The following is a 262,304-nucleotide window of genomic DNA, read 5'->3' on the forward strand; positions in this document are numbered from 1 at the left end:
ACCTCACTGGGGGCCAGTCGGCCCACTCCACCCTGGGGTCTCCCCTTCCTGCGGGTCTCCCCTCGCCGCATCCGCTATCCCTCCCCTGGAAAACCTCTCCCCTGCTCCTTTCTGCCTTTCCCTACTTGCCCATGGCCACTAAGGCAACTGAAGCATGTAGTTTCCCCTCCTTCAAAGTCTTATTGAAGGCGCATCTCCTCCAAGATGCCTTCCCTGACTAAGCCCTCATTTCTTCTTCTCCCATGTCCTTCTGCTTCACTCTTGCATTTGGATTTGGTCCCTTTATTCACCTCACAGGACTTAATAATAATGATGGTATTTGTTAGGCGCTTACTATGTGCCAAGCACTATTCTAAGTACTTAGATAGACACAAGGTTATCAAGTTGTCCCACTTGGGGCTCACAGTCTTGACCCCCATTTTACAGATGAGGTAACTGAGGCCCAGAGAATTGAAGTGACTTGCCCAAAGTCACACACCTGACAAGTGGCGGCGGCGGGATTGGAACCCACACCCTCTGACTCCTAAGCCCAGGCTCTTTCCACTAAGCCACGTGGCTTCTCTAATTTATGACTTATGTTCGTAGCTGCAATTTATTATTTATTTCTATTAATGTCTGACACCCCCCTCTAGACTGTAAAGTCTTTGCGGGCAGGGAAAGTGTCTACCAACTCCGTTATATTGTTATATCGTACTCTCCCAAGCGCTTAGCACAATACTATGATTGATTGATTATTTGCCTGTGAGAGGGAAGGTATGAGGGTGATTGAGTGGCCTTGGATGTCCAGGAGGCCTGGGGGTCCAGAGGGCCCTGGGGATGGTTTATGTGAGGATATCTGGTGATTTGTGTGCTTGTGTGCCTGTGCATGTTTGTGTGTGTGTGTGTGTGTGTGTCTGACAGGGTGTGAATATTTCTGGGACTACGTGTGTGGCTGCGGCTCTGTATGTGTGTGGTTCGAGGGTCCACGGAACCCATTTCGTCATCCCTGCCGTTGGCCACTTCTATCGGGGTTTGTTGCATTAGGATTTGCATCCTTCATCCACCCCTCTCTCAGCCCCACAGCCCTTATGTACCCATCAGTAATTTAACTTATTTATATTAATGTCCGGCTCCTCCTCTTTGACTGTAAGCTCACTGTGGGCAAGGACGTGCCCACCAACTCTGTTATGCTGTACTCTCCCAAACGCTCAGTACAGTGCTCTGCATAAAGTAAGCGCTGAATAAAAATGATTGATCGATTGGTAAAATGTGGGGGTGGCGGGGGAAAGGGCAGGCCCCCTCCCCCTCCAGGAAGCCTCGAGCAAAAAGCCCATTCTCTCCTGGGGCGGAAGTGGTGGCCACTACCAGCCTTCTCCATTGTTCCTCTTACCCTGCGCCCCCCCTTTCCTGCCACTTCCCTCCCACCTCCCCACCAGAGCCCTGACTTCACATCCGCAGGCTGTTCCCACGCACCCAGCCCTCTCCCTGGGGCCCCCCAGGCTCTGGTCCCTGCTCCCCACAACCCCCACTCTCCGGAGAAACGGAGACCGACCCGCACTGGGAAGGCAGGGGGAGAGAGCCCGGCCCCTCTCCAAGTGAGATCACTCCCACATACTTTCCACCCTGGCCTGGGGCCGCCTCTCTCCTCCTCTCCCGCCAGGCTGGGCTTGCCCTAGCCAGAGCCCGGCCCTCTCCCCAACCCCCTCTGGCCTCCACTCCCTCCAATTTTACTTCTCTTTGCCTCCGGAGGACCTAGGCCTGGGCAGCCCGGAGCCAATTCTCTTTCTGGGGCAATCCGTAGGACCCTCCCCTCCTTGTGGCTAAGGGTCTATAGGCCCCCAGGCCCCACAGCAGAAGAGCGGATGGGCTTCATGGGAGAGTCAGAGGCCACAATGTGACTCACAGAATGGGGCAGGATGGCAGGGAAGGCCCAGTCACCCTCTCGCTGTCCGTCATATCCTGAGCATTCACCCCACTTCGCTCTCAGCACTTCGGACTCAGAAAGAAGGTCCCACCGGACGGGGGAATGGCCAGAGGTGGAGGCGTCAGGGACAGAAAGTGACCTCAGCACATTCCCTATTACTTCAGGGCTCACTCATATACATATCCTTTCCTTCCTCCTTTTTGGAAATCAGTTTTCAATTACCCAGTAGATCGTCAGCTCCTCGAGAGCACGGAATCAGGTCCACTTGTTCTACTGTACTTTCCCAAGTGTTTCGTACGGTGCTCGGCGCGGAACAGATGCTTAACAAAGCCTATCGACTGATTGGTAGTTACTCAAAATCAATCAATCGTATTTATTGAGCGCTTACTCTGTGCAGAGCCCCATACTAAGCTCGTGGGAGAGTACGATATAACAGAGTTGGTAAATATTTTCCTTGCCCACAGTGATCTTAGAGTCTAGAGGGCTGTCAATTTTCTGGGACTGGAAATCCATTCACTGAAAACATTCTCAACCAGGTAGCTGGGCAACAAGGCTGGCGACTGGCCACCTAGCCCCTCCGGGCATCTCTTGTGCCAACGTGGTGAGCTGGACTGGATGGATGATACTTAATCGAGTCTCCTCCCCAACCCCCAATCAGCTCTCTTTTTACAGTTCAGGCGCTCTCTTCTCCCACACCACCCCAGCTTGCCACTCCTCTTCTCTAGAGCCAATCCTCATCCCTCCGGTTGCTCACACCCTCCCTCCCTCCCTCCTGCTTTGCATCCAGCACAGCACAGCTCTCCCCATTTTTTTCCCCCCTGTGGTATTTGTAAAGTTCTTACTTCGTGCCAGACACTGAACTAACCTCTGGGCTAGAAACAAGCTAATTCAGTTCCACACAATCCAGGTCCCACGTGGAACTCAAAGTCTTTATCTCCCTTTTACAGATGGGGTCATTAAGGCATGGAGAAGTTAAGTAATTTGCCCAAGGTCACATAGCAGATGAGAGGAGGAACCAGGATTAGAACCCAGGTCCTTCTGACTCCCCAGGCCCATACTCTAGCCATTAGGCCACGTTGCTCCCCAGAAGGGCAATGCTTACTGCCCCCCAGATGAACTGCCATCCTCCTACAACCAGGCCCTACCGAGGGAATCAATCAGTTAATAGCCTCAGTCCCCTCATCTGTAAAATGGAGCCTCACATGGGACAACCTGATTACCCTGTATCTACCCCAGTGCTCAGAACAGTGCTCGGCACATAGTAAGCGCTTAACAAATACCAACATTATTATTAATAGCACTGATTAACCACTCGCTCATTGCTGTGCACTGTACTGAGAAAAATTCATCGGGGAAAGCCTCCTAGAGGAGGTGGGCTTTCAAAAGAGTTTTGGAGGGTGGGGAGAAACGTGAAATAGTTGGTTTTAAGGGTTTGCGGCAGAAGTGGCGTAGTCTAGTGGTGAGAATCTGGGCCTGGGAGTCGGGTGACTTGGGTTTTAATCCTGGCTCTGTCAACTGCTTGCTCCGTGACCTTGAGCAAACCACTTGACTTCCCTGGGCCTCCACTTCCTCCACTGCAAATTGGGGATTAAACCCTACTCCCTCCTAGTAAGCGCTCAATAATTACTATGGAACAAATGTATGAATACATAAACTCTAAACCCCATGTGGGACAAGGGACGGCTCCGTGGAAAGAGCCCGGCCTTAGGTGTCCGGGGTCCTGGGTTCTAATCCCAGACACCACCACCCGTCAGCTTTCGGCGAGTCACCTGACTTCTCGGGGCCTCGGTTCCCTCATCTGAAAGATGGGGATGAAGACCAGGAGCCTCTTGTGGGACCACCTCATTACCCTGTAGCTACCCAGACAATTAGAACAGTGCTTGGCACCAAGTAAGGACTTAAAAGATACCAACATTATCACGTGGCTCAGTGAAAAGAACCCGGGCTTGGGAGTCAGAGGTCATGGGTTCTAATTCTGGCTCCACCGCTTGCCAGCTGTGTGACTTTGGGCAAGTCACTTCACTTCTCAGTGCCTCAGTGACCTCATCTGGAAAATGGGGAGGCAAACTGAGCCCCACGTGGGACAACCTGATCACCTTGTATCCCTCCAGCGCTTAGAACAGTGCTTTGCACATAGTAAGCGCTTAACAAATACCATTATTCAGGGAAGCAGCGTGGCTCGGTGGAAAGAGCCCGGGCTTGGGAGCCAGAGGCCATGGGTTCGAATCCCGGCTCTGCCGCTGGGCAGCTGTGTGACTGTGGGCAAGTCACTTCACTGGGCCTCAGTGACCTGATCTGTCAAATGGGGATGGAGACTGGGCGCCTCCCGTGGGCCCCCCCGATGACCCTGTATCCATCCCAGCGCTTAGAACAGTGCTCTGCACATAATAAGCGCTTCACAAATACCAGCATTATTATCGACGGGTACCTAGAGTGGCGCTCAGAACAGTGCTCGACCCATAGTAAGCGCCTAAAGGAGACCATTAGGCCGCCCCGAGCGGCCGCTTCTGCGCCCCGCCCCTGAGCGCATGCGCAGTGTGAGCGCCCCCCCCCGCTCGGGTCTGTAGGGCAACAGCGCCCCCTGGTGTTGGGCATTTTAGGTGACCGCCAGGGGGCGGCAGAGAGGCAGGCGGAGGGGAGGGGACAGGAGGGGAGGGGGCTGATGCTGCTGCTGCTTCCAGACACCTGTATTTAAGGGGGCGGAGGGGGAATAGGCAGGAAAACCAGGAAGGAGGAGGAGGAAGGTCGAGTTTCCTGCGTCGTTGGATGGGGTGGGCGGGAAGGCCAGGAATCCCGCCCTTCCCGAAAGCCGCGGAGAGACGCATGGGGGTGAGAGGAGAGAAGGAAAGGGGGCCTTCCGGGTCTTACTCTTCCTTTTCCCACGCCTTCTTTCCCAACTCCATTCTTTCACTCAAACGGATTGATTGAGCGCTTACTACGTGCAGAGCACTGGCCGGAGCGCTTGGAATGGGCAATTCATTCAATAGTATTTGTGGAGCGCTTGCTATGTGCAGAGCACTGGACGGAGCGCTTGGAATGGGCAGTTCATTCAATAGTATTTGTTGAGCGCTTACTATGTGCAGAGCACCGGACGGAGCGCTTGGAATGGGCAAATCATTCATTCAATAGTATTTACTGAGCACTTACTGTGTGCAGAGCACTGGACGAAGCGCTTGGAATGGGCAATTCGGCAACAGAGAGAGACCATCCCTGCCCAGTGACGGGCTCACGGGCTAATCGGGCCTCTCCAACTCCAGGAGGCCCTCCCGGCCTCGTTTCTCTTTTAGTCATGGTGGTATCTATTAAGCGCTTACTGTGGGCCGAACACCGCTCTAAGCGCTGGGGCAGGTAGGGGGTCATCGCGTTGTCCCACGTGGGGCTCACGGGCTTCATCCCCATTTTACAGACGAGGGAACTGAGGCACCGGGAAGTGAAGTGGCTTGCCCAAAGTCACCCAGCCGAGAGGTGGCGGGGTGGGGATTAGAACCCATGACCCCTGACTCCGAAGGCCGGGCGCTTTCCACTGAGCCACGCTCTTCTCCCTAAATGATCTCGCCCCCCCCAAATTACCATCTTCAACGCCAACTACGCACTTAGACCTCCACCTCCCCTCCAAAGCTTCTGTACACGTCGGTTTTCATACCCTGTTATTTAAGCCCGTACTCTTCCAAACATCCATTTTTTTCTCTTTCCTCTACTACCTGAACCTATTTTCGTCTCTTTTCACCCCCGCTAGGCCGCACCCTCCTTGAGGACCAGGGATCACGTTTTTTAACTCTTTTGAACTCGCCCGAGTGTTTAGTACAGTGCTGTGCATAGGAAGTGCTCCATAAATGCTATCTACCCAAACGTTTATTACAGTGCTTCCCCTTGTTGATATAAATACCACTATTATTATTATCAGAAGGTTGTTGGTTCTAATCATGTCTGCCGTGTGACCTTGGGCAATTCACTTCACTGAGCCTTAGTTTCCTCCTCTGTAAAATGGGAATCGAGACTATGAGCGCCACTTGGGACGGGGGCTGTGTCCAACCCGATTTGCTTGTATCCACCCCCAGCGCCCAGTAATAATAATAATGTTGGTATTTGTTAAGCGCTTACTATGTGCAGAGCACTGTTCTAAGTCCTGGGGTAGACACAGGGGAATCAAGTTGTCCCACGTGGGGCTCACAGTCTTAATCCCCATTTTACAGATGAGGTAACCGAGGCACAGAGAAGTTAAGTGACTTGTCCACAGTCACACAGCTGACAAGGGGCAGAGCTGGGATTTGAACTCATGAGCCCTGACTCCAAAGCCCGAGCTCTTTCCACTGAGCCATGCTGCTTACAGTGCCTGACACTCTCCCTTCCCCTCCCCTCAGCACTGTGTTCATTTGTGTATATTTTTATTACCCTATTTATTTTGTTAATGAGGTGTCCATCCCCTTGATTCTATTTATCCTGATTGTTATCTTGTTTTTGGCCCTCTGTCTCCCCCAATTAGACTGTAAGCCGTCACTGGGCAGGGATTGTCTCTATCTGTTGCCGAATTGTATAGTCCAAGCACTAAGTACAGTGCTCTGCACATAGTAAGCGCTCAATAAATACTATTGAATGAATGATTGAACAAAGTAAGCGCTTAACAAATACAGCAGTTATTATTAGTTGCTCTAATAATAGAGCCCAAGTCACGTGAGGGCCAGAGTTGGTTGACTCCAGAAGGAAAGGGGCTGGCAGACCGCGTCCCCCACCCCCTCCTGTCGTCGTCCATGGAGCCTTGGGATAATTCATGGGGTGCCTTGCCCTATCGCCTGGCCTCTTTGAGATCCTGTAACTCTGTGGGACATAAGGCGTTAAACACCTGCCCCCTTTTTCTCCCCCCTTCCACCCTGCACCTCCGGGCAGTTTTGCCCCACACCGTCCCCTGGGATGGCCCATTTCTCAGAAGGTGAAACTGAGACTTCCTGCCAGACAGGGAAACAGCTGGGAGGGGGTCGGAGAGGGTATCTGTAACAATCCGGAAGTCAGGGAGAGGGTTTAGTTTATTTAAAAAAAAAAAACCCACAGGGTGCTTATGGGCATTTCCTGAAGGCTGCCCTCTTCCCGGCCTCTTTCCCCAGGGACCTAAACGGGCCTGGGAGGTGGCCTAGTCTGGAAGGACTGACTAGCTGAGGTGATGGCACTGAAGAGGTTAAATCAGGCAGGGCATTTAAAGGGGCAGGCGCCACCCCGGCCCTCCCCTCTGCTCTCTGAGTAGCCCTGGTGGAACAGGGAAAGGGTTAATGAGGGCAGGGGGGTGGAGCCCTGGGGAGATGATTAAAAGGGGGGGTGGGGCCAGGGCCGTCGTCACTGCCCCCCTCCACCCCCTCTCCCCCAATCACCCGCCTGTCCCAACCCGCCCCCCCCCCCCCCGGACGGCCTGGGCTTGGAAAGTTGGGGGTCGAGCCTCGGCCCGTGTCCCCGCCAGCCTCCTGACAGGAAGGGGGTCTGGGTCCACAGAGCTCAGGGGATCCCACAACTTCCCCCTAGGAAGTCGGACAGGGGAGGAAGTGGCCTTCGGGCCCCGGGAGGGGACTGTCCGGGCCCGGCAAGGGGCACCGGCCGGGCCCCTTCATCCCCCTGGCACAGGGGCACCCACCGTCTGTCACCCCCAGCCTCAGCCCCGGAGTCGCCACCTCTGTGGGCCACCGCCTCCGGCCCGGGACCCCGGCTTCCGGAACGAGCCCCAGAAGGAAGTGCGGCGGGGAAAACAACTCTGAAGTTGGCGAGAGGCACCGCCCCAACAACAAGACCGCGGGCACCACCCGTCCACCCATCTGCGTCGCCCTCCTCGAGGTCCCGGGCGCCGGGCGGCTCGGGGGGACGGGGATGGGGTCCGAGCCAGGAGGCCGCCGGGACCCCCGGGCGCACTCTGCGGGCCCGGGCCCGCGCTGACCACCCGGGCGCCTCGGTGAGCGGGCGGCAGCCGCCGGCAAAGATGGCTCCCCCCGGATGCCCCAGGATGCTCCCTGCCCTCCTTCTCTTCCTTCTCGGTGGTAAGACTCTAACTTGGCCCTGTGACGTTAAACACCTGACCCCCTTTTCCCCCACTTCCACCCTGCACTTCCGGGCAGCTTTGCCCCACACCGTCCCCTGGGATGGCCCATTTCTCAGAAGGTGAAACTGAGACTTCCTGCCAGATGAGGGAAACAGCTGGGAGGGAGGCGGAGACCCGCCACAGATCCGCCTGGGACCCCGGCCCCTTTTCGGCACCCATCCCCTTGTGACCCTCTGCCAAACCCTCTTGTCTGTGGTCATGGGTCATCCCGGCCCTCCCTCTCCTCACAGCCTTCCAGATCTCTCCCTCTCAACTCAGCCACTGTCCCTCCTTACTCTACAGGCCCCCCGGCCCCCCGGCCGCCCCCATCCCATTCCTCCTCCTCCGTCCCTCACTCCTCTCCCAGGCTCCTCCCCTCCCCTCCCCGCTGCCCCTCATTCCTTTCTGGCCTGACCCCTCTCAAGTCTCTCCTCCCACCTCCCCCAGACTCCTGCCAAGAGGTCAGCCCCTCTCCCCCTCCTGGCCTGGTGCCCCTGACCAACCCAAACTCCCAACTCACTCTCCCCAAACTTCTCCCTGCTCCAACAGGAGGTGCTGCCATCCACCTGGACAGGCCACCCTTCCCCAGCCCAGGTGAGTCTGGGGGGCAGGGGTCCAGGACTCACGGGTTGGGGGTGGACTCAGTCCTGGGGAAAGGAGCGCCGCGGGAGGGGTGAAAGGAGGTGATTCCCACACTTTGGGGAGTCCCTGGACTCATGGCAACTCTGAGATGGGATACTCGTGCCCCGCCCCTCACCTCTCACCCCACCAGGAGCCCAGGGCGGAAGGTCTCTGGGAGGTGAGAGGAGCTGAAATCACACACACACACCCCCAACCCAGCCCTGTACCCCTTCCCTGCAGCCTGCGAAAGGGCGCCTGTCGCCTTGCCCGGGAACCCGGGCACTCTGCAGCGTCCCCCGGGCCGGGAGAGCCGCCTGCACCCCGTCAACTGCAGCTGGGTCATCGTGGGCGGCGAGGAGCAGATGGTGACCATCAGGTGAGTCTAGGAATGGGGAGGGCACAGCCCCCGGTTTTGGGTCAGAGTCCTGGGAGGAGACACGCTCGCTTCTGCTCGAAGCTCGTCGTGGGTAGGGAATGTGTACCGACCGCTTAGTAGAGTGCTCTGCACGCAGTAAGCGCTCAATAAATATGATCGACTGACATACCCCAGCTCCGCCTGGGCCTGCACCGGCCCAGGTCCTCATACCTGCCCCGTCTGGGCTCTGACAGGGGAATTGGGGTGCCTTTCGCCTCCGGGTGGTAACTAGGCCTCAGTGGCTTGAGGTGTTAGCTGGAACCCTTTCAGAGCAGATGGGTATTAGGGGTGGGGGTGTGGAAGTCAAGGGTTGCTTGACTGATTTATATTAATGCCTGTCTCCCCCTCTAGACTGTAAACTTGTCATGGGCAGGGGCTGTCTACCAACTCTTGTCCTCTCCCTAGAACTTAGTACAGTGCTCTGCACACAGTTAAGTGCTCGGTAAATCCGATCGATTGAGTGATAGGGGACCTGGGGCAGCTACATCCAAAGCAGGGAGAGTCGGGGAGCAGAAGATTCTGGGACAGAGGGGCTGAGCACTCTCTGGGTGCGATCAGCTGAATTAAGTGCGCGGAAGATACGAAACGTAGAAATGACACGTCCCCGCCTGCAGGGAGCTTCCACTCCGAGGAGGAAGATGGGCTTATTGTTATTATTAATAATACTGACTGGGGTATCTGTTAAGCGCTTCCAATGTGCCAAGCGCTGTAGTAAGTGCCCGGGTAGATAACGAGAGAATCAGGTCCCACCCGAGACTCCCAGTCTAACTAGGAGGGAGCCCGGGTATCAAATCCCCATTTTACAGATGAGGAGACCGAGGCTCCGAGAAGTGACTTACCTAAGGTCACGCAGCAGGCAAGGGGTGGAGAATCAAGGTCCTCCGCCTCCCAGGCCCGGTCTCCTCCCGCCAGGCCCCGGCGCTCTGACGGCGAGTGCGGTTCTCGGTCCCGACAGGTTCCAGAAGCTGCACCTGTCGTGCCCGTCGGAGCGTCTGGTGCTGCAGTCGGCGCTGCATCCGCCCGTCTCCCTGTGCGAGCTGCCCGCGGGGCCGCTGCAGCTGCCAGGAGGAAACGCCACCATCACCTACAGCTACAGCGGGGGCGGCCGGCAGCCGGGCCCCGGCTTCCTGCTCTCCTACACCAGAGGTGCGGCCCCCCGGGTGCGGGCACGGGCGGGCGCCCGGGGAGCGGGAGGGGTGGAGCCCGGGCCCCCAGCTCAAGTCGAGAGAAGCAGCGTGGCCCAGTGGCTCGGCCCCGGGAGCCGGGAGGTCACGGGTTCTAATCCCGGCTCTGCCACTTGCCTGCTGTGTGACTGTGGCCGAGTCACCTGACTTCTCTGGGCCTCAGTGCCCCGATCTGTAAAACGGGGAGCGAGAGCGTGAGCCCCACTTGGGGCGGGGACCGCGTCCAACTCGATTGGCTTGTATCCGCCCCAACGCCGAGTAGGGGGCCGGGCACGTGGTAAGCGCTTGACAAATGCCAGCGTCGTCATTATCGCGTCTCTTCCCACCCCTCCGGCAGAGGGCCCCGAGTGTTCGCGCCGGGAGTTCCGGTGCCCAAACGGGCGTTGCGTGCCTCGGGCCCGGCGCTGCGACGGCGTGGACTCCTGCGGCGACGGCTCCGACGAGGCCGGCTGCGGCCCCGGCCGCCCCTGCAACCACACCCTGGAGGGCTTCTACGGGGTCTTCTCCTCGGCCGGCCCCGCCCGGGCCTGCGTGTGGCGGCTGGACCCCCACGATGGCCGCCGGCTGGCCGTGCGCTTCACGGCCCTGGACCTGGGCTACGGCGACGCGGTGCGCGTCTACGACGGCCTGGGCCCCGCCGACGCCGCCCATCTCCTGCGCAGCCTCGATTACCTCAGCAACGGCCAGGCCGTGGCCGTGGAGACGCTGTCGGGCCGGGCCACCGTGGCCTACGAGGCGGGCCCCTGGAGCTCCGGCCGTGGCTTCAACGCCACCTACCACGTGCGGGGCTACTGCCTGCCCTGGGAGCGGCCGTGCGGGCCGGAGGGCGAGGGCCCGGGCGGCGAGCGCTGCTTCGGCGAGGCCCAGCGCTGCGACGGCACCTGGGACTGCGCCGACGGCACGGACGAGGAGGGGTGCCCGGGCTGCCCCGAGGGCCGCTACCCCTGCGGGGGCGCGGGCGGGGCTGCGGGGGCCTGCTACCCGCCCGCCGACCGCTGCAACTACCAGACGTTCTGCGTGGACGGGGCGGACGAGCGGCGGTGCCGCCACTGCCAGCCGGGCAACTTCCGGTGCCGGGACGAGCGGTGCGTCTACGAGACGTGGGTGTGCGACGGGCAGCCCGACTGCAGCGACGGCAGCGACGAGTGGGACTGCGCCTACGCCCTCCCGCGCAAAGTGGTCACCGCCGCCGTCATCGGCAGCCTGATCTGCGGCCTGCTGCTCGTCATCGCCCTGGGCTGCACCTGCAAGCTCTACGCCATCCGCTCTCACGAGTACAGGTCCGGGGGCCGGGCCCCGGGGCAACGGAGGCTGGGGGTGAGCGGTAGCCGGGGGGGTCGCGGGGGAGGCCGGGGTGGGGTCACCCCCATCACCATCGTTCTCGCCCTACATCCCCTGGGGGGGTTAGGCGCCGGGGGGCCTAGAGACCACCGGGCTGGGCTCCTAAAGGGCAGCTGGGGGCAGGGGATTCTGGGCGGGGGCGCCCTCCGAGCCGGGACCGTGACGACTCCTCTCCCCCTCAGCATCTTCGCCCCGCTGTCGCGGATGGAGGCTGAGATGGTGCAGCAGCAGGCCCCCCCGTCCTACGGGCAGCTTATCGCACAGGGCGCCATCCCGGCCGTGGAGGACTTCCCCACCGAAAACCCCAATGACGTAAGTGACCCATCCCCTCCGTCGTCCCCCCCCCCGTCCCCTCGTGCGCCGGAACAAACCCCTGCCCATACCTCCCCATCCCTCACCACGCTGAGCAGCAGCGTGGTTCAGGGGATAGAGCAGGGGCCTGGGAGGGCGGAAGGACCTGGGTTCTAATCCCAGATCCACCTCGTGTCAGCCTTGTGACCTCGGCCAAGTAATAAGCGCGGGGGAAGATTCGAGATAATTGCATGTGGACACTCCCTGTCCCATATTGGGCTCACAGTCTTAGTCCCCATTTTACAGATGACGTAACTGAGGCCCAGAAAATAATAATAATAATTATGGTATTTGTTAAGCACTTACTCTATGCCCAGCACTCTTCTAAACGCTGGGGTAGATACAAGGCAGTCAGGTTGGACACAGTCCCTGGCCCCCGTGGGGCTCCCGGTCTTAATCCCCATTTTACAGGTGAGGTAACTGAGGCCCAGAGAAGTGAAGGGCCTCACCCGAGGTCACACGGCAGACATGGGGCAGAACTGGGATTAGAACTCAGGTCCTTCTGACGCCCAGGCCCGGGCTCTATCCACTAGGGGATAGAGCCACTTGCCGTATCCACCCGGCCATCCTGTCACTTCATCTCACTGGGCCTCAGTTCCCTCGTCTGTAAAATGGGGATTATGACTGGGAGCCCCCCCGTGGAACAGGGGACTTTGTCCAACCTGATTAACTTGTATCCACCCCAGTGTTCATAACAGTGCTTGGCACATGGTGTGCACTTAACAAGTACCAAGGTTAATAGTTATTATTACTCCGCCTCTCCCACCCTGCCACGGCCGCAGAACTCGGTGCTGGGGAACCTGCGCTCCCTGCTGCAGATCCTCCGCCACGACGGGGCCGTGGGGGCCCGGGCCGGGGGCTCCCGCCGCCGTCAGCGCAGTCGCACCGTCCGCCGCCTCGTCCGCCGCCTCCGCCGCTGGGGCCTGCTGCCCCATTCCGCACCCCCGGCCAGGACCCCGGAGCCCGGCCCCCCGGGACCCACCGCCCCCTCTGCCTCTCCGAGCCCGGAGGGCGCTGCCGCCGAGGGGGGCGCCGCGGGAGGACGGGACCCCGAGGAGGCCCCCGCGCTGCCCGTCAAGGTGCCGCCGCCGCCCACGACCCCGCCCCGCGGCCCCCCCGAGCCCCCTGCCGTCCCGCCCCCATCCCTGCTGTCCGGGGTGGTGCAGGCCCTGCGCGGGCGCTTCCTGACCGGCCCGCGACCCCCTGACCCCGCCGCCGCGGCCACTCCCGACCCCCGCGGGGGGCTCCCTGTCCTCGAGGACGAGGACGACGTTCTGCTCCTGCCCCTGGCCGAGCCAGGCCCCTGGGAGGCAGAGGACGAGCTGCTGCTGCCCTGAGGCGGGCCTCCCCCGGGCAGGGCCTTGTCCTCACGGCTCCGCGCCACTCAGGGAACAGTAGGCCCTGCCGCCGCTACCCACTCCTTGGCTTTGGAACAAGTCTTCCCACACTCTTTCTGTCCCAGCGACTCAGCCCCGTGGTGGGGGTGGGAGGGTCCCACAGCGGGAGAGGATGCCTGGGGCCCCGCTTCCACCTTCCCACCATGGCCCCGAGCAGAACCATTCCCCTCCCACGGTCCTTGAAGCCAAAGAGCCCGGCGGCCGTGGCTGACTCCCGGTGGGATGGGGGAGCGGAGAATATGGATTTGGCGGGAGAGGGCGAGGACGGGGTGACTGGTCCTCTCTGTCCAGCCAGACAGGGAGGAAACAGATTCAACGAATAAAGTGGTTTGTTTTGGGGGTTTAAAAAAAAAATCAAGGGACTCTTTCTTTTGAGTGGGGCAAGAGACCAGCTGGGTCTCTTAGGTCCTGCCACGACTCCTGGCACGGGGACACTGTGCCACACCCTCCCTCCCCCCTTCCTGCTCTCCTCTGGGCCAGTGCCAGGGGTCGGTCCACGCCGCTCACCCCTGCGAGTCCCGCCTGGCCCTGTTGGGCAGCCTGGTCTAGGAGGTCCGGGGTGGGAGGGAGGGGAGAATAGGACTTTGGGGAGGTGGTAGGTTTGTACTCCCAGCCAAGAGTGCCATACCATGAGAGGTGGAGCAGATTGTTGGGAGCCCAGAGCAGCTAAAATTTGTCTCTTCCCACCCACCTCAGACCTTCCCGCCCCCTGACTCCCCCTAGCATCTACCTGCAGGTGAGAGTTTTGGAGGCCAGGTAGTGGGTGGTAGCCATTTTGGCCTTCTGTGGAATCAGGGACAACCATCAGATCCGCCTCTCCCCTGGATTTGGAATAGAGGGAACCAGAATTCAAGACCCTGAATGGGAAATGGGAGAGGAGGTAGAGGTGGTCAGAAGTGAGGGTAGGTCTGACCGGTGTCTCTGTCCCTTTTTTTTGTTATTTACAGTATTAAGTGTTCACTATGTGTCAGGCACTGTACTAAGTGCTGGGGTCGATACAAGCTAGTCAGGTTTGACACAGTCCATGTCCCACATGGGATTTATGGTCTTAATCCCCATTTTACAGATGAAATAACTAAAGCACAGAGAAGCGAAGCGACTTGCCCAGGGTCACACAGTGGACAAGTGTTGGGAACAGGGGTTAGAACCACTTATCTGCTGTGTGAACTTGGGCAAGTCACCTCACTTCTCTGGGACTCAGTTCCCGCATCTGTAGAATGGGGTGTGGTACTGAAAGCCCCATATGGGGCAGGAATGTGTCCAACCTGATTTGCCCGTATCCACCCCAGGGCTTAGTTCAGTGCCTGGCAATAGTAAGCGCCTAATAAATACCATTATTACTAGAGAAGCAGCATGGCCTAGTGCCAAGAGCCCGGGCTTGGAGTCAGAAGATGTGGGTTTGAATGCCAGTCTGCTGTGTTGCCTCAGGCGAGTCGCTTAACTTCTCTGTGCCTCAGTTACTTCATCTGTAGAATGGGGGATCAAGACCGAGAGCCCTCCTGTGGGACCCCCCGATGACCTCGTATCTACCCCAGCGCTCAGAATGGTGCCCGGCAGAGTAAGCGCTTACCAAACACCATCATTAGGTCTCTAATAATGTCTATCCACTGGGCCACGTCCCTTAGTTCTCTCTAAACCACCGAGTCGCCACTGGCTCCGCTTCCCTCGCATCGGGTCTCTTGGGGAATTCGGCACGATGTGCACAGCCTGTGATTGTGTGTACCCATGTACGTGTGCATGGGTGGATGGGTGTGTGTGGAGAGGAGGGAGAGGGGGATGCCAGCTGGGGACTCCCAGGAGGGAAGAAGGACAAAGAGAAGGGGTGGGGGGTGGGATGAGGGGAGGAGAGGGAATCCCGATGACATCAGCGCTTATTAGCATGTGTGACCTCACGGGGGGGGGGGCGGAGTCTACCCCCAGGTGCCCGGGGGGGCGGGGGGGAGGGGAGGGGGTATTTAAAGGGAAAAGCTGACAGCGCGGCTGAGGGAGAGCTGCACACGGAGGAGCCCTGGAGACACACAGAGACCCCGGCATGGACGCGGACACGGACACGGCCGCTCTGTGCCCCTCGGATGGCCGGGCTCCTTCCCCACAGATGCAGAAGCCAGGTGAGGGAGAGCACAAGTCTGGGGTCTTGGGAGGGGGGTTTTTTTCAGGGGGGGTAGCCCCCCCCCCCTTAAAGCCCCCATGTTTTGCTTTCGGAAAGGGGCTCGGGGCATCCTACCCACCCGAGGGGATGGGGGCGAGGAGAGGGTGGGGGGAGACCAGTCGAGGTTGCGGCCGGGGACCGTCTGGGATCCTTTGTCCCGGCTGCTTCCCCCGGCTGCCAGCCGGCCGGCCACCCTGGGCCACCGCCAGCTCCCTTCCTTTGGCAAATCCGATCTTCCGAGTCCAGCGACCCCGGCCCTCACCCTCCTCGGGCCCCCCAGAGCGACACAGACTGGGACTGGCACCGTGCAACAACTGAACACCGGAGAACGGGCCCTCAGACACATCTTCAACGGCAGGCAGGGGCGACAAGGACCGAGAGCCCTCACGCTGACACGCACCCGACGATGGCCCGCGCCGGCCACACACCGATACCCACCACAGCGACCTGGGCCCACACCCTCCTCGGCCCCCCTAGAGCGAAGCACGCGGCGCGGAGCGACACCTGAACACAGAACATACCCTCACGCAGATCCTCGACAGGATTTGCCCTCCCGCTGACACACACCAACCACAGCGTGGACCGGCGACGCTGATACGCACAACGGACTCCGTCTCACCAACGTACACTCATCCGCTCACCTATATCGCTCGTGCTCCCTCAACACAGACACACACAAACCACCTCCACGCCCAGACAACACTCTCTCCCACACACAGGGACAACCAGGGACACGGGCAGGTTCTCACACTCGTTCCCTCCCCCGACTCACACTGGGGAAACTCGAAGAAACGGCGAGGTCCACCTCTCGGCACTTTCCGCCCCGCATTACGTGGCCTCTCCTGAACACCCCGGCCTCCCCATCCCCGACCCCACAGTCGACCCCGGAACTCGAGAGGCCCGGTCTGCCCTCTGGGGAGGGGCTGGTGGGTCGAGCGCGGGGAGCGAGGGGGCTTCGGGGGCGGTTCCTCGGCAGAGTCGCCCTCTGGTCGTGGGGGCTGGGGTTGGGAGAGGCCTCGTCGCCGCCGAGACCCTAAGAAGGGGAGGTGGGTGACATGAGCACGTGTGTGACCGCGGGTTCTGTGTGGGGATGGCTTTGTGTGTGTGTGTGGTGGCGAGGAGCTGCATGTGTGCCAGTGTGTGCCAGGTTTGAGCGGGGGCGGGCTGGGGACGTGGGAGTGATGAGGGGTTCTGTCTCTGCTGCCTGTCGAGCGTGTGATGCCTGTCCCGGTGCGGGCGAGGGGCTGGGTGCGAGCGGGCGCAGGAGGGGGTGGGGGTGCTGGAAGGCGAGAGCTCCGGGGGCGGGTGGCAAAGGGGTCTCCTTGAGGAAACAGAGGCTGGGCGGCTCACACCAGCCGGTGGACCCAGATTAAGCTCCTTCAAGTCCCTGCAGGCCTCCCCCGGGCACAAGCTGGGCTGCTGATCTCAGCTCCTTCAGGGCCTTAGGGACTTAGGGACCCTCCTCACAGCGGCCTCTCTGCCCCCCTCCCCCAGCAGCAGATGCCAGCGCGCCGATCGAGCGGGAGAAGCTGCTGGCGGGGCTGGAGCGGGGGCAGGGCGGGCTGCCCCCGGCCCCTGGGGGGACACGCCGGCGGGGGAGCATGCCCGTGCCCTACAAGCACCAGCTGCGGAGGGCCCAGGCCGTGGACGAACTGGACTGGCCCCCTCAGGCCTCGCCCTGCGGCTCCTCGGACTCCCTGGGCTCGGCGGAGGGCACCTCGGCCCCGGGGAGCAATGTCTTCAAGGTGATGTTGCTGGGCGAGAGCGGCGTGGGCAAGAGCACCCTGGCGGGCACCTTTGGGGGAATCCAGGGGGACCATGCGCACGACCCTGAGAACCCAGGTACCGAGCCCAGGCTGGGTGCGTTGGCCCTGTCGGGGTGGGGAGGGAGGAGGGAGGTCCAACTCCCCTGGATGGGGGGGGGGGATAGAGGGGAGAGGGCTACCAGGGACCCCTTTGACACTCTGCTCCTGGAGCTGGAGACAACGGGTACCAGTCCCCCTCCCTTTCTGACCCCCACCCCCCGCTAGAGGATACCTACGAGCGACGAGTCGTGGTGGATATGGAGGAGGTGACGCTGATGGTCTACGACATCTGGGAGCAGGTGGGCACAGTGGTGGGGCCTGGCAGGGCAGGGTAAGGGGAGGTAGGTTGGGGCGGGGGCTAGAGGATGTGGACTGTTCCTTCCCACCCTTCCCCAGGAGCTTGCCTGACCTGGAACGTCATCATAATGGTGCTAAGCACTGGGGTTGATACAAGATAATGAGGTGGGACCCAGTGCCTTCTCCCCCATGGGGCTCACAGTCTTAAGTGAGAACAGGTAGCGGATGCCCATTTTGCGGATAAGGAAACGGAGGCCCGGAGAAGTGAAGTGACTTGCCCAAGGTCACCCAGCAGGCAAGTGGCAGAGCCGGGATCAGAACCCAGGTCTTAACTATGAAGCGTGAGCTCTTTCCCCTAGGCCACGTTGCTCCTCCTGGAGAGCCCAAACTGCAGCCCAAGGGGCCTGGCACTCAGGGAGGGGCAAAGTGAGAGGACTCGTAGGCCAGAAGGGGTACGAAGACCTGGACCCAGAGTTTTCTTTGAATTTTGACTTTAAGTTGCTTGAGGGTCATTTGCTTTCACACTGCGATGCGCTGGCAGGGAATTGCAGAGGAGCAGAACGGGAGAGCAGACAGAGCACCGACCTGGGAGTCAGATGGTCGTCGGTTCTCATTTCGGCTCCCCCACTTGCCTGCTGTGAGAACTTGGGCAAGTCGTCGTTTCACTTTTCTGTGCCTCAAGTTACCTCATCTGTAAAATGGAGATTGAGACAGTGAGCCTGTGGAACAGGGACTGTGTCCCACCTGATGAGCTTGTACCTCCCGCAGCGCTTACTACAGTGCCTGGCACATAATAAGCGCTTCACAAGCACCACGATTATCTTGTCGTTCAGCCTCAGAACTCAGCCAGCGGTGCTGAGTTAGGGCTCCGTCCCTCCCTGCCCCAGTCCCTCCTGCATCCAGTCCCTCCTGCATCCCCCCCAGCCATCCCCCGCTGCCAGCCGCCGAGGCCCGTTCGGGTGACGGCCCGTGTGCCCTGTGCAGGGGGAGTCGGGGGGCTGGCTGCGGGAGCAGTGCGTGCAGGAGGGAGACGCCTTTCTCATCGTCTTCTCCGTCACCGACCGGCGCAGCTTCTCCAAGGTGCCCGAGATGCTGCTGCGGCTGCGTGCTGGGCGGCCTCACCACGACCTGCCCGTCATCCTCGTGGGCAACAAGAGCGACCTGGCCCGCTCGCGCGAGGTCTCCCTCGAAGGTAGGGCCCGCGGGCCGGTCTCCCCACATCGGGTTTCCCGCTCCCCCTCGGGGCACCCAAGACACGTGCAGGCTGGCGGGGTGGTTAGAGCTCGGGCCTGGGAGTCAGAAGGTCACGGGTTCTAACCCCCGCTCCGCCACTTGGCTGCTCTGTGACCTTGGGCGAGTCGCTTCGCTGGGCCTCGGTTCCGTCATCTGTAACATGGCCCACGTGGGACAGCCCGATTAGCTCGCGTCTACCCCAGCTCTCAGAACAGCGCTTGGCACCTAGTGAGCGCCTAACAAGTACCGTAATTATTCCATGGCCGAGCCCCTGTGGCTGAACGCGCAGGCCCCGTGTCTCCCCAGAGGGCCGCAGCCTGGCGGGCACGCTGAGCTGCAAGCACATCGAGACGTCGGCCGCACTCCACCACAACACGTGGGAGCTCTTCGAGGGCGCCGTGCGTCAGATCCGGCTGCGGCGGGGCCGGGCGGAGAGGCCGGCCGCCACGGGCAGCCCCGAGGGACCCAGCCTGCTGCCCCGCCGCGAGAGCCTCACCAAGAAGGCCAAGCGCTTCCTGGCCAGCCTGGTGCCCCGCAACGCCAAGATCTTCAAGCAGCGGTCCAAGTCCTGCCACGACCTCTCCGTGCTCTGAGCGCCCCCGGACCGCCGGCGCCACGCCGCTCCCCTTCTCCCTCCCTCCCCAGCCTGGGCGCCCCCGACTCCCAGGGTTTCCTGGGTCGACCGACGGGGACGAGACCCCCCCCGGCCTGGGCGACCGCCACGGGAAGCATCGCCGGACCCCGGCCTGGAGACCGAAGGGCCGGAGCGCCCGCCCGGTCTCGTGGGGCAGGAGAGCGCCTGCCAGGTCGTTAACTGTGCTCGGCCAGCTCTCCGTGAGGACGTGCCCCTAAAACCACGGACCCCGGAGGCCCTCCTGGTGGACGCCTTTGCAGGATTTACCTTCTTTGTCCTCAACACGTGTTTTGCCTCCCCTTTAAGAGATTCTTCAAGGGAAGGACCTGGAAACCCTCTTTGCTGAGACTTGACGGGCTGCCTTCTGGACCCCTCTGCTGCACTCCCCGCCTCCCCTTTAAGAAGTTCTTAAAGGCCGAGATCTGGAACCCTTTCTCCAGGGACTTGGAATTCCCGATCTGTCCCGGCACCTGTCCGCCTCCCCTTTAAGGCTTTTAAAGGTCAAGGCTGGAAATAGCCCCTGCCCACAGACAGCCTGGTGGCCCCCAGCCTTAGCCCCTCCGAGGGAAATGCCCAGTTTGGGATCCAGCCCTTTTCAATAAAGGAATGTTTTTCTACAGCCACAAAAGGCCCCGTCCCTCTCTGCACCTGGTGCCGTCCTCGGCGGAGGGGCCGATCCCCGGAGAAGCATCGTGGCCTAGGGGAGAGAGCCTGGGGCCTGGGAGTCGGAGTGGCGGCCTTGGGCAAGTCACTTGACTTCTCTGGGCCTGTTTCCTCCACTGCAAAATGGGGGTTAAATAGCTTTGGTCCCTCCTACTCAGGCTGAGCGGCCCGGGTGGGACCGGGGACTGTGTCCGACCTATTAACTTGCACCTACTGCGGCGCTTAGTACATGATGCGTAGGAAGCGCTTAACAAATAGCGTTAAAAAAATGGGTGGGGGGCGGCGCGAAGCCTAACAGGCCGGGGGAGACCAGGACCCGGCCAGCAAGGCAGAGGCAGAAGTCTGCGTCATACTGTGGTCTGTCACGAAGGTGCCATCTTACCTCTTCAAGGTCAAGGTGCACAGAGATCATCTCCCCCTCCACCCACCCAATTGATCATGTGACTCCAGTTCAGCCTGAGAAAAGTCCTGGGCAGCCAGGAAAGGCAGTCTTTTCCCCTTTCTCCCTTCGGTCCAGCCAGATTCCTGAAGTCTAGAGCCCTCCCACCACGGAAAAGGGAAGGCCCCCAGCAGAAGGGGGAGCAGTATGGAGGTCCTGAGGCAGCTACTGGCCGCCCGAGGTTTCCCATCAAAGAGAACGAGGCTCGGCAGGGGGAAGCGGTCCCCCCTCCCAGGTCTGCAGGGTCACCCTGGTGCAGCTCAGGACCTTCCCCAGGCCCAGGGCAGAAAAAAGCATCGTGTCACATTATGCCCACAGCTGCAGGTCCTCGCGAAGGAAATGAAACACCCCCAAAGCTGCCCTCCCCCTTCAACCGAACCGGCCCGGCCCATCTGTGTGTTCTCTCCAGACGCCCACGGGAAGCAGCTCCGAGCGGCAGAGCTGAAGCGGCCCCCCTCCCCCCTCCGAGTAGTGGGTCGGAACCCCTTTGGGGTCAGACCCACCCGCGGCATGGTCTCCCCAAATGGCTGAGCCCCGGGCCTGGGGGGAGGCTCTGCGGCCTACCTCCTCCCCACAGCCGCTTCACACGGCGCTCGGCGCTCCCTGTTCCCCCTGCCCGTCCCCACTCGCCCCCGCCCTCTCGATCTCTAAGCCACCCAGGCCATCCTGTCCCTTCCTCAGTCTCCCAGCCAGATTGCTCTTCCCTCCATTCTCAGTCGAAGTTAGGTCACATTTAGGCTCAAAGTCCTCGGGGCGTCCTGAACGACCCGGAAGTCACGAAGGTACAAGAGCAGACAAGTATACAAAGGTCTCGGCTGTGGGGGCCGTCTCCCCTTCCTGCCCCCCCCGGGGCCCAAGGGGGAGAAGGAGAAGGGCAAGGGCAGAGCTGCCCAGCTGAACCAAGTGGGGATGGGATGACCGGGGCCCTACCAGGATGGGCCTCCCCCTTCCCGGCAGTGGCCGGTTGATCGAAGTCTTTAGCTTTTCCAGCTATTGACCACAGTGGGTTCGAGTTGCCCAGATCATCTTTCCCCCTAGGGATATGGCACATCCCCACACCTGCTAATGGCTCTTCAGAGGCCTCATCCAAATCCTACTACTCAAGGGGCACAGGCCAACTCTGGCCCTGGGCCCAATTCCCTCCTTTGCTACCAGCACCTGACCCAGGGACCCTCGCCCCACCCCGATCCTGTCAGAAAAGCAGTTTCCTGGGCCCGGGGCGATCGAGTCCTCCAGATCGGAGGGAGCGGCAGCCCCCACCAGCTCCTCTGCCCCGACTCCCTCTTCTTGCTCCAACCCAGCGAGTTGACTTCACCTGGTTGCTATGGTTTCTCTGGAAGAGCGAGCTGTGCTTTCAACAGAGGGGCATTGTGAGTAACCATGGGAACGTCCAAAGAGCAGTGCCTCCTCGTCTCCCGTGGAGGGGTGAGGGAGGTGCCTTTGGGGTTCAAGGGGAGCAGGGTGGGGGTGGCCGGAGGCCCTTAGGTCGGTGCCCATTTTCAAAGGGAAAGGTGAGGGAAACGGGTCGGGGATACAGGCCCTGCCCTCCCAAACTTCTCTTTCCCTTCACTTTCTCCCAGACAGCCCCGGCTTGTATTTCTGCCCCCCCCCATGCAAGCTCACTCTTCCTCACTGCTCCTTTCAGGCCGCCTGGGCACCTGTCCCATTAGTTGTCCACCCCTCGAGGGGACCTGGGCCTGGTCAGCACTGAGGCCACAGAGTAGGAAACAGGCCAGGAACCCATCCAACGGCTCCACGTCTGAGGGGGTGAGGACGACCTAGGCCGCGGCTGGCACCATCGGAGAAGCTATTGAGGCAGGAGACCCACCGCCACAACCCCCCTCGGCTCCCTCGCTCTCCCCCCGGCTCCCCGGGGCCCGCGGAGGGATGAGTAACGAGGCACCGCGGAGGCGCTGAGTCACTAGGCGACGCCGGCTGTCGTACACCAGACGCCGTCACCTTCCACGGGGAAGGAGGGCGGGGGACATCGCACCCGTGACTCCGGACTCTCCGGGCAAAGGGCACGGCCGAGGGTGGAGGGCACCGGTAGGTGGGTAGGGCCCGAGGCGGAGCCGGTGGTAGACCCGAGGTGCAGATGAAGGGTCCAGAAGGCAATCCCACAGGGAGGGCAGCCCCGCAGCCCGACCCCACTTTAGAAAAGCGCCGGCTCCCAACACGGCTCCCGGCGACGCATTAGCGGCCGGATCGATGGGGACGTTGGGGATGGGGAGACAGCGAGGCCGGGACCGGCACACTCAACTAAAAATAGAGCGGGCCCCTCCCTCTGGGCCCCGGGCAGCCATCCGAGAGCAGGAACCATCGGGCCCGAGGAGGTTCGCGGTCCCCAGGACCCCGCCCCTTCTCTTGCAGCCAGAAACCCTGTGGGGGGGGGAGTGGGGAGATGGGGGGAGACGGGGAGGAGGCAAGTCGTGCTGGAGACTCAAACCCCGAGCCCCAGAGCCCAAGTCCTGACAAAGGAATTAAAACACGATGGCAATTATTCATATTTTTAGACTGACACGGGGGACTGTTTAACATTTGGTTGCCATAGCGATGAGCCAAGAAAGAACAGAGGTGCCCCTCCCAGCTTCGGCTCGGCCCCTGCCCAACCCCGCGGACCGGGCTGGGCCTGCCGCACCCCGTGGGACCCCGCACGCCGGGCCAGCCCCCACTGCCTGGTTTGAGGGACGGAGAGGGAGCCTCTATTCATAGGTTCCTCTGACACGGGGGTTGTGGATCCAGGCTCCGGGGGCTTCTCAAAGCCCTCGAGGAGAGACGAAGCGGCAGCAGGAGCACCAGTGGCCGGCCCCGAGGCTGCGGGGCTCCCCCGGAGGACCCCGTGACCTCTTCAGCCGAGACGCAAGAGAGCTCAGGTCTGGACGTTGGAAGGTGGAGGAGGAATCGGAGGCACCCTGGGGTCCCGCTGCCGGGAGGAAAACCAACAGGCCCCGCCTGAACCTACCTGGCAGCCTCTGCCCAGGGTGGTGGCACCGGTGGTCCTAACACAGGAGCCTGTGGCTGAAACTGCTCCCTGCCGGAGAGAGAGGAGAGGCGGGCGACTGTCAGCAAGGGGCCCCCGCCCGAGTGGGGGTTGGGAGTGGGGGGAGAGGGGTGTGGACCACCAGGGCGTGACGCCCAATCCAGGAACTGCGACGTGGGTACAGAAGGGGAGTCCAGCCCAGCGAAGAACCTTTTGTCCATTTTATTTCTTTAGAGAAAGCCAAAAAAAAAAAAAAAAAAAAAAACCCCAAAAAACAAACCCCCCCAAACAAAAAAACCAACCCTCCCGCCCCTCCCTCCTCGCAAAAACCAAAAAAAAACCAAAAACCCCAAAAAACCCCAAAGGAGGAAAGAAAGAAACGACTGCGGTACAAACGTTTTATCCCTGGAACTGTCCGTGGTTTTCCTTGTGAGAAGTTAAAATTGAGAGACAGACAGACGGACCGACAGGGAGAGATAGCAGACGCTTGGGCAGCGGTGGCCGCCCCGAGGCTGCCCTTTGTACAAAGTTTATATATATTTATATACACAGACACAGGGGTAGAAAATCCAGTGAACCGCGGGGGGTTGGGTGGGAACGGGGGCGGCGGCGGCCTCCAGGGGGGCCAAGATGGTTTGGGCTCCCCGCCCCCGGCCCGGAGGGACGAACGGGGCCCGGGGAGAAACGGCAGGGGCTCGAGTCCCACACCCAGGGGGCCTGGGCAGAGGGGGTCTGGGGCCCCCCGCCGCCACCGTCCACTCCACTCCTGGGACCCCAAAGCATCAAGACTGGCTCAGTGGACAGATGGCGTACGGCCGCCTGCCCCTTCCGGTCCCGTGCCGAGGTTTCACACGTCCTGGCCCGGATCCGGCTTCGCCCTCCGGCGGCCTCCCTCCCCACCCGCATCCCGGGCGCCCCTAGGTTTCCCCCCCGGCAGGATGGGGGGAGGAGAGATCGGGGAGGGGGGGGAGGGCGGGCCTCGGACCGCCCCGATGGTCAGACGGAAGTGGGGGGAGCGGGCAGTGAAGGGCACCCAGGGAGACGTTACACAGAGACACTTGTATTCAACGTATGTACAAACTCTGCTTCCCCGCCCGAGACTGGGGGCTTGGCTCGGCACAGAGTCCGTCCCCCGGATCGCGGGGTGGCTGTTCTTCAAAGTGTCCAGCGCAGGCCCCGCTCCCCCCGCCCCCCGGAGGCAATGTCCGTGCCCGTGGGCTGGCGTGGTCCGCAACGGTGGGGAGGGAGGGGGGAGGGGGAGGGGGCGGGGGGCGGGCACGGAGAGAAGGGGGGCGGGGCGGGCAGGGCCTAGAGGCACCGGGGAGGCAGCGCTGAGCCATCGTGTTACCTGTGCGGAGAAGAGACACAGACGGGTCAGAGAGGGCCCGGTGGGGGCCGGGGACAGCGGGGAAATGGCGACAAGCGCTCAGCACAGTGCTCTGCATACAGCGAGCGCTCGACCGACACGGTCGAACCAACACCGGGCGGGCGGGTCCGCCGGGGACCTGGGACTCACATGGTCTGGGGGGTGAAGAGGCTGGAGAGCTGGAAGCACTGCGAGGCGATGGCCTGGGACGCCAGGTTCAGAGCCGGACTGAGCGCTGGGGAAACGGGGGGGTCCGGGAGGGTCAGCCCCACCGACGGGGCGTCTCTCCCACTTCCTCCCTCCTCCCGTCGGCCCGCCGAACCCTCACACCCCGCCCCGGGCAGGCACTGACCGGTCAGGGCGGCAGGGTTCAGGGCCCCCAGGGGCACGGCTCCATTCAGCTGCAGGGCGGCGGCCTGGGCCGCAGCGGAGGTGGGGAGCTGGATGCCGGAACCTGCGGGGGGAGAGCGGAGCGCTCGGTGCCGGGGTCCCCCCGCCGCCCCGTCCCCCGGGGACCGGCCGCCGGACTCACCCTCGGCCAGCTTGGCCATGAGCTGCAGGCGGCCGCCGGCCGTCCCCAGGTCCAGCTCCTCGCCCCCGTCGGGGAAGGTGATGTCGGTGCCGCCGTCCAGCCGCTCGGTCACGTGACCCACCCGCATGGGCCGCCCGGCCAGCTCGAAGCCGTTCAGCTGCTCCAGGGCCCGTCGGGCACACTCCGAGTCGGAGAACTGTCGGGAGCACGGACCGCCGTCAACGCCTCTGGCCCGCGACCGGTCCGCCCGGCCCCTCGGCCCTGACCCCCGACCTCGGGGGCAGGTGTCTACTGAAGGCACGCTTCCTCCCCCGCGCCTCCACCCCCGGTCTGGCGTATCGGGGAACGGGATGCCCTCCGTTTCCCAGCTCCCCGACCGTTCCGGGCAAAGGCAGGCTGGGCTCCCCGCTTGGCCAGGAGGACCGGCGGATGGAAGAGCCCCACGGGAAGAGCTGTGGCCCCTGAGTCACCGCCCTCGGTCAGGTTTGATTCCCGGGGCGGGGCCCAGCCCCGTGGGAGAACCGGTTTCACAGTCCCTTCCAGCCGATTCCACCGAGGTGAGCCATAGCTGAGGGGGGCAGGGGCTCGGATACCCCTCGCTCCAGGATGAGGCGGAGGAAGGAGGTAGGGTAGGGGGTGTGGAAGGGCCCGAGATGAATTACTACCAGGGCTCCCACCTTTCCAAGCCAACCCAGTTCTGATGGAGTGTTGGGGGGGGGGGCGGCTACAGTGGGCAACTCACCGTCAGGAAGCCAAAGCCTTTAGAGCGGCCGGTGTCCGGATCCTTCATGAGGACAATATTATCGATCTGGGGAAAGACACGGGATGAGAAAGACCAGAGTTTCCCCGCTGCACCCTCCCCTAAGGTGACCAATGACCATCTCCCCATTTTGACCACCTCATCCCCGAAGCTGCCCCCACTGCCACTGCTGAAATCCCCCCGCTCTCCAGCCCGGCCCCACACCCCCCGGCCTCCGCTCGGGATTCGCTGGCACCAATCTGACGGCCGGCCCCCGGGGACCCGCGGGCGGTGCAGGCCCGAGGCCGTCCGCCCTCCGAGAGCCGCTCGGCGCTGACCTTGCCGAACGGCTCGAAGATGCCCCGCAGCATGTCCTCCGTGATGTTGAAGTGCAGGGAGCCCACGTAGAGACGCATGGGGCCGCCGCTACCCTTCTGCAGGTTGTTTGCCATGGCCGCCAGGCGGTTCTTCTCAGCCTGAGGGTGGGAGAGCGGCAGCGGGCATGAAGGAGGGCTGGTCCCCTCCACCCCATCACCACCCCACACCCGCTCACTCTCTCCCGCGGCCCACCTGGGAAGCCTGGACGATGATGGGAACGCCCAGCAGGCGCTGTCCCGTCAGCCCGATGGCCAGGGGCACGGACTGGATCTCGCAGAACTCCACGTAGGCGATGCCCTTGGAGCGGCGGGAGTTCCGGTCCGAGATGATCCGCACGTCACGCACCTGCGAGGGTCACGCGGGGATGAGCCGCGGCCAGCTGGGGACGCGCCCGTGGCCCCGGCCCCCCCTCTCCTCCCCCACCACCCAGGGTTTCCGGGGGCCGGGGCGGGGGCGTACCTTCCCGACGGCAGAGAAGAAGTCCTCCAGGTCTCGGGGCCGGATGCGGGCGGCCAGCTGCATGCAGAAGACGGTGCGAGCGTCGCGCTCCTCGGGGCTCAGGTTATCGATGGGCTCCCTGTTGAGGGGACAGGCCGGCCGTGAGGCTGAGACCGCGTGGGATGGATGGACGGACGGGGGGACGGACGGAGGGGTGGGGCTTCACCAACTCCTGGAAGCACTCACCTGACCGGGCTCTTCTCTCGGTAGTGGGGGCTCTTGCTGTGTCCGTACCGGCGCCTGGAGGGGAAGCAACGGAGGTGAGGAGGGGCCCAAGACGAGTTATGATGGAGGCTCACCCCCACCCCCCAGGCTGGCAACATCACATCAGCCCCCTCCTCACGACTACCGAGCCGCACACTCCCCGCTCAAACTCCAGCAGCTTCCAGACGTTCGGCGGCTACTCCGAGCCCCCGGCCGACTCCCAGGATGCTCTACGGACCGTGAGCCCCGAGGGACGAGGTCCGTGGCTAACCCCCACCCGTCTACTCTTCCTCCGTGCCTTGCACACAGTTAACGCCTAACATCATTACTGCTACTCTTTCCCGAGCAGAGAAGCAGCGAGGCTCAGTGAAAAGAGCCGGGGCTTGTGAGTCAGAGGACATGTGTTCTAATCCCGCCTCCGCCACTTGCCAGCTGTATGATTCTGGGCAAGTCACTTCTCTGTGCCTCAGTTACCTCGTCTGTAAAATGGCGATTAAGACCGTGAACCCCATGTGGGACAACAGGATGACCCTGAATCGCTCGCAAATGCTTAGAACAGTGCTTGGCACATAAGTGCTTAACAAATGCCACATTATTATCAGTTCAATTGTGCCACATCCAGAGGGCCTTTCTCCCTCCCTCTCCCGCTGCCCGGACAGGTCCCAGGATGCCCAGCAGACCGGGGGGCCCCGGCCCGTACCCGGTGGCGGGAGGGGGGCTTCTGTAGCGCACACGCTCCTCGCGCCGGCGGTCCCGGCTGCGCGACTTGCTGCTGCACCGGCGGTCCCGGCTGCGGCTGCGGTGGCGCCGCTGGCGGTCCCGGCTGCGGCTGCGGCTGCTCCTCCGCCGGTGTCGGTCCCGGTCCCGGCTGCGGCTGCAGGTGCGAGAAGGCCAGGGGTCGGGGCTCGCCTCCCCAACCCGCCCTCCCCCGGCCCGGCCCGCCCGCCCCGCGAGGCGCCCCCGCTCACCTGCGCTTCCGGTCCTTGCTTCTGCTGTGGCTGCGGCTCCTCTTCTTCCTGCAGGAAGACCGGAGGTGAACCTCCCGCCCGCCCCGGGCCCCGGCTTCGAACCCTGCCCTCCGAGGGCTCGGCCGCGTCCTCCCGCCCTCCGGCCGGGTCGCTCACTTGCTCGTCTCCCCGCTGGTGTTGCTGCCACTGCTCCCGCTGGCGCCGCCCCCGCTGGTGCTGGTGCTGGTAGTGGTGCTGGGGCTGTCCTTCTTCACCTCCTTCCTCTGCTGCTGGGCGGGGTGGCCCGCGGGGAGAGGCCGTGAGGCAAAAAAAACCTCCCACCCTGCCCTCCGCCCCCCCACAACGGGAGACCCCGCCCACCCTCCGTGGCCCCGTGGCCCTGCCCGGGAGCATAAAGAATTGGCCCGCTGGCCCCCCTCCCGGAAGCGGAACCAGCCGTGCGTCCCCGGGGACCGCCCCTCTCCCCAGTCACGGGCGCCGAACCCCGGGCCGAGGAAGGGCCTTCCTTCACCTCCTCTTTCTTGTACGGGGCCTCCAGCATGGCCTCGATCACGATGTCGAAGTCGTCGGACGCCATCGCGTCGCCGTCTGCGGAGAGGCGGAGGGGCGGTGAGGGGCCGACCGGCAGCGGCGGGTCGCCACACGCCGAAACCCACCCGGAGACGGACCTCGGGAGCCGCCGCTCTCCGGACCCCGAGTCGGACCGCCGGGCGCCGAAGCCAACCCGGGGCCGTCGTCCGCTCCTCCCCGCAGGCGGGACTCGGGGGCGCCGAGAGGCCGGGACCCCCACGGACGGTTCGGCTCCTTCCCCGAAGCCACCGCACCCAGCACCCACCCCGGGGGCCCGGCCGGAGCCGGAATACGGGGCAGCCCCAACCGACGGGATCTTTCCCGGGAAAAGTTTCGGATCCCCAACTGGAATCTTAGACTGGGAAACGGTGCGGATACGTCCCAAACTCCTCCCTCCGGCCTGAACCTTACCAGTTAGCAGGCCTTTAGCACCGGGGTTTTGGAGCCATTATCGACTCAACAGAGACAATAAGGTAATGAAAAGAAAACACTGTGTGAACACAACAGGCCCAACGCCCTTTTACAAGCTCCTGCCGGGAAGCCTTTCCAGACTTGGTGAGCAAGAGTGAGGCCCCAGGCCTCCCCCACGGACTCCATGTCTAGCACTCGTCTTCCCCCTAGAAGTCCACACCAAGTCTGCCAAATAAGAAAAACGGAAGAGAAAAACTGAGTATGAAAAGCACATATCCCTCACAGGTAGCGTCTGGATCAGCAAAGCACGGAGCCCCGGGGGATGCGTGACTTCTGCCCGTGGCCAGAGCCCCTTAAGGGCGGGGCGCGGGTCTACCCCATCGTTCTCCGGTCCGCCGCTCCCCCAAACGCTCCGCACAGCGCTCCGCACCCCATCGACGGGGAGGGACCCGGGGCCGTCGAGTGGAAAAACCCAGGAAGCGGCGGGCCCCTGACGAAACCCGCTGTTTTTTTCCGCCTTCCCCTTTGGAGTTGGCAAATCCGGTTACCGAGTTTTCCCAAGTTTGGGGAATAAGACCTCCTTTCTTTAGTGGCAAGAGGTATGACTCTCTGTGTCCAAAAGCTCCTCCTTGTCTAGGGACGGCGCGGGGGGGGGGGGAGGGGGTTGGGAAGCAGCACACCAATTCGTCTGAAAAACAACCTCCCCCTTAACGGGACTGGGTCACTGGCCGCAACCCCATCCGTGCCACACAAAATTTTCCTTTTTTTGTGTGTGCGACGCGGGTGAATGCCCCTGTCGTGCCCAAGCTGGGTGGGGACAGCCCCCTCCAAAATGCCCCTCCCCCCTTTCGTCCACCCCCTGGAAGGGGGGTAGTTGGTGCCTTTCCTCCACCCCTGGGGGCAGGATGGAGGGGGCGATCTGGTGCCGACCGTGCCCCGCCCGCTGGGAGAGTGCCCACAAGGCCGGTCGAAGCCCCGGGCGGCCATCGAGGGGGCAGAGGCCGAGGGGGGGGGGGGACGGTGGCGCCACACGTCGCGGGTCCGGTCACCGTCCCGGGCACCTCCGCACTGAAGAGCAGCGCCACTGAGCGACACGAGGAGGACGGGGCCTAAGGGGGGGCGGCGGGCGGGAGTGTTTAGTGCGTGCACGTGTCTGCGGCGAGGGCATCGGAGGTGGCCATCGTCTGCTTCCCCCGCTCGGCCGGGGGGGCGGCGGCGGGTCGGGCTGGTCCTTGACCGAAGCGGCGTCCTCCCAGAGGCCTCCGCGGCGGGGGGGAGGGGGCACCGCACCTGGAGCGGGCCGCCTCGGGCCGCCTGTGACGTCAGGGGGAGGCGCCGCGCGCCGACGTCACCAGCCGGTGACGTGGTGGCGGACGGTGGGGGGAGGGGGGAGGGGCGAGGCCAAGACTCGCCGATTTTTCGGGCCGTCTTACCGGCTCCGGGTCCCCGCGCGGGGGTCCCGGGTCTCTCCGTTCCGGGGGGTGGAGGGAGGGCGCGGAGCCCCGCGCTCTCTCGGGGTCTCGGCGGAGGAAACGGCGCCGCGGCCGGAGCAGCTCCTCTTCCCGCAAGATGGCGGCAGCTCCGCTGTCTTCCAGAACCTTCCCCTCTTCTGCGCCTGCGCCGGACGGCGGCGGGGGCGGGGCCGAGCCCGGGCGTCTCGCGGCAACTGCCGCCGCTCTCGCCTCTCATTGGCCGGCGCCGGGGGCCGGGGGCGGGGCCCGGCTCCGCCGTCGCCTAGCAACGGGGAAGGGCCCTCGCGGTTGGCCGCGGCCCTCGCGAATGGGGGGGGAGGGCGGCGCCTCGCCGCGAGCCTTTGTGGCCTCCCCTCGCCCTCCCATTGGCCGGAGGCCCACGTGAGCGAGGCCTCGGAGGCGCGAGGACGCGGCCGGAGCCGGGCGTCCACGTGACCCGATCCTGGCTCCCCGATTGGTCGATCGGGGGGCCGGGGGGTGGGGCCGATGGGAGGCTCTTTTCTGATTGGCCGAGAAGAGGGTCACCCTGCTCTCTGACCAGCCTGCCCTGTAACAACCTTCATGGAGGGGAGACCGGACCCTCTCCCTGCTAGTTAATAATTATTAATAATAATAATGATAATAATAGGAAGGATGGTGTCTGTTCAGCGCTGCCTACGGGCCAAACACTGTTCTAAGCGCTGGGGGAGGTACAGAGTAGCCGGATAGGCCCACCTGGGGCTCACAGTCTTCATCCCCATTTTGATCATAGCAATAGTATTTGTTAAGCGCTTACTACGTGCCAAGCACTGTTCTAAGCGCTGGGGGAGATGCAGAATAATCAGGTTGTCCCACCTGGGACCCACAGTCTTCATCCCCATTTTGATAATAATAGCATTTGTTAAGTGCTTACTATGTGCCAAGCACTGTCCTAAACGCTGGGGGAGATACAGAGTAAGTAGCCAGATTGTCCCACCTGGGGCTCACAGTCTTCATCCCTATGTTGATAATAATAATGGTGTTTGTTAAGCATTTACTACGTGCCAAGCCCTGTTCCAAGCGCTGGGGGAGATGCAGAGTAATCAGGTTGTCCCACCTGGGGCCCACAGTCTTCATCCCCATTTTGATAATAATAGCATTTGTTAAGCGCTTACTATGTGCCAAGCACTGTTCTAAACGCTGGAGTAGATCCAGAGAACCAGATTGTCCCACCTGGGGCTCACAGTCTTCATCCCCATTTTGATAATAAAAATGGTGTTTGCTAAGCGGTTACTGCGTGCCAAGCACTGTTCTAAACACTGGGGTAGCTACACAGTAATCAGGTTGTCCCACTTGGAGCTCACAGTCTTCATCCCCATTTTGATAATAATAGTAATGATATTTGTTAAACGCTAACTATGCACCAAGCACTGTTCTAAACACTGGGGTAGGTACAGTAATAATAATGTTGGTATTTGTTAAGCACTTACTATGTGCTAAGCACTGTTCTAAGCGCTGGAAGGTAATCAGGTTGTCCCATGTGGAGTTCACAGTCTTAATCCCCATTTTAATAATAATAATTGTTATTATTCTGTTCTAAGCTCTGGGGTAAATACAAGGTGATCAGGTTGTCCCACGTGGGGTTCACAGTCTTCACCCCCATTTTACAGATGAGGGAACTGAGGCACAGAGAGTTAAGGGACTTGCCCAAAGTCACAACTGACAAGTGGCAGAGGCGGGATTAGAACCCACCACCTCTGACTCCCAAGCCCAGGCTCTTTCCGCTAAACCACGCTGGTTCCCTTGTATCCGTTAAGCTCTTACTATGTGCCCGGCTCTGCGTTAGGCACCAGGGTAGATAGAACATAAGCAAGTTGGACAGGGTCACTGTTCATTCATTCAATAGTATTTATTGGGCGCTTACTATGTGCAGAGCACTGTAGTAAGCGCTTCTACGTGGGGCTTACTATCTTAATCCCCACTTCACAGATGAGGTAAATGAGGCACAGAGAAGTGACTTTCATTCAATCGTATGGAGCGCTTACTGTGTGCAGAACACTGTACTAAGTGCTTGGAATATACAATTGCCCGAGGTCACACAATTGCCCGAGGTCCCGGGGCCCTGGAAACGCCAGGGCACAGCTTGACCTCAAGAGGCACAGGGAACCTGTGGCAGAACCACTTCCCGGCCTCCAGTTTCAGCGTTCGGACCTTCGGAGAGGAAAGACTTAGCGCAATGCCTGGCACAGAATAAGTGCTTAATAAATAGCATCATTAGTATCATGGAAGACCCCCCCCCCAGTCGGAGTGGAGCAGATGTTTGGGCTACAGAAGGGAGGCTGAAGTCAGGGGGTCCTCACCCCCTTAGGTTAGAGGTGGTTTGGGAAATTCACCCCACCCTCAACCCCACATTGCCTTCCCCTTTCGACTGTAAGCTCATTAGGAACGCATTTGCTAATTCTGCTGTATTTTACTCTCCCAAGTGCTTAGTACAGGGCTCAATAAATATCACTGACTGATTAGTTGATGTGCCACAGCCCCCGCCGAGATTGACACTTGCCCTGAAATGCAGGGGAGAAAGGACGCCTGGGGACTCACCCCCCCGCCTCCCAGTTGCATTTAAGAGAAACCGATGGAAAGAGCGCCGGCCGGGGAGTCGGAGGACCTGGCTTCTAATCCGGGCTCCGCCTGACCTTGGGCGAGTCATTTCTACGTGCCTCGCTTTCCTCATCCGTAAAATGGGGTTTAAATGTGGGCCGCGGACTGTGCCCGACGCCTTGATCTTATATCTCGTACCCCAGCATTTAGCACAGCGCCTGGCACCTAATGAACCCTTAAACGCCACAATTATTATTTACAAACCTATCTTTATTTTCCCCTGCCTATAATTTATTCTGAGTCCGTCCTGTCCTGGCGAACAGGGGTCCTATCTACTAATCAATCAACCGATGGTATCGACCGAGCGCTTAGAGTGCAGGGCCCGCACCGAGCGCCAGGGAGAGTAAAATGCCACAAAATTTGCAGGCACATGCCGCGCTCGGTGCGATCTGACTGTTCAGTACAGTGCTCCTCTGCCTGGAGTCAGTGCTCAGTCCTTACTCTCCAAGGGCCACAGAACCCGGTGGCTTCTGAGGCTGCGAGGACCCGTGACATCCCAAAGCGAAATCCACACTCGCTTTATTGCGACCCCCGAAGGGGGACGCAACTCAGAGGCGGACCCCGAGGGCAGGGGAGAAGGTGAGGTTCAGCACGGCTCTCCTGGGATCTCGTCCTTGGCCAGCGGTGCCCGAGGCCTGTGCCGATCGGAGGTGGGAATCAGACAAGGACAAGACGGGGGTGGAAGGGAGCTTCGCTTTATTGGTCTTTCCCGGGGCCCGGAGCGGTACCACGAGAGGAAGGCCGGAGCGGGGCGAGCTGAGTTCGCTCAGTCCAGGTTGGCTCGGCTCCGGGCCCCGGCTCCCCCTGCCCCGGGGCCGGGCCCAGCGGGGAGCAGTCTTGGCCGCGGAAGGAAAGTTGGCCCGTACGGTCCGCTCGGGGCGGCCTGGACTCTCCCCATCTCTCATCCCTAAGCGAGGGGCCGTGGGGAAAGGCGAGGTCCCAGTCTCCGGGTCGGGCTAGAGGCCGATGGTGTAGGAACGCCCCGTGGGGTTGTGGATGGCGGAGCAGATGGGCGCGGTCACGGCCCACTCGTACCACACCTTCTTGGCGTTGCTGCATCGCCAGAAGCGCACGCAGATGGTCTGGCCCTCTTGCACCGTGATGGGTTGCTGCCGGGACAGAAGCCGGCTGGGGTCGGTGGGAGGGAGGGGTAGCCACCCGCTTGAGAGAAGGCGCGGGGGCGGGGGGCAGCGCCCAGGTGGCACCCAGCTCAGGACCGGGAAGGGGAAGGGGTCGGTCTCCCGGTGGAGGAAGGAGTTTGGCTCACCACCCCCGGGTCTGCAGACCCCCGCCGGGGACTCACCTTGATGGGGAAGAGGATGGGAAACCAGGAGAACATGCCTGGTGAGTGTGTCTCGGGGCGGATGCCTGAGGAAAGAGGAAATTGAGGCTCCCGGACCCACCCCGGGACCGAGGCTCCCCCCGGATGCCCAGCCCTCGGAGCCCCAGCCGGCCCCGGGCCACCCCGCAACCTCTCTCTCTCCCCCGGCCCCGGGCGCTCACTCAGGGTGATGTCCCGGTACAGCACGGTCTCGAAGTAGCCGGCGAAGCCGTGCAGGACCGTGTTCACCTCCACGGGATACTCCAGGGTCTGGTAGCGGTTGTTGTCGATCACGGGGTCTGTCGGGCAGAGGGGCAGGGGATTCAGGACGCTCGGCCGGGGGCTCCGGCGGGCGGATAGGACACGGCGAGCCGGGAGAGGAAGCCCCCCCCCGGAGACCCACCTCGGTTCGGGTGACTGAACGTGAAGCAGGGCTTCGGCTCGGCCAGCTGGTGGAAGTTGTGGAGCCGGACCACGTAGGGCATCTCAAACTGGGCCTGGGGGCGGCGGGAGAGCCGGGGCTGGAGAGCGGGGAGGGGGCCCGCTTCCCCAGGGTGGAGGGGGAGGGATGCTGTCCCCAGACCGCTGTCCCCGTCACCCCCTCAGCCCCCTCCCCGTGGGAAGACAAGGAGCTGCCCGGTCCCTGAAGCGGGGAGCACAGGGGGGCGGGGGAACGGAGGGGCGCGCTCCTCACCTCGGGGTCTCGGTCCTTCTCCCGACAGGCCCGGACCTCGTTGTAAAGCTTGGAGGAAGAGATGGGAGCCAAGAAGGAGGTGTACTCCCCGGGGATGCTCACCCCATCATCTGCGGCAAGAAGGGCCACTGAGTCCGGGGGGAGGGGGCTGAGGGGACGGGGGAGTGCTGAGGGCCCCAGGTCCTCCAGGCCCTCAACGGCGGGGACGGCGGCACCCGCCCCTGGGTTGGTTCCCTCCCTCTGTCCCTTGGCGGGCACCTTTCAGGAAGTGCTGGGCCCCATCCAGGCACTCAGGAGACAGCTCGTTGTCGGCGAAGGAGCCCAGGAGCTCGCTGACGATGATGTCCGCCTTCTCGGGGGCCGCCCACTCCCTCATGTCGGACGACACCACCGTCACCTGGCTGCCCCACTCCTCGAACTGCCAGTTCTCCAGCCTGCACGGGGCACAGGGGGCGGTGGAGGGGGCGGGCGGGTGGGCGGGGCGTTCCCGGCCGGGGAAGGGCGGGCGGGGGCACTCACGTCACCACGGCGTTGGGGTTCTTCTCCACGGCGTACAGCTTGACCCGCCGGTCGGCCTGCTTGGCGGCTCGGAGGGAGGCGTTTACCAGGGGGCCCCGGCCGGCGCCCAGCACCATCAACACCCTACGGCGAGCAGGTGGGGAGAAGGGGGAGGGGGTCAGCGGCGGCGGCGGGCTGGCCGGAGGCGAAGGAGACCGGGAGGGGCGGGGGACGGCGGCACTCACTGCACGTTGGTGTCCTTCTCCTCCTCGGGCACCCGGTCCAGCAGGCACTTGTAGATAGCCTGTGGCGGGCGAGAGCGGGCCCGTTCAGAGGGGACCCCGGCCCCACTCCCTCCCCGGCCTCCCCGGCCCCCTTGCCCACCTGCTGGTACTGGGAATACTTGATGGGGTCTTTCTCGAACACCTCGTACGTCTGAGACTCTAGGTTGTCCATCAGCGGCTACGGGAGCGAGGGGCGGACGGGAAGCCGAATCAGAACATTTCCCGGGAAGCGGGTGTCCTGGGCTTCCCCCGAGCCCCCAGGCCAGGCTACGGTCCCCTGCCGCCGGGCTCCTCACCTGCAGCGGGGACTGCAGATAGTCCTCGTAGCCCTTGGCGAACAGCTCGTAGGCATTGGGGGGCGGGCGGTTCTGGCTCAGGTACTCCAGGTACTGCAGGTAGGAGCAGAACTCCTTCTCGGAATGGTGGTTAGCGCCCGTGATGATGAACTGCACCTCCAGCTGCCGGGGAATGGAGGAGTCAGGCCACACTGGCCCCCCGCCTTCAGAGCCCTCCCGTCTCCCACGCCGGACCTTTGGGCTCGTCTCGGTACATCCACATCTGTAATTTATTTACATTAACGTTCGTCTCTCCCTCTAGGCGGTAAGCTCACTGTGAGTCTCCCCGTCTAGGCAGTAAGCTCACTGTGGGCACGCACCGTGACTTGTTATATCGGGCTCTCTCAAGCGCTCTGCACACAGTTAGCGCTCAATAAACACGACCGACATCGCAGACGGCCTCGGGGCCCCACCCGGGTCTGGCGAACCCCGCTCTACCGCTTCAGGCACGGAGGGCGTCTCGGGGACGGACCCAAAGTCGGCAGACCCCCTCTCCCCGCCCCCCCCCAGCTCCTCTGCCCTCGCTTCCGGGGGAAGAACGTCACGAGATCAGGGAAAGGGGAAGACAATCCCCCAACTCTCCCCGTCCCTCCACCCACCTTGAGGAGACGGAAGATGAGCTTCTGGTGCATCTTGGAGAGGACCGGGAATCCCTTCTTGTTGGTCAGGAAGATGCTGGTGGGCAGAATGGCCGCTTTGATAGGCTCCCCGAGCCAGCGGTCGATGACGTGACTGGACGGAAGGTCAGGGCCGACCTCAATAGCTACGGCCGAGGAGAGGAAGGCCCCCGTTAACCCTAAGACCGGTCCGTCGGGACGGCGGGGGGAAGGGCTCAGGGGCTCCCCTGCGGGAATTCTGCTGCTCCCCGAAGCCGAGCCCGGGGCGGGGCCGGATCCCGGAGCCGACGCTTTCTCGGTTCAATCTGGGGAGGGGTTGGTTCGAGGAAAAGCCGGAAAGCTCTGCTTTTGGGGTCCCCCACCTCCATCCTGTCCCCACCCCGAGTCACCCCAAGGATTGCCAGAATGCCAACACCAGCTCCTGGAGAGGGGAAAGCAGGGAAGGTGGCAGGAGGGGAGCTTGTTGTGGACAGGAATGTGTCTGTTGTTATACTGTACTCTCCCAAGCGCTCGGTATGGTGCTTTGCCCACAGGAAGCGCTCAATAAATACTACTGAATGAATGAACGAGAGAAGCGGCAGCGTGGCCTAGAGGAAAGAGCACGAGCCTGGGGGTCAGAGGACCTGGGTTCTAATCCCGGGCCTGCCACTCGTCTGCAAGTCACTTCCCGTCTCTCTATCTCAGTTTCCTCATCTGTAGAATGGGGATTAACCCTGGGAGCCCCACGTGGGACGTGGACCGTGTCCGACCTGATTATCGTGCATCAACCCCGGTATTTAGTACACTGCCTGGTACACAGTAAGCGCTTAACAAATACCATTTAAAAAACTCAAAAACCCACACCGAGAGGAGACAGAGAGGGAGAGGTTAGAGACCCCCTCCATGGGGACCCCACGCTCACCCACTGCAATCCGCTTGCTGTAGTCACACAGGGTCCGGAAACTGTGCCACCTGTCCGGAGCCAAGCACAGGGCGCGGCCGTCAATCCCGCCGGTGCCCGTCCCCCGCCGCGGGCCCGCCCCCGCTTCCTGCCCCTCTGCAGCCCGGCCGCCGTACCACATCCAGGTCTTCTCTTCCCCGGCGCACTCGTCCGTCCGCGTCGCCGGCTCGTTCTCGATGATGTCGTCCCGCAGGTCTTCGGCCGCCATCAGGGGCACCCGCATCCAGAACTGCAGGGGGAAGGTCCCAGGATCCCGCCTAAACCCCCTCCCTCCCGCCCGCCCCCCGGCTGGTCGGAACCGGACCCCCGGGGCAGGGCCGGCTGCCCCTTTCACGACCGACGCTCCCTCCGAGGTCGGTGGCCCACGCGTAGGGGTCAGAGGGCACACAAACACGTCTCTCCTACTGTCGGTCAGGCCGCTCTGCCTCCGATTACGGGCAAGGGGTCGGGGCTGCCCCAGAGGGGATGTAACATGTCATTTCCTTCTTCGTTATCCCCCAGACCTTTAGTATAGCACACCACACCAAGGAGGTGCTCAATAAATGCAGCCGGGATACCATTTACGGGCAGGGACTGCATCTTGGGCTTCTGCTACGCTTTCCCAAGTGCTTGGCACAGAATGGTGGAGCCACGGGTGCTCAATAAATACGGGCAAGGAACGCGTCTACCGCCTCTGCTGGATTGTATTGTCCCAAGCTCTTATTACAGCAGACGCTCAGTAAATACCATCGATGATGACAATAATGACGAAAATACCCCTACTGCCAATAATGCCATTACTTGTTTTTATCACAGCCAAGTAGAGTCCCAAGGCCACAGAAGGAGCTTACTGAACGTACTCGGTGATGCGGCCCACGGGTTCCGCTCCAAAGAGAACTAAGGCAGCGGCTCAGCTCCACGCGCCTCGGCAGCCGCGAGAGGCTGGGGCAGCCTCGGGTTCGGGACCACCCGGCCGGCCCGGGGGTGATGCCCCCTGGGCCCGGGAGAAAGAGGAGAGTCCCAGTGGCCTACCATGGAAGAGTGGTGGCCAGTGTGGATGTGATTGGTCAGGACCCTGGCCAGGTTAGTGTTGTCCTCCTGGTTGAGAGGTAGCAGGATAGCGGGGAGCCCCAGATACGCCCCGAAATTCAGCTCCTGGAGCATGGCCTGGAACAGAGACCCAGAAGAACGGGTGAGCAGCCATTTGGGAGATCTGAGCTTCCCCACCCCCAGCGGCCCCCAGCCCTCTCCCCAACCCGGGGGGGGGGGGGGGGGGGGCCGAAGGGAAGGCGGGACGCGGGGCGGAGAAGCAAGCCCCCTTACCGCCTCCGAGTTCCTGCGGATCTTCTCCACCTTGGAGTCGGGGCGGATCCAGGGCGAGAGCTTCCCCACGATCAACGTGTTCCAATCTGCGATTCCCCATCCCAGAGGAGACACAGGCCGGACAAGCCCCCTGAGACTCGTTCCTCCCGCGGCTCAGATTCCCCGGGGTTGGTGGGGAGCGGCAGGCGGAGCGGGAGGGCCGAGGAGGCCCTCTCCCGGCATTGCCCCGGACACGGGTGGGATTAACCGAGAAGCCCAGCCTGAAGGTACCACGGGACCGGGGGCTTGGACGTTGAGGGAGCCAGGGCCACCGGAAGGTGTACATGCCGCTATGTGTAGTGGATAGAGCACGGGCCCCGGAGTCGGAAGGTCATGGGTTCGAATCCCGGCCCCGCCACATATCTCCTGTGTGACCTTGGGCAACTCACTTCACTTCTCTGGGCCTCAGTTTCCTCATCTGTAAAATGGGGATTGAGACTATGAGCCCCATGTGGGACAGGGACTGTGTCCAACCCGATCTGCTCGGATCCGCCCCAACGCTTAGTACAGTGCCTGGCACATAATACGCGCTTAAGACCCTTATTGTTATGGTATTAAGCAGAGGAGAGAAGGGAAGAATCTGGGGCTGGAGGAGGGCTGGCGGGAAGGGGCAAAGAATTCTCCCAGACGCCCGAGAGCCCGGCGAGATGATTCCTACCCCGTCCGGAGAGCAGCAGATCGGATCGGGTCTGGGGTCCGCAGCGGATCTTGGCGGGCTCCTGGGTGAACTCCCTCTTGAAGCGAGGGTGGAAGACAGGCATACAGAGGAAGTCGAAGCTGAGACACGGATAAAGCTGGGTTACGGGGAGCAGAGACCCCAGGTTCGGGCCATCCAACTCGGACCCATCCTGCCCCCTACTAGACATGGTTCTCTTCGGGTGTCACCGTCCATCACCTCCCCTGGTTGGGGTAGGAAGCGCTGCCCCCTCCCCCCTTCCACTTCCCCATGGCCCCCCCAAGCTGGGGAGAACGAGGACGGGGGAGAATGGAAAGGGAGGAATATCTTGGAAAGGAGAAGCAGCATGGTCTAGTGGCAAGAGCTCGGGTTTGGGAGTCAGAGGATGTGGGTTCTAATCCCAGCTCCTCCACTTGTTTGACCTTGGCCGAGTCACTTCTCTGAGCCTCGGTTGCCTCATCTGGAAAATGGGGACTAAGACTGTGAGCCCCGTGTTGGACCACCTGATTACCCCCTATCTACCACAATGCTTGATACATAGTAAGTGCTTAACAGACTATAATTATGAAATACAATCAGATTTTTTGGGGGAGGGGGGTTCCCTCTGCTGGGTACCCCCCTCCCCCCGGCCCTAGGACATTTTTCTCCAGGCCAAGCCTGCAATTTGGCAACAGAAGTGTCCATTCCAAGCGCTTAGTACAGCGCTCTGCACATAGTACGCGCTCAATAAATTGAGAAGCAGCGTGGCTCGGTGGAAAGAGCCCGGGCTGGGGAGTCAGAGGTCACGGGTTCGAATTCCGGCTCTGCCACTTGTCAGCTGGGTGACTGTGGGCAAGTCACGTCACTTCTCGGTGCCTCAGTGACCTCATCTGTCAAATGGGGATGGAGACTTGTGAGCCTCACGTGGGACCATCTGATGACCCTGTATCTCCCCCAGCGCTTAGAACAGTGCTCGGCCCATAGTAAGCGCTTAACAAATACCAACATTATTATTATTATTATTAATAAACACGATTGAATGAAGCCCCACCCCTTGCCGCACAATGGTCTCCCCCAGACTTTGGCTCACTTCCCATCCCCCTTTGCGCGGGGCGGGAAGTGGGCCCTTCTCGGCCTAGAGTTTATTCTTCTTCAGTATGAGCCGCATTGATCGAGGGCTTCCGGTGGGCAGAGCACTGTGCTAAGCGCTGTACCACCTGCTCTGCACTGAGCTTGTCCAACTCAGCCGTAAAGCGGGGCTGAAGACTGGGCGCCTCACGGGGGATCACCTGATGACCCTGTACCTCCCCCAGCGCTTAGCACAGTGCTCTGCACCAAGTAAGCGCTTAACAAATACCAACATTATTATTATTATCGTCCACGCCCCCCCCCCCCGCGCCTTAATGGTCTCTCCCCCCGCCTCAGGAGCCTCGTTTTCGGCCCCCCCCCGGGGAGGAATGGTCTCTCCCACTCCGTCCCTCAGGAGCCTCGTTTTCGCCCCCCCCCCGGGGAGGAATGGTCTCTCCCACCCCGTCCCTCAGGAGCCTCGTTTTCGGCGCCCCCCCCCCTCTGGGGAGGAATGGTCTCTCCCGCTCCCCCCCCCCCCCCCCCCCCCCGCGGGAGTTTCGGAGCCGTTTCCCCCCCGCCCCCTCGGAAGGGGGTCTCCGGGCTCCTCACCCCTGCTTGGCCACCGCCCCCAAGGTATCGGCCACTTCGGGGACGCAGTTGAGGTCCCGCCCGCTGGACACGCGGCTCCCGCCGGCTCCCCCGACCGCCACCGCCGCCATCTTTCCCCTCACGCCGGCCACGCCGGGACCCCCTCGACCCGAAGCAGCCAATCACAGCCGGGGACGGAGCCGGGTTTCCCTCGGGGCGGGGGAGGGGGGAGTTGCCTTAGCAACCGAGCCAGGGGGCGGGCTCGGGACAAAGCCTCTCCTCCAATCGTGTTGGGGCGAGTCGAGGGATTAGCCAATCCGAGGGCTTCTTGGATGAGGGGCCTAGTGACGTAGTGGGCGAGGAACGGCTAAACTACACATCCCAGAAGGCAGTGGGGCCCAGACATAAGAGTTTCTTCCGAGGATGCTTGGGCATCCCCGGGCCAGTGGCGCAATGGATAACGCGTCTGACTACGGATCAGAAGATTCCAGGTTCGACTCCTGGCTGGCTCGGCGTGGGGAAATTTAATTTTTTATTAAAAATATGGAGTCTCTCCCGACCCCCCCCCCCTTTATCACCTCTCCATCACGCCTCTCACGTTTGTGCTCGACACAAGCAGTGGTTCCTACCTACAACTCATAAAATATAAACCGAAAACCTCAGCAACTGATTTTGACCCCAGAGATCTTGGGACTCACAGGATGTGGGTCAGAGGGATCTGGGTTCTAATCCCGACTCTGCCACTTGTCTGCTGTGTGATCCGGGGCAAGTCACTTCACTTCTCTGGGCCTCAGTGACCTCATCTGTAAAATGAGGATTAAGCCTGTGAGCCCCACGTGGGACAACCTGATTACCTTGTACCTACCCCTTCCCCTCAGCACCTTTGCTCATTTGTATATATTATTTATTTGCCCTATTTATCTTGTTAATGAGGTGTCCATCCCCTTGATTCTGTTTATCCTGATGATGTTGTCTTGTTTTTGTCCATCTGTCTCCCCCGTTTAGACTGTGAGCCCGTCATTAGGCAGGGCTGGCCTCTATCTGTTGCCGAATTGTCCATTCCAAGCGCCTAGTACAGTGCTCTGCACATAGTAAGCGCTCAATAAAGACTATTGAATGAATGAATGAATGAATACCCCAGCACTTGGAACAGTGCTTGGCCCATAGTAAGTGCTTAACAATTACCATCATGGTCAACATCACTTTGGAGGCCAGAATGGCATAAAAAGACCATTTGGATCCATCTCGATGCATTGAGTTGCTGAATTTGAGGCCGTTGTTAAGGGTGGCTCTGGGCCTGCCAAGAATCCATCCATCTGCCTATTGAATTTTCCCCTATTTGGAGTTGGAAATGGAGGACTAGAATTCTAGAATCTTATGGTTTGGCAACATCTGTCCCCTCCCTGCCCCACTCCCACACACACACACACTCTGTCACTCACTTTCCTGCTGGCATTTAACCTTCCTGAATGTTGTCTTCATTTCATCTCTCTCCTCCACCTCCCCCCAAATCCAGACTTCACCCTCACCCACTTAGAGCAACCCTGTTGGCCAAATTTGCTGTGCGACCTTAACTTCTGGGCCTCAGTTACCTCATCTGTAAAATGGGGATTAAAACTGTGAGCCCCTTGAGATAGAGTTCAATCTGATTATCCTGCACCTATTCCAGTGTTTAGTACAGTGCCTTATACATAGTAAGGACTTATCAAATATCATTAAAAAAAAATCTGCTAAAGTCACCAGCCCCCAGATCTCCTCTCTTTGCTGGGCTCCTCCCTGGAAACTCTTCTTCTTCTTCCTTAGACAGTGAGCGCAAAATGGCATAGAGACTGTGCCTGACCTCCTTATTTTCTATCAACCCCAAGGCTTATTCAGTGGTCGGCACATATAAGTGCTTAACAAATACAGAACTATTATTTTGGCATAGTGGCTAGAGCATGGAGCTGTGAGGTAGGTCATGGGTTCTAATTCCAGCTCTACTTGTCCCCTACTCATCTTTTTGTCCTGATGTTGTCATACTTTGTTTCATCTCTCCTTGACTCTGTCATCAATCCACTCTCCCTCAAATATTTAAGGGCAGGGACCACGTCTAATTCCCACTTGTATTATTTCCCAGAGCCTACCAGTGCTGTGCTCACGGTAAATGCTAAATACTGTTCATTTCTGTACCTATCTGTAATTTATCGATTTATATAAGTGCCCATCTCTCCCTCTTGACTGGAGGCTTGCTGTGGGCCGGGAATGTGTCTGTTATATTGCACTCTCCCAAACACTTAGTACAGTACTCTGAACACAGTAAGTGCTCAATAAATACGATTGTCTGCCTGAGCCCTTCCAGCTCCCCATAGCTCTCTGACTCACCGCCTTAATCCCCATTTTACAGATGAAGTAACTGAGGCCCAGAGAAGTGAAGTGACTTGCCCAAGGTGACACAGCAGACAAGTGGCTCCCATTACCACAAGGAGCATGGCCTAATGGATAGATCCTGGGCCTGGGAGTGAGAAGGACTTGGGCTCTAAACCCAGCTTCGCCACTTGCCTGCTGGGGGACCCTGGGCAAGTCACTTCCCTTCTCTGGGCCTCAGTTCCTTCATCTGTAAAATGGAGATGGAAGCTGACGGAAACTGAGTCCAGCCTGATTAGCTTCTATCTTCCCCAGTTTTTAGTAAAGCGCCCAGCCCACAGCGAGGGCTTAATCTGTAATTTATATTAATATCTGTCTCCACCTCAAAATGGAAAGTTTGCTGTGGGCGGGGAATGTGTCTGTTATAGTGTACTCTCTCACCTGCTTAGTATAGTGCTCTGCACACAGTAAACGCTCAGTATATATGATTGACTGATGGAGACTGGTTCTGTTGGCCAAAAAAGAGTCTGCTCCCCACTGCTGAAGGTCACCCCCACTTTATTTGAGACAAAGTCTGGCAGCAGGGAGGGGCAGGGATGAGAGGGACAGGGAGGAGAGAGGCACCGGCCTCCAACTCCCCCGGGGAAGTGAGGGGAGCAAAATCCGCGTGGGTCCTGCTCTTTGCCGCCTCCCGGGCGGGGGGCCCTCAGAGAAGCCCCCCTCCCGGGGCCGCCGGCTCAGTGGCAGGACTTGTCGAACTCGCGGATGGCCCAGCGCTTGTTGTCGATCTCCTGCCTCAGCTGGGCGTACTCCTGCACCAGCCCGTCGAACTCAGCGCCCAGCACCTCGTAGGCGCCCAGCAGCCGCCGCGAGTTCTCCAGGTCCTGCTCCTGCGTGCGCGTCGCCTCCTCCAGGCTGTCCCTGCCGGCCGGAGAGGGGAGAAGACATTCACTCATTCATTCATTCGTATTTACTGAGCGCTTACTGTGTGCAGGGCACTGTACTAAGTGCTTGGGAGAGTATAATACAACAATAAACAGATACATTCCCTGCCCACAAGGAGCTTACAGTCTGGGGGGGGGGGGAGACAGACATTAATATAAAAAAATAAATGACAGAGACATAAGTGCTGTGGGGCTGGGGGGGGGGGATGAATAAAGGGAGCAAGTCAGGGTGATGCAGAAGGGAGTGAGAGAAGAGAAAAGGAGAGCTTAGTCAGGGAAGGCCTCTTGGAGGAGATGGGCCTTCAATAAGGCTTGAAGGCGGGGACAGTGATTGTCGGTCAGATATTTGGGAGGGCGTTCCAGGTTGGAAGCGAGACACGAGTGAAAGGTCAGAGGAGAAAACTCAGCGGGGTGGGGAGGGAAGTGGCGGGAGCCTCTCCCTCCGTCCATCGGGCTAGGCAGAGCCCAGGCTCCCGGGTCTCCCGGCCTCCACAGCCATGGCGGCCCTCACCTGATGATGCGGTGAACCTCCACCTTCTCGGCCGGGTAAGTGTCCGAAAGGACCTGGAGCTCCTCCATCCTGAGGGGGAGAAGCAAGGAGCGGCATGGGCCGGGAGTAATCGGGTCGGGGCCGAGGCAGGAACCCGGGGCTGGGCCTCAGGGGACCCGGGTTCTAATCGCAGCTCAGCCACTGGTTTGCTGGGGGACCTCGAGCCAGTCACCTTACCTCTCTGAGCCCCCATTTCCTCATCTGTAACGTGAGGATGGATTACCTGTTTCTCCCTCCCCCTTACACTGGGAGTCCCTTGAAGGACAAGGACTCTATCCGATGTTATTATCCCGATTAGACCGTAAGCCTGTCAAACGGCAGGGACTGTCTCTATCTGTTGCCGGCTTGTTCATCCCAAGCGCTTAGTACAGTGCTCTGCACATAGTAAGCGCTCAATAAATACTATTGAATGAATGAATGAATGAATCTTGTATCTATTCCTGTGCTTAGCTCATAACCGAGTGGATAGAGCCCGGGCCTGGGAGTCAGAGGGACCTGGGTTCTAATCCTGGGTCCATCACTCGTCCACTGTGTGACTTTGGATCGGTCACTTAACTTCTCTGTACCACTGTGACCTCATCTGCAGAATGGGGATTAAGACTGTCAGCCCCATGTGGGACGTGGTATACGTCCAACCTGACTAGCTTGTATCTATCCCAGCACTTAGTACAGTGCCTGGCCTGTAGTAAGCGCTTAATACCATTAAAAAAAAATCTCATCTACCCTCACCTTCTCAATCAGTGGTATTTATCGAGCACTTACTACATATAGACCACTGTTCTAAGCGCTGGAGAGGGCAATACAGTTGGTAGACACAATCTTCACCCTCAAGGATCTAAGTCTAGTGGGAGAGTGGGAAATCAGGGCTGAAGGAATGGGGATTGGTTGCTGGGGGGTGTGGCGGGCAACCTGACCGTCATATGCCTGCTGTGTAACCTTGGGCATGTCATTTCACTCCTCTGTGCCTCGGTTACCTCATCTGGAAAATGGGGATTAAGACTGCGAGCCTCATGTGGGCTGGGGACTGCGTCCAGCATGACTACCTTGTAACTACCTCAGAGTTTAGAACAGTGCTTGGCCCACAGTAAGCGTTTAGCACATACCACAGTTATTCTATTATTATTCATAATACTGGGGGGCGGGGGACGGACAAAGACCTCCACCCAGAAAGTCCCACCAATTTACCACCCATAAAAATTTCCCAAAAGGAGTTGGCCGCAGCCTGGTTATCCAGGTGGGTGGGCGCTGGCTAACCCAGTCCCCGTGGCCCCAGCCTCACCGCAGCTTCAGGATCATGGCTTTACACTTGACCTCCAAGTACTGCGTGTGCTTCCGATCCAGCTCGGCCTGCGTCTCCAGCCGGTGCTCCTGCAAGAGCTTCTGGAGCAGGGCCAGGCAGCGGAGTAGAGCCTGCAGGGATGGGGAGAAGAGGACAGAGGCCGATGGCGGCGGAGTGGGGGAGCCGGGTTGTCCCCCCACTTCCCCCTCACCTCTTGGGGCAGGTGTGAGAAAAGAGAAAGGATCGGAGGTTCCCGGGATGCGCCGCTCCCGCGCCGCTCTCCGGGCAACACACTCAAAAGCAGCGAGGCCTAGTGGCTGGAGCACGGGCCTGGGAGTCAGAAGAACCTGGGTTCTAGTCCCAGCTCCACCAATTGTCTGTGCGGTGACCTTGGGCAAGTCACTTCACTTCTCTGTACTTCAATTACCGTATCTCTAAAATGGGGATTAAGTCTGTGAGGCCCATGTGGGACAAGGACTGGGTCCAACCTGACTAAAAGCACATCTCCAAAAGGCTTTCCCCAACTAAGCCCTCATTTCCAATTCTTCCACACACTCATCTTGCCCTTGTACGTGGATTTCCACCTTTTATTTATTCACCCCTCCCTCAGTCCTACAGCACTTACGTACAAATCTGCATTTATTAATATTAATACCTGTCTACCACTCTAGCTGGGAGCTCATTTTTTTAATGCCATTTGTTAGGCACGTACTATGTGCCAGATACTGGACTAAGTGCTGGTGCAGATGCCAGCTAATCAGGTTGGACACAGTCCCTATCCCATCTAGGGCTCGCAATCTTAACCCTATTTTACAGATGAGGTAAGTGGGGCACAGAAAAATTAAGTGACTTGACCAAGGTCATGCAGCAGACAAGTGGCAGAGCCGGGATTAGAGCCCAGGATCTTCTGACTCTATTCACTAGGCCGTGCTGCTTCTCCATCAAGCTTCCTGTGGGCAGGGAACATATCTACCAACTCTTTTATATTCTACTCTTCCCAACTATTTAGCACAGTGCTCTGCGACAAAGTATGCGCTCAATAAATACAATTGATTAGCTTGTATAATAATAGTAACTGTTATTCGTTAAGCGCTTACTATGTGCCAGGAACTATATTAAGTGCTGGGGTGGATACCAGCAGATGGTGTTAGATGCAGTCCCTGTCCCACATGAGGCTCACAGTCTCAAACCCCATTTTACAGATGAGGCCACTGAGGCACAGAGAAGTGAAGCAACTTGCCCTAAGTCACACAGCAGATGGTAGAGCCAGGACTGAGAACCTTCTGACTCCCAGACCCATGCTCTATCCACAGCACCAGCATTTAATACAATATCTGGAACATAGTAAGCCCTTAACAAATACCGTTAAGAAAAAAAAAGATTCCAGTTCCCCCTGCCCCATTTCCCTGAAAGAGCCCGGGCTTGGGAGTCAGAGATCATGGGTTCTAATCCCGGCTCCGCCACTTATCAGCTTGTGTGACTTTGGGCAAGTCACTTCACTTCTCTGTGCCTCGGTGACCTCATCTGGAAAATGGGGATGAAGACTGTGAGCCCCACGTGGAACAACCTGATTACCATGCATCTACCCCAGCGCTTAGAACAGTGCTTGGCACATAGTAAGCACTTAACAAATACCATAATCATCACCTAACACCCACCTGGGAATAAGTGGCCCTCTGCTTCTCTAGTAGAACTATCTGCTCCTTCTGCTGGCTTCTGGCATCCTGCCTCTGTTGCTTCTCCCCGGTGAGGGTCTCCGCCAGCTTCCAGACCTTTGCTGCCTTCAGGGTGTCCGTGTCGGAGTCTGCAGTGGGGAGGGAGAACCCAGAAATCTCACGAAAAGCCCCAACCCCATCCCCAGAGGTTAGTCAAGGCCTCGGTCAATTCCAGGTTTTGATGAAGGTGTTTATCAAGTGTTGACTACAGGCCAACCCCTGTGCTTGATAATCAGACCCTGTCCCCGTTAGTTTAACTGTTGTTCATTCATTCGATCGTATTTATTGAGCGCTTCCAGTGTGCAGAGCAATGTACTGTAAAATGAGCATTCAAAATCTCTTCTCCCTCCTAGATTGTGAGCCCAGTGTGGGGCAGGGACTGTATCTGACCTGATTATCACGTATCTTCTCCAGCGCATAGAACGGCGATTTTCTTTTCTAATGGTATTTGCTAAACACTTACTATGTGCCAGGCATTCCATTAAGGGCTGGGGCAGATCAATCAGTCGTATTTATTTAGTGCTTACTCTGAGCAGAGCATCATACTAAGCGCTTGGGAGAGTACAATATGACAGAGTTGGTAGACGTGTTCCCTGCCCACGAGTTACAAGTTAATCAGTTTGGACGCAGTCCATTGTCTCCCATCGGGCTCACAGTTTTAATCCTCATTTTACAGATGAGATAACTGAGGCACCTAGAAATAAAGTGACTTGTCCAAGGCCACCCAGCAGACAAGTGGTGGAGCCGGGATTAAGATCCAGGTCCTTCTGACCTCCGTGCTCTAAGCATCGGTAAGCGCTTAACAAATAGCACGATGATGATAATTTTCTCGGGGGTGGGGGGAGACGACCTGAGTTGGGGTCATGGTAGCAGAGCAGAGAGAAGCACTTCTTCTTGAGCCCCTCTTCAACCGCCGGCAGGAGCCGCTCCTGCAGCAAACGAGAGTCCTGCCCGTGCGGAGAAAGAGAAGAGAAAATAGCCAGCGTTAGGACAAGCCTGACCCCCAAACCCGGAGGTGGGGAAGGGGCAGACGCCGGGAGCCGGAAGCAGCACGACTCAGTGGATGGAGCACGGGCCTGGGAGTTAGAAGGACCTGGGTTCTATTCCCGGCTCCACCATCTGTCAGCCGGGTGACCCTGGGCAAGTCGCTTCACTTCTCTGGGCCTCAGTGACCTCATCTGTAAAATGGGGGTTAATGCTGTCAGTGGGACACGGACCATCTCCAACCTGATTTGCTTGTATCTCCCCCAGCGCTTAGAACAGTGCTTGACACATAGTAAGCACTGAATAAAAACCATCATCATCATTTTATTCCCTTTCCTGGGACTTAATCAATCAGGGGTATTTACTGAGTACTTACTCTGTGCAGAGCACTGTACTATACGCTTTTTTATTACATGGTAAATCTGTTAAGCGCTTACTAGGTGTCAGACACCACACTAAGTGCTTGGGGTAGATCTGAGTTGATCGGTCTGGACACGGTCCATGTCCCACATGACACTCACAGTCTAAGTAGAAAGGAGAACAGCTATTGAGCCCCCATTTTACAGATGAGGGAACTGAGATACAGAGAAGGTCAGTGACTTGCCCATGGTCACACAGCTGACAAGTGACTCCCCCTCCAGCCTGTACGCTCACAGGAGGCAGGGAAGGTGTCCACCAATTCTGTTACTCTCTCAAGTAACTCTCCCAAGTAATACTCTCCCAAGCGCTTAGTGCAGTGCTCTGCACACAGTAAGTGCTCAGTAAATACGATTGAGCGACTCATGGGGATAGGCGGCGATGGGGAAGACCGCCGGCCTGCTCTGCTTCCCCTCCTCCCGGCCTACCTCTGCAGGGGGCATCAGGTCCAGCAGATCGGCCTTCTCCAGTCCCAGCGGCGGCGGGGTCTCCTTCTCCGGGCAGAGCGGGGGGTCCAGCAGGTGGGTCAGTTCAGTCACGAGGAGGCGTTGTTCCAGAGTCTCGTGGAACTAGAAAGAGGAAAACCGGGAGGAGCCCGCCATCCCTCCGTCACCGCCATCCGTCCGTCACTCACCACTACTCACGGAGCGCTGGCTGAGCGCAGAGATCGAACCTTTCATTTATTCAGTCGTATTTATGAGCGCTTCCTGTGTATTTTTTGAGCCCTTAGTGCTTGGGAGAGTACAATACGAAAACAGACACGTTCCCTGTCCACCTGGGCCCAGAGGCTCCATCGGCCGTACCTCAGCTCCCTCAAGACCCCCGCCTCGCCCCCTCCTATGATTTTTATCACGGTGGCACTGACCGAGGCTTCCTGAGTGCTGAGGGCTGGAGCAGGCACAAGTTTATGACATTGGACACAATCCTTGTCCCACGTGGGGCCCACAATTCACCTCTCCCCATTTCACAGATGAAGAAGATGAGGTTAAGTGATTTATCCACAGTCACAGCTGAGCAGAGACTCAAACCAGGGTCACCCCACGCTCAGACTCCCGCCCTTTCCACTAGGCCGCACTGAGAAGCAGCACGGCGTAGTGGACAGACCACGGACCTGGGACTCAGAAGGTTAATCTCAGCTCTGCTGCTTATCTGCCATGTGAACTTGGGCAAGGCCCTTCACTTCTCTGGGCCTCAATTTCCTCATCTGTAAAATGGGGACTGAGACTGGGAGCCCCTGGGAGCCCCACGTGGGACAGGGACTGTGTCCAACCTGATTTGCTCGTATCCACCCCAGAGGTTAGTTGAGTGCCTGGCACATCCCCCCGCCTCTAGACTGTGAGCTCGTTGTGGGCAGGGAATGTCACTGTTTATTGTTGTATTGTACTTTCCCAAGCGCTTAGTACAGTGCTCTGCACACAGTAAGCGCTTAATACGATTGAACAAAGAGTGATTAACAAATACCATGATTTTTATTATTCTCCTCACCCTTTCCCCTCAAGTTCTTGGCAACTGGCCTGGCTGACCCTCTTTTCATCCAAAGAATGTCCCCACCATATTCATCCCCTCCCGGCCCCCTCCTCCTCCTCCTCCTCCGGTCCTTCCTCCCCCATCCCGCCCCGGTCCCCCGAGGTTCTCCGGTCAGCACCTTCCTGTCTTCCGGCGTCAGATTGGCGTCCCTCGCTCTGACATAATAATCCACCAGCATCTCCTGAATGACTCTATGCAGGACCTCCGACCTCAGCCACATGGTCTTCTGGAGCCGGACATCCTTCCAGGCCTGGAAGACAGAGCGGGGCCGGGGGAGGTGGAGGGCGGCCGTGAGGGGCCCCCTGCCCCTCGTGGCCCACCCGGACCCCTCCCTTGCCCCCGGCCCCGCCCCCGACCTGGGCTTGCTCCTCAGCCAGGGCGTTGCTCAGGCCGGTCCCGTCCAGGCGCTGCGCGAGGCTCAGCAGCAGCTTGGCGAAGTGAGGGTTGTGCAGGAGGTCCTCCTCTCCAATCTGGCAGGGCGGCAGCTGGTGCCCGCATACTGGCCCCGGACGCCCCAAGAGAGACAGGGGGAGCAGCTGCTACCGTGGGAGTCCTCGGGTGCCCGAGGGGAGAGGGGGGAGCAGCTACCTCCACGGGGGCTCATGAGGGGAAAGAGGGGAAGCAGCCAGCCCCACAGGGGTTCTTTGGGGGGATGGGGGGCACAGACTCCAGAGGTCTCTCCAGTGCCCAAGGGGAAGCGGGGAGAGCAACCGCTTCCATAGGGGCTCACTGGGTGGGAGGGGGAGGTGGGTAGTCCCAGGGACCCAGGTCTGGTGACCCCCCAATATTCCCCAGCGTCCCCGCTCCCCCCGCTGCGACCTGCTGATCCTCACCCTTCTGGAGCAGCTCCAGCCCCTCAACAGGGGAGCAGAAATCTCCGGATGCCATCGCCGCCCGTCCCCTGGCTGCCCGCTGCGGAGAACCAGCCCATCGAGACAGCCGTTGAAGGGACGGAAGCAAGAAGGGCCAACCCTCACCCCTCACCCCTCCTTGGCTACGGTGGGGGGACGGGACGAGGCTCTCTGGAGAAGCCGATTAGACTCCCCAGGCCCGTGCTCTTCCTACTAGGCCACCACGCTACTTCTCGCTCCTTACCCCCCCGTCTCAATTTACCATCTGAGAAAGAGAACCACGGATTTTGTCCCCAGACACACCTGGACCGCTTTCTGGCTCTCCCATACAGCTCTCTATGGGTGGAGCACCTTGGATGCCAGCTACTTGATAAAATACAAATTGGAACAACACCTCTTCAGCTAAAAGTTTGACTTTTAACAACGTAAAGATTAGCAGACGTTTATCGAGCACTTGCAGAGACGGCAAGAGCACTGAGGTTGAGGATTAGATCAAAATCCCCATCCTCAAAATGTCATCTCTTCTCTCCTTCTCAGAGAGGAACCACAGTTAATAATAATAACAATAATAGTAACAACGGTGTTCGTTACGACGTGCCAGGCATTGTTCTAAGCGCTGGGGCAGATAGAAGATAATTGGGTTGGGTACAGCCCACGTCCCACATAGGGCTCACAGTCTTAATCCTCATTTGTCAGATGAGGGAACCGAGACACAGAGAAGTTAAGTGACTTGTCCAAGGTCACACAGCAGACAAGTGGCAGAGCCCAGGGACCCGCCCTCCGTCCCTCGAGTGCAGACAGGGGGCTGGACCGGATGGCTTGTTTCCCCCCTGCTCTCCATCCCTAGAGTGGAGGCAGGGGGCTGGACCGGATGGCTTCTCTCCCCCTGCCCTCCAACCTAGAGTGGAGGCAGGGGGCTGGCCCGGATGGCTTGTTTCCCCCGCCCTCCGGGCCTAGAGTGGAGGCAGGGGACTGGCCCGGATGGCTTGCTTCCCCTTGCTGGAGGGCAGGGGACTGGCCCGGGTGGCTTGCTTCCCCCTGCCCTCCAACCTCAAGTGGAGGCAGGGGACTGGCCCTGACGGCTTGGTTTCCCCCTGCCCTCCGGGCCTAGAGTGGAGGCAGGGGACTGGCCCGGATGGCTCGCTTCCCCCACCCCGGGCCCGGGGGCCCTCCCTCCGGGGCCGGCAGCAAACCTGGGGCCGGCGTGGAGGCGGCGATCGGTGCGGGACGTTGAGGCTGGAGCGGGGGCCGGCGGCCCGTTGTTTTGGCCGCCCAGGAAGGCGCTCCGGCCGAGCCGGCCCCGCCCCCCCACCCGGGGCTCACGTGGGCTCCCGCTCGGGCCCCGCCCCCCACCCGGGCTCACGTGGCCGCCCGGCAGGGCCCCGCCCCCCATCATCATCATCATCATCATCATCCTCATCATCATCCTCATCATCATCGATTGATTGATCTGATACAACAGAGGTGAATGGCTGGAGTGGTTTGGAGGGAGTTACTGGCCCAGGAGGGACATAGTTATTAGCCCAGGATGGAGACAGTTCCTGGTCAGGTTTACTGGCCCGGGATGGACAGGGTTACTGGCCCGGGATGGACAGGGTTACTGGCCCGGGATGGACAAGGTTACTGGCCCGGGATGGACAGGGTTACTAGTCCAGGAGGGACATGGTTACCGGCCCAGGATGGACATAGTTATTAGCCCAGGATGGAGCCAGTTCCTGGTCCCAGAATGGTCAGGTTTACCGGCCCAGGATGAACAAGTTTACTGGCCCGGGGTAGACAGGGTTACTAGCCCAGGATGGACATAGTTATTAATCCAGGATGGAACCAGTTCCTGGTCCCAGAATGATCAGGTTTACTGGCCCAGGATGAACAAGTTTACTGGCCCGGGATAAACAGGGTTACTAGCCCAGGAGGGACATGGTTACTGGCCCAGGATGGACATAATTATTAGCCCAGGATGGAGCCAGTTCCTGGTCCCAGAATGGTCAGGTTTACTGGCCCGGGATGAACAGAGTTACAGGCCCAGGGTGGACAGGATCACCAGCCTACTGTAGAAAGACTTGCTGCTCCAGGGTGGGGAGTTATTGACTCAGGGAACCGAAAGGATGATCGGTGACTTCTCTGATTAACGACAAGATAAATCCGCCATAAATAAAGCTTTCCATTAGAATGCAAAACTTGCAGGACAGGAGATAAGTGTCTTGTCCCGAATGCTTCGTGTTGGGTTTAACACTCAGTGGATGTGTATTACTGGACATATGTATATATCTGTGATATATGAGAGAAGCAGCGTGGCTCAGTGGAAAGAGCACGGGCTTTGGAGTCAGAGGTCATGAGTTCGAATCCCGGCTCGGCCACTTGTCAGCTGTGTGACTGTGGGCAAGTCACTTAACTTCTCTGGGCCTCAGTTACCTCATCTGTAAAATGGGGATTAAGACTGTGAGCCCCATGTGGGACAACCTGATTCCCCTATGTCTACCCCAGCGCTTAGAACAGTGCTCGGCACATAGTAAGCGCTTAACAAATACCAACATTATTGTTATTATTATATCTGTTATTCGTTTATATTGGTGTCTGATTCCCCCTCTAGACTGTGAGCTCACTGGGGGCAGGAATGTGTCTGATGCTATATTGTACTCTCCCAGGCGCTTAGTACAGCGCTTTGCACATAGTAAGTGCTCAATAAGTACGATTGAATGCCCAATAAATATAACTGATTGATCCTTAATAGTAGGTCCCTAAGAACTCTTTTGCACTGAAACTGTTCAGACTGATTCCCTGTCCGAGGCTGCCACCACCTGTAATCATCATTCGGATTTACTAAGCACTTGCTGGGTGCAGAACACTGTACTAAGCCCTTGGAAGAGCACGATGACGTCCTTACGTGTCTCTTGCCTGCCCCACATCCTCTGCCTTATTCTCTGACTGTGAGCCCTCACGTTTAGTTCTTTCCTCTGTATTTTCCCGCATGGCCTAGTAGAAAGAGCATGGACCGTGGAGTCCGAGGACACGGGTTCTAATCCTGGCTCCACCACTTGTCTGTTGTGTGACCCTGGGCAAGTCACTTAACTTTCCTGCGCCTCAGTTACCTCATCTCTAAAATGGGGATGAAGACTGTGAGCCCTATAAGGGACAGGGACTATATCTGTCTCCATTATCTTGTATCTCTCCCAGCGCTTAGTACAGTGCCTGTTACTTTATAAATGCTTAACAAATACCAATCATTCAACAGTGCTCTGCACCCAGCAGCCTCAAAGAGGAAAAGAGCTGGGGGTTCTTGTCCAGAAATGCAGAGTGTGAGGAGACAGTGTCCACCGAGGCTTCAGGAGGGAGCCTGGTGAGGGCATAACCAAAGGGCAAACCGGTCAGGAGAACAAAATGGGAGCCAGAGGGGCAGGGGGGTTGCAGGGTGGGTAACCACAAGGTAAAGAGTGGATCGAGGAGAGCGGGCAAGAGCTGCAGAGGGCTGGACCCCTGCTTGCTGTGCCTCGAGCTGCGGGGGCCACGTCAGAGGCTTTCTTGGATGCCAGACTTTTTCAATTTTTATTTTTTTTTCTCATTCACCTGTGAAACAAATTTTTACCAAAAAAAAGTGCATTTTCCTTCTCGGTCCTTCCTGCGGTCTCTGGGTGAGAGGAAGGCAGGGCGAGGGCGAGAAGGGGAGAAAAACGAAATGAAAATTTTCCAAACCGGATCCAGACCCTGGGCCTGCTCGTGACGGGGACGTGGGGAGGTGGCTGGTGGGGGCGGCCCGGCCCCTGGCAGGGGTCGAGAAGGGCTCCCGATCCACGTGCAGAGAAGCGGGACTCCAAGCCCGGGGCCCCCCTGGCAGGCAGCCCAGGGACCCACCCTGCTCTCCCCCAGGGGTGTGCTCCGGCACCGATCGGAGGCCGGGGAACCCTTCCAAGTATGGGATTTCTACCCGCCAGTCACCCACACCTGAGAGCAGAGGTGTGGCCCCAAAGTGCCTCCTGTCTGGCTTTGGGGGCCCCGGGGCCGGGAGATGGGAGGAACCAGTGTAAGCTCGAGTCATAAATTAGAGAAGACGTGATGGAAGGAGGGGAGGGGAGCGGGGGCCGGCTGCTGCTGGGGCAGGCAGGGTCCCATCCCGGAGGGGCCCGTGTGGGGAGGGGCAGGCCCGAGGCAGGTACCGAAGTGGGTCCGAGCTTGGGGCAGGGGTCCGGCCAGGCCGGGGTCGGGGGGCTCCACGGAGCTCAGTCAGCTGGGGGCGGCCGCTCTGAGGCGCGGAGCCGCTCGCCAGCTCGGGTCACGGGATGGAGGTGGGGCGAGGGTGAGCGCCCACCGGGTGGGTCGTCCCCGACCTGCCACAGCCGGTGCCTTGGAGTCCCTGAGAAATGGGCAGCAGGGCAGGAAGTCGACAAACACGAAGGGAGAGACCCACGCCCTCTCTGTCCCTCCACCAGAATACTGATCCCTGTCAGGGGCTGGGAGGCAGGGAAACCCAAGGTGGACTGGGGAGAGGGTTTTCTCCGGAGGGGCCCAAGGGCTCTCTTCGCCCTGGACTTCAGGAGGTAGTACCCCCTCCCGTCCAGGGCAAGGCAGCTCTGGGATGAGTGCGGGCAGAGTGATGCCCAAGCAAAGGCACTGGAGACTGGCAGAGTCCGCCAGGTCAGGGCCGAGGGGCCTCCACTTCCTAAGGTGTTAAGAGGCCAAATGTGGCTTCCATTTTGTAAACCTCATCCGCAAGCCTCCCTCACCCCAGTGTGGCTCTGTATATGTGTGTGTATGTGTGCGTCCCTCCCACTGCTGCTGTCCACCCGGAAGGAGGGCTGGCTCTTGGGTCCGAAATCCTCAGCCGTCGTGGTCAACGCAAACCATCCCTCCGGGGCCAGAAAAGGTCCGTTCGTCCTCCGACCGGAGCGGGCCGTCGCCGGACGGCCGGCTGCCGGCCACCCCCCCGACCCCTCCAGCGCCCGGGGGAAGGGTCCAGCGGGGACGGCGGCTCAGACGTAGTTGGCGGGAGGCTGGTGGGAGCTGACCCGCTGCACGTGGCAGGAGTGGCAGAGCAGGTGCCCGTCCAGAGGGAAGCAGCAACAGCCCTCCTCGTCGCTCAGCTGCATCCGACAGTCCTGCAGGGGAGGAGCCCCGTCAGGGCCGCCCACGACCCCCTCCTGCAGGGGACCCTCCCGCCCCGGGCCCCACTGACTTGCCCCCTTCATTCATCTCCCCTCCCGGCCCCACAGCACTTCTGCCCCTATCTGTCGTTTATAAATGGTGGTATTCGTTAAGCGCTTACCATGTGCAGAGCACTGTTCTAAGGGCCGGGGGATACAAGGTGATCAGGTTGTCCCACGTGGGGCTCACGGTTTTCATCCCCATTTTCCAGATGAGGTAACTGAGGCCCAGAGAAGTGAAGTGACTTGCCCAAAGTCACACAGCCGATAAGTGGCAGAGTACCCACGACCTCTGACTCCCAAGCCCCGGCTCTTTCCACTGAGTCGCGCTGCTTCTCAGTTTATGGATTTCTACTCCGGTCCATCTCCCCCGCTAGACTCTAATCTCGTTGTGGGCAGGGAATCGGTCTGTTACATTGCTATACCCAGCTCCGCCGCTTGCCAGCTGTGTGACTTTGGGCAAGTCACTTAACTTCTCTGTGCCTCAGTGACCTCATCTGTAAAATGGGGATGAAAACTGGGACGTTTTCACGTGGGACAACCTGATCACCTTGTATCCCCCCAGCGCTTAGAACAGTGCTTTGCACAGAGTAAGCGCTTAACAAATACCACCATTATTATTATTATTACTCTCCCAAGCACTTAGCACAGTGCTCTGCACACAGTCGGCGCTCAATAAATGCAATTGACTAAGGAGTCCATTTCCTGCCCTCCCACCGATGGACGTAAGGGGTCGCTAGAAGGATGGACCCCCGTGTAATCCCCCTAGAGTCCGCCAGGTGGCGGTGCTGTAACAGAAATGTCATCATATAATAATAACGGTGGAATTCCTTAAGGGCTTATTATGTGCCAAGCACTGTTCTAAGCCCTGGGCACTGTTCTAAGCGCTGGGCACTGTTCTAAGCGCTAGTAATAAGAATAATGTTGGTATTTGTTAAGCGCTCACTATGTGTCGAGCACTGTTCTAAGCGCTGGGGGAGATACAGAGTCATCAGGTCGTCCCACCTGAGGTTCACAGTCTTCATCCCCATTTGACAGATGCGGTATCTAAGTCACCGAGAAGTTAAGTGATTTGCCCAAAGTCACATAGCTGACAGGGAGAGGGTAACCCCACGGCTCCCAAAAGCTGGGGCCCTGAACCTCACTAAAAGGCTCCAAAAGGAGGTCTTTGGAGAAGGGCGGAAGGAGAGGGGGGTGAATCCTGAAGCAGCGTGGCCTAACACGTGGTCTTGCCTGCTGTGCGGCCTTGGCCAAGTCACTTCACTTCTCTGTGCTTCAGATCCCTCATCTATAAAATGGGGATTAAGACTGTGAGCCCCACGTGGGACAGGGACTGTGGCCAACCTGATTACCTTGTATCTACCTCAGGGCTCAGAATAGTGCCCGGCCCTTAGTAAGCACTTAAATACCATTTTAAAAAAAGTGGAAGGAGCACAGGCTTGGGAGTCAGAGGACTGGGGTTCTAATTCCAGATGTGCCATGCGCCTGCTGGGTGACCTTGGGCAAGTCACTTAACTTCTCTGTGCCTCAGTCACCTCATCTATAAAATGGGGATTAAATCCTACTCCCTCCTACTTAGACTGTGAGCCCCATATGGGACAGGGACCGTGTCCACACCAATTAACCTGTATCTTCCCCAGCTCTCAGAACAGTGCTTGGCACATAGTAAGCGCTACACGAATACCATCACAAGGCCTTCCTACTCCTGGCCAGGATCTGGGGTTGAAGCCGGGTCCTCTGCCCTGCTCTGTGACACCCCGCTCCCTCCACCCCTCATCCCTGCACACTCACCTCACAGTGGTAACACTCGAAGTGATAATCCCGGTCCATGGATATCACCCTCACGATCTCCTCACAGCCCTGAAACACGGGGGGTTCCCGGGAAAGGGCTCTGTCAACACAGTACTCTCCCCGCCCCCACCGGGAGACCCCCCCCCCCAACTCTGACAGCCTCGGGGAGGTTTCAGCTGCCACTTGGAATACTTCTCCCGGCGGTTTTGGGAGGGCAACGGCAGCCTCCTCCTCCAGGGCAGGAGGGGCAAACCTGAGGCTGGCACTTGGGCAGGAGGTGGGAGAACAGAGATATCCACCCTGAGCCTCGTGTTTCATAAGCTCTCCGGTCTCTGGTTGCCCCTCCTGCCCCTCAGTTTTGACTAAATGATCAGGCCCTGGGGCCTTTAGCTGGGGAACAAGTGGGGAAGGAGGAGGCCCGGCTGGGTGGCTGGGTGTCGTCCCCCCCACAGCTCCACCCCTGGTACGAGGCAGCCCGAAGTGGAGAAAAGGAGGGGTTGACGAGGGGACGGGCGGAGACCGGCACAACCTAAAGAGTCACTCCGGGCACCGGGGCCTGGCCCCAGGTGGGAATGAGAGCCTGCCGCTCCTCGGCAGGCATGGAGAGACCGGGCCCACCCCCGCCCCACGCCCGACGAGAGTCCAGTCCCACTGACCTCTGAGGGGAGGATGGGCTGGCCGCAAGCAGCACATTTCGGGGCGTAATTTCTGGAAGGGAGAGGGCAAGGAGTGAGGGGGGCAGGGGAAGGGGACAGGGCTTCCCCTTCACCTGTGCAGGCCGGCCCCCTCCCTTCTCGTCCCCTCTCCACTCGGCCCTTCAATCATTCATTCATTCAATCAGTCGTTACGGAGCAGGTATCGTGTGCCTCCCCGCCTGGCCACCCCACCGGGTTCCTTCCCCTCACCCCTCCACGCCCGGCCCCGGCCTCCCCTTCCCCCTCAGTTCTCACTTGTGGTAGTCGGTGACACAGTACACCTGGTTGGAGAAGTCCACGGTGAAGGGGATGCCGTCCAGGCACTTGTTGCAGACGATGCAGCGGAAGCAGCCGGGGTGATAGGACTTCCCCATGGCCTGCAGGATCTACCCCAGCCGGCAGTGAGACCCCACCACACACGCACAAAAAAAAACAGCGTCAGTGCCGGGCACAGACCGCCCTCCCCCAGGCCCAGCAGCCCCAGACCCTACACCCCCTCGCTGTCTCGGCGGTGGGAGTTGAGAGATGGGGCGGGAGGCAGAAGAGGGGACCGCTCACCTTTTCCAGGATCAGGTGACCACAGACGCAGCATTTCTCGGCCGCTTCCTGAAACCCTGAAAACTGGAGGGAAGAGGAGAGGAAGTCGAGGAGGGCACTGAGCCGGGGTGGCCGGGACTCCGGGATGGGGGGGCTCTCCGGTCCGGGGGAGGTGGAACTGGGCTAGGGCTGACTCACCAGGTAATCTTCCTCACAGTAGACAGAGCCATTGACACTGTAGAAGGCTTTGCAGCGCAGGGTCCGTCCTAGAGGCCACAGAGAGCAGAGAGGAGGGGCTGGGTGGGGGGGACGACCTGGAGGGGGCTCGTTTGGGTCCCTCCCCACTGCTCCGTGGTCACCTCCTAACCCTCCCTTCTCCGGACCCGCAGACCAATTCCTGGTCCAACCCCAGCACGCCATCCCCCAGCTGCCCTCTCCCTTGCAGCTTTTAGTAACAATTATGGTATTTGTTAAGCGCTTATTATGTGTGAAGCACTGTTCTAAGCAGTGGGGTAGGAACAAGGTAATCAGATTGGACACAGTCCCTGACCCACTTTTAGCCCCCCATAGTGTCTCCTCCGGCCATTTCCCCACCTCCCCCAGCCTCCACCCCCAATCCACACGCTCTAGAGCCTCCTCCTGCTCTGGTCTAGCCCACATTCGCTCGCGGCATCCCTGCCCATCCCGGAACAGGGCACTATGGGACGGTTCTGGAGCCAGGTAATACCAATAATAGTAATGATGAGGATGGTATATGTTAAGGGCTTACTATGCATCAAGCACTGTTCTAAGCGCTGGGGTAGATACAGGCTAATCGGGTCAGACACAGTCCCTGTCCCACGTAAGGCTCTCAGTCTTAATCCCCATTTTCCAGATGAGGTAACTGCGGCCCAGAGAAGTGAAGCGACTTGCCCAAGGTCACACAGCAGACAAGTGGTGGAGCTGGAATTAGAACCCAGGTCCCTCTGACTTCCAGGCCCGGGCTCTATCCACAGGGTCATGCTGCACCCCAGGTCTTCGTCGACTGCCTGGGGCGCAGCTCCGACAGCTCCAAGAGCTCAGAGCCGGGGTGGGGGAAGGGAGGGGAGCACAGCGACCCCCACCCTCACCCCCCCAACCAGCTACTGGAGCTTCCAGGAGCTGTAATGGGGAAGCTGCAAGGGTCGGGGGAGGGTCGGGAACCCTGGAGCTTAAAGGCGCTCAGCTGCTGAACAGTCAGTGGTGGGGCTGGGTCGTCCCCTCGCCCAGGAAGCTTCTCTCCAGCTGCACCCCCACTTCTCCAGTGGGAGGTGGGGCGATTGAAACACTAGAGAGGGGGATGGATGGATGGATGGATGGATGGATGGATGGATGGATGGATGGATGGATGGATGGATGGATGGATGGATGGATGGCTGGATGCTGATGGGAAGGAATCAAAGACAGGAAAAAGGAACCGAGGCAGAGAGACCCGAGGAGAGGCAGAAGCAGTGAGGGGTCAGGGCCGGAGGAGACATGCTCAGGAAAGAGCCCCCTCCCCACTTCCCCACTGCAGAAGCAGCACGGCCTAGTGGATAGAGCCCGGGCCTAGGAGTCAGGAGGACCTGGGTTCTGATCCCGGCTCCACCGCCTCTCTTCTGTGTGACCTTGGGCAAGTCACTTCACTTCTCTGGGCTTCAGTTCCCCATCTGTAACCCGGGGATCAAGACGGTGAGCCCCATGGGGGGACAGGGGCTGTGTCCAACCGGATTACCTGTACCTACCCCAGCGCCTAGAACAGCGCCTGACACACACCAAGCGGCCCTCGCCCCTCCCCGCCAAGATGGACGCTTGTGAGACGCCGGAGAGCAGACCCCCCCGAGAGGAGCGGAGAGGAGTTTCAAGGCTCCGTGAATGAAACAGAATCAGTGGAGGGCGTGAGATGGGAGAGGCCGAGGGCGGTGAAGGCCGGACCACCGGGAGCCCCAGCCCGGGCCAGGCTCCTAAGCGGGCAGCGGGCATTCCTGCGGCGTGATGTCATCCCCTTGGCATGGCCCAGTGGCAGCTGAACTCTGACCAGCCAAGAGAAAACCCCTCTCCCGGCTCCCCACTCCCCTCCACCCGACGCCCGGCCCCTCCTTTCCCACATTCCTGTCTTTCACCGTCGCCCCAGGCAACTCCGCTGCCCGACCAAACCCCTCCTCGCCCCAGCCTGCCGCCAAGGGCCCCGGCCTGGGCAGGCGGAGGCAGGGAGGGAGGGAGGAGGGCGGATGGACGGATGGCGGGACGGACGGAGAGAAGATGGATGGACGGAGGGAGAGGAGATGGGCGGATGGAGGGAAAGAGGGAGGCGAGGAGAGCGGACGGATGGAGGGAGAGAAAGCGGAGGGAGGAAGAGAGGCAGGAGAGGACGGCGGACAGTTGGGTGGAATGAAGGAAGACGGACAGACAGAGGGAAAGAAGACAGGTCGGGGAGGGGGGAGAGAGCAGACGGATGGAAAGACCCAGGGAGGGAGAGAAGATGGATGGAAGAGGGAAGGGGAGAAGACAGAGGGAGGGAGGCAAGGAGAGCAGACAGACGGACGGGTGGACAGAGGGAGAGGAGACGGACTGAGAAGGGGAGGAGGAGGGGTGGAGAAAGGTCCAGCGGGAGGGAGAAGAGGATGGGCAGGCAGAGGTGGGGACAGGGAGGAAAGACAAGCAGAGAAGGAAAACTGGAGGCAGGGATCAGGGGTGAGGAGTCGGGGACAGGTGCTCCATAAACATCAAGCTGGAACAATGAGTCCCACGCTAGCAGCCCCTCGCCCCCTTCCACCCCTTGGCTGGGGGTGACACTCACCACAGGAGCAGCAGACGAAGCATTGGGTGTGATAGAGGCTGTCCAGGGCCTGGCAGGCGTTACTCTGCCCATAGATGCCCTTGTTGCACTTGATACAGGTGCCTGGGTCGGAGAAGGGGAAGAATAATTATTAATAATAATTTTGGCACTTGTTAAGCACTTACTACGGGCCAGGCACTGTACTAGGCGCTGGGGTGGATACAAGCAAATCGGGTTGGATTCAGTCCCTGTGCCACCTGGGGCTCACTCTCTCGACCCCCATTTTACAGAGGGGACTGAGGCACGGAGAACTGAAGTGATTTGCCCAAGGACACCCAGCAGACAAGTGGCGGAGCGGGGATCGGAACCCCTGACCTTCTGACTCCCAGGCCTGGTCTCTATCCACTAGGCCACGAGGCTTCTCAGAAGAAGCCAACAGCCCTCTCAGCACTTTCTATGAAGATGGTTCATCCTCAAGGGCCCGTGTCTGTACCCCTTCCAACCATGCACTGGGGCGGGGTGGGGGGTGGGCGCGCTCCCCTTGTCCAGGTCAAAGAGGAGGGGACGGGGGCAGCAGGACAGCCCTTTGAGGGTGGCCCGAGCCACTGAGGTTCCTCGAGGCCCAAGAGGGTCCCCCGCTGAGTGGATGGGGGCACGAGGAGAAGCCTGAGGTGACCTGGCTTAGGGACCGGAGCAGGAGGAGGCCGGGCCCAGCCCGCCCTTCCCTTCCTTCCCCCGTGGCGCGCTCCTGCCCGAGAAGAGCCTCTCCCTGCGTGTCGAGGCCCGTCCCGGCCCGCGCCCAGGAGTTTGGGGGCCGCGTGCGGCAGCTGGTGCGGCCGATGGGCCCGGGCCTGCCCTGCCCCCGCCCTGCAGGAGCTGGGTGAGGCTGCCCCCAGGGAGCAGGTGAGGGCGGGGAGACTGTGGGGTGAGGATGGGTGGGTGGGCGGGGGGGGGGGGAAGGGACAGGGCAGGGTTGGGGGACCGGCAGGGAGCCCTCCCAGGGAAGGGTTCTGGTCCTAAGGGAGGGGCAGAACCCTCACTCCAGGGAAGAGAGTGCAAAAGCCACCGGGGTGGGGGCTACCTAGTAGAGCAGAAGCCTGTCTCCTGGCACACCCCCTCCCCATTCCCTGGCAGCCTTGAGGGAGCAACAGAGACGGAGATGCACCCACACACGGTGAGACTCAGGCAGAGCCAAAGCCAGAGACAACGTGCCGAGAGAACTGATCGATCAGCCTGGAACCCGGGGTCCAGCTCTGACGCCCATCTTCTCCTCCCCAGCATTCCGGAGCCAACCCCGCCTCTCTCCCTCCAGATATGAATGTAAAAAGAACGAAGCCTTCTGACCCAGAACTCTCTCCACCAAAAGAAAAGCCCTCCCCCCTCCAAAAAAATCGGGGCCGTCTTGGCCAATTCCGCCTGCGAATCTGCTAGCCCACCCTCTGAGTTCGACGGCTCCCAAACCCTCTTTAACCGAGACCCCTAAATTCGTCCACGAGGTTTGGCGTTCAAATCCGGCCGCTTCTCCCTCCCGCAGCAGAGTCAGAACCAGTGGCTCGGTTCCCCGAGCTCCCCCGGGAATAAGAATGATAGTATTTGTTAAGCGCTTACTACGTACCAACCACTGTTCTAAGCGCTGGGGTAGATATAAGGTCCCACCTGGGGCTCACGGTCTTAGCCCCCATTTTACATATGAGGTAACTGAGGCACAGAGAAGTAAAGTGACTCTGGATCCAGTAACCCCGGGGGGAGGGGGGCAGAGGGGTCAGTCTGATTCCTCCGCCTTACTTCCTAAACATCACAAATCCAAGGACCCTTGGGAGAGCCTGGCTCCTTCTCATCCATCCGGCTTCGCCCCAGGCAGACGAAGGAGAGATTTTAAGCACTCGCCTAGCCGCCCGGACACGTCGACCCGTTTCCCCCCGACCCCCCCTTTTATTTTTTATTTTTTGAACAGACAAGGGAGGGAGGCAGGGCCTTCCTGGGTCCGTTTTCAAAGCACTGAAAGGGAAAATCGATTCCGCCAATCCCTGGCTGCAGTCTAAAATGAAGGGTGTTTCTGGGCCCGTCGCTATCTGATCCAAAGAGGTCACTCAGGTGAGCCACAATAAGATATCTCGAAAGCCCGCACCGCTTCAGATGAAGGAAGCAAAGGTCTATTTATGTTGCCAAGCCAGGTGGAAAAAAGCTTCTTCCGTGCTCTGTTTTAATTGCCCGTTTCCTAATTAGCTCCAAGACACTGGCTGGGGACTGGAACGGAGCCCCTTTCTGCGGCCGTTGGAGCCCGGGGCTGGGGGGTGGGGGCGGAGGTCTTGGGCTGGCCTGCGGAAACCTGGGCCGTGGGACCTTCACCTTCCACCTCCAAGGTAGGGCCTGGGGCTGGGTGGGACCCCCTCCCCGCCCTCGGCCTCCCGGGACTACGAGTCCTAGCAAACCCCACATCTGTGTCCCGCTTGGATGTGGCCAGGTGTCGGGCTGGTTGGGGGGGGGGGTCCCTAAGGGTCCTGGACCCCGGCCCTACGGTCCTGGAATCAGCGGTCCATGAGAGAGGGGAGGGAGAAGGACTAGAAGTGAGGCGGGGGTGGGGGGAGGGAGAGAGAAATGACATCCTTCAGGGGAGCACTCGTCCATTTTTTAAGTTGAAAAATGCCTAAAAAGAGACTGCATGTGGCCACACACAAATCGGGTGCAAATCACATGCAAATCCAAACGAGATCTAAAAAGCCCCCACACCTGGATGTGACCCTTAAGAACGTTATGGCATCTTTTCCCCATAAACTCCGGCCTGGGACAGGGGAGGGAGGGCGGTAAAGAAGAAAGCTGAACTTTTGGGGGTCTGGTGGAGAGTGGGGGTGGGGTCCACGGAGAAGCAACGTGGCTCAGTGGAAAGAGCCCGGGCCTGGGAGTCAGAGGACGTGGGTTCTAATTCCGCCTCCGCCACTTGCCTGCCGTGTGACCTTGGGCAAGCCTTTTCACTTCTCCGCGCCTCAGTTCCCTCCTCTGTAAAATGAGGATTAAGGCTGGGAGCCCCACGTGGAACAACCTGATTAGCTTGTAACTACCCCAGCGCTTAGCACGGTGCTTGGCACATAGTGGGCGCTTGAGAAATGCCATCGTAATTACGATCACGAGCGCGGTCCCGGGGGATCTGGTGCCTCCCGTCCTCCCTAGGGCGGAGGGAACCGGGATGGACACACGGCCCCAAAGAAGGCCGGAGCTGTCGACTCCGGTCCCCTCGCATGCCGGCCGAGCCCCCCGCTCCCCCACCCACTTATCAGCCGTGTGACTTTGGACACGTCACTTCACTGGGCCTCAGTCACCTCCTCTGGAAAATGGGGACGAAGACGAGCCCCACGTGGGCCAGCCCCTGACCTCGTGTCTCCCCCAGCGCTTAGACCAGTGCTGGGCCCACAGTAAGCGCTTGACAAATACCATGATGATGATGCTGCTGCTGATCATCCCCACCCCACCTCTGTTTCCTCGACGGGCGGTGCAGCGTGTGCGGAGGGCGCCCCTCCCCGCGGGCACCTGGAGCGGGGCCGGGCAGGAACGAGCACGCAGGCCGGACCCCCCTCTTCCCCCCGCGCATTCCCCAAATTCCTGCGGGCGGAGCCGGGCCGGGACGGGCCGGGACGGGCCGGGCGAGCGCAGGAGCTGCATGGGCACGGGAGGGCGGCTTGTCCCCCGGGGACTAGGGGGGTCGGGGAGACAGGGTCCTCCACCCCTTTGCCTCAGCTCCCCCTCCCTTCCGCGTCACCTCGCTCCCTCTGCTCTCCCCCCGACAGCATTTATGTATCTACCTAGAGCTCCGCTTGTTTTGATGTGTATCTACAGTTCTATTGATTTCCACTGACGCCTCTTTACTTGTGATGCGTATTCATTCGATCGTATTCACTGAGCGCTTACTATGTGCAGAGCACTGGACCGAGCGCTCGCAATGGACAATGCGGCAGGAGATAGAGACAATCCCTGCCCAGTGATGGGCTCACAGTCCAAGCGGGGATCTGTTATGCTACTGCTTTCTACCGACGCCTGTTTACTGGTTTTGATGTGTATATATATATATACACGTATATATATATATATATCTCGAATTCTATCGATTTCTCTCGACGCCTGCTTACTCGTTTTGATGTACATCTCTAATTCTACTGACGCCCGCTTACTCGTTTTGATGTATATCTATCATTCTACTGATTTCCACGGGTGCCTGACTCGTTTTGATGTATATAGGTATCTATAATTCTCCGGCTGCCCGTTACTTCTTTCGACGTCTGCGTCCCCCCACCCCTTGACGGGAAGGCCGCCGTGGGCGGGGACCGCCTCTCTCTCTTGCTGATTCGCCCTCCCCCAGCGCTGAGCACAGTGCTCCGCACACAGCGAGCTCTCCCTAGCCTGACAGTGAACGAAAGGGTCCCGGGGGGTCCCCCCGCCCCCTCCCCAGCATCCCCCCCCCCCACCCCCCGGGGCCGGGGCCGAGCCCCGCTCCTCACCGAAGTAGTCCTCCTTGGGCTCGTGGTCCCGGGGCCGGGCCCGGGGCCCGTCCTGGGGGAAGGGTCCGGCGGCGTCCTCGGGCCCCGGCGGGTCGGGCCCTCCGGGGGTGTCCCTCCGGGGGTCGGGCTCCCTCCCTCCGGCCGCGGCGGCCAGCAGCAGCAGGGCGGCCAGCTCGTCCTGGCAGCGGGCCCGGGTGTCGCAGTGACCGTAGCCGGTGACCGAGTGGCGTCCGGGCTGCGCCGCCCTTCGCTCCGGGGCCGTCCCCCGGGCCCCGGCCCCGGGCCCGACCCCCGCCCCGCCCCCCGCCCCGGCCGGGCCGCCCAGGGCCGGCGGGTAGGAGTGTCGGCTGTCCTGGGCGGCGGGCCCGGCCAGCCGCTGGGCGCACAGCCGGCTGAGGGCGGCCTGGAGGTCGGGGCCGGGGCCCGGGGCGGCGGGCGGGGGCGGGCCCGAGGGGCAGCAGGGGCCCCCGGCGGGCAGGGGGCTGCCGTGCCGCTGGTCGTAGCCCAGGCTGATGCCGCTGGTGCGGTTGCTGCAGGGCCGGCTGCCCCCGGCCCCCGCCGCCGCCCCGTCCAACAGCAGGCTGGCCCGGGGGCTGGACGGCTTGCTGGCCTCGCTGGCCGAGCTGCTGGCCAGGCTGGAGCGGGGGCTGGGGGCCGCGGTGTCCGGGGGCGGCGGCCCCCGGGGCTGGACGGCCGCCCGGCCGCCGGCGGGGACGGCCTCGAAGCGCGGGGCCTCGACGGAGAAGCGGCGGGGCCGGTCCTGCTCGTCGGGGCCGGGGCCGGGGCCGGGGCCGGGGCCGGGGCCGGGGTCGGGGGCGGGGGCCGGGGCGGGGGCCGGGGCGGGGGCCGGGGCCCGGGCCCGGAGCCGGGGCTTCCGCGGGGCCCCGGGCCGCCCGGGCCGGTCCTTGGGCGAGGCGGGGGCCCCGTCGGACGCGGCTCGGCCCGCCTCGCCTTTGCGGCGGCCGAACTTGGCGCTGCCCGAGTCGGACAGCTTCAGCTTCTCCAGCAGCCGGCTGGCTCGCTCCCCGAACCTCTCCATGCCACCCACCCCGCCCCCGGCCGCGGGGGCGCCGGGCGGGCGCCGGGCGGGCACCGGGCGGGCACCGGGCGGGCACCGGGCGGGCACCGGGCGGGCACCGGGGGCTCTAGCGGGCGGCCCCGCTGCCCGGCGCCGGGGAGGCCGCGGCGGCCCCCGGGGAGAGGGGCATTGCTCCCGCGCCCATCCCGGGGGGCGCCCGGTCCGGTCGGCTGGCTCTCCCCGCCTCTCCGCCCCACGGGTGCCCAGCCGCCACCGGGACCCGAACTTTTTCGCCCCAACTTTTGTCCGGCCGGCCGGATCTACTTCGCCGAAGGGGCGGAGCGCCGGGGGAGGGGAGGGGGCGGCGCAGGGATCCGCGGACCTCCCTCCCCCGGGGAGGGGTCCGGGAAGCCTTCACACCCACCCCCCGACACCCCGGGAAATAAGAGGGAGCCGGGAAGCCCGTCCCGGCAAGGACGGTCCTTCTGCCCCGCCCGGGACGGGATGGGAGCAGGCCCCCCACTTCCCTCTGCTCCTCCTCCCCAGCCCACAGCACTCGGGTACTATATGCCCCTCTTTAGTAGTCCATTTATTTTATTAAGGAGGGGTATATACCTATACTTGGATTCATTTGTATCGATGCAATTGACGCCCGTCTCCTCGCTCGGCTTCCTTGTGGGTCCCGCTTCTGGACCGCGAGCCCGTGGTGGGGTAGGGATCGTCCCTATCCGTAGCCGAATCGCACTCTCCAAGCGCTTACTAGAGGGCTCTGCGCACTGTAAGCGCTCGGTCAATACGATCGAATGAATGAATGAAAGGGGGGGAGGGGGCGGGGGACTCTTTGTTGGCCATTGGAATGCGCGGAGGGACACCGGGGGAGGAGCGTGGCCGAGAGGTGAGGCGACTGGGGGTGGGGGGCGGCGCGGGTGGGGGGTGGGGGGGGGGAGGCAGGGCCTTGCACCCACACGGTGACTTTGTTCTCGGCGTGGAGATGGAGAGATGGAGAGCGAGACACTGAGAGATCGGGCCCGGACCAGCCACACGCAAGAGAGACGAGGAAGCACAAAAGGGAAGCTCGGAGGCAGAGACCCACACACAAAGGGAGATGCAAAGAGGGCCGGAAACAAAGGCCCGGAGAGGCCGAGGTGGAAAGAGACAGAAAGGGAGTGGGAGAGAGAAAGAAAGGGAGGGAGAAAGGCATGGGGGGGGGGGGTGGGGAAAGAGAGGAAAAGCGGGGCGGAAGGCGTTGGGAGACACGCTGACGGAGCTGGACAGAGGCACGGGGACGAGGGAGATGAAGCGGGGACAGGAGGAGAGGTGAAGAGGGAGGAGAGGACAGGGAGCTGGAGACAGATGGACAGAGACAGAGAGAGACAGAAGCAGACACCCCCTGGTGCCTAAAGGTGGAATTTTTCGGGAGGTTTTTCAGGCGTCTACTACGGTGGATGGACAGCCAGGGGATGGAGGCCGAAGCATAGGACCCCCCTCCCCCCCCGGGCCGAATCCTGAGAGAAAGAGCTCCGAAAGGAGGACAAGAGAAGTAGAGAAGTCCTCTCGGTTCCCTGCACCGGCAGCTCCTCTCCTGGTCCATATGGATCCCGGTTACCAGCGAAGCGGGGTGGCCCGGTGGAAAGAGCCTGGGCCTGGGAGTCAAAGGAACTGGGTTCTAATCCCAGCTCCAGCGTTCAGTCACTCAGTCGTATTTATTGAGCGCTCACCGTGCGCGGAACGCCGTACGAAGCGCTTGAAAAGGTACGATCACACACCTGCTGTGTGACCTGGGGCAAGTCAGTTCAATTCTCTGGGCCTCGGTTCCCTCAGCTGAAATGGGGATTCGATGCCTGTTCTCCCTCTTAGACTGTGAGCCCCACGTGGGACCTGATTATCTTGTATCTGCCCCAGCGTTTAGTACAGTGTTGGGTACAGAGTAAGTGCTTAACAAATGCCATTATTGTTACTGATTCTATAGCACTGTACTCTCTCAAGCACTTAGTGCAGGGCTCTGCACAGGGTAAGCGAGGAGAGGAGGAAAAGCAGCGTGGCTCAGTGAAAAGAGCCCGGGCTTGGGAGTCAGAGGTCATGGGTTCAAATCCTGACTCGGCCCCATCAGCTGTGTGACTGTGGGCGAGTCACTTCATTTCTCTGTGCCTCGGTTCCCTCATCTGTAAAATGGGGATGAAGACTGTGAGCCTCCCGTGGGACAGCCTCATTCCCCTGTATCTACCCCAGCGCTTAGAACAGAGCTCTGCACGTGGTAAGCGCTTAACAAATGCCAACATTATTATTAAGTGCTCAAGCAGTGCGGTCTAGTGAATTAGAGCACAGGTCTGGGAGTCAGATGGACTTGGGATCTAGTCTCAGCTCTGCCACTTGCCTGCTGTGTGACCCTTGGGCACGTCACTTTCTCTGTGCCTCAGTTACTTCACCCGTAAAATGGGGAAGGCCGTGAGCCCCATGCGGGATCTGGATGAGTTTATCTACCCGAGCATTTAGTACAGTGTTTGGCACACGGTAAGCACTTAACAAATACCAGGAAATAAATACCGGCGATCGATTGACTGATTGATAAAGAGCTGGGGGCTGGGGGGAGGGATCGGCTGCCAGAGCTGGGCATGCCTAAGTGAAGTCCGGTCAGTGGTTCTTCCAGGCTGATTTCCCCAGTCTGACGCAGCAGGTGTTAGGAGGCAGAGGAGGGACAGGGGCAGGGTTGGCTGGAAAAATCTCCATACGCTTAGACGTTAAATGAGCAGGCAAATCAGATGCAAATATATGCAAATGTTCTTTTTTAATATCAACCGCTCAGGCACGTGTTTTTTTTTTTTTTAAACCGGACAGCAGCTCTAGGGAGTGGGGGAAAGAAAGGAGTCTCTTGGAAGGGTTGTTCTTTAGGCAAGGAATCCAGCCTCGTCTCGGCCTGCCTTGCCTGGGGACAGGTCTCCCCACTGACTCTTCTGAGATACGGCCCTCTTGGCTTCCGAGCTTGAGGGGTCTGCGATGGTCCCGGGGTGTCCGGCTCGCTGACTCCCCTCTCCCCCCTCCACCCCGCCCAGCCCTCCCTGTACGATGCCCTCTCCCCACTGCCTGCTGAGAGTGGGGGACAAGCGTTTTGGGTGGCCCCGTGGAGATGGGGCTCGTCAGCTGGGGGTAGGGGAAGGCGCGGCCTCTGCTAGCACCTCGGATCCCAACCTAGTCATTTGCTCCTATGACTCTCCTCCAAGAGGGTCAGAGGAGGGGAATGGGATCCGGTGGGGAGGAGGTGGAGGAGGCGGGAGGACCAACCGTTTAAACCCCGGTTTCCCAGGGGAAGGGGTTTCAGCTGCGGTCACCTCTGTGGGCCCTTGGTTCTCAGGGCAGCGGGCAGGTGCTCCCCGGCCTGGCCCGTTTTCCGTCCCTCTGCCCCCGGCCCTGGGTTCACCCCTCTCCCCGGGCCTGGCTCTCGACCTCCCCCCAGCCGGGGTCCCGGGCGGGGAGGGGGGCCCCCCACATTGCGCCCGCGGCCCACCAGGTGGCGGCATCCGGCCGAGCCCGCGCCGCCCGCCCGTCGCCGCAGAGCGAGGCCGAGGCCTGCGGCCTGCGGCCGGGGGCACCCGAGGTGGAGGGCAGCGCGGCCTGTCTCCCCCTCCCGGGTCTCCCCGCACGACCCCCACGAGCAGGAACCCCGAGGGCCCCGACACCTCACCACCTCGCCGTCTGCGTCCAGCCCGGTCCCCCTGCCGCCGTCCTCCGACGCCGGGTGGGTCGCACCGGGATTGTTGCCCACCCGGGGGGAGGGGGTGGTCTTCTGCCAGACGGGGGTTCGGGGGCAAGAGGTCGAGCCCCTTCCTCGGAAGAAAGGGCCGTGGTCCCCACGGGGAAGGTGGTGGGGGCGGTCGGGCGGCAAGGAGCAGCTCCTCTCCGGAAGGCCCGTTTCACTCGTCCTTCTCCACCTTGATTTCGATGAACGAGTTCAAGTCTGGGCAGAAGGCCTTGTGGGGCTGATCGAAGGGCAGGGAGATGGGCCCTTCCTCCTCCGGCCTGTCCTCCTCCTCTTCGTCGTCGTCCTCCTCCTCCTCCTGGAAGTTGGGGTTGTAGAGGTCCGGCGGGAGGAGCTGGGCCTCCACGGAGGGCAGGCGCTCGGACGGGGGGCCGTACACCCGGTTGGCCTTGGTGCCGTGCTTGGAGTTGGCGTCCAGGTGGTAGCAGAGTTGGGTGAGGCGCCGGGCCCGGAAGCGAGGGGGGCGGGCGACCCAGACCCCCGGCTCGTTGAGGCTGTCCTCCTCGTCGGACATCAGCTCTTCGGTCACGTCCTTCCACAGGCGCTGCTCTTCCGCCCCGAAGTGACGCATGATGCTGGACCGGTTGGCGAAGAGCTGCGGCGGGGAAGGAGACCCGGGGACGATGATGCAGAGAATGCATCGAAATTCGGGGTCACTGAAAGGGTGTGGGGTGGGAGGCTGACCGCGGGGGGCCCCTCACCAGCCCCCCACCCCCCACATGCACACCCCGGGAGTCCCCTTTTGCTAGTATTCCTGGGTTCCAGCGCTTAGTACAGTGCCGGGCACCTAGTAAGCGCCTAACAGATAGCACAATTATTATTAGTATTTTGGACGCCCGGAGTGGAACCCGGGGCCAGGGCAGGGGAACTCTTACTCTGTATCGGCGGCTGCGCAGCTTCTTCTCTTCCTTCTCCTTCAGGCCCTTGAAGGGGTTCAGGGAGTTGCGGTACTCACGCCTCTTGGTGAGGAAGTAGGCTACGCAGGCCCCTGTAGGAGAAAGGGAGGACAGGTTATCTCCCACTCCGGGGAGGAGTCGGGGCCGCAGGAGTCTGTCCATCTCCCCCTCTAGACTGACTGCTCGTTGCACCACAGTAAGCTCTCAATAGACGCGATTGCCTGACTAAACCCCATTTTACAGGTGAGGCAACTGAGGTACAGAGTAGTTAAATGACTCGCCTAAGGTCCCGCAGCAGACAAGTGGTGGAGCTGGGATGGGAACCCAGGTCTTTCTGACACCCAGTCTATCCACTAGGCCACACTGCTTCTCTAAGTGCCCTGGGGCTGCGGGTGCGATGAATTGCGGGTTATTAAAGGGGACAGATCCAAATGCAACTTTCCTGTTTGTGATGGCTGCTGGGCTGCAAAAAGCTGGCGGGGGGTGGGGATGGAAGCCTTGGGACATTTGGGCTATCCCAGTAGGGTGGGGCCGGGGTGAATCAGGGCCCCGATTTCCAGGTGCTGGGGTCTCGACTGCCAGCAAAACCCTGCTGCAGCCCCATGGCACCTGCCCACCCACCCACTCCTCTGGGATTTCAAGACCCCCTTCCCGAGCTCTGGAGTTGGGGGGGACGAGGGTGGGGAAGCTCTGGGTTCAATATCTGTGAGAGACAACTGCAGGAGTCCCAGGGGTCAGAGGGGACAGTGGCAAAGTGCCCCAGCCCTCTTGCCCCACTCCTTTATTTTTTATATAGTATTCTACTGTGTCAGGCACTGTACTAAGCGCTGGGGTAGATACAAGCTAATCAAGTAGGACACAGTCCATGTCCCATGTGGGGCTCACGGTCTTAATCCCCATTTTACAGATGATGTAACTGAGGCCCAGAGAAGCAAAGTGACTTGCCCAGGGTCACACAGCAGCCAAGCGGCAGAGCCGACATCAGAACCCACGTCCGTGCTCTATCCACTAGGCCACGCCGCTTCTCCTCCTTTCCTTCCATTCCTTTTCAGGTCGACCCTGTCCAGGTTGACCCTGTCCAACTTTCCCCAGCCTCCCGCTTCCTTGCAGGCTCCCGCCCAGCCCTCCCCGCCTCACCTTTCAGTTCCTTGTCGGTGTAATTGTGGGGACTGCTCACCAGCTCCTGCTTCAGTTTCTCCAAGAGGAATTTCACCACCGAGATGTTCCACGAAGACTTGATGCTGCCGGTGGGGCGGGCGGGGGGGAGGGAGTGAGCAGCCGAGCAGACCCCGAGCGGACAGACCGGACACCCAGCCCCCTGCCGGCTCCTCCGAGTTGCCCACCGAGCCTGGACCATAGCCCCCTCCTCTGGGCCTGCCCCGGATTGGTTGATCCCCTCCCTCCCAACCACCACGCCGGGCCCCACCTTTCGGATCCGTTGAACCTTTTGTCATTGGTGATGTGATTATGCACATTGTGGACCAGTTTCTGGTGGAGAAAAGAACACAGAATCAAACGCCGGGTGGTGCAGCGGGGGTCCACCGGGCCTCTTCACGGAAGGGAAGGGCACTGGGGCACAGAGTCACTCATCTCCAGACCTCAACGGGAGGGTCTTCCCTCCGTCTGGAAAACGCTTCAGATGGGGCTCTTGCCTTTCCTTACATTCATTCATTCATTTAATCGTATTTACTGAACGCTTACCCGGTACAGAGCATTGTACTAAGCGCTTGGGAGAGTACAATATATCAATAAGCAGAAATGGTCCTGGCCCACAAAGAGGTTACAGCTACAGTCTACAGCCTCTAGACTCTAAGTTCCTTGAGGGCAAGGAACGCGTCTACTAAATCTGTCGTATCACGTGTGACTTAGTGGAAAGAGTCCGGGCTTGGGAGTCGGAGGACATGGGCTCTAATCCCGGCTCTGCCACTTGTCTGCTGTGTGACCTTGAGCAAGTCACTTAACTTCTCTGAGCCTCAGTGACCTCATCTGCAAAATGGGGAAGAAGACTGTGAGCCCCATGTGATACCTGATTACTTTGTATCTATCCCAGCGCTTAGAACAGTGCTTGGCATATGTGGTAAGTGCTTAACAAATGCCATGATTATTATCAATTATTATATTCTCCCAAGGGCTTAGTACTGTGCTCTGCACACGGTAAGCGCCCAATACTCCCCAAGCTGGAGGTATCCAGGTGGATCCGCAAATAGCAGTGCCTGGTTGCCCTCCTCCTCGCCTCCCGCTCTTCCCACTGCTCCCCGGTGGCTTCTGACTCGAGCCTCCGTCCGGCCCCTCCCCAATCCCTCTGGAGTTGGGGAGGGGGTCAGGGGAGAAGTGTGCTGCGGCCCCAGAAAGCTGTATGCTCCACCAGATCCTCAGAGGGCGGGGAGAAGCTAAGCCTGGGTCCTGGGGCGCCTCTCGCCAGGGGCGGTGAGCAGCGCTGAAGATGGAGATGATGGAGGCTGACAGCTGCGACGGGCTGTACCTGTCATGTCCGCCGGGTACGGGGCTCGGAAAGTCATTCAATCGTATTTATTGAGGGCTTACCGTGTGCAAAGCAATGTACTAAGCGCTTGGGAGAGTAAAATACAACAAACAGACACATTCTCTGCCTCAACGAGCTCCTGGTCTAGAGGGGGAGACAGTCCTTAATATACATAAATACATTTATTTGGATTCACGCACGGGCGGATAGTGAGCGGTCTCGGGAAGGGAAATGAGCTCAGACATTCTCCCCCTTTGTCCCTCTAGCTAGGAGAGGGGCAGGGAACGTGCCTGTTTATTATTGTATCGGACTCCGCCAAGTGTTTAGCATAGTGTTCTGCACACACTAAGCGCCCAATAAATACGACTGAAGGAATGTGTGAATTAATGAGGGGCAATGCTGGGCTGGGAACCGGGGAAAGAGAGGGATCCTCCATGGCCCCTTGGGAGAAGCACCGCACCTAAGAGCCTCAGGAAGAATTCCCAAGGGGACGGGCCCAGAAGGGGAAAGGGAAGTAGTGTGGCTTAGTGGAAAGACGCCGGGCCTGGGAGTCAGAGGACCTGGGTTCTCATTCTAACTCTGCCCCACACCTGCTGTGTGATCACGGGCAAGTCATCTAACATCTCTGGGCCTCGGTTTCCTCAGCCGTTAAAAAGAGCTCAAACACATGTTTTTCCTCCTATTTAGACTGCGAACCCCATGTGGGAGCAGGACTGTATCCAATCTGAATTGGCTTGTATTTTCTTCAGCGCTTAATATGGTGCTTGGCACATAAGCGTTTAACAAATACCAAAATGATTATTATTGTTGTTTTTGAAGTCTCAATCAGATGGGGGTCAGGAGCTACTCCAGTGAAGTTGGCGGGGGGGAGGGGGAGCATGGTTATTATTATTAGGAGGGCCCGTGACTAATGCCCACCTTTGTATTCTTTCCCAGTGCTTAGTACAGTGCTCTGCTCACGGTAAGCACTTAATAAATACTATTACAACAATGAGAGGGTTGGAAATGGTACCTCTGGGCAACAGATTGCTTAGCCTGGAGAAGGGATGGATGAAGGACGGGCTCCACTGAAAACAGAGCAGGAGGAAATTGGTTTACACCAGGAGGGACTTAAGGAAGACTTAACTGCCAGTTAAGGTGCTAGTTAAGACCTCGGGGCCAGTTCCCAAGGATCGAATGGCACCTCCTTTCCTGGCCACCCCAGCCCAGGTGCCCCAGGGGACTGAGCGATGAATCAAATGCCCTCCGTCCCCCGACCCTGTGGAATGACCCGGTTCCTCCCCTTGCCCCGGCTCTCCCTCCGTGGGGAGAGGATTCGGGATCAGCGCCCCCTCCCACCCACTCGTCCCAAGAGTCTCCCCGACTCACAGAGAGCACCAGGTCCCGCTTGCGCCTGGAGTTCTTCTGGCCGCTCCCTCGGGCCCGGCACGGGGAGGCCGTGAGCCCCAGCGAGAGCCGCAGCTCCCCGGCCCCCCCGGGCACACCATCTTCCAGGGCTCCGTCCAGCACGGCGCTGACCATGTCCTCCGGCCGGGGCGGTGGTTTCACCCCGCCGTCCGGCCCCGTCTCCGAGGCCGCGCGCTGGATGGCCAGCTGGGTGGCCGGCGAGAGCTGCTTGGCATAGGCCGGGACCAGCACCCGCTGCACGGCCCCGTCAGGGGCCGCGAAGTCGTCCACCAGCTGGGAACGGAAAAATAGCGTCCGTTAGCCGGCCGGGGCCCAGAGGGACCCCCGGGGACCCGGCCGTGCCTCTCCCCTCCCCCGGCCCAGCCGCCGAGCGCGGCATGCCATAGTGGATAGAGTCAGAAGGTCCTGGGTTCTAATTCCGGTTCAGCCACTTTCATTCAATCATATTTATTGAGTGCTGTGTGCACTAAGCGCTTGGAAAGTACAATTCAGCAATAAAGAGACAATTCCTGCCCACACACTTGTCTGCTGCGTGACCTTGGGCAAGTCACTTCACTTCTCTGGGCCTCAGTTCCCTTACCTGTATAATGGGGATTGAAACTGTGAGCTCCATGTGGAATAGGGACTGTGTCCAACCTGATTAACTTGTATCTACCCCAGTGCTTAGAACAGTGCATGGCACGTAATAAGTGCTTAACAAGCACCATAATTATTATTAGCTCTATCGAGGGAAGGACCCCCTCATTAGGGCTTCAGCAGCGAGAGTCCGCCAATCCTCTCCAGACCCCTCGTTATGGCGGTTGTCCGGTTGCCTTATGCACGCAGGCTTACTCTTTTTTTTTATGGCATTAAGCGCTTACCATGTGCCAGGCACTTTATTAAGCTCTGGGGTAGACCCAAGCTAATCAGGTTGGGCAGTCCCTGTCCCGCATGGGGCTCACAGTCTTCATCCCCATTTTACAGATGAGGTACCTGGGTCCCTGAGAGGTGAAGCGACTTGCCCAAGGTCACAGAGCAGCCAAGTGGCAGAGCCGGGGTTAGAACCCGGGTCCTTCGGACTCCCAGGCCGGGGTTCTCTCCACTAGACCACGCTGCATCTCTTCAGGTCCCTCAGGTCAAGTTGTTACTGTGCCAGGATCAGGGCACGTTTTCAAGTGTTGGCTCTCAAGTGCTCAGTTGTGGGTTGCTCTTGTGTAGGGGAATTGCCACTAAGTTAATGTTTTCTTTTGGAGACAGAGACGGGAGGAGAAGGGAAAATAAGAGCCAGACACTCAGAGAGGGGAAGGGATCAGCAGAAATCTCGCAGAAATCTCAGGATGGAGAGAAGGGAAACACGCCACTTGTACGTGATCCTCTCTTACCCCAAAGACCCCCCCCAGCTGGGCCCCTCACCGGGATCGTGCCCGGGCATGGATTTCGGCTACCTACACCCTCACCCAAGGACACTCAGAACAGGCGAAGGAGAGAGGGAGGGAGGGAGGAAGGGAGGCGGGGGGATTTCTGCAGCCGGGAAAACAAAACAGTGAAAGAGGGAAAAAAAAAAACCATTCCGAAAGAAGAAGCGGGGGAGGACGCTGAGATTTATAGACCTAGGAGCTGCTTTCTGCGCTGTGAAATCTAATTCCATCCTGTCGGCTTGGAGCCCTGCCTGGAAGAAAACCCAAGCACAGGACACTGCCTGGCACTCTCTCCCACCCTCCCATCTTAGTCCTTTCTGACTCTTCTCCCTGTGCTCCGGTCTTGACCAAGCGGTAGGTGGGTGTGACCAGCAGTGTCCGCTGCCCACAGTGCCGTGCTCAGGAGGGGTGTGGTGGGAGAGGTGTTGAGGGCGGGTGGGCCGGGGGTGGTGGTGTATGAGGAGGAGAGGCTATCTATTCGTTTCTTGGATCCGGCAGATGGGCTGGGACTTCCACGCTTCCCATCCGCCTGGCACGAACTGCTTCCTCACGCGCTCTCTCTGCCGGATGGCTAAAGTCTGGCAGGGAAGGGGAAGGAAAGTTCGACAGACTCCTCCTACTGCGTCTTTATGTGGTAGGCACACTCTCTCTGTAATAATAATGTGTGGCATCTGTTAAGCGCTTACACTGGGCTAAGCACTGTACTAGCGCTGGGGTAATAATAATAATAATTATGGTATTTGTTAAGCGCTCACCATGGGCCAGGCGCTGGGGTGGATACAAGTAAATTGGGGTGGGCACAGTCCCTGCCCCATGTGGGGCTCACACTCCTACTCCCCATTTTACAAATGAGGTAACTGAGGCGCAGAGAAGAAAAGTGACTTGCCCAAGGTCACACAGCAGACAGGTGATGGAGCCGGAATTAAAACCCAGAGCTTTGGACTCCCAGGTCAGTGCTCCATCTACTATGCCGTGCTGCTGCTTCCCAGATATGAGATAACCAGGTCGGATCAAATCCCTGTCCCACATGGGGCTCACTGCCTAAAGAGTGGGAAGAACTCCTTTTACAGATGAGGAAACTGAAGCTCAGAGAAGTTAAATGATTTGCGAGGCCGGCCAGGATCTGCCAACAAATCCCCATCGCCAATGGAGCGGAAGGAAATGAAATCTAACAGAACCTCCATTTCCCCATCTCTGACAGTAGCCTTTTTATCCTGTCTCGTCCCTCTCTCTGTTCGACCTCCAGAAAGCCTTTTTCCGTTTTTCATTCCCAATGCTCCCCTCCCTTCACTTCCTTCTGCTCTTCTCCTCCCGCTTTCGCCCATTTCCATGACTTTCCCCGTCCGGCCTTTTGAACTCGTCTTCCTCCCTCCCCACCCGTGACCTCCTCACCTGATCTTCCTCCTACCACTCGTTCTGTGCCCTTCCACCCACCGCCTCTCTCTGCCAAATACCAGGTATTTATCAGTACCAAAAGCACCACCATCCCGGGCCCTCTTCATCCACACTTGCCTCGGCTCCTAATTTTTATTTCCCTCCCACCTGTCCCCCACTCTCTTCTTTACCCCCGGTCCCCCCCTCTCTCCTGAACTCGTCTTGGCAAGCCGAGGCCCCATGATAAAATATGAATGATCCGTCTGTGCGTGCAGGCACTCTCTCCAGAAGAGGCAGATCTTCCGAAACAGCAACAGAGACAGCTGCTGAGAAGCAGATACCACGTGGAGACGTGGGGAGAGGGAGAGAGGAGCCCTCCCACCCCCGCGGCGCCAAGCGCAGTCCGTCCGAGGTGGGAGAAGGCCAGAGGCGGGAGTCCCCGGGGCATACCGGCCTCTGCTCCTGAGTCTGCCGCTGTTGCCGCATCGGGGAAGAGATTTCAGGATGGAAGAGGGGAGGCGGGTGTCCAGGGAGAAAGGCAGAGGCGAGGGGAAAGCGGAGCCGGGAAGAACGAGACGTGCTACTTTCCGTAGCATTTTTACACCCGGTTACATAAGCCCAGCCTCACTTTCCACCTTCCTCCTAGCTGAAGATAGTTTCAGTGTCTCGTGTCCCCGCTAGACTCTAAGCCCCTGAAGGGCAGGGATCGAGCCTACCAGCTCAACGGAACTCCCCCAAGTGCTCAGTACAGAGCTCTGTCTCCGGTAATGGTAATAATAATGATAGGGGATTTACGTACTTTGTTCCAAGCACTGTGCTAAGCACCGGGGGAAATACATGCCAATTAAATTGGACCCAGTTCCTGTCCTACACAGGGCTCACAGCTGAAGCAGGAGGGAGAACAGGTATTTCATCCTTTTTTATAGATGAGGAAACTGAGGCCCAGAGAAGCAGTGGAACTTGCCCAAGGTCTCCCAGAGGGCAAGGGGCGGTGCCAGGATTAGAGCCCAGGTGCTCCTTCCACTAGGCCATGCCGTCCGATCAATACTCCCGGTTGAACGATGGGTCAATCGATAGACCACCGGAGGCCATACGTACGGGATTGAGGAGCGGGGTCATCTCGCTGGAGGACCCCGGGCATCCGGGCGGTCGAATGTCCCTCTGGACGGCCGGGAAGCCCAAGGCCCCCGGCCCCACGGCCGAGGCCGCTCCCAGCTGTCTCAGTTCCTCGATCACCACCTGCACCCCGCTCCCCACGCTGTCACATTCCTCCTCCACGGCGGACAAGGCCTTGCAGGCTTCCCCGGGGCTCCCCTTGAGGGTCCCCGAGTCCTCCGGCGGGGGGCCATGTGTCCCTCCCTCCCGGCCGTCCTCGGCGGGAGCGCCCTTCCCCTGCCTCAGCTCGCCCATCTCCTCCTGGAGGCGTTTCAGCAGTTCGTTGTTGGCCCGGGCGAGGCCCAGGGCGGCCTCCGCCAGGCCCACGGCCTTGTCCACCCGCTGGTAGATGACGTGCAGGAGCTGCTCCGAGCTCTGCACTGCCAGGCCGTGGCCGGTCACCGTGATGGGGGTGCAGGGCGGGGGGTTGCCCCCCGGAGGCCCCGAGCTGCCCCCGCTGGGCTCGCTCTTGCAAGCGCAGCAGCAGCATTTGGCTTCGTTGCCATTAGGAGGGGAGAACAAGATGGTGGCGCTGAAGGACATGGCGGCCCCTGGCTCCTCTGCCTCCTATCGCCGCCGGACCTCCTCCAAGTGGGTTCCGGGTCGGATCCGGCCTCACCGCCCGGAACGCGAGGAGCCCCCGGGGCACAACATCCGTCTCTTCTCGTCCAGGGCAGCTTTGAGGATCTGGGCCTTGGGCGGCGGATTCTGGGCAGGAATGAGCCTTCAGGAAGGAAGGCCTAGGCCACCCTAGGCCTCGGGTGGGACAGCGGCGACCTTCCGTGCCCTGGGCCCCCTCGGGACCGTCCCAGGATTGTCCAGCCTCACCTCTTCCAGAGGAGGGGAGAGTCGTAGGGGTGTCAGCAGTGGCCGCTCTCTTCCGGACTCAGGCAGCTCACCCCATCCATGAAGTCCCCGTGCCAAGGAAACAGATCAGGGGCTAGGAGTATCTTGACCAAGATCTATTAGGGTTGGAACATTAAGGAAAAGATTTTAGGTCTGGCCCTTTCCCCTGGCCACCATTTTCATAGCTTCTTCTAACACTAGTTTAACATCTGTTTCCTCCACTAGAGTCTAAGATCCTTGAGGGCAGAAATCGTGTCTACCAATTCTCTTATATATATTTTTGTTGATGGTATTTGTTAAGCACTTACTATGTGCCAGGCACTGTACTGAACGCTGGGGTAGATAGGAGATAATCAGGCCAGACGCAGTCTGTGCTCCACATGGGGCTCACAGACTTATCCCCGGTTAAATGGATGAGGTAACCGTGGCCCAGAGAAACGACTTGCCCGAGGTCACGCAACAGCCAAGTGGCAGAGCCGGAATTAGAACCCAGGTCCTTCTGACTCCCAGGCCCACGTTCTATCCACTAATGCCGCTTGGACTGTACTCTCCCCATCGTTTAACACAGTGCTCCATCGGCGGTAAGCACTCAGTAAATACCATTGATGGATTGACTGATTACTAGTATAACAATAATGCCTCCTATAGCTCTAGCATCATTTCAGGAGTTCGCAACCCTCCATTTTTTTAGATCAAGGGGGTCCAAGCCACCACCCTCTAAGCAGCACGGTGTAATGGATAGAGTATGGGCCTGGGAGTCCGAAAGTCACGGGTTCTCGGCTTCGCCACTCATCTGCTGTGTGACCGGGGCAAGTCATTTCACTTCTCTGGGCCTCAGTTACCTCAGCCAGAAAATGGGGATTGAGACTGTGAGCCCCAAATAGGGCAGGGACTGTGTCCAACTCAATTTCCTTGTATCCACCCCAGCGCTCAGTACAGTGCCTGGGCACATAATAAGCGCTTAACAAATACCATTGTTATTAAGGTCTGTCCTCATGGGCTTTGGAAGGTCAGATGATTTACCTCCTGGCGATAAATCCTTGCTCTCCTCCCCCCAAACCACCAGAGCTCCTTTAGTGGAAGACTCATCAGTGAAATAAGGGATTCTGAGACACCTCTTCTTTGACATGATCATTCCCCACTGAGGGAGAGGCAAGAACATCTCTGATATATCAAACTGTTGTTGTCTTGTAATTATTACGGTTAAGCAACTAAACCTCCAAGAAAAATAATGTCTCTTTCGGTACCACTGGGAAAATTCCGATGAACATAATAAATACTGTTGTTTTCTAAATGATTCTTGGGCTAGAACTTGAAGAAAACTCCTTCTGCCTCAGGCATACTAAATGACAAAACTTAGACAGGTTTACAGTTTCCTCAAGAGATAAATTTCTGTCTTGTACTGTTAAATTATATCATAAAATCACAATTAAGAGGGCGAGAGGTTAGAATTTTCCAAAGATCTCATTTTTTAGACTCGGCAAACCTATCTCGGCAACAGCCAATATGTCCGTGCCTCTGAGGAGCTGAAACTTAATTTGATGACTCCTTTTAATTACATTTCGTTATTAAAGGATACCCGGTCACGGCAAAGAAATGGCTTTGGTGCTTCAGAATATTCACTCCCCGTAAGAATTTAACCCAAATCCATTTACCGCTCCCCTTGTCGTTACCGTCACTGGAAGGCACAACTAAACCTTAAACTAAAGGTTAAGGCAAAATTAAAACGAAAGGTTATGGCGGAGCATTAAGTGATAGTATGTCAGTTTCTGGAGACGTCGTTTTTGTCTTTTCCCTCCCTTAATGGCCACCCCAGACCCTTCCCTCAGGATTCTGATGGGGGAGAGGCAGGGGGTGATTGCTCAAAGCACAGGCGAGTTTGGAGGTTTGGCAGATTAGAGTACAGGCCAGCACCCCGGAGTTTATGTTGGTTTTTTGGGAGGAACAAAACTTCAGTCCACTGAGGGAATTGCTAGATTGTGCACTCCTTGAGGGCAGTGTCTCTTTACTGTATGCGTCTATCTCATCACTGACCTCTCACCCGCGTCCTGCCTCTGGCCTGGGACACCCTCCCTCTTCATATCTGACACTCTCCCCACCTTCAAAGCCTTATTAAAAGCACATCTCCTCCAAGAGGCCTTCCTCGACTAAGCCCACAATTCCTCTTCTCCCATTCCCAAGTCACCTTGGCACTTAAATCTGCACATTTTATTCCCCCTCCCTCAGCCCCACAGCACTTACGAATCCATAATTTATTTATATTAGTGTCTGTATGCCTCTCTAGACTATAAGCCCTTTGTGGGCAGGGAACAAGTCTACCAATTCTGTTGTTTTGTACTCTCCCAAATGTTTAGTACGGTGCACCCCACACAGCAAGCGTTCAGGAAATACGATTGATTGATTGTCAAAATGCTTAGCACAGTCTCTGCCCGCTGCAAGTGCTCAGGAAGTGCTACTGATTGTTTGATTGACCTGTCTGTGGACATTATGAACCCAGTCCAACTTGGGAAGCCATCTTCTCTGGCTGCTCCGGTACCAAAATAGCAGATGCCCCAGACAGGGGACTCACAGCCATCCCAGGGTTTTCCCTGCCTCCAGTTTCGGCTGTTTGAGGTCTTAAGGACACCTACATCCCTTTCTCACAGACTGAAAGCTCCTTGTGAGTAGGGATTCTGTCTACCAATTCTACTGTATTGTATTTTTCCAAATGCGTAGTACAGTGTTCTGCATTCAATAAGCGCTCAGTAAATACTATCGATTGATGGAAGCTGTCACGGCTATCTCCCATCTCCTCCTCCCCATAAACCAGGCCAGTTCTCCACCCCGATCGGCAACCGTGGAGCCTCCACCCTGCTGGCTTCACTAGCCATTATTACCAGCAAAGTGGATATTCAGTCTCTCGCCTTTGTGGCAATTCCCCCAGATCTTTTCATGCAGATCGCAGCATGATATCCTAATCCTACAGGGACTGGCAACCAACCAGCCAATCAATGGTATTCACTGAGGGCTCAATGTGTGCAGAGCACTGTACTAAGTGCTTGAAGGAGTACAACAGAGTAGACACATTCCCTTCCCGCAAGTTTTCAGCCTAGAAGGAGCGGACAGCCTAAGGCCCAGTCTGCTTCATCCAGGCTGGATTCCAATGACTGAAACTATAATTTCCGTCAGGTCATCGTGGAACTACTGAGTCTGTATGGCAACTCCGCTCCAGATGCGGGCAGAAACTCAAACATGAGTCTTAATATCCAATATTCTCAAATACCATCAGTAGCCACTCCAATAACTCCTCATAGACAATGGCTTCCCTATGAAAAGACTCTGCGGTTGAGGATGAACATTAAGAAGATTACTTAATTCCTCTGCCTTCCCCAGAGAGGAGATTGGGATTGACACAATCAGTCAATCACGTGCAGAAATTCTAATGGATTAGATTTATGGCAGGGGGTAGGAGTGTCTGCTACTCTGATCAATGATCTTTCTTGACCTTGGAGTGTTTGAGCTCAGTGTTCTGGCCCTGGTGGAGAGCTATCCAGCCATCTTCAGCAGCGTGGCTCAGTGGAAAGAGCTCGGGCTCGGGAGTTGGAGGTCATGGGTTCGAATTCCGCCTCTGCCACTTGTCAGCTGTGTGACTTTGGGCAAATCACTTCACTGGGCCTCAGTGACCTCATCTGTACAATGGGGATTAAGACTGCGAGCCCCACGTGGGGCAACTTGATCACCCTGTATCCTCTCCAGCGCTTAAAACAGTGCTTTGCACAGAGTCAACACTTATCAAATGCCATCATTATTATTATTCATTCAATAGTATTTATTGAGCGCTTACTCTGTGCAGAGCACCATACTAAGCGTTTGGAATGTACAATTCGGCACTGTATTCCCTAATTATTCCCTATTATTAGGGAACGGTGGGTGCAGGGCACGAGCCTGGGAGTCAGGAGGTCATGGGTTCTAATCCCGGCTCCGCCACTTGTTGGCTGTGTGACCTTGGGCAAGTCTCCCTTCCCCTCCCCTCAGCACTGTGCTCATTTGTATATATTTTTTATGAGAAGCAGCGTGGCTCAGTGGAAAGAGCATGGGCTTTGGAGTCAGGGCTCATGAGTTCGAATCCCAGCTCTGCCACTTGTCGGCTGTGTGACTGTGGGCAAGTCACTTAACTTCTCTGTGCCTCAGTTCCCTCATCTGTAAAATGGGGATTAAGACTGTGAGCCCCACGTGGGACAACCTAATTCCCCTGTGTCTACCCCAGCGCTTAGAACAGTGCTCGGCACATAGTAAGCGCTTAACAAATACCAACATTATTATTATTATTATTACCCTATTTACTTTGTTAATGAGGTGTACATTCCCTTGATTCTATTTATTGCTATTAAGTTGTCTTGTTTTTGCCTGTCTGTCTCCCCCGATTAGACTGTCAGCCCGTTGATGGGCAGAGATTGTCTCTGTTGCCTGTCCATTCCAAGTGCTTAGTCCAGTGCTCTGCACATAGTAAACGCTCAATAAATACTACTGAATGAAGTCACTTCGTTTATCCGTGCCCCAGTTACCTCATCTGCGAAATGGGGAGCTGGGAGCCCTACGTGGGGCAACCCGATTGCCTCGGAACAGTACTTCCGAGGTAAGCAGCGTGGCTAAATGGAAAGAGCCTGGGCTTGGGAGTCAGAGGTCATGGGTTCGAATCCCAGCTCTGCCACTTGTCTGCTGTGTGACTGTGGGCGAGTCACTTCGCTTCTCTGGGCCTCAGCTCCCTCATCTGTAAAATGGAGATTAACTGTGAGCCTCACGGGGGACAACCTGATGACCCTGTATCTCCCCCAGCGCTTAGAACAGTGCTCTGCACAGAGTAAGCCCTTACCAAATACCAACATTATTAGTAGTAGTAGTAGTAGTAAGCGCTTACCAAATACCAACATTATTATTATTACTTGGCCCAGAGTGAGCGCTTACCAAATACCATCAGGACTAGTATTTTAGGAGAGGCGGGACTGGCTCCGTTGGCGGGGTTGCAAGAGAAAGGGGAAAAAAGGGGTAGGACTGAGGAAAAAACGGTCCTTCAACGGCCGTTTGAAACTGGAAGAAGGCGGGGGGAGGCGGAGAAGGCCGTGGTTCCACGGCGTGTACCGCGGGGAGCGCGCCTGCGCGCGCCCGCCACCGCAGGGCGGGGGGATGGAAGGGGTGCGCGAGACGCCCGCCTAAGCCGTGTACCTAGCGCGCACGCGGCCAAGCCCCGCCCCCTCCCCCTCCCCGCCCGCCCATTGGCGGTTGGGAGGGAGCGCGAGCCCCGAAGGGCCCGCCATTGGCTGCGGGCTGACGTCACTCAAGAGGCCGGGGAGGGGCGGGGCCTCGTCAGGGAGGGTTGCGACTTCGGACCCTTTGCCTCAGGGCCCCTCGGCGCCATCTTGGATTGCAGGGCTTGTTTACTCGGCCCCCCCTGGACTGGCCGACCCCAAAGCGGGGTGCTGAACCTCCTTGAACCAAAATACAGTTAAAAACGGGGGCCAGAGACTTCGGCCACCGGAAAAATGCGGGTTTTCTGCATTTAGGGTCACTTGGTGACCAGGGTGACCCTAGCAAACACAGGGATTTAGAGAAATAAGGCAATTCTCAGAGGCATAAACGGTCCCCTAATCCTGGATAATTGGGAATAACCCTTTCCCCCCCCTCAATCACACAGGTGATTATCTCAGTTTTCTAAAGAGGGTGACTTTTTGTAAGTGGGGGCGATGGATAGGCTACTTGTTTTGCTGTCTCCCCCATTGGGACTTTGAGTCCATTGTTGGGCAGGGACTGTCTCCATCTGTTGCCCAATTGTACACTCCAAGCGCTTGGTACAGTGCTCTGCACACAATAAGCGCTCAATAAATATGACTGAATGAATAGAAACTTAAGATGTCTAAGGAGTCCAAAAATTGAGAGAATTTATATGGCGCCCTGAAACCAACCCCCCACTTGCTGGTATCTCACCTATAAAACAATTAAAATGAAAGCAGATTCATGATTGGCCTTAGTTTTATAGAATAGTATTCTAGTTGTACATCAGGATCTGAATAATATTCGGCTCAGCAAAGTCCTTAAGTTTTAAAGGATAAACATTCAGTTCTACAATGCATACATAAACAATCGTTCCTCATTTTGGATAGAAAGCTCACGGTAAAGTGAGAGAGCACTCTAGGAACTCTTCCAGGTACTTAGTGCTCTGCACAGAGCAAGTGCTCAACAAATACCACTGATTGACTTGGGAAATTAGGAAACTTTGTTTCAATGATGCATGACCACATGGATGCCTGGTAATGTCAGAAGAAACAGTTGTGGGCTTGTGCGCAACACTGAGTGAATACCATAATGCTAGTTTTCCTTAATGCGCTGTTGATCAAAAAGGTAACTTCAGAATACTAGGAGAGTGGGTCTCACAAGAAGAGAGACACGCGTATGTGATCAAGAATTAAAACACGTGCAACTTCCCTTAATTTCTACCACAGATACAATAATCCTCTGGGAATCCTAGTGAAAATTCAAATCCACTTTGAGTACTTAAACCCAAATGGTACTTATTAAGGGTCCATAAAACTTCGGCATTTCTCAGAGATCATGGTAATGAACTACTATTCAAGCACTCTTTCGTCTACACATTCATTTTTCCTTTCTCCTCTTCTATCTGTAAATTATTTTGTCTCTCCTTCTAGACTTCAGGCTCACTGAAGGCAGGATTCTTCCATGTTCTCAATAAGGTGCTTTTCATATGGTAATCACTCAATATATTGATTGAGGGTCAATGAAAATGGAAATGGGGAAAACTATAACTTAAATCCTTTCCCAATCATTAGCTTCCTCTGCCTATGATCCATCTGAATACCTCTTCTATGACCCGTAGGATACCATTCCAAACCAGCGTTGTAATGCCCCCAGCTCAGGAAAGAGTCTGTAAAATGATATCCATGGAGTTTTATAATCAAAAAGAAGTGGCAAGGCCCTCGCAAATTGGAATTTCACCATTTCTCTTCCTACCAGTGTAACATTTCTAGATAGCCTCCTGATTCACAAACTTTTCACTGAGAACACTCAACATGGAAAGGACAGGTGTTTCCACAGACCTGAAGCCATAGCAAAAAAAAAAAAATCCCCTCCTGGGCAAATTTTTTGGTTCATTCCCCCATCCTTGAGACAAATTCATGAGAAATGGACTTGACTGAATTATTTTCCGCTCCTTTGCCAACTGCAGAGCTTTTCAAACAAATCTCAAACTTTAAACGACATCTCATCAAACCATCCACTTCCACTCCAAGCACACTAACCCAACCACACATAAAGCCAAAATATACACAGCTGTAAATTTCAGAATGAAAGACTATAAAAGCAAAACTCTTTAACACAGTCATTTAAAGACGGTTTTGAACCACAGATTCAATCAACTCCCTGTCACACTGCCCTGTAGACTACACTCCCTTGGCGATTATTTTCTAGTACAGTCCCTACAAGAGGGGCTAAAAAAATACGCCATTACATCCAAATGCAAACACCTTGTGTGAAGCCAATCCTGAAAAGCGCCCGAATATAATCATGCCACAATTCTCATTTTGGACTACTAAAGCCTGCCCTCGCAGGCTGAAATCCCATTTTTATATACAAAACCATACCCGGGGAAAGATTAAATATAAAATTCTATGTCCCGAAGGTGGATACGCATATGTAGAACCAGTGTTCGTTTCCAATTTGGGTGACCAGTTTTGGAAATAAAAATATTCTCTATACAACACATATACACAGACTAAAAATATACACACAGAAAGAGAAACGTCACCCCAAAAATATTCAACAGGAAATTATCCGCTTCCAGAAAATCACACATAGAGAGACTGTCGTAAGGAAAAAAGTGTGTGCAGGATTCACACCCTTAATATCCAAGTAATTCTTCCCCAGGGAAAAGAGAGAACGGCGTCTCGGGAACAAAGCCAGATATCCCCATATTTTTAACCCGTTGGCTTCGAAAACCGCCCATTCGAAAAGTTGGTTTTGGTGGGAAGAGAGAAGTGTGTAAGATCCACCCTAAATCATTCTTGGAAATGAGAGGGCTTCAAATCTCCCTTTTCCCCCCTCTGAATTTGATGCCCCTGTAGTGAGAATTCAGATCTCCCCTTCGGCCACTGGATTAAAAAAAAATCTATAAAGCAGCCAAAATTTTACTTTCCTTCAAGCCCCCGTTTTCTTCCCCGGTGCCTAAAATGTAGCGACAAAAGGGGAAAAAAATGCTACCAAATCTGTCAGCCAACAGTTAAACATGGCTGTCCTCTCTCTCTCTCTCTCTCTCTCTCTCTCAGCATGTTTGTATATTTAAATCCTTCACCAGGCAAGAGAAAAGAGAAGGGGGGGAGGGAGGAAAGGAGAGACAGAAAGAGAAATGGGGGAAAGAACAAATTTCCCTCAGCAACAGTTTCCTCACCCCAACATTGCCACAGATTCCTAGGTTGTTGTTTTTTTTTTTTAATTTTGAATATAGGCACACGAGATTAAGGAGGGAAAAAAATGGAAAAAGGATACCCGAAGGTCGTATGGCTCTTTGTATTCGTGTGTGTGCAAAAAGGAGGACTCGCTGAGCCCAGAGCCAGCAAGCCCCGCCTCCGTCCGTCCCTCCCTCCCTCCCTCTGTCCCTCCCTCCCTCCCTCGCTCAGTCCGTCCGTCGGTCCGTCGGTCCGTCGGCCCGTCGGCCCGTCGGCCCGTCCCCGCCCGCTCCCGGCGGCTTGCGGGAGCCCCGATTGGGCGGCAGAGTGTGGAGCCCCGCGGGGTTCGGCGGCCGCGAGCACACGCACGGCGAGCGGGCCCCGCATTCCTCAGGAGGGCTCCTCTAGGGGCCGCCCCGGACCCGGCCCTGCCGCCTTCTGCGCCTCCTCTCCTCAGCCTTCTGCTTCCTGCCCCTTCCCATTACCCTCAAGCCCCTCTTTCTCTTTCTCCCCGGCCTGCCCGCCCTGACTCTTTCCTCCTTGATTCTCTTCTTCTTCCTCTCCTTCCTGGCCCTGCCACCTTCTTCTGTGCCTCCTCTCCTCAGCCTTCTGCTTCCTGCCCCTTCCCATTACCCTCAGCCTTTCTTTCTCTCCCCAGCCTGCCCTCCCTGACTTTTTCCTCCTCGATTCTCTCCCTCTTCCTCTCCCTCCTGCCACCTTCTTCTGTGCCTCCTCTCCTCAGCCTTCTGCTTCCTGCCCCTTCCCATTACCCTCAAGCCGCTCTTTCTCTTTCTCCCCAGCCTGCCCGCCCTGACTCTTTCCTCCTTGATTCTCTTCTTCTTCCTCTCCTTCCTGGCCCTGCCACCTTCTTCTGCGCCTCCTCTCCTCAGCCTTCTGCTTCCTGCCCCTTCCCCTTACCCTCAGCCTTTCTTTCTCTCCCCAGCCTGCCCTCCCTGACTTTTTCCTCCTCGATTCTCTCCCTCTTCCTCTCCCTCCTGCCACCTTCTTCTGTGCCTCCTCTCCTCAGCCTTCTGCTTCCTGCCCCTTCCCATTGCCCTCAGCATATCTCTCTCTCTCCCCGGCCCGCCCGCCCTGACCTTTTCCTTCTCTGTTCTCTCCCTCCTGGCCCTGCCACCTTCTGCGCCTCCTCTCTTTAGGCTTCTGCTTCCTGCCCCTTCCCATTACCCTCAGCATCTCTCTCTCCTCAGCCTGCTCACTCTTTCCTCCTCTGTTCTCTATGTCCATGGTCTCTTTCCTTCTCTCTCTCTCTCTCATAACAACAACAGTTAGGATACGTAAGCGCGATGTGCCAAGTACCGTTCTAAGTGCTAGGATATATATATAAATTAATCTGGTTGGATGTATTCCCTGTCCCAGATGGGGCTCACACATCCCCATTTTACAGATGTGGTAATTGAGGCACAGGGAAGTGAAGTGACTTGTCAAAGTCCCACAACAGGCATGTGGCAGAGTTGGGATTAGAACCCAGGTCCTTCTAACTCCCAGGCCCTCGCCCTATTCATTAAACATGTCTCTCTCTGTCTCTTTTCCCCCTAGATAGTAATAAACTCAGGTCCAAATCAACAAACACAAGCACCCACCTCTAAGTTTTCCCAAAGTTGGTCTGATTCAGGGCTCAGGAAGCAGTTTCTTCTCCCAGGTGGCTCCCAAAGAATCTGCGATTTGAGGCTCTCTTCAATCGATCAATAATATCTATTAAATACTTACTGTGTGAGGACTACTGTACTAGGCACTTGGGAGAGGATAAGAGTTGACACGTTTCCTGCCCACGACAACTTTACAGTCTTCCTCTCTGGTGGTTACTCCCCACTTTCCATCATTTGGGTGGCCACAGGTGCCCCTCGTGATTTAGCAGACACATACCCACATAACATAACGTAGAGAAGCAGCGTGGCGCAGTGGAAAGAGCACGGGCTTTGGAGTCAGGGCTCATGAGTTCGAATCCCAGCTCTGCCACTTGTCAGCTGTGTGACTGTGGGCAAGTCACTTAACTTCTCTGTGCCTCAGTTCCCTCATCTGTAAAATGGGGATTAAGACTGTGAGCCCCACGTGGGACAACCTGATTCCCCTGTGTCTACCCCAGCGCTTAGAACAGTGCTCTGCACATAGTAAGCGCTTAACAAATACCAACATTATTATTATTATTATTATAACATCATGTGTGTTTGCATCAACTGGTAGAAGCTCCTTTCGGATCAACTGACCCCAGACCATTTTGAGGGTGGGGTGGTGAACTCCTGACCCTCCTTCCACTTGCTCCCAGCTTCTCCCAGATCTCTCTGAACCCAGACCCCACTTCCAAGCCAACTGTTCTTGATTTTTTTGAGATCTTAGGCCAATGCTTCTGAATGCCTTAACTTTTCACACTAATAAGTGGGGATATAATTCCTGTTCTCCCTTCCCCTTGACAAAGCACTTAGTACAGTGCTCTCCACACAATAAGCGCTCAATAAATACAACTGAATGATTGAATGACTGTGAGCCCCATATCGGACAGGCACTTTGTCCAACTTGCTTATCTTCTATCTACCCCAGTGCTTGGCACATAGTAAGTGCTTAACAAATACCATACTATTATTATTGTTAATAATAAGAGGGTATCCATCCTTGGGTAAGGAATCAATCCTCCACTTATAACATCATTTCTAGTAGAAAATTAGTTCCAATTTATGCTAACTGAATTCCTTAGAATGATGTCCTAAGTTCAGGTGGCCAGGTTTGCTTTGTTGGACTGTCCAAGCCCCTGTTCTTACAAATCTAGTTTCCCATTCAAAGGCCCAATACCACAACCCTAACTTTCACGATTTATATGTTTGTGGATTGTTATTATTATTATTATTATTATGGCATTTGTTAAGTGCTATGTGCCAAGCGCTGTTCTAAGCACTGGGAGAGACACAAGGTAATCAGGTTGTCCCACGAGGGGCTCACAGTCTGAATCCCCATTTTACAGATGAGGTGACTGAGGTACAGAGAAGTTAAGTGACTTGCCCAAGGTCACAGCAGACAAGTGGCAGAGCCGGGATTAGAACACACAACCTCTGACTCTTGAGCCCGTGCTCTTGCCACTAGGCCATGCTGCTTTCCCACTGTCTCCCCATTAGAGTATAAACTCCTAGAGGGCAGGGACTGTGCCACTTCTGTCTGTTGTCCTTTTCCAAGTGTTTAGTATAGGGCGTACATCCAGTGGGTATTCAAAAAATATCAATACGACTCCTATTAACAGGACTCCCATTCTAGTGGCTTTTTAAAAGATGCATTCAGCCTTAAACTAGAACTTAAAATTCCAGTGGCATTAACTCTTTTACTATCCCTCAGTATGTTTTTCTCAACTTTTCACAACACAGCTGGCTGCAGGATGAGATATGCATGGTGCGGTCTACATGTGGGTGCTCAGTAAATATTAACAGAAGCTATGCAAGGAAATCCAAATTCTGTGAACAAAAGCGTTAAGAGTAACAGCACTGCTTGGATGGAGAGATGGCAAAATCGACACCTTGCGGTTCTATTTGCCAGTCTTTCTCTTTTCGGGGGAGACAAATAGATGTTGCTTGTTGTTTTGAGACACACAATTAATCAAACCTACAGGAGGATGAGTTTTACCATCATTCTGGTGTCAGGGAGAAACAGGACAGGAAGACACAGGAAGGGGCCCCAATATAAGACTCCACGGGACACATTTTAATTATAGCGCTATGACAGCAGAAGCCACAGTTAAAGATGCCAATTCATTTATTTTTTTGAGCTTCATTGTTTCTCCATTACACGGCTTTAAAAATACTCCTTTAGCCTTGAACTTTCAGGCTAAGGCCAGATTAGTGCTGCAAGATGCATTTTGGGGGGAAGTTTGCACAAAGCTCAGGGAAGAATAAGAAGAAAAATACACATTTTCCACATTAAAATTTCAGAGGTTTCGCAGCAAAAAAAATCCAGTCATCTTTAAACAGACTCACAGTGGGGGAAGAGCTGCTTAGCTGCCTTTGAATAAACCTGATTTCTTCGTTTTTAAACTGCTTCCGTTCAACAGCATTCCCAACCAGCAAAGGGCAGATTCCCTGGGAGTGACCCAGGTAACAGCCTGACAGCTGTAATAATAATTAATAACTGTGCTATTTGTTAAGCACTTACTATGTGTCAGGCATTCCTAATGCTGGGGTAGATACAAAGTCACTGGATTGGACACAGTCCCTCCCCCACAGAGGGCTCACAGACTTAATCCCCATTTAACAGATGAGGTAACTGAGGCGCAGAGAAGTGAAGTGACTTGCCCAAGGTCACACAGCAGAGAAGTGGCAGAGGCAGGACTAGAACCTGACTCCCAGGCCCATGCTCTATCCACTAGGCCACACCGAGAAGTTCAAGACAAATGGGAAAGAGAAATCCCACAGCTCATTGAAAATGCTGGGATTATCTGGTCCCGGAGACAATGGCGGAGAGGGCAACGGAGAATTGCAATCAGAATGGGGAGGAGGAGGAGGAGACGGACATAGTGATGCTTTGGGGGATGTCTTTGAAAAGAGGGTAGTTACCCATTTGTACAAGTATATTTATATGGGGGCAGGCGATGGACCACATTCATTCATTGTCCTATTTATTGAGCACTTACTGTGGGCAGAGCACTGCGCTCAGCACTTAGTACAATGGTCTGCACCCAGGAGACACCCAATTACTAATAAGACTGAACTGTGGCACTTACTAAGTGCTTACTGTGTGCCACGTTTAAAGGACTTTAAAAGCACTCAATCACCTTGCCCTCACCTCATTACTCTCCTACTACAACCCAGCCCGCACACTTTGCTCCTCTAATGCCACTCTACTCACCACTGTACCTCAATCTCATCTATCTCACCGCTGACTACTTGCTCACGTCCTGGCTCTGGCCTGGAATGCCCTTCCTCTTCATATCTGACAGAAAATGACTCTCCCCATCTTCAAAGGCTTACTGAAGGCACTTCTCCTTCGAGAGGCCTTCCCTGATTATGCCCTCATGTCCTCTTTTCCCACTCCCTTCTGCTTTGCCTTTAATAATAATAATAATAATAATGTTGGTATTTGTTAAGCGCTTACTATGTGCAGAGCATTGTTCTAAGCGCTGGGGTAGACACAGGGGAATCAGGTTGTCCCACGTGGGGCTCACAGTCTTAATCCCCGTTTTACAGATGAGGTAACTGAGGCACAGAGAAGTTAAGTGACTTGCCCACAGTCACAGAGCTGACAAGTGGCAGAGCTGGGATTCGAACTCATGACCTCTGACTCCAAAGCCCATGCTCTTTCCACTGAGCCACGCTGCCAACATCTCCACAGAATTTACGTACACATCCATATCTATTTATTTATATTAGCATCTGTCTCCCCCTCTAGACTGTAAGCTCGTTGTGGGCAGGGAATGTGTCTGTTATACAGTTCTGTTGTACTCCCCCAAGCACTTAGCACAGTGCCCTGAACACAGTAAGCACTCACTAAATACGACAGACTGATTGCCAAGCACTGTTCTAAGAGCTGGAGTAGATACAAGCTAATCAGGTTGGACACGGTCCCAATCCCTCACAGGGCTCTCAGTCTAAGTGGTAAGGAGAGTCGGTATTGAATCCCCATTTGCAGTTGAGGAAACTGCGGCCCAGAGAAGTTAACTGACTTGACCAAGGTCACACAGCAGACAAGTGGCAGAGAAAATATTAGAACCCAGATCCTTTAACTCCCAGGCCTGTTTTCTTTCCACTGAACCACCCTAGTACTACTGAATAACTGATTAATCAAGAGTTGAAGAGTACCATCTTAGGGCTGGTGTTCTTCCACATACTAAAAGACTTTTCCTGTAAATCCCTCTGCATTACAAAATCCCTTATGAAGTCCAGGAAAGGATTTAGAGCTGAGTTGCTCTTCTATTTAAACTCCTGAATCACCCAGGAGGAACAACTGCCTACTAGGCACAGTTAAGTGGTAGGAAAGACAGTCAGAAGACACCTCAGACCCCCTTTCTAATAATGGTAAATAATGGCATTTGTCAAGCACTTACTATGTGCCAGGCACAGTACTTAGCACCGAGATGGATACAAGATAATCAGATTGGATGAAGTCTCCGTCCCTCACGGGGTCTGAAGATCAAGTAGGAGGGAGAACAGGTACGTTTACATTTTACGGCACCATTTTAAGGGCAGTAACCAGTTAAGTGGTTTGCTGGCAGAGGCAGGATTAGAATTCAAGTCCTCTGACTCCCAGGCCCAGCTCTTTCCCCTAGGCCACGCTCCCCCCACCCCTCCAAGTCCTCTGGCCCCTATGGGGGGAATAAAGACCGAAGGTGTTAGGTTCTTGTTATGTTTAACTGGAGAAACGATCTCTCTCATCTCTCTCAGGGGTAGTGTGTTTCACTGCCTATTAGCTTCTGGCCCCCTCTGCCTCCCCCTTCCTCTCTCCATCTGTCCATCACCGTCCCTCTCATTTTCCTCTCTCCCTCGCCGACTCCCCTTCCAGAGTCCGACTTTCAGCCGCTTCCATCCGTCTTCCTAATCTCCATCTCATCCTCACCGACCCTGTTCCTTCCTCCTTTTCTATCAGGCTCCGTTCCCTGTCTGAATCTCCCCTCCTCTTCATTTGTCTCAGCCTCGCTTCCACCCATCTGTGTTTCTCTCTAAGATCTGCTTTCCCGGTGCCCCGCAGCTGGCAATAACCTTTCCTGCCTACATTAAAGTCCGTAAACTGCACTTGCTTTACAGATTGATTTTTATTTAAATTCCCCAGGAAGACAAGTGTTATTGAAGAGGGAAAGTTTTATCAAATATCCAAGAGGAAAAAAGAGAAAGGGGGGGCAATGGGGAAAGAGGAACCTAAGCCCAAGGGAAGGAAATGAATAATAATTGTGGTACTTGTTAAGCACTTATTATGTTCCAGGCATGTTCTAAGCACTGGGGTAGATATAAAATAATCGGGTTGGACACAGTCCCGTCCCACATCTTAATCCCCATTTTACAGAGGAGGGAATTGAGGCACAGAGAAGTTAAGTGGCTTGGTCACACAGCTGACAAGCAGTGGAGCCAGGATTAGAACCCAGGTCCTTCTGACTCCCAGACCCCGTGCTCTTTCCTCTAGGCCACCCTCCTTCCGCTCCAAGGCAGGAGGTCTAAAAGGAGAGAGATTTGGACCCAAAAGATCCAATCTGAAAGATGTCAGAGGGTGACATCTAGGGGGAAGAGCAGCATCCCATGGCAGGTTGGCCTGGGATGCCATGGGTTAAGCACCGATTTGTAATGGGCACTGACGTGAAGCCAGCGTGGGTGGATTGTTTCTGCCTGTCTGGCCAACAACCCAACTGTAGCCATTAGAGAGACAGCCTCAACCAGACCAGTCTCCTCCCAACCCCTGTCCGCGACCCGATGCCTACAGGGAAGTGGCTAGGCAGGGATCGGGGAGGGAGAGAGGGTTTTGGACAGTGTGAGTTGTAGGGGGGTAAAGGGGAGACGTTGTCGGGAGAGAGATGGAGGATGGAGAGGAGCCCAAGTAGGGGGAGGATCCCGGACCAGGATAGCAGCACCTAAATTGATCCAGTGTGCATTTTTAGTGCACAGTCCTCCCTCCTCCGACATAATTAAACCTTTCCCAAAACACTCCTGCTTCCTGAAAGGAGAAAAAGAAAGAGAAAGGGTGGGGAGGCACAAAAAATGTGCAAAGAAAGAAGACAGGTCTTGTCCACACCTCCCAGCTGGAGTAAGTGTCTAATCCTTTGCAGAGAGTCTCCCTTCCATCTCTCCATCAAAAAGCCAGATTGTCCTGCTCCATCCCGGGGTTCGGCCCTTTTCTACTCTTCCTTCGCCAAAAGATTTTCCCCAGTCAAGTGCTCACCTTCCCCCACCCACGGAGCAATCCTAGCTCTCCCTCCGTCCCCTTCCCTTTATTCCCCATCAATCAACGGTATTCACTGTGCACTATGTGCGGAGCATGATACTAAGCACTTGGAGAGTAGAGTAGACACCTTCCCTGCCCACAAGGAATCTACAGTCTAGAGTGGGAGACATACGTACAGGTAAGTTATGTACAGAAAAGATAACAGATACGTACTGCGTATAAGGGCTGTAGGACTAAGGGAGGGGTGACTATCAAGTACGGTGCCTTGTGCATATAGTAAGGGCTTAACAAATGCCATCATTATTATCATTACTGACCCAAGTACATAGGTGATGCTGAAGCGAGAGGGAGTAGTGGAAATGAAGGACTAGTTGGGAAGGCTTCTTCGAGGTGTGACTCCCCCAACAGAGACACAACCTTCCACTTGCCGGGTTTACGTCTCCCACGTTGGAGTGGAAATTCCTTGCAGATGAGGGAACCGAGGCCCAGAGAAGTTAAGTGACTCGACCAAGGTCACCCAGCAGACAAGTGGCAGAGCCGGGATTAGAACCCAGGACCTTCCGACTCCCAGACCCGTGTTCTTTCCAGTAGGCCGCACCGAGTGCTCCACGTCAGGAAATCTAAAAGGACTTCCTTGTGGGACGGGAGCAGAACTTGAGCAGCTGTTGAACATTTCCCCGTGTTTAGTACAGCACATTGTATTCATCGGTAGGTGCTCAAAAAATGCCGGTAACAGTAAAATGTCACTGTTACGATCATCACCATTCCTAGGTGGTTTTGACAATTTCTTGTCTGTCACTAGTTTCCCCTCTCCCTTTTTATTATTAGATTGTGATTCCCCTAGAGGGACAGGGCCATGGTCTAATTCCCACTTGCAAATTAATGGTCTCATTCCCACTTTCCCAGTATTTAATCCAGTGCTCTTGCACACAATAAAGCGCTCAATAAATACTACTGATTGAAGGCATGTCAGGAACCTTTCTGCTTTTGCCTAAAGAGCAAACACCTCAAAACTATTAGCCTTCAATGCTCATCTAGTGTGCGAGCGGGTCCCTAGCTCTTAACACACACACACACACACACACACACCCTACCCTGTCCTACCAGTCAATCAAATTTACTGAGTGCTTACTGTGTGCAGAATACTGTTCTAAGCACTTGGGAGAGTACACTATAACGGAAACTGTAAGCTCACAATGAGGTTACAGTCTAAAGAGGGAGACGGACATTGATATAAATGAATAAAATTATAGATAGGTGCATAAGCGCTGTGAGGAGGGGGGAATGAATAAAGCAGCATTGCTTAGTGGAAAGAGCACGGGCTTGAGAGTCAGAGGTCATGGGTTCTAATCCCGGCTCTGCCATTTACTGGTTGTGTGACTTTGGGCAAGCCACTTAACTTGTGCCTCCAATACCCCATTTGTAAAATGGGAATTAAGACTGTGAGCCCCATGTGAGACACCCTGATTACTTTGTATCTATCCCTGTGCTTAGGACAGTGCTTGGCACATAGTAAGCACTTAAATACCATCATTATTATTATAAAGGGAGCAAGTCAGGGCGACACAGAAGGGTGGGGAAGAAGTGGAAATGCGGGCTTAGTCAGGGAAGGCCTCCATCCTTTCCAAACTCCTCACTTCCCCAACACCCCAACCCTCCTCCTGCAGAGCACCAGGCTCTCTACCTAAATCGGATTGACCATCACCCACCCGAAGAGTTGGCATTATTGAGCCGTCGGAGGAGGGGAATTTGTCAGCCGTCACTCGCGGAGCCCCGGCCCCGAATCCGCCTAGGAACGGCCGGGAGGAATTAATCTTCCAGCTATTTAAGGCAATTTCTTTTCCATCATCCTTTGTCAAGAGGGCCATGCTGGGAAATGAAGCTGATGGAGTCCCTCAACAAGCTGTGCTCTGCTCTGCTGATGTGCGGTCACCCTCAGGCGGCCAGCCGGCCAGCACCACCAAAATCCCCCTCCCGTCCGCAATTGCGAGCCCTCCCTGCGGTCACACCCGGACCTGGGCTGGCCCGTGCATCCATCGGTATTTATTGAATGCCCCCGTGTGCACAGCACCGTACTGGGCACCCCCACTGTACGCATGGTCCTGTACTGCGTACTTTGGAGGCAAGATTTTTTTTTTAATGATACTGGTTAGCGTTTACTACGTACCAGACATTATGCTAAGCACCGGGGTAGATACAAGATAATCAGGTTGGACATGGTCCCTGTCCCACATGGGGCTCCCGGTCTTAACCCCCATTTTACAGAAGAGGTAACAGAGGCACAGAGAAGATGACATGCCCAAGGTGCCACAGCAGACAAGTGGCAGAGCCTGAATTAGAACCCAGGTTCTTCTGACTCCCAGGCCCATGCGCTATCCCTAGACAATACGATCGCCTCCCCTCCAGAAGCTTAGAGTCTATATGCTTCCACCAGGAGCCCGTCCCCTTGACGCTTCCCTCCAAACCCACGACTGCATCAGAAACCAGTCACCCAGAGGACAAGCAGCAGAGCTGGGATTAAAACCCACGACCTTCTGACTCCCGGGCCTATGCTCTTATCTACTACACCGTGCTGCGTAGCGTGCGGGGTACCGTCCTAAGCGCTTGGCTCTCCAGGTGGATCTGCAGAACCGGGGCCCAAGCCCTGCTCGGTTGGCCATTCGTCCCTGCCGTGCCGAATCCAGGTCCAGATCGGGCCCATCTTGAAGCTCCCCGGCTGTCGGGGACTCGCCAAGACAAATCTCCCTCCGGGCCAGGGTCGTTTGTTTCTCCGATCTCGCTAATTCCCAATTTCCCTGCCTTTGACAAATGCAATTAACAAGCCTCGATCGGTTCCCGGCGGATAGCCCTCATCAATCAATAGCGACTGCAAGAGGCGGTGGAGAGGGGAGGAGCTGGGGGGGGGGGGATGACCAACCCCCAGCCCCCAGGCTGCCCCTTCCCAGCCTGCCCCCACGCCCCCAGGCTGCCCCTTGTCCCCGGCCACCGTCTTCACCCTCGGTCGAGCTGGACCGGCCTTGGGTCCGACTGGGGGCATCCGCCCCCTCTTCTCCCGCTTTCAGTGGTTTCTCCCTTTAAACCACCTCCCCCGTCTCACCCCGTGTCTTCTCCCCAACAGAAGGCATTGCCATCTGCTGCCACCCTTGCTCGGGGACCCCCTCGGCGCTTGGGGCAATAAATCAGCCCAGTCTCTGCTCGGCAGGGGCCCCCTGCCCGGAACAACGCACCGCGGTGACAGCTCTCGGCCACAGCTGGTCTCCCCCGTCCCTCTACCACCCCCCAATCTAGGCAGGGCACCGGCCTCGTCCCCCACATAAACAGCCACCGCCTTCTCGCCGGCGTCTGCCTGGTCCGGCCTCTTGGTGCATCTTTCCACCTCATCAACTCTTCTTCCCCTGGCGAGGTACCACGTCCACCGTCTTTCCCCTCCCCCAGCACCCCCTCAGCCTGCCTGCCTCTCTCCCTCCTTTGTATTAGCCTCATGAACGGGACGTAATGTATTCACTAGACAGTCTTCACGCCACTGTTTCCTGTAATTACTGACGTCTCCCTCCCTGGCTCCTGCCTCATCTGACTGTGAGAGTTCTTGGAGGAGAGTTGGCTCGGACAAAGAGACGTGACACGGGGCTGGGGTTTGGTTGTATAATGTTAACATCTGAGGAAGTTAAAAAAAAAAACAAACACAAAAATAAAAGACCAGAAACATCGCCCCTGCAGCAGCTCAGCGGCCCTCCATCGGACCCACCTCCTTCCCCCCGACCCACTCCCCCGCAGAGCGAGGGCTGGGGCAGATCCCCCTCCCCTCAGTCGATGACTCCCTGATACTTGTCGTGCAGGTCGGCCACGTTCTCGCTGGACACGCGGATCCAGCCGTCCTCCCGGACGTGGTAGAGGTTGACCACCCCGCCCGAATAGGCGTCGCGGTAGGTGGCCTGGTAGATGGCTCGCCGGGCCAGGTCGTAGGCCGCCTCCACCTCCAGGTCGTGGGAGTAGCCCCGGTCCATGATCCCGTAGGCATAGACGGAACCGGAGCCCACGGAGAAGGTGACGCCGGAGACCCGGTTCCCTTCACTGTCCACGTAGTACAGGCCTGGGTCGGACGAGGGGAGAGTTAGCGGGCCACGGACCTCCTTAACGTCGATTCACCCCCTTTCCCGGGACAGAACTTCCGAAGGGTCAATGGAAACAATAGGGAGCGATCGAGGTCCCAAACCATCTGGGGAGGATGTCCAAGAGATTCCGACCCAATCCACGAAATTCTCCCTCTCTACTGGGATGGCTTGGTTCGCTGTCCACAATGCCCTCCCTTGTTCGCTCCTGCTTAGCCTAGTCACCCTCCATCACACACTCGCCCCAACCGCACTCTCTAGTCTTCTCCACCCCCCATCACACTCCATTTGTCTTCTAACTGTACTCTTTGTTAAACACTGCTCTAAGCGCTGGGGTAGATACAAGTTGCTCAGGGTGGACACAGTTATCGTCCCATATGGGGCTCACAGTCCCCGTCCTACATGGAGCTGACAGTCTAAGTAGGAAGGAGAACAGATAATGAATCCCCATTTTACAGCCGAGGAAACTGAAGCACAAAGACATTAACTGACTTGGCCCAGGAGACCCAGCAGGCAAGGGGTGGAGTCGGAATTAGAACCCAGATCCTCCAACTCCCAGGCTTGTGTTCTGTCCACTAGGCCACCCTGTTCTCTTATCCAGGGTATCAATCGACTGGGGTCCCGGAAAGTCATTATGGGATGTAGACCATCAATTAGGTCATTTCATCCAAGGAGGGTTCCTATCCCAGAACTCCCTCACTCAACTGTCAACTCCTTGAGAGCACGGTCTTGGGAGTCAGCGGACGTGGGTTCTAATCCCAGCTCCACCACTTGTCTCCTGTGTGACCTTGGGCAAGCCACTTCACTTCTCTGTGCCTCAGTTCCCTCATCTGTAAAACGGGGATTTAGACTGTGAGCCCCACATAGGACAACCTGACTACCTTGTATCTACCCCAGTGCTTAGAATGGTGCTTGGCACACTATAAGTGCTTAACAAATACCATAATAATAATAATTATTATTATTATTAGGGACTATGTCTACTAGCCTCTATACTCTCCAAGTGCTTAGTACAGTCCTCCATACATAGTAGACATCGAATAAATACTAGTCATTGATTGAGTCTCTCACACAGTCACAAGTTAATATAGCATGTCAATCAAGCTCCTGGCAGGTGGACAATGAAGCCACTCAAGACAAGCTGGTGTCTATCTCCTCCTGCCCTCCCCCCGACCCCCACACCTTCAAAGTCCTTCTAGGTCCAACCCTCAGTTCCCGGTGACTATTCCAGGGAATTCCCACCCCAGCCACTGGGAAATCCACATCTGACCCAACACTCTCCTACTTTAATTTAATCCCACTTCCTCTGCAGCCCCATCAAGTTTCTGAAAGATTTTTTAAGAGGTCAGATAAGTTCCTCCTTAGACTGAAGGAGGAAAAAATAAACAAATTGGGTTATTCAGCCTAGAGAAGAGAATGTGGTCTCTCGAGTGTGGAGATTATCAATCCATCAGTGGCATTTATTGACTGCTCACTGTGTGCAGAGCACCGTACTAAGCACTGGGAGAGTAAAACAGAGTTGGTAGAGATGTTCCTTGCCCATTCTAGAGGGGGGAGACAGACAATAATGCAGATAAATAAGTAACGAATATGTACATAAGTGCTGTGGGACTGAGATTAGGATGAATATCATGTGCTTAAAGCATACAGATCTTAAATGCATAGGTGATGCAGAAGACAGAAGTAGGGGAAAATGAGGGCTTAGTTGGGAAAGGCCTCTTGGAGGAGATGTGGTTTTAATAAGATTTTGAAGGTGGATATATAATAATGTTGGTATTTGTTAAGCGCTTACTATGTGCCAAGCACTCTTCTAAGCGCTGGGGGAGATAAAGGGTAATCAGCTTGTCCCACGTGAGGCTCACAGTTAATCCCCATTTTACAGATGAGGTAACTGAGGCACAGAGAAGTGACTTGCCCACAGTCACACAGCTGACAAGTGGCAGAGCCGGTAGTCGAACCCATGACTTCTGACTCCGAAGCCCAGGCTCTTTCCACTAAGCCACGCTGCTTTCCCATATATGAAGAGGAAGGGAGTTTTAAGTCAGAGGGCGGACATGGGTAAGGAGTCAGCGGCCAGACAGAAGAGACTGAGGAGGTAATAATCATAATAATAGTATCTGTAAAGAACTTACTATGTGCCAACCACCGTACTAACTGCTGGGGAAGATAGGAGATAATCAGGTCCCACAAGAGACAGCCCAAGTAGGAGAACAGGTATTGAATGCCCATTTTGCAAATGAGGGAACTGAGGCTTAAAAAAGTTAAGTGACTTGTCCAAGGTCTCACAGCAGGTACACGGCAGAACCGGCATTAGAACCCAGGTCCCGACTCCCAGGCCCATCCACTTTCCACCAGGACGGGCTGCTTCTCAGGTAGTAGGTAGGTCGGAGTCGGAAGAACAAAGAGGGCGGCCTGGGCTTTAACTGGAACTCAACAAGGTAAAACTGGACTAAATTGGAAAGTGGGGATTCTACACTGTTTAGTCCCTTATTGCTGGAAGGATGGACTTCGTTAATCCACTCAGGATTTATCCATAGATCCTAGCAAGGATTCAACCACCTCTGGGAACACCTGCAATTAGGTACTAACCTTTGTGTATCTGAAGTGTTTGAAAGGAGATAGAGACCAGCTAACCCTATCTTCACAGAAGTCAGAAAACGTAACGGCACTAGGAGGGAATTAAGTTAGAACTTCCAAACTCCACTTTCTCTGCGTGCGAACTCTAAGGAGGCTGTCTTCCCCCACTAGACAGTAGGGTCCTTGAAGGGAGGGACCACGTCTGCTCATTTTGCTATATTCTTCCAAGTGCTCAGTACAGTCCTCGGCACACAATGAGCATAGTTGATTGGCCCGGGTAGATGACGGATGGCTAGGTGGAGACGGTGGATGGACAAGGTGACCGCGGGTGGGGTCTTTCGGCCCGAATAAAGAGGATAGATCAGCCCGTCCCTCCCCTCCAAAGGCTCCTCCTGTCCCAGCCACCGAGGATGGGGGTATCACTCACCAGGCCCCCGCTTATCCCAGCCGCAGATCATGGTGCCCATGGACAGCCCCATGCCCTTGTACTGATAGACCATGTTGGCCAGGAGCTTGGAGGCGGCCGCCACGGAGATGCGCTCCTTGTTGCGCAGCTCGTAGATGCGGCACTGCCGGGCCAACAGGCGCTCCCAGAAGCTGCAGTCGGCCGCCCCGCCAGCCATGGTGCCCAGCAGGTAAGGGTTGATCTCGATCACCTTCTTCACCGTCTGGGAGGCGATGTAGGCCCCGGCTGTGGCACGTGAATCCACGGCTACAATCACGCCGTGCTGAAACTGCGAGGGCACAAATCAGAACCGGCGTGGTTTCTCTGCCACCGCCAGGCCCATATCCCACTCTGAACTCACACCTCCATCCCATCCCTCCACGGCTTCACTTCCCCTGACCAAGTGGCCCTCTGTCTTCCCTGACCTTTACACCACGGGGATTTGGGCTATCCTAAATTCTGTGGGATGAAGATTTTTTGGTTTTTTTTTAAGATAAAAATCATCCGACAAAAATCACTTCTTTTATAGTATTTCTTAAGCGTTTACTGTGTGCCAAGCACTGTACTAAGAGCTGTGGTAAATACAAGCTAGTCAGGTTAGATGTAGTCCCTGTCCCATATGGGGCTCACCGTCTTAACTCCCATTTTACAGATGAGGCAACTGAAGCACAGAAAAGTTAAGTGATTTGATCAAGGTCACACAGCAGACAAGTGGAAGCTCCTGAATTAGAACCCTGGTCCATCTGGCTCCCAGACCCAAGCTCTATCCACTAGCCCACACTGCTTTTATACCTCACTTATTAAATAACATCCAGAATTCTTGCCACCTGATAGAAAGCTTCAAAGGAAGGTGGGGGCAAGAATTTACTGTTGAATGATGGAGTCCAGGGTTTCTCCCGACCGCCTTCCTTTTATTCAGAGTGAACTCCAGATGGGATGGGCCCTGTGTCCAACCGTATTTACCCCGGCGCTTGGACACCTACTAAGCGCTTAGCAAATACCACTATAATTATTATACTCTTTTCAGTAAGGACACCCAAACTGACCTTTACCCTTCCCCATAGCCCACAAGCAACTCTTTTAGTTAGACACAGGCCCCTCCCAACAGCCACTCCCTTGCTCTGTGACTTTAGCTAAGTACATAACCTCTCTGTGCCTCAGTTTCCTCATCTGTAAATGGGTATTCAATACCTCATTTCCTTCCCTTTTAGACTGTGAGCCCCCCATAAAGCGGGGCCTGCGCCTGACTTGTCTTTTATCCACCCTAATGCTTAGCAGAGAGTAAGTGCTTAACAAACGCCACAGTTATTATTAGCATTCGAGCCTTTCCCCACCAAACCTCCCCGGGGCCTTCCTCTCCAGTCCCCACAGTTGCCTCCTCTCATGGCGGAGCAATAATTCTAATGCTAATAATTCTAATAATTCGAGAAGCAGCGAGGCTCAGTGGAAAGAGGTCGGGCTTGGGAGTCGGAGGTCATGGGTTCGAATCCTGGCTCTGCCACTTGTCAGCTGTATGACTGTGGGCAAGTCACTTCACTTCTCTGTGCGCAAGTCACTTCACTTCTCTGTGTCTCAGTTCCCTCATCTGTAAAATGGGGGTTAAGACTGTGAGCCTCACGTAGGACAACCTAATGACCCTGTATCTATCCCAGCGCTTAGAATAGTGCTCTGCACATAGTAAGCGCTTAACAAACACCAACATCATTATTATTATTATTGCCCCAGCGCTTAGAATAGTGCTTGGAATACTGAAGCAGCGTGGCGCAGTGGAAAGAGCACGGGCTTTGGAGTCAGGGCTCATGAGTTCGAATCCCAGCTCTGCCACTTGTCAGCTGTGTGACTGTGGGCAAGTCACTTAACTTCTCTGTGACTCAGTTCCCTCATCTGTAAAATGGGGATTAAGACTTGAGCCCCACGTGGGACAACCTGATTCCCCTGTGTTTACCCCAGCGCTTAGAACAGTGCTCTGCACATAGTAAGCGCTTAACAAATACCAACATTATTATTATTATTGCTTTGCATATAGTATGCGCTTAACACATACCAACATTATTATTAATGGCATCTGCTAAATGCTTACTCTGTGTCAAGCACTGCTCTGAGCGCTGGGAGAAGATGCAAGCTAACCGGGTGGGCCAGAGTCCGTGTCCCACACGGCACTCCGGGCAGTCATCCCTATTTTGGAGAGGAGGTAACTGAGGCAGAGAAGTTAGGGGACTTGTCCAAGGTCACACAACCAAAAGGTGGCGGAGTCAATCTTGGAACCCCGGTCCTTCTGACTCCCGGGCCCGGGCTCAACCGACTAGGCCAAGCTCATGCCAAGCCGACCCCCCACTCCGCCTAGATCAAGCCCTCGCCGCCCCCTCCCGGGGCAGGACTAGGAAGGGGGACCCCAGGGAGGTTTTGGGGGTCACGGGGCGGTGGCCGCGCGGTCGAGCTGGGCACCTTAAAGGCCAGGGTGGTGGTTCCGTGGAGCAGCTCAATGCCCGGCTCCTCCGCGGCGGCCCAGCTGGGGGCGGCCAGGCTCAGCCCATCCCCCTCCTTGTCCGGACCCAGATCCAGGAACTCGGAGCGACCGCCGAGCCCGAAGAAGCCCAGCCCGTTCACCGGCAAAGGCCTCTCCAACACACTGGCCAGCGCCATGCCTGCACAGGGAAAACGGAAGACGCCCGGCAGCTTCACCTATATAGAAGCGGGCGGCCATCTTGGCTGAGGGCGGCCTGGCGAGGCCCCCGAGGCCCCGGCTTCGCTTCCTATCAAATCAACGGCCCCCGGCGGCCATCTTAACTACGGGCAGCCTCTTTGCGACCTTCAACCGGGGAGAAGGGCCATCTTAACTAAGGGCAAGGATGACTCCGGCTTCTCCACCCAACCCCTCACCCCTTCTGAAATCCCGAAAGGGATTTGACCACCGACTGGTTTCGGGGAAAAGCGTTCAAGCTCCCAGGAGATCATCAGATTAACAAATACCAACATTATTGTCAGAAAGCGGGGCCATAGTGCTCGGGGCGGGAGGCTTGGCTCGGTTGCTTGGGAAACGGCGGCCATCTTGGGGCCTTCTTCACCATGACTGGCTGAAAAGCGGCTTTGACTGAGAGGGAGAGCAATGGTCCCCTCCTTTTCCCGGCCTCTGCCCGCTCGTTCTAGGACCCTCGCCTACCCTGTTTCTATTTTAGGAAAGGGCAACTCCCGATCTCTCACCAAAAGTGTTCTTATGAAGCCGTTTTTCTAAAACCCGCCGTCGCCTCCCGGTTATCCGTGGCCGGATCCGGGGAGAGGGCAGATAAAAGGAGGCCGTGGATAATCCAGATATTACGCTTTAACCGTTGGGGTCATCATCAGTGGCATTGAATAATAATGTTGGTATTTGTTAAGCGCTTACTATGTGCCAAGCACTGTTCTAAGTGCTGGGGTAGGTACAAGGTGATCAAGTTGTCCCATGTGGGACTCACAGTCTTCAACTCCATTTTACAGATGAGGGAACGGAGGCACAGAGAAGTGAAGTGACTTGCCCAAGGTCCCACAGCTGACAAGTGGCGGAGCCAGGATTAGAACCCAAGACCTCTGACTCCCAAGCCTGGGCTCTTTCCACTGAGCCACGCTGCTTCTCTCTTACTAGGGGCAGAGCATTTGGGTGAGTACAGTACCACAGGGTCAATCAGTTAACAGAACTGCTGGCAAATTAAGCGCTTAGTACCGTGCTTTGCACCCAACAAGTGCTCAACAAATACAATTGAATGAGATTGCAGGACTGGCTGATTTGAGTTTTACCTCATTTTACCAGACCAGGCCCAGGTTAACTCAAATACTTGGAGTTAAGCGATAAAGTGATGAAGCCGGAATAAAAGCCGGCATCCCTACATTTGGAAGGGTTGACTGGCTGAAACCTGTGAAGAATATTTAGGATTTTAACGTTTTCTTTTCCTCATCTTCCTCTTCCCATCACCCCCCCACTTTTGCTTTGCCCGTATTTCTGTGGCTGACGTGACCTGCGTCCTCCTGTGTCCCTAAGCATTAAGCATGTGGTTACCCACACCCACCTCTACCTCCTAATGTACATATCTTTAAACGCTGTTGCTTCCCCCTCCTTGTAATCTAAGTGTCTATCTTCCCAGTTAGGTTTAAAGGGATCCCTCGAGGCCAGGGAACATGATTATTAATAATAATGATGATGGCATTTGTTAAGTGCTTACTATGTGTCCAGCACTGTACTGAGCACCAGGGTGGCTAGAAGTAAATCCAGTTGGACACAGTCTCTGTCCCATGTGGGGTTCAAAGTCTCAATCCCCATTTTAGAGATACGGTAACTGAGGCCCCAAGAAGTGAAGTGACTTGCTCCACTAGGCACCCGTGGCATTTCCTACGTGCTTACTTCGGGCCAAGCACTGTGCTAAGTGCTGGGATAAATACAACGTCATCAGATCACATTCGGTCCCTTTCCTGTGTGGGAAGTAAATGCTCTCAATAAATAAGATCGATCGATTGACCGTGTCCTTGTCTGGCTCCGTATTTAAAGAAGCTGCATGGCTTAGGGGCCAGAACACAAGAATGGGGAGCAAGACACAAAACATTCCCTTGGCCTGCCCCGTCCTATCGGTTGCCAGATTGTACATTCCAAGCGCTTAGTACAGTGCTCTGCACATAGTAAGTGCTCAATAAATGAATGAATGACAGCTCCACCGCCTAGTCTGTCCCTTGCATAGACTCATGGTGACCGGAGGGGGAGGTGGTTGGTTGCCAAAGCGTCCCAGGCAGCCGAGGGTGAAGATTGCCTGAAAGGACAGCGTCTCTCAGCTCGGCTGAGTCCTCCTGGGACACCCGATCCCCTCTCGGTGGGCCTACCGGGGGTGGACATGCTGGGGGGGGGAGCGTGGGGAGGAAAGATTGGCAGGCACCCTGAGGCCAGCGAGAAGCCCCCTGGGTTTTAATCCCAGCTCCGCCTCTTGTCTGCTGTGTGACCGTGGGTAAGTCGCTTCACGTCTCTGTGCCTCAGTTCCCTCATCTCTAAAATGTGAGCCCCAGGTGGAGTCTGGACTGTGTCCACCCTGATTAGCTTGTAAATACCCCTGCCCCCCCCCCCCATACCTTAGAATAGTGCCTGGCACACAGTAAGCGCTTAAGAAATACCATAAAAAAAAGGGGGCCCAGCAGAAAGATCACAGGCCTGGGAGTCGGAGGATCTGGGTTCTAATACCAACCTAGCCACTTGTCTGCTGGGTGACCTTGGGCAAGTCATTTAACTTCTCTGCGCCTTAGTTTCCTGATCTGTAAAATGGGGGTGAAATACAAATTCTCCCCTTAGTCTGTGGGCCTCAAGTGAGACAGGGACCGTGCCCAACCTAATTACTTTGTATCTAACTCAGTGCTTAGTACCGTGCTCGGTACATGGAAAGTGCTTATCAAAAGCCACAGTGATCATTATTAATTACTAATTATGGTATTTGTTAAGCGCTTTCTCTGTGCCAAGCCCGGAACTAAGCATGCGATAGATAGAAAAAAATCAAGTCCCACATGGGGCTCACAGTCTAAGGAGGAGGGAGAGCGGATATTGAATCTCCATTTTTCAGATGATGAAACTGAGGCCCAGAGAAGTGAAGTGATTTGCACAAGGTCACCCAGCAGGCGCGTAGTGGAGTTGGGCTTGGAACCCAGGTCCCTTCTAGAATGTAACCTCGTTGTGGGCAGGGAATGTGTCTGTTTATTGTTATACTGTATTCTCCCAAGTGCTTAGTAGAGCGTTCTGCACATGGTAAGCGTGTGATTGATTGACTGATCGAGTCTGACTCCCGGGCCTGTGCTCTTCCCACCGGGCCACACTACTCCTCCAGCCCTTGGTCTCCAGCTGGCCGCAGAGACCCTCCCTTCTCCTCCCTCGCTTCCCCACTCTGGCTGGGGTCCAGCTTCTCCCCTGCGTCCCCTCGTGTGCTCCTCCCCCGCCCCGCGGCTCTCCCTCGCCCATATAACCCGGCTGCCCTCCCTCCCGGCTCCGCTCGGCCCGGGATGGCTCTGCAGGGTGTGTGTGGCTGGCAGGACCCCGCCTCCGCCCGCCCCCGCCTCCCCGGGCCGGAGGAGGGCTGGGCCGTGCCCCCGGGGTGGGACCCGTCCTCCTTCCTGGGGACCCCGGGCTTGGACCTGGCCCACGGCACCACCACCCTGGCCTTCCGCTTCCGTCACGGGGTCATCGCGGCCGCCGACACCCGTTCCTCCTGCGGCCAGTACGTGGCCTGCCCGGCCTCCCTCAAGGTCATCCCCGTCCACCGGCACCTCCTGGGCACCACGTCGGGCACCTCGGCTGACTGCGCCGCCTGGTTCCGGGTGCTGCAGCGGGAGTTGCGGCTGCGGGCCCTGCGGGAGGGCCGGCTGCCCAGCGTGGCGGGGGCGGCCAGGCTCCTGGCGGGCATGCTGCACCGCTATCAGGGCCTGGACCTGTGCGTGGCCACCGTGCTGTGCGGCTGGGACCGCTCCGGCCCGGCCCTCTTCTATGTCTACAGCGACGGGACCCTGCTGCCTGGCACCGTCTTCTCGGTCGGCTCCGGCTCGCCCTACGCCTACGGCGTGCTGGACCGCGGCTACCGCTACGACATGGAGCCCCACGAGGCCTACGCCCTGGCCCGCCAGGCGGTGGCCCACGCCGCCCGCCGGGACGCCTACTCGGGGGGCTCGGTCGACCTCTATCACGTTCGGGAGAGCGGCTGGGAACACGTGTCCCGCCAAGATGCCTGCGTCCTGTACCGGGGGCTGCAGGAGACCCCGGGGCCGGCCCCTCCGGGCCCCGAGCCCCCACCCGCGGACGAGGCCGACCCAGGGGAAGGACCGCTTTCCACCCCCGGGAAGCCGGGGGAAGACCCGGGGGACCTGGGAGAGGAGGGGGCCCCGAGAGCCGATTAGGGGCTTGACCGGGGCCGGGATGAGATTGGGGAGGGGCCGGGAGGAGGTGGAGAGGAGGAGAGGGATGTAGGGGGAACCGCCCGAGGGAGAGAGCCAAGCCGACCCTTCCCTAGCCCAAACCTCATCCAGTTCAGCTTCCCCCAGCCAACGACCTCCTTCCTTCCCTCCATCAATTCCCAGTCCCCAATGCTCCTCCTGCCTTCACCCTGCTGTGAACTGTAGCACGGGCCTGGGAGTCAGAAGGACCAGGGGTCTAATTCTGGTTGCACCACTTGTCTGCCGTGTGACCTCGGGCAAGTCACTTCACTTCTCTGTGCCTCAGTGACCTCAACTGTAAAATGGGGATTAAGATTGTGAGCCCCATGAGGGACAGGGATGGTGTCCATCTTGATTAGCCTATATCTAACCCAAAGCTTAGTACAGTGACCGGCACACATAGTAAGTGCTTAACAGATACCATTAAAAAAAAATAATCCAGATGGCTGCTGTACTCAATCCCTTCCTTTCTTCTCTCCTTCTCTGGCCCTTCCCCCCCGCTTCCTCCCCTGACCCTCCCCAGCCATTTCCAGAGCGGTAGGGAGTCAATCAATTAATGGTATTTAGGGAAGGCCCATAGTGATCTCTGGGACAGGGACCGGCTATCCGCTCCTCGAGAACGTCCCCTCCCTTGAGCCCAATCAGGCAGAGAGTAAGTGGGGCTCAGGGTTTTGGGGAATCAACCCTGCTGTTGTCCCTGGAGAGTGCTCTGTTTCAGAATAAATCCAGAGGGACAGACCTGGCCTGTATCCTTGCTTTCCCTGTGAGACCCCTGACACCCGGGAGCTGGCTTTGGACACCGGCATCCCCTTCAGCCTCAGGCAGAAAGAGAGAGCTAGGATCTCAGAGGCCCAGAAGGGGCTGGAGGCAGGCATCTTGGACGCAGAGGTGTAGGGGGTTGGGGGCTCTGAGGAAGTGGTGGGAGAGGCTGGGGGTGGACGGCTTTGAGGAGGAAGCAGGAGGGGGGAGGGCTCTGAGATAATCCACTGAGTCCAAACGCCTGTTTTCCAGGGGGGTTGATGAAGGCCATTTCTCTCCCTCCACTCAAAACCTGAGTAGGGTTTAGGGGAGGGCTGGATGCCTGAGGACAAAAGGAGAGCAGTAGAGGTAGAGAGAACCTAGTGACCTAGGCTCACGTCCTGAGCCCAGCCCATGCCCAGAGCCCACCCACTCAGCCCTCCTCAAGCTTGGCCAGCTGGGGGGTTATGACAGCCTGGAGCCCCCGCCCGCCACGCCCCGAGGTGTGTATATTGGGCAAAACCAAGAACCAGCCTCGAACAGCATTGGTATTCAGGTGAGATGGGCCAGGAATCTCAGCTGAACCCCCTGGGCAATAAGCAACTGGAGCATCCCCAAAGCAAAGCAAGGTTGGTGCAGCCGGGGGAGACAAAACAGCAGCATCCTCCTTATGGGGTTTCAATATTGCAGTCTGATTTGGATTCAAAGTTTGGGCCTGTCTCTGTGTGATTGTGGGGGTGTGTGCATGCCCAAGACTGTAAATTTGAGTGTGGTGTGTGTGTGGCCAAGTGAGTGTGCTTGTATGCATGTTTGTGTGCATGAGCTGGCCAGTGTATGTTTCTGTAGGCTTGTGTAGTGTGTATTTGACAGCTGGTGTGTGTGCCTGAAGCAGCTTCTTAGAGGCGTAGAATCGAAGAGCCAGAGAGTGAGTGAGGGACAGGGAGATCCAGCTGTAGCTGGGAAGACTGGGAAATGGCGGGACAGTCTCCTGTCTTGGGGTTCCCAAATCAGCCTGCCCCCTCTGGACCCGGGGCCCTGCCAGAAATGGGGGGCCCAGGTGGGGCCTGGTGGGGTACACCCGGGAGGTGAGAGGGCAGGTCGTGCCTACCTCCTTCCCACCTCCATCTCCCTCCCCCTCATCTCTTTTCTAGGTTTGACCAGGACCACCCCCCAACCCCTCTCCGGATCCAGCTTCTAGCCCCAATCCCAGCAGGCAGTAGAAGGATGGGGAGGAAGGCCATCGATCAATCCATCGATCGATGGTATCTACTGAAGACTGGGTGCAGAGCACCTGCGGCAGAGCTGGTTGGGGGCTGAGGAGCTCGGGGGCGAGATGGGGGGTGAGATGGGGCAGAATCTGTGGGATGTGGGGGTTCCGCTGACCTCAGCCTCATTCCTGATACCTTGGCGACCCTCTTTCTCAGCCCTTCCCTCTCCTGCCCATTGCCACCCCCTGGTGAAGGGAGAAAGGGACTGGCTGACCGACCCACACCACCACCACCTCCCCTGGGCCCACCCTAACCTTAATGGGCCTTCCCAGCATCCTGGGATATTGAGTTACCAGCCCAGGCCCCCTCTCCCTCCCCCTCTTTGGCTGTTGTCCTCCACCATTTTGATCTCATCATCTTCTTCCCCTTCTTCATTGTTCTCCTCTCCGGTCTCCCAGACTACAGACTCCAAGGGTAGAGCCCTCCTCCCTCAGAGCCCTCCCAGCCCTAATCTATCCCCTCCTGGAGTGGCCTCCCCCACCAAAAAAAGTCCCAACCTCAAGGCACAGTCACCCCATCATCTGTGGTTAGTCGCAGGGATGGGGAAGGAAAGAGGTGGGTCCAGAGAAGAGGAAGAGAGGAAGATCGGGATGAGAGGCAAAGCAGAGATGAGGGAAACGGAAAGACAGCAGACAGAAACCGTGAATCCGAGGCAGAAAGGCTAAAGGAGAGAGAGGGAGACGGAAATAGACAGATACAGAATCAGTGAGACCGGAAAGTGGCAGAGACTCAGAGAGAATAAGAGAAAGTAACAGGTGGCGATGCAGAGCTGGACAAGCAGAGGTGGCAGGAAGGGAGACAGAGACCCGGACTCTGATTTTACAAAATAAAGTGTTTGTTTATTATGAAATTATGAAATTGGAGATGGAGGCCTCTCCCCCTCTCTCCTCTCTTTCCCCTTCCCTCCCCCCAATTCCCTCCCTGCTCCACCCTCCCCCTGCCCTCCAAACGGGGAAGACCCCCGAGGAGGGGGGGAGCCGGGGGCAGGCTGACTGGCTCCTCCTCTGGCTCCTCCAGAGGTGGGCCACGCCCATGGACCATGAACCATGACCCGTGGGGAGGTTTGACTTCCCAGACCCCAGGGGGTGCAGCCATGAGCTATGGATGGATACCATGCGGCAGGGGAGGGAGCTGCGGAGAAAGAAGAGAGGGGAATGGGTGGGGAGGGCGCGATCGATCGATAATATTTATTGAGCACCCCTTGGTGATTTAGCAAGCAGCTGCCCTCGAGGAATTTACAAGGTAACTGGGCTTAAATTTTCTTGTTCCTCCCTCTCCCCCAACCTCCTGCCCCACACCTTTTAAGGTCCCCTGCCCCACACCCCAAACCTTGCCTGGACGCTCCAGTAGCGGAGAAGGGGGAGGGGGCCGAGTGCCAGATGCTGCCAGATCAGCCGGGATACTGACCTGGGGCGAAGTGACCCCGCAGGCCAGCGGGCGGCGGTGGCTGGAGTTTTTCTTGTTCTCAAGATGGACAACAGAAAAAACCAAAAAGCTGTTAAAATCCGGTCCCAGGGACCTAGAGAAAACCAAGGGAGAGACAGAGAGAGAGAGAGGCATAGAGAAAGCAGAGCAGTCAGATTCAGAGAGATAAGGCGAGAGTCAGAAATAGAGTAAGGGAGAGGCAGGCGAAGAGATAGACAGGGCGACAGAGAGACGAGGGGACGGAGAGAGACCGTGAGAGAGGCAGAAAGGAGAGACGGGGTAAGGGAGGGACAAGAGTGGACAAAGAAAGAGACAGTCACAGAAAGGCAGAGGGGAGGGAGAGAGAGGCATTGGGAGAGACAGAGAGGCAAGAGGAGACGCACAAGAGAAGAGAGTCCCTAAGAGAGACAAGAGGAGAGAGTCCCCAAGAGGCAAGAGGAGAGAGCCAGACCCAAAGAGAGACAAGGGGAGGCAGCCAGTCTCAGAGGCAAGAGGACAGAGACAGTCCGAGACAGAGGCAAGAGGAGAGAGACGGTCCCAGAGAGAGACAGAGGGAGAGAGACAGTCCCAGAGAGAGGCAGGGGGAGGGAGACAGTCCCAGAGAGAGGCAAGAGGAGAGAGACGGTCCCAGAGAGTCAGGGGGAGAGAGACCATCCCAGAGAGAGGCAGGGAGAGAGGCCGTCCCAAAGAGGCAGGGGGAGGGAGACAGTAAAACATAGGGAGGAAAAGGGAGAGAGAGTTCCAGGGACAGGAAAGAGGAGAGAGACCGTCTCAGAGTCAAAAGGAGAGAGATTGTCCCATAGAGAGTCGGGGGAGGGTGACAGTCTCAGAGAGAGGCAAGGGGAGACAGTCCCCGAGTCAGGAGGAGGAGATGGTCCCAGAGAGGGGGAGGGAGGCAGGCAAAGGAAGAGGCATACAGTCCCAGAGAGAGACAGAGGGAGAGAGAGATGGTCCCAGAGAGAGACAGAGGGAGAGTGACAGTCCCAGAGAGAGAAGGAGGGAGAGAGACGGTCCCCGAGAGAGGGGGGGAGGGAGGCAGGCAAAGGAAGAGACATACAGTCCCAGAGAGAGACAGGAAGAGAGAGATCCCAGAGAGAGACGACAGAGGAAGAGAGACTGTCCCGGGGAGAGTCGGGGGAGAGAGACAGTCCCAGAGAGAGATGACAGAGGGAGAGAGACGGTCCCAGAGAGAGGCAGTGGGAGGAAAGCAGGCAAAGGAAGAGACACAAAGTCACAGAGAGACAGGGGGCGAGACGGTCCCAGAGAGAGACGGCAGAGGGAGAGAGACGGTCCCAGAGAAGGGGGGAGGGAGGGAGGCAGGCAAAGGAAGAGACATATAGTCCCAGAGAGAGACAGGAAGAGAGAGATCCCAGAGAGAGATGACAGAGGAAGAGAGACAGTCCCAGAGAGAGTCAGGGGGAGGGAGACAGTTCCAGAGCGAGGCAGGGGGAGGAGAGCAGGCAAAGGAAGAGACACAAAGTCCCAGAGAGACAGAGGGGGAGAGACGGTCCCGGGGGGAGACGACAGAGGGAGAGAGACGGTCCCAGAGAGAGACGACAGAGGGACTCTGTGCTAAGCACTAGAGTGACCCGCCCGTCGGACCACCCCCGTGGGCGGGGGCGGGGGCGGGGGCGGGGGGGAAGCCCTCAGAGCCCAAGCGAAGGTCTCCTTGGGAGGATGGGCCCCCGAGGGGGAGGAGAAGCCGGGGTCCTGGGGCAGATTCAGAGGCCGGGGGTTGGGGGCAGAGAGGGCGGGGGCGACGGGGGGACGGACGGTAGCCAGGCGGCTGAGAGGAAACGGGGCGGCCTGTGTCCCGCCCCCACCCCGGAGACAGACAGACAGACAGACAGACAGACGGGCCCAGGGAGAGTCAGAGGGAGAGAGACGCGGGCCCAGAGAGAGGCAGGGGGAGAGACACGGGCCCAGAGAGGCGACGGAGGGAGGGAGGGAGGGAGGGAGAGCGAGAGGGGGCCGCGGGGCGTGGGGGAGCGGGGGTGTCCCGGGCGGGGCGCTCAGGGCGCGGGGGGCTCCTGGGCCCCGTAGAGCTCGGCCAGGGTGCGGAAGAGCGGCCCCCAGTCCTCCGGAGGCTCGGCCGGCCCCGGGCCGCCCCCGGCCTCGCTGGCGGAGCCCAGGGAGCTGAGCGAGCCGCAGGACGAGCCGCGGCCCTCGTAGCCGTACACCTGCACCGAGTCGTAGGGCGGGACGCCGGGGTCCTCGTCCGCCTCCCGCAGCCGCAGGGCCAGCAGCTGGGCCGCGTCGGCCGGGGCCGGGGGCCGGGGCCGGGGCCGGCGCGGGGAGCGGGCCCGGGGCAGCACGTCCCGCCGGCCCGGGGGCCGCGGGGGAGCCGGAGCCGGGGCCGGGGCCGGGGCCGGGCCCGGGGCGGCGCCGTCGGGGTTCTGCAGCGCGGCGATGTCGAAGGCCTCGGTGTCCTCCTCGCCGCCGCCCTCGTCGTCGTAGGTGATGATGTTCTCGCGCACGTCCTCCTCCTCCAGCACCATCAGCGCCTCCGCCTTCTGCCGCCGCAACGCCGCGAACAGCACGCCCAGCGCTGCCGGGGCGGGGCGGGGCGGGGCGGGGCCGTCAGCGGACACGCCCACACCGCCCCATCCACCTATCACAGCGAGGAAGGGGCGGGCCGTCCGAGGACACGCCCACACCCCCTAGACTCCGCCCCCTCTGCCCTCCAATCACCGGGCCGCGGACAACCCCCCCCACCCCAGCGCGGAGGGGGCGGGGCCGTCCGAGGACACGCCCACACGCCGTAGGCTCCGCCCCTTCTGTCCTCCAATCATCGGGCCGCAAACAGGCTCCCCCCCGCGCGGATGGGGGCGGGGCCGTCCGATGACACGCCCACATGCCATAGGCTCCGCCCCCTCTGTCCTCCAATCATCGGGCCGCAAACAGCCCCCCCCCCGCGCGGATGGGGGCGGGGCCGTCCGATGACACGCCCACATGCCATAGGCTCCGCCCCCTCTGTCCTCCAATCACCGGGCCTCGAACAACCCCCTTTCCAGAACGGAGAGGGCGTGGTCTGAGGCCACGCCCACATGCCAATAGGCCCCGCCCCGTATGTCCTCCAATCACCGCGGGTAACGCCCCCACGTGCGTAGGGGAGTGGCCACCCGAGGACACGCCCACCCAGACCCCACCCCTCCCGGGTCTCCCCGCCGCCCACCGCGCCCTCCACCAATGAGGGTTGAGGGGAGGCGTGGCGTTCGAAGGCCCCGCCCCCATCCCCCTTCGCGCCCCCGGCCGCCACAGCGCCCCCCAGTGTCAGGGTCCCGCCTCACCGAGCAGAGTGGCACCGCAGGCCAGGATGGCCAGCAGGGCCCCGGTGCTGAGGCCCGCGGGGGCCAGCAGGGCCTCGGGCCCGCAGGCGGCCACGGTGCCGTCGGCCCGGCAGCGGCACACGCTGACCGTCACGGTGGCCGTGCTGCTCAGCGCCGGCTGTCCTCCGTCCCGCAGCTCGATGGGCACCAGGTAGGCCGCCCGGCGTGGCGGGGCCAGGCGCGGGGGCAACAGCAGGTTGGCGGAGCCGTCTGCGGGGACGGAAGGGGGCCCGGACCCGGCTGAGCTCACCCGGGCCCGTGCTAAGTACTAGAGTGACCCGCCTGTCGGACCAACCCCGTGGGCGGGGGCGGTGGGAAGCACTCAGAGCCCAAGCGAAGATCTCCTTGGGAGGTTGAGACCCCGAGGGGGAGGAGAAGCCGGGGCCCTGGGGCAGATTCAGAGGCCGGGGGTTGCGGGGAGAGCGGGCAGGGGGTGGGACGGACGGTAGCCAGGTTGCTTAGATGAAACGGTGCAGCCTGTGAACTCAAACCGCCAGGCTAGAGTAGGGCCGACAGTCTAGGCCTCGCGTTCCCGGGGTTCGGTGCGGGCAACGCTCCGGCCGGGGACGTGGAAGGGCAGGGAGCGGGTGAAGGCAGACCCGGGCGGGAGGAGAGACACGTGGACGCAGTGGCCGGGCGAGTGGAGGGGTTCACCTCTATTGTCCTGGATCGTGAAGTTGGCCTCGGTGCCGCGGGGGCTCCTTAGGGTCACCCGGCTGCCGTTGCCACCCTCGTCCCGGTCCACCGCCCAGACGACCTGGATGAGCTGGGGGGGGAGGGCGGAGGTCAGGCCGCCGGGGAGCCCAATGGGGCTGGGGGGGGACCGGGCCCCCTCTTCCCCGGCGGCTCCCCGCCCACCTGGCCCGGGGCGGCGGTGTCGCACACGAAGGTGTCGTAGGGCTCGGCCAGCTGGGGGGCGTTGTCGTTCTCGTCTAGCGCCTGGATCGCCACCTGCACGCGGGAGGCCTGCGCGGGGCTGTCTGGAGCCAGAACACACGCACAGCACACGTGGCCTCAACCCAGCACACGTACACACACGCGCACACGGCTCCCAGACCACGTGGGACCCCAGCCCAGCACACATGGTGAAAAGAGCACCCACACAACTCCCAAACCGGGTGTGAAACATGCAAAGGGCACGTCGAGTGAACACGGCACACGCGCGCAAGTCCCAAACTGTATGTGACGCATTCATTCATTCAGAGCAGAACACTGTTCTAAGAGCTCGGGAGGGTACGATACAACAATAAGCAGACACATATCCCGTCGCAAATGAGCTTACAATCTAGAGAGCAGCAGCCTGCATGCAGCCTACAAATTACACGTGGCTCATACCGAGCACGTGCAAGTCCCAAGCCACAGGTGACCAACCATACGTAACACGTGGAGGGCAAATACAGCACCCATGTGGCGCTCCCCCACTTCACACACTGTATACTATGTACCAACAGGGCACGCATTCAGGTTGTACACAATGAGCACAGCACACACCCCTAAATTAAATAGAAATACCATGCACCTTAGCCCCGTCCACTCCTTGCACACTCTGGCCTGCCCCAGGGGTCGGCTGGCCGTCCCTTTGGGGATCGCCGGCTACCTGGCCCTCCCTCAGCCTTTTTTTCTCCAAACCCCTGCAGCCCAGACCCCCAACTCCCCCTTTCCCCCAGCTCTGCACATCCCCCTGACTCTTTGGCAGGTCCAGGGTCAAGTGGGTGCAGGGAGAATGACCTGTTTGTTCAAACCAGTCCGAATTCCTCGGGGGGTGCACGAGGAGTTGAGGCCCCGAGAGGTGGGGTGAAGGGAAGGAAGAGGAGGCACCCTAACCCCAGAAGGAGCGTGGCTTAGTGGAAAGAGCCCGGGTTTGGGAGTCAGAGGATGCGGGTTCTAATCCCAGCTCCGTCACTTGTCTGCTGTGTGACCTCGGGCAAGCCAATGAACTTCTCTGTGCCTCAGTTCCCTCCTCTGTCAAATGGGGATAAAGGCTCTGAGCCCCACGTGAGACAACCTGATGACCTTGTATCTACCCCAGCGCTTAGATCGGTGCTTGACACAGAATCCCCCTCCAGCGCTTAGAACAGTGCTTGGCACAGAGTCAGTGCTTAACAAATGCCATTATTATTATTATTATTAATAAGCGTTTAACAAATACCATTATTATTATTAACTCCCTCTCCTCCCAGAAACCTGAGGCTGCTCCAGAAGGAGTTTGCAGCTGGGTCTAGTCCGGGGATCCCCACACCCTACCCCGGGGGAAGGGGGAGGGAGCCGGGAGGGGTCAGGGGAGGGTAGCAGACATAGGCAGGCTGCCATGGGGGTTGGGACACAGCACCAGACACCCCTAATGGGAGACCACGTCGTGGTGGTGGGGCTGTGGATGGAGGGCAGGGATCCGGGGACAGGGGTCCGGGGTAGGGGCCAGGGGTCGGAGGGATTACGTGGCCCCATGGGGCTCGGAGGAGGAGCAAGTAAAGCTGCCGGGGCTGAGCCGGACCCGGCCCGTCTCCTCCGGCCCCCCATTCCCCGCTCCGAGGGCCTCAGCTCCTAGCTCCCCGTCAGAGGCTCCCGACTCCCGGTCTATGGCTCCCCAGGTCCGAGCCCCCCGCCGGCTCCCCGACCGCGAGGCCCCCCGCTTACCCAGCTCGGTGGCCAGCACGGTGAGGTTGTACCAGGCCCGGACCTCGCGGTCCAGGGGCACGGCGGTGCGGATGGCGCCGTCCTCGGGCCCGATGGAGAAGCAGCGTTCGGGGTCCGAGTGGGGGAGGATGGAGTACCTGCGGGGGGTGGGGGACCCCGACCTTCGGTGGGGGGCTGGGCCGCCTCCGTCCGGCCCGCCTGTCCTCCCACCGGCCCTCCGTTCCCCACGCCCTCCGCTTGGCGGGCTCACCTGACGGCACTGGCCGGGGCGTCGAGGTCGGCGGCGGAGACTCGGCCCACCAGGGTCCCGGGGGCACTGTTCTCGGGCACGGCCAGGCGGTAGGCGGGGCGGGAGAAGGCCGGGGGCTCCGGGGCGTCCTGCACGGTCACCCGCACCGACGCCACGTCCTTGAAGGGCCCGCGCCGCAGGTAGGCCGGGTCGATCAGGGTGTTCGTCGCCTCGACCCGGAAAGCGTAGGAACGGCGGCTCTCGAAGTCCAGGGGCTGGGGGATCACGTGGGGGGTTGGGGGGTGCTGGGGAGGCTCGGGGGGCTTGTGGGGGCTGGGGGGGAGAGGAGGAGGCTAGATGGGGGGAGGGAAGAGGGGCTGGGAAAAGGAGGGCCCGGGCTGATGGGGGTTGGAGTGGGAAGGGGCTGGACTGGGCGAGGGTCTAATGGATGTTGGGATTGGAGGGGGGCCGGACTAGGGGGGCTGAGGGGGCTGGAATGGGAGGGAGCCGGGATGGGAGGGGGCTTATGAGGGCTAGGATGGGAGGGGGCTAACGGGGCCGGGATGGAAGCTCGTCGTGGGCGGGGAATGTGTCTGTTTATTGTTGTATTGTGCTTTTCCAAGTGCTTAGTACAAGTGCTCTGCTCTGCACACAGTAAGCGCTTAATAAATACAATTGAATGAATTAGCCCTCTCCCATCCCGGCCCCCATCAGCCTCCTCATTCGTTCATCCATTCAATCGTATTCACTGAGAGTTTACTGTGCGCAGAGCACACAGTGATATTCCCTGCCCGCGCCGAGCTCACGGCCCAGCCGCTCTTGAGGTCTTCCCAGCCGCGGCCACCCTGGTGTGGCCGCGGGCAGGGGGTTGGGGGGGATTGTCACGCACTCAGGTGTTAATCGGACGGCAGCCGAGGAGCCCCCAGAACTAGACACCGGCGTTGAGGTAAGAGCCCCGGAGCCGGGCTGGCAGGGGCGGGGGCTCCGGAGACAGATAACGGCATATGGACCGGTGGGTTTCTCTGTCCGAATGACCCCCCTCCCCATCGGGCCTTTAAACGGGGACCCCCTCAGCGGGGTGGGGATGGGGGGGTCACCTTGCGAATGGTGATGAGCCCGTCGCGCCCGTGGGCGTCCGCGCTGACGCTGAAGGTCTCGGCTCCTTCCCCGTCCCCTTCCAGGATGCTGTAGGCCATGAGGGCGTTGTCCCCCAGGTCGGGATCCAGGGCCCGCAGCCGGCCCACCAGCGCTCCCGGCCCGGCCGTCTCCACCACCGAAAACTGGTAAAGGCCTGGGGGGGGGAGACAGGGGCACCGGGGGGTGGACGGGGGTGGGGGCGTTCAGGGAGGCCGCCCCGAGTCGGTGACACCGTCCCACAGACCCCCTGTTCTCACCCTAGGATGCTGGGCCCACTGGGTCTGTCCTGCCCCTGTGCACATCGCAGAGGGCCTCGGGGACTGGGCAGGACGGGGGCAGGCGGACACATAATAATAATGATAATAATAGCAATAATAATAGCATTTGTTCAGGTCTTACTATGTGCTAGGCACTGTACTAAGCGCTGGAGTGCTTACAAGCAAACGGGGTTGGACGCAGTCCCTGCCCCGCATGGGACTCACGATCTCAGTCCCCAGTTTACAGGTGAGGTATCTGAGGCACAGAGAAGTGAAGTGACTTGCCCAAGGCCACACCAGACACATGGAAGGGAGAGGGCAGGTTAACCAGAGGGAGGAGGGGGACTAGCGGCGGGGGAAGGGGGACCGCTAGGAGGCAGGCAGATCCTTGGGCGGTGGGGGGGCGGTGGGGCGACCTTACTCTGAGGGAATTTGGGGGGATTGTCGTTGACGTCGCTCAGGGTGACGGTCACCGTGGTACTGCCGGAAAGCCCACCCATGTGGCCGCCCATGTCCTTGGCCTGAATCACCACCAGGAACTCCTCCTGCGTCTCCCGGTCCATGTCGGGGATGGCCGTGCGCACCACACCTGTGGGGGACGGAGGGGAGAGGCCGTGCTGACCCCCAGCTCGCCGCCCCCGGGGCTGCCCATCCCCCACGCCCTCCCCCACGGCCCTCTCCTCCGGCCGGCCGCCTTACCCGTCTGGGGGTCCACGGAGAAGAAGGGCAGCCCGTCCAGCACCGTGTACACCAGCTTGGCGCTGTTCCCGTAGCTGGGGTCATCCGCGTCCTGAGCCGTCACCTGGATCACCGACGTCCCTGCCAGGGACCCCCGGTCACTCCCGGCCCGGGACGAGGGGGTGCGGGGGAGACCCTCTGGCATATAGCTATAAATCGATTTATTTATACCGATGCCCGTTCACTTGTATTGATGTCTGCTTCCCCCACCTAGACCGTGAGCCCGGTTTACCTTCCAAGCGCGTAGTACAGTGCTCTGCACGTACTACGTACTCCATAAATACGACCGAATGAATGAAAAGACGGAGGTGGGGGCTCTCGAGGCCGTGGGGGGGGGGGGCGGGATCGGAACAGGGAATGGCGTCTATCGTCTATCGACTCAATCGCATCGCGCTCTCCTGAGCGCTTACTACGGTGCTCTCTGCCCAGAGCGAGCACTCCATAAATTCCATCGATTGACTGATGACCGAGGGGGCGGCTCACCGACGTTGGACATCTCCGGCACGGTGGCGTGGTAGGGCCCGAGCGGGAAGACGGGGGGATTGTCGTTGATGTCCTGCACTTTGATGACGAATTCGGAGGGCGGCTCGAGGGGCCGGTTGGAGGCTCGGTCCACCGCCTGGGCCAGCAGGACGTACTGCGCCTTCTCCTCCCGGTCCAGGCTCTTGGTGACGTGGATGTTGCCCGTGGCCTCGTCGATCACGAACACGGTGCCCGCGCCCTCCCCCGTCAGCAGGTACTTGGTACGGCCCTCACCCCGGTCCACATCCGAATGCAGCTGCCGGCGAGGGCGGGAGGGAGGGGTACAGGTTAGAGGTCACGGGTTAGAGGTCACGGAGGGTCAGAGGCGACCGGACGGGGGGCCGAGGGGAGGGGGAGGGGGTCCGGGTCGGGGACGACTCTCTGAGGCGCCAGCGTGAGAAGAACGGACCCTTTCCTCAGTGGGGGAAGAAGGGGAGGGGGCTTAACGCTCACCCTCCCGATGAGGACCGGCTCGGGGCCCGCGTACTCCTCGATGACGAAGAACTGGTTCCAGACCCAACTCCTCCGGGCACGCAGCAACAGGGTCCCCGGCTCCCCCGGGTCCCCGGCCCGAGCCGGGGGGCCCAGCCGCCCCGCGCAGCCCCAGCCGCCCAGCCAGGCCAGCAGGAGCTGAACGAGGCCCCACATGCTCCGCTCCGGCCACCGCTCCGGCCACCTCTCACTGCCCCGGGGCTCGGCCGCCCGGACCACGCCCCGCGGGGCCGGCGCTGCCCATGGGGTGGGCAGGGGTAGCCGGCGGGGGGTGAGGCTACCCCATGGGCCCTGGCCTGTGGGAGAGGGAAAGTTGGTCAAGGCCAGAGGTGACCGGGAAGGGGTCGTGGTTGCGGGATCTCAGACCCCAACGCCCCGTCCCCCTGCTATAATAGTAATGATAATAATCATGGTATTCGTTAAGCGCTTACTATGTGCCAAGCGCTGTTCTAAGCGCTGGAGTAGATACAAGGTAATCAGGTTGTCCCACGTGGGGCTCACAGTCTTAATCCCCATTTTCCAGTTGAGGTAACTGAGGCACAGAGAAGTTAAGTGGCTTGCCCAAGGTCACACAGCAGACAAGTGACGGAGCCGCTTTTAAAACCCACGTCCTCTGACCCCCAAAGCCCGGGCTCTTTCTCCTAAGCCACAGTCCTTGGCTCCCATCCCCTGACATTGCTATCCAAGTGTCTGAACACTCCACCACCCCATAGCCGACCCCCGACTCCACGGCCCCTTGCCTTTGCGGGAACCCTCCCGCCCCCAAAATTCCCTCCATAGTCACCTCTGGGCTCCCGAACGGCTTCTTCTCCCGGCCGAGGTCCTGCTCCCTCTCCCTGTGGGAAGAGAAGCCGGGGAGAGGAAAGGGAGGAGGGGGGAGGAAGGGGCTGGGGATTCCGGGATTCGGCCACCCAGACCCACCTCGAGAGCGACGGCGGGATCCGGAGGGGACGGGGGTCCAGGCCAGAGGGGTCAAGGGTCCAGAGGGCAGAGGGGATGAGGGGTCCAGGTCAGAGGGGTCAAAGGTCCAGAGGGGATGGGAGGTCCAGGCCAGAGGGGTCAAGGGTTCAGAGGGCAGAGGGGATGGGGTCCAGGCCAGAGGGGTCAAGGGTCCCGGATGGAGGGGTCAAGGGTCCAGAGGGCAGAGGGGACGGGGTCCAGGCCAGCGGGGTCAAGGGTCCAGGGTGGAGAGAGGGGGGGCCGTGGTGATGTGGGCGGTGGGGAGGATGGAAGAGCGGGTTGGATGAGCCCGAGGAAGTCTGGTCCGGGGTGACCGGAGGAGGGGGATTAAAGGAGGGAGACCCTTGGGGAGGGGGTGGGCGGCCGACCACACGTGAAGTGAGCTAGCTGGGGAGGGGGCTTCGGGAGAAAAAAAATCCACGGAGGGGCCGCGCGTGGGGGAAGGAGGAGACGGAGGGATCTGGACGGGGGTGGCGGGGAGAGGTGGTCAGTGACAAAGGCCCAGGAGGAGGGAGAGGCTGATGGTCCCGGGGGGGGGGCGAGGCCCTCCCACTGGGAGGAAGGGGCAAGGGGAGGAGGGGGCGAGGGTCCCGGGGCAGGGGGGTGGTCCGGGTCCTGGAATGTCGGGGAGGACGGGGGGCGGGGGGCTGGGGAAACCCCCAGCTCGAGGGGCGGCAAGTCGGGGAGGGGGAAGGGAAGGGAGAAGCCCCCGGGCAGCGCCGGTCCTTCCTGCCCGGCCAGGCTGGGTGAGACCCCCGCCCTCCCTCTCTCTCCACCGCCTCCCCCACCCATCCACCCCCTGGGGGAGCAGGAGAAACGGAGGATGGAAATGACGGGGAACGAGGAAGAGAAAAGCAGGGAAGGCGCCGGTCCCCCGGGCAGGTATCGGAGGAAATAATAATAATGATGATGATAAGGATGATGATGACCCGAAAGGCCCCAGCAGAGCCCCCTCCGGCGCCCTTACCTGGGGGGGTGGGGGGCGGGGGGGGTCTCTCGGGAGATCTCTGCCGGAGGCTGGGGGTGGACGGGGACAGACACGGGGTGGCCCAGAGATCTCTCTGAGCAGAGACGGCCCTCCCGGGGACTGGGATGGAGAGGGGAGACGGGCAGGGCGGAGACAAAGAGGGCCGGGGACCGGGGCAGGGGCAGGGAGGCGACAGGAGCGGGAGGAGGACGGAGCCGGGCGGGCAGAGGCTGTCGCTGCAGGTCTGAGCGGCCCCGGCGAGAACAAGGGAGCGAGACGGAGGAGGCGGGGCGGGGGCGGAGGCTCCGCCCGTGCGGGGAGCCCGGGGAGGGGGGGAGGAGGGGGGAGAGGTCGGAGCCCCCCGCGGACCCCCGACCCCCCGACATCCAAACCGGGGGCGGGGGACGCCCGGGGAAAAGGGGAGGGCGGGAAAGCGTCGTCGACGCCACCTGGGGTCCGTCCGGCCTTCCGACCCCCGGACCCGTCCGGGGGTTGGGGGCTGCTTCGGGGGGGGGGCGGGGGGATGGGGAAAGTGCGGCGGGGAAGCCCCCCGCCCCCCCAAGCCCGGCTCACCCGGCTGATGTCGAAGGATGGGGGGGATGGGGAGCGGCGTCCTCTGGGGCTGCTGCGCTGCACGTCCAGATTGAGGGAGGGGGAGTTTGGGGGTGTCGGGGGTGGGGGGTGGGGGCGGGATTGGGGGGTCCTGGGGGGGTCCTGGGGGGGGCGCGTTATAAAGATGCTGGACGCCGGGCCGCTCCCGCGCGGGCCTGCTGCCCTCTGGCGGCGGGATCCGGGAGGGCCGCGGCTGCGCTGCCCGGGGGGCGGCCCACAACAAGACGGAGAATCATAATAATGTTGGTATTTGTTAAGCGCTTCCTATGTGCAGAGCACTGTTCTAAGCGCTGGTGTAGACACAGGGTCATCAGGTCGTCCCACGTGAGGCTCACAGTTAATCCCCATTTTCCAGATGAGGTCACTGAGGCCCAGAGAAGCGAAGCGACTTGCCCACAGTCACACAGCTGACAAGTGGCAGAGCCGGGAGTCGAACTCATGACCTCTGACTCCGAAGCCCAGACTCTTTTCCACTGAGCCATTTAGTAAGCGCTTACTATGTGCCAAGCACTGTTCTAAGCGCTGGGGGGATACAAGGTCATCGGGTTGTCCCACCTGGGGCTCACCGTCTTCATCCCCATTTTAATAATAACTATAATGTTGATATTTGTTATAATAATAATGTTGGTATTTGTTAAGCGCTTTCTATGTGCAAAGCACTGTTCTAAGCGCTGGGGGAGATACAGGGGAATCAGGTTGTCCCACCTGAGGTTCACAGTTAATCTCCATTTTACAGATAAGGTGATCCCAGCTCTGCCACTTGTCAGCTGACTATGGGCAAATCACTTCACTTCTCAGTGCCTCAGTTACCTCATCTGTCAAATGGGGATTAAGACTGTGAGCCTCCCCTGGGACAACCTGATGACCCTGGATCTCCCCCAGCGCTTAGAACAGTGCTCTGCACATAGTAAGCGCTTAACAAATACCAACACTATTATTATTAGAGGCGCTTACTATGTGCTTAACAAGCACTGTTCTAAGCGCTAAAGGGGATACAAGATCATCGGGTTGTCCCACGTGAGGCTCACCTCTTCACCCCCATAATAGTAATAATTACCATGTTGGTATTTGTTAAATGCTTACTACGCACCAAGCACTGTTCTAAGCATTGAGGGGATACAAGGTGATCGGCTTGTCCCACGTGGGGCTCACAGTCTTAATCCCCAATATACAGATGAGGTGACCGAGGCACAGAGAAGTGAAGTGACTTGCCCAAGGCCACACAGCCGACAGGCGGCGGAGTGGGGATTAGAAGCCACGACCACTGACTCCCAAGCCCGAGCTCTTGCCACTGAGCCACACCGCTTCTCTAGAAGAAGGGCTGAGAGGCAGCGTGGCTCAGTGGCAAGAGCCCGGGCTTGGGAGTCAGAGGTCGTGGGTTCTAAACCCGGCTCCACCACCTGTCTGCTGGGTGACCTTGGGCCAGCCGCTCCACTGCTCTGTGCCTCAGTTCCCTCCTCTGGAAAATAGGGATGAAGATGGTTACTTCACTTCTCTTGGGCCTGGTTACCTCATCTGTAAAATGGGGATTGAAACTGTGAGCGCCACAGGGGACAACCAGGCTACCTTGTATCTACCCCAGCTCTTAGAACAGTGCTCGGTGCCTAGTAAGCACTTAATTATAATAATAAAAATACTAATAATGGTATTTGTTAAGCACTTTCTATGTGCCAAGCATTGTTCTAAGCACTGAGCACTTAATGATGGCATTTACAAAGCGGACAAGTGGCGGAGTCGGAATTAGAACCCACGCCCTCTGACTCCCAAGCCCGGGCTCTTGCCCTTAGGCCTTGCTTATGGTATTTGTTAAGCGCTTACTATGTGCCAGGCACTGTTCTAAGCGCTGGGGTTGATAGAAGCAAATGGGGTTGATCGCAGTCCCTGTCCCACATGGGGCTCACAGTCTCAATCCCCATTTTACAGACATGGTAACTGAGGCCCAGAGAAGTGAAGCGACTCACCCAAGGTCCCATAGCAGATAAGTGGCAGAGTCGGGATGAGAACCCATGATCTGACTCCCGGGCGCTATCCACTGAGTCATGCTGCTTCTCCATGCTTCCAAGCGTGGCTCAGTGGAAAGAGCCCGGGCTTGGGAGGGAGTCAGAGGTCATGGGTTCGAATCCCAGCACTGCTGCTTGTCAGCTGTGTGACTGTGGGCAAGTCACTTGACCGCTCTGTGCCTCAGTTACCTCATCTGTAAAATGGGGATTAAAACTATGAGTCTCACGTGGGACAACCTGATCACCCTGTAATTACCCCAGCGCTTAGAACAGTGCTCTGCATATAGAAAGTGCTTAACAAATAACAACATTATTATTATGGCATGCCCTTCCCCTCGCCCACGTCCTGCCCTTGGCCTGGAACGCCCTCCCTCCTCGTATCCAACACTCACTCACTCTCCCCCTCCTCAAAGCCTGAAGGCCCATCGCCTCCAAGAAGCCTTCCCTGACTTAAACCCTCCTTTCCTCCCACTCTCTTCTGCATCCCGACTTGCTCTCTTTATTCATCCCCTCTCACAGCACTTAATCTGTCATCGATTTATTTATATTCCCGCCCGTCTCCCACTCCGGAATGTAAACTTGTCGTGGGCAGGGCAGGTGTCCTTGCTCGTTGTATTGCACTCTCCCAAGCGCTTAGTACAGCGCCTGGTACACAGGAAGAGCTCAATAAATACGACTGCCCTGGTGGCTGCGCCTCGGGTGGGCGGAATTAAGCCCACTCGGGGAAGGGGTCGGTGACTCCGGCGGCAGAGACGGGCAGGGGGAGACGGCTCCGGACCCTCACTCCCCCTCGCCGCCGCCCCGCCTCCCGTCCCCTTCCCAGGAAAACCACACGCGCACACCGTCGGCTCAAACTAACTCGGATTTTTATTCTCTTTCCATAGACCACATCATTTAATAATAAAAAAAATAAAAATAAAAATTGAACAGAAGGAAAAAGGTGGATACAAAGTGGGGGGGGGGGGGCCTGTGGGCTGGTCAGTGGACCGACTGCAGGGCGGAGGCGGCAGGGAGGGGGGCGCGGCGGGGGTGTCTCCGCGGGAACGGCGGGGGCCGGGCCCGGGGGGAGAGACGCTGATTCAGCTCATAGGTGACCCGGCCCCGGCCCCGGCCGTTCCCGAGAGGAGGGTGAGGGGCCCCTCTCCCCGCTGGGGACGCCGGTCAGAGACGGTGGATGAAACGATGAGACGGATACCGGGGGAGGGGGGAGGGAGGCAGGGAGGCCGTGGGGCCCCGCTGAAATCACTGCCCCCCTCTCCCCTCCTCCGGGCCTCAGCGGGGGGTGGGGGTGTAGAGGGAGGAGGGGGCGCGTGCCCCCCCAGGGTGGGTAAGGGGCCGATGGGCAACGGCAGCTCCCTCCTCCTCCTCCTCCTCCCGGCCCCTCTCCCCGGTCTCCCGGGCGGAGCCGGCGGTGGGCCCCGGGCAGCCGGGGTCAGCCGCCGCGGAGTCGGGGTGGGGGCCGGTGGCGGCGCCCCTCCCGCCTCGGCCCCGAGAGGGGGGCGACCGGTGCCTGCAGCTCTCCCTGGAGCCGCGCGGCCGGCTAGCGGCGGCCACCCCGGTCTCGGACAGGCGTGCTGCGGCTGCGGCTGCGGCTGTGGCGCTTGGCGTCTCGCCGGTCCCGGCCCCGGTCCCGCTCGCGGTCCCGCTCCCCCCGGTCCCGCTCCCGCTCCCGCTCCCGCTCGCGCTCCCGGCTGTGCTCGCGCCGCTTCTCCCGCTCCAGCTGCCGGCTCCGCTCCCGCTCGGCCTCCTTCTCGCGCTCCTTCTGCTCCTCCTCCTCCTGCTCCTTCCGCCGCTTCTCCCGCTCTTTGGCCCGCTCGGCCCGCTCGGCCTCCTTCTGGACGATCTGTGGGGTGGGGGTGGGGGGCGGCGGGGTCAGGGACGGGTCCTCCCTCCGCTGCGCCCGCCCCCCGCCGCCCGGGGGTGAGGAGACCCACCTGGCAGTCCGTCAAGGGGAGCCAGTAGATGCACGGCGCTGCCTTGGTCTTGCGGAACAGGTCATCCAGCAGCTTGGCCGGTGGCTCCTCCTGGGCTTTCTCTGCCGGGGAGGGAAGGGAGGCGGAGGCGGGGTTGGAGGGGTTGTCCTCTCCGAGGCCGCCGCCCCCCCCCGTCCCCCTCCACCGGGGAGGCTAGGCCGCAGCCCGTACCTTTCTTCTCGCTTTTCTTCTCCTTGGACTTGGCCCTCTCCTTCCGGCGCCGGTCGCGGGAACGGGAGCGGGAGCGGGGCCCCTCGCGCACTTTGTCCCGGTCCCACTCCCGCTCCGAGCGGGTGCGCTCCCGCCGCTCCATCTCCCGCTCCCGCTCCGCCCACTGCTCCCGCACCGCCCGCTCCTGCTCCCGCTGCTCCGCCCGCGGGTGCTGCTGAGGCTGGGCCGGGGGCGGGGGCGGGGGGTGCAGGGGCCGTGGGCCACCCTGCTCCTCGGATTTGGGCTCGGAGGGCCGGTCCGCCAACAGGCCCCGGTGGAAGTCCAGCTGAGGGGAAGGGGACGGAGGAAGACGTTCGAGACCGAGCGGACCCCCACCTCCCCGCATCCCATCCCCGCCCCATCCCCGCCCAGACGCCCCCCACCTCCGGCCCCCGGCCCGCCTACCTCGTCCTGCTCGGCGTAGTCGGCGCAGAGGAACTTGGGGTTGGACTGGGGCCACTTGACGCCGTGCAGAGCCGTGCGGGTGGCGACGGCTTCCTCCACAGTTGAATACTGGGGGAGGGGGAGAAGGGGGCCAACTCACCCGGCCATCCTCCCCTCTCCCCACGGCCCCCCAGGCCCGGCCACCTCCGCCCCGGCGGAGGGCTCCTCTCCTCACCGTGACATAACAGTGGGATTTGATCTTGTCAATCCAGAAGGCCTCTTCCACCAGGGTCCCCGTGCGACCCAGCAACTCCTTTAACTGGCCCAAGGTGAAGGGGCGAACCTGCCGTTGGGAACAGAGTGTCAGAGCCAATGACGCGCGGGTGGAGGGGGGGCAGGGTGGGGACCAGGATCCCACGGGGGAGGGCCAGAGCCAGTGGGCAGCGTTGCCTCGTGGACAAGGTACAGGCCGGGGATTCGGGCGACCCGGGATCAGTTCCAGATTTGTCGCTTGCCTGCTGGGTGACCTTGGACAAGTTGCTTAACCGCTCTGGGTCTTAAAACATGGGACTAAAACACTAGGCCTCCTGCCCCCTTAAAGACCGTCAGCCCTGTGTGGGACTGAGTCCAATGTGATTTCACTGGAACCGGTGCTGAAAAATGCCATTATGAATTATTTTAGGGGACAGCAACAGCAGTAGTGGGAAAAGAGAGAGATTGGGCGAGTTGTGTGTGTGTGTGTGTCTCTAGACTGTGAGCGGGAAATGTGCCTGTTTATTGTTATACTGTACTCTCCCAAATGCTTAGTACAGTGTTTGACACACAGCAAGTGCTCAATAAAAGATTGAATGTGACTGTGTCTGTGTGTGAGAGACAGTGTGAGCTTCTACCGGTCCACCCCACTGGACGGATTAACTGAGGAGATTCCAGAGCGGGTGTCCCCCACCCCGGAGGCGTGGGAGCGGCTCCTCACCAGGTTGGAGATGTGGACGATGCTGCTGATCTTGCCCCGGGGCGGTGAGGGCACCTGGGCCGTGCGCACGGGGTCGTCGATGGTGATGGAAACGCCCGACTTCTGTTGGCTGATGGAGCGGCGGGTCAGGGTGTCCCCCAGGCTCACTGGAAGAGCGGAGGACAAGGGCGGTCACCCGCGGGCGCCGGCCCGGGGTCCCCGCTCCCCTCGGGCCGACCGCCCCCTCCGGCCCTCCCACCTTTCTTCACTTCGTGCTCCACGGGCGGGGGCAGGGCCACTTCCACAGAAACCTGGGGAACCTCGGGAGGCTCGACCTCGGCCTCCTTCTCCTCCTCCTCCTCCTCCCGCTGCCCGTTCTCCTGGCCCTCGGCGGGCACCACCTGCAGGGAGACAGTCGCGGGGGTTGAACGAGCGCCCGCCGGGGGCCAGGCGCCGTCCTGGGGGGAGGCAGAGGGTGGCGCGCATTCCCCGCCCCACAAGGAGCCTCCGTTTCAACGGCGAGACGGGACCTCGGCCTCTCCCGTCCCCGCCGGAGCCGACGACCGGCGCTCCCGGCCCTCACCTGGGTGACCGTCCGGCAGATCTTCAGGCCCTTGTCGTGGGCGGCGTCCTCGCCGTTGCGCTCCGCCTCGTCCTCGGAGATGCGGGAGTCGTCGGCGTGCAGGTCCACCACGGCCTCCTGTCCCGCCAGGGGTTTGATGTTGGGGATGAGGCTCTGGGACACAGACACTCCCCTGTTACACAGGCCCACACCTGCCCCCGGCCCCCGGCCCCCGGCCCGGCTTCCCCCGCCTCCCCCGGCCCCACACCTTGAGCGACTCGGTGGTGATGCTGATGGAGGGTTTCTTCTGCGTGGCGGCCGTGCTGGCCCCCCAGCGCCGCTTCCGCCCGGGCTGACCCCCCTCCGTGTCGCTGTTGCCCGAAGGGCCCCCCTTGGTGGCTGCCGCTGCCGCTGGGACACAAATCCCCCACCCCCGCCCCGCCGTTAGATGACACCGAGCCCCCAGCCCCCTCGCTCGCTCTGCCTCTCGGGGGGAAACGCTTGGCTCTAGCTGGCCGTGGATGACGGGGGTCAGGGGACGGGGGTGGAGCACAAGGAAGTCGGGCTGCTCGGCAGCAGGGACGCAGCGTGGCCCAGCGGAAAGGGCATGGGGCCGGGAGCCAGAGGACAATCTCTCGTGTGACCTTGGGTGAGTGACTTAACTTTTCTGGGCCTCGGTTCCCTCATCTGTAAAATGGGGATTAAGACCGTGAAGCCCCGTGGGAAGGGGTCTCTGTCCAACCTGATGATCCTGTTCCTACCCCAGTGCTTGGCACACAGTAAGTGCTTGGCAAATACCCCAGTGATTATTATTATTAGAACTAGCTGGAAGCCCATGGTGGGGGTCTGGGCCGGGGCGGGGTGACCAGAAGGAAGGTTCAGGGAAGAATCCAACTGGGAAGCGACACTAAAGGACGACGGTTCAATTGGGAGGGTAAAGACATCCCCCTCCTGCCCCACCGTGGACCCCACTCCGGAGGCCAAGGTGCTCCACGGGAGACGGGGTTCCTCGTTTGCCTCCTTCCTACCACCCCGGGAGGCGGAACAGTCTCTAGAGAAGGTGGCTAAAGGAGGGAAGAGGCAAGAGGGCCAGTGGGAACGAGGGAATTGCAGGAGATGGGACCTCGGCACAAACCGATCCCTTGAAATGCCGATTTGGGGGTGACTTACAGACCACGGAGATCTTTCTCTTGAAGGATTTGGGTAGTGCGCTCTGCAAAGATAAGGGAAGGGCGGGGGGGAGAGAGAGAGAGAGGAGAGAGACACCCCACACAAAGGGGGGAAGGAGGTTAGATCGGGCAGTCTGAGCGCGGGCTCCAGAGACAAAGAGAGAGAAAGAGAGAGAGAAAGAGAGAGAGAGACAGAGACAGACAGAGAGACCAAAACAGAAGTGGCAAACGGCAAAAACGGAAGCGGTATACCGATGCGAGTTAGAGAAAAAAACAAAACCAAACGTCACAGCGGGGAAAAGTCGGTCCAGGCCACCTGCGTGTCAGTTAGGTTTGGCAGAAATAAGCCGGAGGCGAGGCTCGGTGCCCCCTGCCCGCCGGAGACCCCCACCCTCCCCCGCTCCCCGGTCAACCGTGGAAGGGTGGGGCGGCCCGGGCCTCAAGGACCCTCGGGTGCCTGGTGTCCAAACTCCCGTCGGGGCAAACCCTTTCCCGGCAACCCCTCGGGCGGTTCTCGGCGCCCCCCCCAAGGGCCGGGTCTATTTGTTTCGGGGACCCCGGGCACCCAGTCCCCCACCGCCAGGGCCGCCCCGGCCCGTGGTGGAGGTGGGGGGCAGCCCCTGACCCATCCAGGCCCTGGGAGATCCTGGCCCCACTCCATAGACTTTACATGGGGTAGAGGATGAGGAGGAGGAGGAAGGAGGAGGAGGAGAGGGGAGCATCTCACACTCGGGTCTACCGTTCCCCCCTAACTGGCCCAGGCTCCCGGCAGGCTCGGCTCCCACCGGGGCTCGAGTCATGGGTTCGGGACACCCCTGCCCCCGGAACAAGACAGGAGGGCAACGGGAGGGAGCAGCCGGGGGCCGGGAGGAAGGGTAGAACAAAGGAAGAACCTGTGGCCTGGAGTGTTTCTTCCTGGAAAAACTAAGACCACACTCCTCCCGGGGCAGAGAAGGGTCGGGAAGCCCACCCCACAACCCTTCAAGTTCCCCACCCCTTCCCCACCCCTTCCAGGATCCCCCTCGGTCGTCTAACCGAGTCTCCTCGGCCTCCATTCGGGGCCGGCCGGACCCCGGCCGGGCCCCTCTCGACGGGAGGGTTAGTGAGAAAAAAATAGGTCTGAATTAAAACAGGAGAAACATGAACCAAAGAAATAAAACCAATAAAGAAATCAGGAAAATCATCAAAGGAAAAAGAAAATGAAAATAAACAAATAAACAAAAAGGAACAGAAAATAACATTTTTTTAAAAAGGAAAAAAAAAAAGGAAAAAAAAAAAGGAAAATAAATTAGGAATATGACAAATGTTCCAGGTACCATCTCACACCTGGGGATCTTCAGTTCAGCCAATCGCACCTCACTGTGTACTGTATCTAGTCAACCGCCGGTCCAATCAGAATGAGCCCTCCCTGCTAGGCGCTGTGCGATTGGTGGGGGGTTGGGTTGGCAAAAAAGGTGGGCGCACGGCGTGGTGGTCGGCACGGCACAGCCACAGTCCTCCCGGGGGCGCGGGGGGGATAGCGTGGGGGTAGCGTGGGGGGGCGGTGCCCGGTCTCCACAATCTCGGACAGTTCACTGGCGGTGCCCAGGCTCGGCGCGGGGCGGGGGGAAAGGGGAGACACGCCAGTCCCGGCCCTGCACTGGCACCAGTTTCCAGTCCCTGGCGAGGAGGAGGAGGAGGAGGAGGAAGAGGAGGAGGAGGAGGCGGAGGCGGCGACCTGTAGGTGGTGGGGTCGCCCCGGGTCCAGGCTCCAGGGGCCGGGCCTGGGCCCCACATTTACGGCGGCGGCCTGCGGGGTCACCCCGGATCCGGGAGCGAGGGGCCGGGTCCCACGTCCGTGGCGGTGGACGGCGGGATGGGGCCGGGGCCGGGATCGAGGAGTCGAGTCCGGGTCCCGGGACCGGGGAGTCGGGCCCGGGTCCCACGTCCACGGTGGCGGGAGCGGGCTGGGATCCAGGAGACGGGCCCGGGTCCCACGTCCACCGCGGCGGACAGCGGGTGGCGGGTTCGGGCCGGGTCCGGGGAGTTGGGTCCGGGTCCCACGGCCGTGATGGTGGCCTTCGGGTGGCGGCATCGGCTCGGGTCCAGGATCGAGGAGTCGGGCCCGGGTCCCGCGTCCACAGTGGCGGTTTGCGGGTGACGGGATCGGGCCGGGTCCGGGATCGAGACTGAGGAGTTGGCCCCGGGGTCTCACGTCCACCGCGGCGGACAGCGGGTGGCGGGTTCGGGCCGGGTCCGGGGAGTTGGGTCCGGGTCCCACGGCCGTGACGGTGGCCTTCGGGTGGCGGCATCGGCTCGGGTCCAGGATCGAGGAGTCGGGCCCGGGTCCCGCGTCCACAGTGGCGGTTTGCGGGTGACGGGATCGGGCCGGGTCCGGGATCGAGACTGAGGAGTTGGCCCCGGGGTCTCACGTTCACGGTGGTGGCCTACGGATGGTGGGATCGGGCCGGGCTCGGACCCCACGGCCACAGTGGCGGATGACGGGTGGCGGGATCGGGCCAGGTCCGGCGGGACTGAGGGGCTGGGCCCGGGCCCCACGGCCACGGCGGCAACAGTCGTGCTCAGCTGGTGAAATCTCGGGGCGGGAACCACCGGTCCTTTCCTTGGGGGTGCAGCGGAGGTCGGACCACGGGCGGTCCCGGAGGCTCGGGCGGGGGGCGCCCCCGGGGTCCCGGAGCGACGGCGGGGCCCGGAGGTCGGTCGGGCCCGTCCACGGGGACTCCGGCCGGGGTCGTGGCGGCGGTCAGATGCTGGACTGTGGCCGGCCCCCGAGGCGTGAGGGAGTGGCCGGTGGCCGCCCCCCTCCAGGGGATGCGGGCGAGTGGCGTGCGGTGCTTCGGGCTCTGGGCTGCCCGGGCCAGGGGTGGGGGTCCAGAGGCGGCGGAAGCCGAGAGTCCCTGCTGGAAACTGGTCGCTCCTCAGAGAGAGTCGCTAGGGGAGGGGGCCCCGACAGCCGGTGGAGAACTGGGGCCCCCCCGTAGTCCTCAGAGGGGCAACGGGGAAGGGGCGGGGGCCCGGCCCCCACAGACGTACTCTTCTTGGGGTGCCCCTCGCGGGGAGATGGCACAAGTCCGGCCCTCGGGGCACCCCGGGCTTTCGGAACGCAAGTCTCTCCTGGGGGGGCGGTTTTCCGGAACCCCCTCCCCATACGGCGACGGTGGGGCCGGGGGGGGGTCGCTGGCGGGGAGAGCCCCCCGGCAGGAGCCCACGTGCGCGCGCCCCCCTCGGGCCGAGGCACCTCGACAGCAGGCCCGGCTCTGACTGGGCACCTCGGCGGCAGCGGGTGGGTCCGGAGGAGGAGGAGGAGGAGGAGGAAGAGGAGGAGGAGGCAGCAGCAGCGATTGACCAGGTGGGCAGGGTTATATTTTACGGGCGGGTTACCGTACATGAGGTACTTGGACAAAGTTTTACGGGGAAGAAGGACCTTGTAATAAATAATATTCTGCACATCAAATCACTTTCACCGACCCCCACCCCCCGCAACACACACCAGAGAAAGACTACACACATGTGACGGCTGGCCCCACCCGGCCCCAGCTCCCCTTCCCCCCCGGCCCCTGCTCTCTTCCCCCCGAGGGTGGCCAAGGGGGAGACTCGGCCGGTTCTGCGTTGCGGGGGGCTGTGCTCGCTGCGGGGGGGCTGTGCTCGAGGCGGGGCGAGACCCCCCACCCGGCTCCGGGGGTCTCCGGGCGTCCACCAGGGGGCGCCGGTCTCGGACGCCATAAAAAGGAGGGAAAGCTAAAGCGAAGCCAGCCCCACGAGGAGGAGGCGGCGTGCGGACATCGGGCCGGACCCACGCCCCAAGAAAAAGGCCCCTGTGGAGACACAGAAGGCTTCCTCCTCTCTCTAGAGGCAGGCGAGCGGCTGGGGCGGTCGGGGGGAGGAGGAAGGTTGAACCCCCTGAAGGATGGGAGGGGGCAGTTGAGCCTCCCGACAGGCTGACTGAGGGGGGACGAGGAGTGTTCAGCGGGCTCCCCCACGGGAGACCAAAGGGCCCGAGGCTTCCCTACTGCCAAAACGGCCAACTCTCCCTTCGGCCCCTGTTGGCCCGAGGTTTTCCCGCCTGCCTGGGGGCCCTGGTCCTCTCTCCCGGCTGTGGCTACCAGGCCCCTTCGGCGGAGCGCATCCCTCTGGAGGGGGGGTCACCGGAGTGGCCCGCTCCTTCCCCCGGGGGGACCCTGCATCCGAGCCTCCGGGCCGAGCTGAGCTTTTACCTCTTTCTTCTCGTCATCCTCGGGGCCGCCTTCGGCTCGCTCCTCGCCGCCACCGGGTTCGGTCGCCGCCGCCGCCGCCACGGGCGGCTCCGGGGCTTCGGTCTCGGCTCTGCTCTCGGTCGTGTCCATGGTCACTTCTTCCTTCTCCTCGCTGCCGGTGGTGGTGTGTGCGTGTCGGGCGGCGGGGGGGGGGGCGGAACAGAGAACACCATGTCAGCTCACGAGTCTGGAAGTCCATTCTCCCTCAGCCGCCGGGCTGCCCTCCCGCCCCCAGACCACCCCCCGGCTCCCGGTCCGATCACAGGCTGGTAGAGGAATGGGTCCCCGGGTTAGGGGTAGGCCCTTCCCATCCGGGTGCCCCCCCGGCAGGGACCAGGCTGCCTCATGGCCCCCTCTCCGGGGGCCGAAGCTCGGGGGATCCGTGCCACCGGGCCGGACCTCCTCAGAACCGTCTAGAGAAACGAGGGGGCCGAGCCCCTTCCCCACCTCATCTGACCCAGGGACGGCGACCAGACGGCCACCCTCCACCCACGCTCCCTCTGACGCCTCCCTGGGCCCAAGAGCCGGGATGGGTCTCCTGCAACTGGGGTGGGTGGAGGGGAACGGCGGGGGTTCCCACGCCTTTCTGGGGCTTGCACCCTGCCCCACCCGGACGTTCCCACCTCCTCGGAGCAACAAAGCTGCAGGCCTCACTCGCTCTCGTCCAGGCGGGGCACTTTAGGCTTCCCCCTCCCAGCCCACACGTGCTCCTGTCTCGACGGGAGCAATCCGATCCCCCTTCCACGGGCATCCACAGACCCCCCCACTCCCACACAAAGAAACTCCAGAGACGGATCTCTCGCTCCCCTCCCCCCGGCAGGCTTGGGGGTGGGGAAATCAAATCAAGATGACCAGGGGCCTAATCCCCCGGGGGCGGGGGGCGAAAATCAAACTCCCGCATCGCAGCCACATAGGAACGGCCGGGAGGCCCGGCGATCCGGATAGGCTGACACACAGAGGTCAAAGCAGGCTCCCGGGAGCCCTGCATCCGGAGGGAGGCAGGCAGAGGTTGCAACTGTTCCCCCGCCTCACAAGCCCCCGCACACGCAACGCTGCAACCGCCCCGATCCGGGGCAGGCGCTAGTTTGAAAATACCTGCACCCAACACAGAAGAGTGGGTGGGGTGGGAAGGGGTTTGGGGTGCTCGTGTGGCGGTGGGGGGCGGGGGAGAAAGAGGGCGGGGGGGGGGGGGGGGCGCGGCGGCCGACTGGAAATCGAGCAGGAAGGACAAAGGAGGGAAAGGAGAAATTGGAAACAAAAGCTAAAGGGGAACGGGAGTCACCGGGCACGGGAGGAGAGCGATGAGCGGGGCTGAGAGAGAGATGGGGAAGGAGGGGGGGACGGGACATGGAAATGTGGAGGTCTCACCCTTCTTTGCTTTCTGATAACATGCTTTTTTTTTTTCCTCCCCCTGGAAGAGCTGTTTATTCCCTTCTGGAATGGAAGAAATAACAAAAACCAAACCAAACAAACAAACAAAAAAAAAAAACCCTAAAGATTTTCAAACAAAAACAACCACCCTCCCCTCCCTCCGAGGGAAGAAAAAAAAGGGGAGGGGGCGAAAAATAAAAAATAAAAAGCGCCCCCGCTCCCGGCCTCCTCCTCCTCCCCAGGTCCGGGGGAAGAGAAAAATCCAGAGATGCGGAGGGAGGGGGGACGAGACGAGGGATCGGGAAAATGGTCAATGGCAGAGGGGAGGTGGAGGCGAGGCTAGCTGTGGCTTTTAAGAGATAAGCGTTAAGTCCTCACGGCAAACCCCGGGCTCGGCTGGGCAGGTCTCTGCGGAGGAGGAGGAGGAGGAGCAGGGCCAGGCTGCTGGCCGTGGCCGGCTCTATTGTGGTGGCAGAGCGGTGGCGGCGATCAGCCGGAGACATGCAGGGGAGCCATCTTGCCACTTACCCAGCAGCCCGTGTGTGCACGGAGGGGGGAGGGCCCTGCGGCGCCCGCGGCCTCGGCGGGGGAAGGGAAGGCAAGAGAAGGGAGGGGAGAGGAAGGAGGAGGAGGACGACGACGACGACGAGAGGAGGGGAAGCAGCAGAGGAGGAGGAGGACCCGAGGCTCCTCTCCCACAGCAGGCCCGGAGCCCGGCCTTTTCCCGCTCAGGTGCCCCCCCCCCCCCCCCCCCCCGGGAGGGCCGGGCTCCAGCTGCTCCCTGGAAGCTTCCAGAGCCCAGGGGACGGGGGAGGTGCGAGGTGGGAAGGGGCCGAGGGCCGGGGACATGAAACCAGATCGGCCTGTCAGATGCCCGCCGGGGAGGGGAAGGGGGGGGAGAGGTCACCATGGCAACGGGTCAGCCCTGCCGCTCCCCCCGCATGGGATAGTGACCCTCCTTTTTGCCCCCCGAGGGACATATGTTGTTATGGGGGGGGAGGAGGGGGAGAAGAGCTGCCGCCCCAGGCCCCAGGAGGGAGAGGAGGGCTCTGAAGAGATGACAGACAACTTGGTGTGGTAGAGTCTTTAATCAGGCCTCCCTACCTGGGGTCTCTGGGGTGCGGGGGTGGGGGGAGAAGAGGCCCCCAGGACTCAGCAGGGAGCAGGGTCCCGCTTAGGACAGGCCTGGGCTGAGCTACCGGGGTCGGGGTGGTCAGGGCCCGCACTGAGATGCCCCGGCCCGCCAGGCCGGAGGGGACAGGTGGGAGCCCGGGGGGGGCCGGGGCGGGAAGCCTCAACGTTAAATCGGACGGCCAGATTGGGTTTCAAGCCAGGGGAGGGGATCCCTGGCTCTCGGCCAGAGCACTTGCCCCGCGCGCAGACACTCGTCGAAAAAGAGAGCGGCTCACCCAAATCGGACTTCCAGCCTGGCGACCGTCCGACTGGTGCCGGGCCTGGGCCGTCCGGCTAAAACGCTTGAAGTGATCTGTCCTCCCCGCTGCCCCGAGACCTCTCGGTTACAAGTCGGGGTGGGCCGGATGCTAGCCAGAGCCCCCAGACTTCTCACGGACCCCTTCTCCCGACCCCGGCTGGTCCCTCGGAGACCAGCCTCGTTGCCTCTTTGGCTGTCAACCTTGGTGGCGGACACCCAAATCAGCCCTCTGCTCCTATGATGTCAGGGGCTTGCACGTACCTCGCCGGCGGACCGTGGGCCCTAAGTTTTAGTTGATATCCAAGATGTGACAATTTAAGATGTCCTTGGTGGAATGGGCCTTTCTTAATGCCAAGAAGGGAGGCTGTCACTCCCGTCTTTTCAGGCACCAGAGGATTCTGGTGGGTTTTTTTTTTTAAATCAATACTCAAGCAGCCTCCCCACTGGCCCCACCACCTCTCAACATCCTCTTTGTCTGCTTTACCTGAAACTCCCCACCCTCCCCCAGAAATACCGGATGTTGCCATGCTGACAGTGCGTGTTATCAGGTCGTTTAGAGTACCAGCCTGTTCCCTTATCCCTCTCCCAAATTCAGACTCTTAGGGTCCTTTTTGTTTCCCTGGAGCATCCTAGCAGGACAAAGTCCCAAAACATAACAAGAGATCAAAGTGGGGCGGCAACGGAACCCTTTTAGGGTCCTCAAAGCCCCCTTGCCTAATGGGCCAGGAGGAGGATGTAACCTTTTACCCCCAGGCAACTCCAGTGGTATCTAGGTGTTAAACCCTCATGCAACAGCTCGTCCTCAGCAGAACTCCTTTAAAAATGTGTGAAATCCACCTACTCCACAGTACGTTTTCACCCACTATTAAGCAATGCAGCATCCTGGAGCTCAGAGCAGGCACAGTGTAGCCTGGAGATGGCAAATTGAGTTTTCGGTCGGCTCCAGATGAGATCCAAAGCAGGGATGCCCAGCTCTCGAATAAAGGAAAATGGAGCCACAGGGTATGAGTCCAGTGCCCTTCCAGGCATTTCCTGGGGAACAGAGGGGATTGACTCTCCTGAAGCCCTATGAACTCTAGGATCCGATGAGCCCAGGTTGGCTGCCGGCCCATCCACCCCATCTGTTAGGACGCCATACGATCCCAAAACTTGGGGTGACCATTCAGCCTCATGGGGAGAGCGGGGTGCAGAGGTAATCGGACCATCAGACGTAAGGGGGGATTTCAAGGAGTGTGATTTTTTCCATAGCAGGTTTAAGCCTGGTGGGACTCTTCCTCTCCACTGTCTGTGGAATGGAAGGGAGGATTCCCTGGGAAGCGCCAACCACACCCTGAATAGGCAGAGGGACACTCCAGGCCTGCCCAGGGCCCAGCTGGGAAGAGGTAGCGACACCTGAAGTTACTAGTCCCTGCTGGATTTTTATTTAGTACACGGGGAAGGGTGGCCGGGGGACAAAGGGAAATTAGGATGGCAACTGAGCATTCGGAATCCACCCGACTGCGATATACCATTTTAAAAAGGGCATTGATTTCTTTCCCTCAAGAGGCACATTGTAGGGTGAGCTTGAGCTGTATAATAAAAATAATAACGTTAAGTGCTTACTATGTGTCAAGTGCTGTAATGGGGTAGGTACAAGACAATCGGGTCCCACTCGGGGCTCATAGTCTAAGTAGGAGGGAGAACAGGTATTGAATCCCCATTTTACAAGATGAGGAAACAGAGGTCCAGAGAAGGGACCTGACCGAGGTCTCATAGACAAGTGGCAGGGCCGGGATTAGAACCCAGGTCCTCTGACTCCCAGGCCTATGCTCTCTCCATTAGGCCACACTGCTTTCTCACCTCCTGGCCCAATGGGGCAGGGATGGGAACGAGCTACCTTGAGGCCACAGTAGGAGGACTTTGGGAGAACGGTGATTCCAGAAGGCTGCCTTCGGCGGGGGGCGGGGGGTGTGGGATGGGCCCGCCCAAGTTTCTGGGCTTCCTGGACTGGGAAGTAGAGGCTGAGCCATCGAAGAAGCCGATCCTTTCCCTCCTATTTTTGGCCTTTCCCACTTGTTACCTGTTAGTCCTCCTTTTGAAGCAAGGGTCTGGTGTTTACCCAATGAAAAAGGTTTTGCAACTTCTGAAGGGGGAAATAAGGGTCTTTTGGGGGTTGGCAAAAAGGCCTGCGGGCAGAATCTGGGGGTGCCCTAGGGTTAAGAAAACCAACAGTCCACTTGATATGTGGGAGAGGGGAGCTTAGGGGACCCCCTCAAGGTCCAGCTGCATTTCGGTCTGTGCTCCAGGTTGCTCCAGCTCAGATGACTTGCAGGAAGGAGGATGAAGCGTCTCTAGGCAACGAGTGGGCAACCTTGCTCCCCGTCAGCAGGAGTGCCAACCTCCCCCCTTGTCGTCGTCCCCCGCCCCCAAAGCCACTGATTCCCCTCCTTGAGGAATGAACTAAATCTGATCCTTCTCCCCTCGGGAGTGGTGCCAAAGTTGCTCCTAGCCCCATTTATAGAAAAAAAGCTGGGAGAAGAACAAAGATGGGGCTGGCTAGCTGGCCGGTTACACCACCCATCCACCTGGCACAGGACACGATCCTCCGAACATTTTCGGCTTCGGTCAAGGACCAAGGGATGGAATTCCACGGCCTTATCCGTTCGGGGCCCTTGAATACCCGGGACAAAGTCACAGCCGATCAAAGGTCAAGCCCCCCTACCTCCCCCAGGCTGGTGGGCCCGGGATCAGAAAACCAACACTTCCTTCCCCGTGTGTCACTGCAGTTGGGCTTCCCGAACACCTTCCAGAAGCCGAGTGGTTTCCATCCTGGCCCTGCGGTCGGTCCAGGGGAAAGGCACTGCTCTGGGAGACCTGGGTTTTGGCCTGGAGTTGGCTAAAGAGGGTGAATCCAGCCCGTGCACTGTGCTATACTTTTGCCCTACTCGCTCGTTGCCCTCCAGACCCCCATGGGGACAAAACTGGCAGGGCGAGAGCCAGCCACTAGCATGATAATCATTTCCTCTGTGCAGATGCTCAGTCCCGAAGCCTCAAGGCCGAGCCTCCTCCGTCGTTCCTGACAGGAGACTCCATCCGGCCATGGGTTTTCATCCTTTCCAGAACGCACGGAACTTCCCAACTCAACAGGCCTCGACGGCCACGGGATGGTGGCAGAAGCGAGAGCGGGAGGAGTGGACAGCGGCGGGTCCATTAATGCTGAGACTGCACAACTGAGTTCTGCTAACTCAACCCACACCCCGAGCCCCTTCCGATCCTGGCCAGCCCGAGCCAAACCCCGGTGCCCGGGCCTGGACAGGTTCAGGGTCGCATGGCATGTGTCTGCGGGCCTGGTGGTCATCAATAACAGGTCCGGCCTTTTTCTTTTTTTAAATAAAAAACAAAAACACCCGGTTAGCGGGTGGCATCTGCTCCAAAGTGGGTCCTCGGTATAAGTGGTTCCCTAGAATCTGTGTTCTGTAAGATTTGGGTTCAGTTTGTTAAGCGATCGGGCAAATTTTCCCCTGAAATTGGAACAAACATCCAAACTAAAGGCTCTGGGGAAGTGAGGCAGGGAGTCCCGAGAGCCAGACTCCAACCTTGTCGCCGGCAGAAAGTCCACCTCGAATGGAACGCCTTCCCTCGAGTGTTGTGTCTCGGGGGCCCCTTGGGAGCTCGGGAGGCTCATCCCAGAGAGCTTGTAAAAACAGGAGAGGTGGGCAGTTGTAAACTATTAAAACTGAGTTTGCCATTCAGCCGGGCCAGGCCGAGCTATGTCTTGGGGGCGGGCATCCACTCAAACCTGGTGGTGGTGGTTTTGGGTGAAGGGGGAGAGGCGAGAGTGGACCAGACCCCCCCAACACACCTCTACATCAGGCCGACACTTTACCGGGGGTGGAGTCTCCCTGCTCCCCTTCCCACTGGAGTCCAAGCGAGTTATTTTGGGGACTGAAAGTTGAGCTAGTGGACCAGTGTAGGAAAACCTAAGCAGTGGTCATTAATGTGACTTGAAAGTCAGTTTGACATTCCCGTGGGCCAAGTATCTACTCAGTGACTTGCAAAGAGCGGCCGTTCCAACAGCGGCCACCCCAGCTCACCACCAAACACCCAGTCGTCGTTTCCCCGGAAGGTGCCCGGCTACCCAGCTGACACTAGAGCCAGCGGTGGTTCACGCCACTTTCCAGTCTTCAAGGGCAGTTTCACAGTGGCTCGGAATACTGGATTTATCAGTTGTTAACCGCTTTAACATCAGCCAGTAATATTATTCAAGGATTTTTTGCCTTGAGGTTTAAGAAAAAAACAAAAAACCACACACACACACACATGCACGCACGCCCCCAACAACAACAACAAAAACCCAAACCCTTCTTTTAGTTGCATAGACAAGGCTCAAAAAGTGGCTTGAGGGATCCAAAGTGAAAAGAGACCTGGATTAGTTTAGGCGTGGCCTTATTTTGTCAAATTTCCCGAGTGAAGCGGAATTAACTGGCCAGAATAAGGGCAGGTCAGAAACTCAGCAAGAGTGGGGTGATGTGCCCTTCACTTTAACTCCCAAGTAAGTGCTCAATAAATACTACTGATCAATTGACCGCCTCCCCGATCCTAGAGAGCTAGAGCATCCTGGGTCTGACCAATGGCCCAACCGATCCAAGGCCGGCCCTCTTGGGCAGTGGCCCGAAAGGATGCTGGAAGGAACCCTGTGGCATCTGACCTCCTCCTTTTTAGCTTGTGAGCCCCATGAGGGACAAGGACCGTGTTTAATTCCAACTATGTGTTCTCTCCAAGTGCTTAGTACAGTGTTCCGCACACAGTAAGAGCTTAACCAATACTATAACTTAATATCCTTGTGGCCTGCCAGGGCGGTGGAAATATTGCAACATTAGCAGATTAAAAATAGAACAAATACCACAATTATTATTATTATTGGAAGCTGGGGGCTCTTTTCGTTGTCTGGGCTCCCCTGATCTAGGCGGTTGTGGGGGAGCGCTTAGTACAGTGCTCTGCATGCAGTAAGCGCTCAATATATACGACTCAATGAATGAGGCGAGACGTCTCCACCGCCTACTCCTCGAAGACGGTGGCTGATTCTTCACTGTCCGCACGTTAACGGACTCTACGTCGTGCACGCTCTCCCTGAAGGAGAGGTAATTGGGTAGGGTCGGATCCTGTCCATACAGCCATGACTCCCAATTCCCACAATTCCCCAAGGCCCCCACTCTGTGGAAAGACAAGCAAACCACTTACCTAAGGCTTAAAAGGAAGCAAACCGGCGGCCCCCGACACCCCTACCTCATTGCGAGACTTAGCTCCGACGGGTCACTTACACATTGTGCTGGACGCTTTCTGGGTCTTGTGGCTTTGGGGTCAGGGTCTCTGGGGCCTGGGGCCCCACGGCAGCTGGCTCTGCCTCATCTTCGGCTTTGATCTTCCCGGGGCTTCCCTGTCAAGAGACACAGAAAAAACACCCACGGAGGAGCTCGGATAGGCTCACTTCCGACCGGGTGGCCCCCCTGGGGACAAGAGCAGGGCTGGGTCCTTCCCCATCCTCTCCCTTTCCCTAGGCAAAATGGGAGGATGGGAGGGAAGGGATATGTACTGAGGACAGGAATTTTGAAGGACTTTAATTTAGAAATCCTTGACTCAAGGGAAAAGGAAAATCCTGGCTCTCTGGGGGCCGATAGTGTAGAGGTGGGCAGGTGTGCTCGAGGAGTGATTCTGCCCTCTTGTGATATCACCGTGCAGTTCCTGGTGTGTCTCAGAGATCACGTACCCCTTGGGTTCTTTGTGTCCGACTCTCGGCTGGATTTCGCTTCTACAGTGGGTCACCCAGGCTTGCTTCATCCCACCCCTTCCTCCAAAACTTGCTCTGACCCACCTCCCCTTTAAAAAACAGGAATCTATTTAAGGAATGTAAAAATCCACAGAAATCCAGCCATCTTGTTTCCTTCCTCAAGTCTCCAGACCCCCCTTCCCTTTACCCTGAGTTCTGCAGGCAGGGGGCTGGCTGGAGGAGACTTAGGTGGTGGGGGAAGGGGCAGAGGGGAGGGTTTGAATGAGTCTTCTTTAACCACTTTCCCTGTTACTGGTGTCAATTCAAACTTGATTTCCTCGGGGCAGGGATTGTGACTATTAATTCTTCTGGGCTTGTCCAAGCGCTTAGTAGAACGTCTTGCTCCCAGGTAGAGGTCAACAAATATTACCGATTAAGACCACCCTAAAATAGCTCCTAGAGGCAGCAAATCTCAGGTACCGGAGCAGGGGGATTTATCAGCTCCGAGGACCCCTGGGGATGACCACAACTGCTTCCTGGCAAACATCATGTCTTGAAATGCCCATGGCAACTCACAGACCGGAGATAAAGAAGGGAGGATGACGTTCCCTCACCGGATGTTACCCGGGAGAGGGGATGGGAGAAGAGCGAGAAGGTAACAGCCAAAAGCCCTACCCTTTCCGGTGGCCGCCTCGGAGTCTCGGGTTTCTCGGTCGGCTCCTCCTGGGCCCCGGGCCTAGTGGGGGCCGGGGAGTTGACGACTCCCTCCTTTGGCTCGGCGACCGGGTGTTGCGGGGCTGGTGGGTTGTTGAGGGGGTCGGCGTCCCTCCCAGGAGAGGGATCTTTGGTTTGCGAGGAGCCGGGTCTGTCTCTGGAGATGCCAGGGCTCTGAGACTGTGTGAGAGAGAGAGAGAGAACGAACACACACACATGATCAGAATATGTGTGTGTCAGAAACACCTAAGGCACACACCCAGTTTCCCCCTCCCCAACATGCTAGACTCAGGGTCCCCATTCCACGTGAATGCCTCTCTTTTCCCACGGATTTCACTGAACATTTCCAGTTACATTTCCAATTCTCCGGGGCAGCACCTCCCAAAAACGATAATGAGAATTGTGGTATTTGTGAAGTGCTTGCTCTGTGCCAAGCACCGTACTAAGGCCTGGGGTAGATTCCAGATCACCAGGTTGGATACAGACTCTGTCCCCCATGGAGCTCACGGTCTGAGGTGGAGGAAGGCAAGGCAGTATGGCCTCATGGAAAAAGCATGGGGCTGGGGGTCAGAGGATCTGTGTTCTAATTCTGGCTCCGCCATTTGTCTGCTGTGTGGCCTTGGGCAAGTCATTTCACTTCTCTGTGCCTCAGCTACCTCAGCTGTAAAAGAGGGATTAAGGCTGTGAGCCCCACGTGAGACATGGACTGTGTCCAACCTCATTAGTTTATATCTACCCCAATGCCTAGTACAGTGCCTGGAACATAGTAAGTGCTATAAAAAATGTCATTTAAAAAAAAAGGAAGAAGGATTAAATCCCCGGTTTACAGATGCAGTACACTGAGGCCCAGAGGAGTGAAGTGATTTACCCAAGGCCACCCGGCAGATAAGCAGACCCTTTTTCCAGGTCCTCCCTCTGGTTTGGAAGTCCCTTCTCTTCCATATTCACTGGACCACCACCCTCCCCACCTTCAAAGTCTTATTAAGGTCACATCTCTAAATGGCTTTCCCCAATTAAACCCTCTTTCCCAGACACCCTCTCTTCTGTGTTACCTACGCACTTGGATCTGTAATCTTTGGTATTCACCCCACCCTCAATCCCACAGCACTCGTGTCTATACCTCTAATTTATTTATTTATATTAATGCCTGTCTCGCCCTCCAGGCTGTAAACTCACTGTGGGCAGAGAACGTCCACCAACTCTGCTGTACTGTCCTCTTCCAAGTGTTTAGAACAGTGCTCTCCACTCAGTAAGCGCTTAATAAATACCACTGATTGATTGACATGGCGGAACCAGGATTAGAGCCCAGGTTCTCTGACTCCCAGGCCCGTGCTCCTTGCACTAGACCACGCTGCTCCCCTAATGCTTTTTTAACCTGGTCATTCTTGATGGGGCAGCTGACTGTATACTCAGCTTCGTTTCTTTGGCGTTATCGGGCCTCAAATCAAACAAAAGGATCAGGTGATGGGGGAGGAACTCTAGGATCTGAAGCAAAGGCATCAGGAGGAACCTGGTGAAGGGAAGGAAAGGTGGGGAAGCAGCACAGCCTACTGGAAAGAGCACCGGCCTGGGAGTCAGAGGACCTGGTTCTAATCGTGGCTCCGCCAACTGCTTGCTGTGTGACCTCGGGCAAGTCGCTTCACTTCGCTCTCCCTCTGTTTTCTCAATTGTAAAATGGGGATTAAATACCTGTTCTCCCTCCTGCTTAGACTGCGTGCCCCATGCGAGACAAGGACTGTCGGACCTAATTAACTGGTACCTACCTAAGCGCTTCAAACAATGTTCGACGTACAGTAAGGGCTTAACAAATACCATTAAAAACCTCCCCAAAATCGAGGAGCAAGACATGCTGTAAAAAACGGGGCGATCTGGGAGAGGAGATGGGGGTATCCAAAATGGATGAGGCAGGATGCCCAGTGGGAAAAGCAAGGATCGGGAAGCTTGGGTTGGCCTGCTGAGTGACTTTGGGGGAGTAGTCTCTTAGTTTCTCTGAGCTTCATCTTACTCATTGGTAAAATGGGGATGAGATCCCTGTTTTCTTCCCTCTTAACGACCCCTGACCCCTAATGGCTTATCTTGGATCTCCCGATGCTTAGCCCACAGCAAGTGCTGAGAAGCAGCGTGGCACAGTGGATAGAGCATGGGCCTATGAGTCATGGGTTCTAATTCTGGCTCCACCACTTGTCTGCTGTGTGACCTTAGGCAAGTCACTTCACTTCTCTTTGCTTCAGTCACCTCATCTATAAAATGGGCATTAAGACTGTGAGGCCCATATGGGACAGGGACTGCGTCCAACCTGGTTATCGTGTATCCACCCCAGTGCTTAGAATGGTGCCTGGCACATGGTAAGCGCTTAAAAAACGCCATAATAATTATTATTATTCAGTGACTGGAATGCGAGGTGATGGGCAATACTCACTCTTCGACTGTTGCTCGAAGCGGAGCGGGAGCGGGATCTGGATTCCGATGTCGATCTGGAGCCCGCCTTGGGCCCGGCCCGGGGCCTGGAGCGAGAGCGGGACCGCAGCGTATCTCCCTTCTTGGATCTGGCAGGCGAGCGGGATCGGGAAGCTGAACTGCCCCGGGAGCGGGAGTGCGAATGGCAGCTGGAAGAGGAGGAGGTGGAAGAGGAGGAGGAGGAGCGGCTGGAAGATGAAGAGCCGGCCGGGCTCTTCGACCTGCGGCTTGGCGGGGGAGAGGGAGAGGCCCTCCGGCCTTCCTTCTGCCCCGGGCCTTGCAGCGGCTCCGGGGGGATATCGGGTGGGGCCTCCACCTCCGCCTGGGGCTCCGGCTCGGCTCGGGGGACCACCTGGGTCGCGGGTCCGGCCGCGGCGCTCATCTGCGCCGGGGAGAGGGCCCGCTCTTCCGTCGCAGTCTCGGCTTTGGGGTCCGGAGCGGGAGCCGGCCTCCCTGTCCCGGGGAGGGCGGCTGGGGGGGCCAACAGTTGCCCCGGGGGCCCGGCCTCGGGACCGGGAGGTGATCGCTGGGTGAGGTCAGGAGGCGTGGGGGCTTCCATGGGCTCCCCCTCTTCACCCGGAAGGGGCTGGCTAGGAGCCGGCGGGGAGGACGCTTCCTTGGTCAGCAGAGGGGGAGGGGTCTCCTCCTCCCTGGTGGTCGGTTCTGGGTGGGACGCAGGGGGGGCCTTCACTTCCCCTTCGGTCAGCCGGGGTGGAGAAGGAGACCTCTGCTTCTGCTCCCGGTCTTGGGCAGCCTGCCCTCCTTCTCCTCCTTCTCCTTCCCCCCTCTCCTCCTGGGCCGGGGGGCCGGCGGCCATCATGCTTTCCTCCTGCTGCGGTGGGGCCGGGAGGGCTCCCTCGGCCTCCTCTTGGGGTCTGGCAACTTCCCCTCCTCTCTCTGGTCCGCCCAGCTCCTGGGACCCTCGCTCCACCAGCTCCAGGGGCACCGCTTTGGGCAACTCCTCCTCCTCCGCCCCCGGACACTGGCTCACCAGGACGGGGGCCTCCACCGCCTTCCGGATCAGCTCTTCCTCGTCGTCTTCCTCCTCCTCTTCCTCTTCCTCCTCCTCCTCTTCCTCCTCCTCTTCTGTTTTCACATTACGGTCTGCTCTGGCCCTCAGGCTCCTGGGGGGCGTCTCGTGCTCTTCTTCTTCTTCGGCAGCCTGGCTGCTCTCGGAGAGTTTGGCCGCTCTGGCCTGGAAGGAAAGAGGCACATCCCCAGGGTTAGAGGGCTACCCCAAGCCGGCGCTCGCCAGGCTCGCGGAGGTGGCCGGAGGAGAGGAGGCCCCAGGGATCGGGCGAACGCGGAGCAAGCGGGGGTGGGGAAAGAAATCTACACTGACCCCACTGATTCTTCCTACGTGGGTTTTCGTGAAAAGCTGATCACCGCAGCTGTCATTTATTTTAATGTCTGCCTCCCCCTGCAGACCGTAAGCTCCTTTTGGGCAGGGATCCCGTCTACCAACTCGACTGTGCTGTTCCTTCTCAAGCACTTAGCCCAGGGCTCTAAGCCCAGTGCTCTAACCACAGTAAGTGTTCGATAAATACTATTGATTGACAGATTGATTTTTTTTCAACTCTGCCCCTTGTAGCCACCGTGTTGCCTTTCAGGCCAAACCCCCTCCCCTTCCAGGCCCCCCACCGACGGGCAATTCATCTACTCACCTGCCTGACCCTAGATGACCTTCTCTCTCCTTTCCTGGGTCTCTCTTCGTCAGATTCCCCTTTCTCTTCAGAGGCAGCACAGCTCTTACCTACCCAAAGGAGGAGAGAAGCCGATGAGCCTCTGTTAGGGTGATTTAGACAGGGCTGCTTTCTTTCTGGAACCGGGAACTGTCGTTCGGTGGCCGTGCAGTTCTGAATCGGGCCTGGCGGGTGGCTTCGACTCATCTTCACCGGCGTTTCCCTCTACCCTTTGCCACAGAAACGCCGGATAAACCCTGCTCTCGAGGTCGCAAACCCTGACCACTTGGGGGTGTTCGAGGATTTCCGAGGCCCAATCACTGCCCAAAAAATCATTTTTAGGGATTTTCCAGAGAAGCCGTGTGGGCTAGTGGAAAGAGCATGGGCCTGGGCATCAGGGTGCTTGAGTTCTAATCTCGCCTCTGCCCCTTGCCTGCTGGGTGACCTTGGGCAAGTACTTTTGTTTCTCTGTGCCTCAGTTTCCACAACTGTATAAAGGGCATTCCAGTACCTATTTTCCTCATCTGTAAGACTGTGAGCCTCACGCGGAACAACCCGATTACCTTATATCTACCCCAGCGCACAGAACGGTGCTTGACACATAGTAAGAGCTTAACAAATACCATTATTATTATTACTTTCCCACCTCTTTAAGCTATCAGCCCCTTTCGGGGAAGGGACTGTGTCCGACTTGATTATCTTGTACCTATCCCAGTCCTTAGTAGAGTGCTTGGCTTATAGTAAGCACTAAGCTACCACATTACCATTATTCCATCTGGTTTGCAGGCATTCGAGAATAACGTCCACTTTGTTTCTGTGCTCCAGTCTCCTGCTGCTCTTCCACCCCCAAAATTCAGAATTCACTGAGCTCCTTTGTGTTGTGGCATTTCTTTCATATTCATTTTAAATCAGATACAAAAACTAATATTCTAGATTCTATTCACACAACTCTTCGACCCTTACTAGACGTATGACCCAGAAATGGAGATTCACAGATAAGGCAGGCAGTGGGGCTGGGGTGGGGAGGAGCAAGGAACGAGGAGTCAGGAGACCTGGGTTCTGTTCCCACCTCCATCAGTGACCTGCTGGGTGACCTTTGGTAAGTCACTTAACCTCTGAGCCTTGCAGTTTCCTCATCTGCAAAATAGGGAGAGAACACCTGGTCCCTCCACCTCTTAAACTGTGAGAGTACGGGAGATGCACAGAAGCGGCACTGCTCAGTGGATAGTGCGAAATCAGAAGGCCCTGGGTTCTAATCCCGGCTCTGCCACGTGTCTGCTCTCTGACCTTGGGCAAGTAACTTCATTTCCCTGGGCCTCAGTTACCTCATCTGTACAATGAGGATACGAGTGTGAGTCCCATGCGGGCCAGGGACTGTGTCCAACTTGATTAACTTGTACCTACCCCGGTGCTTAGAACAGTGCTTGGCACAGAGTAAGCACTTAACAAGCTCCATTAATTATTGCAGACTGTATTCCATCTGATTAGCTGCATGTATCCAGCTAATTAGCACAGCACTTTGGCCCAGAGGAAGTGCTTAATGAATACAATTATTATTACTATCATCAGTCATGGGAGGGAGGACAGTACGATACATATCCAAGAAGATGGGGCTTAGAAAAAGAGAGGTAATCCTTTTTTTAAAAAAAATATTTATTAAGAGCTTACTATGTGTCAAACACTCTTCTAAGCGCTGGGATAGATATGCATTAATGTCCCACATGGGGCTCAGAGTCTAAGTAAGATGCAGAACAGGAGAAATGAGGCACAAAGAAGTTAAGTGACTGGCCCAAGGTCACACAGCAAGCATGGAGATCTACATTCTGCCAGGCAGGTTTTAGGTTCCTAGAGAGGTGAAGGATTAAGAGGCTCCGTTCGCTAAAACCAGGGTCCACGTTCGGAGTGGCCCAACTGGGGTTCCGAGATGTTCACATAGGGTTCCCGGCAGAAGCGCCGGGCTGAGCAAATATGTGTCATAATAATAATGTTGGTATTTGTTAAGCACTTACTATGTGCAGAGCCCTGTTCTAAGCGCTGGGGTAATTACAGGGTGATCAGGTTGTCCCACGTGAGACTCACAGTTTTAATCCCCATTTTACAGATGAGGTAACTGAGGCACAGAGAAGTTAAGTGAGTTGCCCACAGTCACACAGCTGAGAGCTGACAAGTGGCAGAGCCGGGATTCGAACCCCTGACCTCTGACTTCAAAGCCCGTGCTCTTTCCACTGAGCCATGCTGCTTCTCCCCAAGCTGACAAGCCGTGAAATGGCGTGGCCTAGGGAATAGAGCACGGGCCAGGGAGTCAGAAGGACTTGGGTTCTAATCCCGAATCTGCCACTTGTCTGCTGTGTGATCTTGCATAAGTCATTTCACTTCTCTGGGCCTCAGTTATCTCATCTGTAAAATGGGGATTAGACTGTGTGCCCCATGTGGGACAGGGACTGTGTCTGACCTGATTAACCTGTATCGACCCCAGTGCTTACAATGGTGCTTGACACGTAGTAAGCGTTTAACAACCACTATTATTATTATTAGAGTTCTGGGCACCCGGGATCCGGGTCGAATCTTGCTCCGGATTTGGAGCGAGACCCGTGACCTCCAAGTCTAAGCCTTTGGCTTCCCACTGCCGCTGGGGTGGAGGTGCTGCCAGGGGGCGAGATGAGCGGTGGGGAAGGAGATGGGTTGGAGAGGGCCCTTGGGGTGCCAATCACACAGCGTTTGGGTTTCTGGCCCTGCCCGCCCTTCTGACTTGACAGCCTGCAGTCCTACTCGAGAGGAGGAGGCCGATGGAGGGCAGGAGTGATGCTGTTGAGAGTCTCCATTTCAGGCCTGGGGCCTGAGAGTCAGGTCATGGGTTCTAATCCCGGCTCTGCCACTTGTCTGCTGTAAATGACGATGGGCAAATCACTTCTCTGGGCCTCAGATACCGCATCCGTAACATAGGTATTGAGGCTGTGAGCCCCTTGTGGGACAGGGACTGTGTCCAGCCTGATTTGCTTGTATCCACCCCAGCGCTGGCAAATAGTAAGTACTTAACAAATACCATTATTATTAATTATTATTATTAGTTAGAAGAGAGGTCTCCCAGAGGCCTATTCAGACTTCCACCTGTTGGCATTCCTGGCACAACTTTTTATTTTTTTTTCTCAAATGGTATTTGTTAAATGCTTACTATAATATGTAAAGGATTTTGTGGCACTGCACTAAACGCTGGGGACAGTGCCCAGTGCTTAGAACAGTGCTTCACTCGTAGCAAGTGCTTAACAAATACCATCATTATTATTATAAAATAACAGTTGGACACGGTCCCTGACCAACATGGGGCTCACAGTCCAAGTAGGAGACAGTGGGATTTAATCCCTGTTTTACAGATGACATGATTGAGGCCTGGAGAGATTCAGTGACTTGTTAAAGGTCACTCAGCAAACAAATGGCAGAGCCGGAATTAGAACCCAGGTCTTCTGATTCCCAGGCCCGTGCTCCTTCCACTTGGCCATGCTGCTTCGTTACAGACTTATTAGACTGTAAGATCTTTGAAGGTGGGGACCGTGTCTACCAACTCAACTGGAGTGTGTTCTCCCAAGTGCTCAGTACAGTCCTCTACAGTCAGTCAGTTGCATTTATTGAGTGCTTACTGTGTGCAGAGCACTGTACTAAGCACTTGTGAAAGCACACTGTAACACTATAACAAACATATTTCCTGCCCACAATGAGCTTACAGTCTAGAGGGGGAGAAAGACATTAATATAAATAAAGAAAATTACAGCTATCTATACACAGGTTGAGGGGCCGGGACAAGCAGCGAGGCTTAGTGGAAAGAGCCCAGGCTTAGGAGTCAGGGGTCGTGGGTTCTAATTCCGGCTCCGCCACTTATCTGCCGTGTGATGTTTGACAAGTCACTTGACTTCTTTGTGCCTCATTTCCTTCTTCTGTAAAATGGGGATTAAGACTGTGAGCCCCATGTGGGACAACCTGCTTACCTTGTATCTACTACAGCTCTTAGAAAAGTGCTTGGTTCATAGTAAGCGCTTAACAAACGCCATAGCTATTATTAATATTAAAGGGAGCAAGTCAGGGTGACACAGAAGGGAGTGGAAGAAAAGGAAAGGCGGGCTTAATCAGGGAAGGCCTCCTGGAGGAGATATGCCTTCGATAAGGCTTTGAGGTGGAGGAAGGGTAACTGTCAGTCAGGTGTGAAAAGGGAGGGCGTTCCAGGGCAGAAGCAGGACATGGGTGAGTGGTCTGCAGCGAGACAGATGAGATCGAGGTACAGGGAGAAGGTTAGCACTACAGGAGCAAAGTGTGCGGGCTGGGTTGTAGTAGGAGGGTAGCCCCCTGGATGGGGCAGTTCGTCTTCCCACTCTGCTGAGGCGTCTACAAAGCATGTGTCGGGGGGGAGGGGTCCTGGGGGGGTGGTCAGAGGGTGTGGACAGAGGGAGAGAAGCGGAGCGCTAAGCATGTGGGAACGCGGCGGGGGACAGTACGGAGGTGGATCCTTCCAACAAGCTCCCTGCTGTCTGTGAGCCTCAATGCCCGGCAGGCTGCCTTTCGCTAGCCGGCCCCTCTTCCCGATCCAAATTTCGGCCCCAGCGAGAGGGCTGGTGGCAGCTGGTACTAGCCTGTGGGCCACCGGAAGGGTGGGGCGGTCCCCGGGGCTTACCTTCGAGCTCCGCAGCTTCCCGAGCTTCCCTCTCCAGCCGCTGCCTGAGCAGCTCCTGCTGCTTTTCCAGATACTGCTTTATGAAGCTGTTCTGGCTCATCTCCTCTCCGATCTGTGCGGAGCAAAGGGTGCCGGTTAGGAGAGCCCAGGGGTGGCGGGGAGGCAGTAGTCCCGGGAGGAGCCCGGGAGGGATACACCCGGCGGCACGGTCCGGCCCACTCGCGACGTGTGGACCCGAGCGAGGTCCCCGCGCCCGACCCTCCGCCGAGCCGGCCGAGGGCCCGTAGGGAGGGGGAGGGAAGCAGGAGGAGACTCACCCGGGCCCTGGTTCGACTTGCCCGGCTTCCCCCTTCCCTCCCTCCGCCATCGGGACAGTCGGCTGCTTCCACGTCGGCTGAAGGCCGGCGAGGATGGAGATTCCGTCCCCGATGGGATGCACGAGCATCCCCACCCCCTCGTCAGTCCGGGCGTTTCAAAAAATCTCCACTCAACAGCGCCCACTTCAACGGCGCTTCGCCTCCATTCAATGGTATTTATTCCCTTTTATTTACTTACTCTGTGCAAAGCACTACACTAAATGCTTAGGAGAGCACAATGTAACAATGAACAGACACATTCATCTTCTTGGATTGGGAGGTCCCTGAGGGCAGGGTCTGGGTCTCCCACCCATTTATTCTCGCTCAATGCTTATCAAATACTCTGCACACGGAAAGTGCTTAACAAACCCCTTAGCCTAGTGGATAGAGCACAGGCCTGGGAGCCAGAGGAACTGGGTTCTAATTCTGGTTCCGCCACATCTACTCTGTGATCCTGGGCAAGTCACTTAACTTCTCTGTGCCTCAGTTACCTCATCTGGAAAATGGGGGCTCCGTGAACCCCACGTGGGACAACCTGATGACCTTGCATCTAGTCCAGCGCTTAGAACAGAGCAGGGCACATACTAAGCGCTTAACAAACACCATAATAATAAAAGTAATGTATCTGTTTATTGTTATATTGTATTCTCCCAAGCACCTAGTACAGTGCTCTGCACACGGTAAGAGCTCAATAAATATGACTGACTGAAAAACAGGTTTATAAAAGTTTCCTTCACGTCAGAGGAAGGCATCCGCAAAAACAGCATTTTCAGCTCGTCTCCCAGGTTCTTGCATTTTTCCAGGCCATCCTTGTGTCGGTGCTTGTCAAAAGCCCCTGCTCTCGTTGGTCGAGACCCTCCTCAAACGACATCTCCCTCTGGGAAGTGGCAGTCCGCCTCAGGAGAATGACGCCTGGGGTCCAGAAAGCTGCCTTACGGCGTGGCTAACGGAGGCAGGAAGTCGAGAGAGCTGGGAGGAACGCCAGGTCTTTCGTGCGGGTTCTGCTTGTTAGGAGCAGGGACCGTGTCTGCTAATTTTGCCGAATTGTACTCTCCCAGTGCTCTGCGCATAGTAAGCACTCGATAAAGACCACTGATTGATGGGTTGATCGACTGGGGGACTTTGAGGGGGGAGGGAGAGGGGGTGCTCTGCTTCTCAGTATCTAATCAGGAAACTCAGAGGATTTGGCTACCCTAGACCAAGGCTTTAGGGAATCGAAGGTAGAGACTGGGAAGCAACACGGTGTAGTGGACAGAGCACGGGCCGGGGAATGCTAATCCCGGCTCCGCCACTCGTCTGTTGTGTGACCCTGGGCACGTCACTTCACTGGGCCTCAATTACCTCATCCTCAAAATGGGGATTGAGACTGTGAACCCCACGTGGGACAGGGACCGTGTCCAACCCACCTGTATCCACCCCAGTGCTTAGTATTGTGCCTGGCACATAGTAAGAGCTTAACAAACACCATAATTATTATTATGCGGGGGCTGGGAGGGTTCTACTCCAACCGGGGAGACCTGGCTGCCTGGGATCAGGATACCCGGGAGGAAAAGACCTGGGGGGCAGAGGAGAGGGTTCGCAGAGACAGCGCGCACCTGCCTCAAAGCATCTTTAGAATCCCAGAAAAATAAACAGAAAGCCACTATCCCTTAGAGACGCTTCCTGAAACGTCCAGGGGATTCAACTCGGCTGAAGGAGTCTGAAGAGGGAGAGAATGGTCATAAAGGGTCACCGAAAAAAGAAGTTGGGCCCCGAGGGGCCTTCACAAAGGTAAAACCCAGAAAAAAGGAATCTGTGTTCATCGGAAGAGGGCTGTTAAAGAGAGAGTGCCAGGTGAATGTGGGTAACCAGTTTCTTTGTCTTCATCCCCCTGCTAAATGATCGGACCTACAGCTCTGCCAAGCGGCAGGATTAAGGGACTCGGACCTTAATGAGGTGAGAACAAGGGAGAGGGAGGGGCATCCAGGAAACCCTGGACTTCCCTGGAACCTGGGACCTTTTCTAGAAGCAGAGCTGGCATATCGCTGCACTAATAAAAGGCCAGGCTTTTCCTTTAAATGCTTTGCATCACAACGCGTCCTGGTGACGTGTAGACACTTCTCTGGCCTCCACTTCACAGACTCCTCCACTCCCCACCTGTTTTACCTTCTCCCCACGCAATTTTCCAACACAACTTCAGTCCGAGCCAATTTTCCTGTATCCGCGCCCGCCGTCCCCCCCACAACACAGTGCTTAGTACAGTGCCTGGCATATAGTAAGTGCTTAACAAACACCACAATTATTATTATCCCCCCAACCTGTCTGCCTGCACACCACACTTAGCCCCAGACCAAAATCTGCCTTTCTGCGAGACAAATGATTTGGTGTCTGCATCTGGCCAGGCTAGGATCCCTCTTTGGACCCATGGGGCCTGGTCGGGGCCTCTACAAGCATGGAAGAGGAGAAACGGACATCAAGTGACAGAAACTCTTTGGAAATCTAAATTCGCCCACACAGGCTTTTATTTCTGTCTAGGTTTTGTCCGGACCGGTCCACTAAAGGTGAAATCAGCCTGCTACAGACGTGTCCATCTCGGACCTAACTCTGGGGGCAATGAGGACAGATGTTTTTCCTAGCCAGTGGGAAGCGGGTGACCTTTAATGTGGAACCAGACCTACACCCAACTGAAAAGAGTAGCTCCCTCGCTCCGAACGAGCCAGTATTAAAGCCCATCACACAGTATCTCCTAAAACCACACAGCAGGGGTCTGGAAGCCTATCCACTTTTCCTTCTTCCTGCTGTCTGTAAACCATTTTACCATCCATCTCCCCCACATATATCACACCTCTGAACTCTACTGTACTCTCCCAAGCGCTTACTGTAGTGTTCTGCTCACAGCAAGTGCTCAATGAACACTACTGACTGATGGGAACCGAGCTGAATTGCCCCCCACCCCCGCCTGTGTCCTCTGGACAAGACTGAGGAAGTCCCGGGGGCCATCAATCTCACCGGGGGGCTATTTAATAATAATGTATTTCAAAGCCATGCCCCGGGAAAAGACACAGGTGAACAGGCCGACTTCCAGCCCAGAGCCCATCCAAACCGTCTTCGACCCACTCCACCCTGGAGCCGGGCTTACCTGGGAGTTGGGCTGGAAAGCGGCGTGGGGTGTTGAGTGCTTCTGTAAATTCTCCAGCATTAGCGCCTGAGAGGGGAAAAGAGAAGCTCAGAAACCAGCAAACGCTCACCCCTCTTCCCTGTCCTCCCCAGACACGGCGACTAAATTATCTTTTTCTCCCGAGGGTCTCAAAACCCTTCGCTAAGGCTGATTTTATCCGGCTCCAGAACACCAGTGCGGGTGGCAATGTCTTTTTCCCCCCGACGACGACGACAAAAAAACCAAACCCGACAGAGTGGACGGGAAAGGACCCATTATCAAAAGGGAAGTCAGCGTCCTAGCGAAAAGCAGGTGACGGGGGAGTCAGGGGAGCCGGCCTCTAGTCCCCGCTCTGCCGCTGGCTTGCTGGGTGACCTTGAGCCGGTCGCTTAACCTCTCGGCGCCTCGGTTTTCACAGCTGTAAAACGGGGAGCCGCCCTCTTTGACTGTCAGCCCCACGGGGGAGGCGGGGGCTGCGCCCCTTCGAAACCTCGGACCTACCCCAGCGCTCAGCACTTAGTGCCAACTTAACATCGTCAGGACACTCATCAGAAGCCAGCGCCGGACTCCTGGCCTTCCCAACTCTGGGTCGTCCCTGCCTCCATCAACGGTCCGGCAGAAACGTGTGCTTCCACACGATCACGCAACCCCAGACCAACTTCTTTTGGTTTTAGAGAAGTGGCATGGCTCTGGAAAGAGCTCGGGCTTGGGAGTCAGCGGCCGCGGGTTCTAATACCGGCTCGGCCACTTAGCAGCTGTGTGACTCTGGGCGAGCCGCTTCTCTGGGCCTCAGTTCCCTCATCTGGAAACTGGGGGTGAAGACGGTGAGCCCCACGGGGGACCACCTCGTTACCTTGTATCTACCCAGCGCTTAGAACAGGCCCATAGGAAGCGTTTAAGTACCAAAATTATTATTATTAACTTCTGCCACCTCCAGCTCGCCCCAGACGGTTGGCCTTGGCCAGACCTGTGCGGCTGGTCCCGTAGCATCCGGGCCGGGAGGTGCTCCTCGACCGGTGGTTCCGATAAGGCCAAGGGGCTCCAACGACTAATTTGGGGCAACGGTCGTGGTCGGCCCGTCCTCCACCCCACTCAATCCAGCGCCCTGCACAGGGAAGCAGCGTGGCTCAGTGCAAAGAGCCCCAACTTGGGAGCCAGAGGTCATGAGTTCGAATCCCGGCTCCGCCGCCTGTCAGCTGGGTGACTGGGGGGCGAGTCACTTCACTTCTCCGGGCCTCGGTGAGCTCATCTGTCAAAGGGGGATGACGACTGGGAGTTCCACGAGGGCCAACCTGATCACCCCGTATCCCCCCGGCTCTCGGCACCTAGTAAGCGCTTAAATACCCACATTATTATTATACTATAACTACTACCGAACGAATGTCCACCAAGTCACCATCCCGAACCTATCCCCGGCCTCACCCGGGGGGCTCCAGGGGTATTTGCTGAGCGCTTTGCACAGCACTAAGCGCTCGGGGTGGACAATCGGGCAACCGAACGGGCGACCGTCCCTTGGTCCCTGCGACCCCCACGACCCCGTGCCGGGGGTCTCACCTCAGGCCTTCACACCTTACAGCCCCCCCCCCCATCGAAGCCTCCTCATCATCCCCTTTAACTCCCCCCCCCAACGACCCCCCTCGACCTTTGACCCGGCCCCCTCGGGTCAACACCGTGGCCGGTGGTGGTGGGATTTAACTCCTCCTGAGGCGCATGCGCCGCCGCCAGACACAAACAAGGGGGGGGGGAAAGGGGGGGAGGAAGCGCAAGACACTCCGAGGAGCGCTGCGCGCCGCTTCGGGGCGCCGGCTGCCGTTAAGGCGGGAACGGGCGCGAGCCCCCGCCCCTCCCCCACCGCGCCCCCGGCCTCCGCGCGCGCGGATCTCGCGCCTGGCGCCAGCGGCCTCGGCGAGCTCGCGCCGAGCCCCGGCACTGCGCCTGCGCCGCCCGTCTCTACCGGGTCCGCTCCCCTCCGCCGCCCCCGCCCCGCGGCCTCCTCACCCCTTTGAGCCGCTTGACCAGGGCGCTCTTCTGCCCGCTCTTGGCCAGGCCCCGCTGCTCCAGGGCGGCCTTCAGGTCGGTCACCCGCAGCGCCTGCAGCGGCTTCCCGTCCAGAGTCACCTCCTCCAGCTCCGCCATCTTGTGTGAGGTACTCGGCTCCCGTCGCGGAGGCTTCGGGCATCCTCGGGAATTTCCGCCAACGCCCTTCGAACGTGCCGACGCGGGCCCCGCCCCCTCCCGCGCCCGAGCGCCACTCGGCGCTCGCCGAGCCGCTCGCCGGGCCGCTCGGATGTTTCCGTGGCCCCGCCGGCGCCAATCAGATGCGGCGCTCTCCTCTAGCCCCGCCCCCTCCGCTCCCCGACCCTGCCCCTCCCTCCCCCCGCGGGGATCGGCTCCGCTCGGAGACGTTCGGCTGGTGGACGTTGGGCTCCGTGAGCCTTCGGGCATCTCCGGCTCCCCGTTCGCTCCCGATCGGCGGCGCTCGGCTCTCTTCGGGCCCAAGCGCTCTCGGGAATCTCCGGCGGCGGGGGCCCCCCGGGCCGAAGCGCCCAGTCGGCTGGGTTCGGGCCCGGAAATAGGCGCCTTCCCGCTCTGCTCCCACGGTGGCCATCGACGTTTCGAAGTCAGGTGGAGGCGGCCCCGGGAGCCGGAACCCCAACCTTCCCGGGAAGCTCCCGGGGGCTCCTCGGGGGCAGGAGGAGGTAAGAAGAAAGCTCCACATGGCGGGGGCGAGGACCGGGCCCCCCGGCCCCTCCGCCCTGCCGCCCACCGGGGCCTGCATAATAATAATATGTATAATAATGTGTAATAATAACAACTGAACGATGGCGTTTGTTAAGCGCCCACTGTGTGTCAAGCACCGTTAATAATCATAATGATTATGGCATTTGTTAAGCGCTTCCTCTGTGCAAAGCACTGTTGTGAGCGCCGGGGTTGATGCAAGGCATTGAGGTGGGCCCACGTGGGACTCACAGGCATTCAGTAGTATTGATTGAGCGATTACTATGCGCAGACACTGTACTAAGCGCTTGGAATGGACAGTTGGGCAACAGATAGAGACAATCCCTGCCCATTGACGGGCTGAAACTCTAATCGGGGGAGACAGACGGACAAAAACAAGACAACTTAATCACGATAAATGGAATCAAGGGGATGGACACCTCTTTAACAGACATAAATAGGGTAATAACAATATATACGAATGAGCAGCCATCATCCCCCTTTTATAGATGAAGTCACTGAGGCTTCATCTAGAAGTTAACTTCATCTAGAAGTTAAGTGACACAGCCGATAAGTGGCAGAAAAGCAGCGTGGCTCGGTGGAAATGAGCCTGGGCTTGGGATTCAGACAACATGGGTTCGAATCCCGGCTCTGCCACTCGTCAGCTCTGTGACTGTGGGCGAGTCACTTCACTTCTCTGTGCCGCAGTGACCTCATCTGTCAAATGGCGATGAAGACTGTGAGCCTCACGAGGGGCAACCTGATTACTCTGTATCTATCCCAACGCTTGGAACAGTGCTCTGCACATAGTAAGCGCTTAACAAATACCAACATTATTATTATTAGAACCCACAACCTCCGACTTCCAAGCCCGGGCTCTTTCCTCTAAGCCACGCTGCATTCATTCATTCAGTAGTATTTATGGAGCGCGTAGTATGTGCAGAGCACTGTACTAAGCACTTGGAACGTACAGTTCGGCAACAGATAGAGGCCATCCTTGCCCAGTGACGGGCTCACAGTCTAATCGGGGGAGACAGACAGCAGAGCCAAACAGAACAAAACAAAAACAAGACAACATTAACACGATAAGTAGAATCAAGGGGATGTACACCTCATTAACAAAATAAATAGGGTAATAAATAATATATACAAATGAGCACAGTGCTGAGGGGAAGGGGGAAGAGCAGAGGGTGGGGAGAGGAAGAATTTGTATTGCGCTTACTATGTGCCAGGCACATAGGATTGGACACAGCCCCCGTCCCACAGGGGGCTTACACGCACCATCCCCATTTGACAGATGAGGCTCAGAGAAGTGAAGTGACCTGCCCAAGGTCACGTGGCAGATAAGCCGGGAACTCAGGTCCTTCTGACTCCCAGGCCCTTGCTCTGTCCGGTAGGCCAGGCTTACTGTGTGCCAGGAACTGTTCTAGGCGCTGGGGTTGATACAAGATATTGGGGTTGGGGACAGTCCCTGTCCCACCTGGGGCTCACACTGTTAATACTATTGAATGAATGAATCCCCATTTTACAGATGAGGCAACAGAGGCCCGGAGAAGTTGGGGCCAATTTATGCCCCCTGCCGGCCCCCCGGGTCTCCAAGCCAGGCCTCGAAGTTAACAGAGGAGTGAGATGAGGTTCAGCAGATCCCGAACCCTCCATTCCCACATCGTCGTTTTTTCAAAAACTGTCATTTGTTAAGCGCTTACTATTTACCAGGCACTGTTCTAAGCGCTGGGGTAGGTACAAAATGATCAGGTTGGCCACAGTCCACATCCCACATGAGGCTCACAGTCTTAATCCCCATTTTGCAGTAATAATTGTGGTATTTGTTAAGTGCTTACTTTGTGCCAAGTTAATCACGTTGGACGCAGTCCGTATCCCACATGGGGGTGCCCGGTCTCAATCCCCATTTTACAGATGAGGAAGCTGTGGCCCTCTAGATTAAGCTCTTTGTGGGCAAGGAATGTATCTGCCAACTTTGCTGTAGAGCACTCTCCCAAGTGTTCAGTATAGTGCTTTGCACATCAGCACTTAATAAATTCCATTGATTGATTGACTTGCCCCAGGTCACGGAGCAGACAAGTGACGGAATTAGAACCCGGGTCTTCTGACTCCCAGGCCCGGCATCCTTCCACTAGGCCACGCCGCTTCTCGTCGGAATTATTACCTCATCCCGGCCTGTTGCGTTGTTAGAGGCGGCCCTGTGGCCACCCTGCAGGCTCCCTTTCCTCCCGCCTTCCCTCCTTCCCTACGATGCCGAGAATGGAGGGAAACTCGCGCAGGCTGTGGAGTGCTTTCCCCGGGTCGCCTCTGCCCCCCAAGACTCCCCGTAATTGGCCCCCGGGGCCTCCACGGCCGCCGTGGCAGCGTGGGCGCTGACGACATGGCGCTTATCAGGCCTTTCATAAGGCCCAAGAGCAGTGTTACTGACGTGTCGGCGGCTTCTCCGCTGCTATAAAGATCCCCCGGTGGCAGGAGAAGCAGCCGAGGCATAGGCAAACCAAACCAAACAGAAAGAAGGCCCTAGACCAGCAGATTTCATCACCCAGCCCCTGCTGCAGCGTATCAGATTTCATTATCGTGTCCTCAAATATAAAAGCAAGAAGGAAAGCATCCCGAAATAACCGTATGCCCATCCCAGGTGCCAACTCCAGCTGTTTGCACAAAGCCATTGTTTTCCACCCCTCCGCTCTTGGGCCCGGCTCCCAGACTTGCTCATTACCGACTCCTGGCAGGATCTGTTTGGGGATGGAAAGAGCGAAGAATTTCCGAGGCCGGTTGAGAGGTGCCCACAGCAGCCTTTAGTGAACCAGCCAAACCCAGTTTCCAGTCTCCTTCCCCCTTACGAGTTCCCCCGCTCTCGCCCCTGCACTTAAAATGGAAAGTTGGCATCTCCGTTTCCTATCCCATCAGCATCTGTATTATAAAACCGTAAGGCAAACATATTTAGGGAGAAGAATGGAAGCCCAAAGATTTTACCCAAATACCATCGTTAGCACATCCGGCCAGAAACTTCACCCACCAGGCCAGTGAGGGCAACTGACTTCTCTCCCCTGCTCGGTCACTGACTTGTTGCTTGCCTCTGGGGGAGTCTCCCGCTTCCCTACTCTCTAATTTTCCCTGCTGTAAAAAGGAATGGGAACTTTATAAGGGACGTGAAAAATAGAAGGAGCCTTTCAAGAGGTGGGCCCCAACCACCTGAAGACGGGAGAGTAGTTCGCATTGCGAGGAAGGCTCTCCCTAGGCAGGGCGGCTCGGTGGAAAGACCTCGGGCTGGAGAGTCGGGAACTGAGAAGCAGCGTGTCCCAGAGGAAAGAGCTCGGGCCTGGGGGTCGGAGCACCTGACTCCGCCACTTGTCCGCTGGGTGACTTTGGGCCAGTCATTTCACTTCTCTGTGCCTCAGTTCCCTCATCTGCAAAATGGGGGTGCACTGCCCATTTTCCTGCCTACTTAGACCATGAGCTCCATGTGGGACCTGATGATCTTGGATCTACCCCAGTGCTTGTTACAGTGCTTGGCACACAGAGGAAGCACTTAACAAATGCTATTATTATTATTATTATCTGAGTCACCGTCCCACCTCTACCATGGGCAGGCAGTGTGACCTTGGGCTTCTCTGTGCCTCAGTGTCACCTGTAAAATAGAGAAGAGGGATCTGAGATCCAAACCATTTAGATGGTGAGTCTCGTCTTCTAATTGTGGGACAGGGACTGTGTCCAATCAGATTATTGTGTAACTCCTCCAGGATTTGGCACCCAGTAGATACTTAATATATTCCAACAATATTGTTATTCTAGGTTCTTGCCTGGCCTCATGTGTGATCATTAACATCTGGATCTTGCAGTCCACTCGATTTTAAGATCCTGGAAGGTCAGGATTGGGTCTGCTGACTCTCTCATACTCCCTCAAGGTCTCTGAATGTTGCTCTGCACAGAGTAAGGGCTCAGTGAATACTACTGAATCACTCGTATTAATTGAGCGCTTACTGTACGCAGAAAAGTTATGAAGCACTTGGGAGCGAACAATACACCGGTATAACAGACACATTCCGTACCCACAATGAGGTTCCAGTCTAGAAGACACTACTGAATGACAAAGAGACATATATAATAATGGCATTTGTTAAATGCTTACTATGTGTCAGGCACTATACTAAATGCCGGGCCAGATATACGCTAGGAAACCGTCTAGCCTTCGAGTATCCTGAAGGAGGGGTTGGATGTGAAAGGTGAAAGTTTGACCAACCTGGAGGAGAAGATGTTTGAGTTTTCCATTTGTAAGGAGAGGGGCAGGATTTGTCCTTCCTGGTTAAGTCGCTGAGAGATGAGAAACTCTTTCCTTTGTACCTGGGCAGGTTGTCGAGCCAGGAGTTTGACACTCTGACCTGGCACCCAGGAGCTGTGCACTTAGGGATTCTGTAAAATGGGAATTCAGTGCCTGTTCTCCCTCTCACTGAGACTCTGTGGGACAGGGATGGCCTGTCCCACAGACCCATCTGTGGGATGGGTCTGGCCTGATTATGTTGTTTCCACCCCAGTGTTCAGTACAGGGAGTAAGCACTTAACAAGTACACCACTTAGGGGTGCAGGCTACACATCTCCCGCAAAGCAACTGGGCCGAACGGAAAGAGCAGGGACTTGGGAGTCCGAGGCCCCGAGTTCTAATTCCGGCTCTGCCATCCGGCTGCTGTATGGCCTTGGACAAGTGACTTCACTTCTGTGCCTCAAGTTTCCCCATCCGTAAAGTGGGGATTCAATACCCGATCTCCCTCCAACTTAAGCCCTGAATCCCATGAGGGATCGCCGCTGACCTGATTATATCCAGAGCTCAGGACAGTGCTCAGCACGTAGTAAAGCGCCTCGGAAATTACACGGCACTTACCCCGGAGCCAATATTATTAAATGCGTGTTTGTTTTATTTTTTTCTCAGAAGATGTCCCTAGAGCCATCATCCTCCTCCACGCCTCTCCTCTTCTCTTCCCCCGTCCTGGCGGGAACTTCCGACCCTCCTCCCGCCTCGAGCTCCCCGCCTCCCGTGTCTTACATCACTTCCCAAGAGATGAAGTGCGTCCTTCACTGGTTTGCCAGCTGGTCCGGTCCCCAGCGCGAGCGCTTCCTGCAGGACCTGGTGACCAAAGCGGTGCCGGGCAAGCTGCAGCCCCTGCTGGACGGCCTGGAGCAGCTCAGCGTGTCCGGACCCGACCGGCCGCCGCGCATCTTCGAGTGCCAGCTGCGCCTCTGGGACCAGTGGTTCCACAGCTGGGAGGAGCAGGAGCGTAACGCGTTTGTGGGCCAGCTGGAGGCCAGCGAGCCGGACTTCGTGGCCCGGTTCTACCAGGCGGTGGCCGCGACCTCTGGAAAAGACTGATGGGACGTGGAGGGGGCAGGGGCGAGGTCCGACATCGGTCTTGGAGCCAGGGAAGGGATTTCTGTCTCGCGGGGTGGTCCGGGAGCCACACTCAGACCAGCAAGCCAGACAGACTGACAGGCCCAAACTGGAGGTTTCACAGCTCACTGACAGAGCACCCGAGCACCTGGGTCCCCCGGGTTTGGAGTCGGACAGGTCACCCTGAGCCTGCTCCTTATGGAAAAGCTCCACGGCTCCTCTGGCTGATGCCACCCTCCAGGACGTTGGGGCGGGAGGCGTCTACGTGTGACTTCCTGTGGAGTCCAGGGGCCAGGATCAAGTCCTCCCTGTGGCCGGCTCCCCAGGGGAGGAACCAGTTGTGGTGGCCGGGGCTCTCTTTCCCGAAAGAGATTAGGAAGGGCTGGACCGATGACATTCTCCTCCCCAGAATTCTGGCGTGACTCAGCTTCCCCCAGCTGTGGGCCAGCCTGGTGTGGAGCATCAGCGATTGGGGGAGGGAGAGAGGAGGAAAAGCAGGACCACATCGGGCTACGCTCAGTACAGACAGGCGTTCGGTTTGTCCGGGAAGCCAAAGAGCAGGGACTTTGAGTAAAGGATGCCCAGACCTAATCGTCTCTACTCGTACACCCGCAGGGCTGGGTGGGGGTAAGGAGGCAGACTGGTGGACGAGAACCATTTTCCCAGCTCTTGGAAGGTTCCTTCCTCTCAGATCCTGGGCCGTTTGAGAGAGCTCCTCTTCACCAATGAGACTCTCTCAGCTGGCTGGGGACAGGCTTCCCTTTGGCCTTCCGAACTCCTCCAGGTAGCCCCCCTGTTAGTTTGGAGGCACAGCAGGGGGTCCCACTCGCAGGGAGGCTCTGTGTCTCCTGAAGGCCGCAGCTCCCCAGGCAGCTGCCGGAAGGACTAGCGGGAGGCAGAGGCCCAAGGCTAAGGCCCCCTCTGTGGCCAGGCTAGTGGAGTTGGGCGAGACCAGCCATCTAGAGACACGGGAGCAGGAAAGAGAGAGCTTGTGGGGTGTGGGGGCCAGCGGAAGAGGCTTTATCCACCATCTGTTCCCAGAGACGTTGTGACTTGGAATAGCCCAGAAATGGTTGGGATAGGGAGAGATTCTGGCGACCCCCACTTCCCCCGAGACATGAGGCTCGAATTCCAGAGGAGGGAGTCCGGGGGTCTGGGGGAAGTCTGGGAGGTGCCTGCAAGACCAAAATTCCATCTCTCCAGGCCACTTTGGGGAGGGCAGGAGGGAGACCAGACAGTCTGGAACAGAGGACCCCTCTGGAGCTTAAACATGGGGGGAACGAGGTGGGGGCACCCACAAAGCCCGAGCAGGTCCTAGAAGAGGAAGGCGGGCAGCCTACGGCCTTTGGCCCATGTCACTTGGGGCCTGGCTGCTGGGTGGTGTGGTTGACCCTATTGGGCAGAATTGTGGGTTGAGGCACTGGGGGGGGGGGTGCATAGATGGGCAAGCATCATTCACTCCCACCTGGACCGGTCGGTGGTGTAGCTGGCCCCGGCGGAGTCCACGCTCAGGGCTCTGTCCCGGAGGGAGCGGCTCAGGGCCCCATGCAGCACCCGGGCCGGCGGGAGGCGGCAGTTGGGCGACTCCCGCACGTGCACGGTGAAGACCAGGCCGGGGGTCAGCGCTGGGCTGCCAAAGTGACACCTGCGAGGATGTTGAGGTCGCAATGGAGAGGCTGGGTGGGGCTGATCAGGTTGGGGGGGTCCACGGAGCATATCGTCCCCCAACCCCAGCCCCTCGCCTCCAGCCTCCCCTGACCTGCCGGTGCCTGCTCTGCCCAGCAGGTCCCGCAGCACAGCCTGGGCCAGCTCCTGCTCTTGCCCCTTGCTCAGAGCGTGACCAGGAGGCCCCACCAGCCCCAGGGTCAGCTGGAGCAGCAGGCCGGGGGGCGAAGGACTTCCAGATGGCGGCGGGGTGGCCTCGGGGCCCAGAGCAGCCCGGCACAGTTTGCTTCGGGGACAGAAGAGGAGGCCATCATATCCGGGTACCTGCAGGGATCGTGGAGGTTGGGGGGTGGGTGGCAGGGGCCGGCCGGACCCATCTGGGGGCCCGTGGCTGCCCACACCCACCCTCCCAGGCCCAGGGCAGCCCAGTGGGCCGGTTTTAAAGAGTGATGAGTGACAAGCCAGAGCGGACGACGGGTCCCGCCCCCGTAGGGGATCATTAGCCCCCCAAGGTAGACACCACCCACCTCGGCTTGTCTGAACCCACCTGAATGACTGCCCGCAGAGGGCATGAGAGCCAAGGCGCCCCTTCCACCTGCACTTGGGACACCCCGCCCATCCCGCAGCGATGTAAGTAGCAGCGGCCAGAGAGGCCCTCTTGGGTCGGGGGGGCCCGGCCGGGGGTCGCAGGAAGCGGATCAGAGGTGAGGTTGGCCAGAAAGCAGCGGCTGCCGGGATGATAGATCTCCCCGTGGGGGTTTGCGGCCCCGGTCTCGGGGGCATTCCCCTCCTTCCAACACTCGCTCTGGGGGGGGCCAAAGGGGTGATGGCAAAGGCGTCGAGGGTCGACTCCCACCCACCTGGCATCCTTCCTTCCCCAACCCAGGGCTGCTCACCCCATTGGTTAGAGGCTTGTACATGCGGCACCCGTTCAGCAGAGGGTCCGAGGAGCAGCGGCCCTTATCCAGGTGCAGGTAGTGGCAGCCCAGGCCGCTGGAGGGGGGAGAGGGCAGAGGGTAAGGCTGGGTGGGGGGGAGCATGTGAGGACACCCCTCCCTCTCCGATCCTGGTATCCCTCCCACCTCCCCTCAATCCATCAATCGTTATTTATTGAGCACTTCCTGGGTGCAGAGCACTGAACCAAGCGCTTGGGAGAGTCCAGTAGAGCAATATAAACAGATACACAGCTCAGGGCACAAACCTGCCATTACAGAAGAAGTCAGAGGAGTCGGTCCCGCAGCTGGTCACCAGGCCGAAATCAAGGCCGGCGCCTATTCGGAGAGGAAGAGTCAGGCCTAAGGAGGCCCTGCCCGCCCACCCATCCATCTGCCCTTGCTGTCTCCACCCCGGTGATCCAGTGCCTTCCCTCCCCCCCAACCTCACCTTGGCCCCACTCCAGCTCCTGCGCCACGCTGAGGTTGACCTGATACCAGCCCATGTCCACGAAGGCTGCAAGGGTGACCGGGTCAAGCCGCGTGTGACGGGAGCGAGCGAAGGCGGCCGTCATCACCGACCCCTGGAGCAGCCGGGCCTCCCAGTGGGAGGAGGATGGACCCTGGGCGAGGTGTGAGGTCATCACCAGCCCCTTGCCGCCCCCCGTCCCTACGCACTCATGACTCTTGCACCTACCTCCTCCTCCAGGGGAGCTCCCAGGGAGACAACCGGGCTGCCCAGGTGCCGGGCCAAGCTGAGCCTCACGGCTGGCGTGATCAGGTGCAGCTGTCCCCGCTCGTCCTGCTGGGTCACCCGCCGCCAGGGCGAACAGTCCTGTTCGGCTGGACCCCAAAAAATATGGGCTGGGGAGGGAGACAGCTGGGAGACCACCCGGGGTAATAGGGGTAGTGAGGAGCCAGGGGCAGGGGAGCTCCAGCGAGGACCAGGCCCTCAATGTACCCTCCCTCGGGTCTCCCCACTCACTGCCCAAGGCCGGGGCACAGTCTCGCCACTTGCCAAACAGTTGCCCAGAGAAGCCCAGCGTGTGGAGCAGCTCGTGCACGGTGACCTGGTTGTGGGGAAGAGGGAACAGAAGGGATGACAGTGCCACCCTCCCTTCCTCTTTGGTTCCCCACTGTACAGTCTTCCCAGACACCCTTTGGGCAGAGAGAAGCCTCTCCCCAAGACCCCCAGGGCCAGCGACATTTCCCCCGGCCTTGCCCCGGACAGGCAATCACCGTGACCGTGTCGCTGTGACTGTAGTCGGGAGCGGTGAGGCGACGGGCACAGAAAACAATGGTGCCAGCGAGGGGTCGGTCAGTGGGGTCCAGCTGGCAGCAGGCGGCATAGGCGATGACAGAGGGCTGTGGCAGAAAGAGAGAAGGGAAAGGGAGCTTGGAGAGGAAGGGGAAAGGGGAGAAGAGGCCTGGGAGAGGGAAGAGAGTGGGTCTCGAAGAGGAAAGGGGGCGTGCTCACCCACTGATGGCATTTGGGGGTCTGGTCCACCCGCACATAGAGGAGAAAGTCAGCGTCCGGGATCCCAGGCCCATCTGGTAGGAGCAGCTCTGGGGGGCCAAACTCGGGCCACAAGGCCAAGCCCTGCAGGTGGGAGTCAGGAATCTGGGGGGAAAAGGGGGGCACAGCCGGAGCAAGGCAGCGGCCGGTCAAAGGGGTCCCGGAAGGACGGCAGGGGTGGGGTGGGGCGGGGCTGGGGGCTCCCTCACCTTGACCCCCAGGCAGCTCTCCCCCCGGTAGTCTGGGTCCAGGCGGCTGCACCTAATAAAAATAATAGTATTTGTTAAGTGCTTACTATGTGCCAGACGCTTTACTAAGTGCTGGGGTGGGTAGTTGGGATTGTCTCTATCTGTTGCCCAATTGTACTTTCCAAGCGCTTAGTACAGTGCTCTGCACACAGTAAGCGCTCAATAAATACGATCGAATGAATGAATGACTACAAGCAAATGGGATTGGACCCCGTCCCTGTCCCCCAGCGGGGCTCGCACTCTTCATCTCCATTTCACAGTTGAGGTAACCGAGGCCCAGAGAAGTGAAGCAGACAAGGTCACACAGCAGACCCGTGGCGGAGTCGGGATTAGAACTCAGGTCCTACCGACTCCCAGGCCAAGCTGCTTCTCACCTACAGGGAAGGGAGTGTGGGGGGCCACATGGGAGGACTGGAAGGGGTCGCCGCTCGCCCGACCCCCACCCCTACGCCCCCCCGGGACCCCCACCTTCCACCGTTGGGTCCGGCGGCGTCTCCCCAAACGGCCAGGCAGTAGCGGTCCGGATCGCGGCTCAGCAGCAAGGGGCTCTGCAGGGGCGGGACTGGGGCGGGGGGGTGGGGGAAGGACCGGTCACAACAATAATAGGATGGTATTTGTTAAGCGCTTACTATGTGCCAAGCACTCTTCTAAACCATGGATAACAATAATAATAATCATGGTATTATTCAGCGATTACTATGTGCCAAACACTCTTCTAAGCGCTGGGGTAGATACAAGGTTAGGTTGTCCCACGTGGGGCTCACACTTTTAATCCCCATTTTCCAGATGAGGGAACTGAGGCCCAGAGAGGTGAAGCGACTTGCCCAAGGTCACCCAGCAGATAGGTGTCAGAGTGGGGACTGGAAGCCAGGTCCTCTGACTCCCAAGCCCGGGCTCTTTCCGCTCAGCCCCGCTGCTTCTCTCAAATACAAGGTAATGAGGTTGTCCCAGTCTTAATCCTCATTTTAGAGGAGGTCACCTAGGCCCAGAGAAGGGAAACGACGTGCCCAAAGTCACACAACAGACAGGTGTCAAGACTCCCAATCCCGGGCTCTTTCCACGGAGCCCCGCTGCTTCTCTGGCGTGTGCGGGGGTCCCGCGAGCCCCCCACCCCCATCACCACCCCCATCACCATCACCACCTGCCAGGACCGGCCGGACCCGCTCCAGCGCCTCGTCCACCGCCGCCCGGGCCCCGGGGGTCGCGGCCGGCCGGCCCGGGTACCAGGCCCGGATGCGGAGCGGGCGGGGGCGGGGGGCGGCTCGGGGGGCGGGCCGGGGGTCCCGCGGGGCCGGGGTCCCCCGCAGCAGCCGCACCGAGCCCTGCGCCTCCTCGTGCAAGCAGCGGCCCGCCGCCTCCCGCAGCAGCAGCAGCAGCAGCAGCAGGGACAGCGGCAGGACCGGCCAAGGGGCGGCCCCTCGCCCCATCCCTGCTCCTCCACTTTCCCAGCGGAGACCCCGGGAGGGCACCGCCCCCTCCCCAGGAGAGGAGGGGGCCCCACATCCAACACCGGAGCTCCCCAGGGGCCCGGCTGGGGCCCTTCCTGAACCTGGGCTGGGGGACAGGGGAGGGGACCAACTAAACCCAGGCCGAGCCCCCCTTTCCCTCTGCTCCCCATCGCCCCGACTCCCTCCCTCTGCTCTACCCCACTCCCCGCCCCACACCACTTGGGTACCTCTGTACAGATCTATAATTCTACTTATTTTATTAATGGTATGTATATATCTATCCTCCCTCTGCTCTACCCCCCTCCCCGCCCCACACCACTTGGGTCCCTCTGTACAGATCTATAACTCTACTTGTAATTTTATTAACGGTATGCATATATCTATAATTCTATTTATTCATAGTGGCGCTATCGATGCCCGTTTACTTCTTTTGATGTCCCTCTCCCCTCTTCTAGACTGTGAGCCCGTTGTTGGGCAGGGATTGTCTCTCCTTGTTGCCGACTTGGACTTTCCAAACGCTGAGTACGGTGCTCTGCACACAGTAAACGCTTAATAAATACGATTGAATGAATGAATGAGGAAGGGGAGAAAGCCGGCTGAACCCGGATGGTCGCTCACAGAGCACTGTACTAAGCGCTTGGAATGCACAGTTCGGGAACAGATAGAGACAATCCCTGCCCAATAACGGGCTCACGGTCTAAACGGGGGAGACAGATGGCGAAACAGAACAAAACAAGATATCATCAAGATAAATAGAATCATGGAGACACACTTCATGAACAAAATAAATAGGGTAATAAATAATATATACAAATATTCACAGTGGAAGGGGGAAGAGCAGAGGGTAGAGGGGAAGGGGAGGGGAGGAGGAGCAAAGGGAAAGGGGGGCTGAGTCTGGGAAAGCCTCCTGGAGGAGGTGAGCTCTCAGTAGGGCTTTGAAGAGAGAAAGAGAGTTTGGCAGATGTGAGGAGGGAGGGCATTCCAGGACAGCGGTAGGACGTGGGCCAGGGGTTGATGGCAGGACAGGTGTGAACGGGGGACCGTGAGGAGGTGAGTGGCAGAGGAGTGGAGTGTACAGAGTGGGCAGTAGAAAGAGAGAAGGGAAGTGCGGTAGGAGGGGGCAAGGGGATGATCTTTGAAGCCAAAAGTCAGGAGTTTTTGTGAGTTTTCAGGGGGGGCATAGAGCGGTTCCCCGGGGGCGGGGGGCAAAGGCCGTGCAGGTGGGGGATAAACTTGGAGGAGGAGGAAGAGGAGGAGGAGGAGTTGTTCCAGGAGCAGAAGGTCTGTGAAGGAGAGCGCACCTTCAACAACAGGCAGGAGGATGGTGGTAGAGGAGCGTATACGGAAGGGCGCAGAGAGAGGAGCCAGGGTAGACGGGCCCAGACAGAGCAGATAAAATAGCAAATAGACTGGAACAGATAAAAGGGCGCAGAGAGAAGTACAGATAGAGGAGCGCAGAGAAGGTCGCAGAGAGAAGCGCAGAAAGAGGAGCGCAAGTAGAGGAGCAGACAGAGGAGCACAGATGGGTGCAGAGAGGAGCACAGATAGAGGAGCACGGATAGAAGGTTGCAGAGAGGAGTGCAGAAAGATGGGCGCAGAGAGAGCAGCACAGGTGGGTGCAGAGAGAGGAACACAGATAGATGGGTGCAGAGAGAGAAGCACAGATAGAGAAGCAAGGATAGATGGGGGCAGAAAGTTGGGCGCAGAGAGGAGCACAGATAGAGAAACTCAGGCAGAGGAAGGCGGGTAGCAGAGCGCAGCCAGAGAAGCGCAGCTAACAGAGTGCAGGGAGAAGACCAGTGGGCGAAAGTGCTAAAGACCTTCCAGGATGGCTAGTGACACGTCTGCCTGGCCGGAAGCCTTGGGATTCTTCAGGTTGGAAAGACGCAGGGGACCGGTTGTAAAGTCCTGCAGGGTGTGAACAGGGAAATGAATGTTGATCATCCAATGGGGGGTGGCCTGTCTGAAGCCCAAAGGTGGTGAATGAAACACAAACAACACCTCGTTTCTACAGGAAGTTGCTCAGGGAGGGGAAAACAACAGCAGGTTCAAGAAGGGCTTGGCCAAACTCCTGGGCCTTCTGGGGGGCGGTGGGGTCACTGCCAGGGCCCATGTGTCCCCTGCTACCCACAGCCCTGGTCCCTTAATAGTGGCCTGATGGAAAGAGCATGGACCTCGGTTCTAATCCCATCTCAGCCACTTGCCCACCGAGTGGCCTTGGGTAAGTCACTTAACTTCTCTGTGCTTCAGTTCCCTCATCTGCAGATCGGGGATTCAATACCTGTTTTCCCTTCTACTCAGTCTGTGAGCCCGATGCGGGATCTGCAGACAAGGGGAGGGGAGGGGGTTAGAACCCAGGTCCCCTGACTCCCAGACCTGTGCCTAATAATAATAATTATTAATAATAATGTTTCTAATAATAACTGCGTTATTTGGTAAGCACTTACCCTGTGCCAGGCACTGTACTAAGTCCTGCGGTGGATACAAGCAAATCAGGTTGGACGGCATCCCTGTCCCATACGGGGCTCACACTCTCAATCCCTATTTTACAAATGAGGTAACCGAGGCACAGAAAAGTAAAGTGACTTGCCCAGGCTCACACAGCGAACAGGTGGCAGAGCTGGGGATTAGAACCCAGGTCCTTCTGACTTCCAGAGCCCTGCTCTATCTACTAGGCCACGTTGCTTCTCTTTTCACTGGGCAATGTTGCATCTCCTTCACTGGTCAGGATTCCCGCTCAGGTCCTGCTCCCTCTTCCCCCAGGTTGCCCTTAGGTTGCCTTCAGGTTGCCCTCGAGTTTGGCTCACCCCAGCCCTGACCCCGGGCCCCTGATCTGAGAAGCAGCGTGGCTCAGTGGAAAGAGCATGGGCTTTGGAGTCAGAGGTCATGAGTTTGAATCCCAGCTCTGCCACTTGTCAGCTGTGTGACTGTGGGCAAGTCACTTCACTTCTCTGTGCCTCAGTTCCCTCATCTGTAAAATGGGGATTAAGACTGTGAGCCCGACGTGGGACAATCTGATTCCCCTGTGTTGGTATTTGTTAAATAATGTTGGTATTTGTTAAACGCTTACTATGTGCCGAGCACTGTTCTAAGCGCTGGGGTAGACACGGGAATCAGGATGTCCCACGTGGGGCTCACAGTCTTAATCCCCATTTTACAGATGAGGTAACTGAGGCACAGAGAAGTTAAGTGACTTGCCCACAGTCACACAGCTGACAAGTGGCAGAGCTGGGATTCAAACTCATGACCTCTGACTCCAAAGCCCGTGCTCTTTCCACTGAGCCACGCTGCTTCTCTGCTGTGTCTACCCCAGCGCTTAGAACAGTGCTCAGCACATAGTAAGCGCTTAACAAATACCAACATTATTAATACCAACATTATTATCTTCCTCCCCCCGTGTCTCCCTCCTCCTTCTGCTGCCGCCTCAGCCTCTGCTGCCCCTTAGTGGTCCGTCAGCGACAGGCCGGAAGAGCTTGGAGAAAAGCCTATCCATCCATCTCTTCTATTTATTGAGGGCTTACTGTGTGCAGAACACTGTACTAAGCGCTGGGCTAGATACAAGATAAGCAGATCCCACACTGGGGGAGGGAGGGGTACGGGTTGGGAGGAGTAAAGGCGATTGGGCCAAGAGCAGGAAGAGGGGGGAAACGGGGTGGAGGCTCCTTGTGGGAGGACAACCTGCTGCTAATTCTGCTGTACTGAACGCTCCCAAGCGCTTAGTGCAATGCTTTGTACATAATAAACGCTGAATTAATACCGGTGATGGATTGTTTGATTGAAGGCAAGAGAGATGGAGTGAGGAAAGGAAGCAATGCGGCCTAGTGGATAGAGCTCAGGCCTGGGAGCCACATGTCCTGGATTCCAAACCCACTTCCACCACATGCCTGCTGTGTGACCTTGGGCAAGTCATTTCACTTCTCTGTGCCTCGGTTTCCTCATCTTCAAAATTGGGAGTAATAAACCTGTTCCCTCTCCTCTCCTGTCCAGGTTGGGACAGGGACTGTGTCCGATGTGGTATTATTGTATCTACTCCAGCTTGTAACAAATAGTAAGTGCTTAACAAACATCATTATTGCTATTATTATTGTTATTATTAATAATAATAATAAAAAGGGTAGCTGAGCTGAGGGAGAGGTGGGGAGGGGGTTGGGTTTGGGACTGCTGTGTGAGGAGAAGGAGGGAGACTTTAAAGAAAGGTTCCTGGGGACATACAGGGCCCCAAATTCATATGGGAGGGTTGGTGTACGTCCAGGCTTCCCTCCCCTCCTTCAGCCTTCCCTCAGCAGCAGTAAGATAATAACTGTGGTATTTGTTAAACGCTTATTTCGTGCCAAGCATTGTACTAAGTGCCGATATTGATACAGTGATACAGTATGTGCATAAGAGACGCAGTACCTCTCCCACACGCGGTTTACTGTCTAAGGAGGAAGAAGATCAGGTACTGAATTCCCATTTTACAGATGAGGAAACCAAGACCCAAAGAAGTGACTCACCCAAGATCACGTGGCAGGCAAGTGGCAGAGCCGGCATTAGAACCCAGGGCCTCTGACTCCTAGGCCTATGCTCGATCCACTAGGCCACGCTGGGAGAGGAGGAAGCCCTAACAGAAGGGGGTTGAGATTATAACCTTGTGAGCAGGGAATGTGCCCGGTATATTGTACTCTTCCAAGTACTTAGTACAGGGGAAGCAGCATGGTCTAGCAGATAGAGCACGGAGAGTCAGAAGGTCATAGGTAATAATAATAATAATAATGTTGGTATTTGTTAAGCGCTTACTATGTGCCGAGCACTGTTCTAAGCGCTGGGGTAGAAACAGGGGAATCAGGTTGTCCCACGTGGGGCTCACAGTCTTAATCCCCATTTTACAGATGAGGGAACTGAGGCACCGAGAAGTTAAGTGACTTGCCCAAAGTCACACAGCTGGCAAGTGGCAGAGCCGGGGTTTGAACCCATGACCTCTGACTCCAAAGCCCGTGCCCTTTCCAGTGAGCCACGTAGGTTCTCATCCCAGCTCTCCTACTCGTCTGCTGTGGGGCCTTGGGCAAGTCACTTAACTTTCCTGTGCTTCAGTTACCTCATCTGTAAAATGGGGATGAGTGTGAGCTGCGCTTGAGCACTTTTCGGCACATAGTAAGCGATTAACAAGTATTATTATTATTATTATTATTATCCAGTGCCCTTGGGACAGACCGAGGGGCGCAGTGGAGGGATCTTGCATAGGGGATGGGGTAGAGGGAGGGCAACAGTGAAGAAAGAGGTGGTGTGGGGTTTGGGGTGAGGAGAGGAGGAGGAAGAGGTAAGGAGAGCAGGATGAGGTGAGGAGAGGGGATGGGGGAAAGGGGGTAGGATCTGGGGCCTGTCCCAGAGCAGGACCGCGGACGGGACTGGACAGGGGCTTCTTGGGGTCCAGCGGGGCTCCGTGGGGAGGGGGACTTGTGGGGTCATGGCTGTTTGTGAGGTTTGCGGGCGGGGCCGGGGAGTGGGGAGGAGCCTGGCTTATCTCCCCGGACAGTCCTAACCTCAGAGGAGGTGATGGTGTCAGAGCAGGAGCCATAGGGGTTTTGCAAACCGACCCGATTGCGGCAGGGGGAGCTGGGGAGCCGGGGGGCACGGGAAGGGGTGGACCCAGGGGCTGGGGGCTTCGGGAGGGGTGTGGGAACGAGGAGCGAGGTGATCCTGGGGTAGGGGCAGGCCTCTGGCAGACCCAGGCCACAGCCGCAGGGCACCTCCAGCCCTCAGTCAGACAGTCAATCGTGTTTATTGAGTGCTTACAGTGTGCGGATCACTGGACTAAGTGCTTGGGAGAGTACGGTATAGCAATAACCAGACACAGTCCCTTGTCCACAGTGAGCTTACGGTCTAGAGGGGGAGACAGACATGAATAGAAATTAATAAATGACAGAGAGGGACATAAGTGTGGAGGGGCTGGGAGGGAGGATGAATAAATCAGGGTGACACAGAAGGGAGTGGGAGAAGAGGACGGGGGGCTCGAGTCATCTTCTTCGTCCCGTCTTCCCCTTCTGATCGGCTCAAGGTCCTGCCCTGCCTCAGAGTCAATCAGGGACCCCAAAGGCACCTCCAGGACCGTGGCCCCGGGGCCCAACTCCAGCCCCTGACCCGGCCCAGCCCCCTACCCCTATCTCAGCCTCTGGCCCAGCCCCTGCCCCAGCTCAGTACTCAATCCCTACTCCAGCCCTGGTCTCCCAGCGACCCGGTTCTGCCCCGAGATGAGGGTCCCATGGATACCAACGGAGACCACCTTCTAGTTCCCCCCTCAAGCCAACCTCTCTCTGGCCGGCCACCCCAGTACTAGAGCGGCCCCCAGACCCTCTTCTGCCCCTTCCCTCAGGGCAGCGGGCAAGGCCGGGCATCGGAGTCCAGAGGTTTTCCAGTCTGGGCGCTCCCCGAGGGGAGAGAGCAGCAGGGCGATGTCGAGGCATCGGGACCCAAGGCCAGAGTCTTGCCTCGGCCCACCTTGCCTCTGGACTGTAAACTCGTTGTGGGCAGGGAATGTGTCTGTTTACTGTATTGTACTCCCCAAGCGCTTGGTACGGTGCTCTGCACACAGTAAGCGCTCAATAAATACGACTGAATGAATGAGATTCAGCGGCCTCTGCCGATTGATGGAAGCCCCCCAGCTCCTGCCCCCCTCAGTAAGTCTCCCCTCGCAGATGGGGGGGCGGAGGGGATAGGGGGAGTGTGTGAGGAGGCCCCTTCCCCCTGCCCCCCCAGAGCCCCAAACGGAATCTTGCAACATTGGAATTGGGGCCCCAGATGTGGCAATCCTGGGCGGGGGTGGGGGTTTGCCCCCCGGGGCCAGCGACTTTCACAAGAGACTGACCTTGGCCAGCTCACCTTAGGCAGCTTCCTCTCTCCCCTCCCCCCAGCACGACTTTCCATCCCTTCCCTCTCCATTCCCTCCCTCCTCTCATCCCCTCACGGCTCATGGGCCCAGAGTTCTGGGTCCCTTGGCCCAAGGCTGTGAAAGGGGGGGCCACCCGCTTCACTGGATGACAGAATTTGCCTCACGCTCCCCAAATTACTGCCTGCTCCTCAGACCGCTGAGCGCTCCCTAGATGAATGCGCACTCCCCACATCACTGAGAACTGAGAAGCAGCATGACCTAGTGGTTAAAACCTGGGCCTGGGAGTCAGAAGGACCTGGGTTCTAATCCCAGCTCCACCACTTGTCTGCTGTGTGATCTCGGGCAAGTTACTTCATTTCTCTGGGCCTCAGTCACCTCATCTGTAAAATGGGGATTAAGACTGTGAGCCCCATTTGGGACAGAGACCTTGACCAACAGATTATTTTATATCTACTCCAATGCTTAGAACAGTGCCTGGCACATCGAAGAGCTTAACAAATACCATAAAAGAAAAAACCCACAAAAAAACCTCTCCAGTCACCAAGCACTCCCAGATCTCTATGCCTTTCCCAGATCACAGAGAAGCAGTGTTGCGTAGTGGATAGAGCACAGCCGGGGAGTCAGAAGATCATGGGTTCTAATCCCTGCTCTGCCGCTTGTCTGTTGTGGGACCTTGGGCAAGTCACTTCACTTCTCTGGGTCTCAGGTACCTCATCTGTAAAATTGGGATTGAGACTGTGAGCCCCAAGTGGGAGGATTGTGTCCAACCGTATTAGCTTGTATCCACCCCAACGCTTAGTACAGTGCCTGGCAAATATTAAGCACCTAACGAAAACAAAAAAACCCACAACTCCCCAGTTAGCTGAGCACTATCCAGATCACTCTCCTCTCCCTTGAGCCTTCTGCAGCACCCTGTCTTGCTCCCTTGCTCTTCTCCCTTCCCAGCCCCACAGCACTTATGTACATATCTGTCATTTTATTTATTTGTATTGATGTCTGTCTCCCCCACTTTAGACTGTAAGCCCACTGTGTGCAGGGAATGTGACTGTTTATTGCTGTAATAATAATGTTGGTATTTATTAAGCGCTTACTATGTGCAGAGCACTGTTCTAAGCGCTGGGATATACAGGGTAATCAGGTTGTCCCACGTGAGGCTCACAGTCTTAATCCCCATTTTGCAGATGAGGTAACTGAGGCACAGAGAAGTGGAGTGACTTGCCCACAGTCACACAGCTGACAAGTGGCAGAGCCGGCATTTGAACCCATGACCTCTGGCTCCCAAGCCCGGGCTCTTGCCACTGAGCCACGCTGCTGTATTGTGCTCATCCAAACAATACGGTGCTCTGCAAATAGTAAGTGCTCAATAAATACGATTGAATGAATGAATGAATGGAGGCTGGTGGGTGCTCCGTGTAGAAAAATTCAGGGTTCAAATCCCCTAGATTTTATTCTTGTTCTCCGATGCCCTCCACACACCCCCAGACCCCCACCCTGGCCACGCTTTCTGGGGAAAGGCTGGGGGCTCTGGATGGACTGAGGTAGGGGGAGGGTCAGCAGGCAGTGGGGGGACCCAAGCCCCCACTGCTAGGGTGCTTGGGGTGGGAGGTGCAGTTCTTCCACAGAGAATACTAATAATAATCAGGGTACTTGTTGAGCGCTTACTATGTGCCAAACACTGTTCTGAGCACTGGGGTTGATACAAATTAATCAGGTTGGACACAGTCCCTGTCCCAAATTGGGCTGACACTCTTAATCCCCATTTTTTACAGATGAGGTAACTGAGGTCCAGAGAAGTTAAGTGACTTGCCAATGGTCACACAGCAGTCAAGCGGCGGAGCCAGCATTAGAACCCACAATCTTTTGACTCCCAGGCCCGTGCTCTATCCACTATACCATGCTGCTTCTCGAGGGCTTGTTTATCCCTGGGATTCTCTGTGCTGCCTCCAGGACCAACCAGAGCCCCAAGGGAACCTGCACCTTCTGGCAAAGGGTTGGCAGTTAGCCCTGGTGACGGTCGATGCTGGTGGGTGTTAGAAATCCCAGAGCCCTTCATGTCCACTCTCAGCAGACCCCAAGAGAGTCCCCGCCTCAGGACAGCCATCCCCCTGTCTCTGAGCATTCTACGCGGAGACTCTGTAGGAGCTCAGGAGAGCAGGAAATAGCCCTCCTTCCGGTTTTTATTAAGAGCCTACTAAGCAATACATACACTAGTAAGCGCTTGGAAAAGGACAACAGATAAGTGGTGTGATTAAGTGGGTAGAGCGCGGGTCTGGGAGTCAGAACGATCAGCGTTCTCATCCCAGCTCTGCCCCTTGTCTGCTGTGTGACCTTGGGCAAGTCTCTTCACTTCTCTGGGCCTCAGTTACCTCATCTTTAAAAAGGAGATTAGGACTGAGCCCCATGTGGGACTCGGACTGTGGTCACTGATTAGCTTGTATCTAACCCAGAGCTTAGTACAGTGCAAGGCACATAGAAAGCGGTTAACAAATACTATAAAAAAAAAGACAACAGAAGCAAAACATATGTTCTAGTGGAAGGGAAAGATAGCTTGGGAGGTGATTCCTCATCTCCCAGAGTCCCATCTCACTCTGAGCAGCAAAGGTAAAGTAAGGGGAAGTGAGTTTAAGTTGCAGCAGGAAGGACTCAGGCTAGAGCTGGCAAAGAACTTTCTGACCTCAAGGGGTGAGAGACTCAGGAACCGGTAGCTTTAGAAGTTGTAGAATTTCCTTCCCTGGAAATATGCACGAACAGAAGAGACCCTCTCTCCAACATACTCTTCCCCCCCTCCCCAGACGTCCCTCGGGTTGGGCGGGGAAGCTTCAGGCTGGGGAAGGCAGGGTGGGCCGTGGGTGCTTGAGGAGCCTGAAAGAGGGCAAGGGCCGAGGGGGTCGCCTGACTCCCTCGGTGGCGAGTTGTCCGCCTTGGGCGCCGGGGAGCACCGGCCCGGCTTAACCACGTGGCCTCTGTGCTGGCCGGGAGGGAGGCCGGGAGGGCCACACCCTGCCTCCCCGTGGTTCGGCTCGGAGCCGAGCAGAGAGGGGAACTGGCCGCCCTCCCCCGCCCCCCGTCCCAAACCACACTGGATCCGGAGATTGAGTCACTCACCGCGCTCAGTGTACCAACACCCCTTACACAACCCCGGGCTCCAGGCGGCCAGGAAAGGCCCAGCACATCCCGCCTGCGGGGCTCCCCCGGGCAGCGGGGCAGTCTCAGGGGTGGGGGCAGGGACCACCCTGGTCTGCAACACACCACCCCCCAACTCCAGGAGGGCCTGGCAGACTCCCGGCATCCCCCAGACCGGGCTAGACCTCTGATCCCTGACCCCTGACCCCTGACTCTGAGGGAGCAAACTCAGCCAGCGTGTGACCGAGAGTGTTTCCCAGAGTTATGGGGAAACAGAGGCAGAGTCCCAAAGAGAGACTGAGACAAGAGGAGAGGTGGGGAAAGATACATGGGAGGAGAGTCAGAGACATCAAGGGTGACAGAGGCAGGGGGAAAGGCAGGAGAGAGAAACAGTAGATACACAGGGGAGAAACACAAATAGAGACAGACACAAAGAGAGATAAAGACAGGAGAAGATGCAGGAGAGAGATACATAGGAGGAGGCAGATAGCTTAGTACAGTGCTATATACAGTAAGTGGTCAATAAATACCATCAATCAGTTAAATGATTGAGGAGAGATAGAGAACTGGGGTGGGGGTATAGAGATACCCGGGCACCCCAAAACCGCCGTGAAACAGAAACAGAAGGTGAGACTGAGACTTACTAGCGGTAGAGATATCAGAAGAGATAGAAGCATGAAGAGAGGCAGAGATGTGAGAGAGACTGAGACTCAGGAGAGACAGAGGTATGAGAAGAGATAGAAGCATAAGGAAAGGCAGGGATCTGGGAGAGACAGACACCAGAGAGAGATGCCAGAGACTGAAACAGTCACAGAGAGAAGCAGAAGAAAAAGGTTCTGAGGCTGACATAGGGAACTGGACAGGTCATAATAATAATAGTAGAAATAATAATTGTGGTAATTGTTAAGCACTTACTATGTGCTGGGCACTGTATTAAGTGCTGGGGTAGATACAAGATAATCGGGTAGGGCACAGTCCCCGTCCCACCTAGGGCTCACAGACTTAATCCCCATTTTACAGATGAGGTAACTGAAGCCCAGAGAAGTAAAGTGACTTGCCCAAGGTCACATAGCAGACAAGTGGCAGAGCTGGAATTAGAAGCCAGGCCTGCTGATTCTCAAACCCATTCTCCTCCCTCTAGGCCATGATAATGGAGGAAGAGTAGAAGGCTTGAACGGAGTGGGAGAGGCAGACAGCTGACAAGCGAGAAGGAGCAGAAAAGAAAGGACCTTAGGTTTCAGTCAATCAATCAATTAATCATATTCGTTGAGTATTTATTGTGTGCAGAGCATTACACTAAACTCTGGAGAGAATCCTGCTTTTTACCTGTGAGCTGGCTCTGTTTGCACCCAGGGGAAGTGCTTCCTGGTGTCTGGCCCTTGGTTTTTGTTGCCTCCTCCCACCCCCGTCCCAACATCCCTCTCCCCACCCCAGACCCTACCTCTCTCCTGGAGATCAGTAAGGGTGGGATCAGGACACGACCCTACAGGAGACGAAACGATGAAATTTGTACTTGGAAATTTGCTCAGAAGAAGTGGGGCAGGTTAGTGAGCCCATGCAAATCGTAGCAAGTAAGATGGCTTTTCCACAGTTCCATTCACCCAGATGCAGCTCCTCCTGACAAGGTCAGCTGGGGTCACCCACTTGGCCTGTATCTCCTGAAAACTGGGACAGGTGGGAGGACAGGGGGAGGGGGCTGGACTTAGAGGATTGTCGGGGGAGGAGCCAGGGATTCTGGAAGGAGAAAGGGAGCGGCGAAGGTGAAGGGGTGAGGGAGGGCATGAGGCAGAAAAAAGGGGGTGCTGGGAGACTCTGGGGGTCTCACGGGGTCCCTGTGAACCGGAGGCCCCCAGTCCCCAGCTGCCGGCCTGACCCCAGGCATCAGTTGATGAGAAGGCAGAGTCAGGAGTCCAGCTGAGAGGAAGAGGCTGTGGGGAGCCCATTTAAGGGGAAAGTAACCGGAACAGGAGCCCAAGAGCAAAGCCATTACTGGCTCAGACCAGGGGCTCATTTAGCCCAGGCTTCAGTCTCCAGTGGGGGCAACAGGTTGCCTGGAAAAAAGGGTCCTGCTTGCCCTCCTGGATCCCCCATCTACCATCCCTACCTCGACCACTCATCACCCTTTCTGGACACCCTCTAGAACCTGTATCGGTGCCATAGGGGAGGAGAGCCCCCAGGTCCAAGAAGGGGTGGGCCCAGGATTGACGCGGGGAGGTGGGCTAGTGGGCAGGTGGACAGGGTTCTCTCCCCGAGACTCAGCCTGACCCTCAGGAGGATCTAGAGAGAGCAAGCACTGGGCCAGGGGTGACTCATCCAGTGGGCACTCGTGTGTTCGTGTGAGCGTGTGCAATTGTGAGAGGGCGTGTGTCTGTGGGTACTCGTGGATGTGTGCAGTCGAGTGTGCGTGCCGGGGGGAGGAGGGTGAGTTTTGCGTGGTGAGTGTCTGTGACTACCTGAAGATGCGTCTGTTCCAAACCCAGACTTCCTGGGTGGGGCTAGGGTCATGGGGTTCTGGTCTCTGTGGGTGTCTGAGAAGGGGGTGGGGACGGGGGTGTCCTCTCCGGGCCCCGGGGAGCTCCTCGGTGCCTCCTCCCCGGCCTCCCCCAACCCCCGCCCTCCGGCAAGCCCAGCACACGGCACCAGGGGCTGCTCCTCGGTATTTATTCATCCAACGAAACAACGTCCCCCGGCCCCCTCTCCACCGCCACCCCTCCGCCACCTCAGCCCCGCAAGTCCCTGCCCATTTGTTCCCGGCGGGCCGAGTCCGAGCCCTGGGCAGGGGGCCGGGGCCCTCGACCGGAGCCGCCGGAGACAGCCCGGGGGCGGTGGTCCCAGGGGGTGGGGACCGTTGGGGAGGGGTGCTCCCCCGGGTCCGGTCCTGGTTCCCCACCCCGGTCCCTACCCCCTGGTCCCCCTGCCACGAGGGAGCTCAGCCGCAGCCGCCCACGCCCTTGATGAGGCCGGCGGCCTCCGGGATCTGGCGGAAGAGGTTCCGCAGCGTGTCCAGCTCCTGGCTGAGCTGCTCCACCCGGCTGCGCAGCCTCTCGTTCTCGGCCATGTACTCCAGCACCTTCTGCTGCGTCTCCAGGATGCGACGCTTGGCTTTGTCTCGGCTCTTCCGCACGGCGATGTTGTTCCGCTCCCTTCTCAGCCGATACTCCAGACTGTCCTTGTTCACTGCCTTCTTGCCCTTGTGGGGGACCCCGGCCGGGGAGGGGGCTTTGAGGAGGGGGCTGCAGGGAGGGGCGGCCAGGGGGCCCTGGGGGGGAGGGGGACACACAGCAGTGAGGGTCAGAGTCCGGGCCCACCGACTCCACGATACCGTACTCTCCCGAGCGCTTAATACGGTGTCTGCGATTGATCGATTGACCGGTGGAATTGACTGAGCTCTTCCTGTGTGCAGAGCACGGTATTAACCACATGGGAGAGTACAACAGAGTTGGTTGACCTATTCCCTGACCACAGGGAGCACTCAATAGATACCACTGATTGATTGATTGATAGATTGAGAGGGAAACTAGCTCAGGGGAGAGATGTCAAGGGACGGTTGGAGGAAGGAGAACACACCCTTCCCTCCCACAGTCCAGATCATCCCATAGGCTCCAACTCCGTGAGGACAGTGGAGGCCGTTGCCCGCCCACAACCTTTCAGTTGGGGGGGCTGAAGCCCCTGTTGTGCCCCGGCCTGGCTCTCCCCGGATTTCCCAGAAGATCCGAGAGCTTCCCAGTGTGGCCGGAAAGATCCAGAATATCCACTCTTTCTGACCCATCGGCTCTCCTAAGTCTGCTCCCGACTCCCTCGCCCCTGTGCTCCAGGTGGAACTCGGTGCCCGGGAGCTCAGCCATCCCTCCCTCCGGCAGAACCCCGCCTCTATCCCGCCCAGCTCGGGGGTCCCTCCTCTCGCGCAGACCTCCAGGGCAGGCGGACCCCTGCTCTGGGCCTCTATCCTACCTCGTATGGGCATCAGCTCCAGATCTATCTGACCAAAGCGTGGGGATAGGTGGGGGTGGCAGAGGAAGAGCAGGGGCTAGTGCAGAAGCAGGGAAGGGAGCCTCTGAGGACCCGGGGATCCGGGAGGAGAGTTGGGGGGCCGCCGGGGGTCGGGTCCCCCGAGCGGAGCAGAAGAGGCCTGCCGGGACACCGGGAGGACTTGAGGCTGAGGCTGGAGCGGGCCACCAGGCCGAAACCGGGCTCCCCGGGGGCTCGGTAGGGAAAGAGGGAGGGGGTCCCTGAGGGCTTACCTTGAGAACCCGTAAGGGCTGGCTGGGTGTGCCCAGGGCGGGGGGCAGGTGCATGGCAGTCTGCCCGCAGTGCGCGACCTGGTATTGCAGGGGGTTGTACCCGCTGCGCCCGACGCTCCTGGCGCCCTCCGGTCCCCGCGGCTCCTCCTTGACCGCCACGGCTCGGGGGTCGTAGCCGCCGGAGGGGCTGTAGGCGCTGGGTCCCAGGCCCTTCCTGTCGGGGCCGAACGGGTGCGGGGAGTAGGCGAAGGGTCCGGGGTCGGGCGGGAGGTAGTGAGCGAAGCCGGGAGCGCCAGGGCCCTTGAGCCCTCGCGGCTCCGGAGGAGGCTTCCCCGAGAAGAGGTCGGAGAGGAGCTGCTCCTCGCCGGACTCGATGTAGGCGGACAGGTCGATGGACGCCTCGTGGTCGCACATGGTACCCAGCTCCCCAGGCCCGCCGCGGCTCCCCGCGAACTCCAGCCCCGGCCCTCGCCGCTCACACTCGTAGTAGGTGCTGTGGGACATTGGCCCGGCCCTCCCCCCTCCCCCGCCCCCTCCCTGGGGGAACCCCCTCGGGGCGCGGACCCCTGCCCCTCCTCTGGATCTGTTTCCCTTTGCTCTCTTGCTCGCCTCCTCCTCCTCCTCCTCCTCCTCCTCCTCCTCCTCCTCCTCTTCCTCCTCCTCCTCCTCCTCCGCCTGCTCCTCCGGGAGGAATCTTCTCTGCTTTCCCTGCCCTGTCTTCTTCCCACTCTGACCACTGCTTCACCCTCCTCCTCCTCCTCCTCCTCCTCTTCTGCTGTTTCTCCCCTCCCTCTCCTTTTCTCTTCCTGTCTGGTCTCTCTCTTTCTTCCCTTTTCTGGCTCTGGGGCGACCGGGGTGGGGGTGGGAAGGGGCCGGGCCGGCCGTGGGGGCCAGGCCGGGCCCTGGGCAGCTCAGCTCCCACTGCCTGTTCAGCTGGATGGAGGGGTTCGTAGTCTCCTCGGGGCTGGAGGTCCTGGTCGTGTTAGCAGTTTGGGGGGTCGCTCCCCACCGGGGCCCGTCTCCCCCGGCCGGCTCTTCGACCGATCGCCACCGAGTCAGGTGGTTGCGGTGGTCCCGGCTCAGAGATATGGGGCTGCCAGGGGCCGCGCCCTCGGAACAAGCCCCCAGCTGCTCGGTCTGGAATGAGGTTTAATGTCTTGGGGGAGATGGAGTACCTTTAAGAGCCCCCCTACTCCCCCATGACCCCCCATCCTTTGCCCCTCATCCTTGGCCCCACCCCGGCTCCTCCCATCCCGCTCCACCCCCTGGCTCTGCCCCGTGCGCCACCCACGATCTTGGCCTGCCACGCCCTTCCCTCTCTAGCCCCGCCTCCCAATGCCACCTCTGGGACGAGGGCACGGGGTGAGTCCCGAGGCCAAGAGGTCAAAGGTCAGGGAGTTCGGGAAGAGGCCGAAGGTGGGGACGGATGCAGGCCCGTTCTGTAAAACACCTGCACTGTGGAGGCAGACGTAGATCGATGATGGTCTTTTACATCTCGTTTGCACGATGTTCATTTACCGTCAGAACCAACCGGACGTCGGGTCTGCTCCTGCTCCTCGCTTTCCAGGGGCGCTCGTCCCACCGGGGAAAACTCTTGGTCCGGCTCAACTTCATCCCGAGGTCTCCGGGAGCGTGATCTCTTGACATCTGCCTGGCAAAACCTGTGAGATTGCAGCCTCCAATCCACTGTGGGAGACCCTCATTCTCTTCTGTGGTTTCCTCTACCTCCCCCCTCCCCACTGACTTCCTTCTCTGTCCCGGTTTTTTTTAATGCTATTTGTTAGGCACTTACTACGGACCAGGCACTGAACTGAGTGCTGGAGTAGATCCAAGCGAAGCAGGTTGGACACGGTCCATGTCCCACATGGGGCTCACTGTCTTCCTTTCCATTTTACCGATGAGGTCACTGAGGCGCAGAGAAGTTAAACGACTTGTCCAAGGTCACATGGCAGACAAGAGGCAGATTAGAACTCAGGTCTTCCGATTCCCAAGCCCGCGTTCTGTCCACTAGGCCACACCGCTTCCCACCTGGCTGTGGCCCAAGACCAGAGGGTCCCATTAGACTAGAAGTGTCTCCCAGTGCTGGCTTCTCTCTGTGACCGATCCCCTACGTACCTGCTTCCTCTTACGGGGCATGGGATCCTTTTCTTCTACAAGCACTTAGTACAGTGTTCAAGCACTTAGGACAGTGCTCTGCACACAGGAAATGCTCAATAAATACCATTGATTGATTAAATGATTCTACCGCTGTCTCTCCATGGACCACCCAGTCTCTCAGGGGAAGCAGTGTGGCATAGTGGACAGAGCACGGGCCTGGGTTCTAATCCCAGCTCTGCCACATGTCTGCTGTGTGATCTTGCACAAGTCACCTAACTTCCCTGGGCCTCCGTTACCTCATCTGTAAAATGGGGATTGAGTGCTAGCCCCATGGGGGAAGGGGACGGTGTCCAACCCGATTAACTTGTAATCTACCCCACCCCTTGGAACAGTGCTTGGCACATAGTAAGTACTCAAGTAGGATAATCGTTATTATTATTATCAAAAGCCACGCTTGTCTCCCATTTGCTGGTTTCCTGTTCAAGTTCCTCTCACTGGGTCCCATGACCCACCTCCACTTCCCAGCTCTCCCCGGTCGCCTCTGGCACTCCAATTCCTCCCGCTCAACTTCCCACCACCTGCTTCTGCTCCCAACTCACTCCTGTTTTCTGGCTCCTCCCATCCGTTCTCCCCACCCACCTGCCTCAAGCCTCCTTATTTTTGCAGAAGTCTAACTGGAGTCCCTGAGGACAGGAGACTCAGTGCGGGAGACGGGGTGGAGAGTGGGACATCCGAATTAGGCCATGAAATAAAAAACTGGCCAATTCGGTCAGAACTAGGAATCAAAAGCCTTAGATTCAAGTCCCAACTCTGCCACTGGCCTGTTGTGTGACCATAGGGCAAGTTACCTAACCCCTCTGGGCCTCAGTTTCTTCATTTATAAATGAAAATAAGATAGATTGAGAGTCAGGAACTCTGTCTGTCTGCGCTCACCGCATAATAATACATGTCATAATTGTTAAATGGTTATCAAAAACTACCACAAAAGGACTAAAGCTAAAGCTTTGGCCTTTTGGTCCCAGGCCTTAGGCACGGGCAGACTTTCTCTTTGGCTCTCCTTCATGTAAACCAAAGTCAGTGCGAAAGGTCCCTAGAGATTTCCGCCTCTGAATTTTGTGCATTATCAGTGGTATTTACTGAGCTCTTACCATGTGCAGAGTCCTGTACTGAGTGCTTGGGAAAGTCCAATAAACAGAGTTGGGAGACACATTCCCTGCTCACAACAAACTGGAGAGAACTAGATTATAAGCAACTTTAAGGCCGAGGTCGCATCTACTGACTACATCGTACTCTCCCCAAAGTGTAGAACAGTACTTGGCATGCAGAAGCAGTGTGGCCTAGTAAATAGAGCACGGGCCTGGGAGTCAGAAGGACCTGGGTTCGAATCCCAGCTCTGTCACTTGTCTGCTGCGTGACCTTGGGCAACTGACTTAAATTCTCTGTGCCTCAGTTACCTCATCTGTAAAACGAGGATTAAGACTGTGAGCCCCAAGTACGACATGGACTGTGTCCGACCTGGTTTGCTTGTATCTTACCTCAGCACTTAGTTCAGTACCTGGTACCTAGTAAATGCATAACAAATATTTTGCAGAGCATGATTGAGGACACTTTCTGATCACTGTAAACAATACCACTGTCCTCCTGTCTCACAAACCCATAATCACGGCATTATCCTTGACTCGTCTTTCTCATTCAGCCAACATATAATAATAATAATGTTAGTATTTGTTAAGCGCTTACTATGTGCTGTGTACTGTTCTAAGAGCTGGGGGAGATACAGGGTCATCAAGTTGTCCCACGTGAGGTTCACAGTCTTCATCCCCATTTTACAGATGAGGTCACTGAGGCCCGGAGAAGTGAAGTGACTTGCCCAAAGTCACACCGCTGACAAGTGGTGGAGCCGGGATTAGAACCCACGGCCTCTGACTCCCAAGCCCGGGCTCTTTCCACTGAGCCACACCGCTTCTCTTGAACATATTCAGTCCTCAAATCCTGTTGCTTCGACTTTCACAGCATTGCTAAAATCCTCCCTTTCCGCTCCATCCAAACTGCTACGATGCTGACCCCCCCAATTTTTCATCTCCTGCCCTGAACCTGTCTCGTTCTGTTGCCTGTCTCCCAGATTTGGACCCCGAGCCCGTCGTTGGGCAGGGACTGTCTCTTATCTGTTGCCCAACTGTCCGTTCCAAGCGCTTAGTCCAGTGCTCTGCACAGAGCGAGCGCTCAATAAATACGATTGAATGAATGAAGTACCAGAAAAAGGAAAGGGCTCAATAAATATCGTCGATTGATTGATGGATTGATTGGGAAGGGTTGGAAGGGAATCTCTCTGGGCGACAGTAACGCTGGTAGCCACCAGATGGGGCGATTTGCCCACCATCTTCCCCAGCCCAGGCTAAGACGAGCGAAAGGTTGGCCTGGTGTCCCATGGCCCCCGAGGAGGTGGCCCCATTAATAATACTACTACTACTAATAATGTTGGTATTTGTTGAGCGCTTACTATGTGCAGAACACTGTTCTAAGCGCTGGAGTAGATACAGGGTAATCAGGTTGTCCCACATGAGGCTCACAGTCTTCATCCCCGTTTTCCACACGAGGGAACTGAGGCCCAGAGAAATGAAGTGACTTGCCCCCACCACAGCTGACAAGTGGCAGAGCCGCGATTCGAACCCATGACCTCTGACTCCCAAGCCCGGGCTCTTTCCACTGAGCCACCTGCTTTTCCCTCCCCATTGAGGATGGGGGGAAATTCTGGTCCTTCCGAAAGCCTCTCTCTCTGCAGGAAAGGAGGGAGGAGAGAGAGAAAGCCAAGCTTTCGGCTTGGGCGACCAAGGAGCCCGGGTAGAACTCCCGGCTCAGTGGAAATAGCGTGGGCTTGGGAGTCAGAGGTCATGGGTTCTAATTCTGACTCCTCCAGGGCCCTGCGGTGTGACTTGGGGCAAGTCACTTCACTTCTCTGGGCCTCAGTGACCTCATCCGGAAAATGAGGACTAGGACTGTGAGCCCCACTGGGACAGCCTGATCACCTTGTATCCCCCACAGCACTTAGAACAAGTGCTTCGCACACGATAAGCGCTTAACAAATACCATCATTATTATGATCAGATTGTGAGCCCGTCATTGGGCAGGGATTGTCTCTATCTGTTGCCGAATTGTACATTCCAAGAGCTTAGTCCAGTGCTCTGCACATAGTAAGCACTCAATAAATACTAATGAATGAATTATTATTATTCAGGGGGTAGGAAAGAGGGGTATTCTTTCTTCAGTTTTGGGCAGGGAACGAGTCTGCCAATTCTGTTGTAGTGTATTCATTCAGTCCTATTTATCTGTTACCGATTTGTACATTCCAAGCGCTTAGTACAGTGCTCTGCACATAGTAAGCGCTCAATAAATACTATTGAATGAATGAATGAACGAATGAGTCCTTACTGTCTGCATATTAAGCGCTTGGGAGAGGACAATATAATAAACCTGGTTCCGCCACTTGCCTGCTGTGTGACCTGAGACAAGTCACTTCACTTCTCTGTGCTTCAGTTACCTCAGCTGTAAAATGGGGATTAAGACTGTGAGCCCCATGTGGGATAGGGACTGTGTCCAATCTGATTACCTTGTACCTACCCAGCCTTTGGAACAGTGCTTGTCACAAAGTAAGCACTTAACAATTATTATTATTAACAATAATAATAAACAATAAAAAGTGTATTCTCCCAAGCACTTACTACAGTGCTCCGCAAATAGTAAGCGCTCAATCCAAACCATTGATTGATGGATTCGGCTCTGACCCCTCGACCCAGGGAGGGGAGCTGACGCTGACCTAGGGGCGATGCTGATGACGATGAAGAATTGTCAGTGGGAGGCAGAGCTAAGGACCCGAAACAGAAAGAGCAGGAAATGAGCATTGCTGAGGCTTCAAGAAAGAGCCGAAATAAAGGAAGATCGGCTCTCAGCATCTCAGAGCTGAAGCAAGTGGCTGACGCACCCTGGCTCCGGTGACATCAGCGTTTCCCCAGTAACCGAGGGGCCTGGAGACGGAGAGATAAAGATACCCACGGCCTTTGGGAGCGTTGGACACTCTTGCCGTCAGCGGAACCTCTGATTTTCCAGGGGGTCGAAGACCACCCCCAAGCCCTTGTCCCTGACGTGGGAAATTATCCTCTTCCCCCAAACGGATTCTGGAGGTCTTTTGGGGGAAAGTATTTCCCACCCTCCAACTTCCTGCTCCATCCCGTTCTTTCTTCTGCTCCTACTATTCGTAAATGATTTTTGGATGTCCATTCCTCACCCTCCTCTTTTAGATTGTCAGGTCCCGGAGGGCAGAAAATAGGTGCCTTACTTGTGGGAGCTCTTAGAGCAGGTCTTTGCACCCTGAAGGTGCTCAGTAATTGTCACTGATTTGCCCCTGGGGGAGGGTGGGTGGTAAGATTTGTTCTCTTGGGCAGGCGGGGACCACTGCCCATCACCCCTCATCCCAGCTGGGGCTCAGAGCCTGGGGGAGGGGGCAGATGAGGGTCTTTAATCTCCTCAAAGATCAAAGGGAAATTCTGCAACCTCTCCGGCCAACCCGTTTCATAGTTCAGCTTGGGTAGAGAAGTGGAAAGAGTTCAGGACTGGGAGTCAGGAGACCTGGATTCTAATCCTGATTCCGCCACCGGCCTGCTGTGTGACCTTTGGCAAATAGCTCGACTTCTCTGGACCTCAGTCTTCTCATTTGGTCCTCAGGGATCAAATAGCTGTTCTTCCTCCCCATTAGACTGAAGGGAGTCAGTCTAAAGTGTTTGGGAGTCAGTAAGCGCTTAACAGATACAATTATTATTCTTAATTATCCTTATTCCTTTATCCACATCCCTCTTGCTGTGGTATCAATTCATTCTTCGTTGTCCTCCTATCCTAGAGATGGGGACCAGCTATTCAAGACTGATCTTGCCTGATCCATCTCCCCTAAACCATAAGCTCATTTCGGGCAGGGAATGTGTCTGGTTATTGCTCTATTGTAATAATAATAATATTTGTTAATCGTTTACTATGTGCCAGGCACGGTACTGAGTGCTGGTGTCCTCTCCCAATCGCTTAGTACAGTGTTTTGCACATGGTAAGCACTCAATAAATGACTGAATGAATATCCAAGGCCCTCTAAGCATTTAAAGTCAGTCTCTCAATTCCACTCCCCACAGCAATCTTCTCTTCCCCAAATTACCCAATGAATTTTTCCTTCCTTCACTTGACCTCCCTTTTCTGCTTCCCGACCACAGACCGCACTTGATTTCCCAGCAAACAGCCCAACGACTAGTAGGGCGGAAGCGTACGTCTCGCTCAACGGCAGCATGGCCTAGTGGAAAGAGCCCGGGTCCGGGAGCCAGAGGACTTGGGTTTTAATCCCGGATCCACCATCTGTCTGCTGCATAATCTTGGGCAAGTCACTTAACTTCCCTGTGCCTCAGTGATCTTAGCTGCAAAAGGGATTAAGACTGTGAGCACTATGAGGGACAGGGACCATGTCCAACCCCATTATCTTCTATCTACCTCAGTGCTTAGTACAATGCCTGGAACATAGTAAGCGCTTAAGAAATACAATAAGAAATAAATGAACAAAGAGAAAAACACGACGTTCAAAATGAAGGAGGGCCCGGACAGCTCTGTCGCTGAGAGGGAGCCCAGACGTTCGGTGACACGGCCACAGAATCCAGAGGGCCACCCATTCAAGGAGCGGCATGGCCTAGTGGGTAGAGCACAGGCCTGGGAGTCAGAGGACCTGAGTTCTAATTCTGGCTCTGGCCCTTGTCTGCTCTCTGACCTTGGGCAAGTCACTTCACTTCTCTGCCCCTCAGTTACCTCATCTGTAAAATGGAGATTAAGACTGTGAGTCCCAAGTGGGACAGGGACACTGTCCAACCCGATTTGCTTGTATCGACCCTGGCGCTTCGTACAGTACCTGGTAGAGAGTAAACGCTTAACAAATACAACAATTATTATCATTCCTTTGGGAAACAAACATCAGAGGCTGGGAGATGAATAAAGGGACAAAGTCAGGGAGCAAGTCAATTTACAGATGAGGAAACTGAGGCACAGGGAGGTTTAAGTGACCTCCCCAAGGTCACACACAGCAGGCAAGGGGCACGGTGGTGCCTTATTGAAGACATTATCTCCTCTAAGAAGACTTCCCTGACTAAGCCCTCTTTTCCTTTTCTTCAACTCCCTTCTGTCTCCCTGACTTGTTCCTTTCCTTTTATTCATCCCCACTCCCAGCCCCATAGCACTTATGTACATATCTTCATTTATTTATTTGTATTAATATCTGTCTCCCCCTCTAGACTGTAAACTCCCTTACAGGGAATGTGTCTGTTACACTGTTATATTGCACTCATCCAAGAGCTTAGTACAGGGCTCTGCACATGGTCAGTGCTCAATAAATACAACTGATTGACCAAATGACTAGGTACCTAGGCCTTTGGACTCCCAGTGCTGTGGCATTTCTAGTTTAGCCCAGCTCATGCCCAGTTCATCTGGCTAGAACAGTGCTTTGCACATAGTAAGCGCTTAACAAATGCCATTATTATGCTCTGGTACCATGGCCCAGAGTATCCAGCCAGCCTGGTGCTACTTTGGACCTGAAACACCTTCTCAAGGGCGGGGGGAAGAGACAAGCAACTCGAACAATCCCTCACAATAGACTAGTCAATTCCCAGCACTACAAAAAAATTTTTTTCCTCATTTTTTCAATTTATTACATCAAAAAAAAAAAGACAGGAAAAGAGAAAACAAAACCAAAGAAACAAGGAAACCCACAGAAATGGGCTCCTGTCAAACCCAAAAACAACATCTGAAAAAGCCAAACAAAGGAAACAGACATACCAGCTTCAAAAATATTTATCCCAAAAGTAAGGCATCCACTTTACAAAAATGAGAATCAAAGAGGTGGGCGGAGAAAGGGGAGATGGGTGGAACGGAGAGGCGGGGGAGGGGGTGGGAAAGGGGAAGAGGGGGGAAGAGGAAACCTTAGAGTCGGGGGAGGGAGGTGACAGGGTGCTGGAGGGTTGGTTGGGCTCACAAACCATCCTGGTCCGCAAGGGCCCGGCTCATGTGCCCGTGTTAGACAACTTGCCCTGAAGAGCGTTCATCTAGATGAAAATGGGGTCAGAAGGGTGCTGGTGGGGTGATCTGAAGGTCCCCATATATTCTGGAGAAAGGAGATTGGGGGAAGACAATGGAAGGTGGTGGGGGCGGGTGGAGGGAGAAGCACTCCCAAACCTAGGGAGAGAATCAGAAGTTGCGGATTTGGGGAGGGAATGAAGAATAAAACAACCCTGGCTTAGGATCTGCTCCGACAGCTGTCAGAAGGAGAAGATAAGAGTGCGGGGTGCTGGGAGTGCAGGAACTCGACAGGCTTGAGAGGTGGAAACGACCTGGCTAGAACAGGAAAGGTACCCAACAAAAAAAAAATAAAAAATCAAATCAAATCAAAACGGCATCGCATTTCCAAGAAGCACACCGAAAGACATCTTCAGTGTCACACTGAGCCTGACCGCGATGGACACTTCAACTGGGAAAGATTGTCATATGTTCTGATATTGCTACTATCCGATGGGGTCAGTTACAAGACTTCCACCTGCCCTGAAGGAAAAAGAAGAGGAGCGGGGAGGGGACAACTGCAGGACAGCATGGGCTTTTCTGAGATTCCCCAATGCTACCTTCGGCCCTCCTCTTAGTGTCCTATGTCTCTGCCACTGTGGCATGTCCTGTTTCTGGAGAGTAAACCCTGAAAGGAGAGAGGGATGTTTGGGTTTTTTTTTTTTTAATTCAGTGCGGGAGAAGGGGAACACGCGAGTGGGGGATGTCTGGCGATAAAGGAAAGGGGGCTACCTGGTCAGCTGAGGACAAACCCCTCCTCCTGGTTTTGGAATGGGCTCTGAATAGGACATGGGGGGGCAGCATCTATCACTGGGCCCGTCGGGCCTGGGGTGGGGTGGGGCACAGGAGGGAAGGCTCCTGTCCTGGTCCTTGATTGGGGTGGGGGTGGGGGAAGAGGGGGTGCTGTGAAGGCCTGGATGGCCGCTGCTTCCAGGCTGGGTTTGTGGGGTACCTACCACACCATCTCCCGGCAGACACGTCCTCCCCCCCAAGAGGGAGAAGGAGAAGGCAAGGATGGGGGGGACCAGCAGCCCGGGGAGCCCAGCTGCCCTGGTCAGTGATGGCTCCCTCCCTCCCTTCAGGGGCACGGGTCCTGGCCGACATCCGGAGGGGAAAATCCCGGGGAGGTACAAACCGTCCAGGCCTCTGGAAGTTTTTGGCACCGAGAATAGGGAAGGCTGAAAAAGGCCGGACGGAGTTTCGGCCATCAGGGCCTTTTCCAACCCATCCTGAAGGCTGGGGGTGTGTGGGGAAGGGGTGGCGGCGCGGGGGGAGAGAGGGGACGGTTTTCTGTTGGTCCTCAACCCCACAGGGGTTTTAGGTGGGTTCTGAAATGAACCCCATACAAAAATAAGAACTTAGGGGAAATCAGACCAGAAGCAATCGGCTCTTTCCACCCCTTTCGGCCTCCTTAACCCAAGGGGATGGAGGGAGAGGAAGGATCCCATGGTCAGACACGGGAGTGGGCAATTTTTCCCCTGGTTCCCTGGGGCCCGTGTACTGTTGTGGAATCCTCCCTCCCCACATGGCTCCCTGGCTTCCGGGTGAGTAGCCCCCTGCCGCGTCTCTCCCTTCGCCGGAGCCGCTTCTGGGGACAGAGAAGGGAGACGGAAGAGAGGCCCAGAAGGACGGCGCTCGCCTCAGTTCCTGAGGAGAAAGATCGAATAGGACGTTCGTCTCGGGTTCCCCTCTGGCCGAGGGAACGGAGTCACGGAAGGGCACCGACCAGATTCCCTCTCCTTACAGGCTTTGACTTGGACTGCAGACAAGGACACGGAAAAGGGATTCCCTCGGAGAGGGCGGCAGCCCCGGCAAGTGGCGTTCCCCAGGCTCGGCGGTCAGGGCCGGGGGCTGCTTCTTTGGGTAAGAATTAGTGTCTTTTCTTGTTTCTCCTCCATCTCCAACTCTCCCCACCTCTGGGCAGCGGGGACCGTGGGTTGGGGCCGGGGGTGAGAGAGCGAGAGGGGTCGGGGGCCGGGGCCGCTCAGGGAAGAGCCACTCGCGATCAGGGCTGGGACTGATCGGCCTTGGTGGGGGAGCCGGGTTTGTAGATGGGTTGCTTCTGTTCCTTCGTCTCCTCATTCATCTCCTCCTCTTCCTCCTTGGCCCCGTCCATCTGGGGGTACACCACCACGCACAGCTTCTGGCTCACCAAGGTCAAGGATTCTGTGGAATAATAGAATTGTGGTATTTGGTAAGCGCTCGCTAAGTGCCTGTACTGAGCGCTGACGGGGAACAGCGCGGGTATCCTGAAGAAATTACAATTACGTACATAAGGGCTGGGGGCTGCTGGAGCGGTGAAGAAAGGAGCAAACCCAGAGGCCCCCCGCCCGGCCCGGCCCAAACCCAGCGAGGCAGACTCACCGATGAAGTCGTTGACACACTTGGGTTTGTGCTGCCAGTACACGCCCAGGAAGTAGACCGGAACGCCGGTCATCATGATGGCCAGACCAATGCCGCACACCACTGGCTCAGACCAGAGGCTGAAGACAAGCAGGAAGGCCCAGAAGAGCAGGTAGATGATGGGGAATATCAGGTTCACCTGGGGAGGAGCGGAAGCACGGTCAACCCATGGGCTCCAGCACCCCCGGGGGGGTCGTGGGGCTGACCTGCTCCACTCCATCTCCACTCCTTGCCTTTTCTTGAGAGAAGAAAAGGCAGGGGCAGCGGGGAAGCAGCGTTTCCTGGCGGAAAAGACACGAGCCTGGGAGTCAGAGGACCTGGGTTCTGATCCCGGCTTCGCCGTGTCAGCCATGTGACCTTGGGCAAGTCACTTCACTGATCTGAGCCTCAGTTTCCTCATCTGTAAAATGGGGATAAGATACCTGTATTCCCTCCTGTGTAGGTTATGAGCCCCATGAGGGACAGGGATTGTGTCCAACCTACTTATCTTGTACCTACCCCAGAGCTAAGTCCAGGGCTTGGCACACAGTAAGCATAGAGAAGCAGTGTGGCTCAGTGGAAAGAGCCCAGGCTTGGGAGTCAGAGGTCATAGGTACGAATCCTGGCTTTGACACCTGTCAGCTGGGTGACCGTGGGCATCACTTCACTTCTCTGTGCCTCAGTTACCTCATCTGTAAGATGGGGATTAAGACTGTGAGCCTCACGTGGACAACCTGATTACCCTGTATCTACCCCAGCGCTTAGAACAGTGCTCTGCACATAGTAAGCGCTTAACAAATAACATTGTTACTTAATAAATGCCATTAAAGAAATGACAACCCAGCATCTTGAGGTCTGGCTGGAGCCATGATCTGGCGGGGGAGTCCCTGGCAAATCAGACTCGGGACCTGAACACAATGGAATCAACTCTGACCTCTCTTTTCCTCCACCTCTTCACAAGAACAGGTGGCACATAGTAAGTGCTCAACAGAAGTCAGAAGGTCATGGGTTCTAATCCTGACTATCACTCGCCTGCTGTGTTGCCTCAGGCAAGTCACTTCAATTCTCTGTGACTCAGTTACCTCAGCTGCAAAATGGGGATTGAGACTGAGAGCCGCACGTGGGACCAGGACAGGGTCCAACCCCATTTGCTTGTATCCACTCCAGCGCTTAGAAGAGTGCCTGGCACCTAGTAAGCACTTCACAAATATCACAATTATTAAATACCACTACATTACCAAAAGAAACCACTGTTATGTATCAACAGAGGTTTGTGCTCGGAGATAAAATAGCTACAAGTCTGAACTGGGTGGGGAGGGGTGGGGGAGAGAGCTGGAGAGCTTTGGGGTTGGAGAAACCGGAGTGGGGATTAAACCGGGGAAACCGCCCTCGGGGAGGAGGGCCTTGAGAGACGAGGATAGAGAGGTCGGTCGGTAAAAGGAAGGACGGTTGGGTCCTGGAGGTGCGCGCGGGGGTGTGCGTGGGGGAGGGTGGCATTGGGAAATACGTCTCCCCCTGCTACCCACTAAGCACCCTGAAGCCAGGTATTGCATCTTCCAACTATCCTGTAATCTCCCACATGTTCGATACATCCAGTGCTCTGCAAATGGTAGATGGTAGGTGTTAAATAAATACTGCTGACCGGCTGATCGACATAAGCAGGGCCAATATGTACTTTCCGGTTTTGTTTGGGGTTTTTTTAATGGTATTTGTTGAGTACTATGTGCCAGGCATAGTACTAAGCAGGTTGGTCACAGTTCCTGTCCCACATGGGGCGTGGAGTCTCGATCCCCATTTTACAGATGAGGTAACTGAGGCACAGAGAGGATGACCAAGGAAGTCAACAGGGCCTGCCTCCAAAGGGGATGGGCTCTAAGAAGCAGCATGACACAGAAGCAGCATGGCCTAGTGGATAGAACATGGGCCTGGGAACCAGGAGGTCATGGGTTCTAATCCTGGTTCTGCCACATCTTTGCTATGTGACCTTGGGCAGGTCACTTCACTTTTCTGTGTCTTTGTTCCCTCAGTCTCTAAAATGGGGATCGAGACTTCAAGCCCCACATAAAACAGGGACTGTGTCCAACCCAATTTGCCGGTTTCCACCCCAGTGCTGAGAACAGTGCCTGGCACAAAGTAGGCACTTAAATATCTCAATTATTATTATTATCGAAGATGCTAGTGGGCAGGGAACATGTCTACCAATTCTGTTATACTGTACTCTCCCAGGCACTTAAGTACAGTGCTCTGCACACAGTAAGCGCTCCATAATGAGTGATTAATTGTAACCCTGTTGATAAAGGCCCAGGACAGGCAAAGGCCTGTGCTGGATGTAGGAGCAGAAAAGGCCTGACTCAGCAGGGCTCTTCTCCAGCCTTTCCCTTCAGATAAAAGAAATTCGGCAGCTCAGAAAAAGGCAGGATTCCCATCTCCTCTCTTCCCTTCCCCTTTCCCTCTCAGAACCAGGGTCAGTCCCCATTTTACCCTCCCACGCAATTAAGCAGATAAGGTGCCAGAAAAGGGCAAAGTCTGCAGCCCCGGGGGAAAGCCACCAGACAACTGGGCCGCGCCCGCTCTGACTGTGGCATTTGTTAAGCGCTTACTATGTGCCAGGCCCTGTTCTAAGTGCCAGAGCGGATACAAGCAGCGTGGCGCAGTGGAAAGAGCACGGGCTTTGGAGTCAGGGCTCATGAGTTCAAATCCCAGCTCTGCCACTTGTCAGCTGTGTGACTGTGGGCAAGTCACTTAACTTCTCTGTGCCTCAGTTCCCTCATCTGTAAAATGGGGATGAAGACTGTGAGCCCCACGTGGGACAACCTGATTCCCCTGTGTCTACCCCAGTGCTTAGAACAGTGCTCTGCACATAGTAAGCGCTTAACAAATACCAACATTATTATTATTATTACAAGCCAATCGGGTTGGACGCGGTCCCTGCCCCACAGTCTTAATCCCCATTTTGCAGATCAGGCCCGAGGTCACACAGCAGATAGGTGGCGGAGCCAGGATTAGAACCCAGATCCTTCTGACACCCAGGCCCGCGCTCTACCCACAAGGCCACGCTGCTAGGCCTTAGGGTCTCCATCTTGGAGGCATCCGTTTAACTCCTTTCCGGCCGGATCTGCCGGATGCCTTCACTGCTGCCCTTGCTCTTGCGATTCTCTTCCTCCATCTTCCCATCCACCTCCTGCTCAAGAATGGGGTTTCCTCTCTCCACCTGGCTCTCCCTCGGCTTTCGGATCTTGGACGAGAGGACAGACGGGGTGGGAAGCGGGAGGGTGTGCGGGATGGAGACTGAAAGCAGGAATGATGGAGATTAACCCTCTGAGAACCCAAACGAGGTGGAAAAGTGAGACAAATCTTGCGGGGAGCCGGGGGTGAGAATCAGAAACCCTTTCTCTCTTGTCCTACCCTCGGGAGAGGTGAAGAACAACAGCTCAGTGGCTGCACGGTAGTATCCTTAGAGCACGGGCCTGGGAGTCAAAAGGACCTGGGTTCCAATCCTGGCTCTGCCACTTGTCTGCTGCACAACCTTGGAAAAGTCACTTCACTTCTCTGGGCCTCAGTTCCCTCATCTGTAAAATGGGGATGGAGACTATGAGCGCCCTTGGGAACAGGGACCTTGTGGATTTGCTTGTATCCACTCCTGCGCTTAATACAGTGCCTGGCACACAGTAAGCGCTTAACAAATACCACAATTATTATTATCATTATTATTATTATTACCTCAGAGGCCGAGGATGGAAGCTAGGATTGTGTCGGGGAAGGTCGGGGGAGGCTCTCAGAGATGGGGAAAAGCCTGGAAAGCTTCTCGGAGACCGCGCTCTCACCTTGATGGGACGGGGGATGTCGGGCTGCTTCCAGCGCAGGACAATCTGCCCGGCCACCGTGACCCCGTAGAACAAGTAGTTGATGAAGCCCACGTAGTTGATGAGGGTGTACATGTCGCTGGTCACCAGCATCAGCAGGGTAGACACGCACTGAAAGAGCAGAGGGAAGAAGGGACAGATCTTTAAATTCTATATTACTGATTATTCATATCAACGTCTGCCTCTCCATCGAGACTGGACACTCCTCGTGGGCGGGGAACGGGGCGGCCAACTCTGTTGCACTGTGCTCTCCCAAGCGCTCAGTACAGTGCTCTGCACACAGTTAGAGCCCAGTAAATACCACTGATGGAAGTGATGAGAGAGTGGTCTAATTTAGGGGGCCAGGAAACACAGGCTCGGAGCCAGTCCACCCATCTTCAAGCAGACTTTAAAAAAAAAAACACTCAAAGTGTCTCCCAACTCCTCTGTCACCAACCTGTTCCAGGTTTTAACAAACTTGCCAGAAATTCTTTCGTATTTAACCCGCATCCTTCCTGCTGCCGATAAAGCTGTTTCCTCATTTTCCTCTTTTTCAGCTGGCAACGACCACCCGGCTGTAAGTTTTCCTTCAACAGAGAGGCAGCACGGCCTAATGGATTAAGCTCGGGCCTGGGAGTCGGAAGGACCTGGCTCCTAATCCCGGCTCCGCTACTCGCTTATTGTGTGACCCAGGGCAAGTCGCTTCACTTCTCTGGGCCTCAGTTCCCTCATCTGGAAAAATGGGGATTATGACTGTGAGCCCCATGAGGGATAAGAGACTCACTTGATTAGCTTGTATCTAGCCCAGTGCTTAGTATGGTGCCTGGCACATAGTAAGTGCTTAACAAATATCATTTAAAAAAAAATGTGCTTGGAGAGTTATGTGATTCCCTCTCGGACATCTCTTCCGTGTTCCTTTGCCTTCCCTCCCCTGGTCCATTTTCCCATCTCTAAAGCACGATTGGGGGTCTTCTCCAGATGCCCTATGGTCCTCTCACACCACTGGACCCCTGGTGGCCTTTTGGTATCCATCCCAGTGCTTAGTACAGTGCCTGGCACATAGTAAGCACTTGAGAAATATCACAATTATTACTATTATTATCGTTATTATTATTCACACTGAGAGGGAGAGTTCTCAAGGTTTTGACATGTCGTCCTTGGAATCATAGAGCCCGGGATCAGACTCATGTTTCAAGAGGGAGCCTGACCCTCTGCGGATCCCATGCACTACACAGAATCGGTCCTTCCCCATCTTGACTTGGTGCCATTCCCTTTTCCTCCCCGTGTGCCACGTCTGCTTTTTGGCCCTTGCTCACCCGCACGACATATTCTGTTTATTTTAGACCATTTGGCCGACACCATGGGGTCAATTTCAATTCTACAACCAGGGCCCCAGAAGAAAGTGGCTCAAAAAACTTGGCTCCTCGGGTGGGGGTCACTGCCACCCAAATTATTTTCTCTGCCATCTTCCTATGTCCCCCAAGGTTCCCTAATCTTGTCCTTCCCTTTCTGTCTCCTGTCTAATATCTCCCTTGCTGTGTATTTTTCAGCTCACAATACTCTTTTCTCCCCAGTCTTTCCCTGTCTGGGAAACCTCTCTGGGCTCTGTCAGCCACTTCCCTCTTTCTCAAAGTTCATGGCCGAAAGCCTGGGAGAGTCTCCTGTGGCCAGAAGAGGGTGGGGTGGGATGTGAATCAGGGGGCCAACTGGTTCAAGAGCCACCAAATGTCCACAAGCCCACCCCCTGCCCCCCTGCCTTACTTGGGCTTGAAGAAAGGGATGGGAAGCAAATGGGAGACAGGGAGGCAACTGAGGCTGGGAGCACTTAGAACCTTGTCAGGACCTTTTCTGGTCCAGTATGACCCAGTGGAGCTGGGGATCACAGAAGGAAGAGAGAAGAGATGGATGGGCCTGCTTTTGAGGAGATTAGGAAGCAGCACAGCCTAGTGGATAGAGCCTGGACCTGGAAGTCAGAAGGACCTGGGTTCAAATCCCAGCTCTGCCTCTTGTCTGCCGTGCGACCACGGGCAAGTCAACTTCACTTCTCTGTGCCTCATTTCCCTCATCTGCAAGATGGGGGTTAAGACTGTGAGCCCCATGCGGTACAGGGACTGCGTCCAACCTGATGAGCTTGTATCTATCCCAGCCCTTAGAGCGGTGGTTGACACGGAGTGAGTGCTTAACGAATATCACCATCAACAGTCAGAGGGAGGATTCTGCGCTTCTGGGTAAGGAACGAGGAATGTGGAAATTCTTTGAAAAAGGGTCCCTAACTTGCTGCGATTGAAAGAAGGAAGCAGGGGTGGGCAACAGAGAGGAACCCGGCATTTTTCGACCTGAAGCGTCGGATGCTTTTGGCAAGAGCTGCTGCGCTGACCGCGGGAACATAAAGACAAGCAGAGGAAGAGGGCGGAGACCGCCAGAGCAGCAAGGGGTGGCGGGGTGGGGGAAACCATCCCTTACCGTGAAGAGCAGAGCCGGAATGGGGGTGCAGCGCTTGATATGGATCATGGCCAATAGGCTGGGCAGGTGCCCTTCCCTGGCTCCGGCAAAGAACAACCTGGAAAAAGGGGGACCGGGGCTGTCAGTTTAGCAGGGGGAATCCCACCCCGCGGCATCCGCTTCAAGCAGCCCGTGGCCCGACATTCTGAGCCTCGAGTACCCGCAGGTGGGACTCCGTCCCGTCTCACCTGCTACCTCGCTCCACCAGCCCACCACCACACCCACACCCTCACGCACGCATACCAATCAGGGCCCCCCGAACCGCCGGTGACCCTCCGGCGATTCTGCAATGGCTCTTGGATATTGCTGACCACACCACCTTACCGCCTCCGGGTTCACGGGCAGCATATGGGCTGAACTCTAGATAATGACGGTGCTTGTTAAGCGCTTACTATGTGTGGGGTGGATATAAACTGATCAGGTTGGCGCAGTCCCAGTTCCACATGGGGCTCACAGTCTTAATCCCCCTTTTACAGATGAGGAAACTGAGGCACAGAGGAAGGGATATGACTGGCCCAAGGTCATGCAGCAGACAAGTGGCAGAGCTGGGATTAGAACCCATGCCACTGAATAAATGAGTAGGGACATACGGAGAGGCACAGTAACATTCGAAAGCCTGCCCTTACGGTGAGAGTTGAACTTCCGGCACCTAAACGTAAAGCAGATTCAGAGCCGTGATTCACTCACCTGGAGGAGGTGAAGAGCGACCCATTGACTCCTCCAAAGGTGGACAGGGCAACAGAAATGGGCATAATCCAGGCCATAACTCCTAGGAGCTTCTCTCCAAATGTCTGGAGGGAGAAAATTGGGGATGAGAGAAGAAAAGGTTTAAGAGTTCCCAGAGAATCAAGTGGTGATAAGCAGGGGGAGAGTGGGTGGGGGGAGGGAGAATCTGTGGAGGTTAAATGACTGACCCTTTTGTAGTTACTACAGACCACATGCTGCCTCCCAGTCATGCAGCCCCCTTCAAGCGGGACCACGAACCCAGGGTGGAGACTAAGGCTTGGGGTTCCCTCGGCCTGCCACCATGCTGCCAGAGACGCCATGACGGCCTGGCGTGTGAGTGTCGCACGTCGGAGAGCAAGGAGGGGGTGTTTCAGGTGCGAGGTGCAATTCGCTTGATTACAGCGTCCTCGAGGAGCCGTCGGAAGGAAACCCCGTTTCCACCTCCCCCGCGGGGGCCTGACTAGACCGAACTTTGTGTGAGCCCTAGATTGGGGACCCCGGGGACTCTTCCTATTGTTTCAGCCCAGATGGCAGGGAGAAGTGAGTCATTTTACATGCAGACAACAGCATTTCTTGAGCATGTGCCAGGCAAAACGGGGAGACGTGAAGGGATAAGGAGACAGAGCCCCCCTGCCTTTGAGCAGCTTACGTTCTAGTGGCAGTAGGAATGATTCCTCCCACAACCATGGCTCGAGGTAACAACCCGCACGAGGACCAGGGACGTGGGTGTCTTACCACGGCAACAGCGTTTGAGGCCAGTAGCTCCTGGGGAGACATTGCAGTGACATAGGCGATGTTGGCAAAGACATATACAAAGGTGACCAGGGGGATGGAGATGAAGATGGCTCGGGGAAGGTTCCTGTGGACCAAAAGAATGTTAGAGAGGAGAGAGACAACTGCATAAATGCTTACGGGGTCAGAAGAAATGAATGCACAATTGCAAGCTATAAAAACACATATTTTTGTGCATTTTATATATGCTCAGTGGTTATAAAGAAATGTCTGGAGGGGCTGGAGATTGTCGGTCGGGGTGTACGACACGAGGTGCTAGGAACTAGTCAGGGAAGGCTTGTTGTAGGAGATGGGATTTCAGGAGGGTTCTGAGTGTGGGAAGCCCTGTGATCAGTTGGATTCGCAGAGGGGTGGAGTTCCAGGTTGAGGGGGGCTCCTAATGCTCCCTTATGAGGCAAAACATTATTCTACGATGTTGCAGAACTCCCAAATAGGGTGCCAGGATGCTGAACCTCAAAATCCCCTCCTCGCTGTGGCCGGTTATACAGACAGAAAGTGATTTACAGGTGGATGACTCAAAATTAGTCATCTCGCTGTACGGTTCCCACCCGAGAGAGGCCCGGGGATAATTGCAACTGTTTTGTTCCGCCCTCCCTGATGAGTAACGGAGGTGCCGAGTTGCCCGGCTGGGTGTCCCAACTCACTTGTAGGGATCGACCAACTCTTCTGTCACGTAGTTAAGAAAGTTCCAACCTCCATAGGCGAAGGATCCCTGAAGGAAAGCTAGAGCGATGAGGCCGATGTCGGGCTCTTGGAAATTCTCAAAAGCGTTCTTGGGCTCCAACCAAAAATATTCACCTGCGGACACAACGGAAGGGGGTTGGTTTACGAAGCAGACTTAAGAGACCCGCCTGATTCTGCAATCTGTTTCTAGATCTAGATTCAGGTCCCTGACTTACCTGTCTCCTCATCTGCCCTCTACTCAGTTTTGTACCTCCTCGAAATCCAGCCGGGATCTAGTCCCAGCTCTGCCGCTAGCCTGCCGTGAGATGGTGGGTAAGTCACTTTGCCATTATCTGCCTCAGTTTCCTCATCTGTAAAATGGGGATACAAATCCCTGTCTCTCCCTACCGCACAGGACTGTGAGGATAAAAATCAGACAATTGCTGGGAAAGTGCTCTGGAACAATAAAAGTGCCGAGCAGAAACAAAATATTATTACTAAAAAGCTGATATTCCTAGCCTAGGTAGGCCTTAATGTAGCTCAGGTTACAATCATCGTTGGGGTGGGAGCGGGGACTTGGGAACATTCATCCTGGAGCAAGAGATGGGATCAAAAGCGCTTAGTACAGTGCTCTGCACACAGTAGGCGCTCAATAAATACGATTGAATGATTGAAAAATATGAGACTGAAATTCTAAACACAGTCTGAAGGGTTTCTGAGTGTGTTCTTCAAAATGCTGAAAATTCTGGAGTAAGAAAGGGTAGAAGGAGGCAGCGGCAGCAGGGGCCCTGAGGAGCCACCGGAGAGGGCGGTTCTTTTTTGGTTATTTTTAGAGCAGAGGAGTCCCTCTAGTTGCTCCATTTCCACCCCGGATGTTGTGCGTCTTCATCAAAAATCACTTCGGACTGGCTCCTGACTGGCAGTAAGATTATTTCATCAATGCCAAATTGACAAGATGACAAAGGATCGCTGCCTTCTGTGGACCATGAGGAAAATTATTCAACAAGGCCGAGCGGGATTCCCCAAAAGACTCTCATCCCGCAGCTGCAGTTAGGACCAGTTAATTGCGTGGACTCCTTTTGTGTCATTTGACCTTCACCACATAGCGGTGACATTAGGCAGGGACCAGTGGCCCCACATGTCCCATGGAAACCAAACAGAGAGACTCTGGCAGGGAGGAGAATAAATCCAGTGAAGAATGTTGGCAGGAGATCCAGGAATGCATCTCTGCCGCACAGAGATTATGGATGAACTGAAAACTTCACAAAACCAGAAGAGGAGTACTTTCCTCTCAGGGTGAACTAAATTCCATCTACGGAGGGTGCACCTCTTGGGTTACAACTGAGGACTCCTGATCAATCAGCTAATTAATTGATCGATCGTATTTACTGGGCGCTTACTGTATGCAGAGTCCTGTACTCAGCACTTGGGAGAGTTCAATATAACGAAGTTGGCAAACATGTTCCCTGCTTACAAGGAGCTTACAGGCTACAGAGGGAGACAGATATTAATAATAAAGATATAAATGACAGCTAAGGATGTCGGGAGGGCCGGGGGGAGCGTATGTGTAATTAGTAGAAATGGCAGGCTTCTGAGCACCAAGCAGAGGAAAAAACAGCGGGGTGAGAATTAGATACGTAAACTCATTATGTAGACTTAGCTCCTTTTGGGCAGGGAACTTGTCGCTAATTGGGTCGTACTGTACTCTCCCAAGCGCTGATTGACTGAACGACTGACTCTGTGGGCAAAGAAGTGGGAAAAACACTGGGGGGGAGAGAATTAGATATGGTCCTTGGCCTCACCAGCCTCTGTGTTTCTGCATAGCCTGGATACTTGGATGATTACCTTTGCAGATCTGCACGATTCCCATGATGATAATGAGGGCTAAGGCCAGGAGCTTGCCAGCAGTGAAGATATCTTGGACTCTGGTGGCCCATCGCACGCTCGCACAGTTGACCCACGTCAGGAGCACTGAAACAATACCACACACAAACAGAGGTTATCTTCAGGCACTACACCAAGGCCAAAAAAAACGCCCAAACCAACAAAAACCCAACCAAAATACCACCTCACAAAGAAATGAACCTAAAATCTGGTGCGATTTTCTGATGCGCACGTACACACACACAGACCTCCTATCCCTGAAGGACAAGAGGCTGTACGCAAACAAGCAATGTGAAGCAACATGGCTTAGTGGATAAAGCACGGGCCTGGGAGTCGGAAGATCTGGATTCTAATCCCCGTTCTTCCACCTGCCTGCCGTGTGACCTTGGGCAAGCCACCTAGCTCCTCTGTGCTTCAGTTTCCTCAAATGCAAAATGGGGAAATACCATTCTCCCACCTATTTAGACTGTGAGCCCCATGTGGGACAGGGACTGTAACTGGCCTGTTTAACTTGTATCTACCCCAGTGCTTAGAACAGTGGTTGACACATAAGTGCTTACCAAAGTACCATAAAAAATATAAAAATATTTTAAAAACATTTAAAAAATCAAGACTCGGAAAAATTCACCTGGAGACTTCACATTGGTATGGGGAAATCTTAGTTAACTCCTAGCGAAGGCGAGAGCTCTTTTATAAGTACAGAGCCCCCGTTTTCCAGGTGCTAGACTCCGCCTAGTGCTCCAATTTAACCTGGGGTACGCACTGCGTCCCTGGCTCAGTAGTCACCCTGGCTTCAGGCCGAAGCATCAGCTTAAAAAGAAGCATGGCTCAGTGGATAGGGCAAGGGCCTGGGAGTCAGAAGGTCACGGGTTCCGATCCCGGCTCCGCCACTTGTGGGCTTTGTGACCTTGGGCAAGTGACTTCACTTGTCTGGGCCTCAGTTATCTCATCTGTAAAATGGGGATTGAGACTGTGAGCCCCACGTGGGACAGGGACTGTGTCCAACCCAATTTGCTTGGAGCCGGGAGTAGAACCTAGGTCCTTTTGACTCCCAGGCCCGTGCTCTAACCACTAAGCCACAGCTCTAAGCCATCCTCGGCTTCGTGTCGGGGAAGAGGATCCCACCTCTTGCTTGTGGGGAACAGGGTGGTCTAGGCCTCTTCCCAAGCCCCGGTTGCTTTCCCTCTGACCCCACAGACCTATGTGTGTCTACGTTTCTCCTTCCACTCTCCGGGTATGGATCTACATGTCTACCTCTCCTCCGTGAGTGTGTGTCTGCATATCCACATCCTCGGCCCCACCTGCCTGTAAACCCTGGCCCAAGTTCGTCCCCACCGTGCTCCAGCGTGAGAGACTGCCCCGACTCAGTGGAGCCAGGATTAGAACCCAGGTCCTCCTGACTCCCGGGCTCTTGCTCTATCCACTAGCCCACTCCCCCAGCTCCCAACTCCTGTGGGTGGGTGGGCGTACGAGGGTGATGATCCAGAAGTCACGCCGCCTGGCTTGCTTGCCCACTCAGCAGAAGAACAGCCCCTGCCCCTGGCAACGAAGGGTTGGGGATCCAGTGACTGTGGCTGAAGGGCAAAATCCAAGGCCACTCACCAGAAGAACAGCTCGTGCCCCTGGCAACAACGAGTTGGGGATCCATTAACTGGGGCTCCCTGAAGAGCATATGGTGGCAAGCACCCTGTCATGGCCAGACCATCCTTAACCCCTCTGCACCCATACCCTCCCCATACTGTTTCAACGGGAGCCCTACGGTGGCTCCCTCAGACACCCCTTCCCCAACACCCATTCCCCCCAAATCTCCCAGATCAGTATTTCTTCTTGGCTTGGCTTCATTTCCTGCTGAATGGAGAAGGGCAGAGCTGAGGCTTGGCAGACAGCTCTCCTCAGGGAGATAAAGGCAAACAAAGAAGAGGATTTAAATCTTTACTATTTACCTTCCTGCTGCTCTCTACCCACCTCTCCCCTCATAGCAGCCTCGATGGACAAACAGCCAGAACCTAACTAATTAAAGGGAAGACCAACCCCTACAGCAAACCAGACAGGCTGCAGTAAATCCTTAAAAAACCCCTCAAAAAACCTTGGGGGCTAAGTAAGGCCTCTAATATTGGCAAAACTGTTGGGTCCTTAGAATCTGGCTCGCTTCTAGGCTCGCTCTAATATTAATAATACCTTGGTTTTCTATTGTACTTCGATTAATTAGTTTGTTTAAGCTCTCGCCAGAAGTCTGTGAGGTAGGTAGAGGAAGCAGGTATTATATCCCCACTTCATAGATGAGGAAACTGAGGTACAGAGAAGTTAAGTGACTTGCACATAGTCACAAGGCAGGTTAGAAGCACAGCTCGGACTTAAACTCGGGTCTTCCGGCTCCTAGATTGTTGCTCTATTACTTTACCACAGTGCTTCCCCTAATTATTATTATTATCATAATCATTATTACTATATTTGTTAAGTGGGAAGCAATATGGTGTAGTGGATAGAGCCCGGGCTTGAGAGTTAGAGGATGTGGGTTCTAATCCCGGCCCCGCCACTTGTCTGCTGTGTGACCTTGGGCAAGTTTCTTCACTTCTCTGGGCCTCAGTTACCTCATCTGTAAAATGGGGATTGAGACTGTGAGCTCCACATGAGACAGGGACTGGATCGAACCCAATTTGCTTGTATTCTCCCCAGCACTTAGTAAGTACTTAACCAATACTGTTATTATAATTATTATTCTTTAGTGCTTACTATGTGTAAAGAACTGTTTTTTAATAGTATTTGTTAAGCACTCCCTGTGTGCTGGGCACTGTGCTAAGCACAACCTATTAGGATTTGGACACAGCCCCTGACCCATGTGGGGCTCATAGTCTTAATCTCCACTTTATAGATGAAGTTTAGCTGATTTGTCCAAGTTCACACCAGACAAGGGGTGGAGCCGGTATTAGAACCCAGTTCCCGACTCCTAGGCTTTAATTCTGGTATTTGGCAAGTGTTTACTATGTGCCAGTCACTGTACTAAGCACGGTGGTGGATACAAGCAAATCAAGTTGGACACAGTCCCTGTCCCACGTGGGGCTCACAGTTTCAATCCCCATTTTACTGATGAGGTAACTGAGGCACAGAGAAGTGAAATGACTTGCCCATGGTCACCCAGAAGAGAAGTGGTAGAGCCGGGATTAGAACCCATGACCTTCTGACTCCCAAGCCCCTGCTCTACCCATTAGACCACACTAAGCACTGGGGTAGATAAATGTTAATCAGGTTGGACACAGTCCCTGTCCTATATTATTTTGCTAGGATAGGAGATTTTAGTGTTACTTGATGAAACCTCTTGCTACTCCCCAAATCAGTTTTGAAAATTTCGAGTTAAAACCAGAAAGAAAATAAAGCCCCTCCAAATCCCAGACGTAACTGTCTTCGACTCTGTTTTTCTTCACATTTTTGCTGCCCAGATAGACCTATTCTGCCGCACACAGCTTAAGTCGATTTAGCACATTTGTGAGATAAATTCTCGGTAGAATGGGCATATATTTTAGAATGGTTTAACAGAAGGTTTGGTCATTATTGAATGCACCATTCCTTTCTCCCCACTTGGAAAAGGGCTGGAATTTTCTTGACACTTGCGGTCAGCTTTTGTTTAGCTCTTTTGGGCCTGCCATCTTACTTTTTGCTCCAAAAGAGACCTCCCCGTGACAAAACCAAAGATTTGAACTGGCGCAATTTTTGATTAACTCTGGAATAGATACTCTAAATTCAGAATGCCATTATTATCTAGGCGTTGTATGGGCTTTAACCAATGGTGCCACTTGGGAAAGGAGAAATATTATCAAGTAAATACTCACCGGGTTGAGGTGTTTGAATGGGAAACAAAGACTAAAGCTAAAATGGGACCCCAAAGTAGAGAAACAGTATGGCCTAGTGGATAGAGCAGAGGTCTGGGAGTCAGAAGGACCTGCTTTCTAATCCCGGATCTGCCGACTGTCTGCCGTGTGACCTTGGGCAAGTCACTTAACTTGTCTGTGCCTCAGCTGTAAAATGGGGATTAAGACTGTAAGTCCCACGTGGGACAGGGGCTGTATCCACCACCGCGCTTGGTCTAGTGCCTGGCACATAGTAAGCGCTTAACAGATGCCTCAGTCATCATCATTGTAGTTTTAAAAATACAAACCTGAATTTAAAGGATAAAGCCAGATGACTCCCCTACCCCAGTCATATATTTTTTTAACCATATGAAGAGCAGGGTTGATCAAGGCCCACCTGGGAAGCCTGTTGAGATGGGAGAGGCAGGTTCTACAATCCACACTGCCTGGGTGTGTCCCCCTCCCACTTTCCTGCTACATCAGTGTTCCAAAATCACCTATTCCTCTCACCCTGAAACTCTGCAATAAACATCACCAATTTCTCTCCCTGGCTAGGAATTCTTCTTAAGTTAGGAAAAAGCAGATGTGCTTTGAGAGGTTTAAAGAGCGGGGTGGGACTGGGAAATCAGAAACGCCAAAGAATGAATCTAGGAATCAGTGTAGGCAGCTTTATTATTCAATAAAGGAAAACTTGGACCTTGTAGAAAAATCAGTCAACGGTACAGTGCAGGGGACTGAATTAAGCACTCACGAGAGTATGATACAACAAAGTTGGTTAGACGCATTCCCCGCTCCTCAGTTTTCAGTCCAGAGGGGGAGGCTGACATTAATGACTGTTTAATGTCTCCCAGGCCCAGCCAAACCAGCTGATAAATAACACCTAGATCCCACATGTCTACAGGGTGGGTGCTGAGAGACTACAAAGCTGAGCCCCTCAGGCCCAGAAATCGTTGACACACTAGAAAGAATTCCAAAAGGGGGAAGGGGAGCGGGGAGGTGAACAACAGTTTATGAGAGTTTAAGGGGTCTGATTCCTGAGAGGGGATTAAAGGCCAAACTCAGTGTGGCCAGGGGTGAGGGACCTGTCCCTGAGAGATACACACCTAGAGAGGAGAGGAAACTGACTAGAAAATTCAGCGGGAAGAACTTGGAGGGGGAAATTCACACTCATAACGATAAAAAGCTCCCTTCCTCTTTCTGAATGGAAGCAGTGGACCATTCAGTGCACTAGAGGGTAAAAAGAATGAAACTCCCTTGAGAGTCCTCATCTTTCTCTTCAGTAATTACACTCTCCTTCAAAGACAAACACTATCAAGGAGGATAAAACCAACTAAAGGTACTTCTGGGAGGGGGATTAAAGGTCCTGAAGGGCAAGAAGGGTCAAGGTACACCCTCTGGAGGGTCTGGAGCCAATGAAGGTAGGGTTATTTCCCTCAGCCCAATTATCTTACTTCTATCCCCCATCAGGGAAGACTACAAGGTCCGTTCCCCCATCCAAGGACTCTTATCGTTTACGGGGGATCGTTCGGAAGCACCAAGCAAGAGAAATGTGGAGTAGGAAGGGATATCCAGTCAGGCCCAGCTGGGACACCTAATCTCCTTGAAACAATAGCTTTGTTCTCTTAAATCCTGACCCCTAACCCTTAGCCAGGAGATCAAGGCACGTGATGCCAGGGGAGAGAGAGAGAGAGAGAGATGGAAGGGAAGGAGAGAAACAGAGAGAGAAAGAAAAGCAAACTGGGTATAATAATGATGGTATTTGTTAAGCCCTTACTATGTGCCAAGCACTGTTCTAAGCACCAGGGTAGACATAAGGTTATCAGTCTGTCCCAAGTGGGTCTCCCAGTCTCAATTTATTTACATAATAAATAAATTGTAGACTGCAGTGCCCGGCACATAGTAAACATTTAACAAACAACATTACCAAAAAAAAAAAAAAAAAACAAACTGAAAAAATACCACAAAATAAAAATCATGATCCGAGGGAACAACTAGAAGAGTCAGGAAGCTGAAGGGGATTTAAAAGGAATTTTGGATAACAGATCCATAATGACTTTTTAGAAGTATTATCTAATCATATTAAGGAAGGCAAACATCTTTTGATATCACCCATTGCAAGTATTCACCTAACAATAGTAATAAAAATAATTACGGTGGTATTTTTCAGGTGCCAGATGCCAAGCGATGTACTTAGCATTGGGTGATACAAGTTAATCAGGTAAGACACAGTCCCTGTTTCACAGGGTGGCGGGGGACAACCTAAATAGGAAGGGGAACAGGAGTTTAACCTCCATTTTACAGAGGGGGAAACTGAGGCACAGAGAAGTGAAGTGACTTGCCCAAGGCCACACACAGCAGTCAAGTGGCAATGCCATGGAGAAGCAGTGTGGCTCAGTAGAGAACCAGCGTGGCTCAGTGGAAAGAGCCCGGGCTTGGGAGTCAGAGGCCTCGGGTTCTAATCCCGGCTCTGCCACCTGTCAGCTGTGTGACCTTGGGCAAGTCACTTCACTTCTCTGTGCTTCAGTTCCCTCATTTGTAAAATGGGGATTAAAACTGTGAGCCCCACATGGGACAATCTGATGACCTTGTATCTACCCCAGCGCTTAGAACAGTGCTTGGCACATAGTAAACGCTTAACAAATACCATCATCATTATTACTATTATTCCCCATTTTTTTTTACAGATGAGGTATCCGAGACACAGAGAAGTTAAGTGACTTGCCCAAAGTCACACAGCTGACAAGAGATGGGGCCGGGATTAGAACCCACGACCTCTGACTCCCAAGCCAGTGCTCTTTTCATTAAGTCATGCCGCTTCTCAGTATCAGTGCTTAGAACAGTGCTTGGCACCGAGTAAGCATTTACCAAATACCATCATTATTATTCTGTGACTGACAGGCAAGACAGGCAGACCAGCATGTAACTGATGGGGGCGGGGAGAGCGAGCACGTAATCAACTGTACATATTGAGAGAGAGCAATCAATCGTATTTATTGAGCGCTTACTGTGTACAGAGCACTGTACTGAGGGAGGGAGAGACAGAGAGAGGCAAACTGGGTATGTGATTGAGAGGGGCGAGGCAGAGCCGCATATGACGGAGGAAGAGAGAGAGAGAGAAAGGCACATGATTGTGACATGGAAGAGAGCAGCAGAACGGGCACTTCCAGTCTCCCTGGTGCAGTCAAACACGCTACTCTGCAGGCGGCCTGAAACCGGAGTCCCCTTTCCCGGAGAGGAAAGGTCAGTTGTCAAAGGCACACACGCAAAAAGGCACGAGTGGCTGCCCGCCAACCCTGCCTCCCCTCACGACCTCGCGCCCTTGGTCGCCGGTTGCCCAGGACACTCCTCTCCGTCAGCAATGCCTGCTTCCCTGCCCCCAGTCCCCATCCTCTCCGGCAGCACCTGACACTAAATTCCAAAAACGGCCCCTGCCCTTTTCCCAGGGTCTGCCCTGCGCTTGGCGAGACGATGACTTGAGGCTCAGGGCCACGGCTGCCCCTGTGGTTGCCCTCTGCCTCGGGACGTGACGCTGTCTGCCAAACTTGTCGTCCGGAGGAGTGACCCAATCGTCTCACGGCACTTCACGGAGGACTGCAGTTCTCAGTCCTAATAATAATAAGCATGATGACGATGGCATTTGTTAAGGGCTAACTCTGATGGATTTTTTTTATGGTATTCGTTAAGCACTTACTATAGGTCAGGAGCTGTTCTAAGCGCTGGGGGAGATACAAGCTAATCAGGTTGGACACAGTCCCTGTCCCACATGGGGCTCGCAGTCTTAACCCCCATTTTACAGACGAGGGAACTGAGGCCTAGAGAAATAAAGTGACTTGCCCAAGGTAACGCAGCAGACAAGTGGCGGGATTAGAACCCAGGTCCTTCTGATTTCCAAGGCCAGCCCAATTCAAAAGAGGGACTCAGATCCAACAACGTGGGTGAAAGGGCCATTCCTTGGCTGTACTTGTTGGTGTCCAGTCAATCAATCAGTGGTATTTACTGAGCACTTACTAATGTTGGTATTTGTTAAGCGCTTACTATGTGCAGAGCACTGTTCTAAGCGCTGGGGTAGACATAGGGGAATCAGGTTGTCCCACATGGGGCTCACAGTCTTAATCCCCATTTTACAGATGAGGTAATGATGCCCAGAGAAGTTAAGTGACTTGCCCACAATCACACAGCTGACAAGTGGCAGAGCTGGGATTCGAACTCATGACCTCTGACTCCAAAGCCCGTGCTCTTTCCACTGAGCCACGCTGCTTCTCTTCTACAAGCAGAGTACTGTACTAAGTACTCGGGAGAGTAATATTATCATCATCATCATTATTATTATCATCATAATCATCGAATTAATTCAACAGACATGTTCCCAGCCCACAACAAGCTTACAGTCCAGAGGGGGACGCAGACATAAATATAAATAAATCCTTTGTAATGTAGAATTTAAAGATATGTACGTAAGAGCTGCTGAGGTTGAGGGTGGGGTGAGTATCGAATTCCCAAAGGTCACAGATCCAAGTGCAGAATGGAAAGGAAGCCAAGGGAAACAGGACTTAATCAGGGAAGGTCTCTCGGAGGAGATGTGACCTTAATAATGCTTTGGAAGTGTGATGTGTGGTGGTCTGGTGTAAGGGAGGGGAAAGGAGTTCCAGTCTGCCGGAGGATGTGGAAAAGGGGTGGGCGGCAAGTCAGACGAGGTCAGGAGATAAGGAGTGTGCTCTCCCAAGTGCTTAGTATAGCACTTTGCACACAGTAAGTGCTCAATAAACACGATTGAATGAAAGCTGAAGTGTGCGGGCTGGAATAGATCAGTGAGGTGAGATTGAAAGGGGTGAGCTAATAGAGTGCTTTAAAGCTGATGATAAGGCACATTGTACTCTCCCAGCTGCTTAGTTCAGTACTCAGTAAATATGATTGAATGAATGAACGTGAGTCGACCACTCTCCGCACCTTCAAAATCGTCCTACAATCACATCTCCTCCAAGAGGCCTTCCCAGACTACACCCTCTATGTCCCCATCCTTCCTGCCCTCGCTTTCAACTATGCATTTTGCTGCATACCCTCAAGTAGTTTTGATACTCACCTAGACCGACAATACTTACAAAAATAGTCCTCTCTTCTACCATTTCCCTCTCCCTAATCTATTTTAATGACCCTCTCCTCCTGTAGCTTCTTGTGGTCAGGATTTGCATTTACCAACTCTACTGTCTTGGACTTTTCCAAGCACTTAGTACAGTACCTAGCACACAGTAAGAGCTCAATAAATACCATTGATCGACTGATCGATTCTGCTGCAGATGTCCCCCACCCTCCTCCCGGAAACTCTTTTCTCTACATCTCTGGCTGCTTTTCATCTCTCCGGTTTTTTGATTTAGGTGGTCGTGGTACTGGCTTATGGACAGAGCACGGGCCTGGGAGTCGGACAGGCTTGGGTTCTAATTCTAGCTCCTCCACATATTTACTGGGTGACCTTAGGCAAGTCACTTAACTTCTCTGAGCCTCGGCTACCTCAACTATAAAATGGGGATTGAGAGGGTGAGCCCCATGCGGGACAGGACCTTGTCCGACCTGATTAACATATCTACCCCAGCGCTTAAAACAGTGCTTGGAACAAAGTATCCGCTTAACAAGTACCATAATTATTTAGTCAGTGCTTGCTACGTGCCCAGCACTGGACTGAAGACAGGTAGATATAAGATCATCAGATCCCCCTTTCGCTTTCTAGGGTGTGGAGGTGGAGAGAAGCCAAAAAAACTATGAGGGCCTCTGAAAGATGCCAAGTCAGGGGTTTTACTGACTCTTAAAAGAACCTTTTCACAGTGGATAAGGTCAAGGTGGCAGGAGAGATAAGGGGGGGGGGGATGGGGAGTTGGAGGAAGTAGAAAACTTGGAACCCCATAATCCACTGCCCTCCTGGCAATTAGTACCCCGAACAGCCAAACGATAGACTCGGGTTCAACGTCCCCCGTCCCTGAAAGTGCCATAGAAGAGGGCAAAGAGCCAGGGAGTCCATTTCGCTTTGATGACGCTGCGTATCCTACTCTGGATTCCTACTTGCGGGGGCCACCGGTGGATGTCTGGGGGCGGGGAGGGACAGGAGTACAGATGACACCTAAGGAGGCGGCTTCCTCTGTCTGTCTTTCCCGTGTCGTCCTGCCAGACCCTCGGATCTGCCCTCTGAGTAGATTTGGCACTGGTTGGAGGGTATTCTGAGAAAAGATTACAGAAATCTCTGGCCTCCTTTCCTCCCCGTTCCCCCGAGGGACAGTGTCACCGTGTCACATGGGGCCAGCTGGGTGGAAGTCTGTCAGTCGATCGTATTTATTGAGCGCTTACTGTGTACAGACCACTGTACTGGGAGGTTGGGAGAATAATACAACAATAAACAGAGGGAGAAGGGCTAGAACTGGGAGAAAGCTCTTCAAAGGAGAGAGAGCCCCTCAGCAAGAGAGAGTATACCCAGAACAAGCAGAGCCTTGGGGCAGGAATGTAAATGGGGTAGGGAGAGTGTGTGTGTGTGTAAAAAATGATGGAATTTGTTAAACCCTTAGCCTGTGTCAAGCACCGGGGTGGATACAAGTTAACCAGGTCAGAGACAGCCCCTGTCCAACACGGGGCTCCCAGTCTAAGTCAGAGGGAGACTAGGTATTGAAGCCCCATTTTACAGATGAAGAAAATGAGGCACAGGGAAGTTCAGGGACTCACCCAAGGTCTCACAACTGACCGAGCCAGGATCAGAACCCAGGTCCTTCCGACTCCCACGTCCGTGCTCTTTCCGCTAGGCCATGCTGCTTCGGTGGGTTCGTTTATGTGTGTGTCTGTGGGGGTATGGGTGTGAAAAGGCTGGTGGGACTCTTTGGGAGAGGAGGGAGCAGGGTGATGTCACAATGTGCTGACCTATTTGGCAATGATCCCTCACAATGCACCAAAACATCTGCCATGCAACCCAGGGTTCTACAGCAACACTGTCCTTGCTTCAACCTCTTTCTCTCAGAAATTCAATCCAGGAACACACATGTTTGTCCTATAATAACCTGTGCTTGGCCCAGCCCCCTGTAAAGACCTCGGAGCAAGTCCTCCCCTCCTCACATGCCATACACACACACACACACACACACACGTATCCTCTTCTTCCCTCTTTCCCAGCAATGCCCAGACAGAAGAAACACATTCTGTACAAACACAGACACACATACAGAGGCTGAATCAACACAGACACATACTGTACAAACACACACATTCACAGAATACCTTAATTTCTTCTGGTAGACTTCCTTTGATCTCTGGGGCTCCAAGCATTTTACAAACAAGTTTCAAACAATGCCCTTTAGCCTTAGATTTTCTTTAGTTTTTCTACCTTACCAGATGGTTAAAGGCAAAGGTTCTATTGATTCTAGTTAGTTGCCATTGTTTTTAGGAGATGTTCTTCCCCTTGACTCTATTTATTGCCATTGTTCTTGTCTGTCTCCCCCCTTTAGACCGTAAACCGTCAAAGGGCAGGGACTGTCTCTATCTGTTGCCGACTTGTTCATTCCAAGCACTTAGTACAGTGCTCTGCACATAGTAAGCGCTCAATAAATACTATTGAATGAATGAATGAACAGGCCCTTCCACAAGGGGAGCTGGGAGAAGAAGCCGAGATTCCTGAATTTTTTTTATGGTATTTGTTAAGCGTTTACTATATGCCAAACACTGCCCTAAGCACTGGGGTAGGTACAAGTTAATGAGGTCAGACACAGCATGGGGCTCACGGTCTAAGTAGGAGGGAGCACAAGTATTCCCATTTTACAGCTGAGGAAGGTAAGGCACAGAGAAGTTAAGCGACTTGCCCAAGGTCACCCAGCAAGCAATTGGGAGAGCTGGGATTAGAACCCAGGTCCTTCTGACTCCCACGTCCGTGTTCGGCCATGCTGCTTCTCAATCTGTTCTGAATTTGAGGACATTTCTTTAAAACTGGAGAGGTTGTTAGTTATGGGATTTAGTAAGTGCTAAGCACTGGGTTGGTTAGTTACAAGAGAATCAGACCTGACACAGTCCCTGTCTCACATATAGTTACCCAGTCTAAAAGACAGAGAGAAAAGGAGCGTGGCCTGGAGGAAGGACCACGGGCCTGGGAGTCGGGTTTGAATCCCAGCTCTATCATTGACCTGCTGTGTGACCTTGGGCAAGTCACCGCCTGGGCCTCTTTCCTCATCTGTCCAACGGGGATTCAATACCTGCTCTCCCTTCCCTCTAGATTCCCAGTCCCAGGTGCTACAGGGACTGCGTCCAATCTGATTATCTTGTCCTTACTCCAACGCTAATACGGCTCGTCACATAGGAAGCGCTTAACAAATACCGCTATTATGATTATTGGGTACGGATTCGATGGACACAACACCTTTGGGGCTGGGCACACCTGGGGAATGAACAACCCACACTTTTTCCATGCAGGCTGGACCAGCCTCGCCCAATCTGACTCAGCAAGAGCTGGGATTCATCAGTCAACAGCTCAAGCGCTTTTCAGAATAGGTCTGGCTGAGTCGAAACCAGATCCTGGCAGAGGAGGCACAGACACATAAAAAAACAAAAAAGGAGAAAAACACACACACACAGTTCACTTGGGGCTCCTCAATCAATCAGTCAAAATCAATGGCATTTATTGAGTGCTTACTGTGTGCAGAGCATTGTACTAAACGCTTAGGGAGGTAATAACTATAATAATAATGGTGTTTAATGCTTATTATGTGCCAGGCACTGTGCTGGGGTAGATACAAGATAATAATAATAGATACAAGATAATCAGAGTAAACACAGTCCCTGTCCCACATAGGACTCGCAGTCTTAATCCCCATTTTACTGATGAGGGAACTGAGGCACAGAGAAGTGACGTGACCTGAGTTGGTAGACACATTCCCTGACCACAACAAGCTGCCTAGATGGGGAGAGAGTGTGGCTTAGTTGATAGAGCATGGGCCTATGAGTCAGAAGGACTTGGGTTCTAATTCCTAGTCCACCATACGGCTGCCATGTTACCTTGGGCAAGTCACTTCACTTCTCTGTGCCTCATTTCCCTCCTCTGGAAAATGGGGGTTCAGACGGTGAGCCCATGTGGGACAGGGACTGTGTCCAACCCAATTTGCTTTCATCCACCCCAGAGTTTAGTAGAGTGCCTCACAAGTAGTAAGCACTTAACAAATACCCAAATTATTATTAATCCCTGCTCCACCACATGGCTGCCATGTGACCTTTGGCTAGGCATTTCACTTCTCTGTGCCTCAGTTCCCTCCTTCGTAAAATGGGGGTTCAGGGCTGTGAGCTCCACCTGGGACCGTGACCAATGTGACTAGCTTGTATCTACCCCGGTGCTTAGTACAGTGCCTGGTACACAGTAAGCGCTTAACGAACACCATTAGACAGGTCACTCGGAATCGCCCGGCAACCCCTGGCCTCTGGGGCGAGGAAATCGGCTGGGTGTGGGGGTGAGCTGCAGTTTACCACTGTGGAGGGAAAATGGGGGGCCCCCCTTGGCCAGCCCTCCAGCTCCTCACTCCTGACAGACGACTGCAACACCAACACACATACACAACACAATATCTTTTCCTTCCACCACCTCAGGAAAAGAAACAAAAGGCCACAGGACTCTGGCCTTCCTCTCCCTCACTATTCTGCTTAGCAACACCCGATGGCTGGGGGTGGGGAGGAGGTGTCGAGTATATTTCTGGTGTGAGTTTTTGTTTGTTTGGTTTTTTGTTTTGGTTTTTTTTTTTTTTGGCAGCTGAGAGTGGTCCCAGAAACCCTTAGCCCATATGAGGAAGGAAGCAGAAAGAGATGAAAAGGATTCGGCCATTTAATGAAGAGGGAGGGGCAGGGGATGGTTTGGGTGAAGACTGGCCTCCAACTTGCCATGGCAAAATTGATGCTTTACATGTGTGGGATGGATTTCAAAATGTCAAAGAGGATGTTAGGTAAGAAAGTTCGAGAAGGGTTTAAATACATTGATGGATGATAAGTTGAGTTAATTAGGCACTTAGAAGACACACACATTTACCCTTCGGCTCCCCAAAGGGTAAGCGCCAAAATGTAGAAAACAGTGTTTTATAGGGCCTAGAAGATTGGGCATTGTCCTCTGACCTTGCATTCCAGTAACAAAACTGGCTCTGTCATGTGATGTTGACACTTATCTTCCCCCTTGTCTCCTCCTGCCCCTCCCTGTCTTTTCTGCTCCAACTTTCTCATCCAGGAATATGCTCTTCTGACAAGTTGCCCCACCCCAGACATAGATCCTGACTGGACATTATGAGCACAAGGGTGAATTTGGGCCGGGGCTGTGAGAGGGTGGGAGTCTTCAAAGGGGCTGGAGATCCAGTCCTGGACTCCCGAGTCTCCTGGGTTTGGTTCTGGAACCCAGGATGGGCCCAAAAAGCCCCCAGAAGTTTCTGGAGTCTGGGGATGGTTGGGGAGGAGAGGCAATGACTCCGATCCAGGCCTCAGAGCCCAGTGGGGCCAAGTGGAAAACCTGGGCCAGCCCCAGACTGGGCAGAGAAGAAGAAAGGATCCATTCTCCTGGGCCTGGATGTAGATTGTGGGGGACAAGGTTGGGAGAGGGGAAGAAAAGTTCACAACCAGGCTCATGAGGGACACAAAGGGCCCTCCTCTTGGGGCCCTGGAGAAGTAAGGAATTCCCAGTCTGATCCTAAAGCTCTGGGCCACAGCAGAGGAGCCTCAGCTGACCGAGTCCAATTCATTCATTCAATCCTATTTATTGGACACTTTCTGTGTGCAAAGAAGTGTACTTAAGTGGTTAGGAGAGTTCAGTATAACAATAAGAAGGACAAATTTCCTGCCCATGATGAGCCCTCCTCCCCCTAACCATAGTCCAAATTCTGAGGGAAAGAGGAGGAGGCAGGCCACAGCCCCCATTACTGTCACATAGTTGCAGTTGCTGAAATACACTGAGAGCCTGGTTTTAGAGACCCAAGAGATGTTTGCCTTTTTTTTTTAATAATGGTATTCGTTAATCAATCAGTGGTACTTAAGGAGCGCTTACTATGCGCAGAACACTGTTCTAAGTCCTTGGGAAAGAACAATACCATAGAATTAGTGGACACCTTCTGAGCTTCAGTCTAGAGGGGGAAGACAGGTTGTGCTGGAGGTCAGGCACCCGCTCGCCTCTAATTGTTGAGAGGGGAACAGAAGCCCCCCAAAAGGGGTCATGAACAGTTACAACTCCAAGTGTCATTCCAGGAGTCAAGGGGAGAGGTCCGTGTGAGAAAGACAGACGGACACTACTCAGGAACCAGCCGAGCCGCTTCCATCTGTCGCCACCCGGCCTCTCCTCCGCTGGCACTCAAAAATCTTTCCATAAAAATTTGAGATTGTTTTCCTGATTTGGAAGCTGCGATCTTCTGATTGGGCCCACCCTCCCACTGGCCCCCTAACTAGTTTCACCATTACATGGTCCTTCTGAACTCTGGGAAGCCCAGTTGGATTTCTTGGTATCTTTGGCATGGTTTCCTTCACAGGAGCAGGCTTGGAGCCCTGCCAGGGAAACATTGTTTTCCCTTTTCACTTCCAAATCAAGGCTTCTTCCCCTCCTCGCTCGACCCCCTAACCCTCAACTCACACGCACTCACTAACTCCAGAGAAGCAACCACAGACACGGCAAATGGACAGGGGCTGAAAATTTATAGTGAGAAAAAGGACAGGGGGAGAAAACAGAAGAAATGAGTATGATGAAAGATAAAAGGAAGCGAAGACCTGAAACCAAGCAGCTAGAGAAAGAGACACCAGAGTGAAGAAAGAAGGAAGGGCACAGTAAGCTGCTGCTGAAAAGGGGAGCAGTTGACTCCAGTTCATAAATATTGGAACACCCTGTTCCTCGCTGGAGCTTCAAAACAAGCTCCTTTTCCTGGATGGAACCCCCACCTCTGAAACAGCAGCCGAGTTCACCCTGGATTAGGGGCCAGACGGAGGGCAACGCAAACCAGACTGGCTCGAAATCTCGAGAAGCAGCACGGCATAGTGGATAGAGCACAGGCCCGGGAGTCAGAGGGTCATGGGCTCTAATCCCGGCTCTGTCACTCTTCTGCTTTGTGACCCTGGGCAAGTCACTTCACTTCTTTGTGCCTCAGGTGCCTCATCAGGTGCCTCACGTGGGACAGGGACTGTGTCCAACCCGATTTGCTTGTATCCACCCTAGCGCTTAGTACAATACTTGGCACACAGTATGCGCTTAAGAAACACCACAGTTATCATTATTATTATTGTATTTCTTGAGCGCTTACTGTGTGCAGAGCACTGTACTGAGCATTTGAGAGAGTACAATATAACAATATACCTGACGCATTCCCAGTCCACAACGAGCTAAATTTCCTTGCAAGGAACCTGGCATCTGAACAAACCTGGGCTCATGTCTCTGACTAGAGAAGATCCTTGGCCTGCCGAAAGCCACGGCCACCGTGGAGGTTGCCAGTGCACGCTGCCAAAATACACTGGGAGCCAAAAGGAAACACTTGCCTTTATTCCCCGATGAATTTTTCCTTTTCCCAAGTCACATCCTCTTAGCCCGGCTACATCGCTTTAGCACTTTTGCTCCTCACCACTTCCCGATGCGCTTATGTACATATCGTTTTATATAACCTACTCTTGGAGCACCCCTTCTGTCAACTGGTAAATTGTTTTAGGCTTGTCCATCTGCTAGGCTGCAAGCTCCTTGAGGGCAAGGGTCGCGTCGTCTCCATTCATTCATTCATTCAATTGTATTTATTGAGCGCTTAACCGTGTGCAGAGCACTGTACTAAGTACTTGGAAAGGACAATTCGGCAACAGACACAATCCCTACACCCGACGACGGGCACACAGTCTAGAAGGGGGGAGGCAGACAACAAAATGAAACAAGTGGAGAGGCATCAATAGCATCAATATAAATAAATAGAATTATAGATAGGCACACCTCATTAATAAAAGAAATAGAATAATATGTACATATATACACAAGTGCTGTGGGGCGGGAAGGGGGGTAGAGCAGAGAGAGGGAGGCGGGGCGATGGAGAGGGGAGGAGGAGCAGAGAAAAAGGGGGGCTCAGTCTGGGAGTCTTCTATTGTACTTTTCCAAGCACTTAGTATAGTGTGGGATTGGAAGTCAGGAGACCTGGGTTCCCATTCTGGCTCGGCCACTTACCTGCTGTGTGACCTTTGGCAAGTCACTTCACTTCTCTAGGCCTCAGTTCCCTCATCTGTAAAATGGGGATACAATACCTGTCCTTTCTACTTTGGCTATAAGTCCCATGTGGGATCTAAATATCTTTTAACCACCTAGTGGTTAGTACAGTGCTTGGCTCATAGTAAGTGCTTAACAAATACCACAAATATTATTATTATGATCCTATTAATAATAATCCTGGCACTGCCACTTGCCTGCTTTAGGACTTTGGGCAAGACACTTATCTGTGTTTCGGTTTCTTCACCTGTAGAATGGGGTGAAAATACCTCTTTCCCCTCCTTCAGACTGTGAGTCCTGTGTGTGACAGAAGATGTGTCCAATCTGTTTACCCTTTACCCCCAAGTTTAACCCCAAAACTAAACATCAGGGACTAAATGAATGCCATTGATTGATTCTTGGAGGTTTTAACTGCCCCAGATAAAGTATCACCCAAGGCAGTTCTAGGCACATGGCCTAGCTGAGGCTAATAATAATAACAATAATAATAACAATGATTTGTAAGCACTTACTATGTGCCAAGCACTGTACTAAGTCCTGGGGTAGATACAAGATAGTGTGTCGGACACAGACCAGATACCACATGGGCTCACAGTCTAAGAGGGAGGGAGAATAGGATTCTACAGATGAGGAAACAGGCCCAGAGAAGTGAAGTGACTTGTCCAAGTTCACACAGCATGCAAGCGGCGGAGCCAGAATTAGACTCCCAGGCCCAGCGTTCCTTCCGCTAGGCCGCACTGCTTCTCCATTCAAGCTTCCCTTTCGGTTTCTTTGAAAGCAAACTAAATATAGGTGGTCCCTAAAACCAGTTGTCTTGCCTCTGGGGGTCTCACCCTACGCAACCCTGCCCGAAAGCCGTCAGTCCCTCTGGAGAAGGAAGGACCCGCTACGCTGTAAGAGCCACATCTCCCCCGCTCCTCCTTGCCAGCTGAGCCATTTTTACCCTGGCTCTCCTCACATGACTAAGGGGAGCTGGCTCTTTAGAAACCCACTTCCTAAAACAAAGACAGCCGCGCCTGGCTACTTTTGCCCCCTGGTGCAATGTCTCTCTTGCAATAGGAGTGGCAGAGAGCAGGAGGATGAGAGGTTCATGGATGCGGCGCTTAGTATGCTCCCAGCCCCCGCGGCCAATCATCCTTCTGGCTGAGCAGGGGTGGCTGGTGGCTTTCAAGGCGGCGGCTCTCACATTCTCACATGCCAGATAATAATAATAATTATGGCATTTGTTAAGCGCTTAGTATATGCCGGGGACCGTACTAAGCGCTGGGGTGGACCCAAGCAAATCAGGTTGGACAGTCCCTGTCCCAAGTGGGCTCACAGTCTTAATTCCCATTTTACAGGTGAGGGAACTGAGTCCCAGAGAAATGACGTGACTTGCCCAAAGTCACACAGCAGAGAAGTGGTGGAGGGGCCTGTGAAGGTAGCTGGAGCAGAGCGGGAGGCTGAGAATCAGGCGAAATGTAGATTTAACAAATACCATTTACAAAAAAGTGACTTGCCCAAGGTCACACAAGACAAGAGACAGAAGTGGGATTAGAACCCAGGTCTTTCCGACTCCCAGGCCTGTGCTCAATAATACTAATAATTGCATTTGCTAAGCTCTTACTTTGTGCCAGGCACCGCACTAAGCGCTGGGATGGGTCCAAGTAAATCGGGTTGGACAGAGTCCCCGTCCCACATGGGGCTCACAGTCTTAATCCCTATTTTACAGCTGAGGGAACTGAGCCCCAGAGAAGTGAAGCGACTTTTCCAAGGTCACACAGCCGGCAAGTGGCGGAGCCGGGACTAGAACCCAGGTCCTCCTGACTCCCAGGCCTGTGCTCTGTCTACTCTCCTGAACTTGTATCGACTCCAGTGCTTAGAACAGCACAGTAAGTGCTTAGTAAACACCATTAGAAAAAAGCACTCTACAGAACTGAGTGACTAGGTGACTCAAACACCTTTCATAGATCCATATATTTTCTTTTTTTTAACACACTGAGAAGGAAGGTGCATCCACTTTTCCATTTCAGGCTGAGAAACAAGGGAGACTGACTAATTTACCACAATCCAAACAGAGACAGATGGGGTTTGAGAGGCCATAGATTGCAGGGGGCCTATATTCCCCTTCCTAAGCCAATCCATGCTGACTCTTATCTTCACTCCTCCCTTTCTCTTCCTCTTTCCTCTCATCCTGTCCTCTCTGGGCCAGCTGGTGGGCTGACAGTTTCTGCTGAATCACCATCCTGTGCTGGTCTCTGCCAAGAAGACCAAAACACGCAGCTCAGCATTTCCCAAGAGCGGACACTTCTCTTTTCATCCGTTAGCTGGAAGGGTCGGCCAGCCGGCGGGGATGGCCGAGAGAGAAAAACAGGAGAGTGGGGAGAAAGGCGCCACGGGATGCCCTAGTCGGAGCCTGACGCCGGTGCCGGCAGTCAAGTCCAAATGTCCGTATCTGTAAATTATTTATTTATATTACTGTCTCTCTCTCCCCCTCCGGACTGTAAGCTCGTTGTGGGCAGGGAACGTGTCTGTTAGACTGTTCTATTGTCCTCTCCCAAGCGCCTAGGACAGTGCTCTGCGCCCAGTACGCGTTCAGTAAATGCAACTGAATGAATGAATGAAAGGAGCTTGTTGGGAGCGGGATCCTGGGTGATGGCGGGCAAGTCACTTCACTTCTCTGGGCCTCAGTTACCTCACCTGTAAAATGGGGATTGAGAGTGTGAGCCCCATTTGGGACAGGGACCGTGTCCAACTTGATTAGCTTGCATCCACCCTAGTGCTCAAAACAGTGTGTGACACGCAACCAACGGTGAACAAATCCCACCATTATTTATTATTACTGTTATAAATAGTTGCTCCACCTCTTCGTCTAAATGATTAACATGCAAGAGATGTAAAATTGCAGGCAAATGATTCCTTCGTAAAATGCTAGAACAGGCCGGGAACCTTTTGTAATAGGACCTCAGGGTTTGTGCAGCATAAGAAAAATAAATAACTGCCGAAACCAGATTAAGTCCAATACCTCAGAGAGAATGCCAGAAGGGAAATCCGGGCCCTTGGGAAAACCATCCTCTTAAGAAACTGAAGGGGCAGAACAGGACTCTTTCTTGTCCTTGTGCTTTTAATTTCACGGCAGGGCCTTCTGAAATTTGGGAGAAGGAAAGAATGGGGCTTCCTCTGCTCCAGCTGAGTGAGAAAAGAAGGTCAGGGAAAAGAAGGAATGGGATTCTTCTTTGCTATTTACTTCTCCTCCAAGAGAGTAGTGACAACCAGGGACCTTGGAATGCAAGGAGAAAGGTGAAAGTTAGGCCCAAGGAATCAGAGGGAGACCGGAGAGGAAGAAAATGGAGAGGAGGAGACAGGCGGGGGTGACTGGGGACGCTGAAAAGGATGATTAGATCCAATAGTCGACTCCTGTCTTGCAATAATAAAAATAACATTAGTAATAAATAATGGAGGTATTTGCTCAGTGTTCACTGTGTGTCAAACACCGTTCTGAGCACTAGGGTGGATACAAGCTAATCAGATTGGACGCAGTCCCTGTCCCAAATGAGACTCGCACTCTTAATCCCCATTTTACAGATGAGGTAACTGAGGCCCAGAGAAGTGAAGTGACTTGCCCGCCATCACCCAGCAGACAAGTGGCGAATTAGAACCCAGGTCCTTCTGGCTCCCCGGCCCGTGCTCTAGCCATTAGGTCACGCTGCTTATTTCCAAGGGGCTGATCAAAGGGGCACGAAAATCCACTTTCTATCGTGCCCATACCGGGAAGAAGGGGAGAGGATGAAAACGTCTAGGGCTTCTGGTTCTCTCCTCATTGGGGAGATTCTGCTGCCTCAGCAGTGGACAATCAGCTTTGACCTGAATAATGAAATCGCCCAAAGAAGCCGCTGCAGTTGCGAAAGGGCCATCAGAGCCTGCATTCTCCCCCTCCCCCGCCACCCTGTGAAAGCAAACCAGTTACAGCAGGTTCTGTCCTCTTTCCCCTCCGCCCAAGCCGGCCTGGCCGTCCTTTCGGATCTCAGATCTTTAAAGAAAACAGCCCCAGAGTGGAACACGGCTATTTTAACCTTTTAGCCCCAGCCAAAAACACCGGGTTCGTTGGCCCACGTCCCCTCCCTTCAAAGTTCCTCTGTCTCCTCTCTCCCCGCGCAGATCGACCACCGCCACTCCCCAAAAAATGAAAAAACGACTCAGTGTCTCTTGAGAGACTTTTATCTCCAAGGGGAAAGAGCAGGGGCCAAGCTTCGGGACACTATTCTGGGTCCTCGGGGCCAGAGCCGAATGCCAGGGCCTAGCTGGTCGGACAGTAAAGGTCCCCCAAAATATAGCATTTCCTTCTCCTTCCCTCCTGTTCTCCATTGTCTCTCTCACCACCTGACCGCCGCACTCCCGTTGCTCACGAAAAGAGTGCCGGCCTCACTCGTTGGGAAACGCAGCATCTTTCTAGCATATCCGGTTTAAAGGGGAATTTACCTTCAGCAAAAACCAGCACCCCAAACTGTTCCCCCTCTTTGGGTCCCAGTGCTCTACTAGTCCGGCCTGCTTCCCTAAATACCCAGGCACTGCAATTTCAGTGATATAAAAAGGACCTGGACAATATCCAGGAGAATGGCAAAAATGATTAAAATGGAAGAACAGAATTAGGAGGGCAGGAATTGGAGCTGTTTGGCCTGAAGAAGAGCCCTTGGAGAGCTGCTTCTATCCATTAGTCAATCAGTAAGCGCTCTAGACTGTAAGCTCGTCGTGGGCAGGGAATGTGTCTGTTATACTGTCCTCTCCCAAGAGTTTAGTACAGTGCTCTGCACGCAGTAAGCACTCCATAAATACAACTGACTGACACAGCACTGTGCTAAGTACTTGGAAGAGGACAACACAACAGAGTGGGTAGACACATTCCCTGCCCACACAGCACACGAAGAACCATATTCAAGAATAGGAAGGGATATAGTGCTGATCAGGATGAGCTAGTGTTCTTATCTCTCCTGAAAACAGGATAGTCAGTCAGTAGGAACTTGTTGAATGTCCACAAGATGCAGACACAGACAAGCCTCCAGGACCTAAGCAACGGGCTTAAAGTGCAGCGTGAAGGATTTAAGCGAGCAAGCTCAGGGGAACAACAATCCAACTCTGCTAACGTGTTCAGAGCCCTCAGAGAAAACTGTTGATTTTTCTTGTCTGGAAGACAACTTTAGGTGGCCCCTCTTTATCTGGAATGATTTCCCCAGTTTTGCCTGGAGGTAAACGGTTATGTGGGTTGGCTTCCTGCTGTCTCTTTTTGCCCAAAGGTACCACCTTTCTGAACAAAGCCAGAGCTGTCAATCGATACATGGTATCTAAGAATTAGTAGTAGTAGTAGTAAAAACAGTAATAATAATAATGGAATTTGTTAAGGACTATGTTCCAGGCACTGTACTAAGCACTGAGGTGGATACAAATAAATCAGGGTGGACGCAGTCCCCGTCTCATGTGGGACTTTCTGTCTCAATCCCCTTTTTCCAGATCAGGTAACTGAGGCCCAGAGAAGTGAAGTGACTCGTCCAAGGTCACACAGCAGACAAGTATGGCAGAGCTAGGATTAGAACACAAGGCCTTCTGACTCCCAGGTCTGTGTTCTATGCATTACACCGCTGAACATTTACTGTGTGCAGAGAGCTGACCTAAAACCTTGGGAGAGTACAGTCTGACAGAATTGGCTCCCATATTCCCTGCATTATTGTCTGTCTTCCCCTCTAGACTGTAAGCTTGTTGTGGGTAGACAGAATGTGTCTGCTTATTGTTGTACTGGACTTTCCCAAGCACTCAGTACAGCGCTCTGCACACATTAAGCACTCATTAAATACGACCGACTGACTGTATTTCCCACTGACTCAATTACCAGCAGGACTAGGGAGGGAGCTGGTAGGAAGCAGGCAGTGCCGCAACACGGGAATTGGGTACCTGAAGACTCTCCAGCTCAGGGTAACTCATGTCAATGTCCAATGCCACACGCGTGCTCGAAACCATTGGGGGAGGGGTGAACGGCAGACGCAGTTGCCGGAAAACGTTCCCTAGCTCGGCAATCGCATCTTCGCCAAAACGTGTGGGGAAAATACTCATCGTGGCAGAAGCCACTAGCTTTTTCTGGGGGTCTTGGCAAAAATATCTGTTTGGAAAAGTTGGGGCAGACCGGCCTGAAGGCCAGGCCGTGGGGGAAACTGCCCCAGGTCCTGCCTCCACGCGGGCAGATGGAAGCAGGTGCGCCCGAGTCACTTGTTTGTCTCCCCTCCAGCCTCCCCGGGCCGCCCTGTGACAGCAGCTCTTGGAATCTCGCTTGCCAGGAAGCAGGGGGAGGTGGTTGTGGAATGTCTTGTGATCCTGCTGCTGTTTGGGGTAGGGGGAGGAGGCCAGGGATCAGAGACTTAGGAAACTTCGCTTCCCCTTGTGCTAACCTTCTCACTGTACCTCCATGTCGTCTATCTCACCACCGGCCTCTCGCCACATCCTGCCTCTGGCCTGGAACGCCCTCCCTCCTTATATCTGACAAACAATGACTCTCCCCACCTTCAAAGCTTTCGGAAGGCACATCTCTTCCAAGAGGCCTTCTCTGTCTAAGCCCTCCTTTCCTCTTCTCCCACTCCCTTTTGCGTCGCCCCGACTTGCTCCTTTATTCATCCCCCTCCCAGCCCCACAGCACTTCTGTCCATATCTGCCATTTATTGATTTCTATTCACGTCTGTCTTCCCCTCTAGCCTTTAAATTTGTTGTGGGCAGGGATGTGTCAGTTATATTGTACTCTCCCAAGTGCTCAGTACAGTGTTCTGCACACAGTAAGCGCTCAAGAAATACGACTGGCTGACTGATCTTCGATTTCCCTCCCTGTCCCTGCAACCCCCTCCACAACTGGCTTACCTGCCCCAGGCTTCGCCCTTCCTAGGAATGACCCTGGCTGACTTAGGTGATGAACTAGATGTTTTTTCCAGGCTCATCATCATCATCAGAGTGTTTATTGAGTGCTTACTATGTGCCAAGCACTGGGGCTGATCCAAGATAATCAGGTCTGACACAGTCCCTGTCCCAAGTGGCTCTCCGTCTAAGTATGGGGGAGACAGGTACTGACTCCTCATTTTACAGATGAGGAAACGGAGGCATAGAAGTGAAAAGACTTGTCCAAGGTCACACAGGAGACAATTCGCAGAGCTGGGATTAGAACCCGGGTCCTCTGACTCCCGGGCTGGCGTTCTTTCCGCTAAGGCCCGTTGCTTTTTCCAGTTCTAAGGCAAAATTGCCCCCTATCTCCAATGCACTGCTCTTTATCCCCCACGTCGCCCACCTTTCTAGCGGCATCAGGAGGGAACAGGAAGTGAGAGAGGGAGAGAGAGAAAGAGCGGTCCCTAGAAAAACAGTTTTCTCCCCATAGCTTGGTACAATATAAGAATATAACAGACATATTCCATGCCCACAGCGAGCTTACAGTCTAGAAAGGAAGATGGACGTGAATAGAAATCAATAAATGACAGATCTGGACGTAAGTGCTGTGGGGCTGGGAGAGGTGCGATGAATAAAGGGAGCGAGTCAGGGCTACCAAACAGCAGAGCCAGCAGCTACTGTTATTTCCCCAAGGTTCCCTGCTCTGATATTCCTGCTGGAGCCGACAGGCAGCTGGCAAGAAGACAGCCCGGGATTGCAGGGATCAACAGGCCTCCAGACATATGGCTCTTCCCCAAAATCCATTTGCTAGTGAACAGGCCCGAAGAGTTTAGAAGCCCCGCTCCCTCCCCCACCCAACCAACGCCAACCTGGTCATCCTACTGTCGGGAAAATGCCGGGGACTCCCCGTTCTACAGTACTCTCCCAAGTGCTTAGTAGAGTGCTCTGCAACACAGTCAGCGCTCAATAAATACATCTGACTGAACCTTGAGCCCTCTGCTCAAGTCCCCTGCCATCGTGGACATGGAGACCATGGCCGAGCAGGGGTCCGGTGCTGGAGGTGGTGATGGTCGAAGTCAAGTGGAGCCAAACTATTGAGCGCCAACTGGGTGCAGAGCACTGTCCTAAGCGCTTGGGAAAGGACAATATAACAGTAAACAGACACGTTCCCCCCTGACGATAAGCTTACACGCGTGACCCTCTCCTTCTGACTTCCGTTGCCACTCTCTGCCACTGCTGCCGGCTAATGGGGGGGCAGGGAAATGATGGCGAGGGTGAGGAGCAGCAGCAGTGAGTTGGGATGTTCTAGTTGCCCCTCTTGCCCCTTGCCAGGGTAGGTAAGCCACTGTAAGCCCATCATTGGGCAGGGATTGTCTCTATCTGTTGCCGAATTGTACATTCCAAGCACTTAGTACAGTGCTCTGCACATAGTAAGTGCTCAATAAATACTATTGAATGAGCAACTGTCAGTCTCAGCACACCTTCGCTCAATCAAGCAAGTAGCACTCACTTAGCGTCTGCTGGGTCCAGAGCACTGTCCCAAGTACTTGGGAGTACAGAGTAGAATTAGAAGATATAATCCCTGCCCTCAAGGAGCATACGAGCTAGCCAGGAGGCTGCGAATACTTAAATACCTTTCAGATAGGAAGACATGTACATAAGAGCTTTTAATAATACTAATGATGGTAACTGTTAAGCGCTTACTATGCACCAAGCACGGTTCTAAGAGCAGGGTAACACAACAGAGTCACAGTGGCAGTTGGGGGACTGTAAGCGAGCCCGTTACTGGGCAGGGATTGGCTCTATCTGTTGCCGAATGGTCCATCCCAAGCGCTTAGTACAGTGCTCTGCACATAGTAAGCGCTCCATAAATACGATTGAAATACTAATGAATGAATGTAAGCTCGTTGAGAACAGGGAACTGGTCTGCCAATTCTGTTGTATTGTAGTCTCTCAAGCGCTTAGTTCTGCCCATAGTAAGTGGTCACTAAATACCAGTGACTGATTGATATTTAGTGATTGGTACTAACCAATGGGAAGAACACAGGCCTGGGAGTTAATGGACCTGGGTTCTAATTCCAGCCCCACCACTTGTCCTGCTGTGTGACCCTCGGCATGTCACAACTTCTCTGTGACCCAGTTACCTCATCTGTAAAATGGGGATTAAGCCTGTGAGCCCCACGTGGGACAGGGACTGAGTCCAACCTGATTGTGTTTGATCTCCCCCACCGCTTAGAACGGTGTCTGGCACATAGTAAGCGCTGAACAAATACAATTCAAAAAAGAGGGAAAGAAAGACCGAGAAACAAGGGAGAAGATAGAAGTCGGAAACCCAAAGTTTCCGAGGAAAGTCCTCTAAACCGTAAGCTCATTACGGGCATGTGTCTGCTAATTCTGATATATCGTACTCTCCCAAGCGCTTAGAACAGTGCTCTGCACATAGTAAGTACCACTGATTGATGACTGACTGATGGATCGAAAGCCACGGGAAACCGGGACGAGAAGGGGCAGCCCGGCAGGTACTCACATAGGCAAACGCCAGCCAGGAGTCGCAGGCCAGACTCGGGGGGGAAGCAGGTGGGGAAGAGGGGCTGGAGCACGTAGTTGGAGAAGGTCAGAGCGATGACCGCCTGGTTGGTAGGGTAGATCACCAGCACCGCGATCCACAGCCTCAGGAACCTGAAGGGAGGAGCAGGACAGGACAGGAAGTGACCGAAGGCAGCAATGAGAAGCAGCCTACTTTTCTCGGAGAACAGAAGAAATGCCATCCTCCCCCACCTCCCCCATCGCATTGCTCCCAGAGAGGGGTTTTCGGCAGATTCCAAGGGATGCCTTCTGTGGAGAAATGGGATTTGAAAGGGGCACTGAGTTGTAAAACATGAACGAAAAAGAAGAAGCGTGACCTGGTGGTTAGAGCACAAGCCTGGGAGTCTGAAGGACCTGGGTTCTAGTCCCGGCTCCACCACTTGTCTGCTCTGTGACCTTGGGCAAATCACCTCCCTTCTCCAGGCCTCATCTGTAAAATGGGGATTAAGACTGTGAGCCCCCTGTGGGACAAGGACCGTGTCCAACCTGATTACCTTACATCTACCCCAGTATTTAGAACAGTGTCTAGCACATAGTAAGCACTTAAAAAATAAAAAAAAAGCACACGCTTGCCCTTCTGGACAGCTCTGATCAGACGGTGGGGCTCGGAACTTTAATTAGGCCAAGACCTGGTAATTAGTAGCTCATTTCAGTGTTCCTTCTCTCTCCTTTCCCACTTCCTTTCCAGGTTTTTCCTCTTTCCGGCACGTTCTCCACCATAGTGGGAAAGCGAGCATCTCGGACCTCAAATCCTCTCAGCCTAATGACTGCGGAAAGACTTTCCTTGGGAACCCTACTGTCTGTGATTCAAAGTACCTGGGCCTTCACTCCTCTAGACTGTAAGCTCATTGTGGCATCTTATATTGTACTCTCCTAGTGCTTAGTTCAGTGCCCTGCAACAGTAAACACTCAATAAATACGACTGATTGATTGATTGATTCAACGGCCCAAAATACAGACCACACCACCAACGGCAATGAGAATATTTTGCTCATTCTGGTTGGGCTCACCCCTCAGAAGAGTCACGTGACCGACCGAACTGGGAGAAACTTGGCCAGAACTCCCTGTGCTGATCTCAAATTAAAGGTCCACAGCAGCGACCGGTTTGTGTTATCCCAGGGATGAAGGCCTGAGGGCTGAGTCATTAGAAAATCACGGAGAAAAGGGTGACCCCTCTGTTTCGGAAAGTCATTGAAAGAACTTGGTCTCACCTTTCCCTGCAGAACCAGGAGATCCCTCTCAGGGTGAGGAATAAGCAATAGCTCGGAATGTCCCCCCAGTTTTCATGTAGAAACAGGGGTGAAGGCCTTGCCTTAAATGCCTCTTTCCTCTGCCCGCAACCCTGACTCGACGAGACAAGACCGACGGCCTTCTGTCGTATTTCGAAAGCTATAGCCCCAAGGGTGAACGTGCTCGCTTTCCTGGCTAGTAACATAAAACCCCACCTAGCTCCAGCTCAGGATAAGTAGAAGTGCTGCAATTTTGCTTTTATGAGGAGAATTACTGGGCAGACCCAACGTCTGGCCTTGTTCCCTCTGACAAGGCTGGAGCTGTTCTACCTGAAGTGGGTTTTTTCTACCAGTAATTTTACAGTAAAAAAAGAAAAAACTGGGGCGCCATTCTGCACAGATCAAGCTAGGAGGTTAATGGCTTCCAGATGTGGACCACTAGCACCCTGGAAGCTGAGCTTCATCCAGGTGGATTCCTGGGTCAATTAAGAGGCGTGCAAGGAAGCAGTCCCCGAGCAAAACACACCATTTTCCAGACCCCGACCACCTATGTTGCTGCTGAGAAGCAGCGTGGTGCTGTGGATAGATCTCGGGCCTGGGAGTCGCAGGGTCATGGGTTCTAATCCTGGCTCCTTTACTCATCTGCTGTGGGACCCTGGGCAAGTCACTTCATTACCCTATTTATTTTGTTAATGAAATGTACATCGCCTGGATTCGATTTAGTTGCCATTGTTTTTACGAGATGTTCTTCCCCTCGACTCTATTTATTGCCATTGTTCTCGTCTGTCCGTCTCCCCCGATCAGACCGTAAGCCCATCAAACGGCAGGGACTGTCTCTATCTGTTGCCGACTTGTTCATTCCAAGCGCTTAGTACAGTGCTCTGCACATAGGAAGCGCTCAATAAATACTATTGAATGAATGAACTTCACTTCTCTGGGCCCCAGTGGCCTCATCTGTAAAATGGGGATTGAGACTGTGAGCCCCACTTGGGACAGGGACTGTGTCCAACTTGATTTGCTTGTATCCAGCCCACTGCTTAGTACAGTGCCCGGCACATAGTAAGTGTTTAACAAACACCATCATCATTATTATTTGGCCCTATTAGGCCAAGTTGCCACTGGAAGTACCCAGAGTCAAGCTCCCTAACGTGAATAAAAATGATGGTATTTGTTAAGCGCTTACTATGTGCAAAACACTGTTTTAAGCACTGGGGGGATACAAGGTGATCAGGTTGTCCTTCGTGGGGCTCACAGTCTTCATCCCCATTTTACAGATGAGGTCACCAAGGCCCAGAGAAGTTAAGTGACTTGACCAAAGTCACACGGCTGACAATTGGTGGAGCCGGGATCAGAACCCATGACCTCTGACTCCCAAGCCTGGGCTCTTTCCACTTAGCCATGCTGCTTCTGGAATCAGGCAGGGTAGAGCATGGGCCTGGGAGTCAAAGGTCATGGGTTCTAATCCCAGGTCCACTACTTGTCTGCTGTCTGGCCTTGGGCAAGTCATTTCACTTCCCTAAGCCTCAGTCACCTCATCTGCAAAATGGGCATTAATACCGTGAGCCCTACATGGGACAGGGACTGTGTCCAACCCAATTTGCTTGTAACCACCCCAGCGCTTAGTACAGCGCCTGGCACATAGTGAGCGCTTAACAAAGACCACAGTTATTATTCCCGGCCTCTAAGAGCTAAAAGGCTTACCCAGCCAGGCCCCCAAAAATGTCCTTGACGTAGGAGTAGTCGCCCCCGGATTTGGGAATGGTGACCCCTAGTTCGGCGTAGCACAGAGCACCCACAGCTGTGATGAGGCCAGTGACGATCCAGACGATCAGGGCGAAGCCCACAGAGCCAGCGTTCTCCAGGACCCCTTTCGGGGAGACGAAAATCCCGGAACCAATGATGTTCCCTGCACGAGAGGGGAAGGAGGGAGAGAGGGAACAGAGTTGTGAGCCAACAAATATGCCACCTTGCCACGGGCGTGTTCGTCTGAAGTTGGGAAGGCCTGTGCCCACATGTCGTCACTCATTTTCTGATTAGGTCTAGAATCAAGCTTCCAGGTGCCCACCCCCTCGTGAGGAAAGACAGAAGCACCTTGAATCCGGGTACGAATTTAAAACGACGCTGTTAGACACAACTCCTTAGAAGGATTTGGCAGGACTTTTGAGAGGAACTATAGACTCTTTCTCACCTAGACATGGATCTGACATGCAATCCCGTCTGGGGGCAGGGGGCTGACCGATAGTAATTATAATTATTTATAAAAATAATATATAAAAATAATATAGTACCAAGCACTGTACTATACCATGGGGCAGATATAAGAAAATCAGGTCCCACATGGGGCTCACTGTCTAAGAAGAGGGAACTGAGGCTCAGAGAAGTGAAGTGCTCTTGCCCAAGGTCACAAAGCAGGTAAATGGTGGGATTAGAACCCAGGTTCTCTGACTCCCAGGCCCATGCTCTTTCTACTGGACCACGCGGCTTCCACCGGGGTGACTCTTCATACTTCAGATTTCCACAATCTATCACCAGAAACCTAGTTTTAGGACTCAACCAGAAGAACTCCTCTACAGTACATCACAGCAACCTGAACCGCTCACTCCTAAATTCAAATACAACCTCCAACCTTTTTTGAGGTGTGACAATCGAGCCACTCTAGTGAAGTGAAGCAGCGTAGCCTAGAGGAAAGAGCACGGGCCTGGGAGTCAGAAGGTCATGGGTTCTAATCCCGGCTCTGCCACTTGTCTGCTGTGTGGTCCTGGGCGAGTCACTTCAATTCCCTGTGCCTCAGTTGCCTCATCTGTAAATTGGGGATTAAGATGGTGAGCACTGTGTGGGGCAGGGACTGTGTCCAACCCCCACCCCAGCACCTAGTACAGTGCCTGTCACATAGTAAGCGCTTAACAAATACCATCATTATTAGTAGTAGTAGTAGTAATAGCAGTAAAGGAGGCACAGGAACTGTGTAGGTTGTTTTCAATATCAATACGCTTTTCTTTCCATTTCTTTCGTTCTGCAAAATCAAAGATTCCCCTTTAACGCTAACAAGAGGGAAGCTGGTTAGCCACAGCTAGTTTGGATAATCTCACCACCCCCACCATTGAAAACAAAACCAAAAAAACCCTAAAACAAATTTTAATTGAGCACATGTCAGTCCTAAAGAAAAAGTGGACAAAATTGGATTCGGCTCTCTGACCACCCGATTCCCTGAATCAGTCTTGGTCCCAATTAGTTCATAAAATAAGCTTTTTATTGAACTACAGTAAGGGAAGGTTCGCTGCCAGAGAAAGAGGAAGCGCAGGAGAGAAACGTAGGAGAGAAGAGCAGGCGTCCGGGAGATTAAAAATAATGAGGAGCACAATATGAAAAAGAGGAAGGAATTGAAAATGGAGCGTTTCAGAACCCCAGTGGTTCTTCATCCCGGGCAGCTTTTGACGACGCTTGTCCCTACACTAATCCCGCTCAAAAACTTGACCGGTTTCGGCCTCCTTGGACTCTTGCTGGTGGCTAAGGCAGACCCACACATACAGGTCACTCACCAGGGCACGGAAACCCTAAAGAGCTGCTGACGTTACAGGTTCCAGCAACTTCCTGGAGCCACAAGGCATTTATAATAATTATTATTAATAATGTTAATTATTATTAATTATATTAATGATGGCATTTGTTAAGTGCTGGCCAAGTGGAAAGAACATGGGCCTGGGAGTCAGAGGTCATGGGTTCTAATCCTGGCTCTGTCACATGTCTACTGGGTGACCTCGGACAAGTCACTTAACTTCTTTGTGACTCAGGTACCTTATCTGTAAAATGGGGATCAAGACTGTGAACCCCTTGAGGGACATGGACTGTGTCCAACATGATTACCTCATATCTACCCCAGTGCTTAGCACAGTGCTTGGCACATAATAAGCGCTTAACAAATACCTCAATTATTATTGTAATTACTATGTACCAGGGCATTGTATTTAGCACTGGGATGAATAAGAGTTGGACACAGTTCCTGTCCCACGTGAGGCTCACAGTCTCAATCCCCATTTTACAGGTGAGGTAACTGAGGCACAGAGAAGTGAAGCACCTTGCCCGAGGTCACACCACAGACATGTGGCAGAGGCAGGATTAGAACCCATGACCTTCTGATTCCCAGGCCCCTGCTCTATCCATCAGGCCATGCTGCTTCTCATGCTACTTACAGAAGTAGCCCCATATGTGAGGTCTTGGTCCCCTTCCTGGGTCACCTGGAAACTGTGTGGCTTAGTGGATAGACAATGGACCTGGAAGTCAGAAGGACCTAGGTTCTAATCCTGACTCCGCCACGGGTCTGCTGGGTGACCTTGGGCAAGTCACTTCACTTCTCTTGGCCTCAGTTACCTCATCTGTAAAAATCGGGATTAAGAGTGTGAGCCCCAAGTGATCCGAGGGCTGTGTCCAATCCGACTGAGTTGTATCTACTCCAGCGCTTAGAACAGTGCTTGACACATAGTAAGCGCTTAAAAAATACCATAATTACAATGTCACAACCCTGGGTCTCAGGGCAGACCACCTGACGATTCTCAGCCTTGCAGGGCTCTAGGAGGGGGATGCAAAATGCCATTAGACCCAGCTTCTTCCTCTCAGACCTGACTAAATATGCAGCCCAGAATGCATTATCAGAGGTGGGTTGAACGTACAGAAATAAATAATAATAAGGGCTTACTATGTGCCAAGCATTGTGCTGAGGGCTAGGGTCATCACAAAATAATCAGTTCAAAAACAGTCCCTGGCCCACATGGGGCTTGCCACCTGAGGAGGGAGAGCAGCTGTCTGAATCCCATTTTACAGATGAGGAACTGAGGCACAGAGCTGTTCAATGCCTTGCCTGAGGTCACACAGCAGACAACTGGCAGAGCCAGGGCTAGAACCCAGGGTTCCCATGCTTCTTCCCTTTGGTCCCGCTGATTCCCCAAGTTGCCGCCCTGCCCATTAGCAGAATAACTGACCAGAAGTAAAGAGAAAACTTGGCAAAAATGACCTGTGCGTTACAGAATTCGGCTCCGCCTGGGGAAAATTCTATGCATGACTTTGGTCTTGAATTCCCTGTTAATTATCCTCCTTCTCCCTTCCCACTCTGGCCCTTAACCTCCACCCCACTGAGGGCTAGGGGCAACTGAAAATATTTTCAACACAGCAAGTGAAGGTTTCAAACACATCACATTCATAAACGTCCCCGGGCCGGAGCCCTCAGCCTCAGCCAAAAAAAATTATTTTTCTGACTTGCGGCACTGCCTTCGGCAGAATATAGACATTAAACTCAACCAGATACAGCCCCTGCCCTCCGAGGAATGATGACCTAAAATAGCAAGTAGAGAAAATGGGATTACAGCAAAGGATAAATTTATTTTTACCAATTTTCAAGAAGGGTTTGTTTGTTAACTCCCTAAAGAGTGGAAGAGGCAAGCCTCTTCTTTAGCTGGAGCTCTTCTCAACCCGGAGCCCCCCTCAATCAATGGAATTAATTTATTTCTTTGTATTAATTACTATCTCCCCACCTGGACTGTAAACTCACTGTGGGCAGGGAATGTGTCTGTTTATTGTTGTACCTTACTCTGCCAAGCGCTCAGTACAGTGCTTGGCACACAGTAAGTGCTCTGTAAATACAACTGAATGAATGAATTCACCAAGCGCTTACTGTGTGCAGAGCACTAAACCAAGCACTCGCTAATCCTTCCGCCACAGGGTGTGAAAGGATAACTTGAAGTCTCTCCCCATAAGCTCATTAGAGTAAAATGAGCGATAGTTTTAGGTTTGATTCTTTGCCAGACAGGGATCTGGACTAAAAGGAGCCACTGCTATTTATTTCCCTTAACTAAATTAACCCTTATGGCCACTGCTTTCTCTTCCCTACCCTGACAAATGCTGACTTTCCTCCCAATATCTGCTTCACCGCGGCTCGTCTGAGAGAAAATGCCAAAGTGAGATGGAATGGGGTGCTATCATTGCTTGAAACCAGATAGCAAACTCCCTGTCTTGGCAGGATTTTATCAGCTGCGTGATCTACAGGTCATCCCGAATCAGCAGCCCCAGAGCAATAGGACATGGGCTATAAAAGTAGCTCAAGGTGCTGGAAAAACAATCAGTGGAGGAAACAAAACAAGATTGGACTTTGGTCCTTTATGGTGATGAAAATGAAGTGGACACCCCTGAGATGTTAGGGATGTCTACTCCAAAACGGATGTCAGGGAGGAGGGTCCTTCTTTTAAAAGACCTGGTCTGCTTTGGAGTGGAATTAGTGGCTCCACTAAGGATTCACGGTGGTGAGACGGGGCTGGGGGGAGGGAAACAAGCAAACACCATAGTAAGTATTTTCTTCTCTGTCCTTCCTCTATTTCCGGCAGCGTCTTTCTCTCGTCCTTGTACTTTGACTGCCAGAGGGATCCTCTGAACCCAAGGAAATGGACTTGTAATCATCCCACTCCAAGTTTTATTCATTTCCTGTTCCCTCCACTATTTGACTGATTTCCCACCCTTATCTGAGGACACCAGAGAGATAGAAGGGGGGATTGACCCTCAGGTGCGGGCAAGGTATGCATTTTTTTATCAAACTGGATTCTGTTCCTCGAATTCTTGCTTCTGTTGAAATAAGAAATCAGTCAATCAATGGTATTTTATTGAGGGCTTAGTGTGCAGAGCACTGAACTAAGCGCTTGGGAGAGTACAATATAACAGAGTTGGTGGACACGTTCCCTGCCCACAAGGAAGGGGATACAGATGTTAGTAGAAAAAAGTAAATTACAAATACTGACAGAAGTGCTGTGGGGCTGAGGGAGAGGTGAATAAAGGGTGCAAGTCCTAGTTGCAAGGGCAACACAGAAGAGAATGGGAGAAGAGGAAATGAAAGCCCAGGAGTTGATGGGGAGAAAAACCCCTAAAAACCTCAAGGAGAGATTAGACCCTGGAAGCCGCTTCTATTAAATTCAGGCTAGCTGCGAAAAGGCATTTGGGTTTATAGAAAGTGATGATTTTTCTCTTTCTCCTACCGTAGAGGCTTTACTTAGAGAACATCACATCTGGATACCTACTAAGGTAATAAAGATTTTCCCTGAGCTTTTAAGATCATCAGTGAATCACTACAATGGGTAAAAATATATATGAAGTTCAGGACTGAACATAGGAACACAAATGTGAACTGCATGAGTTGAGGATTCTCCATTACACTTTGCACCGGTCACTGGTCACCACTGTGCTTTAATACAGATGAAGAGAAACTGGAGAAGGTTAAAGGAATTTGGGTTATTTAGCCTACGGTAACTGTGCTAAATGTTAAGTGCTTCCTAATGGGCCAAGCACTGGGCTAAGCGCTGAGAAAGACCCAGGATAACCAGATTAGATATAGTCCCTGTCCCACACGGGCTTACCATTTATGGGGGAGGGAGACCAGGGATTGCCCGGTATTGATTATAAATCAATATGCTAGGTATTGATTAAAAATTACCATTTTCCAGTTAAGGAAATTGAAGCCTAGAGAAGTGAAGTAACTTGCACAAGGTCACGTAGCAAGCAGGTGGTGATGCCCAGGTTAGAAGGGGAATCTCCTGATTCCTAGTGCTGAACTTTCTCCCTTAGGTCACGCTCAAGGGGTGACTTAGAGATTGGACTTTAGTTTATATGGAGTTTTTATGGCGAGGACATTAATTATTCTCCATGGCTGCAGAAAACTAAGCTGGAAGTGATAAGCAAATAGTACCTGCTACCTCAGAACGTTATGAAGGCAGAAAAAATATAATCAGTAGGCTCAAGAAATCTGGGATAAATTTACCTGCAAGAGATCCATTGTCAGGCAGAGGGAAAACTTGGAATGTCAGACCGCACACTGTCACTTACGGGGGACAAGCCTCACACTTTACCTCCAAGTAGACCTAATATCGGGTAGGATAACCTGGGATTTCTTTTTTTGTTTGGATTTATGTGGGGCTAAATTAAAGCAGGAGAGTCTTGGGTTGGACATGAAAAAGAACTTGACAAAGATATAATAAAAAATCTCTGAATAAAGTACATGGGAAACTGTGGAGCTTCCATCCTTGGTGATTTTCCCCAACTAAGCCCTCATTCTCCTATTCCCTTTCCCTTCTATGTCTGTCTCTCTTGCACTTGAATTTGTACCCTTTAAGCACTTGATAGTCACCCTCCCCCAGCCCCACAGCACTTTTGTCCGCATCCGAAATTTATTTATTTATACAAATGTTTGCCTGCCCCTCTAGACAGTAAGCTTCTTCTGAGCAGGGAACAAGTCTAACCAATGTTGTTATATTGTACTCCTCCAAGCTCTTAATACAGTGCTCTTCACACAGTAAGTGCTGGATAAATATGATTCACTGATCCATCTCTAAGCATCTGATAGAGGTGGTGTATTCATTCAGCTACCTAAAGGCAGGGAGTTGGGTTAAACCTGGATCTCAGATTCTCCCACCTCTATGGATCTATAACAGTAGAATGCCATGTAAGCCAGAGGCTTGGGACTCACCTTTCAATCTGGTAGAAATTAATTTCAAAATAAAGGGGAGACGCAACGAGGTTTACTGGAGAGGGTACAGACCTGGGAGTCAAAGGACCTGGGTTCTGATCCCAGTGCAGTCACTTGTCTGCTGCGTGACCCTGGGCAAGTCACTTTACTTCACTGGGTCTGCTGCCTCATCTGTAAAATGGGGGTTAAGACTATAAACCTCGTGAGACACATGCACTGTGTCCAACCAGATTACTTTTTCTCTACCCCAGGGCTTAGAATAATGCCTGGAACATAGAAAGTCCTTAACAAATACTATTTTTCAGAAGAAAAAAAGGAGGGGCGGAGAGCAACAACTTCAAAATGAGGAATTCAGATGCTTCCTTCTACTGATAATGCAATTAGCTCTATAAACTTCAATTCAATGGAGAATTCAGAAGTGGTTTTCGCACAGCAGTACAAATTATGAGTGTAAAAACACAAATGGTGAAATGGAGCTAAAGGAACTGGAAGTAAGTAGTCTGGATCAGAGAAGTCTCACATGGGGTCCGGGAGAAAGGATTTAATAATGGTCTTCAAGAATATCTAGGGATAGTACATGGAAAATGTCCGGCTGCTCTCCATATTATCCCTATTATAATCACTATCACCACCTCCCCTGAGGCCAGAACAAGAGGAAGTGGATTTAAAATTCTAGCAAGAGGAATTTGCGTTAGAAAAGATAAAAGAAAAGGCTTCCTGACATTAAGGGGATTAAACTCTGGAACTGATGAGCCAAAGGAAGTTTTGGAAACTTCTTTCTCAGAAGGGGCGGTTAAAAAAATACAGCACATACCTGCCCGTTCAAGATGGCTAGAAAGAATGCCTTTAACTTTATGATTAAGATATATAAATCAGCTCAGAAAAGATGAACCAAAATGACTGAGGGTAGTTGAAGAGGGACTGCCACAGCCTCCCAAAATAGGAACAACCTTTCCATCAACACCAACATAGACTCCCCCCCTTATCGAATTAGAAGAATAATGAGAATTATATTTTGCAGGTCTCTTGACCTGGGATTTTGGCCCCTAAAATAAAAGGAAACGTTTTCTGGGTGACTATCAAAGAAAAAGAAAGAAGCCCTGGATTGAGGCAAAAAACCCTCTTCACTCAGACCTTTGCTGTTTCTCTGAGAAGTGGTTGGCAGGACGGTACTTTTACGAGTATGTCAAAAGATGGAAGGATTTCTTTTTCCTAAATTTTGCTTCTACACACAGCTGTTAAAAATAAGATGCATGCCCTCTTGGATACCTCCGACTCAGGAGGTTGGTCCAAGTTATCAGTGAAGTCATCTGGCACGTAGTGCCTAGCACATACTAAGCGCTTAACGAATACCACAATTATTATTATTATCTCATTGGGTCATTTGCATTCTTCCTAATGAAACAATACTGTAGGATGCCCCCTAATGATGAGAAACAGCTGCCTCCCCTTCTCTGCCTTAATCCCGTTGGCTAGACAAAATGCCAACATAGCCAAGCACTCTAAATCACTCTAATGCAGGACGAACACTTTATATGAATGGAGAGGTCCTTACCAGAGAAATGACCCATCTCCCGACAAACGCACAATCAAATTTTGCCTTGTTAAGGAATCATTTGCTTCACATCTGTCACCCGAAAGACCTCGTCTCCAGGGCTAGCAAAGTTGCTCTCTGTATAATTGTCTCATACGGTTCCTGGTTTTTGTGGATTTTGATGGTTTGCCAGCAGACTTTGACTCGACAATGTCCAGTAGCTGGACGATATCTCCTGGGCTTCAGAATCCCTGGACTTCCTTAGTTCTTCCCCTTCCCTCAGCTCTTAGACACAATCGCGTCGTATCGCAAGAGCAAGAAACGGATACCCACAGCTAGCTCGTTTTGCCCTCAAAAAGGGCCTCGAGCAATAACAATGTTGGTATTTGTTAAGCGCTTAATATGTGCAGAGCACTGTTCTAAGCACTGGGGTAGATACAGGGTAATCGGGTTGTCCCATGTGAGGTTCACAGTTAATCCCCATTTTACAGATGAGGTAACTGAGGCACAGAGAAGTGAAGTGATTTGCCCACAGTCACACAGCTGACAAGTGGCAGAGCCTGGATTTGAACCCATGCCCTCTGACTCCCAAGCCAGGGCTCTTTCCACTGAGCTAAATCCAATAGCTAAATCCAAGCTGTGCCCCATGATCGCCTATTTTTAATGGTATTTGTTAAGTTCTCACTCCGCGGCAGGCACTGCACTAAGCGCTGGGGTAGCTATAAGCTAATTGGGTTGGACACAGTCCATGTCCCACGTGGGGCTCACGGTCTTAATCCCCATTTTTACAGATGAGGCAACTGAGACTCAGAGAAGTGAAGGGACTCGCTCAAGATCACACAGCAGACAAGTGGTGGAGCCTGCATTAGAACCCAGGTCCTACCTACTTCCAGGTCCGTGGTCTATCCATTAGGCCACGCTGCTGCTCCCAACTCCCTCCCTACCAGATGTACAAAAGAGGCAGCCAACTAAATGGGCTGAAGCAAGCCTTATTAGGACTGGGGGGTAGGGGAACCCCAGAAGTGAGGGTTTGGAGGACAGTAGCTCCACTTCCAGGCAAGAACCTTGAGTCCTAAGCCTGGATCCAGTAAGCGCTCAATAAATACCATTGATTGACTGACTGATTGACCCTTCTTAGTAGCTGTGCTTAGGGTGGGGTCCAGGTGACCTCTACCTCCTTTTCCTCCCTTCCTCAGCAGTGAGGATCAAAGTTGCTGTAGTCTGTAGGGACAAACAGGCAGAGGGTGGGAGTCAGAAGGACCTGGGTTCTAATCCTGGCTTTGCCTCTTCTCTGCTGTTTGACCTTGGGCACATCACTTCACTTCTCTGGGCCTCACTTACCTCATCCGTAAAAGGAGGATTAAGACTGTGAGCCCTGTATGGGACAGGGATTGTGTCCAACCCAATTACATTGTATCTCAACACTTAGTACAGTGCCTGGCACATTGTAAGTGCTTAACAAATACCACTATTATTATTATCATTATTAAGAAGCCCTGGTAAAACACCATTTTCCGCGCCAATATCTGTGGCTCTGAAATACCTCAACAAAGGTTCAGGTCACATATCTATTTGCTCAGAGAAGTAGTAGGCCAGAGAGTCAGAGGACTCGGTTTCTAATCCTAGTCCCACCACTTGCCTGTCTTGTGTGACCCTAGGCATATCGCATCACTTGAAGTGTACAATCCAAGCACTTAGTACAGTGCTCTGCATATAGTAAGCACTCAATAAATACTACTGAATAAATGAATCACTTCTCTGTGCAGAGGTTAGCTCATCTATAAAATGGAATTATCCCCCCGTTCTCCCTCCCTCTTAGACTGTGAGCCCCATGTCCCTATACGGGACAGGGACTGGGTCTGACTCGATTATCTTGTATCTACCCCAGGGCTGAGTACACTGCTTGGCACGCTGAGCGCTTCGCAAATATTCTTCTCATTGTTCATCCGGTAATTTGAAGATGCTTCCAGTGGAGTTTGTCGTTCATCCGGTAATTTGACTGATGCTTCCGCCACATTTCGAGCAGGAAGTTACAATCACACCATCGGTAACGACAAATATTTGAGGGCACCCAACTCCAGGAGATAACTGGAAAGTACCCTTCACGCAGAATAATACTGGGCAACAGACATCAGCTGATATGGAGGCAAAGCAGCCTGAATGGGAGAGAATAGAATCCACCGATAAAATGGTAAATGGACAACGTATAATCAATCATTAAAGATTCCCTCTCCCAGGGAGTGGTCAGTTGGGCGCTAGAGAGAGTCTCTCTTCTTCAGATGGGGGAGGGGAAGGGGCAAGAAGTCCACCACAGCAAATTCCTTCTTCCCCTCTGCGGCCCCTCTGACCTTGTATATACCATAGCGCCTTCTTTACAAACTCGGCTAGCTTCACCACCGCCTTTTCCAACCGGACAGTTGGAGCCCTTTTCAACCTTCGGCTCTCCGGCTGTGGAAGCGACTGCCGTAGTTGAAGAGCGAGAGGAACGATTGCTTCATTCGGCCCGGGGACACGATAGCTTGATAATCTGCGCTGGCGTGAGCCTGGCGTGATAGGCAAACCAGCGCCCTCAGACACAAGCATGGACGCTGGGATGTTAAAAGGCGAACTGGGCCAAACTTTTGAGCACAGCATGACAGATACGCTTGTGGCAAAGACAAGAGATGATGAGTGAGAGGTGACAGGCAGACAGGCCTTCCCTCACTCTCTAGCAGAGGTTTAAAAGATATTCGAGGGATATTACTTGTGCAAAGCTGAGATGATCGCCTCATCAGCAACTCATTTCCCGTCTCTGGATCACCAGAGAAAGAACCGTGTGCACTCCTTCTTCAAACATGTTGAACCTAGTGGATAGAGCATGGACCTGGGAGTCGGGAGGACCTGGGTTCTAAATCCCAGCTCTGCCACTTTGCTGTGTGATCTTGGGCAAGTTACTTCTCTTTGCCTCAGTTCCCTCATCTGTAAAATGGGAAGACTGTGAGGCTTATGTGGGACAGGGCCCGTGTCCAATCTGATTTCCTTATATCTACCCTAGTGCTTAGTACAGTGCCTGCCACATAGTAAGTGCTTAACAAATACCACAATTACTATTATTATTATTGTAACATTCCTGGGAGGAGAGGGATAGAAGTAGTAGAATTTATTAAGCAATTACTGTGTTCAGAGCTAGGCGAAAATACACAGGTGGGGATTAGACACAGTCCCTGTTCCTCTTGGGGCTCATGATATAAGAGTTTATGTGGGGAGGAGGGACTGAAGACAGACATATTAGCAGTATAATAATCAGGATACATCCAACCCCACAGCACTTATGTACACACCTTTAAATTACATATTATATGTTCCTTACTTATTCCTATTTAGGTCTGTTGCCCCCCTCTAGACTGTAAGCTCCTTAAGGGCAGCAAATGTGTCTGCTAATTCTGCTGTACTACCCAGAGAAGCAGCATAGCGTAACGGATAGAGGAGGGACCTGAGAGTCATGGGTTCTAATCCCAGCTCCGCCACTTGTCTGCTGTGTGACCTTGGGTAAGTCACTTCACTTCTCTGGGCCTCAGTTACCTCATCTGTCAAATGGGGATGGAGACTGGGGGCCCCACGTGGGACAGGGACTGTATTCAACTTGATCTGCTTGTATCCAATACAGTGCGTGCCACATAGTAAGCGTTTAACTAATCCCATCATCATCATCATTACTCTGCACAGAGTGCTCAATAAATACAATTGATTAATTGAGAGATGAAACACTGCAACACAACAGAGACAGACAAAATAGGCTCAAGGTCTCCGCGGTGCTGGAGGAGTCTGAGTAGCTTTTATCGCAGGCCCAGGATATTGGAAGCATAGGCCTTGGGGCAGAGGGAAGGTGAGGATTACCAGGTGGGGTGAACTTAGTCTCCCTCTACCCTCTGCAAAGAGTCAAGAAGGTTTGAGAAAGAAAGCATCTCCTAATCCTCAGTACCCCCTCCCCCCCCATTTGTTTTATCCCTTTCATCATGCAAACAAGTTTGTTTGCTCTCAGCTGATTTTCCAGATAAAGTCAAGAACTCCGGGAATATTTCCTTGAAGTTTCTGGAGGGAAACTGGGCGAGGACAGTACCTCTTCCCTAGCTCCAGGGAGGTTTTTAACTAGACTGCAGGAATGTTGAGGGGCCCTGTTCCTTTTCGCAGTAATATAGGTCAATTCTTTCTGTTGCTCCTCTTGTTTTGTTCTTTCATTTTATTTTTAAATGGTATTTGTTAAGCACTTTCTGTGTGCCAGACACCATACTAAGCGCTGGGGTAGATACAAGCTAATCAGGTTGGACACAGCCCAGGTCCCACGTGGGGCTCACAGTCTTCATTCCCATTTTAGAGATGAGGGAACTGAGGCACAGAGAAGATAAGTGACTCGCCCAAGGTTAAACAGCAGACAAGCAGCGGAGCCGGGATTAGAACCCAGGTCCTTCTGACTCCCAAGCCCGGGCTCTATCCACTAGGCCGCTTCTCATAGTTTATCCGTCTTGCTTTACCCTGTTCATCATTCTTTGTGTGTCTGTCGTCAGTTCTCTGAGCCGCTGTGGGCCTTACGCTTCTCCTCAGGACTCGGTACTTTGCACAAAATAAAAGTCCCACAGCTCAAAAGTTCTAGTGACCTGACAGCTGGAGAAACCACAAATTGGACAACTGAGCTACATTCAGGTGGCTCGGGTACCTTGCCCTGTCATTCAGTTTTTCTTTTTTTCTTCCTCAGACAAGAAGAAATTTCATTTTTATGAGGGTGCCAGAGAATTCCCTCTCAAACCCTGCCCTGTGGCCTTCGACCGAGAAAATCTCCTGGCCTCAGATGACCATCCAACTCTAGGTAGATGAGAGCTGAGCCGGTTTAACTTTTTCCTTAGCTGTCTCCTGGGATAAAAGCTTTCACCTCTTCAAGTTCTTAATCCTTGCCCATGATCCTCAGGATCTACACCCATGCTGCCAACTTCTCCCACTACATTTGCAGGACCTCACTCTGAGCTCAAGATCGGGGGCTAACGAACTATAGCACGTTCTGTTGGGTTTTGTGGCCGCTATCTTTGCAGCCCAGGAAGCATTCTGCAAAGAGAAGCGGCATGTCCTAGTGGATAGAGCGCGGGGCCTGGGAGCCACAGGGACCTGGCTTCCGATACCAACTCTGCCACGTATCTGCTGTAAGACCTTGAGCAAGTCACTTTTCTGTGTCTGCTGCCTCATCTGTAAAATGGGGATTAGAACTGTGAGCCTCTTGTGGGACATGGACTGTGTCCAACCTGACTAGTTTGTACCTACCCCAAGGCTGAAGTAGAGTGACTGGCACACAGTAAGGGCTTAACAAATGCCACAAAAAAATAAAAGGCTTCATTTCCCTTACGCCGTCTGCGTTGTTAGAGCAACACTCAAAATATTTCTTCAAATATTTATCCCTTTATCCAATGGTTAGGGTCAGTTCCTGCCACAGGATTGCTTTCAAGAGTCACTGCTTTTTCACTCTACGTATGCGTCCTTCAGACAGGATCACGACGAGCTGAGTTCCGATCCTCCTGCACTCCAGAAAGTGGTTTGGGGTCTGCACATCTCAAGGACAACTTTCACACTTACTAATCAGTAACTCTTATTAGCTGTAGAAATGATAGCCTCAGGGTCAGAGAATCAGAAATGTAAGCAGCAGGGCCTGGTGAATCTAGCAAGGGCCTGAGAGTCAGAGGGACCTGGGTGCTAATCCGGGCTCCACTACTTGTCTCTTGTTGTGTGACCCTGGACAAGTCACTTCACTTCTCTGTGTCTCAGTTACTTCATCTGTAAAATGGGGATTGAGACTGTGAGCCCCATATGGGACAGGGACAGTGTCCAACCTGATTAGCTTGTATCCACCCTAGTGCTCAGAACAGTGTTTGACACATAGTAAGCTCTTAAAAAATACCACAGTTATCATTATTATTATTATTATTCCCTCATCTGTAAAATGGGGATTAACGTTGTGAGCCTTATGTGGGATGGGGAATCTGCCTAACCCGATTATTTTAGCTAATAGGTTCTAATCCCAGGTCCAGCACTTGTCTGCTGTGTGACCTTGGGCAAGTCACTTAACTTCTATGGGCCTCAGTTACCTCATCTGTCAAATGGGGATTGAGAGTGTGAGCCCCATGTGGGACAGGGACTGTGTCCAATCCAATTTGCTTGTATCCTCTAGTGTTTAATACAGTGCCTGTCATATAATAAGTGCTTAACAAACACCATAATTATTAACAGTTATTATTACCTACCCTGGCCCTTAGAGCAGCGACTGCACATAGTAAGCGCTTAACAAATACTAATATAATTACTAAATATATTCAGTGATGAAAAGTTTATCTATGGGGAAGGAAACCAAAAACCTATACTTGGCACTTGGGGTGATAAAATGTTTTAAACAACCTGCAAAATTTTTGAATACCCTGTCCACATTGCCCAGTGCCAGCCCGGATCTGATTTAGCCAATCCCACTGGCCTACTTCACACAACTCCCATACTCGTAGGCTAAGAGAATCCGAAGATTGGCCTGCAGCAAATGCATTTGGAATTCCCCCAGAAATGAGCATTTGCAGGAAAGTCTAGCAGAAATGAGAGGCCATTTACTAAATTTCTTTTACTCCTGCTACCTAATAAAATAATAATAACCATAACTGTAGTACCTGTTAAGTGCTTACTATGCTGGGCAGGGAATGTGTCTGCTTATTGTTACATTGTACTCTCCCAAGAGATGAATACAGTCCTCTGCTCACAGTAGGTGTTCAATAAATACGATCGAATGAATGCACATATGGTGCCAAGCACTGAACTACGCACTGCGGTTAAGAACTGAGAATTGAACCAAGCAGGTTGGATACAGTCCTTGTCATTCATTTATTCAATTCAGTCGTATCTATTGAGCACTTACTGAGTGCAGAGCACTGTATTAAGCGTTTACCCCTCATGGGGCTCGAGTACGAAGGAGTCCAAAAATGTAATCCCCATTTTGCAGATCAGGGAACTGATGCCCCGAGAAGTTAAGTGACTTGCCCGAGGTCACACAAAAGGCAAGAGGCAGAGCTGGGATTGGAACCCAGGTCCTCTGACTCCCAAGGCTTGTGCTCTTTCTATTAGAACACACTGCCTCTCGTCTGACTGAAAAGCTCATTGTGGGCAGGGAACGTGTCCGTTTATTGTTATATTGTATTCTTCCAATAGCTTAATACAGAGCTCTGCACACGGTAAGTGCTCAGTAAATACGACTGAATTGATTTGAATTGAATTCTGATTTCATTTGGACAGATTCCTATCCAGACTTACTACTCACAGGACTAATGTCAGTTCACAGACAGCTAAAAATACTTCTGGATTCCCTAAACATGTTAGCCATGAATTGCTTCCTCCACAGGGAAAAATAAGGATTTGACAGCATTCTTCCTTTTCATAGCTCTGCCCAAGACACTTCAGGCAGGTCAATCCAGAAAGCTTCCCGGCAGCCCAAAAGTTCAATCACATCGCTTTCACAGTCTTTTTTCCTTTGAGAATTAGTAAGTACCTGTGTCTAAGGCCTCCCCAAAATCAGTTCCCAAAAACCATGAGCACACTCTACCTCTCCTACGATTATGTTCCATTTTCATGGGGATGTGTGTTAACGGGGGTACCGTGTACATTTGCTGCAGACAAACAACTCGTTTTAGCAGACAGAATGGAGAAGGTTAGGAGCGGGCAGGAATGCTCTGAGGAAATAAAGAAAGGGTTGATGTCAATTTTGCCAGCTGGTCAAATTGTTTGCCACCTGAAGCTTTTCCAAATCTGCTTCCCTTGAATGACTGTAGCACTTCTCTTCCACCCAGGGTCAATACTTCCTCGAACCTCGTCCTGTGATCCGTTTTTTAAAACTCAGCTGAAACTCTCTTTCCTCCCTCCGATTGCCTCCTCTTTTCAGAGCTCTAATAGCTGTGATAATGACAAAACTTCAACCGACTGCCAAGCCTAACAATTTTATATTAAAAGGGAGCAAGATCGCCGAACACCCAGCTGAAAGATAAATGTCTCTGGGATGGGGGCCGATGGGCGGCTAGGTTATGGCCTTAATCTGCACACCCTATCCAGAAGTGTAAGACCGGAGGAAGAGAGGGAATTTGGCAGCCAACTCACGGAGGAATCTGGAAGGATGGAATATCATCACGCCCCTCTAGACTGTAAGCTCATTATGGCCAGGAAACGCTTCCATTAATTCTCTCGTATTGTATTCTCCCAAGTGCTTGTAACAGTGCTCTGCACAGAGTAAGTGCTCAATAAATACCACTGCATGATTGATCAATCATCGTCATCACCTGGCTCCTCACTGTCCAGTTCACCCCTTCCAGACTGTAAGCTCATTGTGGGCAAGGAATGTGTCCATTTATTGTTGTATTGTACTCTTCCAAGCGCTTAGGACAGTGCTTTGCACGTAGTAAGTGCTCAATAAATACGACTGAACGAAGTTGAGTTGAGATTTGGCCAGAAGTACATATTGCCTAAGCGGCAGAAGGGCTCCTCTGCTCTTTGTAACAATCTCTCTTGGAACATACTTCATTCTCACCAGAGGATGGTACTTCTTCATTACAGCCGGACACTTGCTTCCCTAAGAGGCCTTAAATGAAATCCCTTTAATAAAGGAAAAGAAGCCAACTATAGAATGAAAATCATTCAAAGTTCCTCAGATTCTTATTTAGACACGGGAAGGATGGCGGAGGGGGGGTGGGGTGTGAGTGTCTGACTGTGTCTAGTGCAAACCCGGACGCGAATCGGAAATCTTGCCAGAAGGAAAGAAAATGCTTAATCCTCTCAGGCAAACTGGTAGAGGTAATAGAGTCGGGGCTATTTATAGAAGGTGGAATTGGCACGCATTACACAGAATATATCGAGCCATTTGCTGTTCTCTCTTTCTAGATAGAGACAGCCTGAAAATGAATCAGATTAAAGATAACCAGAGAATCAGATACCGACTACAATCATTTTTACACTAGATTATTTGGTATGTTTGGAAGATAGCCCCTTGGTTTGGTCACAGAAAGTAAGATAAAATGACCTAATTTTGACAATGGGTTAGAGATTACACCAGCCACCGCAGCCTGGGGTGGGAGTCGGGTGACTAGGGTTTGAATACGACACTGATTTCAAGGACTGGTCCCTGGTATCACTACTATCTAAAGTACGGGCAGCCTGTCTAGCAGAAGGAACAGGGGGCCGGGAGCCAGAAGCCCGGGATTCTAGTCCCAGCTCTGCCACTGGCCTGCTGTGGGACCTTAGGCAACTCACTTAACCTCTCAGAGCCTCAGCCTCCTCCTCATCTGTAAAACAGGGATTCTACTACTGTAACCTGCCTCTATCTCACAAGCATTTCGTGAGATAAATGAGGTCGGTGATGTGAAAGCACCAGGGAAAAATTAAAAGTGCTAGGCAAATATCAGGTATTATTACCAAAGAAATACCGATTCTGAAAAATAGGGTGATCAGGAGAGACTATTTATTTACATTAATGTCTGCCTTCCCCCCTAGACTGTAAACTCGTTCTGGGCAGGGAATGTGTCTGTTCGTTGTTATACTGTACTCTCCTAAGCGCGTAATACAGTGCGCTGCACACAGTAAGCACTCAGTAAATACGATGAACTGACTGACTGACAGCTTCGGCAAGCCCTTGCCTACTGAAGGGCCAAGAGGCAAACAAACGGATCGGGGTATTATCCTCAGATCACCCTTCTCCCTAGCAGGACCCCCGTCCCCCTCCCCCAAATCTTCCGTTTCGGGCTGTGGACGACATACTCCAGATATTATCTTCTGCCATCACCACTGACACCCTGCTTCCCGAAGAAGGGAGGAAGAAGACTTTATTTCCAACCACCTCTCTCCGGTGCCTCTGGGAAGGGAGTGGGTTGCTTAGAGACGGATGTGTACAGCACAGAACACCTGCTCTGGGTTAATGTACACGGTCACTGGGCCCGGCCAGGGCATTTCAAGTGACACCCAGGGTCAGCACTTTCCCCAGCCTGACCAGCTGGAGACAACACCTTTATCCGACCACTCTTCCCTGCCTGGACTTTTCATTCCCTCCTGCTTTCTCTCCCAGAGGCTTCTGTGGTCTCGTGGAGGACGGGGACAGTGGGAGAGGAAGCTTTGGGTTACCAAGACGGAGTGCAAAGAGTAGAAGCGGAAGCCAGAGGCATCTCAAGCCTTGGATAATGCGTACTTCCTAACGGAAACAGGGCAGGCCCAGTCTAGTGTCAGTCAAGATGGAGTAAGATTTCTGCCCTTAAACTCAACCCAATGGGGATCAGCGGGGCTCCTCCAGCTGACCCGGCAAAATCAATACCTGTTCATTCCCGTAGCTCACCCCTAAAATTCAACCGAGGGGCAGGGGATAACCCGTTTGACCCTCGACACGGAATTTTCAATCCAGTCGGGGATTCCTCCACCGGGAGAGGGGGAGTGGAATGACAGCCCAGGCAAGGGACACAAAAACCACTGCTTCTTGGTTGTTTTTGAAGATGCCTGGTTAGAGGGTGAAGGGAGCGAGGGGTGGGAGAGTGCTCCTCGAGGCTCATTTTGCTCCTACTTTCAACAAGAACGAAAGAGAACTGGACGTCACCTGACGGATTAATCCCGCCAAGCACTAACCAATCCGATCTTCCCTTCTTCAGGGCCACTCCGCCCTCTCCGGACCCAGTCTCCGGGCCGGCATCAGGACTCGGCTCCCACCTGCGTGGTTCTTCGCGGTGCTGTTCCGGGTGCCTTGCTCCTTCTCCATCTCTCTCGAAACAAATCAATCACCCAAATTTCTCTCTTTCTCTACTGTAGGTATAGGTTTCTGTGACTAAAAATGTCTTTTCCAAAAATGGAAAACCCCCGACCCGACCACCACGGTCTCTCCAAAAAGGCACAAACAGATGATGAGAGGAAATTTAAAAATATTTCTACTCTTAAGATACTTCACTGTCACCCGTGGCTGCCACCAAGGAAGTGCTTTAAAAAGAAAAAATAGACATATGTACAAAAATAGAAACTGTACCACAGCTACTCCCTCTGGAGTTCACATGAAAGAAGGGATGTGGATCTCCAGAACCGGGGCTGTTTCTGCTCGGTCTATACCAGCCACTCCTTTGCTCAGATGTACCCCCCAAAAAGGTTTGGATTTTCCTTCAGGTCTCTCCTGGAACCACAACATAAATTGGCTTTTTGGCTCTTCTGTTATCTCGTTGTTTGAAGGTAAGGGATCTATTTCACTGACTGGGGAAAAAGACAATCCTCAGGTGCTTTCTTCTCTCAGAAAAACAGAGTGTAGACACAACCGGTTTGCACTTGATTTTGTTTCCAAAGCGTGGGTTTTCTTTTCCCCTCCCCTTCTCCTCTTCAGATTTTTGCAGTGCTCTCTCTCTCTCCTTCCTAAAGTCTTCTCTTTCTTCCTTCTTGTTCTGCTGGTTGTCTTTTCTCTTTTTTCAGTCCCTCTATCCTTGAACGTGCGGATTAGTTCTCCATCTCTCTTCTTGGTTACAGGAGAGTAGCTCCTTCACATGTGAAAAGCCCTTTCCTTCTGCATGGGTTTTATTTCCTGAACTCAATAGGCAGGCTCCACCTCCTCCCTCTTTCCTCTCCATCCTGAACAGCTCTCTCCTTCCTCTTCAATTTCAATATTAGCACACACCACCAAAAGATCCCTCTTTGAGAAAATAGAATAAGATGAGCCTTTCTGTGCCGGCAGCGTTTCTCTTTGCCATCTCTTCTCCCCGCCACAAAATGGATGTAAAATCCCTCCCCCCCAAAAATGATCCAAGAGAATGTATTAGCTAGTATAGCATTACATGTCAGCCAGCATATGTAAGCTTTAAAAATAAGAGAACAGTTGTGGAGACAGTTTTAACTCCATCTGAAATAAACTGGACCCGGGACGAGTGATTAAAAGAATTATATTTGCATTTACTTAGAGCCAGATGACGACGACTCGTGGGGGTTCAGGGGTGAAGATTTAAGATTACCACTTTGAAGTCATTAAAGGATGTACTACCCTTTTAGGGGAATCAAAATGGAGGGTATGGGGACGTGGGGGAGAACTGTGGGAAGAGAACAGAGGAATGAAAAAGACTGACATCACCAAGAATTGAGAAGTTCGTGGAAAATGGGACTCTAAGGGGCTGGGAGCCTCAGAGAAATGGGGGGAAATCTCATTATTTAAATTTTGGTTGCGAAAAAAGCCTGGGTGAGGTGCTGAGAATAGGCAGACTAGACAAAACTCTTGCAGTGGCAGGGAAATGTGGAGGGGTGGGGATGTCTTGAAGGATGACCTAGCAATATTGAAATTGTTAGAAAAAACGAATCCGTCGGTGTTGTTCAAACTGGGTGTCACAGGGGAATCCAAAGTTGTTGCAGACCTAAAACTGCAGTGCTCTGAACAGCTGTCTGTTGGAGGTGGCTACCACAGGCCCCCCCCCCCACTATCACATAGCCACCCTTCTCTTTTCCTTATGATCCAGCCAGCTCCGGGCTCTGCCCGCCCTATTTTCACCTCCTCCTTCTCTTGTCGCCTCCCTCTTAACCTCCTCCGGTCCTGGCAAAGATACTAAGGTTCTTTAAAAGTTTGCACTTTCCATTCTCAACAGCATTCATACCACAGTTTTCCTAGGCAGGGGTAAGGTTCCGAGGGGAGATAAGGGGTCCTGGGTGGGGGCTGAGGGGGTGGTGGAATGAAACGCTTTGAAAATCTTTAGTTTAGAGGGTGGTTGCCTTGTTTCCATAGTGCTGTTATACTTCTATTCTCATTGCACCCTAGAGATAGCTGCATTTCATTTCATTTCATTTCAGTGGTGAGGGCTGTGATTTCTCTTTTGAAATTTTCCAGCATGTAAGTACTAGTCACTGAGGGAACAAACCGATTCTGAGTTTAATTGTGCCAGTGACTAAGAGTGAACCTGCCTTCTTCCCAGTGTTAATTACTGCCTTCAAAAATTTGACCAAGGTCACCTTTTTCTTTTTTTAATGCCGAGGGACCTTGACTTGTATTTTTTAATCGTTTTAATGCTACCAACATTCCATTCGTTGATAATAACCTTGCGTATGATGCAGCTTTTCAAAGAGCATTAAAAGTCCCTGATCAAGATTTTCACTCCTACAAAACAAATTTCCGACTCTCTGCCCCCTGATTGGGTCAGCACTATTAATAGGCTTCAAAGGTTATGGGCCTCTGTCCTCTGTCTGCCAATTCAAGACTGTGCAAACTGACAACATCAGCAGAAAGAGCCCACAGAGAAGGATTTCTGAAGATAACAGACAAGGCAGGCGATGAAGAATTAAGATACAATACATAACTCCATGAGAGGCAGTGAGTCACCACAAACATGATTTCTTTTCAGCTGCCTCTGCCTTTTTCTCTAGCACATTAGACCTGCGCTACTTGATATGCAAAAAGCATGACCTTCTCTCTGATGGATTGGCTCCTTAATCGATTTGATTGGTGGCTTCTGCAAAGATTCCAGCATTAGAGCACGATGTAGGAGTTATCTTTCATTTTCCTGTTCTTCCAAGCCCGGCTTGTCTCACTGTTTTCATATTTAATTAAAAGGACACTGATTGAAAGCCTGGGGAGATCATCAGTGGACTAGGTTGAAGGTCTCTGTGGCTCTACATCACCTACAAAACCAATCCCAAACACCCTGAATACTATTCAGAACGCTTTAGGCCTCTCATCTCATAACTGACTTGAAAAGGGGCA

General features: G+C 55.5%; 15 protein-coding genes, 1 long non-coding RNA gene and 1 other non-coding gene across 40 annotated transcripts; 6 read left to right on the forward strand and 11 right to left on the reverse strand.

The window, feature by feature from the left end:
* The first annotated feature begins 4,602 nt into the window (after nt 1-4,602).
* Nucleotides 4,603-13,621, forward strand: LRP10 (LDL receptor related protein 10). Its single transcript, XM_029078199.1, has 8 exons — nt 4,603-4,732; nt 7,537-7,917; nt 8,508-8,552; nt 8,820-8,955; nt 9,950-10,140; nt 10,516-11,458; nt 11,702-11,831; nt 12,653-13,621. The coding sequence occupies exons 2-8, from the start codon at nt 7,860-7,862 to the stop codon at nt 13,205-13,207; spliced, it is 2,058 nt and encodes a 685-aa protein (XP_028934032.1). The 5' UTR covers nt 4,603-4,732; nt 7,537-7,859; the 3' UTR covers nt 13,208-13,621.
* A 1,633-nt stretch (nt 13,622-15,254) lies between these two features.
* On the forward strand, nt 15,255-19,432 carry REM2 (RRAD and GEM like GTPase 2). The gene is made up of 5 exons (XM_029077766.2): nt 15,255-15,375; nt 16,911-17,258; nt 17,447-17,520; nt 18,503-18,710; nt 19,058-19,432. The coding sequence occupies exons 1-5, from the start codon at nt 15,300-15,302 to the stop codon at nt 19,342-19,344; spliced, it is 993 nt and encodes a 330-aa protein (XP_028933599.1). The 5' UTR covers nt 15,255-15,299; the 3' UTR covers nt 19,345-19,432.
* RBM23 (RNA binding motif protein 23) lies at nt 18,166-30,656 on the reverse strand. 11 transcript variants are annotated; one of them, XM_029077757.2, is made up of 15 exons: nt 30,567-30,650; nt 28,664-28,740; nt 28,309-28,421; nt 28,153-28,200; nt 27,885-28,058; nt 27,167-27,220; nt 26,942-27,059; nt 26,675-26,827; nt 26,443-26,580; nt 26,108-26,173; nt 25,366-25,561; nt 25,186-25,287; nt 24,984-25,068; nt 23,450-23,518; nt 18,166-18,209 (listed from the first exon to the last, which is right to left on the reverse strand). In XM_029077757.2, exons 2-15 carry the CDS (start codon nt 28,727-28,729, stop codon nt 18,206-18,208), a joined length of 1,386 nt encoding a protein of 461 aa, XP_028933590.1. In that variant the 5' UTR covers nt 28,730-28,740; nt 30,567-30,650; the 3' UTR covers nt 18,166-18,205. The 11 variants fall into 11 exon arrangements, with proteins under 11 accessions (XP_028933590.1, XP_028933592.1, XP_039769814.1 ...); XM_029077759.2 differs by lacking the exon at nt 18,166-18,209 and adding an exon at nt 29,134-29,358 and having other exon boundaries at nt 22,968-23,518; nt 30,567-30,656; XM_039913880.1 differs by lacking the exons at nt 18,166-18,209; nt 30,567-30,650 and adding exons at nt 29,134-29,358; nt 30,195-30,256 and having other exon boundaries at nt 22,968-23,518.
* Nucleotides 30,657-33,900: 3,244 nt separating this feature from the next.
* On the reverse strand, nt 33,901-41,714 carry PRMT5 (protein arginine methyltransferase 5). Its single transcript, XM_029078327.2, has 17 exons — nt 41,584-41,714; nt 39,910-40,028; nt 39,213-39,298; nt 38,922-39,056; nt 38,027-38,139; nt 37,872-37,921; nt 36,953-37,116; nt 36,315-36,476; nt 36,119-36,196; nt 35,980-36,038; nt 35,756-35,878; nt 35,495-35,670; nt 35,237-35,346; nt 34,946-35,039; nt 34,725-34,841; nt 34,525-34,589; nt 33,901-34,330 (listed from the first exon to the last, which is right to left on the reverse strand). Exons 1-17 carry the CDS (start codon nt 41,691-41,693, stop codon nt 34,178-34,180), a joined length of 1,914 nt encoding a protein of 637 aa, XP_028934160.1. The 5' UTR covers nt 41,694-41,714; the 3' UTR covers nt 33,901-34,177.
* A 287-nt stretch (nt 41,715-42,001) lies between these two features.
* On the forward strand, nt 42,002-42,074 carry TRNAR-ACG. The gene has a single exon. It is a non-coding gene; the product is annotated as a tRNA-Arg (tRNA).
* Nucleotides 42,075-44,446: 2,372 nt separating this feature from the next.
* On the reverse strand, nt 44,447-53,478 carry HAUS4 (HAUS augmin like complex subunit 4). 2 transcript variants are annotated; one of them, XM_029077218.2, is made up of 10 exons: nt 53,366-53,478; nt 52,155-52,233; nt 51,678-51,820; nt 51,440-51,571; nt 50,223-50,363; nt 49,244-49,340; nt 48,337-48,482; nt 46,679-46,809; nt 45,361-45,429; nt 44,447-44,826 (listed from the first exon to the last, which is right to left on the reverse strand). In XM_029077218.2, exons 2-10 carry the CDS (start codon nt 52,207-52,209, stop codon nt 44,643-44,645), a joined length of 1,098 nt encoding a protein of 365 aa, XP_028933051.1. In that variant the 5' UTR covers nt 52,210-52,233; nt 53,366-53,478; the 3' UTR covers nt 44,447-44,642. The 2 variants fall into 2 exon arrangements, with proteins under 2 accessions (XP_028933051.1, XP_028933052.1); XM_029077219.2 differs by lacking the exon at nt 53,366-53,478 and adding an exon at nt 52,476-52,494.
* Nucleotides 53,479-55,696: 2,218 nt separating this feature from the next.
* AJUBA (ajuba LIM protein) lies at nt 55,697-68,635 on the reverse strand. Its single transcript, XM_029077389.1, has 9 exons — nt 68,480-68,635; nt 67,597-68,356; nt 63,128-63,229; nt 60,529-60,596; nt 60,352-60,414; nt 60,049-60,179; nt 59,755-59,806; nt 59,099-59,167; nt 55,697-57,262 (listed from the first exon to the last, which is right to left on the reverse strand). Exons 1-9 carry the CDS (start codon nt 68,633-68,635, stop codon nt 57,137-57,139), a joined length of 1,527 nt encoding a protein of 508 aa, XP_028933222.1. The 3' UTR covers nt 55,697-57,136.
* Nucleotides 68,636-71,380: 2,745 nt separating this feature from the next.
* C13H14orf93 (chromosome 13 C14orf93 homolog) lies at nt 71,381-90,535 on the reverse strand. Of its 4 annotated transcripts, XM_029078374.1 has the most exons (8): nt 90,458-90,528; nt 83,505-83,622; nt 81,023-82,041; nt 77,115-77,426; nt 74,691-74,752; nt 74,402-74,505; nt 73,244-73,356; nt 71,381-72,963 (listed from the first exon to the last, which is right to left on the reverse strand). In XM_029078374.1, exons 3-8 carry the CDS (start codon nt 81,620-81,622, stop codon nt 72,523-72,525), a joined length of 1,632 nt encoding a protein of 543 aa, XP_028934207.1. In that variant the 5' UTR covers nt 81,623-82,041; nt 83,505-83,622; nt 90,458-90,528; the 3' UTR covers nt 71,381-72,522. The 4 variants fall into 4 exon arrangements, with proteins under 4 accessions (XP_028934207.1, XP_028934208.1, XP_028934205.1 ...); XM_029078375.2 differs by lacking the exon at nt 83,505-83,622 and having other exon boundaries at nt 90,458-90,535; XM_029078372.2 differs by lacking the exons at nt 83,505-83,622; nt 90,458-90,528 and adding an exon at nt 86,870-87,054.
* An 11,310-nt stretch (nt 90,536-101,845) lies between these two features.
* PSMB5 (proteasome 20S subunit beta 5) lies at nt 101,846-108,029 on the reverse strand. The gene is made up of 3 exons (XM_001509447.5): nt 107,794-108,029; nt 105,331-105,637; nt 101,846-102,307 (listed from the first exon to the last, which is right to left on the reverse strand). The coding sequence occupies exons 1-3, from the start codon at nt 107,989-107,991 to the stop codon at nt 102,021-102,023; spliced, it is 792 nt and encodes a 263-aa protein (XP_001509497.1). The 5' UTR covers nt 107,992-108,029; the 3' UTR covers nt 101,846-102,020.
* Nucleotides 108,030-111,348: 3,319 nt separating this feature from the next.
* PSMB11 (proteasome subunit beta 11) lies at nt 111,349-112,236 on the forward strand. The gene has a single exon (XM_001519195.1). The coding sequence runs from the start codon at nt 111,349-111,351 to the stop codon at nt 112,234-112,236; it is 888 nt and encodes a 295-aa protein (XP_001519245.1).
* Nucleotides 112,237-117,699: 5,463 nt separating this feature from the next.
* Nucleotides 117,700-125,877, reverse strand: CDH24 (cadherin 24). Its single transcript, XM_029077330.2, has 12 exons — nt 125,826-125,877; nt 125,003-125,337; nt 124,511-124,805; nt 123,989-124,108; nt 123,711-123,878; nt 122,993-123,186; nt 121,917-122,170; nt 121,667-121,803; nt 119,891-120,012; nt 119,687-119,798; nt 118,994-119,242; nt 117,700-118,251 (listed from the first exon to the last, which is right to left on the reverse strand). The coding sequence occupies exons 2-12, from the start codon at nt 125,195-125,197 to the stop codon at nt 117,716-117,718; spliced, it is 2,382 nt and encodes a 793-aa protein (XP_028933163.1). The 5' UTR covers nt 125,198-125,337; nt 125,826-125,877; the 3' UTR covers nt 117,700-117,715.
* A 4,552-nt stretch (nt 125,878-130,429) lies between these two features.
* ACIN1 (apoptotic chromatin condensation inducer 1) lies at nt 130,430-162,830 on the reverse strand. Of its 6 annotated transcripts, none has more exons than XM_029077283.2 (18): nt 162,636-162,830; nt 160,620-160,685; nt 157,146-157,257; nt 152,468-152,556; nt 150,766-151,998; nt 148,308-148,526; nt 147,187-147,302; nt 139,045-139,195; nt 134,832-134,874; nt 133,930-134,072; nt 133,683-133,799; nt 133,359-133,500; nt 133,121-133,266; nt 132,383-132,490; nt 132,169-132,276; nt 131,725-132,049; nt 131,515-131,615; nt 130,430-131,423 (listed from the first exon to the last, which is right to left on the reverse strand). In XM_029077283.2, the coding sequence occupies exons 1-18, from the start codon at nt 162,771-162,773 to the stop codon at nt 131,121-131,123; spliced, it is 3,660 nt and encodes a 1,219-aa protein (XP_028933116.1). In that variant the 5' UTR covers nt 162,774-162,830; the 3' UTR covers nt 130,430-131,120. The 6 variants fall into 6 exon arrangements, with proteins under 6 accessions (XP_028933116.1, XP_028933115.1, XP_028933118.1 ...); XM_029077282.2 differs by having other exon boundaries at nt 133,683-133,835; nt 162,636-162,829; XM_029077285.2 differs by lacking the exon at nt 162,636-162,830 and adding an exon at nt 162,308-162,362 and having other exon boundaries at nt 133,683-133,835.
* LOC120638784 lies at nt 141,087-145,617 on the forward strand. Its single transcript, XR_005660726.1, has 2 exons — nt 141,087-141,186; nt 144,898-145,617. It is a non-coding gene; the product is annotated as an uncharacterized LOC120638784 (long non-coding RNA).
* C13H14orf119 (chromosome 13 C14orf119 homolog) lies at nt 162,702-169,332 on the forward strand. Of its 3 annotated transcripts, none has more exons than XM_039913996.1 (2): nt 162,702-162,783; nt 168,286-169,332. In XM_039913996.1, exon 2 carries the CDS (start codon nt 168,289-168,291, stop codon nt 168,721-168,723), a length of 435 nt encoding a protein of 144 aa, XP_039769930.1. In that variant the 5' UTR covers nt 162,702-162,783; nt 168,286-168,288; the 3' UTR covers nt 168,724-169,332. The 3 variants fall into 3 exon arrangements, with proteins under 3 accessions (XP_039769930.1, XP_028933122.1, XP_001515344.2); XM_029077289.2 differs by lacking the exon at nt 162,702-162,783 and adding an exon at nt 163,018-163,336 and having other exon boundaries at nt 168,289-169,332; XM_001515294.5 differs by lacking the exon at nt 162,702-162,783 and adding an exon at nt 163,020-163,336.
* An 843-nt stretch (nt 169,333-170,175) lies between these two features.
* Nucleotides 170,176-174,529, reverse strand: LMLN2 (leishmanolysin like peptidase 2). The gene is made up of 13 exons (XM_039913856.1): nt 174,244-174,529; nt 173,571-173,664; nt 173,064-173,115; nt 172,816-172,959; nt 172,578-172,703; nt 172,324-172,408; nt 172,036-172,181; nt 171,790-171,961; nt 171,608-171,677; nt 171,303-171,399; nt 170,934-171,211; nt 170,501-170,812; nt 170,176-170,386 (listed from the first exon to the last, which is right to left on the reverse strand). The coding sequence occupies exons 1-13, from the start codon at nt 174,527-174,529 to the stop codon at nt 170,197-170,199; spliced, it is 2,052 nt and encodes a 683-aa protein (XP_039769790.1). The 3' UTR covers nt 170,176-170,196.
* Nucleotides 174,530-187,249: 12,720 nt separating this feature from the next.
* Nucleotides 187,250-189,283, reverse strand: CEBPE (CCAAT enhancer binding protein epsilon). 2 transcript variants are annotated; one of them, XM_029078271.2, is made up of 2 exons: nt 188,780-189,283; nt 187,250-187,797 (listed from the first exon to the last, which is right to left on the reverse strand). In XM_029078271.2, exons 1-2 carry the CDS (start codon nt 189,281-189,283, stop codon nt 187,468-187,470), a joined length of 834 nt encoding a protein of 277 aa, XP_028934104.1. In that variant the 3' UTR covers nt 187,250-187,467. The 2 variants fall into 2 exon arrangements, with proteins under 2 accessions (XP_028934104.1, XP_028934105.1); XM_029078272.2 differs by having other exon boundaries at nt 187,250-187,728; nt 188,780-189,240.
* An 8,439-nt stretch (nt 189,284-197,722) lies between these two features.
* On the reverse strand, nt 197,723-221,373 carry SLC7A8 (solute carrier family 7 member 8). 2 transcript variants are annotated; one of them, XM_029078145.2, is made up of 9 exons: nt 221,340-221,373; nt 210,754-210,879; nt 208,890-209,043; nt 208,189-208,312; nt 207,415-207,518; nt 206,689-206,785; nt 204,208-204,357; nt 200,366-200,543; nt 197,723-200,167 (listed from the first exon to the last, which is right to left on the reverse strand). In XM_029078145.2, the coding sequence occupies exons 2-9, from the start codon at nt 210,776-210,778 to the stop codon at nt 200,007-200,009; spliced, it is 993 nt and encodes a 330-aa protein (XP_028933978.1). In that variant the 5' UTR covers nt 210,779-210,879; nt 221,340-221,373; the 3' UTR covers nt 197,723-200,006. The 2 variants fall into 2 exon arrangements, with proteins under 2 accessions (XP_028933978.1, XP_028933979.1); XM_029078146.2 differs by lacking the exon at nt 221,340-221,373 and adding an exon at nt 214,620-214,635.
* Nucleotides 221,374-262,304: the final 40,931 nt, after the last annotated feature.

The sequence above is a fragment of the Ornithorhynchus anatinus genome, chromosome 13, assembly GCF_004115215.2.
Source record: "Ornithorhynchus anatinus isolate Pmale09 chromosome 13, mOrnAna1.pri.v4, whole genome shotgun sequence".
Lineage (NCBI taxonomy): Eukaryota > Metazoa > Chordata > Mammalia > Monotremata > Ornithorhynchidae > Ornithorhynchus > Ornithorhynchus anatinus.

Bases quoted from the DNA above. Each gene is read 5' to 3' on its own strand.
- LRP10 (XM_029078199.1), top strand. From the start codon at position 7,860: ATGGCTCCCCCCGGATGCCCCAGGATGCTCCCTGCCCTCCTTCTCTTC. The intron at 8,553-8,819 runs GTGAGTCTGGGG...CCTTCCCTGCAG, and splicing joins GCCACCCTTCCCCAGCCCAG to CCTGCGAAAGGGCGCCTGTC. The intron at 8,956-9,949 runs GTGAGTCTAGGA...CGGTCCCGACAG, and splicing joins GAGCAGATGGTGACCATCAG to GTTCCAGAAGCTGCACCTGT.
- REM2 (XM_029077766.2), top strand. From the start codon at position 15,300: ATGGACGCGGACACGGACACGGCCGCTCTGTGCCCCTCGGATGGCCGG. The intron at 15,376-16,910 runs GTGAGGGAGAGC...CCCCTCCCCCAG, and splicing joins CCCACAGATGCAGAAGCCAG to CAGCAGATGCCAGCGCGCCG. The intron at 17,259-17,446 runs GTACCGAGCCCA...ACCCCCCGCTAG, and splicing joins GCACGACCCTGAGAACCCAG to AGGATACCTACGAGCGACGA.
- RBM23 (XM_029077757.2), bottom strand. From the start codon at position 28,729: ATGGCGTCCGACGACTTCGACATCGTGATCGAGGCCATGCTGGAGGCC. The intron at 27,221-27,884 runs GTACGGGCCGGG...CTTCCCCTCCAG, and splicing joins AGCCCCCCTCCCGCCACCGG to GCGCCGGTACGGACACAGCA. The intron at 26,828-26,941 runs GTACGCCCCCGC...TGACCCTCGCAG, and splicing joins TCTTCTCTGCCGTCGGGAAG to GTGCGTGACGTGCGGATCAT.
- PRMT5 (XM_029078327.2), bottom strand. From the start codon at position 41,693: ATGGCGGCGGTGGCGGTCGGGGGAGCCGGCGGGAGCCGCGTGTCCAGC. The intron at 36,197-36,314 runs GTGAGGAGCCCG...TCGCTCCCGTAG, and splicing joins ATCTGCAGTCCCCGCTGCAG to CCGCTGATGGACAACCTAGA. The intron at 34,842-34,945 runs GTGGGTCTCCGG...TCTGCCCGACAG, and splicing joins GTTCAGTCACCCGAACCGAG to ACCCCGTGATCGACAACAAC.
- HAUS4 (XM_029077218.2), bottom strand. From the start codon at position 52,209: ATGGCATCCGGAGATTTCTGCTCCCCTGTTGAGGGGCTGGAGCTGCTC. The intron at 50,364-51,439 runs GTGCTGACCGGA...TCCTCTTTCTAG, and splicing joins TGACGCCGGAAGACAGGAAG to TTCCACGAGACTCTGGAACA. The intron at 46,810-48,336 runs GTGGGTGTTAGG...CCATCCCTGCAG, and splicing joins AGAGGGCCACTTATTCCCAG to GCTCTACTCCGCTGCCTGGC.
- AJUBA (XM_029077389.1), bottom strand. From the start codon at position 68,635: ATGGAGAGGTTCGGGGAGCGAGCCAGCCGGCTGCTGGAGAAGCTGAAG. The intron at 63,230-67,596 runs GTGAGGAGCGGG...TCTCCGACCCAG, and splicing joins GCCCAAGGAGGACTACTTCG to GCACCTGTATCAAGTGCAAC. The intron at 60,180-60,351 runs GTGAGCGGTCCC...CGGCTGGGGTAG, and splicing joins GTCACCTGATCCTGGAAAAG to ATCCTGCAGGCCATGGGGAA.
- C13H14orf93 (XM_029078375.2), bottom strand. From the start codon at position 81,622: ATGTCCTTCAGCGCCACCATCTTGTTCTCCCCTCCTAATGGCAACGAA. The intron at 77,427-81,022 runs GTACGTATGGCC...TTCCGTTCCCAG, and splicing joins TGACCCCGCTCCTCAATCCC to CTGGTGGACGACTTCGCGGC. The intron at 74,753-77,114 runs GTGAGTCGGGGA...TTTCTCCACCAG, and splicing joins AGCGGGACCTGGTGCTCTCT to AAACTGGTCCACAATGTGCA.
- PSMB5 (XM_001509447.5), bottom strand. From the start codon at position 107,991: ATGGCGCTGGCCAGTGTGTTGGAGAGGCCTTTGCCGGTGAACGGGCTG. The intron at 105,638-107,793 runs GTGCCCAGCTCG...GTGCCCTCGCAG, and splicing joins CCACCACCCTGGCCTTTAAG to TTTCAGCACGGCGTGATTGT. The intron at 102,308-105,330 runs GTGAGTGATACC...CGTCCGACCCAG, and splicing joins CTGGGATAAGCGGGGGCCTG to GCCTGTACTACGTGGACAGT.
- PSMB11 (XM_001519195.1), top strand. From the start codon at position 111,349: ATGGCTCTGCAGGGTGTGTGTGGCTGGCAGGACCCCGCCTCCGCCCGC.
- CDH24 (XM_029077330.2), bottom strand. From the start codon at position 125,197: ATGTGGGGCCTCGTTCAGCTCCTGCTGGCCTGGCTGGGCGGCTGGGGC. The intron at 123,187-123,710 runs GTAAGGTCGCCC...TCCCCCCCCCAG, and splicing joins TCCCCCCAAATTCCCTCAGA to GCCTTTACCAGTTTTCGGTG. The intron at 118,252-118,993 runs GTGAGGCGGGAC...CCGCCCCGGCAG, and splicing joins CTGCGGTGCCACTCTGCTCG to CGCTGGGCGTGCTGTTCGCG.
- ACIN1 (XM_029077282.2), bottom strand. From the start codon at position 162,773: ATGGCGGAGCTGGAGGAGGTGACTCTGGACGGGAAGCCGCTGCAGGCG. The intron at 151,999-152,467 runs GTGAGTAGATGA...CTTTCCTTCCAG, and splicing joins GGTCATCTAGGGTCAGGCAG to GCCAGAGCGGCCAAACTCTC. The intron at 131,424-131,514 runs GTGGGTCTCCTC...CCCACCCCACAG, and splicing joins TCCCCTTGACGGACTGCCAG to ATCGTCCAGAAGGAGGCCGA.
- C13H14orf119 (XM_039913996.1), top strand. From the start codon at position 168,289: ATGTCCCTAGAGCCATCATCCTCCTCCACGCCTCTCCTCTTCTCTTCC.
- LMLN2 (XM_039913856.1), bottom strand. From the start codon at position 174,529: ATGGGGCGAGGGGCCGCCCCTTGGCCGGTCCTGCCGCTGTCCCTGCTG. The intron at 171,678-171,789 runs GTGAGGTTGGGG...CTCTCCGAATAG, and splicing joins GGAGCTGGAGTGGGGCCAAG to GCGCCGGCCTTGATTTCGGC. The intron at 171,400-171,607 runs GTTTGTGCCCTG...TCCCCCCTCCAG, and splicing joins GACTTCTTCTGTAATGGCAG to CGGCCTGGGCTGCCACTACC.
- CEBPE (XM_029078271.2), bottom strand. From the start codon at position 189,283: ATGTCCCACAGCACCTACTACGAGTGTGAGCGGCGAGGGCCGGGGCTG. The intron at 187,798-188,779 runs GTAAGCCCTCAG...CCTCCCCCCCAG, and splicing joins AGCCCTTACGGGTTCTCAAG to GGCCCCCTGGCCGCCCCTCC.
- SLC7A8 (XM_029078145.2), bottom strand. From the start codon at position 210,778: ATGGGAATCGTGCAGATCTGCAAAG. The intron at 208,313-208,889 runs GTGAGTTGGGAC...TTTGGTCCACAG, and splicing joins GAGTTGGTCGATCCCTACAA to GAACCTTCCCCGAGCCATCT. The intron at 200,168-200,365 runs GTGAGTCTGCCT...ATTATTCCACAG, and splicing joins GTGTGTCAACGACTTCATCG to AATCCTTGACCTTGGTGAGC.